Here is a 288,358-nt window from a genome sequence, read left to right on the forward strand (position 1 = left end):
CACTTCACCAATAAACACTCCTAATCCCTACCTATTTTTAATTTGCTTAACCAGAGGCAATATTTGTGTATTTGCAAAAGAAATCCAGTTTGTTCAGCATGTTTTCATGTACAAATTGTTGGCATCCTGTGGCAAGACTGAAGAACACTTCATGTTACAAAATATTTGGTCTTCTTTACTGGAATTCTGATACTTTCACACAGTATTCTAGATTTTTCTGTAATGAAATAAAATTGCTTATCTGCGCATTCACTGCTCTTAATTTTGGATAGATCCATCACAGAACCATAGAATGTTAAGGGTTGGAAGGGACCCCAAAGAGCATCTCATTCCAACTCCCCTGCCATGGGCAGGGACATTTCCACTATCCCAGGTTGCTCCAAGCCCTGTCCAACCTGACCTTGGACACTTCAGGGATGGGGCAGCCACAGCTTCTCTGGGCACTCTGTGCCAAGGCCTCACCACCCTCACAGTCAAGACTAACATTTACCTCGCCTGAATTTACCCTCATTCAGTTTGTACCCATCACTCCTTGTCTTATCACCAGTCACAAACCCTCTTAGGACTGCCCCTGTATCTCAGTTTTCTTAACAACAGAAAGGAAGGGAAACCCACAAGCCAACAGCTTCACATGTCTTCTGTTGGATCAGCTTCCTGAAAGCTCTCACTGTGGAAAAGCAATGATTGCAGTGCTTGCCCTTTGCTCAGCAAATTTTAAAAATATGTATTGATATAAAAATATATTTCTGCATATATTAATTAAATTATGTACCTATAAAATTAATGTATAACATTTTTATATATAAGTAAAGAAAAAGTGATCCTCCCTGTTGCATTAACATTTCTTTTCTAAAAGGTTTTCTTCCAAGTACATCCAGTACCTGCTTTTGCCACACGTCAGCTCTTACAAAGAAACATCAGAATGAAAATGATGTTTTCCCAAATCCACTGCTTCCTAAGCAACTCTGAGAAGCAATAGGGCTGTCTTTTTTAATCCCTCCTTTGTAGATGCAGTTTGGGCTTTTAAAAATATCCACAGAAGTATTGAAGTGCCACTGCAGATTTAGAAAAATGCTTTTCCAGTACCACCCCATGCATATTTAGAAACACTTTGCAACTGACTTCTTTTTAAGAAAGAGCTTAAAGAAGCTGCTTTATTTCCCCCATCATTGTGACAGCCTCAGCGAGCGGATGCTGAAATGGAAAGCTCCCAGCACACACAATGTATTTACAGAGACAGAATTGGGAAGCTTACCAATTACAAAACACTACCAGTGAACCCAAATAACACCATTCAGAGTAACTCAGAGGGTTCCAAACCACTGATAGCTATCCTCAGCTCCCACATAAAATGAAATACACAAGTTAAATGGCATCTTTTTGATCAGGCAAAGCATGAACAAGGTTCCCTCTCCATATCACTGAATCACATGCCTATTTACATTTCTTAACTGCAAACACAAGCAGAAGCACATCACTGTTATGGCACAAACCAGCACAAAGCCCCCAAACAAACAAGAATATGCAGTCATATGAGCTTTCCTGTCCACACACACACAATGATAGTACAGATGGACGCAACCAAATTAAATATTCACAACACAGACTCAGCTGGTACCAGCAGCCTTTTAATTTCAGTTCCACCATCCTGCTGAGGCTCTTCTGAACCATGAGAGCCCATTTTCACCCTGCCCAAGGCATGTGTTCTCACCCCTCACCCTGCTGGCACTGGGGCTCCCTGAGCCAACTGGTTACAGGTCAGATGGATGGCAGAGAACCACTCACTTTCCCTTTCTTGTGCTGCCTTCTGTTGCTTTAGCTCCCTCCTGTGATCCCCATGGAGTCAGCCTAATGCAGGTCTGCACTGTGGGGCTGGGCAGGGGCAGCTGCAAGGATGGTGCCTCATTCCACTGCAAGTTTTCCTCCCTCCCTACCAGAAACAAAGAAACAGAGGCAGGAGCGGGGGACACACATACATCAAAAATGTAAATCCTTTTAGCCAAGCATCTGTTCAAAATAAACATCAGCCTTGGCTTCCTTAAAGAATTCAAACCTTAAATGACAACTCAGTACCTTTTCTTTAAAAACTTGCAAATGGTCCAAATGTGACATCCCAAAATCTACAATTTTTAGAGCAACTGCACCAAGACAGCAGCTTTTGTTTCAAGCTGGGATCCAGGCATGTGCTGGAGTGGTGCATGCAGGCACTGTGTGCACATTCATTCCACTTGCACATGTAAGCACGCCTCCAGGGTTTGGATTTGGAAAGCAAGAATGTAAACAGAAACAGTTTTCAAGTATAGCTGGCAGCTTGTGTTTCTGTGTACACTTTAAAATCTGGAAGGCTGCCTGGAATAAATAGAATCAATTATGTTCTTCGACAGTAAAAGGACTGTAATTTTAAGGGAATTCTAGAGAGATGTTATTTAAATCAAACTTCAAGTGAACATCACATCTGCAATCCCTGACCTTCCTAAAGCACCTCAAACATTTTTCTCCTGCCAAAAGCTTTGGGACATCTGGACCAGCACAAAACAATCTCTAGTTTTGAGATTCCATTCAAAAAGAATAAACATACATGAGGGAAGACAGCAGGAAGATAAACATGCCTTCCATAATACTTGCTTCCAGATACACTTAGCATATGAATGCTAATTTATATAATCTACTTTCTTATAGGATAGAAATTAGCAATCATCTGATACAGATGGTTTAGTTCCTTATTAAGAATATGATATTCCAAGTTTGAAAATTCAGTTTCAGTAAACTATGATAGTTTTATCGCCTCACAGACACACTCTGCATATCAGGAGGGCAATCTAGGGGAAAAATATTGTTGTTCACTTTAGCAGACAGAGCCTGTCTGCCATCAGCATAAGTACCTATAGTTACTTTTGAGGCTCTGGAGGAAGTTCTTCCCTCTCTAAAGTCCCAACAGCAAGAAATGTGACAAGCATACAAGGGAGCAAGGAGTGCACTGTGCAGTAATATTGCACTGAAGCATAAAGTATGGGATGCTCATGCAAAGAGGTGCACACATCCCAGGGACTGAGCACTGAACAACCTGCACTGCTGTACACATCAGGCAGTGTTTCAAAACCCATTCAAAAGGACAGACTGAGCACTCGATACAATTTTATCTGCCCACGGTTGAAATTGAATGAGTCATTCAGCAAACTGTTACACTTTAATTGAAGTCCATTAGTTTCTCCAGTCACAAGACAAATCCCATTACACTGTTTGTACAGACAGGATGTAGCAATGTTTTATAATTTTTGTGGCATCTTTGGTATCAGAGAGCTGCTCATTAGGATCTGTGTCTGGATTTGATTTCTTTTCCAGGCAGAAGTTTCCTTTAGACTACTAGCATTGCCTTCTATTCATTTAACAGTCCAACAATTTATGATCCTGATTTACTGTGCCCTCATCTGTAGGTTAAATGATTTTCCTGATTCTCTGTCACACTGACAGAAGTATCAATTACAGGTATGACCCCAAGTAAGCTTTTAGAAAGTACTGTGGAATCCCCAAAACAGAAGCTGTGGGTTTGTGCAAATAAAAGAGTTCCTGGAGGAAGAACAACACTTTTCAGAATGCAAGGGACATTTCAACCTTTCTAAATGCTAAAATGTTTTATTCTCACCACCAGACAGATCAGGCACTCTAAACTATGAAGAGAACTGGACAGAGTTGTCTGTCTAATTTTGCTGCTGTCCAAACCTGCTGTGTGGTGACAGTAAGACAGCCCCAGACTAAGTATTTTCAGTACTGTCCTTTTGTTCTTGTTTTTTTGCCAAGCTGGCACTCTTCCAGAATCCAGGAAGACGAGTACAAAGATGTCTGAAACTGTCCTGCATGAAAACATTATTATACCCGGATTTAACTGGAAAAACCACTGCTTTGCTCAGAACAGAAAGCAGCAGGCTGTGGCACTGCAGGCGTGTCTGATTCATACGTACTGCTGTCGTCCTTGCTTCCCAGAAAACGTGCAGATACCCGGAACTCCTTATCTGATCACAAACAGCAGCCCAGGGGAAGCAGACAGGAGGATTTAACACTGTCAAAAACATCTCAGCATTCAGTTTCCTTCTAAAAAAGACAATTATTTCCAAACACTACCGATTTTATTTGTAGCTACCCATTTCTTCCACCCTTCAAAATCAGTGCTGGGTATATTTGCCTTATTCTAGACTGAGCTAAAGACCCCTAAAATTACTGGCAACATCTGTAGAATAATAGTACTGCTGAAATACTGGATTTTTTTTTTTGCTGTGAATGCAAAAGCTCACTAGAAATTAATGAAAAGCAATTTCAGTTTAGTTAGATATGAGAATAATGGGTGGCTACGTTTCAGAGCTGCTCTCTTTAAAGTTATCTTACATCCAGATTTTATTTCAGAATACAATATTCTCCTAGTGACTCTCAGATACTATGAATAAAATTAATGGTGAGGTCATTCTGAAAAAAAGAAGAACTCACTACAAAGTATTTCCCAAGAGGAACTATGTGTGCTATGTTGCTGCAGGATCAAACAGCTGAAACAAATCCAAGATGATCAGTTAAAAAAGATTTACTATTGCTGGAGTATTTTTTTCCTCTCCAAGTGAACCAAAAGGACCTTTGTGAATTCTTATTCTGAAATCCCCTTGCTCGCCCCCCCCATCCATGCAGGCACAGTGTTTATAGCTTCCCTCACTGTCTGGGAGCCATGAAAACAGGATCACGAGAAAGAAGCATTTTCAAGTTGCTGGTGACCTCCAGAACTCCCTCTAGGACTGTGCCTTCTCCCTAGGGATCCCATGACATACCAAAGGCAGAATATCTGTCCTAGAACATTTTCTTCCAGCTAAAGGCAGAACTTTTTCTCTTTGTTAAACAAAGAAAAGCCTGGAATTAAATTTTCCTTTTAGTCCAAAATCATTCAGTAATTCCATCCCTAGCTCCACCTCAAAAGACAGGATTTTGTTATTTATAGAGGACTAGTAGTCATAAAGCACAACAAAGAATTAGAAAAGCAATATATCTCTATTTACACTTCAAATATCTGCTTACTCATTATTTCAGCAATTAGCTTGGCTTGCTGTGTAGAAGGATGAGAATTACCTTTCCACCTGGCTCTGTGCTGCTCCTCCACATTAGGCTGTGAGCTCTGAAGGTCAGTGAGCAGCACCCAAATTCTTTCAAGCTGTTTAAATCAAAAGCTTTAAAGTTTGCCAACAAAATCAGAGCAACGTGCCATTTTATACCCATAGAAATAAGGTTTTCCTTTCATTACATATTTTTGTTTAATACTCCATTTCATATGACTGAAAAACATTGTTTTATGTGAACATCAGGAAGAACACAAAGCCAAAGCACACCACAAAAGCTTACTCTGCTCCTTGCTGCAAATATTAATGGTTCCAATGTCAGCTTTCATGTGCAGTTCTGCTTTTGGAAATTAGTGCCAGACGATGTAAACAAAAGCTTAATGAAACCAGGTTTGAAAAGTAACAAATGCTGGTTATACAACTAAAAAAAAAAAATCCACCTTAAATAATGCTGTTTACTTTTCTTTCCATGTTTCTTCCCATCCTCCCACCTTCCTGGGATATTTGGAATGCAGACAGTAAACAGGATCTTTAAAAACAGGAAGTGCTGGCACACAGACAAGGAACCAGAGCAGAGTTAATCCAGGTGTTCTGCACTCCAGCCTAGTTTGAACCCTCACCTAACATAAGAAGCTGTTTAGCAGACCTGTAACTCACATCCAGGGCTTTTCCCAGTGTTGTCCTCCCCAGATTTGTCACCTTGGCTTTTAGAAGTCACTGCTGCAGCACGATGAACCTCCAGTTGCACTGAGGAAGAGGAAAGATTTCCTCTCCCTACTGTCCCTACCCAGAAAGGCAGGGAAAGAACTGCAATAAAACCCCGGAGGTACTGCAGACCTCACACAGTTACACTTACCTCTCTAACACAAGCAACAGTGTCAGGAGTGTTCAATTATTAATCTACATTCATCTTTACACAGAAAAGTCACCCTGTGAGCCCTTTCTTTACTAAGAAGCAGCTGAAAAAGACATCAGACTCAGACTGACAGTATCTTGTTTACTTCCCATGTAACATTTCTTAGGATGCAGTCTGGCAGCAGCTTTAAATTGAGATAAAGTGTTTCTGCTGTACTAAGTTACTCCAGACCCTGAATGTGTAAAACCAGAAAAGCTTTTGCAGTGACAGTAGATAGCACCATTCTTGCATCTTCACAGATTTTTAAAAGTAAGCCTAGAACACTGAACTGGAAACAGAAGTTTCGGTTCTGTAATCCAAATAAAAATTAGCTTTCCATTTATGCTATCTTTACAGACTTCTGCAGCCAAATAGTACTTACAGGAGCATGGGTTTAGTCTGCATGGACTTACTGAATTCAGTTAGTAGCAATCATTATCTTTTATTTACTGGCAAACAGAGGATAGCATGCAACTTCATTTTTGTTAGAGGATTTGTAAGGAAGCACATGCCTCAGCAAAAGCCATGGAAGTAGGTTGTTTTATTTTTATCTTTGTTTGAACTTCTCAACTGAAAAACTAAAACAATGCTTTCTCCACTGAGCTACTCCTTAGCTCCCTTTTCAAAACCATTTGTTGAGTGAAGGAAGTTTGTAGCAGAGTTAACACAAAGGCACAGCCACTGTAATGAAAAAACTCAATTCTGCAGCTAAAGACACTTGTCCTATAAACAGCTGAAACTCACACAGTTCTTAGCAGGTTATCCTATAAAAGACACATGGAATAAGACAGCAGCAAACAAATCCAGTTCTGTGCAAACCCTGCCCTGTGGAAGCTGGTGTCTACTTCCATGAGCTACAATCACACAGGAAAATACCACACTTTCCAAGGGTCAGTCACAAATGAAGTCCTACTCCCTATCACTTGTTTGTGATACAGCCAATGGTGATTAACTAAATATTTATTTGGCAGTAGATGATAACCCTGCTGAGAAGTAAACAGCAACAGTTTTCCATAAAATATTTTCAATGGACCAAGATTGTCCTGCCTACCCCCCACATCAAGAGGGGATAATATTCATCTGCAAAGAATCTGGCAACACTAATTGTTCCCATCAGGCTTCATCTCCCTCAAGGTCACAGATCACACTGGTGTATTGCACCTAAGCACATAGGAAAACTGGGCCTTCTATGTGGAGCAACACTGCAAGACTAAATTCCCAATTTTGTAAACTTACCTGACTGCTTCATGTAAGTTACAAAGAAAACAAAGCTCCTCTGAAAACTCAAGGAGTGTTTATTCTCATTGTAGCTGTTTACTCTGGTTGAACATCACTTTTCTCTGCATTTACAGGTTGGATACCACAACTGTGATGCTCAAGACATCAATACATTTGCATTTGTGTTCAACAAGTGCAAACAAACATGATCCACTGTGACTGTGTCTCACTAGGCCCTGCATGCTCCAGCCTGAAGCACAAAACCAGCTCTGGTAAACTGGGACATGGTTCTTTACCATCCTTAACCAAATGGTTATCACTCCTGTTCATGACTGTTAGAAGCATCTCTTATGATTTGATGTTAAAATTCCCTGCACAAGTCAGATTGCAAATGAGATCAAATGTCTGTTCAACAATATCAACATTATTCTGCCACATGAAGTGTGTAAGGGAAAGAGGAGAGAGAGAGTGCAAGCAGGAGAGACAGAGTCACCACCATGGATCCTGTGGTGTCCCCTTGGTCCTCCAGTGCCCCAGGCTTCTTCACAGTGGTGGCAGAATCCCATGTGGTTCACTCCCAGTCAGTTTTAAACCACCCCTCACTAGCATGAAAAGCTTGAGTGGTTTTTGGCTCATTAGCATGAGAGGTGAGCGTGGCTGTGGTCTCACCATTGCACATGGTCAGGTGTAATTTTGGTGGTCATTTAGGGTCTGTTCTGCTGGTCATGCAAGGCACACATCCCCCAAAACCAAGTGTCCTCTTTGAGACCCCACTCAAGGCTTGTGCAGTTACACACTTGTTCTATACACACCCCAACAGAGCATTGCTGTGAAAAGCACTGCCCTTGGTCAGAACTGAAACTCTTCATTTTTGTGGCTCATGCACAGGCAGCTCTGGTGTTTCTGTTTCTGCAACAACTTTCACCACTGAGCAAGTGTTTAAGGCAGATGCTGGAAATGTTATTACCCCTTTCCTTACAGCATCTGCTTTGCAAACCATGTTGTGCAACACAAGCATAGTAAGCATGAGGCTACTGAGACATAAAGCTGTGTGCTGTGCATCCCTTTTTCCTCTACTTCAAGCTGGAACCCAAATTGTTTCTCTAACAAGGTCAGCACACCAGCAATTTGTGGTTGATGCATCAGAAAGAAATGGCTACTGTTTGTCTAAATAGATAATGTTTGCAGTGAACATGAACTTCCAAAGAAGTGACACAAGCTCATAGGTATTTAAGCAGTGACTATCAGCCACTCTCTGCAGAAGTTTAAGGATTTCCAGCTTCCCAGTTTAGAAAGTCACTTTCATATCCAGACTAAATGGTTTGAGACTAAGGCACATGCAGCCTACTACTACAATCAGAGCTCTGTAAGAAGGATATATTAAACTGAAAGGCCTTCATTTTAAAAAAGCCAAAAAGAATTGGTAGTAATCAGTCACTGCTATTGAGAGAGTTTTACATATTTACATACAAAAGGAAGCATTTTTTAAATACATGGATGGTTCTTTGGAAACATTTAATTAATGTTTTCGTAGGTGTGTATATTCCAAAAGACTGAAATCAGTTTTCAGCCTGGTGAAGTTTAACAGTAGAATAGAACAGAAGACTACAAAACCTCAAGTGTTTTGGATTTAATTTCCACCCATTAAAAACCAGCAATTAGGGAAGTGTATCTATCTTACAAAGCATCTTTTTTGTTGTTTAAATAAATGCCTGCTCACATACCAGGACAACAAGAGACTGGAATCTATAATCATGGTTACACTTCTCATATCACCCTGCAGCTGTTTGTGATACTGCACTATCTGCTGAGGTACAATGAAAAGCCTGGAAAAGAGGTGATGAAAGAAGACCTGAAGAGCTGGATTACAAAGCACTTCGACAACACATTTAAGAAGAGTTTCCATAGTCAGGAATAGGTTTTGCTATCCTTTTCTTCATGTATAAACTCTGCCATTTTATTGCTTGTTGGCTTCTGTTTTCACCTTTATCTCTTGGTGGCAGTTTTTGCCATCGCTCCCAAACTGTCAAAACATTCCAAGCTGGAGCTATCTTGAGATCAAGGCAGTGCTGCTGAGCAGTGATAACAGCAACAGTGCTTTATCCTCCATTTCAGAGCTAGCTGAAGAGGAAGGCAAGTTATTAGAATTTTAGATGTTCAACCTTGGTTGAACACGAGCAAAAGAGTTAATCTCTACCTTCTCAAATAAAATGTTAAAATCAATTTAAGCCCTTTCTTTTAACTAGCAATCTTTTACCCCAAATTTCATGTAACTATATACGTTTATCCTCTCGAATTACAGCATTTCAATTTCATTTATTACCATCTTACACTAAAATACAAATGCAATTTATCACAAATCAATATTTGTAAATAACCTGCTAGACTGGCAGTGGAATTCACAGGCACATCCTCAACTGTACATCACAATCAAGACTATTCCAGATGTCTGTCTGTTGCTTAAAAATGGCTCTTAAACACCAGAGGCTTTCTTGGGGCAATTGCTCTTCTACAGTACTTAACACCTTAAAATTGAAGATTTCAGAGGAGACAGCATGAAACTGCATGAAGATAAAACACAATATATTTATCACTTCCCTCCCACCAGTGGAGACTGCCTTGATAAACTGGTAAGTAGAACTGGTTGTTCAACATCCACAAAGGCAGAAGAGCAATTTTCAGTGTTATTAGTATCACTTCCACTTTTACTACTAGTCACAGCATTTCCTGATTATTCCGTAAAGAGCTGGAAATATAAATAAAAAAATGAAGACTAAGTGTTATGTTTTAGAGTCTAAGCAGTTTAATGACACCACAGGCATATTTTGGAGTATTTGGAATGCTAGTTTTGACTTCCCTTTTCCCAGAGGAAGTTAGGTCTATCTAGAAACTTCTTATGTTAGCACTATTAACTTCCATCTTTCAAACTGTGCCTGTAGTCAAGAGCCAAGTTAAGTGTTTTCCAGATTTAATGGAAAGTATCTTAATGGCACAAGCACTGAAGCTGGATCATAACATTCCTCATCACAGAAAGTATATTTATTGAGTTTTGTCAGAACTGAAACTGAATAGTTTGAGAAAGAAACAATTCCTCTCCACTCTGCCTGCCTGGTAAAGAAGCCTTTACCCCTCTGCTCATTCTCCCTCTTTTGCACTTGCATTTTCAAGCATTCTGTATTTAGTTTGCCAATTTCTTTGCAGAGATAAATCTCCTCACTTTTCCAGCAAGTCAGATGTGAAAGTCCCAAGGTACTGGAAATTTTGTTCTATTAGATTCAGATCACAGAACAGGCATGTATTTCTACTTATGGCTGATTAGTCTCAAACGAAATGCTGAATCTTGAATATTTTCCTTTCAGTAATGTTCAAAGTTTCTTGCATTTTGAGGATCTGCAAGAATTTTTTTCTTTGTTGATTGGTGATAGCCAAGAGAAGGAACAAGGTTGCAACAAGGAGTAATTTCTTTATTCAACAATTTAGTGTCCTCTACAAGGATCCACAGCTAAAGAGCTGACAGATAAGGACACTTCTCCAAAACAATAATTGTAATTTCACCAGAAAAGCCATGTTTTTGAAAGGAGTGGGACCTAATTTAACAGCAAGAGTTAAAAATCAGGAACAGTCTTGGAACATATTGGGCAAGAGTCATTCATCACCATTAACTGCTAGATTAAGTATTGGCAAAAGACTGACTAACGAGTATGAGAAAAAAGAAAAGCAGTGAAGTCTTAATGACAGATAGGATTTTTGACATGTTGTACAATCTAGGAGGCAACCATCCAGCTTTCTCTCTTTTCTCTTGGACAGAAAATAACCCAAGGGATGTTTCTCTGTATTTCTTTCCCTTAGAAAAGGGTCAGAATGTACAGATTTACCACAATAAATGTGACTCAGCTGACTCAAAATTTCAGGGAACTTACAGTCAGCCTTAGTCAATTCAATAAATCTCCTGTGTTCAACAAATATGCTTTGTGGTTCACAACCCTCAAAAGCTACATTTGCAAATGTTTCTTTAATCAGAAAGTGTAGGCAAAACTGCCAAGGTTTTTCTGCATAAAAATCCATGAAGGTAAGTTAATTATAGCAAATGTGTTAACAAGTAGACAAAACTCCCAAGCAACAAACCCCAGTCTCTTTGGGATTTATCTAACCCTCCACTGGTGAGCAACAGGACATGAAACCAGAGATCACTGAACCTAAAGCTGTGTGTTTGACCCAGCTGTTTGTTCTTAAACTCGACTGAAGCAGCCACTTCTACTGCTGCAAGTCGAGCAAAAGCTTCACCAGAGCTCCATCATTTTTCCTGTTCAACTTGACAAAGGTAAGCTGCCCTCTTAGAACTTCATTTTTACATTTCTGGAGCTCAGGTACGTGAGCAGTGTTTTCCAAAGACAGATTATAGCCATTCCCAGGGAGTTTCCTTAGCAGACACAACTGACCAAGTGCTTTTATCCCCTGCTTTGCTGGCTTTAAGAACACTGGAATTAGAGAACAGGTGATGATGTCCACTGTCCCTCACATTCTTTCTTTGAAATACACAGGCCTCTTAGCCTGCCTTGCACAAAATCTGTGCCCAGAATTAACTACAAAAATATTTTTCCAGAACTCAAGTGTAGATACATCCCAGATAAAACAATATATATGCTAAGTATTGCTTAGACTGAGAAGTCAGATCCAGAATTACATAAACTGTACTCAGTCTGCTGCATTTCTATATACAGGATTTATAAAAATGCCTCTTTTCCTTTTTTAAACCAGTTTAATTCCCCCTATCCCCCAGCTGGGCTTGGTTTTGTGCTGGATTTTTTGTTTGTTAGTTTGATTGCTTGTGTGGGTTTGTTTGTTTGGATTTTGTTAAAGTTAATACTATACCAGTGCTGCAAGAGCAAAAAAACAACCCAGCAGTTAATACTCAGAGTATTATTTCTGGTTCATTTAGCACTTCATTAACCATTCAAAAATAGATCTGTAGAACAAATTCCACTGGGAGGAACCTCTGGAGGTTATCTTGACCAACTCCATAATCAAAACAAATCACATCCATTTGTTGTCCAATTAAAGATAGAGAGAAACAAATCCATTCTCTCCACTGCTCCCATTTGGATTAGGATACTACAAAGAGAAAATTGTAACAGAATTCTTTGCCATGACACATTCAACATCAAGAGCAAAAGAAAATTCCCATCCAGTTTTAGCATAAATATTTTTGTGGCCTCTTCTAGTCATAGCTACAGACAGGCATCATCCCCTTGGAGCAGCTGGATGTCTGGCTTTTTAAAAGGATGAGACAAAACTCCCACAAGCACGGAATGCAATGCACAAAAAGCTGCAAAACCCCCAAACCTTTGCTCACGCTAGAAGCCACATCTGCTGTCCAGTTAGCCACAGTGCAAACTCTTATCCTTTCCCTCCAAGTGCTCCCCCTCCAACTCCATCACACACATAAAAAATGCTGGTATGGTCCACTTTTTCTCAGTGGGGAGGATTTACCAGATCTCACATATTGTTCAGTAACTACAAACCAGTAGGACAAACTTAGTTTTAAAATTACAAGTTTTGCAGGATTATTTTTGTCCAGTTATAGATAACAAAATCAGTTTCTGCATCAGTATTGAAGTTAAAACAACGTATCTTAGCTTCCCCTCACCCAAACACAACACTCCTCAAATGTCCTATTAACTATAATCTTTGTTAGCCTTCATTAATGGACTCAACTAGGCAAAGCAAAGCTACATGGTACCAGTCTAGAGCTGCTATTATTTCTTGTGTGATTTGGCACTAATGCATCATCATCCCAGTTTCCTCTCCCCCCTAACAGGCAAACAAAACCGATAGCAACAATCTTCCATTTGGAAATGAGTGATGTTTGCAAGGTGTTCAGGGTATTCCTGACACCCAGGGAATCTGCACCAGAAATCTCAAAGATTGCATAACGAGAGGATGTTTTAAGTACAAAACATAAGAAAGCAGTTTTTGCAGACCATGTCAGCCTTAGGCTTGTTGTCTAGTCATTCATAGAGAATTTTAACTCAGAAAGAAATTAAAGTTATGATGATCATCAAGGTTGTTCCAAGTTGTATAACACATGAACAAGCCATTAAAAAGCACACCACACACAGAAACTGAGGATCTGTGGATCAGGAAGTCCATTCCTTATGCCGCAACACCTTTTAAAGGTGTGCTTTTCTTCCAGTAATTGGAAACCTCTTGTGAGGTCAGTTTGTTTTGTGAGACAGCATGAACTCCTTGCTGGTTGCAGAAATTCATATTCTAAAGCTTTGAACAACTTTTAAAAAAAGAGTTATCCAGGAAAAAGTATCCCCTATTTGCTCACAGAAAGGAGGAATAGCCTGATTATCAGAGAAACAGTTAACTAAGTATTGAACCACTTTATGACTTCCAATAAAGCACAATTGCTTTGTAAACAAATCAGCTACACACCCCCTTTCCCAAAGAATACTCCAGAAAAAAAAAAAAGAAGACACAACCCCCCAAAAAAAAACAACAACCCTCTCAGAGTCATCATTCACGCAGTAAATGAAACAACAAACAGAATAAACTTGTCATTGATACAGAATGACAAATTGGAGCAGCCAATTACAACACTTTGGCATGGATTTGTAGGCTGGGATTCTCCTGTGCTGAAAAACCACCGAGCATTGTCTCCAGGTTGCTAAGAATGGCACCAAGTTAACACCTAGGAAATGCAGGGCATCTCACCAGTCAAATTCCAACTGCAGCTCTGGACCCACTGCATTTACTGTCCTAAGGAAAAAGTGGAATATTCCACGGATCCCATAGGAATTGGGTGGTTTCATAAATTCTTCTGTGAACATTGTGAGCTTGGTTGATGTGTGCTTTCTCTACATTGGCTAAAATGTGCTTCTAAATAAGTAACAACTCTGAAAGTTTTCCAATGTTATTCTTTGAGAATTAAGTTATTTGTTGTGAAGCTTTAAGATCACATGGGGCTTCATTTTAGAGTAGTTTATCCAGTCAGTTCCTCATAGCAGACACATTATTAAATCACATCACCCTGCATACTGGAATAATCTCAGGAACTAACAAAGTTTACACACAAGAAGTGGACTTTGATTATTACATTGCATTATAGAATTGCAGCATGGAAGCAACAAGTATGAGTACACCTCTATAAACTCACTGTGAGATGGAAGAAACTAAAGAATGAGTCAGATCATGATGGGAAAGTTTCTAACTTTATCCAGTGTGATAAATTTGAAGACCTGGTATAGCTCAAAGCAGGGATGTGAAGGTACAAATAACTAAAAAAGCAAAATAGATTTTTTTTCTATTAAGTTCTACAAAATCTAGACTTAGAACCCAATTTACCACTCCTTTATAAGTCTGCTGCAGAATTAAATCAAGAAAAGCATCATGCTCCCTACTGCCTACTTTTAAAGCATATATACTTGCCTCCTGTTTGTTCTGAATAGGCACTGCTTATAAAGTAACCTTAGTTCAATCAGGTCTTTAGGCAAAAAAGAAAATAAATAGACACAAAAATTATAAAGATTAGAAATATATCCATAACAGCTACAGAAGTAATTGGCCTGATATCTTAATAACTTAAGGAATACTGAAAACAGCCACAAAACCCCCAAAGAAAAACAAACGGGCGGTTTGTGTTAGTTTGGCCAAAGTTTTGCTAATACAGTGTACCAGAAAACACACAAAATACAAGCAAGAAACAGCACCTTCATATTTAACATCAGTACAAACCGATCTCTGGGCAGCACAAGATAGGAAAGAAGGTTTTACAGGTAGCAGGGACGAGCCAGTGCTCCTGTCAGCCGAGCGCATCTGGCAGCAGGAGCTCGTGTGCCAGGATCCCCCCGCACTCACACACACACACACAGGCACCCATCGGGAGAGGCTCTGCTCCCAGCGGCATCACCCAGCCCATCCCCGGCACTGCGAGCACACTCGCAGCACTCAGCTCCAGTCCAGGGGTGGAGACACCCACACTGCAAAACAACAAGCCGCTATTCTTCCTCTCCCGGCTCGCGTCCCTGCGAGCACCCCGAGCCACGGGATGCGGCGGGGGAGCTCTGTCGGCCGAGCGCGGCCCCTCGGCCCCGCGCTGCCCCCGAGCCCCCTCAGCGAGCGGCGCTCCGGGAGCGGCCCCTCACGACCCCCGCCTCACTCAGTCACTCACCCGCCCTCCGCGGCCTCCCCGGGCCGGCCGCGCCCGCCGCGCCCCGGGCCGCGCCCGCCGCCTCCCGCCGCTGCGGCCGCCCCGCTCGCCTCGGCCGGTGCCTGTGCCCCGGGCGCGGGCGGCAGCGGCGCCGGCAGCCGCTCCCCGACAGCCGCCGCCTCCCGCACGGGAATAACAGGAAGGGAGCGGGGCTGACCCCGGATGGGGAAGGCACCGCCCGCCGGAACGGGAACCGCGGCGGGGGGAGGCGGGAGCGGGCCGGGGGAACGGGGTGTGCTGGGCGAACACGGGCTCGTCCTGCCCCGCTTGTTGCCCTGATGTCGCTGATACCCCCGTGCCCTGCACATCGCAGCGCGTCTGGCTCAGTCTTGACCCTTTTCCCACTTGGACCGCCAGGTTTCTTTACAATCAGCTGCCACTGGCATCGAGTCGCTGTACGTGAGTCCGGTGTTTTGTTGAAAGAGCGGCCCGCCAAGCGAATGCCCGTACAAATTAGAAGTCGAAGAGAAATAACATTGTAAATACGCACTCCCAAGTGGGTGTGGGTTTTCAGGGTGTGAAATGAGAGCGCTAGGCTGAGGTACCTCGGTGAGAGCCAACAAGATGCAACAAGTGAGGGTGGCACTGAGGTGATGATAGCGAGGAGGGACACGGTTAACCTGCGTTATTAATTGTTAAGGCGTTTTGGCAAATCACTCTATTGTCAAAGGGTATTTATCCTTTCAACAACGGAGATGGCATAAGCAAGTTTTGGAGCCAGGTGCGAACATGGTGAGGGCGTTGGTGAATTCTCTTACTTGGAACGGTTCTCCAAGCCCCAGGGTCTAGCACGGGGCCATTTTCACAGCCGTGGCCAGTCTGAGATGCTGCAGGCAGCACTGCAGTAGGTGGGAGCCGTGCAGGGCATGGCAGAGCATACCCTGCAAACCCAGGGCAGAGCAGGCTCCGGGAGCATTCCTGCTGCCAAACTGCCCCTTTGCTGCTTCAGCTCCTCATCACCACAGCTCCTGATTCTGACCTGCAGCATCCTTCCCAAAGGGAGCCTTCCCAAAGGGAGCAACAGAACCAGAGAGGGAATTTCGACAAGGGCATGTAGTGATAAGGCAAGGGGGCACGGCTTTAAACTGACATAGGGCAGATTTAGATCAGATGTTAGGAAGAAATTCTTGACTGTGAGGGTGGTGAGAAGCTGGCACAGGCTGCCCAGAGAAGCTGTGGCTGCCCCATCCCTGGAATTGTTCAAGGCCGGGTTGGACAGGGCTTGGAGCAACCTGGGCTAGTGGAAGTTGTCCCTGCCCATGGCAAGGAGGTTGGAATGAGATGGTCTTTCAGAGACCTTCCAAGCCAAACTGGTCTATGATTCTATGAATCTGACAAATTGATTTTTTTTTAAAAAGATCTAACAAAAATTAGTAACAATCCGTGTGTCAAACCATTGGATTGCCAAGTGGGTTGGCTGATGGCTACTGTAATATCTGGGTGATGGTTTCATCCTGTAGCGACTTCTCAGCACTTCCCTATTTCAACAAAAGGGGAGAAAAATCAACAGAAACTCCATATGCTTTGAAACAGGGTGGCCCAACCACACGGGTGAGGCCTTGGTGGCTCGAGGGGAAATCATTACTCATTTTGGCTGCGAGCAGCATGAATAAGAAGATGTTTATATATGCAAATCAGGTTCATCGCAACGTCTGCTGTGGGGAAAAAAAAAAAAAAAGAAAGAAAGATAATTATATTTTAAAAAAGAAAAAAAAATACAAAATGCTGTTGTGCAGAAGGACGGGTCAGGGGTGAGGACCATGTGAAGCAGCTCCTGCAGGCTGTTTTGCCCGCGATGCCCAGCAGCGGGGCGGTTCGCAGCGGCGGCGGTCCCGCCCCAGCCCGGCCCGGGCTCAGCCCCGTCCCGCCCCCGCCGCCGTCACTTCCCGCAGCTGAGAGCGAGCCCGAGCCCGGGCCCGGCCCTGCGAGCCCCGGGGCCGCGGTAGGTGCGGGGTGTGCGCGGGGGGCTGGCGGGGCTGGGCTCGGGGGCGTCCCGGGGATCCCGGCCCGGTGCCGCCGTTCCGAGCCGCTCGGGGGATGCGGATGGCTGTCCGTGCCCCTCGGCTGTGCTCTGTGCCTGCCCGGAATGGTGCGGCGGTGCCGTGAGCTTGCGGCGGTCCCCAGGCTGTAGGGTAGCAGGGATTGTGTTTTTTAATTGCTGTCCAGCCCCCAGACTGCGAGGCAAGCAGCTTTGCAGGAATGTCTGCGAGGAGTCGGAATTTACACCCTGGTTTCTGATCCCCCCTTTGACGTAAGGGATGGTTCTGGGTTGCTGTATGTGTGTCCCCATCAGCGGAGGGTCAGTGCACCTTAAGGCAGAGCTGTGCATGCGGTATGTTTGTTTGGTGCTGCCTTCAGTCCTGCAGCGTTATAAAACAAGCTGCCTTTCAGGGGGAAGGGTGTAGGCCCAGTCCGTGGCCAAAGGAAACTTTCTGGCACAATTACATTAAGAGATGTCCAGGTATTGATAGATGAGTGAACTTGAGAAGAAATGCTTCCTGTCTTGAAGACAGAGCGGTGAAACTCACAGCTTGTTCACCATTTCTACGGCTTTCATCTCTGTTATTAGTTGCCTCAGCTGCATTTAAAAAACAATTCTGGTGGCAACACATAGATTTCTCACTGTGCTTTATTCTTTTCTCCAAGCTAAGTCACGCCATGCCTTCCCCATCCTTAGATGTGAAGCCAGAGCAGCTCCTTTCCCAGCTCTGTGCTGTTGTCAGTCAGGGAGGTTGCTCCCTTTTAGGTGGGCATCACCAGGCTGTGGCACTCATGCAGGCTGGGTCTCCTCCTTCAGTGCTGCCCTTGGGATGCCCCAAGGAAAGGAGGGAGCACCTGTGCCCCTCTCATCCTCTCAAGGACAGCTGGCATAGGGTGGAAGTGTGTCCTGGCATGGCTGAGCTCTGAGAGATGCTGTCCTGAGGCAGAATGGCTCCTCAGCCCACCCTGGAGATCTGCGGGTCCTTACCCTGCCTTGGGCTGTGCTGGTTGGGGTCCCTGGTGATGGAGGTGCCCTGTTCCTTTGCTGGGTCCTAGGGTAAAGATTTTACAGCTTCTCATGTGAAGGGAAAGGAGGAGTTAAAAGTGTTCCTTTTCCTTCTCCTGTAACAACCAGCAGTGGAGGATTAAAGGGACCTAGAAATACACTGATTTCTTTTTTCTTATAAATAATACCAGTAAGAGAGAAATGAACATAGCTTGAGAAATTTCAGTGGTTAAAGATCACTGTCAGAGGAAAACCAGAATTGCATACATTGCATAAGCCAAATCAAGAAGTCTTACTATGGAAATTGCTCATACAGCCTTAATTTTATCTTTAGACAACTGCTTACTTTAAGAACCAGTAAATGACCTTACAGTTAAAGATTTTCTAAGAATGTTACATTATACCTTTCCCCCTGTAGATATAGATCCTGTAAGCACTGTTTCCTCTTGTATATGACAAATCCCATTTGTGACAGTTGCAGGAAAATGCGATGCAACAAATGCTCATGCAAAATTAAGCAGATGAATCTCAATTGCCATTTACTGTGCATCTCTTTATGTTGTTCTATGGAGTATTTGGCTATAATTTGCTCTCATTTTAAGATAAGAGGCCCATTATATTCGTGTAGTGAAACTCTGAAATTAGCTGGCATGCTTACCTGCTTGCATAGTTGATTTAAACTGCCTTGATAGGCCTGTGTTATGATGTATTTACCCAGCATGAATATGAACTTGTTCCATCTGTAGTCCCACAGAAATTAATTAGACTGTCTACAGAGTACTAGTTGAGGAAAATAAAGATAAAAACGTTGTCTTCTGTTCTGTTTAACCAGGGTCATGTGTGCTGAAAATAGGAAAGGAGTTAGGTAACACTTACAGAATTTACACTGCTGATGGATGATTTGCAGCACCATTCCTTTGTGTCCTCTTCCTTCTTTGTGGTGGATTCCAGCTCTGAAATTTTGCAGAGCCTTGGTGGTGGAGGAATAATATAAACATGAAAACTCATGGTGGCTCTGTTACTGCCTTAAAACATTGTCCCCAAGCCAGTGCATGCTGCCTTTTTTTTTAATAATTTTAATTTTTTTCCTTACCTTTAATATTAGTAATAAGTGAGCTGTCTCCAGTCTTGTATTAGAGTAAGTTTGGGTTTGAAATAAACATTTCAGAAATGATTTTGTCACTTGAATGCTTTAGTCCCATTCATTCATTCATTTAAATTATGTTTTATTTTTCCTAACAGAACAGATCTCTCTGGGAAGAGAGATCCAAAGATAACACAGTACCTAAAATTGCAGGCTTCAACTGGGATTTTCCATAGCTTGAGTGTGGAAGGTATTTATCTTCAGCTAATTTTAGCAGATTGAAAATCCCGGAAGTTACCCCAGATAAATGCTCTCTGCTTCTGCAGGTTCCTAAATGCCTTTGAAGTCCCCATTTTCAAAAGCAACTCAGGAACAAAATTCCTTGGTGGCATTTCATTTACTTTTCCCTTATTTTACACAAGTGTTGCTTTAAAATGCAGATGTGTCTCTTTATTTGCTTAAACAAATGAACAAAGCCCAGAGCATAGACATGGTTGGTGCCAGTGCAGCCCTAGCTGGGAATGATCTGCAAAGGCCAAGATAATGCTTCTCTTGATCCCAGTGTGCCACTGAACAGGATTTGTTATGATAAGAAGCTAATAAGACATGAACAAAAGTAGCTATGCCTTAATTCATTATGTCACTGCTCTGTATTATTCTAGGGATGTTCATCTGGGCTGTAGATGTGATTTATAAACTTTAATTAAATAAATCTCTCAGAACCTCTTGTTGGAAATGTGGAGCTAGTTCTAATAACTTGAATTAACTGAGAAATAATTGAATAAAGGTTAATATGAGATAAGTTCTTCTTCTCATTTTGCAGAAGAAGATGTAGCTTTAAATGTTGCATTGCTTGTAGTTAGTAATGGAAATGTGAAAAATAGCTCAAGGTCGTTCAAGAAGACCATGGGAGAGAGCCCTTGGGAGCTGACTGTACAACAAGGTGTGCTCCTGCTCATTCCCACTCTTTCTCTTTTGTTGTCTTACTGGAGAAAAGCTTTTCCTCAGGAAAGTCTTTGTGAGTATTTGAGGGATAGATGTGTTTATGTATTTTGCATCTACCTATATACAGTAAATCTGCTTTGAAGTATTTGGATTCTTTCTAAACGTTCATTGCAGTAGTCTGCTGTAATATTTGTTTAGGTCTTGGAGAGTGAGCTTGTCCTCGGGCTTCCAAAGGAGGATGTGGGTAGTGGTTGTGTCCCCCCAGTGACACAGCTCTGTGGGCTGTGCATGGTCCCCACTTCTCGTGGGCATGGACCAGTGGGGAGAGTGTGCTGTTGTCAGGAATCTTCACCTGCCAGGGGACCCACTTCTTATATAAGTGTCTTGTAATCTGGCCCTGGTTGTCTGGGATGCTGCTGTTCCCGTGGGTGGTAAAGTGTTGCAAACTGACTTTATCCTGCTTGGCATTTTGAAGAGGCATGAAGTAAAGGCATTGGAGTTACAGGAATTGCCCCCAATTGGATCCTTGATGTTGCTGTTCTTGTTGCTTATTTCAGCATTTATGTTCTTTCTGGACTAGATCTGAAGAAGACTCCTCCTCCTTCAGCAGTAGCATGCCCATAGTCTTCCTGGCCAATGATTCTTCTACAGCAAGCAGGACTTCTTCCTCATCCTGAGAAGCCTTCATCCCTTCCTATGTCAGTGGCTACAAGGCCAAGAGCCAGCTCACCACTGTCCCCACCAAAGTCTCTCGGACTGGGGCCTTCCTTTCATCACACACAAGAAGAGGAACTTGCCAAGGTGGTGGAGCAGGACCCTATGCTGGAGGAGCTATGTAAGCCCCTGTGCTGTAAGCTTTGCAATGTCACTCTGAACTCGGCCCAGCAAGCCCAGGCTCATTACCAGGTAAGGAGAGCAGCAGGAGGCTCAGCTTTTGGGGCTGCTGCATCTGCAGCTTGTGGAGACATTCCCGTGCCAGCACAAGCACTGCCAGCAGCGTTGCTGTGGCAGCACAGAGGGAAGTGTGGGCTAATGCAGGAGGACTAACTCAGCTTCTCGAGGGGGTTTTGAGTGCTGCACACGAACAGCAGCATTCAAGTTGCTCATCTGGAGCTTCCTCTGCACTACCTCATGGACTGAAACTGCTCTGTAGACATATCTTCACCCTGCTTGGATTTGCTGGTTGTCCAGACATGCTGCAGTGCTTTCTTTTAAGGTGGTGTTACTGGAGCTTTTTGCACAAATGCTGTCCATGGGGACAGAGAAGTGGTGCCAAGATAGCATAGGTGAAAAAGCAGACACTTGTGATTTTTCCTTTCTTTTATGCAACCTGTATTTGACTATCTACACTAGTTTAGTGTATCTACACTAGACTAGTGTAGATAGTCCCTAAAATTGACCCTCTGATTCCAGACACGATTTTGTGAGGCCTGGACAGGTGTTTTCTGCTGGATCCAGCTGTGCCATTAGGAAAGGGGCTGCTGCCATGTGTTTATCAGGGTCTCCTTTCTGAGGCTATGCACAGCACTGATCTGGTGGGGCCTTTTATGCAAACACTCTCATCAGCTGGGTTGGCTCAGATCAGATTTATTTTGTTTAAGCTGATCTTGTTGACTTGTCTGATATAGGGTAAGGACTCTTTGCATATGCTTCTTGCTGAAAGATAGAACATGTCAGCTTTGCATTACCCCATTTTCCTACACCCTCTCTGCCTGATGCTGTGTTTGCATGAGTATTGGAAATAGTGACTTTCTCCACCAGTGAATGCCAAAGGGTGGTTGTCTGTAACCTCAGGACACCAGACCCAGATTTCAGATTTGCTGTTGGCCCTGAAAAATTGGTATCCTGCTAGTGAAGGGGTAGGTTGGATTGGTCTTACACTTCTAACATCTTATTTCTGCAGAATTTCTGCCATGAGGAGACAGGAGTGATTTTTTTATATAACTTGCATTTGCCTTACTGTGCATCCACAATATGAATATACATAATCTCTTGTTATTCTACCAGCCTTTCAGAACAGCAAAAACACTTATGATATTTGTTTTTCAGAGAAAATAAAATATGATGTGCGTTTTAAATTCAATCTCATGTTTTAACTCAAGCTTGCAGTCTCATGAAATCTGTGTTGTGTGTTCAGGTTTCTCAAAAAACTGTGCAAAGTAGTTGATAGTCTTAAAACAATAAATACTGGTTTTAAGTGAAATGGAAACAGACTGAAAAACTAATTGTAAACTTACTGAGAAAATCAGCTGAAGAGGGGGCCCAGACATTCTAGGTGTTGAGCATTTTGGAGAAAGGGAGTAATGCCTGCATCTCTTAAATTCAGAGCCTGGTGACAGCTCCTTTACGTGAGCTGCCACCATCATGGGCACTTTCTCATTTCAGTCTCTGGATCCTTTGTCTTTCAGAGTAAGACACTATTCTTAGGACAGTGATTAATCTGGGTTATCTTTGCAGGGTAAAAACCACAGTAAGAAGCTCCGGAATTACTATGCTGCCAACAGCTGTCCGGCACCTGCCAGGATGAGTAATTCTGTTGAGCCTGCCCCACCTCAGGTTGTCTCCCTTCCAACTCAGGTAAGGCATGGCAAAGGGACTGAGATCATGCTTGCTTGCCACCTAACCCCAGTTAGGATAACCAGATCTCAGGCTTTGAGGATTACTGCAGGACTTGGGAAAGAATTTTCCTTGTGATGGCACAAGATGGTGGAAATGGCCCATTGTGAGCTGTTTGCTTTCCTTTGAAGATGCAAATATTGATCTGCCCTTGCAGCACAATGTTGGACTTCAAATGTTCTATTTCTGCCTGGCAAATACTTTGATTGCTAAGTAAGTCTGATGTGCTGCTGATTATAGCTGTGTAAGGGCAGGTATAGAACAGAATTGCTGGAATTGGATTTGGATGTGAGGGTGTGGCATCCGCTCTGCACAATCATCCCTCTGTTGTGTGGGGGAAGCCTACATGGAAAAAGTGCTTTGGTGCTCCTACACCCATTGCCCAGGGCTGTTAGCTAATTCCTCTTTTGTTGCTCCTTTTGAAGTGCTCATTCCTGTGTGCAGAGTGAATGGATTGTTCCCTTGGTGATCCAGATTAATTCTGTTTTGGGCACGTTAGAGGCAAAAGAGATGTTTTTTGCTATCTCCCTCTAGAATTCATCCCTTGGGTTTATCATGAGATGTGACAGCTAACCTGGCTTTTGCCTGTGACTGTGCGGGGAAGCACAGCTGGGCCACAGGGATTGAAGCTGTTCTTGTCAGTCCCCACAACATAAGCCTGTGCTGCCTGTAGGGAAGCAGAGAGTATTTGCAGAGTGGCAGACTGTTCCTGACCAGAGGCAGATTTGGCCCCATGTAAATTGGCATTGCAGCTCATGGATGTGAACTGGGATGGGGTGGGGTCCTGCCCGGGGCACGGGGATGTGGCTGCTGTACCTGCCAGGGTATCTGGTGGTGTGCTTTTTAATGGAGGGAATGGCTCATGGCAATAAAAATACCTCTAGGGCCATGTGTGGGTTCACATTGTAAGCTAGAAATCAGAATTGTGTGTCTCTAAGTTTGAGCAGTGTCAAAGGAGATGTGAAAGAATGTTGGCTTGTCAAGTGCTGCAGTGACATGGCTGCATGAATCACTGCTGCTGCACTGTTTACAAAACACTTTTCCCTGGATGTGATGTGCTGAGGAGGCATGGCTCCTGCCTGGATCACTGTATGTGGTCTGACTCCACAGACACATGAAGGTGTCCTTCACAGAGCAGGAGCTACTCATGTGAGACTTCCTTTGAAGTCTGGATCCAGGTGTCCTCCCACCTGAAGGTTTAAGGATCAGAGGTTTGGCAGCTTTGCTACTGTTTTTTTTTCCTCTTGCTGTGGTCAGGGAGCTGTGTAAAGACAGGGTGCTGTGGAGAGATTAGGTGGACTGTAAATAGGAGAGAGAGGCACCTCTATGTTTCAGTGGGTGTTCCTCAGAGTGAAAGTCACCGCTCATCAGCTCCCAGCAGTTAGGAGTTAAATCATTGCTGTGATGTAAACAAGCCTCTGTGGCTGTTGCAGAGCTATTTGTTCAGATTGCTTTTCTCTCCACCTCAGGCCAGGAATTTGCAGGCTCTCCTGGAGGCAAGGCAGGAACAATGCATTTTGTGTAAGAACACTTTGGGGACAACTTGAGAGTGTCCTAATCCATGGGCTTTAATTCCAGCTCTCCTGCTGTCTGATGAGGACAGTAGTGGTCTCAGTCCCTGTGATTGAAATATTTCAGCTTATATTTAACCTTCTTGTGTTTCACGTGCTGTCTCTCCCTTTGCTGCTAGATGGGATCCAGCAAACCAGGTGGCCGAGTGATCTTGGCTACAGAGAATGATTACTGCAAGCTTTGTGATGCCTCATTTAGCTCTCCGGCTGTGGCACAGGCTCACTACCAAGGGAAAAATCACGCCAAGCGGCTGCGGCTTGCGGAGGCACAGAATAACTCGTTCTCGTAGGTATTGTTCAACCTCATGCTCAGGCTGAAAGCGTGTGGCAGTGTCTCTGGCAGCCCTTTTGTCAGAAAACTCTGAATTGCAGCTGTTCATATTTGTTTAATCTGCAGGGATGCCTCAGAACTAGGCAAACGAAGGGCAAGGAAAGAAGGGAATGAATACAAGATGATGCAGAACAGAAGAAACACGTATGCGGTTCAGAACAACACAGGTAACTTGGAGCTTGCATCTATTCTGTAGTTGGAATAATAATTAATAATAAATATACTTGGTTTTCTTCTGTTTCTGAGGTCTGTTTTAGCACAGTCAGGTTGTGAAAGGAGCTGGTCCAACCTCTGCTGATCCTTCATATCTGCATGGGTTTTTTTCCCCAGCTGCTAAAGTTGCTTTGTTTTGTCAGCCTGCTTGTTAGTTCTTTTTCTCAGTTTGTAACTTAATTTACCATCTGCCTGTCTCTAAGGCTGCTCTAAGTGGTGACAGTTTTCCTGCTTTATTTTCTTGGCAGGTGGCCAGGTGCTTTGACTCCTACTGTGGCACATCAACCTGTACTTGCACTCCCATGACCAGAATAAGAGAGCATGTTAGCCTCCCTCTAAGACCATCTGTTCCTAGCATAGAGTCCTTTCTCAGGTGTTAGATACTAACTTTGCCCCTTTACTATGATTTAAAGAGTGTATTACAGTCTCCAGCTGGGCATCTATTTCTCTTTTTCATTTTAACTTGTTTTACAGGCACACATTAGCTGAAGCTCTGATTCCTGGTGAAGCTTGGTTTAATCATGTCATTCTAATCACTGTCATGTGGAAAAGATAAATCTTTTAAAGTTTTATTAAATATAATTTTGTGAGTTTTAAACTGAGGCGGCTTATTATAATCAAAAGAACGTTCCAGTTGTGGAATTAGATGGTTAAGAAAATAAAGCATTGATTAATTATTAAATTATTAAATTAAGCTGCTACAAATTATTAAGTTGTTAAAATTATTAAATTATAAAAAATTAAATGATTGGATTCCTGATTTTCAGTAAGACTGGGGCATTAAGCCCACTCTACTACTTCATAAAATTCCAAGTGCTGTCCTGTGTGCTGCACCTCTGTAAATCTGGAAACCAGCAGAGCAGTTGTGGAGAAATTAAGCCTTGACTCCTATCAGCTAAAGAATCAAATCTTTGATTGAAAAGCAGACGTTCATTGGACTTAGGCATTGTCACTGAGCTGCCTCAAGCTTTGATTTCTCCCAGGTAAACCAGGCTTTTGTGTCGTCTCCCCAGGTCCCTACTTCAACCCGCGCTCGCGGCAGAGGATCCCCCGTGACCTGGCCATGTGCGTGACGCCCAGCGGGCAGTTCTACTGCTCCATGTGCAACGCTGGGGCCAGCGAGGAGCTGGAGTTCAGGCAGCACCTGGAGAGCAAGCAGCACAAGAGCAAAGTGTCCGAGCAGCGCTACAGGAACGAGATGGAGAACCTGGGCTATGTCCAGTGACGCGCCGCCCTCGGTAGTAGTTTGCAACTAGAGCAGCTTGTCTCTCGCCTGCTGTTTGCCACGTGCCCTGCTTTGTGCTCCATTGGGTAGGAGTATGCTCTCGAGCTGTACATGTAACACCTGCAAACTTACTGGTATGGTTAGGTTTTTTTTCTATCATAGTCGGCAGGATGACGCTGTGCAGGACATGAAGTGTTTTTGGTGTTTGTTTGCTAATTTTCTAAGGCTCTTCATTGTGTTGAGTGGCGGGGAGGAGCTGTGTCTTCTCCCCGGCCTTCTGCATGAATATGCAAAGCCCAAGAAGTGCTGGAAACTTCTGTGGTCCTACCACATGGGTGGACCGTGTGCAAAGCCCACTCCCCTCTTGGCACACCACAGAGCAGTGCTCCAGAAGGCTTCCCTACGGCAGACCGAATCTCTGGGCAGCTTGTAGAAGAGGGGAAGGAGTAGGGCCTGTGAATGTGTGAATTAGGTGGTGTATTTGTCCACACTTTGCTGCTTCTGGCCCCCATTACAGTCCAGAGTAGGTTCTTTCCACATCCTTGTAGAAAGGCTGTGCATACCTCTTCTCCTTGGAGGATCTTGCCTCTTACTGCTTCCTCTGCGATGCAGATTCCATTCTGAACCTCTGACATGGATTTCAGCTGATTAGCCCCATTCAGAAATACTCTTCTACTCTCGATATTGTTGCCTGGACACCTTAATATACCATGGGTGTAGCTCATCTCCCTGATGAGAATCTCTGGGGATCTCAGTGGTTTAATGAATTGAACTGGAAAGCAAACCTGCTCAGGTGAGATGTGCTGTGCTCTGATTCTGCCTTAGAATGAGTCAGGTTTAGAATAGATAGAAAGAGCTCTCAGATGTGATTTCTGTGCATGTTGATGTAGAAGAGAGCAAGAATTGATCTCTGGCCTGCAGTCCTTGCTCTGGAAGAGCAGCAGGGTTGCCTGGGCTCTGGGTAGCAGGTATTGGTGTGTCCCACTTCCATGCCATTCCCTGGGCAAAGCCTAATGGGTGTTTATAGAGCAAAGGTGAAACTTCTAGCTTTGAACTAGCGCTACCAATATTGGTTGACTTTCCCCCCCTCTTTCTTTTTCCATCTCAGGATGGGTTTTAATTCCATTCCTTGATGTATACTTGACTGTTCCAGGGACCATCAAAAATCCAAAGTTATGTAGGATTTAAATGTCAGGGTGATGATTGTTTGAGTAACAGCTTTTTGGCCTCATGGAAGTATTCAAGAAACTTGTTAAGCAACTTTTGAATTGTAGACAAACTCAGAAGGTGTGTGTGTGTTTGTTTTGATATTCCTTAGCAAAAGTAGGAAGGGGAAAAAGAGCAGAAGTAGGGTTGTTAATTATTCTTCTGCTTGTTTGGGTAGATGTGAGGAGCTGTGATTGGAGTCCAGTTCACAGTGTCATTAAAACATGGTCTCCAGTGGCAAGTGCCGCAAGTAGGTGGCTTTTGTTGGACCTGATCCCCCACTGTGCTGCTGGAACTGTGCACTGGTGTAGCTTCACTGACTTCAGTGGCAGGTGCAGAGAGAGGGTCCAGGAAGCACCTTGGCTCATCTCTCACCCTCTTCAGGCAGCTGGAATTAGATGCAGCTCCATTAGTTTCAGTAGGATTTTAGCAGGGATGAATTGTACCTAGTGCATAGTGTTGAAGGTAGCTCCCCCCCCCCCTTTTATTGCCATTCTGATCCTGCCTCTTGCATTCCAGAAGGACTTTCTGCTTGCCTTAAAAAATGAAGAATGAGTAACAAAAACAATCCAGATAGTCTTTATTCATCTTCCTGGTCCACCTTCAAAAGGTCTGTTGCACTTGGCTGCTTCTCAGAAATGGACTATTGTTTTCTTCAGCTCCCTGAGTGAGCATCAGGGAGCCATACAACCTGAATGCAGCCTTCCTAAATCCAGGAAAGGTGAGTGCCTGCGAAGTAGTTGAACACAACCCCCTAGATCATTCTTGCCCTGCAGATAGAGGCAGAGGAATGGGTGTCCTCATGAATGGGATTCCCTCCCCTCCTTTGTGCAAAACTCAGTTAAATGGGGTTTGTGCCCTGGAGCATGTGAGAAGGTAGACCAGGTGCCCAGGTTGTAGAGCACTCACTGAACAGTTCTGACAGCTTTGTAAGTCTGTTTCCTCTGTGCTTTCCTGCCCCTGCCTCACCCTCTGTGTAGCCTTGAAGAACATTTGCCTTTCCAGAATCTCTCATCAGCCTTTCCCCCTCATCATTTGTATTGACAGAAGGGCTCTGGTTTTCTCCTAGTGTCCTGTCCTTAGGTTTGCCAGTCTGACACCACTGTCCAGAGGGACAGAGGGAGTTAGATGAGCCTTACCACAGTGTGCTTCAGCACCGTGATCCCTGCATTATGGTTAAACATCCCTCTGGCTGTAAATTAAAGCATGGCATTTCCTACAGGCTGTAATTAGTAGCAGAAAAACAACCCTTTGTGAAATATGAGCTGGAGGAGCTGTAGGTACTGCTGCTGTCTGGCTTATTGCTAGGGATGAGGAGGCATTTTTGCTTGCTTTCACGTGTCCCAAAAATCAGCTGTTCACCACTTAGCTTTGGTTACTGCTCCTACTCCCAGCCCAGCCATCTGCTCCTCATTTGGCATTTCCAGTGACTGCTGGAGGTGTCAAAACCTGGTTTGCTCCAGCTGTGCAGATGTGCCACAGCCTAGCCAAGTGCTGGTGCTTTTGGGAGGGATGTGCAGGGGGCTGTTCTTGCAGGCTCCTCTCTGCTTGGGGCTGAGTCTGGTTTGGAGTGGTGGCTTCAGTCTGCCCTGAGCAGAGAAGCCTGAATCTGCTTTGTTCTGTTCAAGGGAGTGCAAGTGAATGTGATCATCCTGGTGATTTCAGAGTGGTGGCTTGTAGAGCAGGTGTACAGCAGGCAGTGGGACTCAAGTGACAAGGTAGGACAGATTTCCTCCTCCAGTAGGAAAGATGTCTTGCTGGGAGAAGCAGCTGAGACTCACTTGGCCCCAGTGCTCTGTTGTGGCCCTTCCTGCAAGCTACCAAAGCTTTCCTCTCCCTCTTGAGCATGGCTTAATGGCTTGTGATCTTCCCACTCCCCTTTCAGCATAGGAAGTTGCTGACTGCAAAGAGAAAACACCCAACCTCCCCATTATCCTTAGGGTTCAGGACAATACAAACTCATACTTGTCAGCATTAGATACTGAGTAGATCCTGATTTTATTTCATTTTGTGAAAGGTGTTCTCCTAACCACTGTTCAAAAAATACTGAAAACACGTTCTGGGCAAACCCTTTTGACGTAGGTGGGCTGGGGAGAACACTGTACAGCTGAAGTGCCATTTTCCAGACCCAGTTAATCTTTTTCTCTTGTTAAACCAAGTACCAAACCCAAGAAACAGGACTTCTGTGAAGCTGTCACATTGGCCAGTAAGTTAATGACCTTTGCTGCTAGAAACAAAATGTAAATCAATATGTTCATATTTATTTTACTGTGCTGACCACTAATTGATTTGTTAATATTTAAGGCATTATGCTGTAGGTTGTTTTTAAATGGAGAAATTCTACATCGCACTTTGCTTTTGGATCAGAACAATTATTTATTGTATTTGTGAAAATGTTTTTCCTCCCACATAGCTATTTTTGTCTTTCCCTTGATGCAAAAAACCCAACCAGACCCAAACAGCAAAACCCACCCCAAATCCCCCCAACCAAATCTGACCTCTGGATCTTTGTTTCTTTTCATGCTAAACAAAATGGGGATTTCCTTGCAACTTGTTATTAAATGTCAATTTCCAATTCATTTTTCCTCAAATGATTCCTTTGCTAACTCGGGATGTTATTTTTAGAGACACAGAGTTCATGCTTCATTTCAACATTCATTTCTTTTAAGGCAAGGAAGTAAACCACGTGGAATCCATGAATTTGTGAGGAGTATGAAAGCGATACTATTTTCTTTGTATTAGGCATTAGCTTTTGTTTTACATTCTGCACTAATGAGTAAATCTGTTATAGTCTTGCCTAACATTGGTCTATTTTTGACTTTTTGCTTTCTTCATGCACATTGAAAGGAGCCCTGAAAACTTCTGTGGAGTTGCTTAGGATGGTCATCAGTGTAACAAAAGGCAGATTTTTTTCTGTAAAGCTGCTTATTTCCTTTCCTAGATGCCCATTATAGGGCATTAGAAGGGAAAGCTATTGCCATAAGCATGGATTCATATTTTAGCTTACTAATGCTTGATGTCCCTTTGCTACATTACTTAAGTGATGCTCTCACTGTAATCAATGGGAATTTTGCCTGGGTCAAGAGTAAATGAAATACCCAAGGCAAAGATACTGTGTTGGCTGGGGCCAGGCAAGGTACGTTGCTAAGTTTGTCTTTTACTCCTCCATTTGGATTACAACACTCTTATGGTTTTGCTTTTTGAGGACCATTGATCTGGTTCTGTAAGGATTTGGTCTTGCTCCAGCTAAAATAGTTTGAAGTACCTTGACTTTAGTTGAGTTAGGAGCAAGGCTTGAAAACCTTCAGGAATTTCTCACTGCTGATGTTTTATATGTGTTTTTTGTTTTGTGATTTTTTTTTTTTTAATTTTACAACCACATATACAAGGATGCTCTGGATGAGATGGAGATATCTGTTGCTGATTATGGAAAAACAAATGCCATGGTTGCCAAAGGATAACAGAAAATGGAGAAATATGAACCTGGTTTCTTTGAAGTTAGTGGCTAAGCTTCCTTTATTTTGAGCTGGGCTTACCACCTGCATAAAGTTGGAAGGGAAAATAAAATCCACTTTGAAATGAATGTGGTCAAACAGTAGTTCTGGGAATCTCTCCTCTAAAAAATGTATCACAGCTAAAATTGTGTCAGCTTACCTGAAATATCTGCAGGTAAAGACAGAACTGAATTTTTGAAAATAAAATCAGGTTTTCAGTTGTATTTTGCAGGGGAAAAATTACTTGATTTAATTTCCTTCTGCATGTGTCCAGCAACACCATTTGCAAGTGCTTTGAACATGTTTCATCTAGAGCCTTCTTGTCAGGTTGTTTTGTACATTTTTCCTTATTTCCTTTATATTGTACTGACCCCCGTGAGGGAATACTTGATGAAAATGAATTTTTTTTTCTTCTTCATTATATAATAAACCATATTGCTCTTACCATTGCACTGCCCTGATGTTTGGTATTGCTGCTGCTCATGGCTGGGCTGGGAATGACTGATTTAGCCCAGCACTGAGTGCAACTACATGAACATGTTTTCACACACTGATAAAGGAATATAATTTAAGGTAGAATTTGTTACTCTGGAGGAGGGTCAGTGTACTTCCAGCTCTTGCTGAAAGCCAGCTCAGAGCTGTCTTGGCTTTGGGAGGGTTTGGGAGTGCTCAGCATCTGCAGGATGGGAGCCAGGAGGGACACAAAAGGCTCTGTGTCTGTGCTTTCCCCTTGAGTGGACATCACAAGCTCTGGGACAGCCCCAGGCTGAGCCACAGACTGACCTTTAACTCTGGCTGTGAAAAGGTGGGGACAAGCTGAGCCTGATACTTACATTTGCACATGTTCTTTACCAGAGTGCTCTTTTCCCCTTTCATTACTTGAGGGCTCCAGGAGAGCATATGCTCGTGCAGCATAAATGACTTTCCAAACTGAAAGGACATTCTGAGTGGAGCCTTGGAAGCAGAGAAAATCTGGGTTTGTTGAGTTCAGCTCAGGTAAGAGCAAAGCACAGCCCCTGTGTGTTGGTGCAGTGAGCTGCTGGCCTCAAGGGCAGTGCCCTGGGGACACACCAGGGGCATTTGGGGTGTGACTGCTGAGTAACATCAGCTGTGAACAGGGGTGTGTCCCTCCCTGCCCTGTCTTACTGCAGGCATTGGGCCCTTACAGAGAACACTGACACTGGTGGAATTATCCTGATTTACCTTTTGGGATGAGAGCTGCCTCTGTGCTTAGGTGACTTCTTCTGTGCTAACAGTGAAATGCTGGAGGCTTTATGTGTTCTCTCTTACAGTAAATAGAGTCATAAAAACTTGTAAGTGCAGTTTAATGTTCTGCAGTTAAATCTCACCCCAGCCCTTCACTGTTTGTGTTCATCCAGGCTGTGTTTGGTCATCCTGGAAACCAAACCCCTACAAAGCAGCACATCCCCATGATCAGGTTTCTCTGGCAAAGCACTGCCTTTTTAATACTTCCATGTGGTAATTGTATTTTATACTAATTCTATAGCAATTTGGTACAGCCAAAAACCATAGTGATACCTGGACAACCTAACTGAGAGTCGCGGGCATTTGCTGAATTACTCAGCATATAAAATACTATAAAAAAAATTAAAATCATAGACTAAGTGTCTAATTTGAAAGCATAAATAGCCCTCCATCTGCTTCTACAATTACCCTGGTGTCTAAGGATTTCACATAGTTGCCCTGTAATATTTTACAATTGAGGTAGTAAAATTTGGGAGGAAAAAATTATTTGTCCAGAAAGTCTGTGGCTAAAAAGGAAGGTTGAACTCAATGCTTTTGAAGACCAAGCTGCTGTCCCTGCCTTCTCTCCATCCAGCATCCCTGCTCCCAAGATGATGAGAATGACTGGATTTTAAAACCAATTTGATTAATAATAGTTGGATTTTCATTGTTCATGTAGTGGTTTTATAAAGTATTAGGACTTTAGCATGTGGTTTAAAAATAATGAATCCTGACAGAGAGATCTTCCAATATTGCTTCTGCCATTAAACCTTAGTGGGGATGTGGAAAAACAACATCTTTTAGGAGGATTGTAAAGGATGCAGGTTTGCAGACTGCAGGTTTGGAGGCTTTTCTGTATTCATTTATATCCCCTTCACATAAATTCCCTTTATTCCTATTTCTAGTTCTCCTAAAGCATTTGGAGTGAAGGATGCTTCTCTCTTTTTGAATAGTAAAAAGCTGCTGTAACAGATAATATCAAGGATTTATTGACCTATCCTTCAGGGAATGATGTGCTTTTGACTGGCCTTATTCCACTGGGCTTCCCTCACCTCTCCACCTGAGTGAAACAGGAGCAGAGCTGTGTAGAGTCACTGGAATTACATGAGGGTAAAGAGAGATAGGAAGATTATCCACAGTGTATTATCTGAGACTAGGGAATGTGGCAGGTGTTTGCAGTACATATAAAGATGTTAAAAAAATATTAATCCAAGGCTTGTTTCTCAGTCTCAAGGTACAAAGACACTGTGAGTGAAAGAACAAGGTGTGGGGTTCTAAGAAGAAATGAACACAGTTGCATGAGAAATAAAATAGACTGCATTTGGTGTGTCTGGAATTTTGTGCAGGAATTCAGTATTCACCTGAAGAAACAGACTATATATATATACTTTGCTAAATGCAACATGACCAATAATGTGTAAAACACAAAAGTTGAAACATAGGATAATTCCAATCTATCTTGCCACTCCCACAGTTCCAAGACACTCTGAGGGTTCAGCTGCCATCCTTGCAGTTATACCCTTGAAATAAAGTCTGATAAAATCCAAGCTACACTTCTGACCACTTGAATTACCCTTTCCTCGAGGCTGCTCTGCAGTTGCAGACAAGAGGCAGGATGCAGGAGGCTCAGGATTGTTCTGCAGAGCCAGGCAGGCTCCTCCTTCCCCTGCACTCCCTTCCCACAAAGGAGCAGGCTGGGCACAGCCCGTGTCCTCGGGGTGGGCTGTTGTTGGCCTGCTGTCAGCACAGAAGGCATGACAACCATTATTAAAATGTGAGATTTAGCCACATCCCTGGAGCTGTGGGTGAGCAGGACACAGAGGGAGGCACAGGGAGGTCGGGGTGGCTGCTCCATGCATCTCCCCTCTTATCAGGGCTCTTGATGGGCAGTGCCATCAGCCTGGACTCCTGTCATCGCCCCGTGTCTGGCACGTGGGACAGGTTTCTGCAGACACCTTGTTCACATAGATCAGCACTGATCTTCACACAGCTCCTCACAGCTGCTGAGAAATGCAAAGGTGGGGCAGAGCACAGCTGTAGGTATAGACATACTGGGGATATATTAGGGCATAATAAGTTTTCAAGGGAGTTCTTCTTAATTTGGGTACAGACTGTATGCTAATTATATGGCAGCAGTCTTGGCAATTAGCATACATGCTTTCAACTTGAATTTCTGATTGCTGTAACAAAGCCAGTGCTGCCTTCTCCACTCACTGACTTCAAAGGCTTTGTCTTGATTTAAGAAATGCTGTCTAAAGCTGTTAGGAGAAAACGAAGCTGTGGTACTGCCACTGTCAGGCTGCCCACTTAACAAACTGCATGGTAAATGGATGAGCAGCCAAGCTCCCTGTAATGGTTCATGAGAGCTCTGAGGCTGGAAAATGCCAGCCAGCTTTTATTGTCATTGGCATTCAACATAATATTCCCACAGTGAATACTGCACAGGTCTTCCAAATCAGAGCATGCATCCCTAAAATATGAGCACCCAAAGATACACCTTGGGTCCAGATCACAGGTGTCATACTTTAAAGAGAATATTATGTACACATCCCAGAAGAGAAAGTAATAATCAGTGGAAGAAACAAGAATAGATAATTTTCTTCAAAGAGAAAATTTGAAGTTCCCTTGGATGATCCTGCCAACCTTGGGACCCAAGACCAGCATAGGTCACGAGTAACGTTTAAAAATGTTTGACACCTTTATCTGCTTGGGCATTTTCATCAACCCCAGCAGACATTTTAAATTGCTGTAGCATTTCTGGAAATCTGGTTGCAAGTTATCTTTGAAAACAAGGCTTAAACCCTCAGTGAGTTAGTCTTTTACAGAATTTAACCCCAGAAGGAAAGTCATCAGCAGGTGGATGTACAACTGCAGTGGGTGAAGTTGTGGCCTTTGAGCCTGGCTAGAACTCTTCAGGGCAATTCCCTGCAGAGAGCAGGAGTTGTCTGAACTGCCCACACCAAAATTAAGGACTGCAGTCCCCTGTTGCTGCCAGGGTACATTTCTGGTTCAATCTCAAGCTATATGTTCCATGTAGGAGCTCATCTCAATGCTGCAGTGCCACAGTCAAACTGCAAATATTTGAGTGTCTTTCTGGAGACTGGTTGAGGTCACCCTGTGCTCAGCAGGTGCCACTGAAGTTGATCTAGATTTCCTCCAGAAGGAAGTGAAGCTGTGTCACATCATACAGGAGGATCACTTAATGCTTGGCATTTGGAATAAAACTCAATATTACACAATTATAGCATTGAATGCCTGGTGGCAATTTTGCCAGACAAGTATCACATGTCTTTCCCAGAAGGATTCAATCTTTAATATTGTTTCGGTGCTGGAGGCTTTTCCAATTTCTGTTTATTAGAAATGACTTATCTGTGTTGGAAGTGCTGCTTTTAACCCAATACAGCTGCTTCCACCTACAGCACTGTGAAAAAATCCTGTCTGCAGCATTTTGCTTCCACAGACTTGCTATATGACCAAAGCAAATTGTCACCTTGCAGAAATTAGGCCTTTGAAGGGCTAAAAGAGTGTTAGCTCTTCATCTGCTTTGTGTGCTTTGAGGGTCTTTCCAAAGAATTTAGCTTTTACATCCTCAAAGCATGGGAATGTACCGCTGACGGGGAAATGTGGAAAGTAGTGGGGCTGGAGAGCTCATGGAAGGAAGAACAAAACAGAGGCTCTGGGATGCCAGGGCTGTGCCAGTCCACAGCCAGGCTGAAGACCTGGCTTCTCTCCCCTTTTTTCTATCTTTCTGTTATTACCTTTCTAAACCCTAATCACCAGCTGCAGTGGAGGTTCTTGCAATGTAGCTGAACTGGTGCTGAAACGCAGCATTTTGGGGAGCAGTCCTGTTCATTTGGAGCACATGTACAGATGCCCAAAGTCCAGGCAGGCTCTATTACTTGGAAGATTTCCACTTGCACAAGAAGAGGCCAGTTTTAATCAGCATCCTCATGCCCAGATTTCCTACAGAGCACAGAACAGGGAGCAGTGGTTTGCTCCACCTTCACCTATTTGAGCCACTGCTTTTTTTCTTTTTTTTTTTTTTTTTAATGGGACCTTAGTGAAGTCATTGTGTTTATTTGTCTCAGTGGAATCTTTCCTTTCTCTCTGGGGAAAGAACAGGTGTGGCATGACTGGATTCATTCCCATTTCAAGGAAAATAATAGAATTCAAGGTGTAATATGGGAGTGGTGAATCTGACTGTCCTGAACATTCATGTAAATGCAGTTATACACTTGAACCTTCTTTACTAGGCAGTAAAAAAGGCATTTTTATGATGCATTTTATGGGGCTGAGGAGATGAGTGAGCAATGGTCGTGTGAGGGGACGAGTCACCCTCCTGAAATTCTCTAACGAGCATTTAATCTTTATTCCCTGGAGGGATGCCTTTGGTACCTGGGAAAGTGAGAACAATAGAGAACTGAGGTCAGAACTTTGGTGGAAATGGGTCACAGTAATTCCTAACACAAAAATAACTCATGTTAGTTGTTATCCACCTTCTCAGGCTCCAATTTTGCCACCTCCCTGCAGGTCCAGCAGCTTTGCTGTGGCCTGTGGTGTCCTGCTTGGGCAGCACTGCCAGGTCTCTCACCCACTGCAGATTCAGGCTGTGCTTTCCTAATTGGCTTCCAGAAAATTAAGAGAAAAAAAATTACCAAAGTCTTGTAGCCCCTTAGAAGGCTGCACATTTCCATGTGTTTGGGCCTCCTGGATGCAGAATTCCCATCAGTCCTCAGCAGGGTCTGAAGTTCTGGCTGCAGCCAGAGAGGTGCAGCAGAGGTGGCAGCACCTTGTGGGGACTCTCACAGGTGCCTGGAGCTCTCAGGATGCTGTTGTCCCTGGAAAGGGACACGAGGGATGCCTCTCCCACATCCATGCTCTGGTGTCCGTCTGTCCTGGTGGCTGTAGTGCCTCACCCTGCTTGGCCTCAGCCCAGCCCTCCTATGCTGTGATCACACCTCCTGATGGCACTGCAGACAAACTTTTAGAAATCCCCAGCAGCTCCCTCCTTAGACCCATATTTCAAGCTCTTATTTAATGTCGCCCCCTTTTCAGAGGTTTTGAGAAAGGTGGCAATGCTTTATTGAGATTGGGTTGTTGTTTTGAGGCAGGCAGAGTGATGGCATTTTATTTTGATTTCAACAGCACACCTATTAGGATTTTGAGAGGTAGTAATATTCCCTGGAAACAGAAGAGGGCAGCTGTTTTTTGGGAAATGAAGAGTGCATTGACTATTTTTGAGAATGAAATAGCAGTCACTCAGATCTAGATGAGAGAGCTTTTTTTTTTTTTTTCATGAATGAATAAAAATAGCACAGTATTTCAGGGCTTGTGCTGGTGTAATTAGTGTGTGAAATAGCTGGACCCCCATCACCTTCGACTGAGTCCCTGGGTTTTGTCTGGCAAAATTAGATTCCTTGCAATTTTATTGCAATGTAATTAAAAAGTAACCAGGGGAATACAGAACTCGGTCTTCAGAGATATTCAGCTTCAGACAGAGTAAAAAGCACCTGCAGCTCACTAGATTGAGTCAGTTTCTTTATTTACTGCCCATAGAGAAAAAAAAATGCTGTCAACTGTCTGTATGCATGGAAAAATCAGGTTTAGTAAATGTTTTTCAACCCCCCCCAAATGCATGGGGATTTTTTTAAATGAAAGAGTTTGTATTAAACAACTAATGCATAAATTCCAGACCAAAACATCCTCCTGGAATGAAATCTTCATTTGTCATTTCTCAAATAAGGCATCTTGATTTTTCAAACTTCCATTTCCAATGTTAACAATTACACACGCTTGACATGAGATTGCAATGAGCTTAACTTCATCCAAATCTTTATTTCCTGGCAAATATTTGGCTGAAGACCATGTAGCTGCTCTAGTGTGCAGCCCTGAGCCCTGATTTCAGGCCCAGAGCAGCCCTGCTCTGGCACCAGCCCCAGCCTGCCTTGCCTTCAGCCTGGACACCTATTTTTCAGTGTGTGCAAACAGCACACAGGCAGTGCAGCCTTGTGGCACAGGGTGGCCAGGTTTTCCATAAGAAATCTCCCATACCTGATTGTCCACATGATGCCTGTTCCCCATCCAAAACCCACAAACCCCTCTCCCAGGTCCCCACGGCCAGGGCTGTGCTGGGGGCATGGCTGGATCCAGAGTCAGGAAGTTGGGTCTGCTTTTAAAGCCAAAAGAATTGTACTGAATCCCATGGAAACACATGTCCTGGATGTGTTTGCCCCCAGTCTGTTGTGGGTTTCCTGGATGCCACATCCTAGATATGGCTCTTAATGAGAGAGGCAGTCAATCCCCATTCATGTGGGACTTGTACTTGCCAGTGCCTTCCTTGGTCCAGGTAGGTAATTTGGAAGAAAACAAATGAGAATTTTTGTATTTGGCTGCACCAAGAAGCATGTGAAAAACAAATTGTCTTTTTTTTTTTTCTAATAGCTCCGAGGCAGAAATAATTAGAGACCCTCCGTAACGAAACAGGACTGACTGAAAGCATAGCCCAAAACTGCTCTTCTGATGCAGGAAATAATGAGGGCTGCCCTAAACTTTTAATCAGAGGCTCAAATTTTATGTGCAGCTCCTGACAAGGATAGCATCCCTTAATAATGCTCCTGACAGTTCCAAACTCCTGAAATTAATATGAGAGCAACGAGGATCTAATGGAAGCGCTAATTACAGATGCTGGAATTATTCTGCTGCAATTCAGAACCTCTGATGTGGAGAAACTCTTAGCATGGTTGGGCTGTCATCTAATTTCTAGGAAGTTTTGCTGTGAAAGGTGACCCTGGCTTTACACACCTTCCTTCTGTGAGATGTGGGCACCCTTCCCTCACACTGACTTCCACAGCTTGCAAAGAACTGGGATGCAAGCAATTAATTCTTCCTGCTCTGGAGATGCTGCTACTCACAGCCCTTTTGAGTGCTCTTCCCTCTATTTCCCCTCTCATGATTAGTCATAATGTCCTCGTGGATTCACATCCATTTTTTGACTTTTCCCAAAAAAGCTGGCTGGTGGTGCAGGTGGATAAACCACAGATGGCTGTGGCAGTTTGTACCTGGAGTGCCCCCTCTGCAGCAGGAGCAGCTGAACCTCACGTGGAGCAGCTCCTGCTTCTCTGTGCTTCATGGTCTCATTCATTAGACCCACAAATTTGGTGCCACTTCACCTGCTTATCCAGGGATGGTGGGGCGTGGATGGAAGTGGAGGCCAGGCAGCCTTTAGGTGAGAGAGATTGATCCATGCACTCAGTCTCTAACCCTGAGTGCTCCTCCCCAAAAGCACAGATCTTTGGAAACAATCTGGCATTATCAGTACACCTATTTACGCCTTGCTCCAAAGCCACTTTTTACCCCAGACATCGTCCAAATCTCCCAGAGGTGTGAGGAGACCCTGCCAGGTCCCTGGGGCTGGTGGGCTGTGAGTCAGGTTGGGCAGGTGGGCTCCACCCTTAGCAACCACCTTTGGGTCTTTGGAGCTTTCCCGGTGATGCCAGGAGATTGCTGCTGGCCTGACAAGCTGCTCTGGACACCCTGAAGGATCCTATCATCATCCTCCTGAAGGTTTTGAGGGGTTTTGGAGACTGGTATATGGCAGCAAGCCCAAACTGCCCTCCCTGCATGTCCTGAAAATGCTCTCTCTGGATGTTCAGCATTCAGGAGAACAAGAATTAAATTGGAAGGCTTTAAAGTGAGAGCTTCAATTTCCAAGATCAGAGGAAGTCACAGACTGAGGGACTGGAGAGGGACCTTCCCCAAAACATGAACATCTTTTGATCCATGCAACTTTTTCTAGTCTCTCTCACAGCCAGCTGTGAAACCTGAATCTTGATATTAGTTCCAACTGTTGAATGGCATTAGATGATTCATCTCTGCTATTAACACAAAAAAGTAATACCATTTTCTGCTTTGCACATAATGCCTTTTGAGAAATAGATGAAGACATAAGGGACACCGAAGAAATATTTAATCTAAGCTTTTTTCCTCCAGCCCTGCATTTTGTCACTCTATTGAATGATTACACTCCAGTTCCTGCCCTTCCCCAGTTACTCTGGAGACAGTGACAAAGGCAGGAGCCATCTCATCCTGCTTCAGTGCCCCTCTCCTAAGGGAGGGGTGTGCATCTTTTATCAAAAAGTAATAAATGTTCTTTGGTATAACAGAGTGAAAAGAAGGAGGGGAAAATCACCAAGATGGTTTCAATATGCTCTGTTAATAAGCCAGAGCCACTGTCATAAAAATGCCAGTACCAGCATTGAAAATCGAAATATAATCTCAACGATTCAGCTGTGAAATCTAATTTGGCCAAAGAGGGGGCTTGGAGTTTTTTCCACCCTTTCTGGTCAACATGGAGTCATGTGCATAAATACAAATATTCCTGGGAAGCTTTGCAATGAATCATATGCTCTGTGGCAATAAAGATGGAGAAGTTTTTATTGTTGTGGTAATTCTTGGCATGGGACATGGATTTTGTGGCTGAAAGACAATGGCAAATTTTATGGATTTTTGAGCTCTTATTTATTTGTGAGGACCTTGATGGAGTGGAATTTGAACATGCCATTCCTCTCCCCCTCTGGTATTAAAAAAGGGAGCAATAAGTCAAAGATGAATTGGTGGAAGTAAAAATGACAGGAAAAAATCTTATGGTGTTGAACTTTGGAGAAGGATATTTGTAAACCAAATACTTAATTCCAAATGTCACTGTAAAATAATGTTCTCTCTAAATTTCCCTGAAATCATGGACCACGTGCTGACCTCAGCTCACACTAAACCTACTAACAGTAAAGAATTTTGAAATCAAGATTTTGTACTAAAAATTGAGAATTTTGAATGCTGTGAGTGGGGACAGAATGACATTTTACACAAGCATCTTAAAAGCTCCAGTTGTCCATATAACTTAATAGTGGGTGGTCTCATAAAATCCATATTTGTGTTTCCTGGGATTTGTTAGTGCTGTTATAACCATAGTAGAATATACAGAAATAAATGAGTTAACTTCCCAGGGCTAGGAGCAGAAATCCTTTCTTCTTTAGTGCCATTCTTGCTGCTGTTAAAGGTTTATCAAGAGGAAGCTGCATTTTTCCCAGCACATTATTATTGTGCTTGTTTCCCCAGCACTGACAGCAACCCCAGTACTTTCTCATTATGTGGTAGATGGGCAAAAGCCTGCTCTGCCTCCCATTAAAATCAATAACTATCTTCCTTAATTAGCATTCAAATTACAATCAGTCTTTTAACATTACTATCAATTAGGCACAGCCCAGCCATAGCCTGTTGTTTATTTGAATTCTTCCAAGTGAGCCAGGTTCACAGGGGCTGGGTGGGACTGTGGGCAGGAGCCAGAGCCCAGGGATTTGGGATGCATCCACTAATGTCACAGGCTCCCTGAAATATGGCAGGAGGAGGAGGAGGAGGCTCTCCTGGAAAAACAGACACAGCACAGCTGGGTTAATTGCCCTGTTCCAATCAAAGGAATAACTTGGATGTGTCACAAATGTGGTTACATCCACAGAAAAGTGAGAAAGTGAGCCTTTCCTCTTTTTTTTCCTCCCTGCTGAGGGCTGGAGTGACCTTGGCATGCAGTGAACTTTCCCCAGGAGCTGGGCTGGGGCCCGGAAATTAACACAAGGCAAATTACATGGGAGCAGAGGATAACTGGCTGTGAAGCTGCAGGTTGGAAAGCCAGGGCATAATAATGCTGGGTTTATTCTCCTCCAAGCTCTGTATATCAAGGAACTGATGTACAAGTTGAGGAGGCGCCGTGGGAGCTGGACATGATTGATGTGTCATCATGACTCCTCCAAAAACACCTGCCAAGGGGGACCTGGGACAGGGCAAGGCAGCTTCCAGGGACTGGAGGAGCTTGTGTTTGCTGTGCAAGATTGTTCCTTCAGATTGGGATCGGAGTATTTGCAGTGCTTCAGGCAAAAAAAAAAAAAAAAAAAAAAATTAAAAAAAAGAAAGAATGAAAGTGTTTTGATGAAGTTAAAGCAAAGAACGAACCTGGTTCCCTGATGGCTTTACCAAGGTTTGCTGAAAATTAGCTGCTCAGCACATGGTGATATTTGCTAGCAAAACAGACTAAATGATCTAAACCAAAGCACATGGGGCTGTTATAAACCTCCCATGCCTTAGATCAGAAAATTGCTTAGCACTGGCAATTTACTCTGACATCCCTCCTCAATCTAATAGAGATTATCCTCTGGAAAGGTCTGTTTTCTACTCTGGAAACTCAGACTGCCATGTATTTTCCTCTGTCTCCAAAGCTTATATTACATTTGCACTATTTAACCTGCTGACTGTTTTTTATACTGTTGTGTTTTACAACCACGTGGTACATTTGAATTAATTCTGCACGTGGGAAAGAGAGGCAGACAGAAACCTGCTCTTTGGAAGTGAGGAGTATTTCCCCTTGGAGCTCTGTACTTCACCTCCTCTCTCCATTTTCCTCATCTGAGTTGATAGGAGACCCTCTTGGCAAGGACAGCAGTTGTCCATGTGGAAAAGTGACCTTTTAATTTATATTTTTCGCTTTCTTGGATTGCAGCATCTGGAAGAAGGAGTGCAGCTCGTGCTGCTCTGCCAGAGGGTTTTCAAGCAGCTGCTCCATGCAGGTGAGGCAGGCTGCTCCAGACCAGAACTAACCTAAGAGCATTAATTGAAACACAGAAGTATCTAAGTGGGATGGAGCCTGTGCTGCTCCCAGAGAGGAATCTTAGTTTTGTTTATGAACCCCTTTGCTGCACATTGGAGGACATGCTTTGGACATTCCAGCACGGTCTGGTGTGACCACAGCAGTAAATATGGACAGAACCAGGGCTTTCCCTGCAGGATGGAGGCTGTGAGCTGCCACAAAATACAAGCATGGTACCCCGATGTCACCCTGGTTTTTTAAGATTTTCTAAGCCTTCTGATGTTGACATTCTTGTAGTGAACTTTCTCACAAAATTTCTGTAAATAACTCATTGTTTTGAATTCCTTTGTGGAGGAGGAGAAAGTTGATAGACTGTTAGTTTGACCAGTGGCATTGGAGAGGTGGCACTGTCACCCTCCAATCCACTGTCACTTTTAGAAAGCTATAAATGTTAGAGTCAGAAAATAAACTTCCTTTTTTCTTCACCTTGAGAACAGCGGTGTGCACTTGTGTTTTTTCATGTCCTATAGAGACACCCCAGAGTTCAGGGCCAGGTGAACAGGGCCCTGAGGAACCTGATTTAGTGGGAGCCATGGCTGAGGGATTGTAACTAAATGATCTTTAAGGTCCCTTCTAACCCACACCATTCTGTGATTCTCGTGGCCATTTAGCCTGGACTGCCTGTCAAAGCAGGAGATGTTGATTCAGGGGCAGGAAGGAGAGAAACAATTTCCCCCCTTTCATCTCTGCTGTCTTCTTTATTCATTTACATCTCACAAATGGATTTAATTTATCGAGATGTGCCAGCTCAATGAAACTTCTGTTTCTTCTCTTAACTGCTGTGATAATCTCACCTCTGCTGCCTTCTGAAAATAGAAAAAGCCATGCAGATAAAATGGCCCATTTTGATGAGTATCCTTGAGATTTTTCAGCTTTCTTTTCTTCACATCACAGAAAACTTCAACTTTCACCTCAGCACCTGAGGCTCTGATTTCAATTTACATTAATTTCAGACAGCACAAAGTGATTCCCTAATAGCTGAGAGCATTGTTAATACCTCTCTTTTTTGAGGTAAAGAAAGCAGAAAATGGTCTAAAAGAAATTCATATATTGTTCATAATAACAAATTGCAATGAAGCAAAACCCTCTGAAAGTCCTTGCAATAAAATACATACAGTTCCTTGTTTGGCTCTTGATTCTTATTTCACACTTTTTATTTGCTGGGTGTTTTTGATTTTCAGAGCAAGATGGGAAAAATGAACTCTTGGTGCTCAGTTCACAGGAGCCTCAGATCAAAGAGAAGTGAGAGTCCTCCCTAACCCTGAGTAACTCCCCTTACTAAAGGCAAGGAGGGGTATGAGGGGAAATCCACACTCGGTGTAGGGTTTTCTTTCCAGTTACATCACGAGGTCTGATGGGGAGTCTCCAGAGGAGAACTTCAAAGCCTGGTCACTTAAAAACCCCAAATGGTGATACATATTCTGCCAGAAAGGTCGTAGCTCTTGCTTTGGCTTGGGAAAGTGGGAAATGGCTTTATTTAACAGCAGAGCACTTATCCCCCTTGAAATGCGAATGAAGATTAATCCCTGGTCACACTGGGAGAGACTTTGCTTTGAATGGCTGTTATACTGATTTTAAATTAACATACACAGCACACAGAGTGAATTCCTTTCCTCTGAGTCTGTCCACTCTGGGCACTTTTTACCACAATTTAATTGGCTGCCAATTAATGTAAAGTAGTCAGACATTTTTAAGGCCGGGGTAGACATTTTCCCACATTAATCTGCAAGCTGGTTGATAATTAATCTGAGACATCTATCCTCCCCAACCCCAGAGATAGGTAAAACTATCAGATAGCAGACCCTTGTTACTAAAAATCACAATTATATCTTCATTTATAACAGCAGAGAACAATGTTTAATTAGTTACATGATATTATTTGTGGACAACTGACTTCCACATAGACAATGTCTAGAGTGCCTCAAGTCTTATATTTGGGTTTGAAAATTATCTCAGGAAATCATTTGCTCCTTTGTGCTTCTCTTCTGACTTCCTATTTAACACCAGCAAAAGAGAATTAAAAAATGTTTTATCCAAGGTAAGGTGTATTCTTTTCAATAATGAGTTTGTGGATTTTTTTCCTAGTCAACGAAATCTGAAGAAATTAAGCAAAATATTTCTTTCCAAATATTTATTCAGCTTGAACTTATTTGTGACTTTCTTTGGGAAAAAAGGAAGGATTTTTAGAAGAGACAGGCTTCTACAAAGCATGTTGCATGTGTAGGCACCTGCTTCATCTGCCATCCCTGGAATTTGGATGGAGCGAAGGTGAAGGCACCTTTGCGTTTGCCTGGCGTTTCCCATTCCCTCTGTACACAGACACAGGATAACCTCAGGCTCACTACAAGCACAGGATCTGTTTGGGACTCTCCCTCTTGGCTTCCCTTGTCTTGGAGAGATGCCCCAGCACCCCCAGACAGGGCACTGCCCCCCTGTACAAGGTCCTGCCCCTTCATGGCCAGCCCTGGTGAGTGGCTGTGCTGTGCCTGCTGGAAGGCACAGGGAATGAGCAGCTCACAGAAACACAAACCCACTCACCCCATGGCTGATCTCATTTCCCAGTGAGCACAACAACCTCCTTACAGCTGCCAGGGGATGAAAGCCCTCCACTCTGCTAGCTAATGATGGTGTTTGAGCCAGGCTAGGCCTTGAGAGAGAGAAAGAGGAGCTGGCAGAGCCTCCTGCTTTCTGCTGGTCCCCACCCTCCTCCCAGAGTGCCAGTGACTCATGCTCACATCTCCAACAGCAGATGCTGCCCAGTGCTGTGGTGACAGATGCTGCCAAAACCTCTGGGGCCTCTTTCCTTTGCCAAATCAAGGCAAAATATTTCAGTAAGTGGGACCAAGGGGACTGTTCTGCTCCCAGGACCCTTGTTGAACTCAGGACTTGCACCAACACTTCAAGGATGAGTTCTGCTGGGCCCTCAAAGCCCCAAGCCTCAGACAATGTCTCAAATATGGTTAATTGCAGGCAAGCTCTGAGGGATCTGGTGACCACAGGCTGGACTGGGGTGGTCCACCTTCCTCAGTCAGTCATCCCAAAGGTGTACTGGTCATACTGGGAGCAGTGCAGCCTCTGGAGCTGGTGCTGCAATGCAGACAGCACTCATGGACACCCCACCCCCAGTTAACAACAATAAAACAACTCTCACCTTCACTGGCAGAGAGGGGTTTCAGCTTTGTGATTTCTCCCCACACCCCATCAAAGCCTCTCCAATTCTGTTGACACCTCTGTGGCTTAAGGACTTGAAACTTCTTCCAGGGAGGTTGGAGGAAAGCCCCTGCACAAACATTGAAAGGTTCTTAATCAAAGTCAGTAAGTGCCAGAGCAAAATGAATTGAACTTTGGGGTGAAAAATGGCTTTTCTTTTTAAGAAAGGTGGATACTTTCTATTGATTTTTTTTTCTTTACTTAGGATTTTGCAGCAAATCCATAAAGAAACTTTCACTGCAATGTTCTTGGAAATAAATGGTCCACATACTATACACATTCATTTACACCCAGCAGATCTATCTAAAAAGAATAGGAACTGATTGGGTTAGCTTTCTGTAAATGAAAAGGGGCTTGGCTGTACCAGTCTTTTTGCAAAGTAATTTATCTGCTTGAAAGTTGGATCATCAGCTGTAGTTAAACCTCATTTTCCTTTCAAGATGCTTGTTTTGTGCTTCCAGTCTAGGCTTTTTCTAAACCATCACGAGCTCAATTTTTAGCTTAAGTTTGCACAAATTTCAATGAATTAGGTCATGACTAGGGATGAGCCTTGCTGCTAGCTCAGTCTAACCACCATGTGACCTGGGGCAGCAGATCTGGGACAACCAAGGCAGCTCCTGAGAAATAGCCCATAGTAACACCAACATGGCTCTTAACCTGAGAGGAATTCTGCTTTTTTTAGTGGGGATGCTTATTAGATATTCAATCATGCTTCTTGAACCAATAGCCTTCACATCCTGTTGCCCTCTTTGTTTCCTGTCTGGACAGCTACACAAACTCTGCTAAGAGGCAGAGTGGCTTTTGGGCTTTGAGAACTCTCTCCTTTCCCATTGCATTCTTTCTAGAGGAGCAGCAATCCCAAATCTTTCACTACCAGTAGTCATCTGTGTCTCCTTGCTGAGTTTATTCCACCACCAGCACAGGTCTTGGATATTAGCTACCCTACTTCCCACTAGCTTCACTTTGATATCAGCCTGCTCAGACAGAGGTTAATCCTGAGGAAAGCCTCCCACAGGATCCTCTTTCCTTCCCTGCTACTCACATGAATCAGTGAGCTCCTGAGTGGGGTGGGCAGGGAGCAGGGCAGTGCTCAGGGCACACCCCCAGAGCCCTGCATGGGGGAGCTGAGAGCTCAGAGGTCCAGAGATGCTTTGATGTCCAGAGAGCAGCAGCTCTTTGTTTTCTCTGCCCTTAGCTCGGGCTGGCTCCCAGGGCTATCCATCTCTGGTTTTGGGTGGATCTGCCCCAGCTCCCAGGGCTGTCCATCTCTGGTTTTGGGTAAATCTGCCCCAGCTCCCAGGGCTGTCCATCTCTGGTTTTGGGTAAATCTGCCCCAGCTCCCAGGGCTGTCCATCTCTGGTTTTGGGTAAATCTGCCCCAGCTCCCAGGGCTGTCCATTTCTGGTTTTGGGTAGATCTGCCCCAGCTCCCAGGGCTGTCCATCCCTGGTTTTGGGTGGATTTGCCCTAGCTCCCAGGGATGTCCATCCCTGGTTTTGGGTGGATCTGCCCTAGCTCCCAGGGCTGTCCATCCCTGGTTTTGGGTGGATCTGCCCCAGCTCCCAGGGATGTCCATCCCTGGTTTTGGGTGGATCTGCCCCAGCTCCCAGGGCTGTCCATCTCTTGTTTTGGGTAGATCTGCCCCTTGGTGAGGGCACACCCCAGCAAGGCCCCTGTGCTGTAACACCACAGGAAATTGGGGCACCCCAAGATCCTCCAAGGCTGCAGCAGTTCACAGGCACAGCTCAGCCACAGCCACACCAGCAGACAGTGCTGGGGACATCAGTGTCACCCACACCAGCACTTGAGGTGCTGCTGCTTAAGTTTTGAGGACACACACATAATTTTGGATGTGAGGAATCAGGAAAAAGCAGCTGGAAGAACATGCTGAGCCTGCACCAGCTGCCCTTTGAGTGAAGTGGATCCAATCCATGGCAGCCATGGGGCAGGATGAACAGAACCAAACAAGCAACTGCTTTGTCAATGTCCCCTTACCTGCAGGAAAGTCTGACAGCCTGGCTGGAAGGTGCAGGAGAGCTCCCAGCCATGCTGGGTCTAGGGGCTCTACCCAGGGCTGGTGGGCTCTGGCTGAGGTGTGAAAGAGATGCTGACCACAGGCAGGGCTCTGCTGCCAGGCCCTGACAGTGTTTTACCTGATTTGCAGCCCTGGGGGAGGAAAAGCCTTCAGAAATCAATATTAGTGGATTTTAAATTAAGTGCTAAATTATCTCACCTTCAGTCACAGTGGATTTACTCCAGAATGGTTCCTACAGAAATTTACTGGTATTCCTTGCAAAAAAACAAGAGTCAAGTACAGCACACCATGTATTCCCCTTAAAAGGAAAGAGTAAAAATTCCTTCTTCCTCCCTAAATCTATGTAAAGACATCCAGATTTACCTCAGAGCAAGTCACTGGTGAAAATATCATGATGGAAAATTATTTGGGGAATAAACTCCTCTTGCTGTTTGCATGAGGCATAGATACAACAATGATATCATACATAACTCTTGTGAGCTTACAAAAATATGGATAGAAAATGACATACAAGTTGTTTTTCCCCTTGGCTGTGAGATCAGGTGCCAGTATCTCTGACCAGTGTACACTTCCACATTACTGCAGTGCAAGGGAATCTTTTTTTATGCCAGGAAACACCTGTGATGGAAAAACAGCAATATAAATACTTCATCATTTCAGCCACAGCTGCTCGGTGGCTCTTGTGCTGAATTCTAAGAGATTGCAAAACCCGTAATCATTTCCCTCTTCTGCAGTTTGTAGCCAAAACATCATTACAGTCAAACACCAAAGCTTTGCAAAATGCAGGAGGTGAAATCATGACCCCCACATTTAGATGTTTGCAGCCATGTGTGCCTTGTTTCCTGCTCCCAGGGGTGCTCCTCAGGTACCCACCACGTGTGTGACAGGGGGAAGTGAGTTTGGAGTTATGAGTGAGCTTCACCTGGAGCTGCTGGAGGAAAAGCTCTTCTGACAGCACATCAGGGCAGATGAATTTCTTGATACATTTAAAAATAAATTATTAATAAAAGTAAAAATAAATTCTTAACAAATTAGCTGTAGGCTCTTGGTTTGAGTCCATCAGCACTGCTGAAGGCTCTAGATAAGGATGTCCCAGCCAGCCTGGGGGAGGCTCAGGCACTCCAGAGGTTCTTGTGATGCCAAATCTGCCTTTTAATTGATGGGTCACAACCTGTCTGTCAATGCCCTTTTGTTGGGTGGTTTTGGCTGTATGCAGCTGCTGTGGGGAGGCTGTGGTGGCAGCTCTGGGAACAGGGAGGAGCTCTGTCCCTGTGTGACACCAAAGGTTTTTGTGAAGAATGGGGAGCTGCAGGTGTGTGGAAATGCAAATGGATTGTCCTAGAGAAGGTGTCTGTGACACTGGGGGTATGCCCCAGTGCTGGCCTCATTCACTCCATCTGCACCTGGTCAGGATGGTGTGAACAGACTCACATCTGCAAATGGAGGAAAATGATAAACTCCTTCTGAATTCTATCTGAGACCTGGCCTCTCTGGTCAGTGCTGGGAGGCTCTGCCATCAGCAAATGTGCTGTAGTGAGTACTGGGCTGTTTGTGGGAACTCACTGGCCCCATCCCAGCCTGGGCTGGGTCAGATGCTCATCCCTTACACTCTCTCTTTTGCACTCTCTTTGCCTTTCATGTGGCAAATAGCTCCCACCAGTGAATGTCAGGATGTTTTACTCATGAGCAGTTACAGACATGGTAATTCTTCCTTAAAGAGACTTAAAAAGAGTCAAACTCCATACCCTGGTGCACACATTGTATGTAGTAATTAAAAGCTCTTATCACACCAAGTTTTGGTTTAAATATAGTTCATCATTCCCTCTGGACTACAGAAGGAAAAAGTGATTCCAAATCAATGTATGATAGAGCAGCCTGTGGAATTCATATCCCTTCTGAAAGCTGGGTGGGGAGACCTTTCCCAAGGAGAGCTGGAAGGGGGAAACTGGGGAGAAAAAGAGAGAAAGAGAACAAGACTCAAAGCAATGAAATACTCACCCCTTTCTAAATAAATACTAAACTTGCTTAACATCCCAGCTGGATGGGTGTGCAAAGATACCCTGAGGGATGAGAAGTGCTGAAGGGCAAAAGGAACAGTGAAGTTCCACTCTGCCCTGAAGCAGCCCACTGTGAAGGGTGCAGGAGGGCTGGCAGTGCCACCAGGGTCTGACCCTCTGGGCTTTGTGCTGTTTCTGGAGCTCTTTGCTATAGGGACCACTAACATCCCTGGCTTTTATCTTCAGCTCAAAACCAGAAAATCTGGTGTGCTGAATGTGGAAATGAGGGTGTGTTTTACTGCAATAGAAACCTGCCTCACACCTTGCTCTCCACAGCCCAGGGCATCCTCTGAGGATTCTCTGAGTGCTCTCTTGCCTAGTGACTGAAAAATATCAACATTTTTTTTGGAGCATCCATAATGCTCTGTGGAGAAGCCCAATGCAAGAAGATCATCAAAGAATGGAAATGGGTGTTTATTTCTTCACTTTTCTGTACATTCAGCTTGACAGTGCACTAAGGGGGAGGTCAGAGCCTGTGCTGGTGCTGTCAGGGGATGCATGGCTGGGGCAGGAGCACAGGTCCCTGGAGCCCCCTCCTCCTGCTCCTCCCCAAATTACACACACATCTCTTCCAGCACCAATTAGTCATGTGATGTTTGAAACATCAAATATTCTTTCCCTGCTTATCAACACTGCAATTATGGCCTGTCAGGGTTTTATGCTCTACTCAAAATAAACACCCAAATGTTCTCATTAACCCTTCAGCTTCTGGGGCTGTGGGGTTGCACAGCAGTTTGGGGGGTGAGCAGGGACCACAGGGCTCCTGCTGTGGGGTAAAATGGGGGAGAGGGGCAGTGACCTGTACAGGGTGTGTGGTGCCAAAGCCAGGCTTTGAATTTAAGCTCTACACTATTTGCTCAAAGGCTTTCATAATATTTCACTTTTTTTCCATGTGATGCTAGGAACACAGTGCAGCTACCTTGGCTGGGGCAAAGTTTTGAAGCATCCTTGGAAGAATTGACAATAATTTTTTTAAATCCGTTTTTCTCCTGAATCATGGTGTATTTTTCAGTGTAACTGAAATTTTACAGGAAAGAAACATATTTTAAAGGAGTTTTAATTTTCTTTATTAAAGGATGGTTTCCTCTGATCTGCCAACCCTGGCTCTGCTCTTCCCTTCTCCATGACCTTCCCCTCTTCACTTTTCACACCTCCCTTGGCTTTGCTGTGTAGCATTTTGTTTGGAAACTTGGAACTGCACAGCAGACAGCAGTTAATAGTAATAATGTGCAAGCTTTTTTTTTTAATTTTACTCTCTATTGCTGCTTAATGACCTAAACATCTTGAATGCTTTTGATAAGTTGACTGAGGTGTATATATTAAATTCCTGGTGTTTCTGCTGTGAAGGGCTCCTGGCAATGAGCAATGTCAGAGCTAATCTGCAGCTCTCAGGGCCTGGGACACGCTGCAGCAATGTCAGGAACCAGCTCATGTAGAAATCCTTCTTCATGGATGCTGCTGCAACACCTCCCCTGCAGAAAATGTCAATGTCAAACAGAGAAGAAAAGCAATGGGATCGACTTGGACTAAGAGAAGCTCAGCTGTGTCCCAGCCTGCTCTTTATCAGTGTCACAGGGGACATTCATTATCCAATTTTATCTCTGCCCTGGGATTACTTATTTCTGTAAGTGGAGAGCTTGCTGCTGATTTTCATCTTGAATGGCAGTACTGATCCAGTGCAACATTCCAGCTGTTTAGGTAAAGTTATCCAACTTCTACTTTTTCTTCCATCCTCCAAACAAACAAAAAAAAAAGAAGCTATAGTTAGAAAAATGTTATTTATAAAAGTACTTTAAGAATTGATATTTCCAAACAGCCCTTTTCCTACTATTTATTATTTTGCCTTTGGAAGATAATGTTTGGAAAAAATTCTTTTCCTCCAGGAGCTGTGTTGGATGCTGCCTTGCACTGGCTGTTGGTGAGATCTGAGGATGAGCTCTTGCACAGTTTCTGTGCTGTGCCAGACAGGTGAGCTGGGTGGAAACCTCCCTCCGTGGTGCCTCCCAGCCTGCCTGCTCTGCTCAGGGGCTCTGTGGCAGATGGAAGCACAGCTGGGATGCAGAGATTGAGGGGGATGCTGCTGCTGAGGGGAGCCAGCCCAGCCCAGCCCAAGCAGCTCGGCTGCTCACAAATGAGCTCTGGAAGGGCTCTCAGGCCTGGGTGAAGAATGGCTTTAGTGCAGCCTCTAAAAATGCTGCTGTGACACAGCCCTGCTCTTCTGGGCCTTCAAAGTCTGAGGTTTGCATGCATCTGCTATTTCTAAGGCAGTTCAGAGCAGACCACAGATGTCCCATTGCCCAAGTGCTCACTGCAGCATGAGCAGCCCATGTTTTGAAATACAGAAGTTTTATCTCCAGACAGATATGGGCAAATTGTGCTTCCAAGGGTGCAAGCTGAGCACCTGGCTTTGATCCTGTGCCTCTGTAAGACAAAAAAAAGCCATTTCCCATGCCTGAGCACAGCAAGGCTCAGTTTCCCCTCTCCTCAGGCCAGCTCAGCTCCCGGGCAGGCCCTGGGATGTGCTGCTCTGCCCATCACACCCCTGCAGCACCCAGCTCATCCTTGAGCCCTGGCCTGGAAGGCAAAATAACCCAATTCAGCTTCCAAGCCCAAGCCATTGCCCAGAGTCTGAGTGCTTTCCCTGCTGAGCTGTTACTGCTGCAGGTTCTGCTCCACACGAAAACCACTGCCCTTGACAAAGCCAAGTCCTTCAGGTCTCCCAAGCCAAATACAGCAGTCATTTCCCTGCTCTTTCTCTCTCTCTCCACTGTGCTTTTGCTCTGTAATTTGAAAAATTTCCAAATTTTTCCCTTGTGCCCAGCAGCAGATTTGTGTGTTCTGGGGTGTTCAGAGCATGAAATACCTGCTCTGGGTGCTGCAGCTGGAGCCTGGAATGTGTTGCTCTATACCACAGTCTGGTTTGTGGTTTTTCTCCATGTGATGATTCAGTTTAGTGCAAATGCCACAGTTGGGTGATATCTCATTTCGATACCAAAATGACATTTGATTTGTTTACAATGGAGAGTAAATGGAAGTAAGAAATACGTTACTTTGAATTTCAAAGAGAAAATCCTCATCTGAAAAGATCAAATGCCTTCTTTGTATCTTTTAAGATAAAATGCTTTTGATACTATCACAATCCACATTTGGAAATATTGGGATAAGAAATATTATTATCCGATAGAAAAACATTTTGCTGAAAAATCATTTTTTCTGCTTCTGAGAGAAATATCTGACACCTGTAGAAAGATGTGTCATTGGAGAAGACTTTCAGTGGTTGTACATGAAGCCACAGCTGCTTCTGGCTTGCCTGGGTCAAACTCCCAGTGCAGGCTGGCAGGGCTGGAGCTTGGAGCTGCTGGTGTGAGCCCAGGCACCCAAGGACAGCAAGGATGCTGCCATCAGCTCCTGCCCCTGGCAGCCCACGCTGGCTGCTGCTGGCAGGTACACAATTAACCTTGCTAATCAGCAGCTCTCTGAGGAAGGAAGTGTACTGCTCCTGCAGGGAATTCTTTTTTTTTTTTTTTTTTGCTTCAGGTTGATTGATATTCATGTACTTCAATATTTCAGCGTTGCTCTGCTAAGAGTGTCAGGTCTGCCTGGAGCAGGAGGGATTTCTTTTTCTCTGCTAGAGCAAGGCAGAATTGCTCTGCAGGAGCTGGTGCTGCCCTGCAAATCTGATCTGGGCTGGGAGCTGCTGGAATGCTTAATAGCACTTGAGGAAATACAGGGCAAGGAACACAAGGGATCAAAATCTACAGGGGAAAACACCAAGAGAACCAAAGTACCTGAGGGAAAATAAGAATTTGAGGAGGGATTTGGTGGATCCCAGGAGGCTGGCTGCCTTGTGCCTGTGAGCCTGGGTCTAATGTGGGTCTTGCACTCGTGGTTATTTAAAACTCAGACTGAGTTGGAGAGTGTTGGTGTGTCTGTCCCAAGTGAACAGAGCAGGTCTGGCAGCCAGAACAGGCTGGAAAAGCTGAATTTCAGCAATTCACTGCCAAAGAGAGTGTCTGAAGGACTGGACAGTGCCTGTGAACCCCAGAGCAGGACCTGGCCCTGGGGTGCACTCACTGGTAGCAGGCAGATGCTATAGTAGGTTTCAAAAGCAAAATTTGCTCCCAACCATGATGTTCTAAGCTTGGATTTCCTCATTACTAATTTTTTCAGGTAACACCCTGTGGAATGAACCTTTATTAGCTGTAAACCCCCTCTGCAAGACAGACCAGCATTTTTCTACTTGAGTCATCCTCCAGCAATGAAAGGGAGTCCCCAAATTTGGGGAGAGATATTTCCCCCACAATCATATATATTTACAGGCTGTATTTATGCAAGGGAAGGTACTAAAATTTTTAAAGTCTGTTCTTTTGGCAGGCTATCTTATAAAAGACATGCAGATGTGGTGCTCCATCTCTCTAGGGTGCTGATCCAAGGCATTGCTGGTGCCCCCATTACCTTTCCTCACCATCTTTAGCCATGCAGAAGGGCACTGGACAGGAGAGTGCTTCAGTGTCCCAGCATTTGCTCCTCTGCATTGGCTGTGGCCTGAGAGATGCTCATGCTTTCTCTTTATTTAATAAAATCATCACTCCTTCTCAGATAGCTTTCCCCAGCTGAATTTATCAGTTTAAACAACTCAATTAAAAGGCCAGCAAAAAGTCCTTAAGGGCTCTGCCCTTCATCACTGGTGAGAAGATGAATGCTGTACAAAGAGATTGCATAGATGTGACAAACAGCATTGCAAGTAAACCCTGAAAATAAAAAGAAAAGGAAAAACAAAATCCCAAGCAAATATCTACATTTTCTCTCTGTGTTACCCCAACCATGCCTGGCAAGACAACACAGCCCCCTCACCTGGGTGTGCCCTTGACTGATGGGTTGAACTTTCTCTCTTGTGCCTTGTGGGTCGTACAGGGGTGTTGTGGTTGTACCCTCTGCACTTCCCATCCTACAGGGATTCAGCCCAGGGGAAAATTGTTCATACACTTATTTGTTTCCCAAGAAACTGGAGATGTTACACAGTGCAAATGTGTTATGCATTGAGGTTGCATTAATTCTTTATATTTCCTGTGCTGGAGATATTCTGGAATCACTGAGCAGGAACTTTGCTAGATTCAAAACAAATGTTGAAAAAACCCAAACATGAAGTCACAGAGAACAAGAACCATTGAGAAAGTCTGTTCCACAGTGATGCTGTAGTCACCATGGCAAAAATGTTTTGAAACAACCCAGGTAAGACAATTAGTTTTGCTTCATTTCTTCCTGATTGTTGCTTTGCCTTACCACGCTTCTCCACATTTTGACAGAACATGGTGATGTGCACCTGGGCTGCTGCTGGCTGGAAACTGATGGTAAATCCAGGTGGACCCTCATGGCTTATTGTGGGTATTGCCTGGGAAGGATCCATTGTGAGAGGAGCAGGATTTGGTCTGTCTGTGGGGCTGATGGCTGACTTTGTCCAGTTTCAACTTTATTGAGTGCACAGACACCCTGACCTTTGGCCTGGCATAGGGGGACACCAGCATGAACTGGAGGAACGTGGGGTTCGGTGGCTACAGAGTCTCAGTGTCAATAATTTTCTGGGGTTTTGACACAAAGGAGTTCAAAAACCAACAGTAAACTGTCCCTGCTTCCCATGGGTCAAAAATGTCTGAAGATGATCAATTTGGAGCTGTCAAAATGTTTCCTTCAAGTTGTTTTCAGCAGGAAAATGATCTGCTTGAGCTGAGCCCTGCTCAGGGCAGAGCCCAATGTTTGCTCTGCTCCAGCCTGGTGGAGCAGAGTTGAGCAGGAAAGGGATCCACCATATTTTGGGGAAAAGAAGGCTCTCCATCAGCTTCCCTTAACCTAATCCTCTCCACCCTCACAGACATCTCAGCAGTGCTCTCCTCTGAAGGACATCAGGCATAGCTCCCTGCTCCACTCTGGCTCTGCCCACATGGTGCCACTGCTGTGAGCCTTCCTGAAGGTCACTCACCAGGGCAGGGCCAGGGGTCCTGTGGGAAATGGTACATCCCTGGGGAGTTAGAGCCTGTATCATCATGCACATATATAAGTGGTGCAGCATGGAAGCTGTTCAGGCAGCTCTATTTCTGGCATTTTGAAACTTTGGAGTGCCTGCTTTTGCAACCTGAATAATGTTCTTTTAAGTATAGAGTTTGGGAGGGTTTTTTTTTTTTTTTAGGATGTAATTATAATCTTGTTCTACATAATTTAACAGCATCAGGGCAGGAGATTTTTATCCAAGGCTGGAAGTAATTGTCAGGCTGGTATTGAGCAGCCAAGCGGCTCGAGGGAAGGACAGAGCTGCTCATTTCCCAGACACAAAGTGGAGGAGAGGACAAGCCCCCCCCTGAGTCTGCACACAGAGCCTCTGCAGTGGGCAGGGTGCCTTGTGAACCTTGAAGGGGCACGCTTAAGGGTAAAGATCATCACCAAAATATCTGCACTACAGCTGTAGAAGAAATGGGTGACATTTGGGACTCACTCTGCTCCATGGGCATGGTGGCATGCCCAGAGCTGACTGCCACCTCCTGTCCTGCTCTTGGAGCGAGGTGTGGAAGGTTTGAGGGATATCTCAGGCATGGGGGCAGCAGGGTTTGGGAGCTGGGGTGTGGGTCAGCTCAGCAGAAGTGCAACTGCATGAGAGGCCCCTGGATACTCCTTCCTCACTGTCCCCTTTGGGTCATTTGGGTCCATAAAAAGCTGCTGGTGGTGGCCAGCACCAAACTCAAAGGGCTGCTGCCACCAAAGTCTCCAAGCCCAAGCATCTGAACGTGGGTTAGTGCTGTTTACATGGCTCTGACAATGGGAAGTAGATGGAATTTCATCTTTGCTTCTGCTTTCCTGCATGTGTTGATCTGCATGGCCAAGAATCTCACCTGGAGAGAGGCCAGGAGGGGTGGGAGAGGACTCTGAAAGGGTACAAGGGAACAGCCCATTTCCTAGACCATTAATTTGCTGTTTGCAGCCAGAGTGTTAGTGGCTCGGGAGGAAGGACTGCCAGGGACAGCAGTGCAAATCTGGGACTGCAGAATGATTCCTCTTCTTAAGGTCACAGCACTGGAGAAACAGGAGCAGTGAGTCCCTCCCAAATTCCTGTGCACAGACCATGCCCTCAGAGCCCTGGGTGCTCAGGACAAGGCACAACGTGCTGGTGGGACAGGGACACTTTAGGCTGCCTGGTCTCCCCTGTGCCCTTCTCTGATTTGGGTTGCAGTCCCTCTCTCCTGCTACTGTCTCAGGATTAACTTTCTGGTTGAAGTTATCAGGTAAAGCCTCCTGACAGCAGAGGGTCTGGGTTCCCTCCAATGCCAGCTCTAATTGTGGTGCTCTTTAACAGGGGAAAGCCTCCTGGATAGCTCTGCCAGCTCTGCTTCCATGTCTTTCACTGGCTGCTTCGAGTTAAAAGATGAAAAATGGAGTGTGATGGAGTATTAGCAGAAAATCAGGTTTTTAAATGAGGTTAACCAATTTCTCCACTCACAGCCAAGCCCATCACAGCTTCTGACTCAACTCCTGTTCCTGTGACAAGACCTGTACTCAGGGCACTTGCCTACCGGGTGCTGGGATGTCCAACCCCTGCTGCAGCACTCAGGATTGTGTCCAGATGGTGTTTGAATTATTCTGTTTTGATACTGAATACTCAAAACTTTTAGCATCTGCTTCAGTGGGCCTAGTAAGCAGCTACTCCTTGGGAAGGGCCATGTGTTGTGCCCATGAAATGAAAACCTGGATGTTATATCCAAACATGATTTGTCTGCCAACAGAGACTGAGGCCCCTGAACATCCCCTGCCCTGGGAAACCCCTGTGTGTGAGCAGATAATCCTCATTTCTCCTGAGCAAAGCAGAACATCTCATTTCCTCATGTTTGCTATTTGTCTTTCCCTCTCTTTCCTGGTGGCTGTTTAATAGAAACCTTGGATTAGTGGCACTTCACATGCTGTGGAAAAACCTGCCCTGGGACAGATTGCTTGGCCTCTGTTGTGCTCTCAGGAGGGAGATCTTGTCTTGTTCTTAGAGGCTGAGGCACAGAAACCCCTGGGAGTGTGGGTTTGGGAGCCAGCACGTGCAGGGGAGGAAAGGGAGCTGCCAGAGATGGAAAATGTGCTGCTGCTGGTGCAAACCTGCCTTCCCCCTGTCTCTGAGCACATGGGGAAGTGGTGCCGAGCAAGAGGCAAGCAATGACAGCCAGACTGCCTCTGTGTGGGGTTTTGCAGCCTCTGCAGTGCTTGCAGCCTCTGGCTGCATTGTTCAGCTGTCTTGCTGTATTAATGGCTTTGAACTCCTGCTTCTAAGGGGAGTGATTCAGGCGTTGCTGCTTACTCATCAGACTGTGCTTCCTCTTTAATTTCTGATGAATATAGCGGAGAGCTCAAGTGCACCATGACTGAAATCACAAGTGCCCTCCCTCTGGAGGGGTTTTAAGGTGCTCTTCCTTTCTGCCCCCTGGATTTTAGGAATTGAGCTGCCCAGCACAGCAGAGCCTTTGCTTGTGATCAGGAGTGTCCTGTGCAGGTGGCTGGGTGTTAAAAAGGGCTTGGTAGCTGAATACATGACAGCACCTGCAGTTATGCCAAAGAATGGCCAAGGTGGGGACTTTAGGAGGAGCAGATGAAACCTCCCACCCTCCTCATACACATTTTCACATGGGGAATCACAGAATAGTTTAGCTAAGGGACCTTACACATCATCTCATTCCACCCCCTGTCACAGGAAAGGACACCTTCCATATGATATGTTAGAATACCTATCCCAGGAAGGGTAAAGATTTTACCTCAAGCTGAGTGGGAAGTGCCTCTTCAATTCCACAATATTTTTTTGAGCTGTGAATGGGAAGAAAATCTTCAAAATATTCTGCAGACTGAAAAACCTGAAAAAGAAGTCAAGTTGGGTCAATAAAAAGACTTAGGTGAGATCACTCTATGTTCAGATTTTGCTTTTGCATTTTTTCCAAGTTTCAAAAAAAAAAAGAAAAAAGACGTAATAGAAACTGTATTGTTATAAAGGAAGCTAGTTGTTGTGTGCACTGAATGTCACAGTGTTTCAGCAATTTTTTCCTGAAACATATTGAAAATTGAGCACACTCCTGGACAAAAAAGATGGTTTTTTGTTTTTTTTTGTTTTGTTTTGTTTTGTTTTTTGCAACCTAAAACAGTGTCTGATCCTTCTGTGCTATACTGAAGGGTATGAACACAAATTCATATGGTTCCCTAAATCTGACCTGTCTGACCTCTGGAGATGCTCCTAACTCTCACCTGATTTTCTTGAACTCCCAGATTAAACAAATCTTTTCTATGTGTTCAGTGAGCTGGTCTTCCATCTCTGCCCATGTTTTATGAGTCATTTGCTGAGCTTTTGCCTGGAAATAGCCATGTTTCAATAGAGCTTGAAAAGCATTTTAGAATGAGCATCTCTATTACAAGAAAATCACTAAGCAATGAAATACACTAAATTCTTACCTAAATAAATGTAATTCTGTTAAAAATAAATACTCCCCTACCAGCTCCTTCTACGAAAATGGAAAACTAGAAAAAGTAGACAGGCTGTATGGAGGGCTCTGCTAAAATTAACACTTTTATTTCAGTGCTTGGAGAAATTTGATTTATTTAAAAAATTTTGGTGTGAATTCACCAGGCAATATTGCAGATTTTTAATTTTGTTTTTTTTTAGATTATATCTGAATGATGAAGAAGCCCTTTGTGTCAAATGAAGTTTGTTTTACATTTAGCAGCTGCAGGTCAGGGACAAACAGTGGCTTGTTGGGGGCCCAGCAGATGGCCACAGGCAGCACCAACCCCTCCTGGTTCACGGGGATTTAACTTTAAACACAGAGTGCATCCACACAAACATCTCCATTCAGCAGCTGTTACACTCTTTGAGGTGGGTGCTGTGCTTTGCTTTACCATCCTGGTGATCCCTGAGATGAGCCTGGCTGGACCCTGGCTGGGGCTGCTGCTCAATCCTTGTGATGGATCCTGCACTTCACTGGTGGGAGATAAAAATGAAAGAACCTTGCTGGTCAACCTCACAAAAAAACCCCAACCTCAAAATATTCAGTGAACAGATAAATTTCTGATCTTTTTTTTTTTTCCTCTTTCACATCAGAGGAGCTTTTATGTTTCTAACTATAATTTTTCAAGATTTCCTACATAGAAAGTTTCCCTCATCCCTAGATTTTTAAATGCTTCTTCAGTTCGAACTGAAAAATGGAAACATTTTGTTTTCAAAACACTGAAACAAAGTAATTGAAGTTTACTCCTGCTTTTCACTCTACCTTGTACAACAAAAACAATTTGGCAAAGTTTATATTCAGTTGTGAGATGTTGGGGAACTCCAAAAACTCTGTGTGGTTTTCCTGTGAGTGCTGGGAAGTGACAAGTGCTCCATGGAGCAGAAAAGTGAGGGATTTTCCCAAATCTTTGATGGATGATGAGCAGTACAGTGGCTGATGGAGAGAAGATGCTCAGAGCCTATGGAAGAATTGGGCTGCTGCAAAGATATTGGATAACACCCCTGAAAGCCTGGAGCTAATTTAGTACCAGCATGAGTGTATGAGAAGGGAAATTAGCTGAAAAATTATAAAAGTGGTATTAAATGGACAAGACCACTCATGTCAGAGTTTGTACTGCTGTAAGGTCAAAGGTTTGACAGTCAAATGAGAGCAGGAATCCTCTTGGAATAGATTAACACCAGCCAGTTCTTTCTGAACAACTTCTTCCACTGAACTGACATTAACCCTCACCCAAACCTAACCCAAGCCCGAACCCTAACTCAAACCCTAACCCTTACCCCAACCCTATTTTTCAAAAAGAATTAAAAACTTAATTACCCAAGTTCACTCCTATCCTCTGTACAAAAATAAAAAAAAGAAAGTCACAAGGTGGGACTTTATTCCCTATTTGTCCTTCAGGTGGGAAACCACTGCCTTTGTGTCTCCTCTTCTCGTGTCTCCTCAACCCTCTCGCCTTGCTGCACTCACCCAGGCTCACCCTGGAGGTAGGTATCCTTCCACTGGGTGCATTCTGTGAGATAAATTGACATCTCCTCAATGAAGAAAACTAAATCAAAATAAACTCTCTGTTGTCCTAGCTGGTGACATTTATAAATCTGCTGCAAGGTGCCAGATTTCAAAGTATTACAGCAAGGATGTTCACACTTCAGCTTCAGATTTAGATCTTCCAGAATAGGAATGAGGCTTGACATATACAATCTAATTAAGAAAATGACAACTACTAAAAGGCCATGGGAATTTTGTATCTGAAATACTTATGAATGCTTTAAATCATTTTAAATCACGCAAGGGTGCTTGTCATAGGTTTCTGATGCTTGGAAATATTGCACAACCTTTTTCATATTGCACCTCTCCCTTCCAGGGTTTTGCAGGACAGGTTTGTCCCTGCTGTCCCAAATGCCCAGCTGGGACATCAAGAGTGGAAATGTTTGTGCTGGGAAGAGTCAGAACCAGTCTTAGAAACAAGGGTTGGTTTGCCTGGCTGCTGAATTGCATGACATGTTTTTCTCATGCATTTGAGCTGCCTATAGGAACATCAATGCCTTTTGCAGGGGAAAAAATGATGTTAAAATAGAATGGAGAAAGAAATAGGACAGACTAACATCCTTGCTGAAACACCACCTCTCTTTGGGGCAGCAGGAGTTGTCAAAAAATCCCATTTGCAGTGCTAACACTTCAGTAGGGGGTTAACAGTGCCAGGGATCAGATGGATAATTCCCTTCAAAATTATTGTTTTACCTCACTCCATCCAATTACTCAAGTTGTTTTGCTATCCCACAGATCTCTCCCTTAATGTCAACAAAATGATTATAGCCTACAACAGCAGCAAGATGTTTCACCCACAGGAGCTCTGGTGAAATGTTTTATGGCACGAGAAGTTGAAAGCAGCGTTTGATGTGTAAATGTCAGGAACAATCAGCTTCCCTGCCACCCAGGGAAAATACACAAACACAGGCACCCAAAATGTCACAGGGCACCTAAATCACTGTGCAAATGGCCAGGACAAGAGCTGGTGACGGTGTGGAACAGCATTCCTGATCTGGGAATTGTGGTTGGCAGCACAGTCCAGCCCCACTGGTGTTGAGGCTCCCAGATCCCCCAGCTCCTGCAATTCCAACATATTGATCAAAACAGGGGTTTTGCAAAGGAACATTTCTGAATTCCCTGTTGCACCAGCACTCCTCTTTTCTTGGTAATGGAAGCTACAGAAAGCAGTTTGATGAAACAAGCCAGATCTGAAGGCAGCAGATACTGAAATCTGGAAGATTTAATTGAATATTTTTATTACATATTTTTGGAACCTTCATTATCCCCCCCACCCTCCAGGAATTTAATTACCTAAGGAAAATTATACTACTGATTACAAGATTGCAGGTTTATTTTCACTGCTGAGAACTTTTTTTTTTTTTTACAGCTCACATTACACTTGCATGACTTGTTTTGTAACATCTTGAAATTTTTAATGCTATGATGAGGAAAGGTACTTATATATATAGAGAGAGATGAACTAGGCAGAATACTTGATTTGCAGTCTTTTTGAAGGGAAAAATGTTATTTTCTTGGTTTGAGTAGGCCTGTATATAGTTTCTTTGAGCTATTGGATAATGAGTTCACAGGATTACTCCCAGGATGTGCCTTGTGTTTGTCCTTCAGGCTGGGTACAACATGAGGAACTGAAAGAGGTGTCTTTAAAACATAAGAAGGAATGTTTTCTATAGGGGAATAAAAATAAATTATGCAGAAATTGTGACTCCAGTGTGTATGAAATTAAACTGGCAAGTATACTGTGGTAAATATTTGACAGATAGGACAACAACTTAGCCAGATTCTCAGTTTTTCCAATAAATCATTGCACCTGGGTCTTGTAAATCATAATTCATGTCAGCCAGCACTGCATGGTGAGTAAGGGTCAGGAGAGATTTCCAAATGTGTTATGATGATTATCTAACAATTCAGTTAATAGAGCCACAGAATTGGATGAGATTTTTGTCATTTCCCATGTCACAGCAACAGAGACCTTTGACTAAAACAACATCATGAATATTGGATAAGATCCTGCAGTGCTGCTTCTCTGTGTTATGATATTATCCAAGGATGAAGGTTACAAATACATGAATTGTACTGTTCATTTTCCAGTGGGTAAAAACAAAGGAAAAAACCCCCCTAAACAAGTTTCAATTCACAACTAGATATAATATAGCTTTTTCTTTATATATATATATCTATATATATATATCTGTATATATATCAAGTAAAAAAATCTAAAATAGTTGGAAGTAAAAAATGAAAAAATAGCTGATAGTGTTATTTTTTTCTTTACAGTGATATGGTAGCAAATACAAGACAAATGAATAATAAACCTTTACAGAAGGAGTTCTGGTCCCACCTCCATCAATAGGGCTCAGACTAGAATACAAAATGGAACAAGGTGTTTTTTTTGCTTTTTTGGCTACAGCTTCTGCAAGTGACAAAACTTATGTTGATAAGACAGAAGAAAATTATAGCACTACACAAAATAAAACTCCAAAGTGTTTTCCAAAAGACCTTACAAACACCATAGGGTACAATTGACTTCTGAACTGAGGGAGCAAACACAAAGCATCACCAATTCCTACTGAGGCTGAAAATACTGTATGCTTATCCCAACCTGACCTCAAAATACATCCTCTTTGTGCCATCTTACCATTAAAAAAACCCTTATCAATGCCTTTTCCCTCCCCACTCTGCAGCCAGTGTTAAAAAAGCCAAAGCCACAAATCCATCCAATGGGCTGAGCCAGGTGTGAGACCTCAATGATGCACAAATGGTCGGCTGCCCTTTGTCCAGCAGTGAATTTCCCCAAAATCTTTTACACCAAAAACATCAACTGACTAAAGCTTGGCCAATGGTCACACTGAGCCCTATCTTGGCTGTAGAAAAGAAAGAACTAATCCCAGCATAAAACAAGATCATAGAGACTGTCAACACAAAACAGGAACGTTTTCATTCGTCTGCATAATAATAACATCATGTTTGCATATAGAACAGCTTTTGCATTATTGCTCTACTTAGAAGAATATAGTAAGGAACTTATACCAGACTTGCACATTACAAACTTAAGGTTCTTTGGTGAAGAATGAGAAAAAACAGTATTAAATTTCGGAGAAGTCTCCTTTCCTATCTGCTGATCCTCTGGATTCTCTCGCAGAGCAGGGAGAGGTACTGAGTCAGCTTTACCATGGCCACGATGGCCACCCCCCCGATCATCATGCAGGTGGGCCAGACCAGGGAGTGGAAGAGCACGTTGGAGCTGTACAGTTTGGTGAGGATCACGTTCTTCTGCACTCCCTCGGGGTCGTAGAAGCAGGAGAAACGTTGGTACTTCCTGAAGTTTTCCATCACCACGTTCACCAGCGACATGGACTCCTCGTAGTTCTTCCCACACTTGGGGATGTAGGAACACTGGGGAGAAAGCAGAGGGAGAAAAATGTCTCCAGAGCTGTTGCAGTGTCTGTTTGCAGGTGGCAAGTGGGGAAATCTCCAGATGATTATGCTTTTCACAACAAGAGTGGAATACTATTACGCTAATAATGAATTTATCACAGCAAAACTCAATATTTTGCGCATCTACAGAATTTCCCATTGGAGAACCTCCAAGTGCTGTTCAAACATTAATGCTTTAATCTGCACGGTGCCTTGTGAGATAGGTGAATATATTATTATTGCTAATTTACACATGCAAAAATAGAACTGATGAAGTACCTCTTCATCTTAAGTGGCACACATATGCTCACAGTTAGATGGGTAATTGACTTTCTGTAAATACAAATCTGGTAGTTTAGCTCTCACTTGGCTTGGATCTAAGTGATCACAGTGGGCACAGGAGTTCACTCAGAGGGGGGAGGGATGAGGAGAGACCTCCACACAAATGCTCTCATGGGGGTAATGGCTCAGCTAGAGACAAATAAGTGATCTAGGTTTTCCTACTGACAGCCCAGGGGACTTTCATTCAGCCTCTAGCTGAAGATCAACCCGGTTGCCAGAGTGGCTTTTAGTGATTTTTTTGCTTTTGACCCCAGCATAAGATCCTTTTCTCTGAAGATGATCCTGGATTTTCAGTTTTAGTCCCAAAGGAAATAAGATTTGGGGGTGGCTCTATCTAGCACAGTTGCAACCTAGATTTCCAGAGAATTCTAAAGGCAAGTTATTTTAAAAACTGTTTTATGGAGTCCGTGTGCTGAAGATATTCCATGCGAAGGGTAGGACAGTGGACCTGGGCTCTGCTGAGCGCTCCCTGCCAAGGGCTGGTGTGGGCTGCACAGGTGGTTGGCAGACACAAGGACTGAGGCCACATCTGGACAATTTTTGACCTAGAGCAGTAACCCCTCAGCTTGCTGTTGATCCTGATGGTCTGGAAGATGATTGATGGGAGGAGCCCAGGGCCTCTCACTTCCTTCTCTCTTCTATGCACTTACACCCCACCAAATCTGAATTTTTTCTACACCTGCACAGGATTTTGATTAACTGCTTCAGGAGGAGTGGAGATCTGCTGCTTGACTTCTCCTTGGACATGCAGGGGGGGACCTAGCAGGCTGCTTGTCCTGGTGAGAACCTAAAGTAGCCCCAGATAATTTAATGAGAAAGTGAGTTTTGCAAAGGAAAGAAGATGGTTTTGATTAAAATAATGTGACCCATGGGTTTTGATTATTACTCTGTTAATGTACATACTTTATAAACGTCCCTCCGTTCTTTTTCGTGACGTGCTGTGAATTCTTTTTTTAACATACTGCAACAAATCTCTAGTCCTAATTATGATCAAAGGATTAACCTCATAATAGGACTTGATTGATTCATTGGCAAGTTATTAACACAGAATATGATTTGAAGCATGGCAGAAAGATTGTCTGGCGTTAGCAGACTGGAGCATTAATGGTGGAGCGTGGCCACACTGCCATTATGAATATTTCATAGAGCTCTAGAAATTAGAGATGAAAAATATCAGAGCATTAATATCTCATCCATCTTGCTGCTGGTGCGTGTCTGCTCCCTATAGGATATTCTCTTGTACTCTGACCAAATTTGTCTTAAATGTCCAAAGTCACGAGCCTTCTTCCAGTGCCCACGAGTCTTTAATAGATCATAATCTACTAAGTAGGGGGAATTTCTCAGTGAAGCATTCCTCATTTTCCCTTAGTAAATGATCTGTTGTCACTGTAATAACAGCAGTATTTCCAGTTCAAATGGATTTGTGTTGTGGTTTTTTGGGGGAATTTGGGGTTTTTGTCTTGTCATTTTTTTTTGCTATTCATTTCTGTTTCTGGAATTCTCATGAAGTATCCTGAATGAGGTGATTAAACGAGAACTTGGCCACTTTTGCAAAATACAACTTCCCCTTGACAGAGAATAGAAGATATGTAGAAGCAAAAAGGATGAAAGATTCCTGGGCTCTAAGTTTGCAGAAATATCCCAATAGTGCAGTGAATCCAAGCACTGTCCAAGTGCTCTCAGAGGGGACCTGAAGCAGAACTTGGGCTGCTCCCTACACCTGCAGGCACAGAGCCACCAGCTGTGTTGGGCTGCCCATGGTGGAGGGCCTGGGAGCATGAAACTGTGGAGTGCAGCTGTGCAAGGGAAGTTGGTTTATTGTGCCTCTCATCCAGACTCCTTGTGCTGAAGCCATGTCTCTCTCCTGTCTCCCAGGTGCTCTCCAAGGTATGTGAGCCCTTTGTGTGCTCTCTGCCTCACTCTGGTTCTCCTGAGACCCTGGAAACGTCTTGGTCTTAGCTTTGATCCTCAGCACAAGGACATTAAATTTTGGTTGTGGGGTGCTCCTGGCCTCCTTCCACATCTCAGCTTTCCCAGTGAGATCCCAGCTGTGTTTCTTAGGCGTTTGGCAAACAAGAAGAAGACTCAATAACAGGATGTATTGATGTTTTCTTTGTTTTCCATAGTTTAAATTTTCAATAGTTTTCTGCAATGGCTGGTAAGGAATTTTATATCCACAACTGCTGTGCTCTACCTGTGAATGCGGACAATTAAATCTATGCTGGTTCTTGGCACTTCTGCATTGTCAAACATTGGAAATCTGCAAGTAAACAGTGTCTGGTGCTCTACCTCAGGCGAAGATTCTGTGATACAGCATGAGAAAGGTGGTTCTTGTGTTCCTTGCAATCTGAACACAAGAGGGATCTATCAGACAGTTACAAATAGAAGCTGTGATTAATGTTTTCATCTCTATTTTCCTAATATGAAGCATTGGGTAGGTGTCCTGTCTGAACTACCTCTGGGTACATCCAGTCCAGTGCCCTGCTCAGTGCAGAGTTGCTCAGGGACTTGTCCAGTCAGGTTATGAATATCTCCAGGGATGGAGATCACACAACTTCTCCAGGCAAGCTAGAGGCAGTTTCCCTTAAATCCATGAAGATATACTACAAAGGCTATTGCCAGAAAAGCCCCCAGTTCAGAGGGGCAGTGAAATCCACAACTCTCATCATATTGAAATCCACAACTCTCATCATATGTCTGTGGCTGGGATTGGTGTCCAAGCTGAGCCTGGAAACTTAGACAGGCAATCTTTGTGAGAAAGGGGTCAGGATGTCAATTTACACCTCTTTTGGAAAGTGCAACAAGTTTGGAGAAGGATTGAAGGAGGAGTTCTGTATCTCAGTTGGCCTGAATTGACTCCTCCAGATGGAATTTTTCAGTTCCCTACTGGAATCCACAGCTGAACAGCTCTGCTTCCCCTCCCTGCACCAGGCAAACTCCTTCCTGGCTTATAAACACCTGAGTCTTCTGTGAGAAACCCTGAGAATCCACATCATTTCTGAGTCCCAGGCAGTTACAGCTGATCTGGGTGATTAAATCCTTCTTGTTATCTCACTAACAGAGAACTGATACAAATCAGCAGGAGCTCCAATGACATGAAAAGAGTCAAAATTACATAACATGAGATCAAAATGGGGCTTCTCTAATTGCTTTAACTACCACAGCCCTTCCTCCTGGTGACAGCCTGGCTCTGTGGCTGATTCTTGTAGAGGCTGTTAGAGCCTTTGGCAGCTGAGGAAGGAAAGTGTGGCCATGGAAGCATTTAAACTGTTTTGCCTGTGGTATTGACCAGGGGCTGGGCTTGTCCTAAAGGCTAGAGATAAAGTAGGCACAGCAAGAGCAATGAAAAGGCAGAAAAAAACCCCTTATGTGCTTTTCTTGGAAAGACTCGAGCAGCTTGACAGATCTCCACTGACTCCCCACTGACTCCCACCAGAGACTGGCAGCAGCACGCTGCAGATCTCAGTATAAATTGTACCTACTCCTTACTCCACCTCCTGAGCTGACAGCCAGGTTAGACAGCAATTCTCCTGGATAAAGCACTATTTAAACTCAAAGTGGATTTTGCTCTGTCCGTGCTGGCTGGTGGGGAGAAGAGAGAGGCAGCTCCAGATGCTGCTCTGTCCCTGTGTGTGGGTGCTCAGCAAAGCAGAGGTTGGTGGAGAGGTGTCACCTTTTGAAAGTCACTGGTGTTGCCCTTGGAGTGTCAGGACTGTGCTCTGTGTTGTCCCCAGTAATGCCAGAGCTCAGTGAACCAGGCATGGGGTTATTTTTTATTTATTTGGCAAAGGTAAAGACAGGGAACACAAATGTGAGTAAATGGATGGAGAGGGACAGCTCAGCACCCAGCTGGAGCATCACCACCCAGCACACTCAGGGCTGCATTCCTGCTGCATGGGGATGCTCTCTGGCAAGGGGAGAGGGAAACCACATCTGGAGTGCTGAGGCTGGCTGCGCTGATTTGAGCTTGGAAACTCTGCTGATCCGAGCCACGAGCAAGAAGACCGGTATTTTATAGACATTGCAAACTTCCCCTCAAAACTGCTTTGTATTCAGGTCACATAGCCAGCAGCATGTCAGGAAAACCTAGGAATCCTCCTGAGAGCAGAGCTTAACCTGTAAAACAACCTTGGGCTGGAGAAGTATTAACTGTGCCTACACTAAATTAAGAGGTGGCATCTGGGAGAATTTCAAAGTCCATTTCAGCAAGCAAAAATGATCAATAAAAGAATGTGGAGATTTATGCTGAATCTCTCAATTTATTTGAATCAGTGGAGCACAGATATTTATCTGATCTGTTTTAATCAAATTGAGGCGTCAACATCACGGTTTTGCTTTTGCCCCAGCAGGAAGTGAGGTCTGTCCTGCCTCAGGCCTCACAGACAGTGAGTGCCTCTTCCTGCACTGATGCCAGAGTGGAGGGGAAAAAGGGGGAACTCTTCTCCATTTCACACTTCAGAGCCAGAGGACTCCATCTCTCAGCCATGAGAGTTAATTATCCAGCAGAATAAGCAGCCTAGTGCAACCATGCCATACTTTGACTAATTTTAATATCACTTCATCTTAATATGCAGGATTAATTTGTTCTACTGAACAGCTGCCATAAATAGAAGCACAATAGGTTACTTTGTCAGCAGCCTGATCTGGGGCTATGCTCTTCTGGGGTGTGCTTTGCCAAGTTTGGGGTTCAGTGACCTTGGATAACCAAGCAGTTAAAGAAAATCTGGCACCTGTAAGTCTAATGATTCCACTGTGTCCCAGCTCCCTCCAGTTTGTGCTCTCAGGGACATAGGAGCTGTTAATATGAAGAAAGGATGGTGGGGAGAGGGACATTTCTCTGTTCCCATCTCTCCTTTCCCTGTGGAAGGTGGGGAGTGATGCACAGCCCAGGTCAGGCACACAGCTGTGCTGCTGCTGCTGCTGCTGCATTCTCTGCATCTGCTGCTCCCTTCAGCCTCCAGACTGGCGCTCTCTCCACCCCACCTGCATGGGCTTACACTGGAGCTTGTACTTGCAGAAGCAGAGGCAGGAATTCTTCAGGCTTGCTCAAAATAATTCCATTAGTCCAACATCTGGAGTCAGAGCAGCTGTGCTGTAAAGATGGGGTGACTCTTTATTTTATTCACACCCCAAAGCCAGGCCCTTTATGTTTATGCTGCTGCTTTTACCTTGGCACCCCTCAGTCAGCAAACTCTCAGGGTCTCTGCAGGGTGAGTGCAGTGACTGGAGCCCAGCAGCACAGCTGAGCTCAGGGTTTGCCACCAGAATGGGGATGGGCTCTCTCCCCACCAACCTTGCCTGCCCTGCAGAAACGGTGCCATTTCCATTCTCACTGCCACATGGGTGCTCCCTGCACATTTCTAGGGGTGTTCACTGTCATGGGAGCCATTCCTGGGTGGGAAGTGACTTGTCCACAGCTCCGTGAGAATATCAAGGTGACACATGCTCAGTGAGCTCCTGCTCCTGTAAGGCTCTTGGAAAGGATGAGGGAGGCTCCAGCCCTCAGGGCACAGCACCCCTGGAATGGATGGAGGCAGAAAGTTGCCCCTCTCCAGACATGTGAGCTGTGTTTGTGCACTGATTTCTGCTTTCTCTGCTCTGTGAAACGAGCTGGAAGCCTTATATTGCTTTAAAGTGAGGAATGGATGTAATGAGAGGAGAAGCCCTCCAGAAACCCATTTAGGAACAAATTTTATTCTGTGCTCCTACCTCAGAATTAATTTTCATTGTTTCCTCGGTGTGGTAGAGTAGAAGCTTCTGGCCAGAAGAGGTGAGATTAACATACACCTGCAGGCAGGGGTACTGAGAGATTTTCCAGCACTCTGGGCCGCAGTTAAATGAGCAGTTAAAGGTTTCTGTGATGGATGCATTGAGGAGTGAGCACTGAGTCTCTTCTGTCCAGACACTAAGCAGGGAAAAAAGAGACATTAGAGCATGGCAAGAATAGGCAAATAAACACTAAAGCCATCTCAGGATTCCCATCAGAGATAGACTGGGGGCATCTTGCAGGAGAGGCCACGTGTTGCAGCAAAGCCTGGGCTGTCTCATGCCACACACCACAGACAGTTTAGCCTTTGGGCACAGAATTACCCAAAATCAATTACAGAATTACCCTATTCACTTATGCCTGTGTATAAATGGAAAGTGAACTGGAACTTTGATGCTGGAGAAGGTGTATTTGAAAGGGTGTCAGCAGAGGGAGAGGAAAACTGAGCAGCCTGTGCTGGGGAGAGCACAGCACGCATGGTGCTGCATGACAAGGCACCCTCAGCTGGGACTTCAGGGTTAACTCAAAGTCCAGGCCAATTTAAAGTGAGGACAATTTCGATTTGAGGGTTAACTCAAAGTTCAGGTCAAGTTAGAGAGGACAATTTTGAACTAGCAGGGTATGATTCTCATACATGAAGATACAGGAACTCTCAAGTGTTACCTCCTGCAGCTCTACTTATGGGAAAGCTTTTCCTAGTGCCAGCTTGCTCGCTTTTCTGTGAGTTAAGTCAGTGGTTGTAACTTTTCTGGAGGATTTCATCTCATCTCCAATTCACCAGAGGCTAAAACTGGAATGATGGGGCCCGGCTGTGCACTGGCAATGCTCACTGGCATGTATTTAAAAATCTGCAGCTGTGTTTTCCTTGGGGAAAGGGCACACTGCACTGAGGGGTCTGCAAAAAGCCCTTTGTGGGCTGGGGGAAGGTTTCACCCAGGGCTCCCCTTTAATGGTGCTCAGCCCCTCAGCTCAAACCCCCAAGGTCTGGCCCTGCCATGAAGGGGATGAGGGTCTGCCTGCCCCTCAAAAAACCTGTGAGGGGCTTTACATAGTAAGTGATACCAAATATTTCTGCCTAATTCTAATGCTGTTTTACTTAAGCAGTAATTCTGCTTGTATATTCAGTTTTACATTTATATTAAGTTATGCTATGTTTTCTGGGGGGAAATTGAATGAAAGGATTTTTTTCACCCTCCCAGGCAGTATTTGTTGGAGGGGTACTGCTGTAAAGGAGAATAACCCCTGAGGAAATCTGTCTGTGTGGAGAAAAGTGACAGCAAAGGCTCCTGGGCTGTCTTCTCCTCACTTTCACCTTTCTGGCTGCTGTTTTATTCATGCAGGGGGGTAATAAAGTAACACCTACCTACCACAGACTTGTGAAGATAGAATAGTTGATACTTTGGAGGTGTTTTGATATCATCTGGAAATTTGTTTTCACATATCATATAATATAAATCAACTCTTTCCACGTGAGCAATTTTGACCTTAGCAGCCTCTGCAATTGACCCTGATATTGCTGAAAGATCTGGGAGAGCAATTTGGAATAGAAAATGCTCTTGGATACTTAACAGGTCTTGATCTCAGTTTTCAAAATCGAAATTCTGCCTTGATTTAAAAAGGGACAAATAACTTTATCATATGAATAAGATGCTTGCAAATCTTGAGTACAGCTCATCCTCATCTGTATTCCTCATCACTGCAGGGTCAAGGAGGAACATTCTCATGCAGGTGCACCAGTATAACTGAGGATGCTCACACCAGTTAGCTGTAGGCACTTCTTGCATGTGCCTAAAGAAGAAGCCTGTGGTGTTTAACCCAAGATGTTCCAGGTATGTGCCCCTGCCTTAGCATGGTTTGGGGCATGACAGAGTAATAATTTGATCCCCAGTTACGCATTTTTCATTCTCTTAACTCTACCAATCAGGGCAGGGAAAAACCCATCACTGACAGTCTTGCTGCAGTCTGTGCTGGATTTTAAATAGGGCTGATGCTTGAAAACTGATTACAAATGTTGTTAATGAATCACAGGCCAAGCTCTCTGCTTGGTGGCAGAGGAGGAAGCCAGAGACAGCCTCAGAAAAATTAAGTGCAGTGCAGGAATGATGGAAGATGGTCTTTTGCTTTCAGCAAATTGCTATCTTTCATGAGGATTTCAGTTGTTAAAATGAAAGTAATAACCGGCATGGAAAACTACGTGCTACAAAGAGCTTGATTTCCTTCCCAAATTAATTCTCCATCTTTCATTTGGAAGTGTACTGTTTCTCAGGGCTGCAAAATATTTTTTGCTCTTTTGTCCTGAGTCTGGGCTTTGCAGCAGCAGCCCCTGAGAAGCTGATATGGTTCAGCAGACTGCAGGCCAGCTGATATGGATATTATACTGGTGTTAAACTGTGCCAAGTCTAAAGCCTGTGGATCGAGATTTTTGTCAAGCAGGGATCTAATTCTTCCCTCACTTTATGCCACTATGACTCAAATTGCTTTCACTGTGGCTGTGCCTAATTTACACCGGGGCAAGGAAGTGCAGAGTTTGTTTGACCAAATGAACAATTATAAACCTTTAATAGAAAGAGCCAAAAGAATAAGCCACATGCAGCCAGCTGGGGGTGCGAGAGCAGGGAGAGCCATGGGGTTACCTTTGCATGTAGGAGCGCAGCAGGGTGATTCCCAGCAGGAAGTACATCATGATGGAGCACACCATCATGGCCAGCCCCAGCAGGATGGCACGGTCCTCTCCAGCTTTCAGGGCTGTCACTGTTTTCCTTTTGTCCAGTAGGTCGTGATCCCTGATTTTTTGGTAAATATTTCTGAGGTTGAAAATTAAACATTTTTATGTGAAGTTCATGTTCAATCATCAATGCAGCCTCTAAAGGGTGGGCAGTTCCACCTCCATACCCATCTCATGGGAGAGAAAGGCTTAAAGGTCCTCTGATGTCCTTTTCCAATAGATTCACTCTGACCTGGTGCAAACTTATTCATCTCCAAAATAAATTACAGCCATTTCTGAAAAGGTGAAAAGCCCTTACAACAAATACAAGTATTAGACATTTGTGCCAGCTCAGTAAACACTTCTTTGGTACAGCCTCTTTGGCTCAGTAGAATTATCCTAGAGGTGCATTTGACCTGCCAGTGCCATCTCAGGCCACCAGAAGATATCCAGGTGTATGAGGTGTCTTTTGTCCAGCTGAATAGGGTAACAGGTCTTACATTACCACATGTAGGAAATAGCCTGAAGAAAGTCTTCATTAATATTATCTGAAAGGACCATGCTCTCTTTTGATTCACTACAGGCTATTGGTTTGGGCAATTTTCCACCCTGAGTGTGACTCAAAGCTCATGAAACACTGTGGGGATTTTGCAATTGATTTCTGTGGGTTTTTTTGATTGGGAGCTTATTTACTTTATTCATAAAACAGCTTTTTGGAAGCCCAGTTACTCATTACAGTGAAAACCCTCACAGAGAATTATCCACCAGAGCTATTTGTTCTGGGATTAAAAAAAAAAGAAGAAAAAAAAAAAAGAAAAAGAAGATGCAACAAACCATTCCCCCTTCAGCAGAGAGTCCTTTGCATTTTCTAACCATAAGTCCTTCTTTCATCTCCGAGCCTTTGATGATTCAATGGGTCATGCGGACACAATGGTGGAGAAGGAAATACTTGAGTACATTTCAAACACACTCAAACTTTGTGGGTTTAAAATGTACTTACAGACCTGAGGCTGGTCAAAATCTCCTGTGCTTCCTGTTATGGTTCTTTTGAATCATCCAGGCAGCACCCGAAGCACAGCTCTGAGCCCTGGCACCACCATAACATGGACACAGTAGTACACGTGGGAGGAGTTCCTCTTCCACTGTCTGCAAAATGGCAGGTGAGCAACATCAACGTCACTTTGGCCTCTAGCAAACCCACCACTCGTTTCAGCTGAAGCCACCAAGTTTCACTCACCCGTGGGGAAAAAAAAATAAAAAATCACTGAGTCAGGTCAACCAGAGAACTTACGTTGGCTATTAAGGATAAAGAAATAGAGATAAGACAGATGTGAAATCATACATAAACACAGTAGATGCAACAGCAAAAAATATGTTTAATCATAGACTCCCTGAGACTGGAATTGAATTTCTATTTAGATGATGAGTCATAGCCAGGAAAAGCACATATGGTGTGGGGTTTTATAGCAAAAATGTTGCTTAGACAGTACTGCAGTCAAGTCTCCTGTACCTAACAACCCTTGAGGTTTCTTTATCCAACTGCAGTTGACATCTTTAGGTGTCCATGGTTTCTCTTCAAAACCATCCTTTAGAGCTTGTCAGTATTTTCTTCTTTGGAAATTAAATGATAATTCTGCCTGTCAAGGTTTTCTCTGCTGTTCGGGAAAAAAAATAATATATTGTGAACTGGCAGATGCAATTGCCTTCAAAGAAGTAATGTAGAGTAATAATCTAATGCTACTTTTCTATTATTATTTATCAAAGTGTATTTAACTGCTGCCATTAGGATTTGCATTGCTCCCAAATGGAAGCAGGCAGGAAGGCAGAGACTGTCATGCAGTTCCAGCACATTAAACCATCACACAGCATAACTCATGGCAACGTGTAGGCATAAAACAGGCCCAGTGTAATCACTCACTAATGCCATTGGACATAAAAAGGATACAAATGGACAATCTGAAAACAAATAACTAATTGAGATTGGTTACAAGTGCTTCCCATGTGGCCCTTAGCCAAGGAACACACCATCAGAGGTAAAAAAAGGATGGACTGAAAGGTGTGTAGTGAAAATGAGCTGCCTGGCAAAGGTGACTGGTGACCACCTGCCAGGTGCATCCTCCAAGCTCACCTACTGTAGGAAATAAAACTGAAGAAAGCTCTGCCTCAGAGGTCAGGCTTGGAGCACAGCTTCCATTGCTCTTTTGTAAATATTTGTTATTCAAAGCCCCGAACAACAGCAAAGTGATAGCCTGGTGCACCTCACTGAGGGCTTTTCCCTGAATCCCTGCCAGGAGTCAGCCTGGCGACCCTGCTGGGGTGGGTGGTGGTGTGGCACATGCCAGCCCATGACAGCAGTCCTGCCACAGCCCAGGAGACAGCGCTGAGCAACCCTTCCTCCTCCTCCTCCTCCTCCTCCTCCTCCTCCTCTTCACGCTTGTGCCTGCACTGGGGAGGTGCCAATTCTCTTTGTGTGATACTGGGAATGTCTGCTGCTACAAAACTTCACATTTTTGCCCCTGAGAGCCCTGGTTTGGGGAACACAGCATGTCTTGCCCAGTATTTGGGCAGAAGCAGAGCAGTCTCAGCTCCTCCCTCACTGGGGCAGCAGCAGTGCCCTGCATATGAGTGCAGCTGTGTCAGGGTGGGTGAGTTCATTACCTGTGAACTTCTGGCACAGCTCAGGGGCCTCCCTCTGCTCGGTCAGCTGCAATAATGCCCTGCTTAGCTGGCTGCTTTTGGATCCCAGAGCTGCACAGCCACAGCCAGCTGCCTGCTGGGCTGTGTTTCAGCACAGGTCGCTGCATCCCAGGCACTGCTCACCAAGTGACTCCATCTAATCCCAGTGATTCCCTGGGATAACTCCCCATATGCCATCCAGGGGGGCTGTTGGCTTTTAAAGAGGCCCCAGCTGTCAGAACAGGGTCTCCCTGACCTCTGCAAAGGCATTTAATAGGAAGCAATCCCCCAAGGACAAAAGGTCTTTGTGCCCCTGATCATTTCCAAAGTAAGGTTCTCCCCTGCTAAATTTCCCTGTCCTTTCTGCCAGGTTTCTCAGAGGATAAAGAGAGGCTGCTCTCCCCAGGCTCAGATGCCAGAGAGGAGATCTCAGCCATGACTGTGCCTGCTGGGGACAGGCAGAGGTTTCCCTCTCCATGTCCCTGCACAGCAGCAGTGCAGGGATCCCTCTCAATGTGCTCAGCAGATCCTTCTGTACCTCCTGCTCCAGAATGAGCAGCACTAAGAGCTCTGTAAAGAGTGCTAAATGTCCTCATGGGAAAGCTAGAATAACCAGGCACCTGCAATGACTTTATTTATTTAAAAAAAGCACAGAGTACCTACCTCAAAGCCCTCCCCTTGCAGAGGGACCGTGGGGTGACACTGAGGGAGGCATTGCCTCCTCTGGCACCATGCAGTCCTGGGGCTTGTCAGACAGGGATGCCTGCCTGAATAATTCACAATGACTTTGAATTCACATTCCCTTCTCTGATATCAGAGTTGTTATGCAGATGTCACGCAAATTACCTCATGGTGAGGTGTTTACTGATATCAGAAATCCATGAATGAAATGGTCAGAAGCTACTCCTGTGTCTTACCTGCAGAATTCCCCATATTCAGGGATTTTTCTGCTTAGAAGCCACCTTCTTTACATTTTTATTTACGGGTATGTTTGGCTGCACCAGTTTTTGCTAGTAGACCTATGGCAACAGGAAATCTCTCTGGAGCCCTCAGAACAGACTCAGTGATGGTTGTAGGTGGATTCCTATAGATATTAACAGATTTTTTCACTCAATTGCTTCCCTCTTCCTCACCAGGCTGGACAAAACTGAACCAAACTGAACCAAACCAAACCAAACCAAACCAAACCAAACAAGTGCTTTGTTTTTCCAATGGTTGCAATGGAGAGCAAGTGGAGAGCCTCTTTGACAGCTGAGAAAGAACAAGAGCTCGACTAGTTTTCCAAAGCATAAAATGTGGCAGCTGGGGAATCATTGATGGCTAAAACAGCAATGAAATACAGATATTCTGGTGCTGATCCTGCAAAAAGAGATGTCTCAGAGATACCTTCCACCCAGGAGGAGGTGATTCCTTTAGAGCAAGTGGTCCTTGCAGCAGAGTTAATATTATGGTGCCATCCCTCAAAATTCTGTGGCTGTAGCATATGTTGGGTGACAAGTTTGCTGATCCATACAACAATCTTCCTGTCTGAAGTTTAAAGACCAAAATTCTTGGGAAAGGGTCATTTAAGGTGAGTCATTTCTCTGAAAGGCACCACTTGTTTGATATAATGATGGCACTGGTGCCCTTACATATGTTAAAATCACTGCCAGACACTGGAGGATGAGTTTCTCCCACTAACAGCACTTGCTCTGTATTCACACCTCTCCTCTGCAGTCCTCAGGCTGCCATCAGCACTCTCTTATTTCCATCTTCTTTTCCTCCCTTTCCCTCCTGCATTTTATTAATCACTCACAAGCTACAAAGAAGTCCTTCTCTTGGGAAATAAACCCACCCAAAGGCTTGTCAGGATATTTGAATTTGTCATGGCTGGTGTGCAGGCACAGAGATCCTGCTCCCTGTTCCCTGTTTCTGCAGGCAGGGATCAGCTCTGCCTGGATTTGTACTGACCAGACTCTGGTGAGCCCTCAGCCCAAGTTAATCAGCCTAGCTTCAAGGCATGGTGAGAGTCAAAGGCTGTGCTAATCAGGAGCTTCCAGCCAGCCCAAAGTGTGGGCAGATATCTCCTCACCCCTGGACTATGACAGTGTTCTAATGCAGAAGGACATTAGCCTGGGGAAAATTCAATTAAAGAAGAGACTGGCAGAAGTACAGGAGGCATTTAGACAACCAGCTCCAATGAAAGTTCCTGCTGCAAAGCTGGCCTTTTTGTCTTCAAAATACCTGCTTGGGATCAGATAACTCCTCGAGCTGAACACCTATGCAACCTTTGCAGAAACAGTCAGAGAATGGGCCAATTCTCCAAAGAATCTCAGGGTCCTGAGGGCAGCTCTGCTGCCTAAATTCAGGAGTGCAGATTCCCAAGCAGATGTCAACAGTAATGTCTCATTAGAATTACTGAAGAGTGTGGTTTGCTAATTGGCACTGTAGATACATTGATATCTGGTTTTGTTTCACTGGAGTGTGATTTTTTGTGATTGCATTTAATAGTCACTGCAAGAGGAACTGAAGGAGAGGTGGAAAAGGGGCAAAGGAAAGAAAAGAAAGGCAAATGTGTCCTTGTTGTGACAAGACAAGCTGTCCAGCAAATCTTACTGCAAAGGAGAGGGATTTTGGAAGGATGAGTCTGAGCATTACTGACAATTATTATTTCATCATTGATATTTAACTTCTTTTGTTCCCAACGGAGCTCTGCCTTTGTCTGTGGACTTCAAACCTCTCCTTCCCTTTCCTTCTCTTTGGAACGTTTCCCTGCTCCCCTGGGAGACCCAGTAACTCATTTATTCCTCTCTCCTTCAGCCTGTTCCCTCCAGCAACACCACTCAAGTGGGCTGGTGAGCCACCAGCTGTCTCTCAAGCAGCCAAACAACCCCCAGCTACTGCAGGGTGTTGCACACAGGCTCATCCTCACACGTGCACCTGTACAGCCAGAAATCACCTCTGGCAGCTGGAGGCATCATTCAGGTGTGGGGCAGTGCCCTGCCTGGGGGACAGTGTGGCTGCTGGCTGAGGCAGGACACCTGCAAAGAGCATGAGGGCTTCTCAGGGGTAGGGGCTGCACAGCTGAGGCTGTGATCAGTGTGCTTTTAAACCTGACACAGAGATGGCCACGGTGTGCTGCTGGTGGCAGAGAACAAGGAAGGCTTTGGCCATGGCTCTGGCTCTGGAATTTCTGCTGGTCAGAGTGACTCTGAGATGTGGACAAGCTTCTTTTTCCCAGCCTGGCAGCTGATGGAGTCAAGATTTTTCTGTTCTTGTTCTCAAGGTTTTTTATTATTTCTAAGCTATAACATTCTTTCTCTGACACCCGAGGTCTGTCTGGCAGGTTGGCTTGAGGTGGAATTGTCTTTTATACTAAAACCTATGTGTACAATATTTGCAATAACTTTCCAATACCTATCACCTATGTTAGACAGTGAGTTTCTACTCTAAACCAATCTAAAGTGCCAACATCACAGCAGAAGATGGAGGCCAAGAAGAAGAAAGAGAAAGACTGGACACACCCAGATTCCTCCATCTTGCCTCCTGAACCCCCATTCTAAAAACCCCAAAAATCTATTTTTCACTCTGTGATAAATTCACTATCATTCTACTTAAACTCTTTTGACTTGTAATTCTTCATATAAAGGTTGATAATTGTTTTTCCATGGGTCAAGATCAGAGGCACAGGGGTCCTGAGCTGTGTGCCAAGGTCTCTGAGCCCCTTGGCAGGGTCTTGAGTCCTCCAGGGCAGCCAGAAAAAATTCCTGGGTTCCAACATCTGGCATTGCCCCTGGGCTCTGCTTTGGCTTGGCACAGTAACCTGGCACTCCTGGGCTGCTCCTGTGCCTGGTGGAGCAGAGCTGGGGCTGTGGGGCACAGGGAGGGCACCCTCTGCATCCCTCCTGCATCCCCAGTGCCACCCCTGGGGAGAAGCCCCAGGCCACAGTCAGATATGCAAACCCTTAGGAGACAATCAGCACAGGTGCCTTTACCTTTTCTCATCATGTCTGTAAGATGTAGATCCCCGGCCACTGGTCCAAATAAACATTTTAGAGGGCTGCCCAGTGTTGGCTCTGCTCGCTGCAGTGGGACGATGGAAGGACCTGGGGGAAGAGGGATAATTTTTGTCACTGCCCACCCAACATGGCAGAGCACACCATATCCAGCGTGCCAGATCCCCTGTGGCCATGCCCCCTGTGCTCTGAGGATGGACATTGGTTAACTTGAGGTGAGATGTGAAATGATGGGGATGAGAGACCAGTGTGCTGGAATGGAGAATAAACCCCATCAGCCCCACTGGGAAAAGCTGAGGCTGGATAATCAGGCTTAGCTCTGCTCCATGCTGCAAAGGATTCATACCATCGGCAAGAAATCATCAGTAGTTCAAGAAAAGGTAATAGCTGTGTCCAGTGTTCTTATGGCAGTATTTTCAGGGAAAAAATGGGTGTTGTTTAAGCACATCCACACTCATTACAGGTTTTTGGTTGTTCTGCAGCTCCCAGCAAGATGAGGCTCTCAGGGAAGGTCTCTGAATGGGGCAGAAGTATGAGATGCAAATGCAGCATTTTGTGGAAGTGTAACTGATATGACAAAGACATCTTTTCCCATGGAGAAATTCCTATCCCAAGGCCAGTTAGATCCCTGCCCAAGGACTTCCTTGTTTCATTTCAGGGTGTGAGATCTGGTGCCTTCTCTCAGGGTCTCAGGCCACACTGGGCCTGCTAGTGGGGCTGTGGATCCCCTTGTAGCCCCTCTTAATTCCTTCTGGTTTTCATGAGACTCAGTTAAAGATCTTGGTCTCTGAGAATTGGGCCATTCCTATGAAGGCTGCATTTTGCCTTCTTTTACAGCACAACATTTTGTGTTTTTAATGCATTCAGATACAAGCTTAAGGGAAAAAAATCCAGATACCAAATAGTTCACTGTGAAGTTTTCATACACTGGGGGCCATTCTTCAGCTCACTGAAAAATAAACCTGATGGCTGAAGCTGTCAGCAGAGAAGGCACATGATCTGAGAAAGTCTCTAATGCCACTGTCTCCATCATCATGCAAAGGGCTAATTTCAATATTTGCATAGTGGTGAACCAGGAGAATACTTAAATACTGTAGAGGTGGCTGCAGGGGAAGACTGACATGGACAGGAGCCAAAACTCATCAGTGTGCAGACAGGCTGATGGGTGCTGAGGGACTGGGCATTCCAGCTGGAATCAGCCCAGAGCCCCCACCACAGGGGCCACGACACAGCCCCAGGCCCAGTTCACACCCTGGCTGGGCAAACTGGCCAAACTGGTGTTCCTGTCACCCCTCCCTGCTGGGATCCTCCTGCCCTGCTCAGGTGCTGGCTCAGGACTGGGACTTGCAGACAAGGGCCTTGCCTACAATAAGAGGTGGCAATATTTGATGGAGCTTTTGGCTGCATTGGTGAACAGCAAATTGGACAAGAAGGGGGTCCAGAAGAAAGGAAGAGGAAGGAGGGGAATCTCCCCCAGCCCTTTCCCTGATTCTGTGGTGATCAGTGCAGTCTGAATGCCAAGAACAATTCTGTTCTTTCCATGCAACCACTGAAGTTAAATACTGGGGAATGAACAACAAGATGAGGCCCTACCTCCCTGAAATAACTATAGTTTAGAAGGTGAAGTAGCATCTGCTGGGATCTAATCCATATAGCCAACAGCTAAGTGTTTTGATAGTGATATTGGTCAGAAATTTCACTTGTGAAATCACTCACCCTGAGCCAAATCCTCACACTGCTGGATGAGATTTTACCCACATTACCTCAGATAGCACCACAGTGACCACCCAGCTGGGGCTTCTGCTCCAGGCCATGCAGGAGGGGTCAGACCAACTCCCCAAGGGCCACACTGCATGCTGGACTGAGCCTGCCCCAGGCTGAGTCCCTTAATGATGGAAAATAAAATTATGTTTTATTTAAATTATGCCATAGCACTCGTTAGGATGTCACGCACTACAGGAGAGCCTGGTTGTGCTGCCACAGCCTGAGTGGTCCCAGAGCCATCAGGACATGGTGGTGAATGCTATTAGAGAGCCTTTTCTTAATTAAGCAAAGCTTGGGCACACATTAGAGGTCATCAGCAGCTTCTGCCACCTGTCTGAGCCTACAGGGACACCTGGGCAGGACTCCCTGAGCAGGGAACCAGATTTATAAGCTCCAGAGCAAATTTCTGGGCTGGGAGCTGGGTGAGGGGGCCTGTCCCACTGAGGGGATGCCAGAGAAGGAAGAGGGATGCTTCTCTGCCCAGTGAAGTGGGAGTGATTTCAGACTCCCTTGCAGTGCCAGTGCCCTGGAGCAGTCCATATGTGACAGCTTTAATGCTGCCTGCTTCGTTAGTTGAGCAATCCAAGCTAACTACCACTATTTAACACACAATTGCACACCTAATTTTGTGTAAAATTGTAACACTGATGACATCATAACGCTACTCCAGAGGTCAAATGAGTGACCGAAGCCCATGGTTCCCTTAGGCAGGGGTTAGACATTAGGTAAAAACCTTTTGTGCACCAGCAACCATACAAACTCTCCAGGAGCCTTCTTTGAAGGCCTTTGGAGGATTCATAACCTCCAAATTTGCATCCTCCATGAGCATGCTCTGCCCCACCATGTGGTGCTCTTCACAGGGGTCTTAGGAAGAGGGAAGAGATGAGAATCTGACTCCATGTTTCAGAAGGCTTGATTTATTATTTTATGATATATATGTTATATTAAAACTATACTAAAAGAATAGAAAAAAATATTTCATCAGAAATCTTGCAAAGAATAGAAAAAAAAAATGATAACAAAAGCTTGTGTCTGACCGAGAGCCCGAGACAGCTGGGCTGTGATTGGGCATTAATTAGAAACAACAAACATAGACCAATCCCAGATGCACCTGTTGCATTCCAAAGCAGCAGATAATCAATGTTTACATTTTGTTCCTGAGGCCTCTCAGCTTCTCAGGAGAAAAAATCCTAAGGAAAGGATTTTTCATAAAACATGTCTGTGACACCACCAGGTCAGTTAAACCTCCATGCCTTTCTCCCCTGCTGGGTAAGTCTCTGTGATCCATGTTTCTTCACTGCCTCCTCTCTCTTTCCTGGGAAAACAAATAACACTACTTTTTCTTGGTTTTTTTTCCCCCATGGCTTCTCAGAGTCAGCTGCTGGCCAGTTATTTTTATCATGCAACAAGTAATCAGCCTGGGCAACTCATTAGTGCAGGATGTCAGCCTTGCATTCAGAGTGGATCATGTTATTGCATGAACAGACAGAGCACCTAAAGTCACAAAAATACCTTAAAAACAGTGGAGAAGAGGTGCTTCAAGCTGCTTTTTAGACTGTGGAGGTTATTCCTGTAGGGCAGGTTATCCACAAGCTGCTGTAGTTGTGACTTTTGCTAGCCAGGGTGCAGGGTGGGACTCTGGCCTTCCTGCCTGACCTTGCCCGGACACCTCTGTCTCCTTCACTATTTACAGAAAGTGGCATCAATGCAGTTCTCTCTTGACACGGTTGCCACAGTGACAGGCAAGGGGGACAAGCTTTGGTTTTTACAAAACACACTTCATTCTTTACATCTGGGTCTGTTCTGAGTAAATGCTCAAGGCTAAGGGCAGAAATGCAGAATAAAGGGTGCACAGTCTGGTACAAACACGAGTCTGTGATGCTGTTCCACTCCTCCCATCTTCTCTTGTTCTCATCCTCTTCTTTAGCATTACCTGCTGGTGGATTTCATGGAACTCACCAGAAAACCTGACAAGATGTCCACTTTTTCAGCCATTGCAAGGTGAAGACTTGAGAGAGCTCTTAGAAAATTAGAATTATTCTGCTCTGCCCTAAGGGCTATCAACATGTCCATACAACAGCAATCACCTGATTGAGGATTTCAGTGTGAAGAAAACACAACAGGCTAGCATTTGCTTCAAATTGCTCCAAAAAAGGATGTAATTCTGAGGGTAAATCACAAAATCCCTTTGCTGGTACCTTGGGCACTATATTACATACCCTATATTTCTCTGTTGTCCTCACTTGCACCCTGGGTTGGCTGCTCTCCTTCCTCTCTCTACAGTTTGAGTCATCACTGGTAAGGAAAGTCCCTTACCTCTAGGTCACCACAGCTGTGAGCAGCCAAAGAGAGATGTTGCAGACCATGTTTTTAGATGGAAAGCTGGGTTTTAGATGTGTGTTTGCTTGTAATTGCCTCTGCCTATGTTTATGTTAATCACAGCGTTTCTGAGACCTTGGAGAACCATTTACAGCACCAAACTAATGAGCTTTTTTCCCCTTATGACATTTCATTTCCTGGGCAGTATGGCCACTGTAAAAAGAGAAGCACTTGCATTAATTCTGCCTCATAAAAGACACCCTGATTCATCAAAAGGCAACAAAAGCTAAACATTCACCTAAAGATTCAATCACTGACCACCCCAGCTCTGTGAATACACCCACATCCCCCACTGTCCATGCTGACAGCTGCTGGATGCTTTATCCCAGTGTTTCCCAGCCAGAAAAACCCAAGGGAGCTCTCTGGAAACCCCAAAGTTTTCCTGCCACCCCTCTCCCCTTGGCACCCACAGCAGCCAGTGCCAGCTCTTGGGCAGATGGGTCAGTGGCTGTTGAGTGGTGGGAAATATTTGGTCTCTCTCATGCCTGGATAAACCCTTTTTTTGAGTGGTCCCATGAGGAAAGGAAGAGACTGAAGCCAGCCATCTAAGACAACCTGCAAGAAGACAGTTGCTCGCTTTGAGGTGAATTTACTGAATATCAGCAATTAGACTTTGTGTCCAAACAGGTCTTACCCATGCCTCTGTCTGGTGATAGAATGTTCTCTTATGGATTTGATGAGCCAGAAAACAGGGAAAGTGGTGTGTGATGAAGGAGGGGAGAATAAATAAAACAGCCTGTTGAATTTTTAATGTAAATTGTAGCCTGACTGGAGGGCAGTCTGGCTTTCAGGTGCCTCAGAGCATGGAAGAGTTTCCCAGGCAGAGTGGTGGAAGTAACTCCTGTATTAAGATGCTCCTGCCTGATTCAGGAGATGATCCAGGGCAGGTTTCCAGTCCTGGTCCTTAAAGAATAAAAGAGCTGGACCAAGGACCCTTGTTTGCATCCGAAACATGACAGAAAACACACACCAAGAACACAAGCTAACTCACAAAAGAAATGCATCTGCATTAGCAGAAGGCAGTCACCACTTAGGGAACACTGAATGCTCTGGCAGCAGCAGCTCTGGATGGAGGAGCAGCAAAAGCAACACCAAAGGGTGAATTTGTGCCTCTGTGAGGGAACTTTGCTGATGGGCAGGGCAGAGTGACACAAATTGCTGCTCTTGCTGCAGCCTCCCAGGAGCCCCACTGCACCAACAGACTGATCCGGCCAGCAGGTGACCTTCAGTCTGGGCAAGGGGGAAACGGACACCGGGCAGCTGCTGCTAATGTACTGACAAGAGTATGGGAAGGCTGATGGTTAATGATGCTTCATTAATGATTCACTTCTATTTCTGACCCTGCTCTGAAATCTCCCCAGAGCTCAGAGCTCAGAGCTGAGCTCTCCATCCAGATTTTGAGAATGAGGGAGACATCCTGGACACAGAGTGGTGCTGCTGGATTCCCATGTCACAGGCATGTCTAGGACATTCCATGTCCAAAGGAGGAGAATGGGGCTGCCAGGGACAGCTGAAGCTGTCACACAGAGGTGCAGATTAGCTGTGTGTGGAACACAGTGACATTTGGGTATGTTTTCTAAGGCAGTATTTCTTTATACTTAAAGTCATCCTTGACAATTGTTAATTCCCTCTTTCCAGTATATACAGGAGAAAAAGAAGTATTCAGAAAGGCTGATGTATCTGTATCTCCCTGCTACATAACAATATATCCACACTTTGAAATTAAATATTCCAATGTAACCTCTGAACCTTCCAGATTTCCATCTCACGTGTTTCTCTCCAGTGCTGACTTCCTTTGTTTTGAAAAAGCTTTTAAGCCTTGCCATTTAATTATGGCCCTTATCCCTAGGCTTCCACTTTCCCAACAGCTGCCTTCCTAGTCCACCAGCATGCCTGTAAACTTTATAGCCTTTATTCTTTGTGATCTTTTTACCTTTAAGTTCCTTCTCCAATTTTCTTTCCTTATTTGTTTTCCAAGTGCCTCTTCCTATACATTACTATCCCAGTGATAATTTGTTTCACTCACCTTGGCCACACTGTGTTGTCTCAATTATTCTGATTTAGCAGTGAATTTGAAGAAATTCCTGTCTCCCAGGTCAGCTACAAAGGAGGGGGCTAGAGCAAGCAAGAGACTCACAACTTCTCTTCTTTGGTGACTTTTTGGTTGCCTTGAGCATTCTGGCACTATGGCCTCTGTTTCCTTGTCTGTACAAGAGAGGTGCTGGTGCCACCACTGCACCTGGCACCTTCAGACCATCCCCATGGAGTGAAGAGCCAGCCCCTGTTCCCATCCTCATGTTTTGGTGCTGGTGAGTTTGCAGTCCAAGCACGAGGCAATGCCTCTCTTGGCACGTTGCAGTCATGAGGATCAACGTTTGTGAGGAGCAGCTGAACATAATTGTCCACTTTGCCTGTCAGGATTCTGCAAACATTTTTAGCTTTCCGTGCTGAATTTGAATTTACGTAGCGAGTGACACATTGGACAAGCACTATATTCATCATCTCAGCTGCTCCCTGGCTTCAGAGAAGGGCACAATCTGCCTGTCAGATGGGGCTGGCTCTGGGAGGGGGGTAGCAGTGGCAAGTGCAGGGTCACCCCCTGCAATTTGCTTCTGTCCAGCTGAGCCAAGAGAGTTTTGCAGTGAGATCTGCTCTGCCAAAGACCAGGCAGCGTTACACTGATGGAGAAGGATCCTGGAGGGAAGGAAGAAGGCAGTGAAAGTGCTGCACTACCTCAATGGATGCTCTCCTTTAAATCTGAACACAGCCCTCTGCAATTGCAGAGGGATAGATCACCTTGGGTGCTGCACTGCACCACGAGAGCTGGGCCAGGCTGGCTGGATAAGAGCGTGTGGGTGGCACTGAAGAGGCTCTGTGGCTCATGGCTGTGCCCTGATAAACCCAGGGGGAAATGGAGATGGGGTGAGAGAAAGGAGATGGAGTGGAGGCACACTCCATGACGAGGTCAGTCTCTTTGATGGCCATCAGAAGGGAATGACCTTGTCCCCAGAGGAGCTTTTGTGGGTACCTGGTTCACCAGATCTTAAAGGATGCTGTTTTGGATACTAATAAACGTATTTTTAATAGTAATTTGTGCACAGTGGGAGCTGAATTGACTATGCTGAAGTGACCTGGCCTCAGACTGACTCACTGCTTCCATTTGAGGGACCTGGGATTTACACCCCAAAGTGTGAAACAACAGAGTGTTGGTAGTGCTGTTTTAGAGGTGATGAACAGAGGCACAGAGGCTGCTGAGACCTGGCCAAAGGCTCCCAGGAACACTGTGGTGGTTGTAGTTGAAAAAACAGCCTAAAAAATGGTGGACAACCACTGTCCACCCAGCGAGGAGGGAGGAGAGCCAAGACATGCACAGATGCCTGTGCCAGAGAGCAAAGGCAGAGCCTTGCTTTGTGGTTGTGCCAATTCCCACCCATGGGGACACCCCTTCCAGCTTTGTGCAACTGTGCCTCAGCTTTACACCCCTCCAGAGAGGCTGATCTGAGAAGGACATGGCTTTTAAATGTCCCTGGAGAGAGCTTCACTTCAGCACTAAAATACTGATGGTGTGTCTGAGGGTAGGAGCACAGGGGAGGAAGGGTGATGGGCTGCTGGGGACACAGAGGACACCAGCAGCTTTTAGCGAAACCACAGAGGAGAAGCATATTGCATGAGTGATGTGGCTGGGGAGGGAGGTGAGGGCAGAGAAAGATAAACAGGTGCAAAGCAGCACCCAGAGGAAAGGCACGAACAGGCAGGGCAGATAGGGCAGGAGTGGCTTTTCTGTCACCTAATTCCTTGAGCAGGTCAATCATCCTTTATCTCCTTTGAGTCAGTCCCTGTGCCATGGAGTGCAGCAGCCAGAACAAAGCAAAGGCAGAGGAGAGCTCAAACCACTGCCCAGCGGGAAGTGAATACTCTGGCACTACTTATTTTTGAGTCTGCATTTGGATTAGCTGTAAAGAGCTATGTGGATAAGCAAGCAGGCAATTACAGCTGGGACGTGCTGCTCATGAATGGAAACAGCTCCAATCTGCTCAGGACATATTGAAATTCTAATTCAGTTAGATTCCTTTAGTTACAGCGCTCATCACAGACACTAAAAGAGATAGGATTAGAAAATAAATACAACCCTTCTGCTGCCTTTGGTCTGTCTTCTGTGCTCCCCTTTCCCTCCTCCCCTCCCCAGTTTTAGCTGTTGTTTGACTTTATTTTCTGTGGTAAAATACAGCAGTCTGCTCTTAGTCTTGTTAATTTTTATGAGCATCCAGCAGAGCAGAGCTGGCCAGACCCTGCTGAGGGATGGGCAGTGAGCACCAGCACAAAGCCACTGCTGCAGCTCCTCATGTCACATCTTACTAAAGACCTCTGCAAAGGTGCAGGGGTGACACAGACACTCAGAGCAGGGCAGGGACATGATTTACAAAAGTTCCTCCCTGTCATCATCCCCGGTCCAGACAGGAGCTCCAGGCTGCACTGCTCACCCAGCAAGCAGGTTGGATCTCTGCTTTGGGTATTGGTGTGAAGCTCCTTCACCACTGCAGGCAACCCCTTCTGCACTTTTGTGCTGTGCAGGCAAGTTCCTAAAAGATCTGATTCAAAGAAGTGACCAGGGAAGAGGACAGGGAGTCCTGGATCAGCCCTGCCAGTGTGACCTGGAAACTCAAGGAAGTTACTTAGCTGTGTGCTGCTGGTTTAATTTCTCCGTCTGTCAGAGAGAAAATGTTGTATTAAATCTGCTGACATATGCAAGGAACAGATAATTGAGCTCTAAATGTCAGAGACTGCTGGGTTGGAGGAACAGGAGGAGCTGGAGTGTGTGTCTCCATCTGACTGGCAGTGCTGTTCCATCACAAGGGGTCTCTTGGAGCTGCTGGGGGACCTCTGAACTCAGGAGAATGTTTAAAGTGAGGTTGTGAATAGTCCTGACACATCAGCCAAACCTGGTTATGGCAGACCCTGGGTAGAAAGTTCTTGTCTCCCCTCAAGCCAAGGAAAGGGCTGGATGGAGAAAGGCAGTTGGAATATCCAATCTGACTGATACTGAGTCATGGAGCTGTGAAATAAGCAAATCTCTGGTAAAAACAAACACCCAGCTTGGCTCTCATGAGCATCTTTCCTCTTTGTCTTATTACAAAAGGGTAAAATTGACATCATAAGCACTCTGCAGTGGCTCGTCATCCTTTCAGAACACAAACTTCACCATCTGTAGCCCTCTTAGTTGAATATGATAAATTGCTCAGATTCACAAAACAAAATTTTGTGCCCAAGTGCTGTAGAAAAGCTCCAGACATATTTTTTTCCTGCACACATTTCACATAGTTTTCCCATAATCTAAAATTTTTATGTCCTTATTTTTTAAAATGTAATTCCGTAGGTGCAGCTGCCTGTTGGCTTTTGAGTCTGAGTCCTGTGCAACATGGCTACAACTCTGTGGACCTTTGAACTCACACCCTTGTCTTCTAGAGATCCCTATTTGCTTTGCCTGATTGCTTTTTGCTGATTAGTGGTGAGGAGCTGTTGTTTTAACAATGGGCTCAATGTTAAGATAACAATTGAATGGAAGGGAGTTCTCTCCATTGAGTAGTCCTACTATTCATAGCAAAATAGAACAGCTCTTTGGAATAATGTGCAAATCACATTTATAATGACCTCTGAACACAGCTGATGCTGTCCCAGCTGGGGACCTCTGCTCTTATATCACCAGATATCTTCTGTGGTAGTCTGTGGAGTGATGGTAAGGATGTCCAAGCCACATATTAGAGACAGAAGCCAACTGGCTGATTGGAAAAGCAATGCAAAACCCAAAATCCTCCTGGGCAGCTCCATGCCCCAGAGATCCATTTCCAGTGCAAGAAGAAGGAAGCCTTTCTAGTGGAGACATTTGTGCTTAGGACACAATCAAATCCAGCCTGACGAGCAAGGCAAGGGAGAAAGTTAGAAACTGAGTGGGTCACATGAAGGCAGAGTGTTAGAAAGAGAGGGATCACAACCTAAGAGAGAGCAGTGATGCACAGGAGAGAGCAGGAGCAGCAGCACACTGCAGCAAGGCAGTAAGGAAATACTGCACAAGGCAGTTGGGGAGAGGTGGATGGGAAATCTGGTGAGGTGAGGAGTTGATTGACTGCCGAGATGAGGCTGATGACTGGGCTTAGCCCAGTGCTGCACCAGCCACGAGGTCAAAAATCAGAGTGAATCTAAAGCAGCTGCAGATGAGTTCAGTGTCTGTAGGCTGGGTGATGGAGATGCAGATTCAGCCTCTTTGGTAAACAGTAGCTCAGGAGTTATGAATCTCTACAGATGTGTCCTTGTAGTATAATTTTTAGCATAAAACAAATTTTTCTTTAGAGTCAGGAAAAAAGATAGTGAGAAAGAACAAAAGCAAAGTCTCTCTAAGACAGAAGAATGTGCATATGCCTTCAAAGCAGTTTTGAACCAAAAATGAGAACAAAATCTCTGCAGCTCTCTGAGGGCAGTGGAGCATACTAAACAGTGAAAGGGCCATGTCCATGAAACCAAAACCCCTTGTATTTTTGGTCTTATAACTGGTCTGGAAATGAAAGCAATGGTAGGAGCAGTCACAGATGCTTCTGTTCCTCACATGACAATAATCTATAATAATTACTGCAAGCATCCAGCTTTAAACAGTGTCACTGCAGTGCTATTACTGTTTAAAAGTATTGAGTTTCCAAGGAGGTGAATGTCTTTTTCTCTCCCTAATCATGATTACTCGGCTTAGTACTTGGGCCAAGCTTCTATTTAACCAAGATAAATGGATATTTCCAAAACAAGCAAGTTGACACTATGCATCACATTATTACTCTCTTCACAGATTTCTTGCCTCTTTTGCTATTTTACTCAGCTGCTAAACACAAATAACAATAAGAACAGGGAGGAGAAACTATGCAGAATCCTATATGTATTAAAGGTAAAATAATACATAGACCTGGTTTTGACCATTACTTTGTCCTATTCTGTGACAGCATTTTCCCTTGATCAGTGTAATATAACAACATTATTTTGTCCTATAACTTCTCTTCTGTGAAACATGGGCATCCACACCACATTTTTGCAGATACCACCAGCCTATCTGACTAATATTTTGTCGCTTCCTGCTCAGAATCCTTATTTATCATTTAAGTTGATGTGCCAGCACTGTGGGTTAGCATTCAGAAGAGCAGATGGGGAATTAGAGACAAAACTTCTGTCAGTGATAACGGGACTTCCATGCTTCATTTCCCCTGGGGCACAGTGAGTGTTTTCCTTTTCAACAGTGCTGGGCAAAACTGCCTGAAGGAATTGGTGGCAGCAAAGCTGTGAGCTGGCAACACGCTGAAATTGTCAGAATGCAGGGAGAGATTTTGGGTTGCTGGGCCATTTGTGGGAAGTTATTTTGTAATAGCTCCTGGGAAGATATCCACCTCAGAACTGGAGTTCCAGTGCAAGACACGCAGGGAGAATTGACTTGAGTCAGTGAGAGGTCTGGCACTGAGCAACTTCTTCTCCACAGGTGGGTTCACCTGACAACATTTCTGGCTGTGCTGACCAGGGCAGGCTACAGATCCATGAAAGGTCCTCATTCAGGTCTCCAAACTCTCCAAACCCCACTATTTCAGCACCATCCTGATCCCCACTGCTGCTGGGGAGCACCTCAAGGCTGTGCATGGGCAGCTCAGTGAGGGGAGGGTTTCTTCCTACCCACCTCCTACAGCTTTACTCAGGGACAGTGTCCAGGACAGGCCACAGGTCCTTGTGTGTGGATGTGTGAGGTCCACACATGTATTTTCCTTCAGGGAAAAGCTCCCCTGTTTCTCCAGCAGCTCTGTGCACCAGCACCTTCCCCAGGCTCAGGGAAGTTTGTCTGTCTGTTGGGGTCAGCACCAGAGTGCAAAGGACCTCCCAGAATGGGACGTGGCTCATGTGCTGCAGCCTCAACATTCTTCACCACCACGGAGTCACAGCCAGAGGAACATCCCACCTCTGTCCTGGGGACATTCCCAAGCTGGACATCCCTGTGTCACCTCCCAGTGACCCACTCTGCTGGCTTTGCCATGGGCTGTGCTGCTGATGCTGGCCACTGGCACCCAGCAGCCACTGAACGGCAGGAACCATCAGGACCAAGGCAGAAATCACTGTCCTAACACACCAAAGGTCACAGGGGAGATTAAAACCAGATTCTGCCTGCTAATATGTGCACTGAAGATGCACAGGAGAGCTGCCCAGAGAGCAGGAGCTTGCCCCTATCCTCCAGTGCCACACAGATGGGAGTTGTTCAAAGGTACAGCCTTCACCATCTCACCTTCCCTGGTTTTTGTCTCTGAGGTGTCCATCATTTGGCCAGCCTCCACCCACCTTCTCCCAAACAGCAAAAGGCTTTTACTAATCATTTGATACTGCCATTAATGAAACAAAGAAATAGATGCTGAAAATCAGAACCTATGTGCTATGTCTGTATTCTCTGCTCTTTAGGAAATTTTAACAATTACATGTTAATTTTCACCCAAATTGATGTTTCTATGGATGTTCTTCCTGCTTCCATCTCTTTTAAGGATCTCTGAGCCCCAGTAATCATGTGGATTACATTTGAATCAAAATGCAGAAACGCTGTGTGGTCACATTGGCCTTGAAATCCTGAAGACCATTTCCATTATAAAGGTGCTTTAGAGCAGAGCTTGTGACTGAGGAGGCTGCTAAGGGAAGTATGACCAAAAATGTTTTTCACAGGGAGATATTCCCAGTATACTACCTGCACCTAAAAGCTGGTGATTGAATTCTACAAATTGTTTGGATCATTTAAGCAGACACAGCTGTAGGGTAACTTGTGAAGGTGTCAGCTAATGCCTTGCTCATGCCTGGAGCTGTTCCTGTTGTAAAGTGTGGGCCTTTCTCTCTAATACACTGTAGTAAGTAAATAAAAGCTGGTAGTCTTCCTCCAAATGTGTTCAGAGGGCTTTTATCCCTTATTGATTTCATAGTGGTGATTCAATAAGAGTAAATATTATCAGGAACTGCATCTTTATTGTATTTTAACTTTCACCCATACTTGCTCCTCTTCCTTGCACTAGAGCTGCTTTTTAAAAATTCTTCTTTTTAAGCTTCTGTACAAGCTTAATGAAGTCCCTCATTTCAGTGCTCTTTGATATGTACTCAGAAGAGACTGGGTACTTGATTTTCTTCTTATTTACACCTGTGAGGTCAGCAGCTGAATGCAGAAGCAAGCAAAGGGCCAGAGCAATGCCACAGAGCCTGTCAGCACCACAACAAAGGCTTTTCTTCAGTTTGCAGTGGTCCTTTGGGAAATCCTAACAGCTGCACTAATGTTGGATGTAATTGAAGAAAGACACTCCTTAAACAGGCAGGCAGCTCAGTATTTAAACATAATGCCTGTTGAGGGAATGCTTGAAAGCTGATTTTTGACCTTCATGTGAGGCAAAAAAGAGATTTTTTTTTCCCCCAGTATCTGTACAGATTTAAAAAATGATGTGGAACATTTTGTCCAATAGTGGCTTTTTTATTTCTTCGTAGTGTTTGTATTTATTTTTACATTTTGCCACAATGGAAATTCAATCAAAGTCAAGGATTTTATCACCTTTCCACTCGACTGCCTGAGTCAGATGCTTAAAATGTAACACCAGCAGCCCTTTGAGTAGTTGATTAAAAAAAATCAACCTTTTGCACTATAGCTCAGAGAAATGTCTTTTTGTTGTTTTTTTTTTTTTTTTCCTGCAGCCTGGTGGAGTAATTTGCTATCAAAACACGTTTTCACCCAAAGTGGTCTGCTATTGGCACATTCAAAGGGCTGGAAAATGTTGCTGCTGGAGAGTTTCAGTTGCCAGAGTGCTCCCCAGTCAGACCAGTTTGCTGGTGCAAAGTTCTGGCCTTGCAGCAGGAGTTCTGCTGTCAAACACATTTGCTGTCTGGGAAGCAGCAATTTGCTTCCTCTCACTCAGTGCAGAGAAAAGCAAAGTTTGTTTAATCTGGAAAGAAGAAAGCAGGAGTGGAACAAAAATGACTATCCCTCTTTCCAGCTTTCCTTTATGCTCCCAGGAACTTTGCTTGTTTTGTCTATCACCACTTCCAAAGCTCTCACTCGCTCCAGCACAGCTGGAGCAGCAGTGGTTTGAGCAGCCAGGTCCTCCTGGGGCTCTGCTGTCCCAGGTTTGGTGTGGCAGAGGATGCTCATCCAGCCCATTGCTGCTGCCAGTCCCCCCAGAGGACCATGGAAGAGCTGAGCAGGAGACAGCACATCCCGTTCTGTTCTGCAGATTTGGATGCACAGAATAAATTCCTGTGGGGTGTGGGTCACTGAGCAAAGATATCCATGTGTGGGCTCCTATTCCATGTACCCTGCTGTAAATACAAACCAGCTGGCTGAGCTGGAAGCAGTGCCCTGACCCCCCTTTCTGCTCATCTTTGAAAGGGCATCCCCCAAGTGTTACCTTGGCAGCACATGGAAGAGCATCAGCAGTTGCAATAAGTTACTGATACTATTCCCTAAGTGTCTGCATTTTCACTTCTATGGAAAACATTAAGCTGATCTAGGAGCAATTAATTTGGGAGATGCAACTCAATCCCAGCAAAAAGCAGCACTTGGAAGACCACCCGTGGATCTGAGCAGCTCAGATTCCCTGCAGTTAAACTAAATGTCATCCCACTGTACACAGCTGCTGGCTCCAGGTTTGCTAATTTGTAAAACAACGTGAAGAAGATGCTGCACTTGTGAGCAGGGCAGCTGAATTATAGGTACTTAAGCAGCACTGTAGGGATATGAATTCTGTTTATTGCACAAACCTGCCTCTATAATTAATAGAAATTATACCATTCCCTTGCTCTGTTTTCATTAATTCAGACTGATAGCTTCAGAAGACCAGACCAGATTAGGAAACACATTTTGGAAGAACAGGAGAGAACTAGAGGACTTTCTCAGCTTTTCAGTATCCCTCCACATCTCCTTCAATGTGTAAGGAGCAAAATCACTAGCAATGCTTTGGGTGTGACAAACCATCTGGCACCATAATTGTAGCCTTGTTTTACTTTTCCCTGCTCCTGGGACAAATGATCCAAACTTCCCTGGCTACCTGTGTAAATTGAACATTATGAAATGTACTTTAAACCCTCAAGAAACAGCCACACTCAGCCCAAAACCTTCTTAAACCCCAACTGCTCTCTAAGACTAATAAAAACAGGCTGCAGGGTTTACCTATCAAGCTGCAAATGAACTGAACAGCCCTGGCTCCTTTAGTGGGAGTTTTATAGGCCTCTCTCTCCTCTCTTAGGAGGTGTAAACATATCAAGGTTTAACATGATGCTTTATTTATCTCAGTGGTGTAGTGTGTTATTGTTCCCACAGAAGCACTGGTGATTCTTTATCGTAGCAGAGAGGGGGGCACTGCATGAAGCAGAGCTGCTGCAGGAGCTGGCTCAGCCATGGCCAGTGACATCTGAAACAGAGCTGAGTTTGGGTACTGTTCCATTATTCTGGAAGCTCTGGAAGCAAAGTGTGTCCAGAAATGAGCATGAAAATCAGACAGCTGCACAAGGAGCAGTGGCCTTCCCCTCTCGCTTTGTCACCAAAGCAAAGATACACAGGAATAGGTACAGCCAAGAGGACTTGTTTTCCTCATGATTCATTGAAAATAGAATGAATCCTAATAGCTTTCTAACATAAAGTATGTAGTGACCACTGAACTGCTCTAAGGAGGGCCCTTCATTGATGTGACTCCGTGGCCAAATGCAATTAAATGATTGGATTTGGTTACGTATATTGACATGGTGTCAGTGACAATTTCCATTCTCTCTATTATTTCTATAAATAAAGTCATCTGCCATAATTAGAAAATATGAATGTGCTAAGACCTCCATTAATTCTTCTCCATATTAATCTGGGATCTGGGCAGATGTTTATTAATACCTTGTTTCACTGCGTTCATCAGCTGTTACCAAGAATAGAAAGATTGAGACCTGATCTCAAGCTGAAGGTTAAACAAGTGCAGATCTTGCCAAATCTTGCCTTCTGATTGATATTTTGACAATTACTTGGTTTTTTATAATTTTTTTTTTTAATTTTGACCCTCTCTCTGTCTTTCTTTTCCTAAGTTCCTTTGGATCATGTATGTCCAGTAGTGTTTCCCATGCTCCAGGACTGTCTGGTGTGATTTCAGTGGAGCTGAATGACATCAGCCTGTGGCCTGCCCTCTGCTCCTTCCACCTGGAGCCGGGGGAAGCTCAGGTCCAGCACATTCAGTGCTGAGCACCTGCTGATGGGTGCTTGGGGATGGGTGTGAGGAGCAGCGGGTGTGGATGGACCTGCACCAAGCTGTGAGCAGCCTGTAGGACCTCTCAGATTCTCCTGGTATCTGTGCTTGGCACGTTTCAGAGCTGGTCTTTGTCCCAAGTCACCTCCTGTTGTTGCTTTCACAGGGTCTTTTGCCATGAAGCTCTACAATTTAATTATGTTCTCTGTCAAAGAGAGTGTAATTTTCCCTGTTTCTTTTACCTACTGTGTGTGGCAACCTGAGGTCACCCTTGATCTTCCTCTTTTTTCCCATTTGCCTGGTGTTTGCTGCCTCTCCCCACTCTGTTCTGTCTCACCATCACAGGGATTTGTTCTCTTGGCTGTTTCTGCCCGGGGTCAGTGTCCATCAGGCACCTCTGCCATCCTCACAGTTTGTACCAGCAGAGTGCCTGCCCTGCCACCTCTGCAGAGATGGCAGCTGCTTGGATGATGATTTGCCCTGAACCAGGACACCCATCCCATCCCATCCCATCCCGTCCCGTCCTGTCCCGTCCCATCCCGTCCCGTCCCGTCCTGTCCCGTCCCATCCCGTCCCATCCCATCCCATCCCATCCCATCCCATCCCATCCCATCCCATCCCATCCCATCCCATCCCATCCCATCCCATCTCATTCCCTGGCAGATTCAGAGACAATCAAAGCAGATGAAAATGTCTCAGCAAAACAGAAACAGGTTTCATGTCAAAACTTCTCTTGAACTTAAAAAAGAATGTGGGCACAAAATTAGACCTTGTTTTGTACAAAGTCATTTTAAGTGCATATGTATTAAAATAATTGGAAAAAAAAATATCCAGTGTTGCTTTCACCACTTCCTAGCCCTTGTCCATCTCCTTTGCTCTAGATGCTGCTTATCTCTTCTCTTGGCTACCACCTTGAAATTACCACTTTTGCATTCTTTTTCCCTTTCTTGGAAATTAGTTTGAAGAAATACACATAAAGGTCTATTCTTTGAGTCAGCATTTCAATTAGTTTTAAGTCTTACATTTCTATTTCCTAAGTCTGTCCTTATTTATTATTTGCATAGAATCTTTGCCTGAGTGTTTGCATTGATTGTGATAACTCTGTGGGGTGCTTATCTCTCCAAATAGATCAGTAGCTTTTGGGCTGCACTTTCTGAAGCAATAAACTGAGAGACTTGCTTTGAACTTGAAAGATTCTGTGCTGCATTTACTAATACAGCAAGCTATTACAGATGTATGATCCACAAAATTACTTCAATCCCATGCTAAAGGAAGTAGATTTTCTACCTGTTCTTCCTGGTCATTTTTATTTAAACAATTTCCAGTTTTACACCCCCTTTTTTCATTACAGTCACCCTGAGTTCATCAGGGGAAAGAACGTCACTGATGTCATGGTGACATCCTTTCCAGAAGTGACAGGTTTGGGTTAATTGCTGGTCCCAGCAGGCCCAAGTGTGTGGATCACCCAAGGGACTAATCTATAGAGAGGATCTCCCAGGAATCAATCTCCTACCTCAAAAAAAAAAAAAAAATGCTCCTTTTTCTTAAAATGCAGTAAAACAAACCCCACTCAAATCTGGTCTGAATTAACATCAGGAACAAACTAAGACTTTAATTTCTATTTCTAGTTTGTTCAAGTAAGTCTTTGCACTGTGTCCCTCCAAGCCAATTTTGGGCTAAGTTGAAAAACACAGCTCCACAAAGCCTCTGTGGGAAGGCACCAGGAATGCAGCAAGATAATAGTGCAGCAAGATAAGGGGGATTAAGATTACTTCTGGTCTTTTTTAAGACATAAGAGGTGAAAAAGTTAATGGAACACTCAACCAAGAGACATTGCTGAGTCCTGCAAAAAGTGATAAACCAAGATAGCTGAGTGAAAAATCGGTGAGTGGCCGGAGTTTTCCATGTACATTGCAGCCTGCTGGATTCCACATGGATTATGGCATGGAAAGATGCCTGGCAGAAAAGGACCTGGGCACACAGGTCAACAGCTGGCCAAACAGGAGTCAGAGGTGGCCAAGAAAGCCAGTGGCATCTCACTTTGTGCATAGTGTGGCCAGCAGGAGCAGGGCAGAGATTGTCCCCCGTACTCAGCACTGGTGAGGCCATACATCAAGAGCTGTGTCCAGTTTTGGGTCCTGCACGACAAGGAAAACACTGAGGGGCTAGAGCATGTCCATAGAAGGGCAAGGGAGCTTGGAAAGGACCTGGAGCGTGAGCAGCTGAGGGAGCTGGGGGTGTTTTGCCAGAAGAAAAGGAGGCTGAAGGATGCATGTGCGGGGGGCATTTATTGCTTTTTATATTCCACTCAAAGGAGGCTTTAGCAAGGTGAGGGGTTTGTTGTGCTGTGTCCGTATAAGTTGGACTGTCCTGTTCCCCCTATCATGCAATGGTTCTGCCCTGGTTCTCCTTTCCCTCCTTTATGCTGCCAGTTATCCCAACTCCTCCCCAGTTGCCTTGGAGATCAATGTACCCTTTCTCAAATCCCTCCCCAGCGCCCTGTCCGTCACTCGGCGCTCCCACCCTTCTCTCTAGAACGCTCTAGAAACTTCCAGCTGGAGTGTCGAGTGATTGGCTCAGGGGCCGGGGCCCCACCCTCAAGTTATCCCCATTGGTGTTCTCCCTAAGTCAATCTTTTGTATCCCACTCCCCTCTGAAACTCTATTCGTCCAAGAGTCCTCCTCCCCTGTGTCCCTCCCTCCTTATAAGCTGTTGCAACCTGCCCGTCTTCCTCTTCAGCTGTCGGTTCCCCTGGGATCTGATAAATCTGGATTCAGCGCAGCTGGAGAGCTCTCTCTCTTCTTTTTCTGCTGACTGTAGCCACAAGCCTCATCCTATGACAAGATGTTGCTGCTGTCATAGCACAGAGCGTTTGCCTCAGGTGCTGTCCCGAACCAGGGAGATCGGGATAGTGCCCCCGTACTGCTGGCGGTGCTGGATAGCCAGCCGGGACGTCTGAGAAGGACAATCTTTCTCCAGCTGGACCACTTCAAGGGTTGGTCTCTTCTCCCAAGCAGCAAGTGAGAAGACAAGAGGAAGTGGCCACAGATTGTGCCAGGGGAGGTTTAGACAGGCTATTATTAAAAGTTCCTTCACCAAAAGGATGGTCAGGCCCTGGAACAAACTGCCCATGGAAGTGGTTGAATAATCACCCTTGGAAGGGTTTCAAAGAGATGTAGAGGAGTCATGTAGGGACATGGTTTAGTGGCTGACTCAGCAGTGCTGGGTTAGTGGCTGGACTTGATGATTCTAAAGGTCTTTTCCAATCTAAAAGGTGTTATTATTCCACTGAGAATTTGCTTGTATTGTTGTGGAAATCAGATGTTCCTGTAATCACCATGGCGAGTTTGAGTGGATTACTCTGTGGAGACAATATCAGCCACTGACAACCCAAATCCAGTGGACACCTGATCCAGCTGGTGTTGAAGCTGATGAAATATTTCTATTGTACTCAATGAGCATTGGCCTCAGCCTCAGAAGAGTGCACTTCAGATTGAACTTCTCTGCCTTTGCAGCGATTTTATTAAATTTACAGAGCTGGTATTAGATTTGCTCAGTGGTATGAGAACGTTACTATTCTGTTAAATTACTTTTTCAGTTAATAATATATTCTTTTCTACAAAGATTTTACTTTCTTAAGTCCTTTCCCCCCTCTTTGCCTTCATCTGGTTAGGGAATTCATTCTTCCTTTCTGCCTTGAGCTACTACATGCTGTTATCTGGCAGGGTTAAACAGCTCTTGCCCACTTCTCAAAGGAGTATTAAACTGTATTTTTGCTCCTTGGGCGGGCTGTCCCTTTCTAACTGGTGGACCCAAAGCAAGAAGAGTCTCATGGACTATGAAGAACCTAAATCAAAGCAGGCTCTTGGCCACAAGTTCTTCCAGGTCAAGGCTCAGTACTAACTTCTGGGAAAGCCCTCCACATTCCTGAGCCTTTTCTGTCCAACACAGAAATACACTTTGTGAGCCCATTCCCAATGATCTCTGGGATCCAAACTGTATTATATCATTCATATTATTTACACCTGTAATACCAGCAGCATGCTAAGGGCTTTGAAGAGATCTCGGAAGACAAAGCCCCTGCCTGAAGAGCTTAATATTCACATTTTATTCACAATATAAAAATATACATACTCTGAGTCTGTGAGATACTGGATTAAAAAGGCTTTTCTCCTTAAATTGGCTCACAGAAATCTAACCCCCTGAAGAGAGAGAATGAGGCAGCTGTGGAGGGAAGGGAGCCAGCACCACTGAGTACAAAGTGTCTCTCAGCTGCCTCATCTGGAGATGCACTTTCAGCCTCAGCTTGGGGTCCCTACAGACACTTTTGATCCCTGTGAGCCCAGCTGGGACCAGAGGGCCGGGTTCACCATGCTCCCCTGCATGGTGTTCTTTGCCAGAAGTGAGTCCCAGCCCAGCTCCACCTGCAGTGGATGAACAGGGGGGATGTGATGGGAGTGGAGCCTTTGGATCTGCCTGCTTAAACTCAGTCCTGCTCAGTGGAACAAAACCAGATCACTCACCCTTTTACTTGGGAGTCAGGTGTACAGCACACAGCTTCTCAGTTCTGACTATTCTGACTATCACACTCTTCACAGTATTTTGACACAGTGCATTTATTTGCTATTTCTATGCACGACACACCACACTGTCAACATTGAAACACATTAAATTATTTAAGACCAAAGAAAACCCAAATAATAGCATATGAAGAGATATTTTGGAAAAAGTTGTATTTCTGCATTAGGTGTCCTTGAAGTTTGGTGGGACTTTTGCCAGAATGGACAACAGTGCCAGAGAAATGGAGCAGAGTGCTCAGGAAGGGGTTGGTGACTAAATGATTTTGGGGAGAGGGAGTCAGACCCACCATTACAGGTTGACAGTTGAGTAGCAAAGTGACAAGAGTTCAGAGGCTGTAAGTTCCAGTCTGTTGCAGAATTTTAATGTGTTTCCACATGAATGATACTCAGTTAGATATTGTAAGCACAGTGCTGGAAAATTAGGATTAGCAAATGGCTAAATAAACTGAAAATTGGGTAAAGTGATTTGGAAGTAAATGTAAATGCTTCAGTCATAATGGACTTTGCCCTCTAAGGAATATTTTTTTAAAATAGCCTGTTAATTCTTATTTGATTTAATTTTTTTCCCATTACAGACACTAGAGATTTTACACAGAAATCTGAGGGGGTTATAGAAGAACAGTAAAAGAACAACAGAAGAGAAGTAGGCTGAAAGTGATGCAATGACCTCTCTTTTATGAAATGCTCATCACAGATCCCCAGGAAAATTTCTGTGATTCATTCCTGGCCACAACACAATGAAAAGAAATACTTAACACAAACTTCACCAACTCACTCCTGGTCCTTAAAAAAATATCTGTTACAAGGCCAAAATCCACATCAGTCTTTGCATGATTAACTATTTCTGAAACCCAGGTGAGACACAAAGGAAACTGCACACAGGCACAAGACATAAATAACTCTGGGCATTATCTGCAAACAGGGGAAATCACTCAGAGGTGGCAGGCAAAGGAGATGGTCCATGCTGGACCCCAGGGTACACCAACATGCCTGACCAAATGCACAAAACTGGATCCACATCTGATCAATGGCACTTTGAACAATACAGGAGTTAGGATGCTCCACAAACCGGCCTCGTGCTGACACCAAAATGAACCAGACAACTCAAATACCCAAAATGGGAAAAGCAAATAGTGCTACTGAGAGAAAAGAGTGGGTGGTGCATAGCCCCAGTGACTGTCTCAGTATATTGTTTTCCCCACGAGGATCTGCAAGATCTGACACTTCTCATACCAATTCCCAAGGAATATTGCAAGAGAATTAGAGATAGGGGGAGAGAGATGCAGAGCAGTCTGATAACTTACCATGATAATAGCTACTGAGTCAAAATTACATCCAAGGCTTCCCTCTTCAATCTGTGAGGTTTGATGATGCTGATTTTATCAGCAAGGTCATTTTAGCACCCAAGCTTAATCCAGAATCTATTCTGATATTTGTTTAGGAGATTTGAGTAATCTCTTTAGGAGTATTAACAAGTGCTGGAGTCCTAAAGAGCAATCTTCTCTCAGCCCTTACTGGAACAGAAGGATTTGAGGTCAAAGCTAGGTGAAGGTTTTTTTAGGGCGATCTGGAAGCAAATGGAATTATCTTAGGAGCAAGTCACATTTTGGAGAACAGAGGCATGAAGTTTGCAAAGGAGTTTAGGTTGGTTTTGGGTTCAATTTTCTGGCAGTCCTGGATGCAACCCATGAGCTGCTGCATGATTCAGGCATTGACAGGAGGGCAGAGGAGCTTGCTCTGAGATTTCCTCTCTGAGCCATGTACAACTGCAGTCAGTGGCCAAACAATATGGGAAAATTTACTGCCTTTTTCCAGTGTCACCATATGCTGCCTGTTGGCTCTTCATGACACAGGGCTGGCCCTGGAGCTCTGTGTTGGGAGGGGACATCTAGTTGAGGGAGTGGATTGGAAAATTCAGTAAAACAAAGTCACTGATGCTCAAATGCCAAGCTGTTAAATCTTCAGAAAGTCTTGGTTCAGAAATCAGTCATTGTTTTTTATAAATAATTAGAAATATAATCAGTGGATAAGAAGTCAAATGTTCATTTGAAGGCTTTGGGTTACACTTTGGAAGGGCCTTTGAGGAATTGTCATTGAATCTTCACACCCAAAGTGTTCTGGGTGTTGCATGGGTGTAGCATAAACCATTTCCACATGGTCTCATCTGAGACTGTGTGGCTGATAACACATAAGATTAGACCTTTCCTTGCAGATAGGCTGAAGAAAATCACAAAAATATCAAAATAACAAAAACAGAAGCAGTGGTCCCACAAGAGCCCCATCATGGAAGGCAGAACAGCTTGTGGCACTGTTGAGCCATTAACCCTTGCACCCTCTTCTTCCCCAGAAGGCTGATGGATTTTTGTCTAGCTCCAGCAAAAAAGAACACCCTGGCCTGTGGGGCTGAATGGTGTGGATTCTCAAGTTCTCTGCTGTTTCACAGCTGGCAGCAACAGATAAATTTATCACTTGTCCGAGCCAAGGTTCACCAGATGGAATCAGGTCTCACTTGGAGGTGCTGCCTTGAGGGTAGAGGTAGGTTTGGGCATTAACTCATCTCACCTTCCAAGCTTTAGAATGTCTGAAAATTTGGAACATAATTTGAAATCCTAAGGCCAAACACCCCAAGCTTAAGAGGGGGTACTACAGCTCACCTAGGAAAGGTTTACAGTGAGCTTTGCTATCCAAGCCATAACAATGTTATGTTTGTGGGGCTGATAAATTGCCACAGCAATTATTTTACTGTAAAACCAAACAAACCTCCCATTAGGGCCTCACATGCAAAAATCTATTACTGGGTGTTGAGTAATTGAGATTTTGGCTGTATCATGTGAGGGGAACTAGAAAACAGTGTTATTCAAAGTGTTGTGACATCAAGACAGCTTTGGCATGATGTACCCTAACGCTGACAGGACCTGCAAAAGTGTGTGGAGAAAATAGTTTTATTTTTCCTGTGTGTTTGAAGGGTTAGATACAATTGGTAATATACAGAATGTGACTACTAATGAACGTATTAATATAGGTTTTCTAGAGCTTTTTATTATGAACCACTGCTAACAATGTTTTTTTTTACTTGTGAGTGGAAGCACATGATAAAGGCATCCCTCAGGAAGTTTGTGCATTTACTCTCCAGCCATGACTCACCCCTTACTCAGAGAAGCAAAGCCCAAGCGACCCAGCTGGGGTGAGTACAGAGCCGTCACAGAGGAAGTTTCCTTAGCAACAGGAAAACATCCAAAACCCCTTCCACCTCCTGCTTGCTGTTCCTTGAAGTTGTTCTAAGTAAATGGATGCTCAGCCTCTGAATTTCAGAGGTAGAATCAATGTATCACAAAGCAAATCCTTCTGCTTGCAAGCAAGTTAACTTTAGCTACCACCCTCCTGAATTCAGGCTTAAGAAAAATAACGCTTTATTTTATCTACTCTCTCCAAACACCGCCTGGGCTCATAAACAAATAGCAGACACAGCTCCTGCATCCTCAGCTGACACTGATTATCATCAGGGATCTGTTGAAGTTAATGAAACCATGGCAATTCAGAGCAATCAGCCCAGCATGAGCTCGGTGCTTATGGGTTCCAGGTGCCCATGATCAAAGCTGATGAAGAGCAGAGGAATAGTTCACCCAGGAGAGAGGGAGGTTTGGGGCTTTGTTCTGTGGTGCTTCTTTGTGAGATGTTTTGAAGAAATTTTGAGGTTTTTGTGTTTTTTGGTTTTGTTGTTTTTATTTTTTTTTAAGAGGTATTGGACCAAAGAATGGGGAGCTGCAAGCAAGTGGAAGATTGTTCTTTGTGTTCCCAGGTACTGTGTACAGTAGTCTGATGTAGTTCCTATTTATATGTACATTGTTTCTTAAAATATCTTTACTCCCTGTGCTGCACCCCTCTGGGGTGAAATGTGTATATTACATTGCAACAAGATGCCATTTTTTGTGTTCACTGTAAATCTATGTTAAAGTTCAATAAGGCTCAATGTGTGTGCTTCCCTCCCTGTTGTAGGCATGCAGCCATGGAAAAAGAGTGCAGAAATGAGTGTATTGATTTATGCCTGTCACTGCCTGACAGGAGCACATGGGGGTCTGGGAGTTTCAGTTTAGCTGATGGACTGTTCTAAACCTGACCTGGTTCTGGTGCTGTTACTTGTGAGATGTCTTTGATGCAGCTCAGTACTTTTGAAGTATTGTAGAAGGTGAAGCAGAGCCAGCTTTGTAGGCAATAACAACAGAATGAGATTATTTAGGCTAAAATGAGTCAATATTTGGAAAATTCCACTGTTAATAATCAGACCTTGCCTGAGGGGAGCTGATTGATGCTGCCTGTACCAGATGGTTTGCAGCATGAGACTGAGTGCTCCTGTGGACACCCCTGATGGGAAAGCAGCTTGGGGGAAAACATGAGGGTGCAGCCCGAAGATCCACCTGGGCACCAAGTCACCTCACTGGGAACAGCACAGTCAGGGCCTTCAGTTAAGGGTGGAGAAGAAAAAGCGCTTTTGGGAAAGATAGAAAATTAAACAGATTTGAGCTCTTGTCTGTGGTCACCCTCAATGGTGGCCTTGTCCGCAGCTGGTGCCAAGCATGGGGGTGCCTGACCTGCTTTTCCAGGGCTGTGAGCTCCTGCTGGCACCAGAAACACGAGGCCTTGGCTGTGTTAGGCTGACATCTGTCCTATAAAATTGGCAGCAATAATGAATGACAGCCCATATTTCTGTAATACCTTCTTCCTTGGGACACCTAACAACATGCCATTGATAATGCTCTTTAAGGGCTGGATTTTGGCCAGGTCCACGAAGAAGCAATAGCTTGGCCATGGTCCCACAAAATGGATGCTTCTGATCAGGGATAAGGGACTTGCTTTCCCTTCTCCCAGCTGACTTCCTCCCCTGAACAAACAACCTTTCCACACCTGACTAGAGGGTATTGATGGTTCTAATTGCCTGACCTGAGTACATGGTTGTTCTTGGCCTGGTGCTCAAGCTCTGAACAAGTGCACGAGCTCTGATGGGCAATTTTGGGTGGGAGCAGCTGTCTGTAGTGTCAGACTGCACATCTAATGACATGCCACTGAGCTGCCCTGGGTTAGGCTACAGCAATAACTCATTAAATATAATTCTGAGGGAGCCAATTTTGGGAGTGTTGGAGTGATCACAAACAGCTGAGGCATAAACGAGTCTTCTTCCCATCCTTGGTCCGTAGCACGGCTCAGGACTTCTCTGGTTATTTGTGGACAGAATTTATTGATGATTATTGTATTCCTTGGCATGAACTGAAATTTCAGGTTCATGGCCATTAACCATGGTGAGAACAAGTGAACCATTTGTCTCACATGATGGGTTTGCCTGTGGAAGCTGCAGATGCTTTGACTGACTTATGAGCGTGGCTGGGTGCTCGTGTCAGGTGCAAACAAAACAGCCAAAAATGCCCAGCTGGAATGGGTGTTTGTGTGTGTGACATGATGGTCCCTCCTGCAGATCCTGGGCTGGGAGCAGTGCTGTGGCTTCCTGGTGCCCTGATGAAATGTACTGCTTCTGCATTGTAAAGATAAAGAGGAGATGGATTAAACTCATCCGATGCTTTACAGTGAATCCTGGTAGAGCCTTTCTGCTCAAACTTTTTGTCCTGCTTTCCCTGACCACTGTGACACCAGCAATTTGCTGGTCTTTTTGAGTCACCAGCATAAAAGGAAACACTGATTTATACCACAGGAGCAGGGATGGGAACCTTCAAGCACCTTGTGTGCATGCAAAGGAGATTGATGCATCCGGTGCCGTGACTGCTCTGAAGAACTCTTCAAATCCTGGAGTGTGAGCCTGAGTGCAGTTTGAACAAGCTGTGTGCTTATGCAATTAAAACCAAGCTGTGCTGCTCCTTGGGCACTTACAGCATTCCATAGGGGCACACAGAGCTCAGGCACTGCTGTATGGGCATCTCTTTAAACCCAAATGGAGGGAAATTGGCCCCTGTGCTGCAGGAAGGAGGCTGTGGGTTTCTGTCTCTGTAACCACAAGCTCAGTTTCTGAGCAGTGATTGCACTTTCCAGCAGCACCTGTGCTCTTGTTTTGCTCATGGTGTTGCTTATTTTTAATGGATAAGGAGAGTCTGCAATCAATTTCAAAAATACAAGCAGTACAGTTTGAGCCCATAAGATCAGGAGTGGATGAGTACTTTCAAGAAGGCACTGAAGAAAAAAACACTTTAAAAGCAGTATTAATTCTATAATTGCTGTAGAGGATAGACACAGCAGGGCATGTTTTTTTCACAGAGTGAAACAGAATAATGAGGAATCACAACTTTATATCCTGTTCCATATTTTTCATTAACTTCTATTTGGAGGCAAACAAGTGCCTTCCTTCCCTTCTTCTGCTCCTGTAGGGAAGGCAGAGCTGCAACTGGGAACAGAGCTGTCTTGTGGCTTTAAGACTCTGTGAGAACAGAAAGCCTTGATGAATGCTCCTATGGAGATATAAAATGATTAATCTACAGGCATCTGAGAACACTTATGATTTAGGTTTTGGTCTTGTATCTGTTATTTCACTTATGGGGCTGTTAATAATCTTGTAATGCACATCAGGCTGTATCTTAATGATTAAAACATGATTAAAAAGGGTCTGTTCTATCTGTAACTGGTGAGAAATGCAATTATTTTAAGTAGTTCAATGCCTGTACCAGTCAGATGTAGTATTAAATGGCTTCAATAATTTGGCTGGAGGGATTTTTTGAGGTGCTGGAAGCACCCCATCAGAAGCATAGATAAGAATGTCGTGCCAGCTCTGGAGCTGGTGTGGGGGCAATGCAGGAGGCCATGGGATAGAGAGCAGAGGGATGGGAGGAGAGTGAGAATAAGTGCAGAGAGTGAGTGTCCTTCTTACCCTGAGACAGCTGGGCAGGTGGAATAAGGCCTGGGTGGGAAATGTAATGAGGATGGCAGAGCTGGGGGGCACACAAGGATGGACATGTGCTCAGGGGGAAGCTCTAGGGCTGGAGATGAGGTGAGGGGGAAAAGCTCTTTGCCTTCCTCACTGAGAGCTTGTGCTGACAGGAAATCCCAGGGATGACCTTTGCCTCCTAATGCTGACCTGCTGGTCCTGGGGGGGAGCCTGCAGTGCTGAGACCATCAGGTCATCTGGCAGTGCTTCCCAACAGGCTCCCCTGCCTCTGAAAGGTCCAGTGCTCCTCAAAACCTCACAGCTCCTTCGCTCTGAGATAATTAACTGTGTCATTAGCAGGGATCAGACTTCAGTTTTGAAGACTAAACCCAACTGCAAGCATGGGGGTGGGACATGGATGGGCTTAAAGCATTTCTGAGGTTTTTCACTTATGCTTCCCTCATATGGGATGCATTTCATCTCCTCACCAGCCTTTGCATATCAACAACAGAGTTAAGAATTAAAGCAGAATAAAAAATGGACAGTTTTTCCAGTTTGTTGTATTTCTAGTGTGGAGGGCTACTCTTCAGCTCAAACCCAGTACAGAAGCTAATTGCTGAGAAACAGGGGGATCTTTGAAAGCCCCAATTAAAGGCAATTTTAAATCTCCATTGATATTAGGTAGAAAATCACTGCTGCTGGATGCATACCAGTTAGCAAGACCAGCTTACCAACTGAGGGGTACAACTGACCTGGTGTAGAAATGGGCAAGGCTCTGCTGAGCAAGTTGTAATTAAACTAAGAGGTATTCTATAGAAATTTGGCCTCTTGTCCCTCCTGCACACCCCAACAGTGCAGCTGGGAGATGATGGTTGGACAGTAAGGGGCAGGTATGTGCCTGTGCTGTGCTAAGTGAAGCCAACTTGATCTGGATGGAGCCCAGCAAGGAATCTCAGTGTGCCTGAAGCACAAGGGTCACCAGCACCTGTGGGGCTGCCTCAGAAGGGCACAGCTTCAGTTCTGCACTGGGCAAGTTTTACATAAACATTTTCTGCTTATTTCTGGTGAAACACTTAATGAAGCTGTACTGCCTCATATTTTTTGTTAACAACCAAATATTGCAGCTGACAGTGTTTGCCTGGACACACAGAAGTGAGTCCCTGGTCACACAGGAGCCAGAGGCAGCTTTGCCACCGAGTTCAACCAGCACTAAAGCTATTCCTGTAAAAGTGCATTTCAACAGCTGCACTGCAATACCTCTGCTCTAAACCTCTAGTTAAATGCATGTTAAAGTCTAGGATCAATCTGCCAGGCAGTAAGTTAATGGCCCATGCTGTAGCTGCTGCTGTGATGCCTCTTTTCCATTAAGAGAGAGGCAGTGTGGCTCTGAGTGGCTCGTGTGTCTGGAATGATGGTGCTTGTGGCTCACACCTGCATGGGGAGGATGCTTGTTGCATTTAAACTAGATTACATGAGCCAAAAGGACTGTTCAGCCCAGCAGGCACTGCAGAGCTGCAGTGCTCCAAAGGGACACTCTTGTGGCAGTGGGAACTCCTGGCATGTCCCCCATGTCCCCCCCAAGCATTATTTCAAAAAGTTCATGCAGATCCCTCCACTGACTCAGTTTTGCTGCCCTTGACCTGCAGGGTGCTGCAAGCATCAGTACTTCTGTGTCTGCAGCCTCTGAACAGGCATGCAAAAAGCCAGGAGACTTTGCTATCCCTGCCCTCTGTTGGCACAACATCCTGCATCTGGCTCAGGGCACACTGACCTACCAGCTGATCCTGGAGTGTAAAGGGGAGAGATGTTGGTCTGTTCTGGATGCATGCCATGCTCCAGTCTGCTGGGTTGCCTCTGGCATTTTGGATATAGCCTGGAAGGCACTGGACCTGAAAGGTTCAGTGCTTGGTGTTGGGATCTCCCAGCAGTCTGCACCTGGCATGCAAAGCAGCACAGAGAATAAGTGACTTCTCCAGCTCCTTTAAAAGCAAAAGTAGAAAGGGAAATAAGAAACAATTACCAGTTTTGAAGGTGGGAAAGGTGCTGAGGCCTTTTGCTTTCCTTTGCCATGGCTGTGCTCCTTATCTCTCTTGGGCCCCATGCTGTAAATCCCATGTTCCCATCTGAGGAGCACTGGCTGCAGGCTCCCTCCAGAGCCCCTTGGTGCAATCTGGGTCATTCAGAGCAGGTGTTCAGGAATGATCCTGCACCTCCCTGCTGTGCCAGGACACAGCTGTGCCTTCCAGGGCATGGGAGGTGCTGGGCTGGTCCTGAGTCCTGCTCCTAAACCTGGCTGGCTCAGCCCACTGCAGCCTTGGGGCTCCTGGGCTGGTGCCTGAGGTTGGGCAGTGCTGGGACACCATGCTGGGGACACAGGGAGAATACCTTGTGGCATCTATCTCCCACTTTTTGGGTGGTGAGGACTCAGTGACTGAGGCTGGTGCCGGGCATCCCTGTGAGGCAAAATCCCCCTGCCCTGCCCTGCCCTGCCCAGGGGCTGCTGGAGAATAAGAAGATTTCTAGTGGGGCGGTGAAGGCCTCCTAGGGAAAGACAGGATTTCCTCCAGTGGGACTGAGTAGATTATGACAGAGAGCTAATCTGTATGGCTGTTTCATAAGTTTCCCCAGTGCCTGGACTCCGTGCTCAGCAACAGACACTCTGTGTGCTGAGAATAACTGATTGCCCAGAAGCACCATGGAAGAATGTGTGGAGGTCTGGAGCAAGCTCTGCCTCTCAGTCTCTTTGTGGTTTTGTGTTATCTAACAAAATCTCTCCTCATTCCCACACCAGGTTAGTAGGAGGGACAAATGTGCTGTCAAGCCCCACTGCTTGGTGGAAACCACCCTTCACCTGGAAGTTTACATTCCTTGTGAATCCCCACCTCTTTCCTTCACCTTATTCACCACAAACAGGAAAATGTTTGTGGTGACAATCCCAACTCCAAAGCCACTGTTCAGACCACTGTCCATCTCCTACTCATTTACTGCAGTCAGAATTCACAAGCAAAGGCAGGATGCAGGTGCTGCTCCAGCCCAGGGATACCACCATGAGGGGCTTTGCTACTGCTGGTCCCTGTGCTCAGACCAACTGCACTGTGCAGCAAAAATCATAAGCAAGCAACATCCAAGGCTTTCCAGATTATGTTACTACAAAGTGTAAGTGAAGATCTAAGTTCCCATCTGGACACTTGCTCTATCCAGCTTCAAGTTTTTATCCAAATTAGTTAAATGCTCACTGCCTTAGTTTTTCTGTTTGTAAATCCCTAACCTGCCTCTTTGCTATTCTTGGATTAAAATCACTGTGTATAGTACAGCTCCTGTTCCAGCAGCTCCTGCTGCTTGTACACATTTGGACAAAAGAACTCTGAATGCATTCTGAGGAATATGGATATTCCCAGTCAGCCCAGGGCTGGAGTGCTGGCACTGCTGGGGAAGCTGGGGAGAGTGTGGAAGTTTGTGCTCTGTCAGTGGCAAGTTTGTGTGCAGTTACAGCTTCCTCAGTATTTTTCTGTTTTAAATGCAAACATATACATGACTTCAAGTCCATCCTAAAAAAAAGGAAGATCATAACCCCCAATTAGTGCATTAAAGCTGGCAGCCTGTTTTCATTTGTTACTCCTACACCTTTAGCTTGCCTGACACAGCTGGGGAGCGCTGCCAGTGAATGCTGTATGAACTCCTGTGTGTGAAGTTGGAGGGGATGGACAGTGAGTTCCCCCCTGGCAGTGAGCCACAGCCTGGAATTTCCTGACAGTTTTGCTTTGTGGTTCTGAGAGCAGCTTGCTGTCAGGGAGTGTTTCTTGTGTCCCTTCCCTACCCCATATGCTGTTTTCAGTCTCTATTGAAGCATTCTGGAGTATTTTGCTTTCCAAATGGGGTCCACAGGGTACAGTAATAAGTTGAAACATTCCAATATGCATCAGTTAGACATCACTGTAAGCCTCTAGCTCCAGCCCACAAATGCTACCAACAGCGAATTCATTCCTCAGATGAGCAAGTGTAATTTATAACTCAGAGCAGCACTTGAAACTGTTTGACTAATAAAATGCCCTTCACTCGACTCCTGGGTTAAAGCCTGGCTGGTGCCAGCCCCTTGTCAGTGGCAATCAGTCTAGGAAATCCTTTTCCAGTGTGCACCTAGCAGTCAAACCTGAATGTGTGCTCTGATACATGCTTTACTCTCCACTCCCCAGCACTGCCCTAAGTTCTTCCACCGACCCCATCCCAAATTGCTTGGCCCATCCAGCAGCTTCCCCCCATAAGGATCAGGTTTACCTGAGCAGCAGTGGAGCAGCAGTGCCTAAAATGGAGATTTCAATGGGATGCGACAGGGAGATTTTGCCTCTCATCTACGAACTTCTGTAGCTGCCACCTTTGGGAAAACAGCCTAGCTACCAGCAGAAGGCTTCCAAATATCTCGTCTCTCAATGTGTCCAAGTATTTCTTGCTGCTTTCACAGTTCCCAGGAAGTTTTAATTACTTTTGGTTTTTAAATAGAGGCAAAGCACCAGAATTCAGCAACTACACAGAAACAAGCTGTCAGTAGGAAGTGGGTGTGAAGACCCTCTGAATAAAGTCAACCCAAAAAAAGCTGAGCTTTCTCTCTCCAAACTTTATTTCACGAAGCTCCTTGTTCTCCCCACATTTATAAAAACTCTTCTTGAAATCCACTCTGCCTGGACATCCTGGGCTGCCGTGACTCCACTGGGGCATGTTGGCCATGTCCACGAGGGCAGGACGCTCCATGTGGAGTCGGTGCCTTCTCTGTCATTTGGCAAAGCTCATCCCTCTCATTTTTCCTTGGAAGAAAGCCGCAGGAGTCAGGCAGACGAAGGAGATCAGGGCTGGGGCAGTGCCAGTGCAGTGCTGAGCCCGTGGCCAGCAGCCCTGGCTGGCCGTGCACCCTCTGCCTCCGGAGCGTCAGGGCTGTGCAGGAGCGGGCGCGCGGCTCCTTCTCCGGTGCTCGCTCATCCCTGCGTGCCCTTGCCTGTGCTGGTGGGAAATCAGGGGCTTCCCAGCCCTTCCCTCAGTCACCTCCATCGGACCACTTTGTCCTTGGCTGGTGTTTGCTTTCCTGAGCCCAGAGCGTGCTGGAGAGGCGCTCCCGCCCGTCCCCAGCTGCTCACTGATTTCCCATGCTGCGCTCTTGCTGTTTGCTTCTGTGGCAGAAGGAAAAGCAGCTCTTGCTGGTCAGGTCCTCAGTTAGTTGTGAAAGGATCTTTGTTCCCCCTGTTTAAAATGTAAGGTCTCGCAAATTAAGAAGCTACAGCCTGTCTAGGTCTTATACCAGTCAGTCTCTGATTCATCAGAGAATCTCCTTGGTAACTAGCAGTTCCTCTCTGATGATTTGCTACTAAAAAGCTCTCCCAATTTAAAGATAAAACACAGTGAAAGCAGGAAGAGGAGCTACACTATACAGATACCTTATACAGAAACATATGCCTTGTGTGCACACAGCTATACTGGATATTTTCTGATGTGTGTGGGAAGCAGCCTCTCAGTGAGACAGCATGGTATTACCCTACGGATGGCAAATGTGCCCCAATTGCCTCATCTCTGCTAGAAATCCTTTTTGCTGCTCCAGGGTCAGTAACCCCATCTGCAGGGTAAATAATCCCCCAGGAGAAGATGAGGCTGGCATTTAACGAGGGGCTCAGCAGTTCATGCTTTAATAAGCCAGATTTCTGCCTTGTGTGGGACTGATTGCCAAGCACAAGGATTCAGAGACGGGGTGACTTTCTGCAGGAGCTGTGCCTGGTGTGTTTGATGCTGTCTGCTTGCCCTCTGGCTCTGGCATTGAGCCCCTGCTGCCTGACCCCCCCCTCACACATAGCAAGGTGCTGCCTGTGCTCTGGTGCTTGCTCAAGCTGTAGGGAAGGTGCTCACTAAAGAATTTTTTTTTTTCTAGGAATCAGTATTGCTGGAAAAGTTGGTCCAAGGTGAGGCTAAGCATATTCTGTGTTTGAAACAGTGAGTAACAGTGCTCAGAAAGTCAGTGTAAGTGAAGGATGCCAGAGGCAAATAAAGCTCTGTGGTGAGATTTGCCTGGGGTTCCTCAGGGATGAGGGAATGGTTTTGGGCTGGAGATCACTGTTCATGTTGTGCATGTCTGAAAGCTCCAACTCCCTGTGCATGCTGAGGCTGTGCCAGCAGCACTGTCCTGCTCTGGGTGGGGCTTTCTGTGGCACTGAGCCCACCCATGCAGTGAAGGGGACATCAAATTCTAAATGAGTGGAACCAAGCTGCTTCCAGTTCTTTTTCCCAGATAAATCAGGAATTTCTATCACTCCTAGACTTCTCTTGCAACGCCCTTCCAGCAGCCCTTGGCAGAAGCGAGCAGAGGATGAAGAGCAAGGCAGGTTCACACTGGCAACCCAGATCCTCCTCTGTATTTCCTCACTTGCCTTATGTTCCATGGCACTAATTCCTCTGAATCATCACAACAAACAGCAACAAAGCACCCAAATCCGTGAGATGTTTTTCCATTCCTGCAGGAGGGTTTTGAGCTCATTGTGGAAGCTTGCCCAGCCCTGGGAAGCACCAGCAGCTGGAGTGTGGCTCCTCCAGGCAGCTCTGGCAGTAAGGAGACCATACCCCATGGATGTCAGCAATTTGGGACCAAATCTGTGTTCCCATTAGGTGGTGTGGCCCCCCTAATATCTGAGCAGGAGAGTTCCAGCATCTGGAATGCTCTGCCTGGGGAGCCCTGCTTAGATTCAGACCTGTGGTTTCAGGGTCTTTAATTTTAGCAGGAAAACACTTGAATGTAAATGTTTTTTCAGCCCATACCAGCAAAGCCAAACGTGCTCAGACCTACATTTATCAAGGAATATGAGTGACAATAAGCTGGTTCTGATTAATGAGGGCTGATATATTCAAGCTGATTTTTGATGCAATTGAACATGTCAGGAACACGACCTCATTCTGGTTAAGGAATGAGTTTCTAGATAATCAAAGTTCTGATAAGCAAGGCCTGACTTCCACCTCAGTCAGGAAGAAAAGGAGAGATTGATGCTCATCCTCCCCCTTCCTGCTCTCCTGCTGCCACTGTGGGTGCTGAGCCTTGGCATGGGCAGGTGAGACCTTGCTGTGTGGGGTCAGGTGCTGCTGTTTCTGTCCTGAAGGCAAATTACCATGGGAAGCCTCTTCTCCGCCTCTCTCCTGCCTTTAAATTTCCTTCCTGAAGCTTGGAAGCCTTTGCTGCTATCAGATCAGTGAGCCAGTGCCTGTTGGAGGGAGGGAAGCAGATGGAGGCCCTGATGGGAGGGATGTCTGCAGGCATGTCCTGGCTGGCTCCATGTCCAGGATCCCCTTCTGGAGAGAAGGATGGACAGAGGTCAGCTCCAGCAGCACTGCCACTCAGTGCCATTCTGTCACCTGAAGCCACCAGACTGGGAAAAGCAGGACCACTTTTGTTTTACCCAGGGGTAGCAGGAGCTCGTTTCCCCTGGGGGAGCCTCAGAGCAGAGCCTGGGTGCCATGCCCACCCCCCAAACTCTTCTGGAGCAGGAGATGCTCCCTCAAAGCCTGTCCTGAGCTGTGGAGTCAGGGAGCAGACCTGAAGATGGACTGTTTACCTTTGCTGAACTTCTGGAGTGGCAAGATCTCAATTTTTATGTGATATGTTTTAATCACAGTGTGGTGACTTGGATCATGTCATGGGCAGAAGTGGAAAACATCAAAACCTGCTGGTTCCTCACCCCCACCTGGTGCCTGCATCCTTCCCTTGGCTTCCCTCACACAGCATCTCCTCAGCTGGGCTAATGCCCACCCTGCAACCTGGGTTTGCTTACAAATTGATATTTATAGATATAAAAACAGAGCTCATGTGCAGTGCTTTGCTCTTCCTATCTCCTTTGCAATGTGTCTCTATTTTGGGAAGTGGAACAAAGGTGTCTGCAGCTATTTCTAGCAGGGGAAGGTGCACAAAGCCTTCAGCCTGGGTGGGCACTGACCCTGGCTGAGGGGGATGTGGGGTCCCTGCCATCAGAGATGATGGTGGTTTTTTTCTGCTTTTCTGTATCTCTTCTCTTTTAAAGCAGTTGTTGGCCTAATGCTGAATAAGATATGAACTTAGAGGACTGTTAATGGCAGTTTGAAAAAAAGAAAACGTGCAAAGCCTTGGCAAGTTTTTTTTATGAATTGAATCTCTTGAGATGAAAGCTTCATTACTGTGAAACAATGAACCTGCTACACTTTTAGTAGTACAAATGGGTTTCATTTGTATTAGGAAGATACAAGCTTATTATTTTTAGTTTGTTCCTGTAGTACCAGGAATGTTAAATGTGATAATCAATGTAATTGAGGAACTGAAATTACAGAAAATTGCAGCACTCTCAGAAGTGGTAATGACTACTGCAGCATGGCCAAAAGGTCTGGGACACAGGTACAGGAGTGCTTAAAACAGACTCCTGTCCCAAGTGTGGGTGATCCAGGATCCCTGGTTGTGCTGGGGTCTGTGGGAGGACCCTGCAGCCCCTGTAACCTCCCCAGTTCTGGTGGGATGTTCCCAGGCCTGAGCACCCAGCAGGAAGCTCAGAGCTGTGGGATGCACTTGGGATGGCTTTTCTGGAAGGACAAAGGGAAAAGGAGTTTTTGCTTTTGTCCCCAAGCCCGAGGACTTGGGAGAGGAGGTTTCCCCTATTGGGATCTGGGGAGTAAGAACATTTGGGAGCGAGCCTGACTGCAGGATTTGGCACCTAAGTTTGAGCAGGTCTTTACTGAAGATTTGCAAAGCTGGATAGATCAAAATTTGGCCACTTTGCCTTGTTTTTCTTTCCTTTTTTTCTCCCCAGAAATAGCAAAAGGCACACATTTGACACCAAAAATCTACTGTCAAATTCCCAGCTCCTCTTCCTAAGTACAAGGTTGCTAAGGACTTTCAATTAAATGCTTCAGAGCCCTTAACACAGAGAAAACAAACACAGAGAAAACACAGAGAAAACACAGAGAAAACACAGAGAAAACACATCTCCTCTCCAGGCCACTGCTCATAAACTGTGATGCTATTTTGTGAAACTTTCACTCCACAAACCCAGCAGCAGGCACCCACCACAAAACTTCAGCCTGAATTCTATGAAAAACACAGCATAAGCAGCAAACTCATGGGAGGACCCACCAGCAGCAGGTTGGTCACCTATAGAGCAATGGAGACCATGGAGATCCAACTCCAGCTTTGGGGAGCTTCTGATTCCAGGCACCAAATCCAGCCTTTCCTGCATTTTTAGGCAATTTCCCTCCTCATTTCATTCCCCCCCTCATGCAGCTGGGTTTTTTTTGTGATTTACTGTGTATGTTAGTCCATAGCAGAGGTGGAGGGGAGGAAGGCAGATCCTTGTGTCTGCCCTGGTTCACAGGAGGCTGTGTGAGGCAGCTGGGCTCCATTGAGGGCTGCTGGGCATCAACCTGGGTGGTGATGGGGGACTAGAAATCCATAGAACCCAGGGCAGACTAAAGATATTTTAAATGCAGCCTGTGAAGCTGCTAAATTCAGAGCAAGTCAGAAAGAAACAACAGCTTGCAAAGGTGCAGCCAGGTTTGTTTATACCTTCTCCATTTTAATTTGTTTCACTTTGAGGAGGGAAATTTTCTATATCAGAAAAGTTGCCTTGTTCTGGTGGTCTCTAATAAATCACAGCTGTGGACACCCAAAAGTGTTGTTGGAGGTTTTTTTGCCATGCCAGGACAGGCTCCCAGCTGGCAGCATTGGAGCTGGTGCCCAGCCTTGCCCCCCAGTGCCAGTCTTGAACAGATAACCCCAGAGAAACGAGGTTTGCCCATGAATGAACTCACTTTAGTGCTTGCCATGAGTTAGATTTAAGCCTACTGCAATCAGAGTGTGTGTTGGGGAAATGACTGAAGGCAGAGCTGGAAGTGGAGATGCATGGGCTGTGCTGTTCATGCTCATAATGCAATTGCTTACATTACAAAGCAATTATCAGAGTTTGAAATTCCAATAGCATTTAGAAAGGCATATATGCTCGGGGGTTTTCCATTTGCAGTGATGTTTCTTTTATTGTACCTACTTGCCGAGTAACTTCACTGTTTTAAACACATCAAAGTGCTTTAGAAATCTGTTTGTGATCTTTGTTGAAAAACAAAGGCAATCCTGCCAGGTCCACACAGAACACTTGCTCTGTCACAAGTGGCTCCTAAAGCCCAATTTGGGTTTTGTGAGGTTTAATGAGGTAAAACCCCCTGTCCAGTGTTTCCTGCTCCCTTTGGTAAATTTTGGCAGCACATCCTTCAGCTGGGGCAGCATGCTTCAGTGCTCTCTCTATCACTGCAGTGCCATCAGCTTTTCCCTATCTGTCCAACTCCTCCAGGAGCAGCAGTCACTCTTGCAGTAAATTTTCACCTGGAATAGCACATTATTCTTGTGGCCTGCTCCTGGTGCTCTGCAGACAGGCTGAGGGGGTGGGAAGGGCAAACCTTCCCCAGCAGCTGCTGAAGATGAAGTTCCTGGCTGATAATTTGAGGTGGTGCCATTTTGGCTAGCAGGGCTCTGGACAGCCACAGCCCAGCCCAGGAGAGCCAGAACTGAACTGGGACCCACTGGAGGGGGTAATTCAGACAATCCTTATCACTTAGCAAGGGACTCTCTGCAGAGAGGAGGATGTTTGAACCTGACAATTCTACACCTCCCAGCAGTGCTGCTGTTCCCTCAAACAGCATCAACACACTAATTGTTTATCACCATTTATCAGGTGCAAAATGCATATGAAATTGTAATTTCCATAGTAACCATAATCATCACCTTCCCATGCAGGCATTGGAATGTCAGGATACTTGAGAGTACCCCATGTACCTGTGTCCTTGTGTGAAGCACATCCTCTTCTGGCAGCCAGCCTTTTGTTTTTGGGCTTCCACTGCTTGGCATATAAGCATTTGTAAAGCCTTGATTACTCATCAATACCCCTGCACTAAACACATGCTTCTCTAATGTCTTTAAGGTTATGTGGGATTCTATTTGCAATCCCTTTCATAAAAAAAAAATTACACAAACCACTTGCTGCTAAATCTGGCTGTCAGCAAGCAAATGCCAGAACCCAAAATGACTATTATTATTACTGCTATTTGCACCATTCCAAAACCCATTAATTTGCTTGTTGCAGTGTTAGGTAATGAACACTTCTGCAGCAAGGTCACACCTCCATTTTACATCAAATAACTATCTTTACTCATGTTTGATATATGAAGCCTATTTCTTGCTTAGGGCATAATGTTTTATTAACATTATTTTCCTTTGTTCTTTCTTACAGATCGTCTATTATGACTCTAAAGATTGCCTCATGACATCTCTTTTTAAATTCAATGCATAATTACATAAAACAGAAATTCATTTGATGCTACATTAATAAATCTCTCATAATTTTCATTGAACAGGGGGACACGCTGCTATTATTTACCAGAAAACATGGATTTAGTTAAGCTTCGTGGAATTTTGCTGTCACTGACACAAGTATTGGATATGGGCACAGCAATGAAGGAAATAATGTGAAGGCAAACTGTTCAGTTCAAGCCAAAAAGACTGATGGAAAGAGTAAAAATAGTAGAGGTATGAAAGCAAGAAGTACTGAAATAAATATCTGACATGGGAACTTGCAGGGAGGGTTCACTGCAGTTGCAGCTGTGCCTGGCTGAATGTCAGCCTGGGTTAATGTGCAAGGTGACAGATGCCTTGGGAACAGGCAAACGCTGAGGAGCAGAGCTGGTGTCCCTGGGCCAGGTCTGCTGGTGGAGCTGAGCTGCTCTCAGGTGCCCTTGGAGCATCAGTGACTTTGTACAGCTGTGGCTTTGGCGCTCCTCTTTGAGGATGATGGTGCAATCCTTCACCTCCACAAGAAAAGTGCCACCTCTCCTCCTGGCTGCACAGTTTTGATCTACTGACCCTATCCTGCTTGATCTGCTTCACCCACTTCAGCTGGTCTGGCTCACCTCTGACTCTTTGAGCCCAATTTTCCCCTGATTGGCTGTATCCACCCATTGCTGGGCTTCTCAGTGCTGTCAGCCACCGTGTCCAGGTGCTTCTGGTTACCCCAGCTCCTCCTCCAGCAGGGCTGCTCCTAAATACCACACAGGTAACCTTGAGCTGTAATTTCACTGTCCCCTTGCTGTGGCTGAAGGAGTCTCAAGGGTCTTCACAACCATTATAGAATCTACTGTGCAAGGACAGAGAAGAAAAGAGGACCTCTCACCCTGAACTTTGGATTTGCAGGAGGTAAGAGCTGCTGTTATTGTTCTGTAGATAGAAAACCTGCTGGTTGGCAGATATTAAGTGTTTGGCTCAAGGTCACAGTGAGTATCTTTGAAGTCACTTGATAAACACTTTGTTCTCAGCAAAGGATGTGCCTTGGGCTGTGATCTTATCCTGTAACAAAAGCTGAGATACGTTCCTCCTCGTTTGTTCTAGTCTGGTGGTGTAAGTTGCTCACAGTTAATAATAAGGGGAAGGCTATTAATTGTGCCTTCTGATATATGTTTTTAATTTCTTTATTCATAATGAGCTCATTGCTGCAGCAGCAGGAGTGAAATATGTGATACTACTGGAATTTCTTTGCAATTCAGCATTAATTAATGTCCACTTCTCACACAACGTTAATAATAATGTGCCTAATGTTTCAGAGGCTGCTGTGGAAAATTCTTCTCTAGCTGGCAAGAGCTGAGATTTGCATTTTAGCCTTTTGTTTAAAAATGCCTCTGAAGGACTTTGAAGTATTAGAGTGAAGTTGGATGTAGCACCCCTGTCCAACCCAGCACAGTGTAATCAGAATTCTGGTCTGTCTGCTCCCCTTGTCTCTTCACATTTACCAGCTGGTGCAGGGAAGGACACCTCATTTCCACAGAGGCCATGGTGAACCCTTTGTTAGGGGAGCATGTTTGTCAGCCCTTATTCCTGCTGTTCCAGCAGAGTTTTGGTTAACTCACCATGGCACTTGCTACCTCTGACATCATTTGTGTCCCCTTGCGTGGGATGGGCTCCTGGGTCTGTGTGGTGATTTTCCTCACCTGTCCTGCATACTGCAGGTTTTGCTGGTCTTTGTCCCTCTGGAGGACCAGACATGTCACTTAGCAAGACTGGCCATCCAGGGATAAAAATATGGCACTAAAATTAAGTTGCTGTTTGCCTATACTGTGAGATTTGTGTTAATACCATCGCAAGGTTAAACCCATTTCTTCACAAGTTAAAGAGGATGGGTTTACTGGCCTGAAATGTTGATTTTTCAGCATACCTTGCTGCAATTTCATGCATGTTCATCTCCTCAGCCCTGTCCAGGGAAAAGGAGGGGCTGGGTGTTGACCTATGGCCTTTGGTAGAGACTGGGGAACAGTCAGACTGATGGTTCATGGCTTACAAACAGAGTATATCCCTCTACATTTAATGATATCCCTAGTTTGGCAGCAGGACTGGGCAGATTTTAGGCCCTCAGCACCACAGTGACTGTCTCTGCTGTGAGGATGAAAAGAAGTCAAAGGCTGTTGCATTTCTTATTCCTGACCCTTTAAAGTATGATGTGACCTTTAGCATATACAGAGAGCTGAGAAATTGATAAATGCACACAGATTGAAACAAGAGATGCTGCTTCCTTTCCTGAGAGCCCTGTCAGGCTGTTGTGGGAGTGGGATGATGTTGCATGGCAAACTTAGGAATTTGTGTGTGGCCTTGCTGCTAAAAGCTTCATCTTGTGGCACCAGGGGATAACACTGAAATTGTGCATGGCCTCTGAATTTTTGCTGGTTTTAGGCTGTTGAATGAGCAGATGTGGAAACTGCTGCTTCACTCTGCATGCTTGGAGTGGCATTCCCAAAAGCTCCTGCCATGGCCCAGGTTGGAAACACCCTTGTCTGAGGGCAGCCTGTGGTGTGGAGAGGTGCATTAGAAATGTGTCACCTTGTCCCCATGGTCATCTCTGACGCCTTGCTTTGTGCACCCTGTGTGTCTGAGCTGGAGAAGCAGCTTTGCTGACTGGGACAGGTGCAGCGGGGAAGTCCTGCACCCCAGCAAGGATCAGGTTTTTGCTGCTGCTTTTCCAGCCCTGCTTTGCTGCAGGCTGGAGCTCACCCAGTGCTTGTGCAGGGATCACAAAGCCAAGTCCTGGATAGGCTATGGAATGGGAATGGGGAGACTCTCAGACTCCCCCTGGTAGAGGGGGTGTACCAGGGACTGTTTGGCTGCTTTGCCCCCTGAGGGCAGCTGGGGAAAACTGCTCCTTTTGTGCCTGGGCACTGTCACATTGGAAAGAAAATGGGAGGTGACAAATATTGCAGTTCCCCACCCCTGCTCACCAAGTCTTGGCAGGGAAAAGGCACTCATCACAGCCAGGCCTGCCGTCTCCTGACCCTACAGCTTTGGTGGCAAAGCTCAGAGGGAGGGATGCTGGATCCTGCTCCATCCTGCTTCACTGAGTTGCCATTAGGAAAGTTCCTTGTTTTTGGCTTTGTGTCTAATTTGGAATATGTGCAGATCTTGGTCAGGAAAAGTGAAGAGCACTAATTACTACACCCTGAGGTCATGGCCTCAGTGTCCCCATGTTGCATCTGACTTTAGGATTAAGTGGGAGGCTAAATACAAATCCAGGTGGTATCACAGAATCTTCAGTAATTTACCATTTCACTCACAAATGTGCTTTGCAGAGAAATAACTACTTTAAACCTTTCTCTTTGCTACACCCACTGACAAATATAGCTCTGAATCAGTATAATGCTGTCTTTCCAAAGCTCCCATTCACATCTGTCTGTGCTGAATTCACACACAGGAGTTTTCTCAAAGGGATGAATTGCTAAAATTCCTCATGAATGTGGTTATCAGAGAGGCTGCTCTAATAAAAATAATATACATCAGCAGAGCTGGCAGGTTTTTACTGGGGCAGTTCTTCATTGAGTCCAGAGTAGATTCTGTGTGATGAATCTTAGTGCTGCCACTCTTGATCCTAATGGTGTGAACAGCCATTGAGCTCACAAACCAGCAGGGCCCTTCAGTGGCTGGTGGTTTTTTGGCATCATGCTCAAGTGGTCTCCAGCCTTTCCAGTCTTTTGCCAGACTCTGACTAATTCACCAACTCTTTTATAATGCATGTGTTCCTCCTGCAATGTGTCTTTTAACCTCTGATGTTCAGTATTTTATGATATGTGCTGCCTGCTCTCGGTGCAGGGTGTGAACCCCACTGCAGACACCTGGCTCCATCTCCAGAGATCCAGGTAACACTTGGTTCTTAGAACGCCTGTGGGATTTGTTTTACAGCTTTCCCTTTCAAAACTTTTTGAGCTGGATTCCCCTCTGGCTTTCACATGCAGTTATAGCTCTAGGCTGAACTGGAGACCGAGAGATAAACCAAATTCTGTGGGGCTTCTGTGCAGAGTACAACTGGTCCATTCATTATGGAGGATGCTGCTGCTTGTTGAGCCACCTCCAACCAGTTGGGTATTTCTTGAGCATCACAGTTTGTCTCCTGGAGACACCCACAGCCTGAGGCTGTGAGTCCACAGCTTCAGTGTTTGCTTGCTATCAGGATGACAATGACCTTGTTTCCCTGGCTGGGTTGAAGCTGTGGCTGTGTCATGCAGGATGCACACCCTGCAAACAGGGACAAGCAGGAATTTGGGAACAGCCTGTGCCTGGTGCTTGTGCTCCTTCCTTGCCACGTGCTGTGCAGGACCACTGGATCTCAGTCCCACTGTGCCAGCTTCATTCTGGAAGTGGTGGAAGGGGTTTTTTTATTTCCTTTTTTAAAGTATCTATTGCTGATCTTATGTGTCAACAAACTCAAGTGTTTGCAGCAGAGACAGTATCTTACTGAGTTGTTTTGCATCAGTGGAGATCTCAGCAAAAACAAAAAAAAAAGAATAAATGCTAGAGAATTTAGTGAGACCTGCACCAGCCTTGTCTAATACTAACCTTGCAAGAAGTCCTTGGATGATGTGAACTGGCTGCTGTTGCTGGCAGAGAAAATAAAGTTGCAGCAGTTTATACAGCTGAGTACCTGGTCATTACATCTCACGTTGTGGAAGCACAGGTTAAAATGGTTATTCATCTCTGGTCCCTCAGCAATGTGAGAGTCTGTAGCAATCTCTAAGATTAGGGTAATGGAGAGCCCAAATTTTATATACAGCCTGCTAAACTGTTTACAAAATGCTTCAGCTCCAAGAGGGGAGTGCTGCACGTGCAGTGTGGAGTGGATCTCCCTCCCTCCCTGCCTCTGCTGGGCTTTTAAACCCCTGTGTGTGTGTGTGGGGTGCCCTGAAAGTCAGACTTGGCAGTGCTGTGGGTGCTCTGAGCTGGAGGCTGGCACTGCTGGCGCCAGCACCTGGGATTTCCAGATGAAAAGTGTAGCTGAGGAGGGGGTACCACATATTTATGGAATTGCCTATTCTTTGGGAGCAGACATGGAGCCAGGCTGCGTTTGAGCGACAATGTAAAGCCAAGTTGGAGGAATACACTGTCATGCAGGACTGGAGCCAGTGGCTTGGCTGTGTCTCATGTTTCCAGGTGACTTTAATTACACTCCCATGCAGGGGAGGGTGTAAAACATGATGGCACAAATAAACAAAACCATCCAGCTAGCAGGAGGCACATTGCAGGTTCTTAGTTTCTAATCCAACATCCTTCAGCCCATGTTTCTAGGTTCCCTGTGTATTAATACAAGTCTTAAAAAAAGCAGTTTGTGAGAAGGATTTTGAATGCCAGAGCAGAAAGTTACTGAGACCAGGAACCAGCTAAGTTTTGGCTGTCTTGGGCCAAGCCTGGGATTGCTCAGCAGGCTTCAGTGGAGTGATAGTGGGTTTGCCCTGGGAGAAAAACAGTTTGTCTGACCATCAAGAGAAAACATAATTCAGACTGCAAAGCAGAACAGAATGAATTTTTGTAGCTTGCTTGCTGAAATATTTTTCTTTGAAAGTCTGCTCTGGTGTTGTGAAGGAGATAGCAAAAGAATGGATTTGGTAAAGGTGGGGGTGCCTCAGTGATGAATGGAAAATTTTCTTCCCTCTCAGTTTGCAGCAGTAATTCTATGTATCTGTTCATAGGTTTCTCAGAAAACTCTTTTCATCCTTCCAGCAATATTTGATGCCCTGTGTATCCTGCAGACTGCAGAAAATGTTTACTCTGTCTTGTTTGCCCTTCTCCCAACAATGCACACGCACAAAGGACAGTTTTGAAGTGTTTGTTCCTTTTGATTGACAATAAAAATCTTTTGCTATGAATTCTGGCAAAAAGTTCATGGTCCTCAGAATGCTTTACAGTTAATTCTTGTTTCATTTGCATGACTAAATAATAGTTCTGCATCACTTCATTACAAAAAATTTGCAGAGCTTCTTTGTTGGAGAAAAATCCAGCAGTAAATCCTGCTTCCATGTATGGTTAAATTGTTTTAAGCTAAAAACCACAATAGGAACAATTATTTTTCATAGAATAATAGTATTTTTTGGGTTGGAAGGAACCTTCAAGATCATCTTGTTCCAACCCCTGCCATGGAGAGGGACACTTTCCACTAGCCCAGGTTGCTCCAAGCCCTGTCCAACCTGGCCTTGAGCAATTCCAGGGATGGGGCAGCCACAGCTTCTCTGGGCAGCCTGTGCCAGCTTCTCACCTTCCTCAGGGCCAAGAATTTCTTCCCAATACACATGCTAAACCTGTTCTGTTTCATTTTAACACCATTCCTCCCTGTTCCATGCCTCCATTCCCCTGCCAGGAGTCCCTGTGCACTCCCTTGCAGGCCCCTTTAGGCACTGGAAGGAGCTCTGAGGTGTCCCCAGAGCCTTCTCTTCTCCAGGCTGAGCAGCCCCAGCTCTCTCAGCTCTCTCCATGGCTGAGGTGCTCTGAGCATCTCCCTGGGCTCCCTCCACCAGGTCCTGGTTCTTGTTGGGCTGAGGAGCCCAGAGCTGGTGCAGCACTGCAGGTGGGGTCTCAGGAGAGCAGAGTAGAGGGGGACAATCATTGCCAGGTCATGTGGAGCTCCTTGTCAATCAACGCTGCCAAGCCCTTCTCCTCAGGGCTGCAGATGCTTTTTATCCCTTCAAATGCAGCCTTAGGTAAGAGGAGACAGTGAGGCTTCAAGGCCCAGAAGAATCTGGGTGTGGATGGTGGAAACAGTGAAAGATGTCTGTGTGTGAGAGACAATCCAGGTTTCTCTCAGCACAGTGATGTGAAACACTGGTGATTCACTGCTGGAATCTGCCACATCCAAAGAATTGCCATGAATTATTTAGCAAGCCTAATTGAATGTAATTTTGCTGTTGGAGATAAGTAGCCACTAAGCTTAAAAATCAATTTGCCCATGTCACAGAACTGGTATCCCTCAGAACTGGCTTGGTGCCAGTGCTGCCTCCTTCATGCTGCGTTTTTAGGCCCTTCTTTGGTGTCAGCTTGGCCTGGGATGCCCAGCAGCCCACGGCTCTCTGGGATTTTACACGCAGCAGGATGTAAATCTCCCTGACTTTTCAGAGTGGCACAGAGCTCAGACATTCCCTTGTCCCTTCTGGAGGATTTATGATGTCTTGGGGCAGTGTGGCACACACCCCCTGTTCTCTGAGGGGTGCACAAGGGCTGGGCTTTGCCCAGAGCAGCTGGCAGGACTCACAGTGGATGTGCCATGGAACTTGTGAGTGAGTGAAAGCGAGCCAGGAGCTAGCACAGCTGAAAGTATTACTGCAATGGGAGTTGGAAGCACTGTAAAGGGGTTGGGCAGGCCAAGAAACCTAGATTTAGTCTATTGAGGTCAACATCATCTACTGGGGATTAGGTGGGATCAAGTAATTAATGAAAGGGATAATTCATACCAGTTTTCTAATCCCTGCAGATAGTGTAGATGACACACTTCTGCTTCTGACCCTTCTAGATATGTTTTCATTGTAAAGATGTGCAGAAAGGGAAAGAATGGGCAACAGGCTGCAGAAGCTGCCACTAACTCTCTCCAAGTGGAATTTTTTCAGTGGAATTTTTTGCTTCAATGTTGCTCAGACTTTTCACAACAATGTCCTAAAGTCAGAGTGATGTTTTTGGTTGCAGAATTTTTTGGTTCAGAACTTCCAAAACTGTTTCTCTCTCTGTTTTAAAGCTCACAAGATACTGTTTCAATAATTTAAATTAAACTCTTGGACTCTGTTTTGAAATAGTTTTCTAATTTTAAAATGTCCCTTAGTTAAAAAAAAAATCTAAATCTATTTTAAAATATTTAAAGCAGACTTGAAATGAAATGTGGATTTTATTAATTACATGGAAAACTTGAAATGAAATGTGGATTTTATTAATTACATGGAAAACTTGAAATGAAATGTGGATTTTATTAATTACATGGAAAACTTGAAATGAAATGTGAATTTTATTAATTACATGGAAAACTTGAAATGAAATGTGGATTTTATTAATTACATGGAAAACTTGAAATGAAATGTGGATTTTATTAATTACATGGAAAACTTGAAATGAAATGTGGATTTTATTAATTACATGGAAAACTTGAAATGAAATGTGGATTTTATTAATTACATGGAAAACTTGAAATGAAATGTGGATTTTATTAATTACATGGAAAACTTGAAATGAAATGTGGATTTTATTAATTACATGGAAAACTTGAAATGAAATGTGGATTTTATTAATTACATGGAAAACTTGAAATGAAATGTGGATTTTATTAATTACATGGAAAACATCCTTTTTGGATCAACTGCAACTAAATTTTTCCTCTCTGACCTATGTTGTTCATCAGACTGGAAACTCCATCATCTGTCCGTTTCTACAAGGGCTGTTGGTGCTCAGCAAATGCTGATCTCCAGAAATGGGTGCTGCTTCTGCCGGTGCCCACCCTGGACCCAGAGCTGGAGAGGGCACAGCTGGGCTGCCCACAGGAGGGGTTTGCTCTGGGGAGTCCCTGCTGGGAGGTGCAGCAGAGGTGGGGTGTTGCAGGGCACAGCTGCATTGCCTGTCCTGCCAAAGCAGCTCTGGTGCCAAGGGAGCAGAGCCCGAGCGCTCCGGGCCTTGCAGTCTCAGTGTGGCTGTCTGAGGCTGTTTCCCACCTTGTTCTCACTTTTACTGCTGAAACATGATCCTGCAAGTGACTCCCCTGAAGGGTCTGGAGCTGTTTAGAGAGAGATTTTTGGGTGCACGTTGCAGGGCTTGTTCCTGCCACTGGCCTGGTGTCCTCCAGTGGAGGACAGGATGGAAGGGGAGCAGGGAGAGCTGTTCTGGGTTTTTCTAGAGCAGGTGCCCAAGTAGTCAGAGTCTGGCAGGAAGTAAAAAGAAAAATAATTGGAGAAGGTGGGAGACTAAATTGTAATAGATCCAATCCTGTATTCATAGATCCATGGCTGATTAGGATTGTCCTGAAGAGCCAATGTGGAGTTGAAGCTCCAGGAAATCAATCCACAGGCATTTGTGCATTGATCTGTTTGGAAACATTAACCTGAGGAATTTCTCCATCTACACTTGTTTTCGTTTGGGTGCATGTTCACAGGGATTGATTTTCCTAAGATCTGAGCATTGAATCAGATGTTTTTCTGGATGCACTGCTTCAACCTCAGCTTTTGTAAGGAGGCAGCAACTGGGATTTCACTTAATGTGGCTTTGTTTTTGAGAGTCACCAACAGTAAGCAGTAGGTTTGTGACTGCATTTTCCTCAGCAGCCCTTGAAAGGGCAGAGGGCTGTTTTATCTGTAAGGCTGAACTGTGTTTTTACTCAAATGCTGTGGGAAGTGGGGGCCAAACCCAGCAGTGAGACAGGGTCATGTGGCTGGCATAGGGGTGGGCTCCTACCCCAACAAAACACAGTGACCTCTTGCCAGGAAAAGGAGACTGAAATGTCAGCTTTTCTTAGGAAAACTGCTATGTCTAGGTACATAAATAGTGCATGTAAAGGTATATCTGTGTTCATGTATTTTCTTATCAAACTGCTTTGTTGTCCTCTGGCCATAGGGGAATGAGAGTGAAGCCTTAGGTAAGGTGAAAGCCAGGTGCCCCAGTGCTCTGCAATTCTGGTGAAAAACATTTTTTGGGGGAGAAGGAGGTCCCAAACTGCACCAGAGGACTCCAGCAGAGGCTCCCCATTACAGCTGCAGGGTGGTGGTGCTGCCTGAATTCCAGCTCATCTCACATGGGTGCAAGCACTCCTGCCCTTTGCTGTGACTGCCTGCCACTGCCCAGCTCCTTTAATGAAAGCAGTGGATATCTGTACCCAAATTGCTGAAACATGGAATGTTATAGGTTTGTTTCCTCTGACTTCACCCTCCCCATGGGATCTGTGCACTGTTTGCCACTTGGCCCAGCATGGACTGCCCTGAGTCACAGGGAGACAGCTCCAGAGCCAGCTGTAAGTGGAGCCACTGCAAAGTCACAGAAATAAAAGTGGCTTTGTCCCCTGCAGGCTTGGAACCTCTTTACCTTGAACCTGTGCAGAACTTGGCTTGCAGGGGTCAAGTCAGAGTGAGATAAAGCACAATTCATTCCAGTGTTATTTTGTATGCAGGGACTGAGCTCAGGTGCTCTGTGTTACCAAAAGCTGATAACAAATAGATATGAAACACCTTTGAAATGTTAACTTATCCTAAAAAGCCTATTTCTTCAACACTTCTAAGAAGCATAAAGCTTCATGCTAGACAATCTGCTCCCTTCTCTCTATTTTAATAAGCAAGAAGCATAGCATCTGTCTGGAAAGAATGCAACAAATACTTTTTACATTCACACAGCTCAGCAAAGAAGAGATGTGGCAAAACTTGAAGAAATCCCAGTTTCAAAGTACAGGGATGAACAGACAGAAGAAGAAGCTGGGAACAGAGAGGTTTCAGGCAGGATTGTGCTTCCTCCCAGCTGTGCTGTCCCATCTTTTCTCTGTGGGCTGGAAGGGGCTGCCCAGGCTGTGTCCTTCCAGGGGATGTTTTACTTCTGACCTGCATGCAGAGGCAGCCAGAAGCTCAGATTTCTGCCATAGCAGGCTCTGTTTAGCACAATATGCACTTTCTCTCCCCAGCTGCATTTTCCCTGGGCTCCCTCTGAAGTCAGGTTTGCTGCTGAACTCCTTGTGTGGGTACACTGTGACCCATTTCAGTTCAAATGAACTAGGTTAGCTAAAGCAGTGGAAAATGTAGGTTTTTGCTCTTTTGCCTGGCTTTGAGTGAGATCCCTTGGCTGTGGCAGAGCAGTCCCTTGGCTGATGTAAGTCAGTGCACCTCCTTTGACTTTGGTGGAGCCTCATCTCTTTGTTCCAGCTGCTGATCTCCCCTGGCATCTGGTACAATCTATCCTGTGTGGTGTTTATTTTAATAGCTTGATAAAACTATTATTCTCAAGGGGAGCTAGAGGCTCCTGGCTGTGTGTTTAGACAAATCTGCACCCATGCAGATTCCAGAAGTGTTTGCTTCAAAGATGTAAACACCAAGTTACCCAATTAAAGGAGTGTCCTTAATAATTTATCAGGCAATTAAAACGTTCATTGCCCTTTATCCCAGAGTGCTCCACCAGTGATATATAATCTGAACCTAAGTTAAAATGCCATAATAAATGAACAGTGATGCAATGTATCAAACATAATGGGAACATTAAGGCAATGGAGGGTGGTTTGTCAAGAGTGGAAGGTATAATGCAGTTAGTGGAGCTAACTTAATTTCTGGAAATACCACTGCTCCTGAGGAGTGGGGCATGGCAGGCGGATGTCTGGCAAAAAAAAATTCAGTAATATGTTCCAGGGAAAACTTAGCCATTACAAATTTAGAGACAGAAAAGATCTCTGTCCCCAGTTATTATCAATAATCCTCTTGAGATGCCATGAGAAAAGGAAATGAGCAACTAAAAGAGAGGGATTATAGCAGGAGAGGTGTTTCAGCTTAGCTCTGGCTGCTTGTTATAGTACAGTATTGCTTCCTACTTGTGTAATGGAAAATGCAGAAGTAAAGGGCTCAAAAAAAGGCAAATGCTTTTGTTGCTAATTCTGATCTGGATGTTTTAAAAAAATGACCCCAGAGGTTGGGAGTCCAATTCATACTGAGATAGAATGAGATTTGGACAGTTCATTTCCCCTTTGAAAATCTCAGTCATTATTGTAAAAATGCCAGAGGTGCCCAATCCCCTGCCTGTGCTGTTCCCTCTGCTCTCCTGGGGGTGTTTTGTGGTGTGAAGGTGTACCCAAAGGTGGATCCTGCAAACATGCAGCTGGTAAGTGTTGCCCTGGGGATGAAGGAAGGATGACAGTCTCATCTTTCCTGTTTTTAATAGTATCTTAAGGTAGGAGGATGATTAAGGGCCACTATTACAGTTTTTGAAGAACTCCTCTTGAGTCCTTAAATTGTGGATATGAAAAAGGATGGATGGAAGTGAATGGTAACATAAAAATGATGGTCCTGCAGTTCCCCTTTCCATGCTCTGAGGCTCAAACATGTCAAGTGATTTTCTTCAATGGGGAAAACCCAAATGTGATTTGTTCTGTGGGCAGAGTTTTGAGGCTCCACAAACACCCACAGCTGCTTTGAATGTGGCTGTACAAGTGGCACCCTTTGAAAACAAGCCCCTGTAACAGGGCTGCCTCTCTGATCTGTCCTTGGGCACATACATCTTCTGCCATCTCAGGGAGGAAATGTCCTGCCCAAGACTCTATTCCATGCTTGCTGGTTTATTTCCTGGCCTGTACAGACCTGCATGATGCCTGTGGGAGCTGTGGTTATTAGTGTTAATATTAGTCCTCTGATGACTGTGGTTATTGGTACTGGAGTCCTAGCACAGCATCTTGCATCAAGTGGAGCTGTGCAGCCAAAGGGCAGGTGTGGAGCCCACTGCACACAGCAAGGACCTGGGATGGGCTTTATTCCTGCTTCAGTTACTGACTTGCTGCCTAATCCTGAGCACTTTGTGCTGTTATTGTTTCCCCTTGCCTATCTGGTCCCTTGTGGATGCTTTGGAGAAGGAGCAGCTGCAGGACTGAGGGTGCTTAGTGCTGTCACTCTGCAGCACTCCTAACAATAGCAGGAGGGCTGTTGGATACTGAGCTTTATATTGAGCCATTTGGAGTGGATTTTATGGACTAGAACAGTGTAATGGAATGCAGGGCTCATCCTTTCCCCACCACTTGCAGCATGCATTGAATCCATTTATTTATACTGCCACTCTTTCTCCTTCCTGTGATGCAGAGGAGAGTCAGCCCCCTGTTACAAACTCCCCAAAGATTTCTGGGGCAAGGATCTTCTCTCAACTATGCTTAGGAAACTTTTACAGAGTTTTGGAAAACTCTGCTTCCAGCAGCACCTGCAGCTCTGCCATCCCAGCCTGCAGAGCAGCATCCCTGCCTCCCCGGAGTAATACCTGGGGAGCTGGACACTTCTTGGCAATCCCCTGTCCTAGTTTAAAGAACAACCACATCTGTCAGGATAAAATATTTTGCTTTGTCACATCTCTTCAGACTCATTTTTTTTTGCTGAATAAAATTTGAGGACAAAAGAATACAATTAAACAGAAGCACAAGCCGCAACAAAACAACAGCAAAATGAGCTTTTATAGTGATACTTTACTCAAATAGCTTTTTATTAGTTCAGCTCTGCCAGCTTTTAGTTCTTTGTGGTAAGTTAAAGCAGGCATCTCCCTCTCTTAGCCCCAGAAAAGTGCACAGAAAAATTGATATTCCCATTTCTGTCATCCTGCATGTCCTTGTGCTTTCACTCTTGCCTTCTGTGCTTGGTTCCCTTCTTTTTGCAAAGGAGCATTTGGATGCTGTTCAGCCCAATGGGGGACTACAGCTGTTCTCTCTCTCCTCACCATTCTGGTCCCTTGGTTGACAATTCCAGCACCTGAATTTCCCCATTCCTGGGCTCTCTGTGCTTTTCCTTGCACACCTCTGAAGGCAGAACAGCAAAACCTTCATATTGTTATGAGATTTTAAAAAAACCCAACCCAGTCCTTTTAGGACACTCATAACTATTTGCTCTTGACTTTAGATGCCTAAATGAAAAGTGGCTTGTGTGGTTTACTGATGCCCCACCTCACTGTAGAGTTCTAGGGACTGCTGAAGGTCCCTCTGCAGTCAGATGCTGCCAATGCTTCCTTTGTACAAGTGCTAGTCCTTGGCATAAAACTTAGAACACCTGAAACAAAGCCAGAGATCTAATATCCCATCCTCAGAAAATCAGGAAAATGTCAGCTCTAAATTTGCTGTGAAAACATTTGATTTGTGATGAATTTCTAGAGGAAAATAAAAATAAAAACTGCTACCTTGCAGAAACCACAAGAATTTCAGTAGATTACAAGGGAACTGTTCTTTTTGATGACTGCCTGAATCCTCCTAATGTCATATAATTTATGTTAATTAAATGCTGATGGAATCTGAATAAGCATATTGATGGAAGATGTATTTGAGATACTGTTATTAATTCATCATTCAGTAGCTAGTGTGTGAAATAATGCATTCCTAGGCTCTGATTTAGGACATTTCATTTTCAGTATTACCAAGATGTCTGTTTCCAACAGAAATAACCCTTTAATCTACTGAAAAAACCCAACCAAAGCACAGCACAACAACAATTAACAACAAAAACTCACCAAAAACCTTATTGGAGGCAGCTGGATTAAACAACTCTGAAGCAGTAATTATTTATGCCTTTCAGAGCTATAGCATGTGCTGACCCCAGTTCTCCAGGCAATGGACATAAAACAGTTATTTAAAAACGGTTATAGCATTCAAATATGAGCAAGGAGCACCTCTGAACCCAGCAGCATGTGCTGTAGTGCACCCCAAGTTTATGTTCTGGCAAGTGTAAGGACATGGCAACCTTTCTGGAACTGTGCTTTGCACCTAAATCCTCACGTTGGTGTAGTGAGATGTGGCCAGGACTCAGCATCCTCCATCCAGGTGGGTGAGCTGGGGCTGGCTGGAAACTCCACCTGATGGCAAAGTGTTCCCCACCATGGCATGCCTTTCCTGGTGCTGGAGGTGGTTTCAGAGGTCATCTCTAAATGTTCAGTAAGCCTCCTATAAATTAATTTTGGGAGCTAGCAGTGCCTGGGGACATCACTGCTGCCATTACTCTGAGCTTTGCTGGAGGAAGGGAGGCAGTGTCACCTCCAGCAGTCACTTTGCTTGGCTGAAGGTGGATCTGTCACCTGTGCCACCAGCTGACCCTGGGAGGAAGGAGTGACCCCTGCACACTGAGGCTCCTTCAGCTCAGGGACAGGGGAGCTCTAACCCCAAATCCAGGCAGGGACTGGGACATGCAATTCCCACCAGCCCCATGTCTCTGAATGAACTTGGCTGGTTTTGTGGGATCAGGTGGAATCTGGGTGCTGATTTTTCTGCAGAGGTTTTCAGGTGTTCCCCCCAGGCTCTGTCCCCTGTATAGAAGAGTCATTGCCTGGGAGGTGGGGGAGCACTGATGTTGGCAAGAGCTCTGTTAATTTGTGAGGCTATTCACACTTTCCCCACCGCTGCATTGAGCCCTGGGGAGGAGTTCAGAAACAATGGAGAAACGTAATGATGAGCTTCACTGAGAGAATTACAAATGTAATAGGGAATGGAATGAGGTAAACAATGAAAACCAAGGTGAAATTTCCCGACTAACTGAAGCTGAACTAACTGGGCCCTGCTGAAGGAAGCTGTCTCTCTCTCTTTGCCACTTTCTTCACCAACACCATCACACAGGGCAGGCTGAGCTCTCTTTAGAGCTATGGGGTTGTTTTTCAGGTGGATCACTGAGTGTAAATCAGTGGGGCATTTCTGCTCATACCTAAGATGAAGTGCAGTGGCAGCCTTGCCAAGCTGCTGTACAATTGGAAGTGTAATGTGCAGAGGGGTAATGCTGCAGGTTGGATAAATGGGCACACGTGGCAAATATGCTCTTTCTCTGCACTGGGGAAATACTGGTTTCACAATGCTCACAAATAACTGAAAGTATATAATATCAGGTTTTCAATTCCAGTGACCTTTCTACTGCACCATCAAGAGAGAAATAAAAATCTGGGAAGAGATTTCTGTGAGCATGTGCACAGACAGGACAGAGGTGCTCCAGATTGCAAACAGCCCTTTTCCCCTTCTGCTTCCCAAGATTTAGCCACGCCAGGCTCATTCCACGTTTTCCTCATAACCATTCAGATCAGTGAATTATTTAAATATTATGCTTGTGGCTTTTCAAATGGTAGCTGGAAACCTTTCTTTGGGTCATTTTGAAAAAGGTGCTTTTAGACTGCTGTGTTTTCTAAGGAGATCCTGCTATTCAGTGGGTGTGAAGGGGGTTTGAAAACAGTCTTAATTTGTGTACAGCAGGGAGCAGCGGCTGCTCACTTGAATTCCCAATCCAGACTGTGCTTGGGGTGGCTCTGACTACCCCAAAGATCAAAAATACCTGTGTGTATAACCTGCTGCTGGGCTGCTTTCTGCTAATGATGGTGTCTGGCCCAGCAGTTATAGTTCATGCACTGGTCTGTGTAGGAGGCACAAAGCTGGAAATACTCAGGAATTGCGCTTTGCCCTCACCAAACCATTTGAATTCCTGGAGGACTTGGCTGAAAAAGGCCCTCACAGGAGACATGGCCAGGAGCTGCCTGCATCTCACACTGGTTGCACTCATGGATTCAGGCACCTCTGAAACCTGGAAACCTGTGCTTTCCTTCCTGGCTATCATTCTTTCATTTTTAAATGGGTTTGAGTGTAAGGCTTGTGAATATTTCTTGCTAGGGCTGGTATTTGCCTGTGGTTTTGGTTTCTCCTCATGGCAGGGCACAGTGCACCATCAGGAGCTGTGAGCTCTGCAGAGCAAAGCACAAGAACCTGCAAGCTCCTTACATTCCTGTGACTTTATGTACATCCACTTGCCTGGGGACTTGTCATCTTATTTGTAATCTATTGTTTTAATTATTTTCTGTGAAGGTGCCCAAAGACCTTGGGGTATTGAGACACAAATACATTATTTATTCATTAATTATTCATTACTGCTAACTACTCCTTACAATGTCTGCAGTAACGAGCCTGGGTGAACCCTCTCCCCTGGATAAGGGGGTTTATTGCTGCTTTGTTTGCCAGGATTATTCCTTGGTCAGGAGTAACATTGTTAAAAAATTGGAGGGAGCAATATTTACACTTGGTCAATAAACCATTTCCTTATGTGAATCTCTAAGAGTTGACCTGAAAATCATCAGATGGAATGTAGGCTTCCTAATACACTTCTGGGGTTTATAACCTAATGCTAATTTGTCCCAGAACTGCTTGGAGGAGGATTTACCAGGTGGATAAAAGTGATTTAATTTCCTTGGTTTTTCCCACTTTAGAAATGTCTCCTCCTGCAGCTTCACCTGCATCTGAAACCACCCCAGCTGCCTCTGCAATTCAGTGCACAGGTAGTTGTCTGCAGTGCATTTTGTTTGGAAGGCAGAAATAAGCACAGAAATGTTAAAAATAGAAATAACCCTGAGCTGAAACGATTTCCCCTTCCTGGCTGGCTGCCTTGCACGCCAGGCTTCAGTCATAGATCATCTGAGATTGCTGGGGCTGGAGCTGCCCACTGCTAATCTCTGCACTGGTTTCCTCAGAGAGATACCTAATCCCAGTTTTCCATGGGCTCCACTCATTCCTTGTCCCCCAGTGATCTGTTTTCCATGATTTCCCTGCTCTGATTGCAGCCAAGGAGGGGATGCAGCAAACCTCCAGGTGCAGGAGGTGTTGTGGACAGGAGTCAGTGATTCCAGCCTGCCTCCCTCCCCTCAGTGCTGCAGTCACTGCAGCCCCTGGCACCAGGGGTGGGGGTGTTCACAGGGGTCCCAGGATGAGGGAAGAGATGAGGACCTGAGTCCAAGCTTCAGAAGGCTTGATTTATTATTTTATGTTATATTAAAACTATACTAAAAGAATAGAAGAAAGGATTTCATCAGAAGGCTAGCAAGCAAGAAGAAGAATGGAATGATAATAAAATCCTGTGACTGACTGAGACAGTCCGGACAGCTGGACTGTGATTGGCCATTAATTAGAAACAACCACATGAGACCAATCACAGATGCACCTGTTGCATTCCACAGCAGCAGATAATCAATGTTTACATTTTGTTCTTGAAGCCTCTCAGCTTCTCAGGAAGAAAAAAATCCTAAGGAAAGGATTTTTCATAAAAGATGTCTGTGACACCATGGGGTAGCAGTGGGGTTTGAGCTCAGATGTTGGTGTGAGATCCTCTCCCACCCAAGCACTGCAATGTGGCTGTGGCTCAGCTGGGGTGATACCTGCTGAGCTGCTGATGCAGGACACGCTGCTTGGAGATGCCTAAATGAACTCTGATGAGTGACAGCTTTAAAGAAACTCCAGGGAAACTTCAACAGGATTTTGGTGTTTTGTTTAAAATAGTTTATCAACTTTTGATTTTTAGCTTCCAGTCATCTAAGAGCTGGGTGATCCTTGGGGGGTCCTTTCCAACTCAGGATACTCTGATTTTGTGAATTGTAAACCTCTTGATGAGTGAATTGACTGGTATCAGGTCAGAGAAGTTGAAATACTTCAGATGGGTTGATGAGACCAGACTTTCTGGGGATGGGAGTGCAGCCTGGAGAGGTCTGACCTGGAGGAGAGCTGTGTATAACATATAGTGACAGGGTTTTGCCTTCCTGAAAGACCCATCTCCTCAGGGACTATTGCAGCAACCTGACTTTGTGTGAGCACTTCTGGAAATAAAGTTCACCCACTCAGGAAAATCAATGCCGGGCACTCTGTGACTAGCAGATTTGCAGAATTTTTTAAATGTCTTAAGATCATTTCTGGGAGCTCTAAAACCATGTAAAAAACCTATTTGGCTTCATAGTCCTATCAGAAATCCCCCTGGGACACTGGTCACTGTGACTGAGTGCTCAAGAAATTTTTGCATCTGCTTGATGATTGTGTTGCTATACACTAATGTTGTTGTGGATTTCTACAGTAATCAAGGAAAAAAAAAAGTGGTATGGAAAGATACTCTGTGAAAATGGAAAGATATTCTAACAGTCCTGGAGAGGAGAGAGGAGGTTTGTGTAAAAAATCCTGATATTGGAAGGGTAAATCAAACACCCAGCATTGCTGTCAACCTTTTAATGGAAAGCAGCTCAATCACTGGCAGGATCAATCTCTATAGACTGAGCCCATGGCTATTATCAACTTTTCCCATGTCCTTGCTGCTTGTGAATTTAAACTCCACCTCCCAAAAATTTTAAATGACAGGCACAGCAGCACTGCAGAGAAAGGAAACAAAATGCTTCCCTAACACACTGCTCTTTGAATACACCTCTTCTCTGTATGAAACTTAGTTTTTGCTTGCTGCTTAGACTTGAATTTGTACCCCTCTTTGCTCCCTGCTGCGGTTGAGAGTAGACCCAGTGTGATGCACTGGGAATATCTGTCTGCCCTCCCATAGCCACAAAATCCATTTTAAAGTGTTCTTGAGAGAGCCAAGCCCATTGCACACAGTTCTGAGTGTCTCTAGCAGAATTGCATCTATTAAATGGTAATTATCTTAGATGTGTAGCAGGGTAATTCTCCCTCTGCTGCTCTCCCCAGTGCTCCTACCCTCTTGGAGTTGTGTGGAAGTGGGACTTGAGTGCTCCCACTCTGCTGCTGCTCTGCCTGGGGAGATCTGGAAAGCAAGGTGGGACAGGGCCTATCACCCTCTTGCTTGCACTTCCCAAGAGGTTTGGAGCTGTGCTGCTCATCTGCCAGCTCCCTTTGAGGAAGCACAAAAAGGAGCATCAGTGACCATTCCTGGGCTGTCAGGGCAGGGGCTGAGTGTGGCTGGCTCAGATGCTGGGAGGAGACAGCCTGGAGCTGGGGGCAAGAAATGGCGCAAAATCAGCTCCAAATTTGGCAGTGAGTATTTTTATCTCTCACACGCTCCCCAGCACTCAGGTGTTAACTTTACCTCCCTGCAGTGTTTGCCTGGCCTGCGCCTGCTCTGAGCACAGGCACCAAGCCAGTGACTGGAGCCACTGGACATGGCAGCCACAGGAGCATCCTATGCCAAAGCCACCTCCTAGGCCTGGCTTAATGGAGCACTGATCAAATGCTTGCCCAGTTTAACAGAAAAAGCCCAGAAATGTCAACATGGGCTGGCAGCTGGGAGCCTCCCTGTGTGACCACAGTTGTGTGCAAAGTGACAAAATCTGAGGGAGTCTCAGCATTTATGGAAACAAATGCACACTCATTATTTCTGGACATTATAATATAAATTATCACCTTCTCTACGCTCCCCAGGTGTGCTATAATCCTTCATAGGGCTGCTCCTTACTGTGCAAGGAGCAAAGAGGGAGCCGGTGCCTCGCTGCTGTTCACAGAATAAAAGTGCAGCATTGTTGTGACAGCATTTGTTGAGTGCCCCTGTGCCTGGAGCACGCCCAGAGCCATCCACCCCACAGCTGGGGGATGAGCAGAGCTCATCTGACACTGCATCTGCCTCCTCTGCTCCTCATAAACACAGAAACAATTCACACCAGCATCCGTGGGAGCTGGGTCTTACAAGCCTTGCTGCCACATATATTTCAGTCTTTGCTTAAAGGAGAGAGAAGCAGAAGTTTGGAGACTTCTCTCTCTAGAGAAAGAGAAAAGATCCTACCTTTGATGTGTGGTTGCCATAGTAAAACCAGACTTGTTTTGTGCAAAGGGTGTGAAAAGGTAAAAGTTTGAACTTAGACCAAGTGGGTTCATTACAGGAAAGAAAATAATAGAGGTAAGAACTGCAGGGAAGGAAAATAATCCTTCAGATAGTCTCACTTGATCCGTGATGAAATAAGGAGCCATTGAAAAAGGTTTTAATGCGCTTCAATTATCTTTCAACAGAGCTTGCCAAAGTCTGAAACCACAAGGTTTCAGTAGGAATGTGATAATGATGGAGATGGGGCTCAAAAAACATAAACAAGGGAATCTGAATCTGAAATGGGCAGTTTGCTTGAGGTTGTTTTTAAAAAGCAGAATTTCTCTCCAAATCCTGCCTGTCTTAGTCTGTCAAGAAGATATATCTGTGTGTACGGGATGTGCTCAACAGCAGCATGATATATCACTGATGAATAAAGGACTTTGTAGATGGATACCTGCAGATTTAACACATAAACAAACCCTCTTCCCATAGTCCCCTGCTACCTGTTGCAACCTAATGAGCAGAGATATGTCAGGGAATGCCAACAGCTTTTTTTTTTTTCCAGTGGGTTGTCTTCAAATGCATAATTGGTACCAAGTTTTGACACTACAGAAGCTTGCAAAAATGGTAACTGGTGATCAGAAAGCAGTGTTTGCAAACAGAAAGAGATTTCTCCCTGGCTTTGTCGCCCTGTTAATCTAGCTGGCCATGTAGAGTGGGTGAGGGCTGTAGCACCCTATGCCTCCCCAGGTGCCTACAGAAGCTCTCTGTGTTACTCTCTTGACCATTTCTCATGGCTAGTTTGATGCCAGCAATATTTTGCAAGCCCTTGAGGAAGTTTGCAAAGTGACATTGCCCCATGCCCAGGCAGGAGAGATGCTTGCCTCGCCCATGGGAGCACAGGATGCAGGAATGGAGCTGTGAGGACACTCCATGGAGAGGTCTGGGGAGCTTTCCATCAGAAAAGCAAAATAGGACCCATCCTCCAGTCTTTTTCCTGTGTGCAGGCAATTTTTATCCAGTTTTTCTGTCTGTCACAACACACAAATGAACCCATCCTCCCACCTGTGCCAGCCAGTCTCTGAAGGTCCTGTGCCACTCAGAGTGGTTACAAGGCCATTTTATCCAGCAAGGGGCAGATCTGGGGTCATTTACTCAGATTTTTCTCTTTTTTTTTATTTCATGGCAAATATCTCCCCTGGACAAGCCATCAGTGATTATAGCTGAGCTAGTGTTTGCACCATTCCCCTAGAAACTCCCTTGTTTCCACAGCCCCTGGTTTTGCCTTGCAGAGCCTGGCTCAAAACCTCATTTTGCCTTGGAGGAGCTCGAAGGAGGCCAAGGTGAGTTGCTGTGATTTGACCTGACTCCAGCTGAAGTCAATGCAACTTTTCTTCCTATCATCCTATTCATTTAATGTGCATCAGGGTGGGGTTTTCCATGTAGGGATGATGTTTGCAACAGTGCTGTGGTGTGGGGAATGGAATTTCCTAAACCCACTATGGCTATGGAAAATAAATTTATCACAGTGAACTCACTACGCAGGGCTGAGGTCGCTGTGTTGTAAAAAGGCACCAAATACAAGGACCTGGAGGTAAGAATAATAACCAAGAAACTCTACTCTGCTTGTATATTGGAGATTTCTGATCAAAAGCAACACGTATTTTAGATAATGGAAATTATTTATGAACAGTGTCTGGGGAATTCTAACTGGTACAAATGAAAGGAGCTTGTCCTCCCCTCCCCACAATTTGTCAGTCTCTAACTTCTCATCTCCTGGCTGCACAACTGAAAACTGGGCTTTTATCTGAGGAAATGAATTTAGTAAAAAACATTTTTTAAGAAGTGATTTGATCCCTGAGGTTGGGGAAAAAACATTACAGCTGCAGTATTTAATATAATTTAAAAGCTGATTACTCTGCATGTGGAATCAGTACTTTTCATAAGGCCTTCTACGACATCTGGTATGCACCCTAATTTGTATTAATGGCTCCTAAGGAGCCATCATAGTTTATCAAGAAAGTAATATGCATTTTAAAAGCATTCAAATAAAGATTTACATGATAAACCTTAATAACTCTGGAACACATTATTAGCTAACATATACTCCCAGAAGCAGTCACTCACTTCAGGCAAATTAGATAATTCAAGAAGCCATGAAAACCTTCAGGTCAGAGCTAAGCTGTTCCTTGGTCACCCTCTAGGATTTATTCAATGCATTAAGGAGCACTTTCCATCTCAGCCTTTGTATGGTAAGTGGCTATTTTGTGCTTAGGAGAACTGCTATGATTTCTTCTGAAGAAAACAACCTGTTAAGCTTTAAAGCTCATTATTTATCACAAAATGGCCTTATATCTCTGGCAATATTTCCCTGCAATTGTCCTGTCAGCCAGATGCTAAGTAAGATATCAGTATAAACCACTTTCCCAATATCTGTGAAATATGGCTGGTAGATAACAATGTTACTGAGATGATGCTTTTAAATCATGAGAAAAGCCAGGCAGTAAATTGATGGCTTCCATAAAGCCAATGGAAAAATTAATGCTGTGGGGGAGAGGGGCTGAAAACTGCATTTACTCCAGCAAGATGAGAACAAAGCAGCAGTGCAAATGAAAATTCAATAACTTTTAATTGTGTTGAAGACTGGGACCCCTCTGATACAAAAACTTGCATGGTACAAGAAAAAAATACATCCTAGGTTCATTTGTGTGTTGTGACAGACAGAAAAACTGGATAAAAACACACAAATACATCCAAGTAAAAGGATTAACTGACCTTTCTCTGCTGTAGTCGAGATAATTTAACTTTAAATGCACTTTTTAGTGAGACTAGTCATGTCCTTAAAAATGAGCAATTTACACTTTTTTTCCCCCCACTGAGTTCTGAACTGACATTTTCATGTCTCCAACTCCATTTTCTGGCTGTTCTGTATTTGCAATTATTCTTGTATGGACAGCCTCAGCACTGGGGACTCGTTTTGTGCTCCTTGCTGGTCAGCTTCATGGTGCTGGCTGGGCAGGAAAGGCTCCTGCCCAAAAAAGGGGAAATATTTGACTGCCCAGCCCCATGCTCTGCATCTGTGTTCTATGTATTGACATGGTACTGCCTTAAAGTGGCCTTTGGGATTCTTTGGTCCTTAGACTTTGCTTACCCTGTGGGCTTGTGCTCTGTGTTTTATCACCTTCTCTGAAACTTTGGAGAGACTGCAAATATTTGTATATTCAACTGCTAGCTGGGATTAATGAGAGCAAAAGAACAGGTCTTAAGTGGACTGCATTTTTTAGACATTTAGATGCTGGAGAATCTTAGCTGGAGCAAACTCTGATAGTGAACAGCTGGTGAGGCAAATTGTCCTGAAAGATTAAAGGCCTTAACTTACCTTGGGTGGCACTATAAATGTTCACCCACCTTGTTGGGGCTGCTAAAGATCACTCACTGTGGCCAGGGGAAGGACACAATGAGGGAAAAGGGGATGGAAGGAGAGAGGGGTAATTCCACCCAAGGGATCTGCTTTTACCCTTGTCTCTGGGAGCGAGTGCCAGGGTGAGCTGAGCAGGAGCTGGCACTGCTTGGCTGGCTGGGGCAGGACCAGGGCTGCCCTGGCAGCAGGGGCAGGGATTGCACCACCCACAGCCATTATCTGCTGGAGTGCAGAGCAATTGCTGTGACAAAATTGGGGTGTGAGAAGTGGCCAGTGCTGCCCAGCTGGGCTCCATCCCAGCTAGAGTGAGAGCAGGGCTGGTGGCAGGGCAGAGCTCAGCTCAGAGTTGTGCTGCTCACATGTCTAACAGTGAAGGAGAAGCTGGAAAAGGCTTTTCTGGGGATTTGCTTGGATGGTTTGCTGTTTTTAAAAGGCTGTATAGCAGGGTCACATCACTGCCTGTGAGGCAGGGAGTTGTGCCATCTTTGTTCTCTTGAACAAAAAAGCACAACTTTTGGGGAGCTCTGTGTATCTTCTAAGGCAGAGATAACTGAGTTACTGCCTCTGGAGCCCCTCTGCCAAGGCTGAGACCAAGAGTGATTCACTCAAGGAGAGTTTTAGTGAGGGAAGGAAGCTGCCCTGGCCTGACCTGAACTTGTCACCTGTTTACAAAACAGTCAAATGTCCATGAGTGAAATTGCAAATCTGAAAAACTGGGCTGTCCCCAAATAAGCTGCAGCTGCCATTGGGGTAAATGACACACAGCTTTGTTTTAGCCTGGGGAGTGGAAGGGAAATGGTTTGGGAAGTGCTGCACCCTCTGAGATCTGTGGAGCATGGCTGGGAACCATCCCTGCCTCCCCTTGGGCAGGATGTCCCTGAACCACCACAGTTCTGCCTCAATCTTTGCCTCATTTTTACTTTATTTTACATCTGTGTGTATCTAATGAGGAACCTAAGAGAAACCATGTTCATGGCCTTGGCCATACCCTTCTTGTCCAGTGAACACCCCTCACAGCCTGGGCTTGGGGGGCAGGAAAGCTCCTGGTGAGAGCATGGGAGGCAGCAGAGGGGAGCAAAGGATCACCTGGGGTATTTGGAGGTGGTTGGAGAGGGAGTGGTCATGAGCACTCATTGATAATGATAATCATCACTCAGAGGTGAGGGCAATGGGGTGGGTGACTCCCACCCTGGGGTTTTTTTCTGTAGCACAGGGAAAGGGAAATGATGCTCCCACTGATATTTCTGTCAAGTCACTCAAGATGGAGAAACACAGACTCTGGACTCATGGTCCCCTTCCCTCCCCTTCCTGTCTCACTAATGGCAGCCAGGAATGGGCTTCCAGCCGGGTTAATTACCTCTAATTGCCTGCAGCTTTCTGGCCAGCCTCACCTCCCCGCAGGAGGGGATGGCCCCAGTGGGAGCAGCTGTGCTGGGATGCTCCAGGAACTGCTCCTGCTGCCTCTGGCCACCTGCACACCTCCCCTGCTCAGCTTTGGGCATCCTTGCAAGTTCAGTTACTTGGGGGAAAACAAATGTTTTGGTTCCCAGTGGTTTGATGAAAAGTTTATAAATGTGCATATAAAAATAGTGGGTTTTCCACGTGGGTTTGCTGTCACAGATCTCCTTCAGCTGCCTGGTGCAGTTCATCTCCACTGCAGCATTATGTATTTTCTGGGAGCTGTAATGGGGAACAATGACCCTTGAAAAGAGAGTTCAAATATTCCTGTAAGGACACAACAAAGTTTTCCTTTTCTTCCTACCCCAAAGCTAGGTTTTGTTTTGTGTGCTTGGAAAAAAAAAACAAAACCAAACAGCTGATTAAGAGGTTTAGGTGCATTTGGTATCTGTTTACGCAAAATCCAGGGATTAGTTGTGATGAGATAAAAGCAAATCTGGCTTTATTGTTTCTCTTCCACAGTTAAGTGATCACAGAAAGAGCAGCCATAGCCCAACTGCTCAGATACACTATTTTCACGTTTGGCTGTTGCTTGTATTAGTGTTAAGTCAGACTTTGAAAGGAATTTTCTGCAAATTTGTTTGTATGGAGTTGGGCACAAAGCAATTCAAAGCTTGGCATGGAAACAGCAAAGGGGAAGCAATTCAGAAATCCAGGGAAACGAGCCTGGCAGCATTTCAGTGTTATTTACCTTCCTCTATAATCTCACTTGTGAATACTGGGACCAGTCAAAAATCTGTGTGCTCCCCTCCATTCTCCTCCTTCATTAACCTGTGGTACTAATTAACCAACAAACCTCTGGGTTTCACGTGATCCTCTAATGTCCATCACAGGTAATTCTGCTAATTAAAGAGGTGACAGAATGGTTCAGCATGGGAGTGCAATTCTGAGATGGAATGGACACATCTGTGAGCTGTGAGAGTGCTTTGAGTAATAATATTTAGCACTAACAAATTAAATTTTGGAACTCCATAGAAATTCATGCTTCAGGGTTTAAAGTTAATCTCTGTCAGGGTAAGACCACTGTTGGCATAGATGATCCTGTGTTTACCAATTAAGGAATTCTTGGAAGGATTGCATCTAGCAGAGCATTTGATTTACTTGGGTGGCAGCTCTTACACCAGGTGCCCTGACCCAGGAGAATAAAGCAAAAATGGGCACGATTCCATGAATATAGGAGACATCAGCTGGGGTTTGTCATTGTGCTGGGGTTTGGGAGACAGACTGCTAACTTTGTTTTAGGCTTCCTCTGTGTTTTGGTACAATACAGGCAATTTTTCTGTGCCTTTGCTCATCTGCTTTCAAATAAGAAAATACAATCCCTCTTCTGACACCTTTTCAGCTGAAACAAACACCCTTCACTGAGGAGGGGTCAGTTCTTCCTGTGGGCTGCTGCAGTCAGCACCAACATTGAATTTGAGGATTTTCAGTTTTAGCTGTGATGCTGCTGCCACTCTTGATGATAAGGGTGACAGCTGTAGCTTTGTTTTTTCTGAAATTTTATTGGTTTCAGCATTTATTTTTATGTTTCATTTTCTTACAGTAAAAACTACTTTTTACATATAACAGCCTGTTAGTTTGATTTTTCAATTGTGAGGATAGATAGCAAAGACAACCAGGAGTTAGCAGAAGGTGAAGTAATTTGACAGCATCTCCAGAATCTGAATGAAGAAATGAGGGTTAATTTATGATAAAATGCTTCTTTTACAACATATTCTGTCTTATTCATACAGATTTAGTGAAAGAGATACCACAGCACAAGACACAGCTGAAATCTCAGGAGCTGGGGAGATGCTGTCATATTACTTGTAGCTGTTTTTTCATATCTGGCAACAAAATAAGTTATAGATGAAAAAGATGAGTTAGAGAGGAAAAGGAACTCCATTTGGATAAGCAACATTTCCTCGTCATGTGCACATGAAAGTCAGAAATATAACTTAAGAAAAAACACAGAAATAGGGAAAAAGTGCAATCCTGGGAAATGAGAGCTTGAGAATCTGAAAGGCAGTCACTGCTTCAGAGAGGGAAGGTTTGTTTCTGCAGTTACTATGAAATCTCATGAATGAAAATGTCATTCTGCTGTATTTGTGCTATTATACAGTGCAATTCACTGGCAGGTAACCAGCTCTTTGAAAGAAAAGCTGATGGTCCTGTTACTGTGGTGCTGTAAACACACAACCCAGAAAAAAATTGCCAGAGAGAAGGAGCTAGAAAATGCTGCGGCCTCTCATTAATTATCCCCCTGCCTTTCACCTTCCTGGCCCATCTTTGCTCTCCCTCTCTCCACCCCAGGGCATCACTTATCACCCATCCAGCCTCTGAGAGCTGCAAAATCATCCTTCAGTGCCTGTGTTAGGGCAATTCATTTGCACTGCTACTGTCCCAAGATTTCATTCCTCTCTGCTGCTCACACCAAAGAGCTCAGAATTGTGCCTGCAGGAGACTGAGGCAGGCAGAGAGGATGTGTGTGGGTGATGTTGGGGTGCTGGGGTCTGTGCAGCCAGGATGCTGCAGGATGTGTGTGCGTGATGTTGGGTGCTGGGGTCTGTGCAGCCCCCCCTGCTCACACACCACACTGCTCATGGCCCAGCACCTCCTTGGGCTGCATGTTGCACTCATGTGCAACCTCCTAAATGCATTTAATTGATCTTCATGGCTCCATGTTTGTCCCCCACCTGGCTCAACACGAGGCTTTAATTGGCTGCCGTGTCGCACACATTAATAATGAATATGGCAATTAGCTAAAATCGTGCTTGCTGTTTGGGTAGCTGCTCTGTGCTCTGGATCATGCATGAAGGCATGCCAGGGCTGCTGCACAGCCTCACCAGCTGAGCACACTCAGCCTGGGATGGGCTCCTGTGCCTGCAGCAGTGACTGATGCCAGTGCTTCATCCCAAAAAACAGAGACTTGGGATATTAGGTGACGCCTACAGAGCAGGTTTGTGTCACACCATTTGCAACTGTGAAATCCCTGAACACAAAATCCCTTTTCCACATCTCAGCCTGCAGGGAAGGTGTGAAGGCTGTTAGTTGCTTTGTAGGCTGGGGATGAAAGACCAGTGCCCCTGCTCTCAGTTGTTTCCCAGGGAGGTCTGAAGGCACCTTGTGATGATGAGCTGCTTTGAAAAATGTAGCCCTTTATTTTGGCAACCTTTTGAAGATAAAATGTTTTTGTTGGTGTTTCCAGCTTCCAACAGATCCCAAATTTGTGATATTGTATTTGTGTCTCCCACCAGTCAGAATAAGGCAGGGCCACAACCACCTTGTAATAAATAGAAGAAAGGCAAGTGGCTTTGTCAGGCCTCTGATGAAATACTTGTGTTGGATTTTGTATCAACTTTGACATGGGAATTGGGCTGGTTTTTGTTCATCTTTAGCTGACAAACAAGATTAAAATCCTATTTGTGCTCACTCTCTGGCTATTGTTGACACTGTCCTGTGTAATCCCTTCTGCTGGGTTATCAAACTCCATCACAAAAATAGTCAGGGTTTATTCCCCCATCACTGAGAGGTGCTTTTCATATTCTAATCCTTTTAGGGTAAGGTGATTTGACACCTAATATTTCAAGACAAAATCTATTATGAAAGCAAAATTAAGCAACAACATTTATTCTCTGATTCCCTTTATAAACTCCAACATATCTTGGCACACTTCACTTTTGTATCTCTGAGTTATGCATAAGAGATGAAAGTTATCGCTGTAAAAAATGTTAAAATCATTGAAGATGCTGTCACAGGTGACTATGATATTTATTCATGCTCATCTGGGGGACTTCTAAGGCTGATGGTGTGGTTCAATAGAAATTACAGAGTGGGAGTTTTTTTTAGCATTAACAGTTTTTAAGTGTGTCAAAGCTGGTGAAGTCAGAGGAGTTTTACAAAGACAAATGCACAAGAAGCCTGACAGCTGGTGAAATTCATTGATGGATCTGAGTAAGATTGATTGCAGAGAATCACCTCAACTTCTTATGTGTTGGCAGATTTTAAATTAATTATATTTTAAATGCTTTGGAAACAGACCTGAGAACAAATTTGTGGAGCCCAACATAAGTGGTGGTTCAATAAATGAAAGATGTATAGAAAAGTAATCATCATTTTAGCTGTGTACAGAATGAAAAAGAAATCAAACACTGAAAATATTATTACAGTGCCATTAACATAAATCAATTGCATGCTCTATCCTCAGAATCTTTTCTCATTTCTGGTCATCCTATCTCATAAAGTCTTAAATGGTTATAAAAAGAGTGCAGAGATTGACAGTAAAAATGATTAGAGACGTGTAAAGATTTTTGTAAGAGGGGAGGCAGCAGCCTGGAACTCCTTAGAAAAAAGCTTTAGCTGCCCTAGGAGATTTGAGCAGCTCAGCAGGACCAAGGCAGCTGTAGGTGCTGAACATGGTCCCCCTGCCCCCTTGCTCACCTGCACCCCAACCCTCAGGGTCCCTGCACTCTAAAAACCATGGGGATTTTAATTCAGGGCTGTGGAGCTGAGTGGCAGCTCCTGCTCCAGCTGTGGGTCACACTCTGCACTGGGGACAGGCCAAAAACTACAGCCCAGCCTGGGCTCTTCCTGAGACTGGGGTTATGGAAACAGCCAAAATGTCCATTTTAAAAGGCACAGTTCTCTAAAACACAGGCTGAAGATCTCACCCTCAAAAGCTGGTCCTATCCCACGTACCTCTTGGTGGAAATGGGATTTTAAGCCTCTCCAGTCAGGTCCTTGCCCAGCTCCCTTGGTTTGGGAATGGCCAGCACAGGGTACCAGCTGGCTCTGGGGATTTTCACTGCCTGTCCCCTCCAGCACAAACTGCTCAAAATGAACCTGCTGGAACTCCTCTATTATGCTAGAATATTTGCCACAGAGATACACACCAATTGCTTAATAGGATTTTAGACAACCCCCAGAAATTTCTGCAGATAAAGAGAGCATCTATCCACTTTATTGGGCAAGCTAAATCAAGGACATGCTATCTCATGCTTTAAGGTGTAAGTCAGACATGCAGCTACAGCAGATTCAGGTAATGATGGTTCCCTTCTTGGCAGCTTGCTCTGCAGTTTTGTGCCATTCCTGGAGGAATGTTGGAATTCCCAGACATGAAACTGGGAGCTCCCCTGGGCACACTTCTCATGGCATTTCAGCAAAGGGAAAGGAAACCTGTTTCCCCTGTCACTGCATTTAGGGTGAGCTCAGCCCCCACTCCCACGGGTGCTTCTGGCACCTTTCTGCCTTTCTCCTGATAAAATGGAAGAGAGAACCAGTGTTTCTGAGGTGTAAATAATGTTTAACAAGTGGGCCTTGGAGTTGTAAAGGAACTCCTGCACTTATGCTATAATCATTTTGGTGGTTGATTTAGAGCCAAGTCCTGCTGGCCTGACTGAAGCAATTAGCCTGATTACTGCCAGAGGGATGCTCATGCAATTAAGGTGAGCAGTGTTTGCTCTCTATTCTGGAAAGCAGTTGTCTGTATAAAAGTAGTTGACACAGTGCAGTGGTGCTGAGGCAGGAGGGTGATGGGCTCTGAGACAAACCTTGGAGCCCTGACAGCACCTGGTGTCTCTCACAGAAGAAGGATGGACAGATGGACATTGTCTGACACTGCTCTGAGGGGAAAGCTAAAACCTGACAGTGAGAGACGTGTCCTGGGGTGTTTGCTCTGTGGGACTGCAACTGCTGTTGCTTCCCCAGCTTCTCAAAAGGATGGGACTGGCCAATTAGATCTACAATTGCCATTTATCAAAAAGAGCATCTGAAGTCTTCAGTGATGTTTCCCCCCCTTCTCTCCCTGCTATTTCTAAGGCACCTATCAATGTGGTGCAGAAATACCATCTGGATACCTGGCTAGTGACCAGCAGGCTGTGGTATGTGAGGGTTTTAAATAGAGACAAGAGAATGGAGGGTGGAAAGGGTAGACAAGCAGCATGTTTTCATGGAGGCTGAAAAGGGGATGAATTAAGAGAAAAGCAAAGAAGGGCAGAAAATACCTTTTCTTCAAATTTTCACGATGAAAGAAGCAGGGTATGTTAAATCTTCTAGGAGCCTCCCTAAGAATATTTAAACTGCTTGGGAAGTGTTCCTGCAGATGAGCAGGGCTGCTGCATTGTGGATGAACACTCACCACAGAGCAGGAGCATCTCTGCAGAGGAAACTTCTTCCTGCCCTGCCAGGAGCACCTCTGCACCTGGCTCTGGATGCCAGCTCTCCTCTGCATTCCCTGCTCAGATGTTTCACTAAGGGCAGGCACAGCTTTGGGGTCAAGGGCTCTGACTTATCCCTCCCCCTGAATTCAAGGGAATGTAGAGGTTTTATTTGATTCCACAGAAATCAAATACACTGTGCAACGTGGGAATTTGCCTTTTTGATGGATCTGAAGGGTTTGTGAATAGCCTAGTCCAAGGTTTTAGTGTGAAGCCACTTGTGTCATCTCGGTGATGATGAATTCACTCCTGTCAATGGAGTTTACTCTTTGTGTTAGCACTGTCCCCCAGGTGGGTGCCTGTGTGTGCACAAATAATGGCTCGGTCTGGCAGAACATCTTTGCTAAAAACACCTCACTTGTCAATTACTGGGGATTTTCCCTGAACTCTGATGGTTCTGGAGCAGAGTTTGGGCTTCTGGTGTTATGACAGAATTTTGCAGGTTCAGTGATGACTTTTGACAGCTCAGGTCCCAGCAGGGAAAGACTCCTCACTTGAAATCAATCAACTATATCACACAGGAAAAAAGAAAATTAAAACCCACCTGAAACTCAAACCTGCTTTAACAGGGGCTCCTCTCTGACTGAGCTGTTACTGCAGATATCTCTACACAATGAGCATATTTATGTGGGGAAATATCAAGGTAGGTGCACCTATCAAAGACTTCCTGATCATGCTTAATGCACCAGATAAATAGTTTCAAAATGCAGAGAGGTTTTTCTTGAGTTTTTAGTGAAAAAGCACATCCACATATGCATCTCTGAAGAGTTTTTTAATTAATTGCTTTCAGTCATTTCCTTTCATAAAATTAGAACAATGATGGAACAGACTGGCTGTGGAGTTTGTCCAAGGAAAGATTATACTAATCCACTTGAAATATGACTAAAACAGAAAGCAAGGAGAGATAAAAGCAATTTTTTTTTTCTCCAAGCTTGTTTACCTGCGACAAAATCCTTCCAAATCAGCTGCACACAAAATACTGGATCATCTAACACTCGACCAAAAGAGGTCTTTCTTTGGACTTCTTGAGATATTTCATATCCAGAGTTTGTCCCGTGATGCTTTTAGCAAGATGGGGGGATATGTGTTTCATGCAATTAATAATTAGGAGGGCAGCAAAGTTTTTAAAGAGCAGTGATACCCAGATCAGCTTGCTATATGGAATCAAACAAAAAGGGGGAATTTATCTGCATTTTTTTATATATCCTGAGGCATCACTGAGAATGGTTTTCAAGAGTCAGGGGACCTTTCATTTGCATATTCTCCAGTTAATAAAAGGCTATGGTTACAAATGAACTTCCTTTGTTCCCTCCATGGGTTATTGCTCCCTAAGCCTTGAACTATGTATTCTTTGTTGAAGGAATAAAAAGATGTCCTAGTTAATGTGATGCTTTCCACTCAGACTTTCCTTCCAAAACTCTTATTTTCCAGAGCAGTAAACTTTGCCAAACCACAACAGCATCTCCTGGTTTTCACAGCTGAATCAATTCTTTCCCTATCAGCCCAACAGCAGCTCTGGAATTCCACATATAAGCTTACAAATGGCTCATCAATAACCAGATGGGCCCTGAGGATCAAAGAGCAGTGAGTGCAGACACACTGCTGTCCTTCTTTGCCCTTCAGCCTCACAATGTGGGCTCTGAACACATTGCTGTGGTCAGCCTGTGGCTGGCTGGAGCCTCTTTCTGCAGGTCACGGGGGCAGAGCAATTCAGGGCTGTGCCAGGACTGTGCCTGCTCCCGACTCCGCTCTTCTCCTGCTTCTCCTGCACCAGCTCTGGAGTTTGTTGTGGGCTCCCTCATGAGTCAAGACAATTTTCAGGAGGTTCCATGAGCTCTGAGGGCCAGGAGAGCCTGGACGGTGCAGGAGTGGGTGGCTAGATGGGAATGGGAAGGCAACAAGAGAACAAGGAGCAATTCCAGCCCGGGGGCTGATGGGCTCCCTGAGCTGTCTCCCCAAAAAAGGCTCATAGACTCCTGACTGAGGTCAAGGAGTCAGTGTATTTGGCAGCTGCACTGAGGAGGACCTGGACACAGGTCTCCAGGAGGGTTTAATATTCCTTTATTCCCTCTGACTTTGATTTAACCATGGGCTGTGATGCTTTAAGTACCAGATATTAATTAGAAGTGGAAGTAGGTCCCAAAGGGACCATACTCCACATCTTCTCACCCTTCCTAGTTTGACTTATTTCAGGTTACTACTCTGAAACATTATTTATGCCCCCAGGAGCCTGACATTTATAATGCCTAAATAAATTTGCAAATAACTAATGGCTGTCAGTGAGGAGTACCACTCTGCTGAGGTGGAAAATAGCTTGCCCATGAATAAAACCTAGCCAAGTATATGGGATGTTTTCTGCAGCACTCCTTTAAGGCAGGCAATTACCTTGTCCCTCCTTTGGTATCACACCTAAACAGGCACAAATGGACAATGCTACATGGAGGGGTCCCACCAGGGTGGCAGCCTTGGAGAGATGAAACACTTTGGGCTGAAGCAAAAACTTCACTCTGAGCCCGTGGAAGGGAAGTGGGACAAATGCTCTTTTGGCTCCTCTGCTCTCCAAAACCCTTCTGGCAGTGGCACAATGCAGTGGCACAGAGTGGGAGGAACACCAAATTCAGGCAAAATTGCTGGGTACCTGTGAGTGGCTGGGGCATCCCATTTGGCAAAAGCAGAGATGGAAATTATTTATGGGTAGCAGGATAGCTTTGTATTAAGAAAGAAAAAGTATCTGTAAACATAATGGAAGTTTTAACAGCATCTGGGGGAATTTCAAGTTGGGATTTAATTCCAGACTACATTGAGTCAATTTTTGTCCTAGCAAAGATTCTCTGTATTTGCTCAGATTTTAGTTCCCCTAATTCCTCTCATTCTCTTGCTCTCCCCAGGCAGTATCAGTCTGGTGTTATGTGTGCCCTGACAGAATATGAATACACATGTGTTGCCTGTAGTGACTCTACTGTGACTCACAGCACTTGCAATTTAGGCCCACTTCTATTTTTAGAATAAAAAAGGATATCTAGGATCATTGGACTTTAAAATCACTGAAAAGGTAAAAAGGGGCCATCTGATGGGGGTGTAACTGCTGGTTGCCTCTATGAAGTCCTAGCAACCCTGTTGATTTAGCTCACACCAGACTTTCTATATAAAGTACGTGGACAATAGAACTCACTCAGTGGGAGACATGAGGTTTCCTCCTATATGACATAAGAACAGTGCAAAAAAATCTCAAAAGGCAAATATATTCATGTTTTATAACCTTCTCCCCTTGATTTGTTTCTGAGTAAAAGAGCTTGGTGTTTTGACAGCTCAAATTTTTGGTGTCTGTGAGGAAATACGTTTGACAGAAATTCTTCACCCAGCTGGTTTTGACTGTTTTTAAACCATATATCAGGTGTTAGTTTTCTTCTCATCTGCCATTTTCACAACTCTTCCATATCTCCATGGCATGTTAACAGTCCCCTGCATGACAGAAAGTAAACTCTGTCCCCCCTAGCTTGGTGGCAATTTTGGTGAGCACAGGGAAGGATTGGGAGCAATGAATCCAGGGCTTGCCATGGGCTGAGTCTGGTAAGACCACAGACCTTGAGGTTAATGACCCAAATTCACTAGATTCACTGTTAAAAATTGTACTTGTATATTAGGTGTTGCTGCTGTTCCTATTCCTACCTCCTCTGTACCTGCTCCATGTGCCACTGATCCCTCTTTCTGCCAGCCACCCTTATTTTTCCCCTGTTTCATTGTTTTCTCCTGCACTCACTGCTTCACTGTTGGCTGTCCTCATGTCACAGAATGTGCAAGACAGGCACAACAGGAGAGGTTATAATGTGGAAAATTTAGAAATTTCCATTATGGTGTTTTTCCTGCTAAATTGGCTGCACAAACAGTTTGCACTGGCACTGTGGGCTTACTCTGGAGAGTTGGGGAGCCCATGGGGGCATGGCAAGAGCTGGGAGAGAATGGCCCATGCAGTGCACAATGGATGATGCCCACTATCCATTTTAGCAGAGATGCAGGAATCCAAACATTTTTCATGAATATTCATGTGAAATTGAAAGCTGTTTAACCTGGCTCTCACATCTGTCTGGTGGGAGCACTTCAGTGCTTATGTGTTGCTGGTATGAATACTTGCAAGACGTGAATTTTAAACCTGACTGAGTGTGATGGAAATCCAGTATGAAACAGAACACTTGGTTGTGAAATTTGCAATTCCTTTTCTGCACAAGTCAGCTAATCAAGGAACACCACAGGACTGAACCAAGCAACACAGTATGAATTTGCAAACATTTGCCATTCCCAAAAGATCTGGAAGCCAAGAAGTTGTTTGCTGAAGAAAGCCCTAAATAATATCAAATAAATAAATTAGAAAATTGCATGACCTCCACAGGAAATTCATAACAGAAAGGGCAAGTGAGATTCATGGCAAAAAGTACTCATTGAGCTTCTGAAGAGAGCAGGGAAATCCTTCCTCAGCACAGTGAATCAATCTGATGTAGTTTGCTTCACTATCTGCTGCCCATTGATGGAATGATGGGAGATTTGGAGTCACTTCTGACAGACTCTCAGATGAATGGGTATTTGGTCCTGGCAGAAGTTTTTCTAAGTGGCCAATATTTGTGAGATAGTTTTGAGAGCAGATTTAGCTTTGGATCACGGGATTTGCCTTGTGTCATGTTTTACACTTGAAAATGCCTGAAACATTGACCTCCTTCTGCTACACAATTTGGCTTTGCATTTTGCCCTATCTGGAGCCCTGTGTTCAGCCTCATTCCCTGAGCACCACTGTCTGTATTTCCATTGCATCACTACCACCTTGGCCTTGATGCGCTGCCCATTTCCCAGATGCTGAGGGATTTGCCCAAGTCTCCCAGAGAAGTCTGGGCACAGGTTGGACAGAGTCTCCCACCTCCTCATGGTTTTACCCCTTTCAGACCCTTCTCTCAAAGAGGCACTGCAGTAAAACAAAACCCCTAAAATTGTCTAAGCTTCTGGACAAAAGTGAGATGGAGAAGAAAAACCATATACTTGATTTCTGCATGCATTGCTCATTTCTGGCACAGATCTCATATCTCTGTGTAATAACTCTTTGATCCATATTGCAAACTGCTACAACAATTTCTTTGGGAGAAAGTTTTCACTGTTATCTTTATGTACTCAGTAGAGTACATAACATAGGTTGAAATTATTTCCCCCCAGATTTGCAATGCAAAGTAATGCAGTTAACTGAAAAGTTCTTGCTTGGATCAAATGGGAAATATTTATCTTTCTTAAAAGGAATTCTTACCAATTTCTGATCCAATATTGCTTCTTTTTGGCACAACCAGTATTCACTTAGACTGAAAGCACTTTTGTTGTTAAATTGTCATTGGTGTTTTGTTTTTAAATGAATTATATCACAACCTATTTACAATGCGATATAACACACTGAAGTTCTCCTTAAAGAGAACATTAGTTAGGATGAGTAAACTCAAATTAGTTGGTAAGTCCCTGCTATATATAATTCTTTTTCTGGTGAAGATTTGATGAAAACAACCCATCTAACAGAATTCTTGAAGCTGTGAGGCTGTGAGTTTTTGGCAACAGTATTGTAAAGTATCCTTAGTGACATCCACATTAAAGTAGATTTAAAATGGTATCATAACCTTAATTTGAAAATTTAGCACAGCAAGTGACTCCATACCTCTTGCTGCAAGATATGACTCTCAGCTTCTTTACGTGCATTTCTAATGGGTCCTGTGAGAAGCATTTCCACAAGCAGAACATTTTATTGTTACTAAATACCACTCACTCTGAAGTCCCTCTGTTGTTTGGGAATGAAACTTTAATGAAGAAGTTGAAACAATTCATCAACCCAGGGAACATCACACTCAGATCAAGCACACCGAATGATAAGGGCTCTGCATATGCATGGAAATATGATTTTCATTCATTATGTTCCTGCTGCTCATCCTGGTGAGGGTCACACACACAAAAACAGGAACCCAGCCCTGCCCAGGACCCCATGCAGACCCCACTGCCCTGTCTGGCCACGCAGACCTGACTGATTTTTGGACATTTTCTTGTCTAGTGAGGCTAAACTGGCACAACATAAAGTACATGAGGCTTCTAACTTTGCTATCACCTCTTGGACTTCTGGCTGGGAAGAAACAAGGTTTTCCCAGGGGAAGCCTCCCTGTTCTCCTAGTGAGTGTTCATTCTCCCCCTCAGCCCTTGCTCACAGCCCTTTCAGCATCCAGCTGAACGCTGTGTACATCCTTCCCCACGCTGCTTTCTCAGGAGGAGGAGGGTGTCGGGGGGCTGGCAGTGACACGGGAGGAAATCGTGCCTGTTTCTGTCTGAAACTACATTTCTCGTCCAGCAAAACAATGCCAACAGTGCAGAGAAAGCTTTGATTATGCAAAATGGATGGGCACATCACGCCTTCTTTTGCAATAGGTTATAACCCAAGGAGTCCCTCACCCGGAAAATTCCTCCCACCACCTTCCCCCGCGAATGCTTTCCCCCTTTCAAATGACATCGGTGGCACTCCAGACACATTTTACACGTTTAATAGCACGTCTCCCTCATCTTACAGGCTCCATAGCTTTCCTCTTCCCCTTTCATTTTAGGGCAGCTTCCCCATCTCAGAATCAGCCTGGACTGGCTGGATAGAAAAGGAGCAAAGTGTTTTCTTGCATGACCTCTATGCATTTTACTCCGCGGGAAGAACAACGTGGAATGCACACTCAGCAAGGCAGCGAGGCTTCAGCCAGTTTATCCTCGGGGCGTTTCTGCCATAAAACACGGGACTATCCACAGCATTTCCACCCCTGGCTGTCCCCCCATGGCAGCGACCCGCGCCCAGCGCTGCCGCCGCACCTGCCGGGAGCCGAGCAGCAACAGCTCCCTTTGTTCCCCGTGCGAATCCTACCTCCGAGAGCTGTCACATCTTCCTCCGAGGCGAAGCCTAATTATTGACAAACGGAGATCCAGCGGAATCCTCCGAACTGCCACCGGTTGTGAAGCGCTGTCATCGCTCCCTCCCGGTGCTTGAACCTTTCTGGACCATTAATGTCACAACCCCTGCTAACTCATCGCTTAGCACTCGCTGCTCAAAATGTCTGAAATAGTTTGGGGGGATAATAGGAATGACAGGCACACTAGACAGCCATGCTTGAAATTAGTTTTCTCCAGCTGACTTAAGGCTGTTTCGTAGTGCTTTTAGGCATGCACTCGGTGGCGTTTATTAACCTAGGCTAGACGTGCCATTCCTGCTTTTGTTCAGGGCTGTAATAGGATGGCTGCTAGGAACGCAGCAGCGATAGGTCTAACTCCATTCATCCCTCCGTAGTTCTTAAACCTCCCCGGGAGAGGAAAAGCCTTCAGTCATCCTTAAACTTACTGAGGCTACTGTTTCTGCAGAGCAGGCTCTCACACATTGTTTTGAAACTAAAGAGAGAATCCCTGCCGGGGACGGAAGGTGCCGTAGCTCTGGCGGCTGCTGCGAGCAGCGAGAGGAGCCGGCAGCATCCGCCCCCGCCGCAGGCTGAGGCTGGCGCAGGACTCACTGGAAGTAGCGATTGGAAGCTGAAAGTTCCTAAAACTCTCCGAGGCAGCTGTGGCACAAAGAGAGCGAGGGGGGTGCAGGGACCGTGCTGTGCTTTGTGTGCACAGAGTCACAGATGTGCACTGCGCTTCTCAAAAGGCAAAATAATGTTTGGAGATGGTGGAGACTCAGAATCGAAACTTCTGAGTAAGCAGCACCTGGGATGATGTTGGGCAGGAGAAATGAGACCAAAGCACAGCACTGGAAGAGAGGTGGTGAGAGATGCTACAGGACACTGCTGTTTTCAGTAAAGCTGTGCTAATCACCAAATCCCAGCTCAGAGATATTTGTGCCCTGTGGAGATCTTGGAGCCTCTTTCTTCTTGGTGGTCAGTTAATGACCAGCCTAGGTCAAGATGCAGAAAGGTTTGTTAACATCTGCTATCGCTGGTGTTGCTGATCCCAATATGGTCCCTTGTGGACAAAAGAGCCACCAGCACAGAGTTGTCTCTGCCAGCAGCAATGGCACACATGGGCTGAACGACTGGAGAGACACCCTGGAGCCAAGGCAGGCTGGGACACAGCAAGTAGAGTTGGTTCTTTCACTGCTTGTTCCACTCCTGCCTGTTTTTCTAGCACCACCTGGTTCACAACCCTTTGTTCTAAATGAAAACACCATTCAGGAAACACCTCAGAAATGAATGGTGTTGGGAAAGATTAGGGAGGAAAGCAGATCACAGTGAAACCCCAGCTATGGCTGCCTCAGACCCTGGGAAGGAAAGGGTTAGGACAGCACTAATGGCAGATTTGCTTTACCAAACAGCAAATCAGTGTTTGTGCATAGCATGGGCCACTGGTCTCTCCTCCTTGTGCATTGGCCTTCACTGAAACCATGAGTGACAGCAAGCCTGCTGCTGGTGCAAGCCAGCCATGGATGGGGACATCTGGAGGGACCACGAGCCTGATGTTTGTTTCTGAATCAATGCTGCTCCTAGCAGAGCTGCCTTTGCTCTCTTTGCTTCCCCATGCCTGCACTTGGACATCCTCCCTTTCCCCCTTCACCCACTGCTCCTTACACAGTCAGTGGGTTGGAGGGAGGGCTCAAGGCTCCAGTTTTGTTTCTCAGTTTACAGTGGGGTATTATTGGCACATCAAGCTTCTCCCAGACCTGGTGGCAGCAAAGGGGACTTTGAATTTTTTAGGCAGGAATCTCAAGGTGGGCAATTACATGCTGTCTGATAGCAGGGCTGACTGAACAATATCTGCTTTCTGAATAATTTAAAGAAATTTTTTTTTGTGTCACCTATCTTGCATCTTTCATGTGCCCTTCATTCACCTTAAGGCAGAAAAAGAAATGGGAAAAAAAATTCTCATTGTCACAGGAAATATATTTCTGTTCCAGTAAGGGTCTCCCTGTGCCATTGATTTGTAGGTGGGATGACACAGCAGTTCAAGAGACACAAGAGTCTCATTGGAGATACCCAGGTCTAGGAGTCCTGACCTTGCTGATGATCTTGTGAGAGATTTCAGTGCCTTGGACACAAGAATGTTCAATGCCAGGTTAAAGCAGGTGGTGGTTGCCACCCATGTTCTCAGTTTCCCAGCTGTGTATGCTGAATATGAGAGATTCATAAAAAGCTCCCCCAGTTCCCCCTCCTTCATGGACCTCTCTGCCAGGGAGATCCCAAAGGCCTCAGTCCTTCCCAGTAAGTTAAAGCCACTCAGACCTTGGGGGTCAGGGGGTGACACTGCCTGTGAGAGTTGTGTGACTGAGTGGAGAGGAGAGGTTCTTACCTTGGGTGGGATTTGAAGGGGGAATAAACTGTTCAAGGTGTGCAGTGTTGGCAGGGAATGACCAGAAACATCTTCTGGGGCTGATCTGTTAACATGGTCAGTCTTAGGGAGAGATTCCATGATACTCCCCCTTTCCTCAGGCTTTTTCTAATCCTTGAGCAGCACCAGCAGCTCCATCAGTGGTGGGACTGCTGTACTCCCTGTCCTTACCATGGCTCCTCTGCTGTTGTGTTTTTCTGGCACACCAATCTGCTCCCTGCTGGAAAGAGGATACAGGGAGCAGTGGAGTGAGGATCTGATCAGGTATTCCCATTTTCTGTCTTCCTGCTCTGTATGAATGCTGTAAAGTAGGATTGTCCAGGGAAGCAGAGGGCTCATGTGTGCTTTCACTCTGCCTTCCATCAGGAAAATCCTATTCTGTGGGAGAGGAAATTGCTGCTCAGCTGTACAGCAGTAGGACCCTATTTGAGAAAACCCTTTGCTTGCAAAGGAGTGCAACAATTTACAATGTCTTTGTCAGTTTCTGACCAGTACTTAGGAAATGGCCAAGGAGGATGAAGGACAGGAGCAATTTAGGAGGTTTGCAGTTTGCATGTTGAAGTATGCCAAATAATATAATGAACAGAGCAACTAATGCATCATTTCATTATGAGTCATCCCCATTATAACAGGAATTTTATAGATATGTAATTAGAAAGTGTAACTATCAGTTACAAATGCACATTTCCACTTACAAAAGAAAGGACGTGATACAATTAAAGCTCCAGGTTGCACACACAACAACCTTTTCTCCTCCTGTGCTCACAAATTCTCCAGGAACAGTATGAGTATATTTTGAAGTTGCATCCCTATCAGACAGCATTCCTTCTACCCACTTGCTGAGTCTTTTTGAAACAGCAGCAGGCAGCCTCCCTAATCCATAGATTCTTGGTGTGAGTTGTGTATTAAAGGAATTGCAGGATGATCTGCTGATGACTCTTCCACGCTGGATGTCTCTGTGGAGTGTCAGTGTTCAGAGCAGCATTAGCCTGGCAGGGCTGCAGGTGTGGTGTGCACGACAGGTTACAGGCTGTGCTCAGGATGTACAATCACAGTACCACTGAAATTAGTCTAGCAGGAAAAAGGATCCTCCAGAAAGGTCCAAATTCTGCCATGCACATCTAGATACTCTTGGGTGTTGTGGAGCCTGAGCTCAGACCTGAGTTTTGCAGAGGGCAGATATTCCCTAAAAAGGATGAGTCCAATGTGGGGGAAGATAAATTCCTAACAATTATCTCAGCAACAAGCATTAATCTCACCTCTGTTGTTTAATTGAAAAAAATATCAAGAAACCTTGTAGCTGTCACTCCCCAGATTTACAGCTCTGCCTGGTTTCCCCTCTTTTCCCTGTGGCAGAACAGGCAGCACCTGTGTGAATGCAACCCTGTGTTTGTCCAGAGTATTGCAGTGTGGTGCTGAGAACCCCAGGACACCCAAGTGTTCATTTAACTGAGTTACCTCACAGTGACTGGCTAATCACTTCCACATGCTGCTTGATTGTCCCCCTTTATATCCAGCTCTGCCTTTTTCTTGCACAGCTCTTTTTGAGCTGCTTGCCTAAGAGAAAATAACTACATCTGGAGTGTGGTTAAATGACCCAGAAGCTGCTGTTTTGCAGACTGACAGTGTTTGATGCAAATGGATGGCTTCTTGCTGTGAAAATCTCCTCGGCTGACAATCCATCGGGTACTTTCAACGATAGTTGTCTGAATTAAAACACAGGCTCCTCTTTGTATATTCACACTATCATTCTTACAGAACTGCTGGTATTAAATTCTTCCTGTGCAGTCTCAGTGCAGGCCTCTCTACTCCCCATTTGTGCACCAGCTGCTGGTGCACATCTCTGCCTCTCTTTGCCTTCAGCTTTTGCCATCTGCCACCATTCAGTTGCCCAGGTGTTGGAAATCTTCTTGCTCTTCTCTGGCAAACATTACTCTGCCTCTTTCTTCACTAATTCAACCTTCATTTATATGGAGGCTGATAGATCAGGATCAAACATCTGCTGCATTTCATCCTTCAGGGGGGCACATGGGGAGCAGAGCATGAATAGTTGGAGGCAAGAATAAAGGCTGGTTAACCCTTCCTTCCCTAACTTTCCACTCCATCTTTGAGAGCTTACAGTTTTCCTGCACTTCTAGATGTGCCAATTATTTAATACTTGTCAGTTGGGATGTTACCTAGAGCAAATATGTCCTAAAGCAGAACTAATTTTCAGAAACATCAAAGCTTTCACATGCTGCAAGAGTGTCTAGTCCTGAGGTATTGAGGAGCAGCAGAGTTGGAACATATCTGAGACAGTTATCAGCAAAGATACCAGAAGAAACCTTTTTTCCTCTCTAGACTGCTTCTGCTGGTGCAAACAGGGCCACACCACTGGCTTTGTTATGCTTTCCACAGAGATACAGGTCAGGCATCCTTTGTGATTGCCTGGAGGGGAAATCCAGGCTCACTGATCATCTTTCACAACACTGGGTGGTGTAAACTATTGAATTCTTTTGGTAGAGATGATGAATTAAAATGATTTCCAGTGTGCCCAATCCTCTTCAGCAAATCACTGAAGATTGAACAGCAACAAACCAGAATCCAACAAAACAGGCTGCTTACACAATGCTGCTTGCTGGGCCCAGGGAATGTTTCCTGCTTAAAGGCTGGTAAAATATGTATCTGAGGATGCACACCCAGCTGCTGGGGCCAGTCTCCAGTGTGATTGTTGAGTAATTCCAACAGGATTTCACACTTGAGCAATTTTACTCTCCTCAGCCTGGTTCTCAGTAGCAGAGCTTTCTCAGCCTGATATTGTGTGAGGCTCTTGGGCAGAGATCGTTCCCTGCTCTGAGCAGTTCTGCTGAGCAGCAATTGCTGCCTGCTGCTTTCCCATTTGTTAAGCAATGGATTAGTGCTCAGACATTTGCAGGTTGGCCTAAGCCCTGAGTGCAATTCTGTGGATTTATTCCTCTCCTGGAATGCCATGATCAGAGCTTGTTTCTCTCTTGTTCAATAATTTCCTGAAGCACTGCTCCGATCGACACTGCTGTGATTTCCCTGCTTTGTGGCAGATAAAGCATTGTGCCATTCACCTTCCACAGAAACGCCAAATTGGCCACTTAGATGCTCTCTGATTTTACACACAGTGCCTGGCTGTTTCTCCAGCTCTTGATTGCTTTTTCTGTCCACACTTTCCTATTCCTGTGTTAACATTACTTCTCCAGCAATTTTAGCAATATATTGCTAGATAATTCCTTTGCCTTTTTTGCCACCCCCTGCAAATCATCTGCTATGCAGAACTTTCCTTTCTTCAGGATTCAAGTATCTCCTTTAATCTGTACTTCCTTTTATTCTTCACTCAGCTGCCTCTGCCTTGCTTTGGTGGAATAGTCACTTGTCTGATGAAGCTCATGCTTCTATTTCTGTGCTCTCCCTTTTGAAAGGTCCTTTGCATCAGTGAGAGGCCTCTTTGGGTCTCTTTGATGATTTGGGGCTGTGTACTGAGCTCTGCACTCCAGGACTGGAAGATCAAGCGGGAAAGATCCAGTTGTGGATGGAGTGTGCAAAGGGGGAGGGAAGGGGGTTTTGCCATGCCCCAGGGAGGGAGGTTTCAGTGAAGCAATAACAGAAGCAGGCAGGTAAAGGGCCAGGCCAGGAGCAGGATTGTGGAGAGGCTTTGTGTAGCACCATGACTCAGTTTCCCCACTTGTAAACTAAGAATAGCCCTCTGCCTTTGTAAATTCCTTTGTGAGCCTGTGAACTGAGACAGGATGACTGAAATCCAGTGTTGCTAAGTTTATATTGTTGCTCTCTTGCTGATGAACTTTAAATTCAGAAGAGCAAAACTGCCTAAGAAGCCTCCACGTGGCACAGGGTGTTTGGTGCTGAGATCACACACAGCCACCCATGAAGAGACAATGCCTGATGTGCTTGGGCTCTTGTCTGAGACTCTCATGGGGGATGCTGTGGGAGTGCAGGAGGGAGAAGGAGGGGTTTGGTGGCAGTTTCACAGCAGCCAGGGAGCAGGAGGGACATTGTCTGGGCTGGATTCTAAAGCCCAGCCTGTTTGGAGAAAATGCCTGCTGTAGGGACAGCAGAAACCTCACACAAGATGCCACTTTTTAATTTTCCTGATCTATATTCTGCAGCAGGTGCCTAGAGTGGCACATAAATCTACCAGCACAGGATTTATGGTTGTGAACACCAGATATTCACCAAAGCTCAAAATCTCTTCTCAGTTTTCCTGCAGGGTGACCAGAGGGATTTGATTATACTTACTGAAGCAGAGGTGTTTGGGATTTATACCACTGAGGACAACATTTGGTCCTAAACATACATCTCCACATATATGTAGGTTTTGTATAAAGTTATTTCTTCCCCATGAAGAAAATCTTACAGTGCCTGTAGAAACCTGCCACTTCTACCCCATCACCACAGCAGCTGAGGACACAGGATGTGCTTATGAATACATTAGTTGGGGAAAAATGGTATTTGGAAACCAAGCAGAGGCTTTCCAAGAGGAAATAGGCAAAATGATAAATCTTTGCTTTCAAGACAAGCTACAGGGATGCTCCTCTGGCATAAACACACATTTTTTCATTAATAAAACTGATCTCTCTTTTCCGCCCTCTCTGACAAATTTTTCAATTCTGCATATGCAAAAATATCAATGTATCATCAAAAGCTGAAGTGGACTCCAGAGGAATTTAGCCAGTCAGTTATCTCTCGTTTTAATTACCTAATGGTATTTGTTTACATCTGCTTGAAATGATTTTATACTCATTGTGGATATTGAAGTAATGTTTCGTTATTTCTCCACTTCTGTGAGTTTTAAAAACAACAACAACCACAACAACAAAAGGAACAAGTTGTCCACAGATACACCTGTAATCTGACCTTTTCTCTGCTCTGAGAAGTTTTAAGAAGATTATTTAAGTTTTTGTGTCTGTACTTGCTCTATTTTTGGAATCTTAGAAGTAACCTTGACTCGAAATGTGGCCTCTGAGAGAGGCACAGAAGATGCATTACAAGCTGTGGAGTTCATCCCTACTGGGATGAGGGGCCATATCCTCACTGCATGAGAATTCCACCAACAATACCCAACCCCCTGTTGCAGCAGCTCCCAGCTGGAGCCTCACACCCCAGAAACCAGAGATGTTTTAATGGAGGGAACAGAAGAGACCTGGAAAAGCAGTCCCAGGAAGTTTGTACTTCTAATAATGTCCAGCTGCACTGTGACCAGGATGTGGCAGGATCAGGCTCTGGGATGCATTTGCTGCCTGTGTTTGAGGATAAAGGAACTCTGGTGTGCCTCACACACACACACAGGCACACCCAGCATCTCTAACCCTTGGCTCACTCCTCTGATCCCCTCTCCTCCCACCCACAGCCACTGCAGCAAGGATGCTTTTCTTCACTTGGTTTCCTTGCTCAGATTTCAAATGCCTCTTGGTGCAGTAAATGAGTAAAAAACCCCAGTCCCTGGGAATGCAACACCCTTTGGGGGAGGCATGATGGATCTGCTCGTGCAGGAACAAACATCCCCAGGCTCTCCTTTATCTCACACACCATGTCTATTTACCTGGATTTTTTCCCCTCAGAGCTGCTATTATTTTTGCACAGATGACTAAAACAGCTCCCCCCCTTCTTGCCTCGATGCTCACTGGCTCTTGCTTGCTCTCCTGGTATTCCCAGCTGGATCTTTAACCCCTGCCAGGCTGGTGGGCTTGAGCAGGGCTCAGCCCCAGAGGCAGCTCCAATGCAATCCCTCAGGAAAGCAAAGGGCACTCCCTGGAGAGCCTCTCTTTGTGCTGTTTGCAGAGTAGAGGAGAATAACAGATCTTCAGATGCCTCCCCAAATCTAACTTGGCTGAATCCACCAAACCAGCAAAGAACCTCTGTCCTTCCTGGTCTGATACAGAACCTCTGCTCTGGTCAGGTTTAGTGGGATGTGAATGGAGTCCATGTGAGCAGGGAGGTCTCTGGAGCTGTGCAGACTGTGGCAGGCACCTGTCAAGTGGGAAAGATGCTCCCTGGTACGGAGGCCTGGCTCCCTCTGTCCTTGCAGGGGTGGGTGGTCACTGTGTGGTGCAGCAAGGAGCACTGGCAGGGTGTTGGGGATGGCAGGGAGGGCTCTGCAGTGTGAAGCTCCCTGTGATGGGGATTTGTTTTCCCAGGCTTCCCTCCTGAGCCTGGCACAGCCTTTCCCAGCAAAGAGAGCACTGGAACTTGCCCAGACTGTGGGGTATGAGAGGCTCAGTGCCCTACACCAGTGACAGCTCCTGCCTTCACAGAGCCTGCAGGATTTGAAATATCTGTGTGAGAGGCAGCTCCAAAAGGGAGCCACTGGCCTGTTTGGGAGGCAGAGCAGGACCCTTGTGGGCAGCAGTGTGGGCAGCATTAGTGAAACATTTGTGCCATCCTCACTGCTGCCCTCTTGTCTCTGTTAGAAAACTCAGGGCAGAACCAAAATGGGGGCTGCATTCATATTTGAGGTCAGAGACACTTCAGTGCTTGTCAAGATAGGATTTCAAGACAGAAGGAATCCAAATGATCCCTATCAAAGAAATGGTGACATGATTAATCTCTCAGCTCCTGCTGTGTAAACACAGAGCAGCTCCAGGGCAGAGGATGGAGAGGCTCCCACCTGTGCCAGTGTCAGGCAGGGTTTGGCGTGGCTGAATGCAGGAGAGCATGAAGGAGCATTGGTGTGGAGCCAAGCAGGAGCCCAGTGGTACTGGATTGATTGCAGGTGATGCCTGTCCCACACACCACAGTGAGGAACACAGGTCTGGGTGCAAAAGCAGATGTGCTTTTTCTGTCCTCTCTCTTGCAGAGAAAACAACTGTGTGTGTTAATTACTTTGGCCAGCTCAGTCCTTTCAGGATTCTTTTCCAGGGACTGCTCTATTGTGTCAAAAGCAGTGCAGCCACTGAACAAAAAGACATTGTGTGCCTGATGCTATTTATGTGCTTTATTTCAGTGACTCTCAATATTTACTTATTAGAATATTCCTTAGAATATCTGATGTGAAGAAATTTCATGCCATTAATTTTTAGTATAGCTATTTCTAATGACATAGAGGATCAAGATTCTACATTTATGTACTTGGTATGATATATATGTTATTTCCTCTACTGTATAAGTAGTACTGTCTGCTCTAATTTCTGTCTTCAGATATACAACTGCATTTTGTTTTGAAAAACTTCAATCCTGATAGTGGATTTTTCTCCAGAGATCTTTTGTCCATTAAATAATAACAGTCAATATTATTTGAGTATGATGGGATAACCATCTAAATGTGTGAGCCCTGTTATTGTCAAGCAATATAGTTTTACAAAGGAAGTCTTAAATTTTCCTGAAGCTCTTCTGATTTCAGTGGTTTGACAAGAATATAAATGAGAAGGAAATTTTCTCCTTTGCTGGCATCTGATTTCTGAGTTTGATTATTTATAACAAGAGTTTTTTCCTTGCACAATCAGATTTGCTAAAATTTCCTTATTAGGTTCATAAAACTGTTTTGTGAAACAGAAAATTAAGTGGGGATTTTTTTGTCACTAAGTTCAAATTTTTCTGAACTTCCAACTGGGCTCTGGTATCCTATTAGAGCCTGTCTTTGATAATAATCGTGTTTGAATTTCATTACTTTCTTTTCTAATTCCACTCACTGGCCATTTTACTTTTTTCTAATAGCACTACGAGGTAAATTACCCATGCAAGGCTCTTTAAGACGGTCCTGGAACAGCTCAAGTGAAATGCTCTCATTTTCATTAACTCACCATCTTTGTTGTGTGTGTGTAGTACAAACAGTCAGTATAAATACCTTACTGCAGAGCTGCACATGGCTTGGAGAGCTCCCAATGGATGCTGAAACTGGGGAGGAGGGAATGCAGAGCCCTGGCCGAGGGCTGTGCTGAGCAAAGGAGCAGTGGAGGAGCAAGCAATGAATGACAGACTCTTTCTCAGGCATGAGGACATGAAAAAGGATCATAAAGATGTGATATGACCTGCAAAACCCACAGCATTTCTGGCTCTGAAACCCCTCCAGCTCATGGCCTTCGACCCTCCTCTGCCCCCATCTGTGACCGTGTTCGCAGGGGTCTCAGGTTGAGGGAAGAGATGAGGATCTGACTCCATGTTTCAGAAGGCTTGATTTATTATTTTATTATATATATTATATTAAAACTATACTAAAAGAATAGAACAAAGGATTTCATCAGAAGGCTGGCTAAGAATAGAATAATAAGGAATGATAACAAAGGCTTGTGGCTCGGGCTCTCTGTCCAAGCCAGCTGGGCTGTGATTGGGCATTAATTAGAAACAACCAACATGGGCCAATCACAGATGCACCTGTTGCATTCCACAGCAGCAGATAACCATTGTTTACATTTTGTTCCTGAGGCCTTCAGCTTCTCAGGAGGAAAAATCCTAAGGAAAGGATTTTTCATAAAACATGTCTGTGACACCCATCTTCACATAAACTGCACATCTAAGGGTTGATGATCTCTTTAGGGCTTCCTCACAGAGCAGAGCTGTGGAAAGCTGGCACTGCAATCACATCTGGTCATCCTGAGGGGGAGGAACATCACAAAAATCAGGTTTCAGGGAGAAAAGTGAAAAAGCTGCCCTGGCTGAGGCAAGAACAAGGAGATCCTCAGTGAGTAGGATGAAGGGAGGAGGGGAAACAGGGAGAGAAAATATGGATAACTTGGCAACATAAATTTAGCACATAGGAGCTCACCAGGTCCCCAAACCCAGGTCCTTTTTCATTAGTGACCAAAGGATATAGAAATGCTTAAAAATTAGATCTCCAGCCAGAAAGCTGTGAACAACTAATAGCCCATTACCTGCACCATCCAGAAGTCTTTGGATCAAACCCAAACAAAACACATGGAATATTCACAATTTTATTTTCATTTCTAATCACCTGCTTCTGTGCACTTTCAAATTCTCTGGGCCTCTTTTAGGGAAGAGATTTCCTCACTGCCGTAGGAAAATATTCAGCATTTTGTTTCCACGGGTCTTGTGGAAATCCAGGTCTTACATTATTTTTCTGGAACTTGGTCTGCTTGACTCCTGAGCCCACGAGTCTGTACTTTGACACTGTAAAAGCATGATTTCAAATCTCTTTTGAATTAAAGAATGTAAAAAAGCCCAAACATTTTTTAACAGAAGGTAGAAAGGCCAGTAATAGAGGTTAGGTGCTGTTCTGCTGTGGCTTTGCTAAAGCCAATTTGTATGGAATCTGGCTCCAGATGGGGAACTGTTCCTGTCACCCCTTTGTCACTGTTCCTGTCACCCCTTTGTGTAGTCCTCACTTAGTATATTTTTAAAGGAAAAATATGATCTCTGTGACTAAAGGCTGGTTTGTCTGACCTCAAAGTTATACAAAGCTTCAGGAGGTAAAAGGATTTCTTTTTGTAGAAAAAAATGCAGCAAAGCTTTACCAAAGCAGTGTTGTGTCAGGTGCATTTGATGATTGTATTTGATAATTGATTTTCCTAACAAAGCAGTGCAGTAGATCTAATCTCTCTGGACTTCTACAGTGTATTTGACATGGTGACAAGATTAGTCAAACTGCAGAAAACAGGGATTAGTGGAATTGTGCAGGAAATGTCTGGAGAACTACAGAGAGTATATTTTGGAAAAGTTTGGGGTGTAGTGGTGACCCTGGTGTCCCTTTAGGGTTGGTGGGGGAGATTGATTGCATTAATAATTCTAATTTTCCTGGCACAAAAGGCAATGCTTCAAAATTTGTGGCTGAGACGAAATTAGGGTGGATAAGCACAATAGTGGAGGTTCAGAAAACTATTCAAAAAATTGGGTAGACTTGAAGGCTGCAGCAGGAGAGATGGAAGTGTGAAGAAGGATGTGATCACCTGAAGGGCAAGGCTGGGCACTGAGAGAATCCTGACATGCCCTGTTTCTGTGAAATGGGGCTTATCCCTTTGAAATGATAGAGAAAAAAGTGAAGTCAGATGTTCTGGCATGCCCCAAGAGACTTTGTGAGTCTATGATGATGCATCAGACATCCAGTGTGAACACCCCTGCTCCAGGGCTTGATGAGATCTTACCTGGAGCACCAGGCAGTCAGTCCTGGCACAGGAACTCAGAAAAGGTCTATTAAAACAAGAAACAGCTGCAGAGAAGTGCAGCAAATGCAGCTTTTCCTTTCTGTGGCTTTGAGAGATGTCATTGCTGTCTACAAATGCAGCTGGGAGGAAGGCTAACACTGGAGGGTGGGAAGGGCTATTTCTGCTTGAGAACAGCATTGACACAAGAACAAATAGGTAGAAGGCTGGAAATTTTGGGAAGATTTCCAGCCATCAGAAAAATGAGATATTAAATTAGTCCTCTTGACAAAGAGGTGGAAGTAAAGAAAGTAAACTGTAAACCAGGTAAAACCAGTTTTATGATAACAGCTTCCCTGCTGGATGAAGGGGATCCTGTGGAATGATGGCCTGTGACTGCAGGCAATTGGGCTCAGTGAGGCAGAGCCTCCTCCCAGCCCTCTGTTTCTCTGCTCCTGTCAGGAGATCTCCACTTTTGCAGTGATTCTGGGAAATCCTGTGCCTTGCAAGGCAGTGTCTGAGGAGGGCACAGGGAAGAGACTCTGCACCAGCCAGGAGCACAGGGAATGTGTTCTGAGGGCCAGCTCTGGGAGACCATGCATGAATACCCCTGGTGTGCACCTTTGTGGGTGTCAGCATCTTTATGGCCTCTGGATGAAGGAAGCAGCTTTCCCTGAGCTGGGCACTCCAGCCAGGCAGGACAGAGCTTGGCAGGCACAGCAGAGCAGCTGCTCTCTTGTTCCCACCCCGCAGGAAAAAATGGTCAGAATCCCTTGTAACTGAGGGAGTCATGACCTGTGACTGAAACTTTTATCTAAATCCTGAAAATAGAACTGCTCTGATCCGCAGCTCCCAGGAAACAGCAGCAGCAGGAGGAGGAGCAGGCAGGCATCAACCCAGCATGGGCAGCTCTTCTCCCTGTTCTCTCCCCAGCCCCTCAGGAGGTGACCCCAGCTCTCGCTGCTTTGCTGGGGGAGCAGCACTGAAGCCAGGCACGTCCCTGGGAGGGCTGTGGCATGCCCAGGTGCAGAGGGGATTGCTGCAGGCAGGGCAGGGCTGCTGCTCTGCTGCAGTGCTGCTCACAGCCCAGTGCTCACAGGGCTCAGGCACAGCTCCTGCAGAGCCAGCAGCTCCTTTTAGCCCTGCAGGGCTGTGCTAGCCCAGCTCTGGCCTCCTGCTGATCACACCCACGTGAGGGCCAGGTCAGGGCTGGGCTGGTCATGAGGTCATGAGGCTGCCCTGGTATTTCAGCTGGGCTTGCTCATTTCTGCTGGAAAACGCCATAGCTCCGTGCCACGGTGATGCTTCTCAGCAGAATGACACCATTCTCATGGGGAAATGTCCTCCTTCTACTGGCACAAAGCAGATGTCTCTTTAGCTCATGTAAAGCATGGATAAGACATCATGCTGCCCACTAAAGTACCTCTTGGCACATTTTCAGAGGAGTAATGGAAGCAGCAAAGCAACAATGTTGCCAGTCAAGGAGTTGTTCTTGTCTGAGCAAACATCTCCTCATCTTCCCCTTCCTGAGGGAAGAGGAGGGGCAGGCACTGATCCCCCCTCTGTAGAATCCAAGGGAATGGCTGGAGCTGTGTCAGGGCAGGTTCAGGCTGAGCATCAGGAACACATTCCTCACCCAGAGGGTGGTCAGGCACCGAACAGGCTCCAAAGTGGTCACAACCCCAGACCTCCAAGAGCATTTGGACAAGGCTCTCCAGCACAGGGTTTGGCTCTTGGGGTGTCCTGTGCAGGGCCAGGAGTTGGACTCAATGATCCTTGTGGGTCCCCTCCAACTTAAGACATTCTGTGATTTGGGATTAAAACTCCTCCTGCAACAGACCCTGCCTTCTGAGCGTGAAGGTACTTGCCAAGTCCATACATTTACTATGATATTCAAGTCAGGAAGCAAAAGGGACTCTGTTCCTGCAAATGTCTGGGCATTTTCCTTTATAAAGTCCATGAAGAGTAAGTGCATTGTGACCAGGTGGTATTTTCTGAAATAGAAACAAGTGTGAGTGTCCAGATCCTAGATGCATTTGAGAAATCCTGGTACTTCAGGAGAGAAGAATGAACATTTACTTCTGGGAAGGTTGTTAATGTCACAGGGTTAAAAATGGGAAAATAAGCCTGCCCAAAGGTAAAGAGGTTGGACCAAACCTCCCTTCCTTTGGTGCTGTGTGACACCTAACAGAGTTTCTCCAGCAAAGAAATCTTCTCTGTAGTCCTTTGTAGGCTGGTGCTGATATATCCACAGCTTCTCTTTTTTTTTTTTTCCTTTTTTAAACATTTTTTTCTTTTTTTTTCCCAGAGGAACTGAAAAGAATGTGTCAAATAAAAAAGACAAATCTTGTCTTTGACAAAAATAGCAGAGAGAAGAATTAAAAAGACCCAGAGGACAGAAAATTAGTGTTCAAAAGAAGGAAAAAAAATAGATACAGGCCCATTTTTCAGCTTGACTGAGTTGAGTTTTGGCTCCCATTTTCTTGTATTCTCTATATGAAAGCCAGCATTTCAGAGTCAGAGGTTCACTGCTGGGTCTGCTTCCATCATAAAGGATGCAGACACCTTGGGGCAGCTCCTGCACCCCCAGGGTGATGGAAAGAAGAGACTTGCCCTCCTGAAACTACCTGAGATTTTCTTCCAGTGTGGAACTTCTCTAGAGGAACACTCTTCAGAAAGTGCCCGTTAAGGAAATTGCTGTGGGGCTTGTGAATACCATTTGGAGTTGCTCTGGAGATGAAGGATTCATTGCCCTCTTTTGTCAGTGACAGACTGATACTTTCCTCCAGCTTACTCCCAAGGAGAATGCAGCTGCAGAGACAGACTGGCAACCAACCACAGTCTGTCACTGCTGGATGTGCTGTTGGGTTCTGGGGCATTTCCTCGTATTTTGGTTTGCTCCTTTGTAAAGCAAGTATTTTTCCTGATTCTGAAGGTATTTGTAAAACCAGGTGGTGTCCATGGAATGCTCTGCATTCCCTGACTCCACTGGAGACAATGGAGTGCTGCTACTCAAACCCAAGGTCATGCTGACCTTGATTGCTGCACATGACTAAGCCACACTTTTTTTTTTCTTACTGCTAAAATAAATGCACTGAGAACAGTTCAGTCACTCTTGCCATTTCTGCAGATCCCCTTTTACTCTGAGAGCTTTCTTCAAGTCAAATGGTCAAACTGTAAAAGGTTTCTGTGCATCCACTGGGTGCCTCAGAGTGAGAGGAAGCCAGCAAAGGTATCACCACAGCAGACAGAACTGCCCCAACTCAGCTATTACAGAAGACTTTTCCCCATCACCTCATCTGAGCACTAAACAGCTGAGAAGCAATTATGCCTAATGTTCCCTGATCTCTCTGCACATGGCAGGATATTCTGTTTCTGAAACACTTGCCTCATGTCCATGGCATTTGGCCTGTAGCAGGGAGGTTGAGTCCAGCCCCAGAATGTCTAAAACATTTTCTTCTAATAGATGGCTCACCATAAGCTGGAAATGCGTCACACACCAGCCAGTTATTTCCACATCATAAACTCCTAATGCTTCTTTAGGCTGATGGGGTTTTGTATTTGCTAAGAGCTGGAAACGTGCCAAATATTCCTCCATGCATGACGCTTCTTTTATTTCAGCCACTGCTGAGTTAACCGTTGGGTATTTCTGGTGCTTGAAAGCCCCTCCATTTGCTCCTGGCTATGAGCTTAAAGCTGCTCCACAGCTCCAGCACTCTGCCCAGCAGGGACACAAAACATTTGAGGGAGATGTGACCTCCCACCCTGGCCATGGGGTTTGCATTGCAGGCATTCCCAAGGACTTCAGGGAATTCCTGGGGCTGGGACCTGAGCTGTCCTCAAATCCAGGTTTCTGCTCAATGAACCCCTAAGATATTTTCTTCAAGCTCTGCATGCCACCAATCCTATTCCCCCAATTCTCTGTTTTTTTTTCCTCTTCCAAGAACCTTGCCCACTAAAATTCCAGTAGATCTGGGAAGTTCAGCTTATCAGTGATTGCTGGAAGGAGGGCTGTTTGGGAGGGCAGTGAGAATAAATGCAGATTTTCAGTGATGGCTTGACTTCTGTGCTCAGATTTCTGGTGATCCCGTTGGGATGCAATTGTCTGTTCATCCCAAGAACCAAAAGGCAATTCTGTTCCATTAATCACTCTGCTAGCTGGCTTTTAATGGTCTTATCAACATGCTTTCTTGTCTGCAGACTTCCCATCTTTGAAGTGCTCTGCCTGCTCACCTCTCCCCTTAATTTGTTCCTTTTATGGAACGACTCTGAAAACTGCAGAATTTCCTCTTTTCCCCACAGACTCCAAGTCTGATGTGCTTTCCAGATTCTCCAGCTGCTCAGCACTAGTTAAGACTGTGCCAACCCGTCAGATAACTCGTTTATTTCCACCCCCCCACCCCCAGAGGTTTGTATGTACAAAGCTTCAGGCATAAAAATGGCATTGGTCCTGAAGCTTGGCAGACACGCCTCAGGACAGTAGCAAATACCTTTGCTAGGTTAAAACCAGTGATAATACTTCTGACCTTTTTTTCAGTACTGAGAGTGAAAAACGAATAGTTTTGTATGATGGAGGAGTGGATGAGCTTGTTTAACTGAAGCGGGTTTGATTTAGCACGAGGATTTTGCAAGGGATTCAGCCTCAATACAGCCTTTTGCAGTGCTTTAAATCCCTCCTCTTTCCTCTTCTGAGGTTAATGTAGTTATGCTTACACAAGGAGGAGGGTGTATTCTGCAACTTGACACTTTTGTTTTCCAAATGCACCCAGGAACCAGGAGTTAATTACACCCACGGACCTACTTGCATATGCACATGCATGCAAATGCACACAGGCAGTGCATGCATGGTTTGTTTTCTCTCTGCCCTTTCTAAAGGCTCTGACCTTGTACCAGCTCTTCTCCTGTAGCTGCAGAGCTGCTCCTTCCAGAGCTCTGCTCCCCACAAACAAGAGCTTTAGCTCCTCACAAAGCCCCTGTGAGGCTGTCCATGGATCCTGGCTTCCCTGGCTGACTCCAGACCTCGCCACACGCAGGGAATCCTCCAAATGTCAGCTCCCACAGGGGCTCCTTTGAAAGAACTGCAAAAATAGTGATGCTTTTCACTTGAAGCATTTCCTCAGCACTGGGTCCTGACTACAGAGGGGCATGCTGGCATCCTCTACCCTAAAAGCACAAAAAAATTCTTGGCTTGAGAGTGCAAACCTCAGCAGAAATGCCCACTGTGGTTGTGGCCACTCTGCACTGAGCTGTAGATTACAGATGCAGGCAGCAGGATGTCATCCATGGAGGGGAGGAAGGAAGAAAAGGCAAGGCAGTTAGAGCAGAGAAATCCTGCCTTTACTGCATCCAGGCTATGTGGATTAACCAAATTCAGCCCAAAGTATTTTCAAATCACAACAAACTGCCATAAATATTAGTAAACTTAAACATCTACAAGATCACCTCTGCATTGTCAGCATACACCCCTGATCTAGAATCTTACACAGCTGTGTAGAGGTGGACAGAATCTCACACTTCAACACAAATAAAATGTCTAAACATTTTGTGATGCCTACAAAATAGTTGAAACAATACAGTAAGTTTGTTCTGAGTCATAATGGACAACAATTAATGACAAGGGCACGATTCCTGCCCAAATCCCTAAAAGAATAAAACAAAAGCCTTCCTGGTATAAACACAGAATCATACCATATTTCTTAATTCCACCCCAAAACCCTTCAGATCCCCAGTCCCACTGGAGAGCTTTATATTTGTCAAAAATCCAATAGATGTAACAATAAGGCATGGCAGAACCCAGCCTGACCAAATTAAAGCCTCTGAGAGTCTCTGTAAATCCATCAAAGAGCATAAAACCCACTAATTTATCTCCTGGTTTCACATCCTCCTGACAAACTTAGTATCCAAATACATTATTAGTGGCCATTTCTTTGCAGTTGGAAGTTAAAAGGGAATTGGGAGGGAAAGGGTTTGTGCTTCCCAGCACAGACCAGGGCACCCCAGGAGCTGCATGTGGCCACAGGTTGCTGTTTCCTTTTGGTCAAGTTCCTTAACCTTTTTATGCCCCATCTCCCTCTCTGTCCTGGATAACAGCTGCTGATTTACTTCACAAGACTTTTGTGAAGCTCCATTTTTCAGTGCCTGTGATGTATTATTTATTGTCAAAGACATAAACAATCACATCCTGAGGTTGCTGAGCACATCACCTGCATTTTGATTTCTGCCAAAGCCTGTCTTCCACTCAGACAAACCCTTTCTCCTGCACTAGCATAGCAATATTTTATTACATTATAATGTAATTTAAACAAGTCAATATTCATGTTTGGGGCCATGAAGCCAGTTCCCAATTACTGACTCTCTGGAGCAGGGGAAGCTCAAGGGAAAGCCACTGGATTTGTGATGCACTGGTGACAAAAATTTACTGTTTGTTTTGAGAACTCTCTGCAAGAGGCTTAAAATTGGTGGTCCTGTCAGTATCTTCAGCAAGGTGTTACTCATGTCTGAAGGACAGGTTTTAGGGTGAGGAAATGCCCTGCACAGAGGCTTAAAGAGCAGCAGGATAAACATATGTGGAGAAAAGCTGAACAGAGCCCAGAAAAAGCACTTCTATCTCTGTTAAAGCTACACGGGGTAAATGTATCTGAGAAAAGGCATATAAAAAGAAGTACATTTTCTATAAATCTTGGTTAAAATATTGACTTGGTTTTCATATTTTTTCTTCTGGGGATTCTGGTCTATCAGGCTTTCTTGTTCCTGTTACAAAATGTGATGACAAACTAGGCAGTGGCTACATTTAACATCCTGACTGACCTTATCTAACTGACCTTGCACCAAAACAGCACAGTGTGCTGCCAAATTTTCCAATTCTCTTCAGTATCTGAAGTCTCAGGAGGTCCATTTCCTAAATAATTCTGCATCTGCTGACCTTATCTCACTGCCCAAAAGCAAAAGTCCCATTCAGGCAGTGGGGGCCTGCTCAGGAATGCTCAGAAATTTCAGCCTGCTCAGATGTGGGTGAGCTCTGGGTGCAAAGCTCTCCTCTGGAAATACAGAAGCACTCAGCTTGTGGGTGGTGGGGCTGCTGTAAATCACAGCAAACAACAAAGTCTGTGTCACTGAAGTACCTTTAGCTTCCAAATTCAACCAAGAGCAAGTGTTTAACTAAAATCCTGCCAAACTCTGGAAGACTGAACATCATTTGGATGATACAAAGCGTTGCAATTTTAAAGATGCATGGCTTCAGTTTGGGGAGAACTCTTCTCAACACTCAAAAATAAAACAGCGAAAGTTAGAAATGTATCTTGTGACTCTCCAGAACTTTGATATTGTTTCACTAGTTATGCAAGCCAAAAATGGGTTTAACACAAAATAGCATTGAATTTTCAATCATTAATGGCACAATCAACTAAAATACATAATCTGTTGCAGTGTTTGTAAACACGTGCAATTAAAGTGGAATAAGATTCAATTATAATGGATTATGTGTGCATAATAATGCAGATCATGCAATTCTTATTAGTTGGGCTGTACCCTGAGCTTGGTTCAGGAGGAAATTATATTGAAATGCTCTCTAATGAAGAGGAAATTTTAATGGGAAGACAAGGTTGAAAAAATATTACTCAAAGCAAGAGGAATGAAAGCATCCGGTGGCAGAATACAAATGACAGCAATACAAAGTCATTTGACTCCATCTCTGGCTCTTTGCAAAGATTGGGAATTCACACTTGACAGCTGCTGGGAGCCAGGCAGGCACAGTTCACCCCACTGGTTGCCCCTGTTCCCAGAGCAGGTCTGTGCTTCCTCTCCAGATAAGCTCCCCACAAGCTTTGCTCATTTTAGGAGTTTCACCTGGTGCAAGAGACAGAAGAATTCAGCTCTCTGTTTTAAAAGAGGGTCTCCTTTTAGATGGCTACTTTTTGGGTGGGGGCAAACAACTCCCAAAGATGCCTTAATTTAATTAATTTCCACTTTTTTTTTCTCTGATCTAACAGCTTACATCCAAGGTTGATAGGCAGCCATCCAACCCTTCTCTTTGCTCAATCATTCATGGAAGGTGGTTTACTTCACATGAGTTGGTTTAATTAACTATCATTAGGAGTGGGGGAGGGCCGAAGTACATTTTCTAATGTGCATAAAATTACTCCTGAAGAGAGTGTAGGTGATACAGAGCACATAAGAGCTGATCTCAGCTAAAACATGCAGCCCTTGTCTCACTCTGGAAACAGATAGCTCACGTGCTGCTTTACACAGCCAGCTACACAGGGCTCACGTGTACAACAATGCAAACTGTGCTGCACTGATTAGTACAAGGCTTTGGCTTGACTCAATCAATATTTGAGAGGTGAAAGCAATACCACATATGAAGGAAAACAAAATAGATGAGAAAGCCAAGCTGCTGTGCTGCATCAGCCACACAGTCCTGAGGAGGCTGAAATCCTGCAGAAGGGTCTGTATTGGCATGGACAGGGCATGAAGGGTATCTGCTGTTGGCACAGAGCATAAGGTGCACTACTGTGGAGTGATGACAAGTGACTGTAGGTGTGGGAGATTAAACTGGAAATTTTACCCAGAGAAGAAAGCCTCTGGGTGTGTCTGGTCCCATGGTACCACCAAGCATTAAATCTCTCAGATAATCAAGGAGAAAATTGCCCAGAGACCAGAATCCAAATTCTCCATTCTGAGCAAATGCTCACTGGAGGAAATTAGAAATATATGAAGGAAATGGTACTGTCACCTCAGCTCACAGTGAACAATAGTCTCATACATATTCATACACTCATTGCTCTCATGTCACCCCCAGAGGGGGACTTGTGCCCATCCCAGGGAGAGCAGCACAGTGATCTCCTGGCTCTCTGGGGGCTGGGTGATCACCCTCCATTGCACATCTTCTGGCTTTTTCTTCACTTTAACTTCCACTGTTGCAGCACATGAGAGTTCCCTCGTCAGGAATTCTTTCTGGATATTTAATTTGTCTCCCTTTCTCATTTCTAATTATCATACTTCCTTTTACCCCCCACCACTTAATTTTCCCTGTCTTTGGCATTTGTACCTTTCAGCACTGGATTGTAACATATCTCTGTAGCCATTTTTCTTTGAGTGTATTACTGATTCAGTTCTTCCAGTACTGATTTAGTTCCTTTAATCTTCCTTTATAAATGAATCTCTCTATCCCCTTGATACTTTTTGTTACTCTTCTCTGAACTCACTACAATTTTTCAATATCTCCTTGCTAATGAGCTTCCCAGAACTGAACACAATGTTCCAGGTGTAGAAAGAGCAGAGGAGCACAAAAGTGATCTGAACCTGTCCTGCCCCAAACTGCACTGCCCTTCTGCTGCCATAGCTCATTTCCAGCCTGGTTCTAACTTGTGTCTACAAGTTTGAAGAGAGGAGATGGAATTCACCTACTGTTCTGTTTCAGATGTTTAGCAAGCAAATTCTACTCTTTTTTTTTTTTTTTGGCAAGTATTCTTGAGTACGCATATCTGTCCTGAAGACTGCAGTCTGAAAATGTCACCCATGAGGAAGTCAAATCCTGCCTTATGTCACTAACTTAGAAAATATCCAAATTGTACAACATGCTGGGGTGGAAATGGGTTTTCATAAGCTTTCAGGCTCATAAGACTCACATCCACAGAAGCAGACATGCAAAATTATGAACCCAAACCTCCTTTCTTCCTACCAATGAAAACTAATGATCTGTTTGTTCCAGTAAATGGGAAAACTGGTCACAGTCTCCTGTTCTGTAACTAATCCTGAATGCATTTTATACTGTCCTGACCCAGCTGCTTCTCTCTCTGGATCTGTTTGCATCTTTTGTGGAGGATTTAATTCCTCCTAGTTTCATCTCATCTGCATATCTTATTAAAATGTTGTTTCCTTCACCATTTCTAGATGAACAGTGAAGATATTAAATATAAATTAAGAGTAAGCTTTGTGGTTCTTCTACAGTCTCCTCATCTTCAGCTCCATGCTTTGCCTCTCCCTATCATCCTCTCTTTATGGCTTTCCAGCCTGTTTTCAATTAAGACAGTGTTGATCTTCAAGCTGATTTAAATCAATTTTTCTAGAAAGATTTCATGAGGCACAGTATCAAATGCACTGCTCAGATGCAAATACATTACAGCTCCAGCATTCCCTTCATCCGTTAATTTTCTCTTTCTATCAGGAAAGCAATCAAGTTTGTCTGCTGAGATTTATTCTTGCTGGAGTGGCACTGCTGGAGGCTCTGTGCTGCTGGGCCCAGCTCTCAGGTGCCAAACCCCCATGACCAGAGTTGTGTCTGAGGCAGCTGGATGTGTCAACCCCTCTAAAAATGGGTGTTTGGGGGGCACTGTTATGCTCATTCTGCACTGTGGGCACAGCGAACTGGCAGTTCTGTCATTATTGTACCAATGCAAGCCCAGGTGGAAACACTGACTTGTGTTCTGTCCCAAAATGTTGGGATCCTGTACAGCAACCTGGGGTGCAACTTCCCTCCTGGAGGGCTGCAGCCAGGGGTTCTGGTCCCTCCACCTGCTGGAAGCAAAAACCCTTTTGTTGTGATGGGGCCACCCAAGAGACCCCAGAGAGAGCTGTGTGCTGGCATTTCTGCCTCAGCAGCACCTGCAGAGCATCCTGCTCCCTGTCCTGCTCCCTGTCCTGTTCCCTGTCCTGTTCCTTATCCTGTTCCCTCTCCTAGTGAGCAGCTGGCAGCAGTGGCCATTGCCAGGAGTCCCCCAGGGACCCCTGCAAGGAGCATTTGATGGCCCCAATTGTGCCACCTGCCTTTGTATTCCTCACCCTCAGCACCTTCCAGAGAAATGATGATTAGTTTAGAAAGGGTATTAGATGGATATTCAGAAAATAGTGTTTGGGATAATTTATTTCTCATTTTAAGTGTCTATATAGCCTTTTCATTAGTCTAATTCTTAGTCTTCTGGTGGTTAATTAGGAGGAATAATCACATGCAGCATGGCATTTTCATCACTTCCCCCAATAACATAGGCTGATCTGTTTCAGCTGATTTAGGTATCAGCTCATTTTCCTTGAAGTATTTTCTCATATGCTACCAAGAAAAGGTGTTTTATTGGCTTTTCCTTATTTCTGAATTGTTCACATTTCTTTTTTCTGTCTCATTAAAGGTAGGATCTAGCCATCATTATTTTCAGTTTACTAATTAATGGACACATCATCTGTCCAGGATTTGTGCTTGTCTTCCCCCGATACTCATATAATAAGAATCTTTCATATTCCCTTTAAACCCTTTGACAGCATTCATTCACTCTGATTTTTTTCCTATCCTTATCATTCCCTGATGAGCTTTAAATGAATCTGTATTCTTGTTGGATTCCCCTCCCACCATTTCCTATTCCAGCACAGGGTTTTAACCTCACATCTTTGAGCAGTCCCTCGTGAAGTGACTGTAACTGTGGCAGATAAAAATCTTTTCTTGCACACTTATTAATCATGCAGATTGTGCATCCTGCCTGCCAGAGACATTGGAGGGTTTGGTTCTGGAAATGGTCCCTTGTGAATTATGGGTGCAAGGCCTGGGTCAGGACAGGGACCACTGCCACTGGGTCCTCCTAAGCTGAGCATCCTCCCATGGGACAGACAAATATCAGCCATTAACCCCCCCTAGAACAAGCTGCAGACCCAGCAAATTCATCAGGGTCCTTCAAAGAATCCCTGGCACACACCTGATGCTCATAAAAACCAGTAAACCTCTTGCTGTCAGTAATCAGTTACTTAAATAATTATTTCCTTAAGTAATTACTTAATATTTGTATAGTATTTTGAAGGTGTTAAGTGCTCTATAAGTGCACACATTATTTTTGGCATTTAAGGGTCTTTCAGTGTCTGCTGGCAGTGCCTGGTTCTCAGCATTAATGAATTATGTGACACTGCTTAGGGGTAGATGAGTTCAGCAGAAAGGATTACTTTCTATCTCTCCCCATTCTATGAAAATAAAACAGAATAAAAAAAGACCCAAACCCAAACAAACTTACTGTTTGCCAGGAAAGGGAATATCCCCCTTTACCACTCCTTTAGGGCAGCAGAGAGGCTCGTCCTGGGCCCCTGGTCCAAACTGGACATTGCTGGGTGCTGGGTATGGGGAGCAGAGCTAGGACAGTCTGCCACACTCTGTGTTCCAGCTGCAAACCCTCCCCTCACTCCATCATGGCTTGGTGAGGTAAGGGAAAAGGCAAATTCTCTTCTTCAGGCCATGTAAGTAATTACATTTTTTTACTGTCACCTCTAGAGTGGGAATTCTGAATATGAATGATTTTGTTTTTTAAGAGTCACTACATTTCCAGCAGGGACACTGGTGAAGTTATTCTCAAAGTCAGGCTATCAACATATTAAGCAGCTTCTTGATGTGATCTGTCTAAATCAGCTGGAAGTGGTGTTTGTGTTGGTTCTGTTTATGTTGTTCCTACAAACTTACTTAAAGTTCCTGGCTAATTCATTATTCTGGGAGCCTAATGCAAGGCAGCAGGTACTACAGTTCCCCTGCAGAGTCTATTTTCAATATTAATTATCTTGCTGTGCATTAAGTAGTTTTTGTTTTTGCATTAAAAGGTCTATGAAAATTAGATTATTAAAATGATAAAAACTAATTTTCTCAAGTGTAGCCACTCTGCAGCAGTCAACTAAAAAGAGAAAAATATGTGCACTTAGTTGTCTTGGAAAAATGGCACCATAACTAAATTATCATATGTGGAGGAAGGGAACAGTGGGAAAGGCTGCTAAATCACAAATGTTGTTGCTGTCCTGCTGGCCACACACTTGTGCTTGTGTTGATGGGTGTGCTGCTCATTTTCATTCCCAATAAAGCAGATTTTTGTCTGAGAAATTAATTTCAGGATATGACAGGAATGGCTATCACTTGCGAAGGCACCACATCTGCTGTGAAGCTGAGCCCAAGGTGCAGCAGGGTGTGCTCTGACTGCTCTTTCAGGAGTGGGGTGATGAATCCTGCCTGGGGCTGGCTCTGTTTCAGGGTGTTAAGCTGGGCTGCCCTCTTGCAGGGGCAGCTGCTCCTGGAGGATGAGCTTATGGCCAGAGGAATCTCTTTCCCCAACAGCACTGCTGTGCCTCAGTTCCCTTGCTGCAAAATGATGAGGAAGCTCTGAAGGAGAGGGATAAGTCCCAGCCCTGCCTCCTGTGAGACACTGCTATTAGTCTGCTAATGCTGACTGATATCTGGTTTCACTCCTTTGCTCTTTATCCCCGGTGACATCCAGAGGGACTCTGCAGAGCTGGCACAGCTTATTACAATGCATTGCTAAATCTGGGGCTGTTGGACCTCAGCAGATTTGTTGGTTTAATTTTGGCCGAACAGCAAACTCTGAGGTGAGGATTGGATGGTTAAGATAGATCCACCCCCTTCCTCTGTGAGCCAGGGGCCTGGGAGTGTGCTCAGAGGTGGCTGCAGCTCCCAGAGCCCTGCAAGGCTGCCAGCCCATGCTGCATTTGCTGTCCTGTCCCCTCTGCTGCTTCCATCCCTTGTGGGCTGAGAGAGAACCAAGTGGGCAAAGCAGCAGCAATGCCATCCCCATTCCCTGTCTCCACATCCTCCCCTGTGATGCTCCCACAGAAGATCCTCTCCTTTCCCCCATCATTATAAACACAGACCTTTAAGTGGCATAACACATTTTGTTATAACAAAGTTTCTTGCCTGTCAGGCAGAGGGATCTGCAGGGAATTTGCTAATGCCAAAGCCATGGAAATTATTGTCACTCTTATCTTTAGCAGTTGTCACCTCCATTGCACGTGTGAGGATGAAACCAAAAGAGCAAAAGGTGCTTTGTGAGGTACCAGAGTAAGCCAAGAAGCTGAGGAATAGCAAGAGAATTCCTCTGATTATTTTTCATTATGCAAATATCCATTTTATGTGGTCCTGTAGTGGTTTCTGCATTTTGGAACACTTTCCTTCAATGACTAGCATTCTAAATATAATTTTTTCTGTGAGGTTGTTATTGTTAGTGTTATGAACTGTTTATTTGTTGATATCATGCAGTTTTCCAATGTCCTAGAATTTATTATAGGTATTAGAGATGCCAATGTTTATCCATTTTACACCTTCATTATCTGATCTAGCCCCATCATTACTCCACATACATACAATGGTATTATCACTGTTGTCTTGTTTCATTATAATTCCCCTTTGTTTAGTGCTTTATTTCTAAGAAATAATTTGTTATAAAACATGCTGAAGCATAACCAGACCCCATATTACATATGTTTGGATCTCAGGCACTTGACAGAAAATATCTGTGACTGAGAGGTGGCACAGCATCTGTTTTACATCAGTGTTCACAGACTGGGCCAACAGCACAGTTAATGCCAGACCCTTACAGCCTCTGAGAGCCTGAAATATCTGTGGTGGATACCCCAGCCTCTTACATATCCACAGGGAAGGTTTCTCCCCATGTTGAATATAGTCTCTCTTCTCAGAAAATGAGTGATTTGTCATATGAATATATCCCTCACCTACAGTAGAAATGACTGATGTGTATTTGACTTTTTTACCCTTAGTTCTTCTGAACTGAACCTCTGTTGTGTGAGCTTACACTCAGTCATAGAGAGGGGAAAAGAGGAGAGTGGGGTAGGAGGAAATTAAAGCAGGGTTCAGCTGCCTCTGACTGAGATGGACACAAATGTCACCCTGTCATGGTGGCAACTGTTAGATTTTTATGCTGAGAAGGATTTTAAGGATCAACTCAATAAAAAGTAAAGTCAATACGAGAATGCAGAACACAGAGGGGCCAGAAGGACAGCTGTGACATATGTGACATGAGGGGACTCCTGATAAAGGAAACTGCCTGTCCACACTGGGCAGAGAAAGTATGCTCCCAGCCTAGGACAAATCACTGAATGTCCTGCCTGAGAGAAAGCAGTGAAAAAGCTGACCTGAATCCACTTTTAGCAGTGATTGTTCTTCTGCCTGAAAATGTTTTCCAGCTACAGGGAAGCTGCACTTGGCTATGACAGGTTCTGCCTTGCTGGATCCCCAGCAGGTCATCAGTGTGAGGTGGTGGGATGCCACCAACACTCGAGGAGGACAGCCTGGGTTTGTTCAGCAGCCTGGGCTTGTCCAACAGCCCTTCCTCTGATTGCACCGTGTAGCTCATGGCAATCATTGGCCACAAGTAACACAGAGTCACAGGAGGTCTTGTAAGAGCATCTGCTGCAATAAAAGCAGATTATTGTATCTGTATTTTAGGGAAGCTTGCAGTGAGTCTCAGTTAGTAACCCCAAACACAGCCCTTCATTCCCCTAAAGGCTGGAAGGGAAAAGTCCCAGTTTCTCAGCTTGTGAGGTGTCATTAATAAACAACCCTTGGAGAAAATACCAGAAACAGTGTTTTGGAACAAATGATGTGATTAAAAAAGTATATTTCATCCAGCAAGTAATTATCACACCTGCTGACATTTGCTAAGATATAATTCAGTGAAAAATAGAACCTGTGTTTCTGTTATAAATTCTGGCTCAATTCCCACAGATACCAATCCTCAATCTTTAGCCAAAATTTGCTGAGGCATTGTCTGACACAGAAAATGGACTCTGAGTTCTAATGTAAAAGCTAATTACAGGAGGTACTGCAAGACAGGGTAAGAGATGATGCCTGTTTAAGAATACAGGGTTTGGTACCCATTCTTTTCCAGAAAAAGACCTCTCAGATATCAGTAACACTGCTTAGATGCAGAACATGCCCACAGACACATCCTACTCCAGTATTGAAAAGCATAAATTGCCTTCTCTCCTCTTCACTCAACCCCCAAACAGCTGCAGCAGCACCAACAAATACCATAAAAATTAGAAATAACATTCCAGTTCTGAATGCAAAGAAGCTGGGGTATGTCTGTTCACACAGGGGGAGGTGTGAGGATTTGGCTGATAGGTGAGAAGTCAAGATTGATTCTGTACAACATAATATTTGGAGAGCCTATCTATTCATCAGGAATGGCTTCATGCAGCTGGGTCAGCCAGGGCAGCAATGCCCATCTTGGGACAGCAGAATATTGTGGGGGGCATTAATGTCTCTGCAGGCATTAAGACCTTTGGCATCAGGTCTGGATTCCCAGGTGCCTTTTCCCTGCTTAGCACCAGGAAGCTGCACTTTGCTTTGACAGTTTTGCCTGCAGGCTGTGTGGAACTGCACAGCAATGAGGGGGCTGCCAAAGGCAGGGTGACAGCAGGGCTCTGGATTGCAGGGAAAGTGCTGCAAAATGCACTTTTGTGGGGGAGCTGCTCTGCACTGAAGGCTCAGCCGGCCGTGGCAGTCCTGGGAGCCAGCAGGGGCTGGGAGCAGCAGTGCCAGCTCCCAAAGATCCAGAGAGGCACCAGGAGAGAGCTCAGGGACCCCCACCCAGTGCTCAGCTTCCATCACAACCCCGTGAGTGACTCGGAGCAAAGCTTATCATTCCTTACAGGGAAAGGCTCTCCAGCAGGGGCAGGGAAGCTCTCTAGAGCTTTGTCAGGGAGGTGGCACAGCCTGTGGTATAAGGGGCTGTAAGGTACCTCTTGCTCCCTGCTGTTTCTCCAGCACCATTTCTCATTTGGACATGGTTTGACATGGCAGAGCAATGGGTAGGGGCCATTCTTTAGCAGGTTCCTCTCCATGAGAGCTGTTGTGTGCATCTGGCCAGTTCCTGCTGGATTGCCTGGACACTGCTGCAGCTGGAGCTGGAGTTCCTGCCAGGCACTATTTTCTATATGCTGCAGTGGCAAGAGCTAAACATCCCAATGTTAACAAGGCTTTTCCTGCCCTGGGGTTTTGCCTGCTGTGTCTCAGGATCACCTGTGTTGGACTATGCTCCAGAAGAGCACCTTCTGGTTGCTCCCATCACTGCACCCTAGCACAGCTCTCTGCCACCCAAGTAATTCTCATGGTGTGCCTGAGGCCTTCCCATCCTGTGAGCAGCATCACACAACTCTCACATTTCAGCATGCAGAGACCACCAGAGATCACATAGAGGCATTAAAAGCACTCGTTGAAAGGAGAATGCCCAGATAGAAAAATTAAAGAGCTGTTCTCCAAGGTTTGTGCCTGATCACACACCATCCCTGCCCTAAGCTGAGATTAATGTTTCAAAGGAAACACAGTGTCCTGTGGGCACTTTCAGAAAGGTCCTGCAGAGCAGCTGAAGCAAGGTAAACTTATCAGAGACACAGGCTTCTTGCTTCTTTCTCTGCAGTACATATGGGAATAAACCCCTTATGTAAGTCTACATGTGCTATCAGGGATGCAATGTGAACTTTGATAGTTCTCATTACCCAGGGACAGGGAGGTCTGTCACCCACTGTTACAATGCCAGCACATATTTGTGTGATGGTGTTGAGGGCTCATCTGGCCACAAGGAACTCATGCTAAGTCCTGCCCAGCATGGGACTCACACAGGAAAACAGTTAATACAGAATATATGGATGGTGGGGGGACAAAATCCTTGTCATTGATTGTCACAGCTGGCATGGGATCAGCTGGGTATGGAGCACCTTAAATTTGTGTCCCTTGGGGCATCAGGAAAGGAGCAGCAACACTTTACCTTAATGCAAGGTGAAAATCATTGTATGGCAGTAAAGAGGAAAACTGAGGCTGCCCTTGGGAAACAAGGGAATATTTGTCACTCATTTAGGAAACAGCAGGGTAGGACTTGCAGGTTGGCTAAATGTCTGAGTAAAGTTCCTGGAGGAGAAGGGATTAATGTGTTTTCTGGTACATGTTCTAATTTTCCATCACACTGTGGCAAGCTTAAAGTGGTCATGACATGCTTTGTGCTAGTGATCAATATCTAATTAGGCAAAATGCTAATTTGCTAGAGCCTGAAGCCTTAAACCTCACTCTCCAGAGTCAGCCCCAGGTGCATTACTGCTGTCTGTGACAAATCACTTGTGTCCTCGCCCTTGACCTGGCAGGGTTAAGTCCTATCCTGACAATGCCACTAGTTCAGTTTAACCTCTTCTTTTTCCTTTGTGTGAAAAGCTAAACCACAGATCTCCTTCAGCCAAAGCATGAAGCAGAAGGTGATGCTCGGGCTTGTCCCTGCAGGAGATGTGGAGGGATATCTGTGCCTGGTGTGCTGTTTATGCAAGAATTAACACCACGCTTTAAAACAATGCACATTTTGGTGATCCAGAACTGCTGCAGTTTCCTCCTGCATCATGAAGAAGTTGCTGCCATCCCTGTCCCGTTTTTCCTGCCGGGAAATCCATAGCTGGTAGTACAGCAGCACCTAGAGGTGGATTCCAGGGACAGCCCTGCCCAGGGGCTCTGCACGGAGGGGCACAGGGGGCTGAGGACAGGCGCTGCCGGGCCCCAGGGAGCACCCACACAGCTGCAGAGCTGTGGCAAAGAGTGTCCCAGAGTTTTCCCAGTGTCCCAGAGGGTTTGGGGTCAAAGCAGAATGGACCCAGCCTTCCTGGAACTCAGGACCATTCCTACCTTCTGTGTCAGACCTGGCAGATCTGTGAGATCAAAGAGACCACCAGAAATGATTTCTGTGGGATCTTTCTGATCACTCCCCTTCCCAGAAGGAAGGGAGGGGGAGAGGGCAGCCAATTTTTACTCAGTGACTCCTCCTTCTCTCCTTGAACCAGAGGCTCCTTGTTCCCCTTGCTGCTCACTGGGATACAGCTGCCTTCTACATGGCTGTTTCTTCCATCTTTTTCAGAAAGATTAAACAGTTCTTTATACCTGGTACTTTCTTCTTTTCCTCACAAAACTAGTTTTGTATTCCAATTAAGTCACTTCTCTGACATTAGCTGCTCCATAAGCCAAGAAACCAACTCATCCTTTGCAGACTTTTGCCAGTGCTGTGGATCTGCACTTGCTTTGGTATTTAAGCATTCTGGAGAAAATAGGGATGCTAGAAATAGTGCAAAGGGAAAATGAACAAAAGCTGCCCTACCTACATGTGCCAGCATAATGCTGTAAGTGTCACTGGCCACCAGCAGACAAGGAAAGCACCAGGAGGATGTGGCACAGGACCTGCCCCAAGGGATATTCCTGACCTTAGTGCTGTTCTGTCTGTGCTAAGATTATATCTCAGTTTAAATAAGATCAACAGTAGGGTTGGAAAGCACACATAAAGCTGGTCTGCTCTGGGAGGAGACTGCAACATTAAATCTCAGAAAACTGGAAGGCAGTGCCTTTAGGTGTCAGTGATTGTAATGGTCCTTGTGTTTTCACTTGCTGGTTCCTAATGTGCTGGTCACCAGCCTGAGATAAGCAGGGGCCCTTTCTCACTCCTGCAGCCACTGCTGAGTCCCTAACCAGCATTCCTGGGTGCTTTAGGCTATTGAGAGCCCTAGGGCAGAGTGAAGGTGGTTCTGTGGTTACTGAAGAGGAAGGGGAAATGCACCTCACTCTCATGGGATGAGCAGCAACATCGTGCAGCTCTGCAAATTCCTCATTTCTTAATCAAAACCAGATATTCCAGGAAGAAATGGTGTATAGAGCCATGCAGGACTAGCAAAGTCAATAAAGCATGTTAGCAAACAAATTTATTTTTAATACTCATGAACAAGACTCTGTGCAGTTGGAATGAATTGCAAAGATCAGGACTGTGCAGGTGTACCTGAGGCTGTTGCTTTCTCTCCTACTTGACCAGCAGCACTGAGGGGTCTCTTTCTTGCTTTTGAGAGCAGCATACTGCAGGGAAGGATTTACCTCTGTTTCTGACTTTCAAAGGGATAAAACCAGTAAAGTTTGATTCCCACTCCGTCATTAGCTTTTATGACTAAAAAATCTGAGCTCTGTGACTTGGTTTTCCTTTCTGGGAGAAGAAAGATGGCTCAATCCCATCCTCCTTGTCCAACAAGGCACATTTTGTGCTATCCAGTTTTCCTTTCCAGCATCTAGCTGGTATCCTCAAATGAGCATCTTTGCTACTGCAGTTTTTCTTAACCTTTTGGGAAAAAAGAAAAAGCTTTCTGTAATCTACCTCTAAAATATTTGTCTAGATGAATGAAAAGGGCTAAAGGAAGTTTACAGAGGAAGTTGCATAATTGCCAACAAAGCATATCCTGTGCAGGCCCAGACACTGCTCTGCAGAGAGGCCAGTTCTGGCAGTAACTTCCCTGATGTTAATGAATTAATGTGTGTATTTTATCAGCCCTATGGAATTGATAAGGGCAAGTGTCCAGCTGGCCTGTGTCAGTGCACTCCCCAGCGTTTGGCTTGCCCACCTTGGTCAGGCACTGCCCATCAGGCCAGAGCACACGAGTGCCACAGGGGGGGAGCTCTGCAAATGAGGGGCCCTGCAGAGCCCCTGCTCACCAGATGCTTTAAGGAGCCCATTAATTGCTTGAAGAGCAGCAGATGAACCGAGGGTTTCCTCAGGAAACACGGAAAGAAGCGGAGCAGGAGCGTTTGCAGTGGAGTTTCATGGCAGCTGGAGCAGCTGGTGGGCAGCAGGTGGGCTGGGCAGTGGCAGCAGCAGGATGGGCTCTGTCTGCTCACACCTCTTGGCATTAATCCAATCTGCTGGGCTTCTCCTTCAGAACTTCCGTGGGAGATCAGGTGTGGCATGTGTTTAACTCTTGGAAGGTGGCAGAGAGGCTTGTCTGGAAACCACACTAACAGGGAAACCCTCAAAGCCTGTGCCTTGGTTTTGCAGACTGTAAGCAGCCTTGTCTGGCTTTTCAGTAGGTAGTGGGTCTGATGGTGTGCTCCTTATTTGAGTGAAAGGGACACAAGTAATAGCTGTCTTGTTCAATGTCATGAATGACTACTGAAGCCAACATTGGCTGTGAGAGACATTTCCCTCATTGAATTAATTCTGGTGTGCAAGGTTTCATTAAATACGTGGAACAGATATTGACCAAGTGCTGCAAATCCTCTCCTAACTGCAGTTATTTCTTCTTGTCCTTCATTTATAAACTGAATTCATACTGGAACTGTACAAGTGACAACTCACTGAAAAACTGACAGTAACTCTTGTGTTTCCAAACTCATAAATAGGAATTACTTAGCCTCCATAGAGGAAAAGGTTGTATTTTCCATCCTAAAGGTTTAAGCCCAAACCTTGCCTAGGGTCTCTCCTGTTTCCCAAGAGCCAGGAGGCAGCTCTCCTGTGCTCCAGCCTAGCTCTGTAACTACAGGTCTATTCTCTAATCTCTTATTCCTGAAAGCCATTACTCTATAAACATGATAAATAGACTGATAGAAGTGTTTAGCATTGAATATTCCTGAAGCATAATTATTCCAGCCTCCCTTGGCAGCAGAAACATTACTCTTCTCTCAAAGATGAGGAAACAGGGGCACAGTGCTTTGTCCAAGCTTGTAGGACTGTTCAGCCCTGGGCTGTGATCCCAGGTCAACCCTGTGAACTGTGTTCCACTCAGTGCCAGCTACTGCCAGTGAATTAAATAATAGCTCAGTGGAAGAGGAAAATGAAGCAGTACTGCTGAGGAAGGCAAGGTATGGTTTTCAAAGAGATTTGAAAATTGAGACAGGAGTTGATTAGGTTGATATCAGTGTGCAATCTAGAGATGTGAAAGAACCAGCTCTCCACAGCTGGGCTGGTGGGAATATCGACCAGGTGGAATTACTCCTTCTGAAATGCAGTTACCTGCCATACTGCAGTGGTGCTTGGAGGGGTTTATTCTGTCATGGGGGGAAGAAACAAACCTTTCCTTCTCTGACCCCCAAAATCTTAGGGAAACCTGGAAACATGGTGCAGTAACAAAACCTGATTTTTCCTTGACTGCTTTGCAAAGATAATGCCAGAGGAGGAATGGAGACACAGTGGAGGAGAGAAAGTTTATAGGGAATAACTGTTAACAGTATGAGGAACACATCTGTAGTGTCAGGCCATATCTAGTCTGTGATGGGAAAAATTGCAGGAAAGACAATATTTGAGTTTGCTGAGTCCTGGCACAAGCTGTGCCTTGGCTGTGGTTCAGGTGGGCTGGATGGAGGAGAGACTGGGGGGCAAAGCCCCTGTCCTGTGCTGCTCTGCAGGCCCTGTGGCTGAATACAATGGGGCAGATCACTGAACTCCCTTTGCAGACTGCAGGAAATGTCAGGTGACAACAGGGCAGGGTGACACTGACAGAAGGCTGAGAACTGCAATGAGCTGACAAGTGGTAGGGAGAGACCAGGGTGTGCAAACACCCACACCCTAAATGTGCAAGACAGGAGACAGAGAGGGAGGATTATGGATGCTGAAACTTTTGAAATGCTAGTTGTCCAAGAATGTCTCTTTGCTCTGATGCTCCCTGTCCAAGCACATTGTTAGTGGTTTGTTACATGAAATCCAGTTCCAGCTGACTGACACCTATCAAACAGGGCACACCATGGGTTGTGTATCAGCCTGGTGAACTGAGGAGGAAGAAAATAAATCCCCATTTCTGAAAACTGTCTTTAAAAAAATTAAACCCTACACAAACTAAAATACCAAACAAGCTGCCTGTGTACCTCATGCTTTACAACTTTACAACTCACACATGCCTGCTAGTTCTGCCTGAGTTAATGGGGTACCTGGAGCCCAGGAGGGTCCCCTCTGGTGAATCCTCTGCAGTTCACATTATGAAGTATTGTCTGCAGCAATACTTTATATTTTTATAATACAAAAATTACACACTCTTTACACACAATGGCCCAGTGGGATGAGTGAGCTGAATAGGGTTGCACCATTAGTGGAGCCTTACCTGCTCCTTTCCAAACTGGAAAACCATGTTTTGTTTGAATGGACTTGCTTAGAGACTATTTACAAATATTCCAGCTCCCAAGGGTTTGGGAAACTTTCCTACAAGTTTATTTGGTTGCAGTATGGTCTCTGCCAAAGCACCCAGCCTCTCTTGTGCCCTGCTCTGCCTTTAGTGCTGCTGGAATCCTGTTTCCTCTGTGATGAGGAACCTGCAGAGAGCAGATGGGTTCCTTGCTCTGGCTGCTCCCAGGGATGCTCCTGCTGTCCAGGAGAAGCCTGGCCCCTGGGAGCCCTGGCAATGGCTCTGACCTGGGGGCTTGGTGGCCAAGGGGGACATGGCATGTGGAGCTGGAGACAGTCAGGGTACCAAAGGTTTCATGGAACACCAGCAGGATTTCTGGATGGCTGTGCACAGTGGGGAATTTATATGGATTTTCTGCTGCCTCAAAAAGGAGAACAAGCAGAGAAGCAGGGATGAGGGGGAAAGGATCAGCATTGATGAAGCTGACAGTTCTGCTAATGTCACTGTGGACACAGCCACTTTCCTTTCCTTTGCCAGCAGCAACTTCAATAATAAGATGCAGAGGGAGAAGGAGGGAACGTTGCTGCTCACAGTGCTGCTGGCAGTATTTAGATGAGAATCTGGTGCTGTGATGGATGGCCATGATGCAAAGATACATAGTGATCAGAGCTCTGGAAGTGCAGGCAGATTAAGTAGGACTGTGCCTGACTGGTCTGAAGGTGACTCTACTGAGAGCCAGTGGTTACATGCTAATCTCTTTTTGCTCCCCACAAATAATATTTGTGCAGAACTCACAACAGTCCTTGCAAGTATGTTGGCAGGTGCTGCTTTCTCACTTTGGCTTAGATCTGCTTGCTGTGCTGTGGGGTTCACAGGCAGAGGAGACTTTGTTTGGTCCTTACAAGCCAAGGTGCCCATCAAGCCTGGGCAGAGCAGAGTGATGCAGCTGTCCTGTCTCCTGCCCCTGGTCCCCCAGTGTCCCCACTGAGCAGGCTGGCTGAATGGCTCTCTTGTCTCACCATGGTCTGCAGGCAAACTCAGTTCTTGAGCTCTGTACTGTTCTATAGGAGCCTTTTCCCTAATTTTACCTTCCTTCTGGCAGCTAAGGAGGGTTGATACAGCTCTGCCCAAGCACCTCTAGCTTCAGGGCGAGGCAGTGTGTTCCTGGTGGGTCTGGAATGTGCTTGCAGGCTGTGTGAGATGGGACAGTCTTTTTCAGATTCACAGACACCAGTTAGGGCTGGATTGAACAGGGATAAACCACAAGTAAGGAGTGTGAATCATGGTGACTGTGCCTTGTACCTGTATCAAGCCTGAGGAATGAAATGAAATCTTTTTACACCCACAGTTCTAGCCCTAAACTACCACTTTAGAAAAGGAGGAGGGTGATGTAGAAATACTGTCCAGGCTGGTTGGTGTTACTGTTATCATCAGCACATGGGTTTCCACACTGAGTTTAATTGTAGTTAGAGTGTCCACTAAATCTTGTACCTCAGCTGGACTGGGATTTAGGGCTCATTCCATCCACTTTCTTGGACAGATTCAGATTAAGTAAGAGATGTTTCTGGTTTTATAAACTTCATGTGTATTTGGCAAAATTATCTGTGATGGGCAGCTCTGAGAAGAACCATTTGTATAAATACCCAGACATCATTATTTGGATCCACATCTCCAAGGTCAATATGAAGAGGTAATCTTTGACATCTTTCAAAGCACCAACTCAGGCTATTTCCAAGCAGGTTTCTTCTTGGAAATGAGTATAAAGCTTTAGTTTTAATTCTGTAGGAGTTAAACTGAAAATTATTAACATCTCCAACACTAGACTTCACATATAGAGCATTGTGGATATCTATCTCATGTCTCCACTTAGCCAGGGGCACTGTCTTTGCTGTCTCTTTCATCCAAGGACAAAAGGAATTTGTTAGGATGGCAAATGTTCTCCCATTCTTGCAAATTAGCATTAGAGCATCACTATAGAAATATTCCATGCTATCTGGATTATGGCAATTAAATTTCTATCAATGAAAGCTGGTTTCTGAACTAATATCTAAAGAAGATGAGAGAGAGATGTCTACATGAGGGGCATTACTAAACAGATTTCAGTATTTATTTTTCTGACAGAGATTCTGTTTCTCCTGAAAGGGTAATGTACATCCATCTTGCAAGGAGTTTCCTTAGAGGGTTTGAATGAAGAGTGAAGCTTTGAGAACAAAGTGAAAATGGAAGAAATATACTGCCACAGGAAGATCAAAAATGAGGCACTTGGGGCTTCAGAGAGTTATCATTAATCCCCTCCTGCCCAGAGGGCATTCCTGTGTGACCATCAAAGTGACACACATGCAGCAGTCTGGCAGTTTGCCACATCTCTGGGTTTGATGGACTTTGCTCTGGGGATGGCTAAACCTCCAGCTGTTCAGAATGGCAGCTTGTTTTCCTCAACAAATTCACTCCCATGTTTATCTGACCTATCTGGAGCCACAAAAGTCGATTATAAATCGTTTCAAGCGTGTTTTCAACACCTTTTCTTTACCAAAACCTGGAAACACAAGCAGCCATCAAAACCTGAGAGCTTGTCCTGCCTGAGCACAGCTTTGCCTTTAGATTAGGATCAATGTCAAGCCTGGGTTGTACTGCCTAAGATTGCTGTTGTACTTATGGCTTAACAAAATGTGTAATAATGTTCACTCATTAATACGGGATGGAAATGCAGGTGTGTGTCTGTCTGGTGTGCTGATAAGGCTGTGAGGGTGACATTTGCCCCCAGGACAGCACTAAGAAGTCCCTGGCTGGTTCTGTGAGGCACTACTGCCCAAGCAGTTGCATGACAAGAACATATTTCAAATAGGTAAAAGGAGGCAAAGGTCAGAAATGTATTCCAAGAGGCAAAGTGAGCTCTTCTTCAGAGTGAGGAGGAGCTCAGGGATAGAGCTGAGGGTCTCACTGAACCAGCAGTGCCTGAAATGGTTTGGTTCTGTTCACCTCATTAGCTTGGGCATTCTCCAAATCAAGGGATTTAGAACACTGAGAAACTGCTTAATAGTAACTGACAAAATGCAAGCATTGATTTTGAAAATTCTGCACAGGTATGATAAAAGATTAGGTACGTGATGGATGACAGAGAGATGTGGAAAGCACTTGTTTGGCTTTGTTTGGGTGGAGTAAAAGATGAGAGAGAGGGAAAGAAAAGGATCTCCTAACAGTAGCATGAATATGAACAGTGTGAGACACACTCAGACCACAAAACAAATTCAGAGCCTCCTCTCCCACCCTGTGCAGCTGCTCACAGATATAGGGATGGTTACTAAGACAATAGCTGATGCCTGCAGATAAAATGTTTATTTGCTTTTATATAAAAAGTGAGCTGGAAGTACAGCTCATGATTGCAAACTGGGAAAGAGGACAGATCTTTCCAAAGCTACTGCCAATCCCCTTACAAGGACAGGATTTGACTCCTGCGTGTACTGAAGAGGAACCCGTGACTCAACACGTGGATCTGGACAGAATTGCATTCACAGGTTTTTATTCATTATGACTCCTAAGCTCCAGAAATAAAAGGCTTTCAAAAAAAAAATTTAAGAGACAACACGGGGGTGATGTTAAAAAACTACCAACAAAACAACCCTTCTGAAATAATGGGAACAACTGTACATATTTCTCAGCAGTGAAAGAACTAAAAACTCAGGTGTATTCTGACTCAGATAAATCTTAAGTTTCCCCTGTGTACAATTGAGACTGAAAATTGGAGAAGGACTGATGTGGGGAGATGAAAGTTTCCTCGCCAGATGAGGACTTGGCTCTTCTTGCTCAAATACACTTATTATCACTATTTGCTTTGTGATAGCTCTAAATCCAGGGCTTTCAATCTCTTAAAACTCCTGAGCACAGTAAATGCACTGCAATGGGATTCAGGGGAATCTCACTGGAGACAGCAGGAGCTGCTGCTGCCAGGGATTCCACCCAGTGTGGGTGGGAGTGGAATGGGTGATGTTTCCTCTCCCTTTGCTCCTTTTCCCCGTGCTGCCAGTAACACTCAGACCAGTGCTGCATCATTTCCAAGCAGCCTCAACGCCTGAAACTGGTGAGCTCATTATCCTGCAGGCAGGCAAGGCCAGGACAGCCCCAGGAATTCAGGGTTAACTGCATTAACCTGGCTCATGTTTGAGCACCCTGATAGCAGCCTCTCAAAAGAGACCAAAGTTCTCAGGGCTCAGCTGGAGGATAAGGTCAGGAACTGACATTTTTTATAGTAGTTTTTAGAACTCCTGCCTCCAAACATACAGATGAAGTCCACTCCCTCACTTAATATAGTGACAGGAATTCTAATGCAATGAGGAATATGTGCCACACAAGCACTATCACAGACTAGGGTAGGCAACTGGGTATTTTCTACAGAAGCTGTGAAATGGATAATGTTTGCATGTACAACCTTTCTGCTGGGGGGAGAGATTTCAGCTCTTCATTTGTCTGAAAAGACAGACAACAACTGGCCATGCATGGAGCCTGGTAGCTCTCCTCCAGAGCTCATGGCTGCCCATGAATGCAAACAAAACAGTCCAAACTGGCCTCATCTAAGCCAGCCTCCATCATTTGTCTTGTTTGTTGACTAGCACAGGGCCAGCTGTCTAGCTAGTGAGACAGAAGCATTAAGGTAGAGAAATCATAGAAAAGAAAGACTGGGAGGCCCCTCAGGGGTCACTTGGTCCATCTACTGCCCCATGGCAGGTTCAGCTTTACCTGCACCACTTCTCTCTGTTTTGCCTAACCTGTTTTCCAAAAGAATTTCCAGAATTCCCCAATCACACATCACTCCACTAGGTATAAAGTAAAAGTTGGCTTCATGAGAAATACAACTGTTTAGCCCGCAGCTTCTCTCTAGGGTGTTCATCTGGTGTACAACATCCACTGTGTGGTTTCCTAATGCTTTCAGGAATCATGCTGATCCTCTGGGGACATGCAGATCTCAGGACTGGAAAATGCAGGATACAGGCTGACATTTGCCTGTGAGGTTGTTATTAGTAGTGTGCATAGGTGAATTTTGGCTAGGTGGGGTTTTTGGTCTGAAGTACTTATGCAGTTGCCTTTAGGACCTTAAGTGGAACAAAAGGGATTGGGCCCATACTGAGCAGCTCTCAGGTAGTGCTCATTACTGATCTCCTTTAGGTTACTCTCCTCTTTCTTTGCCTTCCCAGGGCATAAGGTACAATTGGACTAACTCTCTGTTTGGTTCATCCTCCTCTTTTCCTTTTGCTTTTCATCCTTGAGTGCATTTTTATGGAATTCATCAATATGCCCCACAAAAGGAACCCCCCAGGCTCAGTGCCACCATCACTGGGAGAAGTTTGCTGCATGTTCCATGGGGAGCCTCTTCCACATTTTAAATCCAGGGACTTTTTCCCAGGACCTACTGGGAATGGCACCAAACCTGCTTCCTGCAACCCAGCATCCCACCAGGGCTGTCAGGCATCACAGAGCTCACACCAGTCAGTGCCAGAGCAACAGAAGCATTTAAGGATATTGCCAGCACATTATGGATTTTAAAATTTGCTTTTAATATCTAATATCCACATCTTAATCCCAGAAAAATAGCTGAGCTCCTAAACACTCTTGTAGGGACTGTGAGTGGGTGGAAAGGAAGAATGTTTGTGAATGGATGTGAGGAAACAGCAGGGAGATTTCACAGAAGAAGCAATTGAGAGCTAATCCCAGGCTCTGCTGCGTGACAGTGCCTCTGAATGCTCTTATTTACTGATGAACAGCAATTGACTGAATCGTACTATTTATATGTTTTAAGCATTTTCCCAAAACTGCATACCTCACAGGAGTGTGTGGGACAAACTGGCAATGGAAAGGAGCAATTCTGAAGTAGTCAATAGGCCTGACTGTCATTTTTATTCCACCTGTATATGTAAAGATTTTCAAAAGTAGTTTTAAGGAAAATGAGAATCAACACTCTTGAGCTTACATTGTCTCTTACAATTTGAGGAGATAGCACAAATCTTGCATTCCCTTCTTCACTTCATGGAATATAAATCAGAGAATATTATACTTTAAAAAATAATTCTGGTTTGGCTAACAGCAGGAAAATCCATGATTCCAGTGATGGAGAGTAACAGTACAAAACTTATTTATTCATATCAAGTACTGCAGGTTTTACCACCAATTCCTGACTTGCCAGCAGCTATCTACATTACTGGGACTTTCTCCACAGCCTCATATTCCAGTATTTTCCCTAGACTGAAGATTCCTAATTTGAGAGACATGGCTTGATGTTGACCAGAAAAACAATCTCTTCTCTCTCTCTTTTATCTCTGCAGATAAAAGCAGAGCAGACACAGACACACCCACTGCTTCCTAGCCCAGGACTAGTGGAGTTTCACTTTTTGGCATCCCTTCAGAAGCTTTAAGATTAGAGAAGGATGCAAGTCAAAATATTTGAGGCTCTGAGGGGTTGCACTGCAAGCTGGGTGTTTGTTGTTTGGGTTTTGCTGATTTTTTTTTTTTGTTTATGTATTTGTTTTTCTTTTTTGTAACCTTATGCAAAGCACTAAAATGAGGTGGAATTAGAGACAATGCCAAATTGCTGGCCCAATCTTGTTACCTTTTTCCCCTACAAATTATCCTCCTGTTTGGTAATTGCTCCTGTCTGAGAAGATTTGTTTTGGTGTAGCTTTTGTTGGGGTATTTTACACTGCTCTGAGAATAAGAGAAAGTTGAGGAAGAAGAAATTCCTGGGGGTAGAGGAATTGAACTAAAATACTATTCTCACATTCAGAACATTCCCAGATGCTTTTAATACCATGTATCCAAAGAGAAACATTTCTACCAGGGGCTTACCTTTGCCACTATTTCTCAACAAACCTCCAGAAGCTTTTGGTTATGCAAGAAACACAGAATATTTCCCCCACTTTTTAAAACATCCCAGTATAATCAGAAATAAATAGATTACTGTTAATTTCAACATAATTTCATGCTGTCCAGAAATAAGATGGGAGAAAAACCTTTTAGGTAAAAGCAGAAATTTCATTAAGAAGCAACATGTGAAACACTTTCTTTGTTAAGCATAATTAGCAGTTCAAAGACACTTGCCTTTCAAAGTGTCTGCTTTGATTCCTGTCAGATGCAGAGGCAGTGATATATGACACGACATTCATCAACTAACTCTCAACATAAAATGATGTGATGATTTTTCTCTAATTGAGAGGATGGCAAAGCAAGCTTCTTTTTTTTTCTTTCTTAAATGAGCTTGAGAAATAATTTAAATGGCTGTCAGATCTCCAGCAGCAGGTAGTAAAACACTGGGTGGAAGATTTTAAAATTCAGTTTTTGCCCATTCCCAATGTTTCTCTTTTAGAAGTATTTTACTTTCTGACATGTCAGGTATTACTTATAGGAATTGTTTTTGCCTGTTTTTAAGACACCTCCTGTTCAAATTTTCCTGCTGACTTCAATTTTCCATCCTGACAGCCTTCTTTGAGACTAGGTGGCTCTTCTGAAATGTATTCCAGCTGAGAGGTTCCAAAGTAGTTTAATTTTATTTTTGATCTTCCTGTGACTATCAAGTCTTATGCTGGCCTTTTTTTTTCTAGTTGGCTGCTCTGGTGTTTCTTTCTCTTCACTCTCCACTGACTCTCCAGCACATTTTTATTTTACTGGTGGATATTTTGTGTACTCTTCCTCAGATGCTATTTTTCTTAGCCTCTGGATTCTACAATTAACATGATTCTGCCTTTTTTTCCCAGAGTAGAATAGTTATTAAAATAGTCTAAAATAACTAATATAATCCCCAGCTAGAAGGACTCTGGAGCAGAAGGACTTGTGAGCATGAACTGCTCACAGCATAAATCCAAGGTCTTTGCTCCAGCTGAGAGCTCAGGAGAGAAGGGGTGACTGGTCCTACATCACCCTGAGCCCCTTGATGTGGCTTTGATGACTGCAATGGGTTATTTCCATGTGCCCAAAACTGCCCCTTCAGATTTTACACAGGCTCTGGGCAGCATTTCAGGCTGTCCAAAAAGACAAACTGAAAAGCCAGAAGAAATACTTCCTCACATAAAATTGTGAAAATAACTATTCCAGTTATTTTAAATTCTTTTCTTTGTGTCTGTGGTTCAAGGTTTTAGACACAAGCCAGGCCTCCCTTCTGGGTTTGTTCCTCACACAGGATTTTCTTTCTCTTCCCTTGTTACCAAGTGTGGGACTGCCTGTGTTTTTGTCTCAGTGTAGCATATGGAAAGCAAAGTTCTGCAGCAAGAAGTGTCCTGGAAGCCTTGGTGAAAGAGGAAGGTTGTATTTTGGAACAGCAAATGTTCAAAGCTGCTGCTTTGTGTGGAGTGACTCAGCTGTCTGGGCTTGGGTTTACCAACAAAAAGGCGGCTAAACTCAGTGTTTCCATGAGCCCAGTGAACAGTCATACTGTCAGCTCTGGTACAGACATGTGGAATCTCCCATCAGCTGCAGTGAACTCTTTGCTATGGAAAGGGATGAATAAAACCAGAGCACTGCATGAACACCCAGTCTTGGTGAAGGAATCTTTGGTCTACATGGGAGAGGAGGGAGAAGCCAGAGGTGATGACCAAGAGAAAGATAATTTTTATATCCCCAGTTCAAGGTTGTCCCTCTCTAACACCCTGGCTGAGTTAGGGTCCCCCCAGAAGTTCATTTCCTTCATGCACCAAAACACAACTCTGCTTTCTGGTACTTTACAACATGAGGGAGAAGTGTCACTCTCTGTGAGCTGGAGAGGAAACTCATCTAAAAATTTGTTGATTTTACATTATTAGAATTGTTTGTTGATTCTACATTACATCAAATATTTTAGGAATATGTTCATTCTGTTTCATCCACGGACTAGCCCTGTGGTCTCTGACCTACAGTTGTTTGCTATCAGTTTTTTCCTAGAAAACTTTTAAAAAGACATAAAATTGAATTATCAGTAAACAGGAAATGACAATGTTTTCTTTTTTGGAAGTAGAGTCAGGAAACCTGGCCCCAAACCCCATGAAAAAACAGCAGGAGACCAACATACCAAAGGTGTGCAGGCAAAACTAACGTAACCTAAAAGTTTGATGTTATAAATACTCATTGAACAGTACAGAAAAAAATAATCTCAGTAAATTTCAAGATTCTTAAAAGATACCTTAGAAAACAGAAAGAAGGAGTGTCAAGAATATTTAGTCTTTAATTGCCTATTTTTGACTCATGTGGAGTCTTGTTTGTACAACACAGAATCATTTTCATCCACTCAACTGCCAGGTATGACACCCTATGAGTAAAAGATCTGCACATCATCAAATCCCATACAGAGTAATTTTCCTTTAAAGAAACCATTTTAAATTTATCTCAAAGTCCAGCTTAGCTCTCAGTACCACGTTTATGCCAGTACCACCAAATTGTACCAGCATTACAGGATTATGAACTGGGATCACTTACCCTGTCAAGTCTGGTTTCACACTGACACTTCCAAGCGGGGCAAGTGCTATATTTTATTAGTTACAGAGATTCACTGTGCATCCAGAAGCTGCCCTCTGCACCCTGCTTTTATAGCAGGATTCAATACACTGAGCAAATACAACCTCTGTATTATAGATGAGGTACAGGGAGGTGATGGGAGCAGGGTAAATGCTCTCATCAGGTGGAGTGTGCACAGGGAGCCAGAAACACAGAGACACTCTGCAGGACCAAGGAAAAGGGGAGGGAAAATGTGTTTGAAGGCCCAGGAAAACCTGCTCAAAGGACTTCTGTCCCAACCAACTCTGTAATCCCTACCCAAGGCCTGGATGCAATTACAGCTCCACTATATTTCCATGCCTGATTTGAGTTAAATTCTCAACACTGCAGCCCAACAGGGGGAAACCCCCAAACAAATCCAAAGTACTAGTTGCTAATAACTTCTGAACAGCAAACCAAGAGCAATTCCCCAGCCCAGAGTTGTCTCTACTCACCTCCATTTGTCTCGGGGATACTTAAGGCAAAGGCTCATTTTTGTCCTGCAGGTTCCGTGCTGCTGCTCAGGGTTGTTTTGCCAGGTCGTAAAAAGGCTCCTGAGCAAAAGGAAGAGGAAAGCAACACGCAAAGCAAACACAGAAGCCCAAGAGGAAAGCTACACCCTACAGAGCAGCGCTAATAGCAACGAGGCTCGCAAGGAGAGAACACTCCCAGTTAGTAACTTTTTCCATCGATACATCTGTTACAAAACAATTTAGCTGCAAACTTCTCTTCCTTCTTGCAAGCCAGGCTTTGCTATAGAGGAGACCTCAGATAAACTGTGTGATGAATGTGGGGTTTGTCAGGGGTTTTATTTGGTTTTGTTTTTTTTACCAAGTAAGCAAATTATTGAAATATAAACTAGAAGCTCAGCTGACTGCTTTAAAAATACACTGCTAGGCAGTAATTATGACAAGGTACATTTGTCCAAACTTCGGGGTTTTTTTAATTCAAAAGTCTTCAACAGAAGCAGAGTCATATTTGAAATAACCACCTATGGGAGTTTCTGGCCAGCAAGTGCAGCAGAGGTGAATGTTCAGATGATTAATAACTTAATTTTTTAAGAGCTTGATGGGCTGACAAGGAAAATATGCCAAACTGTCCTTGCCTCAAGAAGGATTTTTAGTGCCAAAACAGAACTGCAGTGAGAAGGAAAACTCATGATTTCACCTCTAAAGACTTTCAGGGTAGGGAGATGTGTGGAGAGGCAGAGGGATTTACTGCAGCAGCAGAAGCTGCTGGGCCCAGCTGTGTTTTCACATTCTTGCCTCAGTGGATTTGAGCTTCTCCAAGAGCCAGGGCTGCTCCTCGGTGTAGGTCATAGGGTAGCTACGTGTGTGAGCCCACAGGGGCAGTGTGGAAACTTCTGTGCTGACAGTTAATGTGTGGCTTGGAAGAAATAACAAACAGTTTGGTTTGAATTAAAAAAATCTGACAGGTACATCTTGCCAAATGTTAGTCAGAAAGGAAAACTGATGGACAGATCGTGTATGAAAACTCCCAGGGTGCAGCAAATTCATTTGTTTTCCAAAAGCCAGTATCAGGTTCTTCTCTTGCCTCAGAATAAACCTGGAACTACTTCAGGGAGGTTGAGAGAAATTAAGATTCTATTCACCAGGGTAAATGAAGTCTGCCTTGAGCACAGAGCCAGGAAATGCTGTATGCAGTAGCAGTGGTGTGAAAGAGCTGCTGCAGGAGTTGTCCTATAAAATGTAATATTAAGCCCCATCCCTGTGCCCCTCTAACCCTGTGACATCTTGCTTTGCTGTTTTCCATCTCCGCGGGCTGATGGACTTCTAAAAAGTTGTGAGTTATGTGAGGAGAGACACAGCTCATGTAATGAGGTGATCAGGCACATCATGGGAGAAAGGAGCCATCTGGTTCCCATCTGGAATATTAAAAGAGACCCCGACCAACTTGGTTCCCAAATCTCCTCAGACCCAAAGGAGAAGGTGTGCCTGTGCCCTTCCTTGGTGCTCCTTGAAAACTGCAGTCAGCATCTCCTCCAAGTCTTGTTTTCTGAAGGACTGAAGGAGTTTTCCCGTATGAGGTGCTCTCAGCCAGGAGCAAACCAGAAACCTTTTCCATCCACCCTGCCAAGTTAAAGGATGGCGCTGGCACACAGGCCCAGGAGGGACAGAAGTGTCCCCAGGCCTGGCACACAGGCACAGGAGGGACAGAAGTGTCCCCAGGCCTGGCACACAGGCCCAGGAGGCACAGAAGTGTCCCCAGGCCTGGCACACAGGCCCAGGAGGGACAGAAGTGTCCCCAGGCCTGGACAAAGGCCCAGGAGGGACAGAAGTGTCCCCAGCCCTGGACAAAGGCCCAGGAGGGACAGAAGTGTCCCCAGGCCTGGCACACAGGCCCAGGAGGGACAGAAGTGTCCCCAGGCCTGGACAAAGGCCCAGGAGGGACAGAAGTGTCCCCAGGCCTGGCACACAGGCCCAGGAGGCATAGAAATGTCTCCAGGCCTGGCACACAGGCCCAGGAGGGACAGAAGTGTCCCCAGGCCTGGGACACAGGCCCAGGAGGGACAGAAGTGTCCCCAGGCCTGGCACACAGGCCCAGGAGGGACAGAAGAGTCCCCAGGCCTGGCACACAGGCCCAGGAGGGACAGAAGTGTCCCCAGCCCTGGCTTGCTTGTCTCCCAGCTGGGAGCTGCTCCCTGGGCAGGGGTACCCTGCACCTTCCCCTCCAATGCAGTGGTTGTGCAAACCCTGGAGCAGCATCTGGCCAAGGGTTGAAGACTGAGCACTGAAAACATTGTACAAGAGCTGAGAACTGATTTTGGAGGGACAGGACAATTGACTTACACCACTGAAATCCCTGTGTATAAATCCAGACCTCTAGAAGAACAGAGAACCCTGGTTTTTTAGTCTTTTTTGATTATTCCTTTAATAATGTTCCTTTAGGTCTGGCACAACGTGGAGTGACATGACAGCACACTTTCCCCTCCTTTATAATTTTCTCTCAGAAAGAGCATCTGGTCTTGCTGCCTTTGTAGCTGGTTAAAAGCTTGACATGTCAACTCTGAATAATTGAGCCAGGTTAATGGTAGAACATAATTTACAAGCCTCCCAGCATATAAATTGGTTGGTACAGCTGTTTGGAGTAATTCCCAGCAATGGATTTGTGCTGTCTCACTATTCATAGAGCTGGTCACCTTATGAAGGAAAATCAGGGGACTACTTCCAGCACAATTATATTTAAGCTACTGGCTTTCAAATGGCCTTTGAAGCAAAATATTTTCTTCATCATTATTAAAGCAGCACTGCCAGAAGCATGGGTAAATTCTTAGGTACCAAACCTGACTCTGTGTGCAACAAGGACAAAGTTTATAGTCAATCCAGGGGCTGGTTACTACCTAAAATACTGAAATTGTCCTGCTGTCCCCTCTCTGTATAATTTATATGTTAATTTTATTAATATTTGAACAGGACATATATTTAACTTTTGCAATTAATTAAAATTAATTGTATAATTACATCTCAGTGTGCACACCCCCCTTCCATCACTGTATTGCCTCTGGGGATTGCCTTTGACTTTTGATGTTTTGAGTATGAGCATTTACCTTTCTTCCTCTACCTGTTTTCATGTTATTTTATTCCTTATTTAAAAGACAGACCCAGAACACCCTCCACTCCACTTTTTCTTTAAGAAAATCCCCTTCACATGATAGTTTTGTGGTGCTTGACTATCTGTGCTTTCAGAGAAGCATAGAAGTTGTGTTTCAGCAATTACAGAAATCCCCTCTTACATTTTATTCATGGTTCAAAGTATCTGGATATTCTTATTGATAGAAACAGCTGAATGTTTTTGAGTCCTGCTAATTTGACCTCATAGTAATTCATAGCAGATGCATCACAAACTAATTATGTGTTCTGGGAAAAAAAAGATTCCCTATCATCCTGTCCTCTGGTTGCTGCCATATAATTTCACTGGTGCATCTCTTGTTGATGTTGTGTGAGACACAGTAAATCTTTACAGTCTCTTTTCTGTCCATTGTTCATAAACATCTGTTGGTGTCAGTTTTAATTTACTTTCCCCTTCCACTAAATTTTACTTGATCTGTATCCTCACTAATGACTTCTGCATGTTAATAAGTGATCTTGCTCTTATTCTCCATTCCTGTTTTATGGTTTGTCAACAGGGGATTCTAGCAGAGACAACAGTATTAAAAACATGAGTGTGGGAAGTGGAAAGGGCTGATGTAATGCCCTAATTCCAGGTGGGAATGCTGTACAGAATAGGGGTGTATCCCCTTGCAAGCCCCATCTCAGTGCTTTTGGTGCCAAGTCCCCCTGGCAGCAGATCCAAATGCTGAAAATGTGGGAGGGTAGAGCCATGAAATCATTGAACACCTTGGAAGGCCTTACCTGCAGGGATAACTTCCAGGGCGGCCCCATCTGTTCAGTTCTAGGAATTTAAGGGATGTTTGATTAGTCTTAAGCACCCTACAGGAAAAATACAAATGTAATAATAAGGAAATCTTCAGTGGACTAAAATGAATGTAAATAGATAGTGAGGATAGTCAAATGCAGCTTTTCAAGAACCTGCAAAATCCTAACAGGAGAATTTGCTGTCAGAATAATCCTCTGGAAGCTTTCTAGGCCATCCATCCTTGAGAGTTTAAATGTGACCTAGCTGAAAATCCTATAATGAAATGGGCTTGAGGATATGACGTGTCATCAAAACCACCAATTAAAACAAAAATCACCAGTCTGGACTCTAGTGGATAGGACACCTTTGCATAACCTGGAAAGAGACCATAAATAAATATATAAATCACATATAAACGTTACATATAGAAATTATATTTTATAAATAACATGTTTCTTCTATATTTCCTGAGCATTTCTGATAAAAAACAGGACCCAGAACCAGGACTTTAAAAACACAGATTGTTTCATGTAAGATCAGCAAAAGCAGCCAAGCAAACACTTCCAGGGATTAGGTGCATAAAAGGAATGATATGTTTCATTTAGAACAGCTGAGATTAAAGTAACCCTGACCCAGAGGCTATTCTAAGATATTGGATGATTCCTCATGAAGCCAAATTTCCTGAGAGGTTGTGAGCAATGTTTAGTGGGCATAAGATGTAGCCCCACCTCCTCTGGAAAAAAACACTCTTAAACTCACACACTGTTGGGTTACATTGGGAAGGGGAAGGCACATTTCCAAACCCAGTCAGTATTTCACTAAAATTCCCTTTGGTGATACAAATTCACCCTGGGATTTTGTACCCAAAAGCAGATAAGCAGATAACTTAGCTGGGATCCTTGCTGATTCCCTCCCAGCTCTGTCTGTCTATCTATCTATCTATCTATCTATCTATCTATCTATCTATCTATCTATCTATCTATCTATCTATCTATCTATCTATCTATCCATCATACCCAGCTTACCCTGAGGCAAAATCTGCCAGCTTTTCCCATGGGCAATACCTGGGATGTGCCTCTCAGCACAGCCTGCCCAGGACTGCTCTCTCCTTGGGAAATCCTGGGAATATCTGCTCTGTGGGAATATATTCATCTGTTTGTGGCATTTAGATTTTATTTGGTGACAGGGGAAGGAAACACTGGCAGTGTAAGAGTGGTAGGGAAGCAGTACTGGGTAGTGTCTGTTATCCCAAATTTCAGCAATGCCAGCCCCAAATGTGAATTCTGGTAGTGAGTTTGTGTGTGTGCTGCTCAGGTGAAAACCAAACCCAGTATCCTGATGGATTAGACTCACCTCTTTTATGCAACACCACCTTGCAGGTAAATTTTGCACCTTGTTTTGCAAACTTTTATCAGCATTGCTGTACAAGGTCTCTCCTTGCAATTTCCATCCTACAAGGGCTGCATTTTAATAGGGAGGAAACTGAATCCTGTAACTGAAGCTGCCTGTGATGTGAATGAGTAAACCATGGGAAAACATGAGAGGAAACATCAGCTACAATATAAGAACAAACAAACACACTTGATATTTACCTTCCCAGAGAAACAGGAGAGAATTTAAGATTATTTTCTTGCTACTAGCATACAAAAACCTGATCAGACCTGACCAGATCCCTTTGAGATAACTGTGTGTTATTGCCTAATTCCTTTAGGTTTTTAGCATAGATGCAACTGGGTATGTGATTGCTGCCAGTGTAAGAGTTTGGAAAGGAAACAAAAGATCTATTAATGCCTTGAAAAATCCACGTGTTTTCCTCCTTGGGCCTCTATGCTCAGCGTGACCTCCGTGGCTGTCCTTTATTCACATGGAAATGTTCTTGTCCATAGCCCCCTTGCCAGGAGTTAATTTCTCTGCTGGGCTCTGCTGTCAGCCTTTGGCATTCCGACCAAGGCACTTCCATTGCATGTGCCTTCTCTTGGCTCCCTCTCTTGGGTACTGAGATCTGCAGCACACCAAGGGCTGGTCAGATCTTCTGCAGTGGATTTTTCTTTGTAGTCTCTTCCTGTTTTTTTCCCTGTGCTGTCTGTCTCCTATCTTATTATTATCCTAAAGCTGATTTTTTTCTGACCTCATCTTGAATCTGATACTGCTTTTGTGCTTTTCTCCCTTGCAGTATTGCTGTTCTAAATGTTTAAAGCTTTGTGGTTCTACTTTCAACTTCACTTTGCTGTCCCAGTGCATCTTCCATCTCTGATATTTAGTTTTCAGGTATAATTTCCTGTGAACTTGCTGCCTCTAAGCCTTGCTCCCACCGGTTTTTCCTGTTTGCTCCAAGGAGGTGCTTTCCCTGTAAAGCCTCCATCTGTGGACTGAACTATCTGAGCAGTGCACATGTGAGAGGGGGGCATGGAGGGCAGCCCCAGGGTCATGGGGGTGGGACAGGTTAATCCAGGTCTGCTCCAAGTTTCTGCAGCCTGGGGGCTGGGGAATGGCAGCCCCAAACTGCAATCATGGTTTATGTTGGATAACTTCCAAATTGTCCTTTTGTGGGGCTGAAAATGGCACTGAGATGTTCCATGTGGCTCATGCAAATGCCACAAACATTTTAATACAGCCAAAGCATCAAGAAGACATGGCTACCATATGGCATGTCCAAGGCATGGGCACTTGTCCAAACACTCATTCTCTCTCTGCACTTTTCTCTTTGGGGTGACAATGATTTCCTTTAACATCGACAGAGGACACCTGGGCCTGCAATGCTCTTCTAAAAAGGTTATTTCAACAACAGATATTTTCTAATTATTATACACAGTACAATATCTGATTCCAGAGTAATTGCTTTAGTAGAGAGCCGTTTTATAGAAGTATTATTCATTGATAATGGTCATATTCCTGCCATTTATTGCCAAATAAATATAACAATAAGTGAGCAAATATTGCCTCAAATGTGCCTGTCTGAGCACCTACAGTCACTGAAGGTTATCAGCACAGACAGACTGAAACAACCAGGCATCTGCAGCCTCCTCTGTGCCTTTCTCTTCTTTTAGGGGTGTGTGTGACCCATTCCTGTAGTACCTTGGGGTTCTCTTAGGCTGATGTCACTTTGTTAATATTTTCATGGGAAATGCTCCAGGAAAAAAACTTGGCTCACCTACTTTTTTATATTTATTTATCTGTAATGTGTAGGTCTGGTTCTTGGATAAAATCATATAAACCACTACATAGGCTGGGGTTCCTCCAAAGAGGCAGTTTCACATTGTGGTCACTGGAGGCCAGGCTCAGCTGCTTGCTGCTGCTTGCCAGGTATCCAAACCCCTTGGGATCTCTGGCTGGGTCTGCTGGACGTGTCTCACACTTTTGCTGTGTTATGAGTTCCAAAACAATGATTTCCATACCACTGGGGCTGTCCCTCTCCCTTAGGTGCTGTAAATAGATTTTCTTGAAGTCATGGTGCTGTCTGCAGGAGCTGCAGGAACGTTCTGCAAATTGCTGTCTGTAAATTGCTGTCCTGGCACTTAGGAGATGTACAAAATACATCCTTTGTTTGTGTGTCAGAGCAGCCTTGAAAAAGGCTATAGGCTATTAGAATTTCCAATCTGCTGAACTCACATTGTACTGTAAAACACCTTGCCAGGAAGGAAGCAGTTCCTGGGTTTGTCTACTCTGAGCAGCCATTTAGGATGAAATGCTGTATGAACCCGTGTGAGGTGACGCATAAATTGCAAACCAAGAGTATTCCCCCAATACCCATGATACCTCAGCCATATGAACACTTCAGGAGATTGATGTGATCTTTCTGTTCTTATTGGCACATGAAGAGCTGTTACTGCCAGGCAAGAGAGGTTCTAGGACATGGAGATGAAGCTTGGGAGAATTTCATTTTTTTTTAAATGTCTTTGGTCAGTAGTCAGATGAGCACACTTTATATCTGCAGAACATTCCTCTTAACCTCAGAGCATCTCTGACAGTTTTCTGTCTCTCTTCTTCTCCACTGGAGGCAGGAGGAGTTTGTGCATTAATTATCAAGGCAGGAAAAGGAAGCACACATGTAATGAATATATATTTTTCTCACTCAGATGCCCCAGCCTGCAATGAGGAATCAGAGAACAACACTGACTTGAGCTCTTCTTCCTTGCCCAGATTTCTGCAGTAGGAAGAGAAGGAAGAAAAAGGAAAACTGTTCCCTCTGTGTTGTGCAATCCTGATGCAAATCTCTGGTGGCTGTAGGGAAGTGTTGGGAGCTCTGCTTGGCACCATTAACCTTGGTTGTCAGGTGAGCCTGAGGGGAAAAGAGGCTCTCTGACTGATTGCTTTGACCCCCTAACATGCCAGCCTAGTTCTAGTTTAATTCCAGTGAATTCAATACAGTTACACCAGAGATCAATTTGTTCTGAAGCATTTTTGGTGTGTTCATACATAGAAGTGTCAGATATTATTAGCAACAGAAGTTTATCTTGTGAGATAGTCTCAGGAACCTGATAGAAGTGTGATTTTGTTTCACACTGGCAGCAGTGTAGGAAATGCTGTTTGACTCTCTTCACAGCATGGATTAGCAAAATTAGACTTGTCTCCTTTGCACTAACAAGCTCCAGAACAGAATGTGAGCCCTTCAATGAAGGGAACTCCTTTCAGACACACACACACACAAAAAGCTGTGGGAAGAAAATCATCAAGGCTTCCAGGAGGAGAGATTATTACAGAGTTCATTTCTGTAGGGCATCCACTCTGCAGGGTTTTTGTGCACAGTGACATGACTTCATGTTTTTATTTACATTTTCTGAAGAGTTCACAGGATGTTGCCATAGGGAATGCTACAGTTGTCTGGGATACCCTTTTATATTTCCATCACAAACAATTCTGCCTGTGTACTGACTTGATGCTGTTTGACAATCAGTAAATATGGTGGGGCTGTTAACAGTTTGAGTCAGGTTTTAATATAGTTGGGGTAATGTTGTGTCTTCATTTTATTTTACCTTCTGTTTATTTTTCATTTCTTTGAATTTTGCATGAGTAATGCCTTTGGAAGCCAGACAAATCTGGAAGCTGGCAAATCCTGTTCTCTGAGGCTGCACAGAGCACTGCTTGCCCTAGGCAAGATTTGCAGAGAAGATCATTTCCATATAAGCACCCAAGTAAGTGGCCAAATTCAAACTCAGCCTTCACGGTTAGTCTGAGCCTGGGTCCAGGTGTCCCCTGGTCAGGTGTTGAGCATTTCTGGTAACAGCCAGGGATAGTGAACACTTGACATTTTCCCTGGAACCTTTTGAAAATCTGCCCTCAAGGCTGAACCCTGAGCTGATGTAATGAAAGAGAGAGATTTTATTAATTTTCATCTGGTGGGCCTTGAAGCTGGCCCAAACCAGTTTCACTTACAAATAAAGTTCAGCTTCTAGTAGAAGTTAGGTGAGGACAAAAAGCATGAGTTTCAAATCTGTTTCAAAGCATGTCTCTGTGGAAGTTTAGTTCACAGGCTCTCTGTTCACACAGTGAGGAGTAAACAGTGATGTTTCAAAGTATTCCTGGAAATTTCTTCCCATGGCTGTCACTATAAGCACACATTATCCTCTGTGTGGTTTTAAAGAGGATTACTCTTGGATTCAGAGCTCACACCTCTGGCAGCAAGGCCTCAGGGTACAATGAGAAAATTGCCATTTTTAACCCAACAGATTCTTTTGAGCTGAAAGGAAGTGGCCCATCCATGATGTTTTATGTTTTCCCCTCTTCACTGCTTCCTTTCTTTGCCTCCCCCTACTCCCCTTGAACTTTTCAAGATACTTGGCTCCCAAAAGTTGGAGAGGAGCCTGACACTACAAAGCTTTAGAACTGCATAAAACCTTCAGAGAACTGTTTGAATGCCACAAAAGCATTGCTCATGTCCAAATGACATTAGTTCAGGCCTCAATGACTGTGCATCTTGACCACACTCATGATCATTAATGATTCATCTCAGATGTTCACACCAGGCTTCTCTTGCTCACATACATGTTTAACAAATTGCTGTCTTTCAGTGTTTCCCAGAAAAGGTATTAACTGCCTGTCATGTATTATCTGTTATTTCATTAATTATTTATCACTTGTAATCCTTATTTAGGAAGTTCTAGCAATTCATCCAAGAATGGTATCATGCAACTTGTGCCATAACTGTGCAATCATACAAAGTAATGAAAAGCTGTCACTATTCCTGGAGCTGGTGCTGCTGCCTGCCCGTTCTTGTCCCTCTTCCTACACAGTCCCTTCTTGCTTTTTCAGAGAAGGAGGCCAAGAAAGTGATCTAGGTTAAGGCTGACACTACAAAGGGAAATCTTGGCCAGACAGATGCTTGTTTTGGTACAGAAAGGAGCTGGCAGCACAGGGAGTTTTTGGAAGAGAATTTGACTTTTTCTTCTGGCAGCCTTTGCAAACTGATTTCATCTGACTGAGAAATGACATTGTAAAATGGCTGTTACCCATTCCTGAAGAGGAACTGGTGTGTAGCCAACACAACAAGTTTGTGACTGCCCCAGGTGTCAAACAAGTTTTAACTTCTCTGAGACGTGGGTGCTTTCCCCTGCAGGGGCAAAGGGATCTCCTGAGTGCCCTTGGCAGCTCTGTGGCACCAGCAGTCCCCACCATAGCATCATGTTTGTATATTTTCAGGGGGGATGGACAGTGTGGTATCATATAAATACATTGGCCAGTGGTTGTCTGTCCCCAGTAGAAATGTTGCCTAATTTTATCACCAGGAAAAAAACCCCAATCAAATAGTGCCCTTGTCCAGTACAAGCTGGGATATTCCTGTTCACAAAATGGCTTTGTCCTGCCCCACTCCTCTGTCCCCAGTGTTGTCACTTGATGCACTTTCTTGTGCATTCATAACCTAATCTAATCACACAGGTTGGCAGCCAAGTGTGTGCCACTGCAGGGAGGGGAACACCACTGCTTTTTAACATTCAAGTTATTCAATAAGGAGCAGCACAGCAGAGCACAGATACAAACCCAGCACACTCTGAGGGTCTTACAAACTAATACACAACACAGCATCCAATGCATCATCATCTATATTTATATTTTCTACCTATATTTATAAAAACTTTCTGGCAGTTTCCCCCAGCCTGGCCCACAGGACTTCAGCCACTGCCCTCTGCTCCCCACTCAAGAGCCAAGCACATAAAAAATGAGAGAGTCAGTAATGAATGACAGCAACAGGGTTAATTCTTCTCATTTCTGGGTCAGCAGTAGACTGAAACACATTTAGAGATGTAAAATAAAAAAAAAAGAGACAAACAGCATGGGGGTCAGAAGGAAAACCAAGAAAGCCCAGCATAGTAATTTCTAAACAGCCTTTAGGCTTCCTCTTGGCTGCTGATCAGCCAAGGTGCTCTTGAAACAGAGAACTGCATCTCACATGGCAGCAGGAATGAGGATTCACCCTTGATCTGTGTATTTACCCCATGCAGAGAGTTTCCTCCAGCTGCTGATGAAAGTGCTGGAAGATCTGGGCTCCCCCTCTTGACATGCCTTGTCCTCTCACTCTCCCTTTTGCTTTTCTCATTGTCTTCTGGATTGCTGACTTGGGCTACTTATCTACTTGTCCCCTTCCAGTGCTGCCCTGGAGGATGCAAACAATGGGTGGGATCTTCTATTTCTCTTAACTCTAGGATTAAAAAACAAAGCAGCACATCTTGACAATGCACATTGGTTTCTGACCTTGAGCAGTTCACCAGTGAGTTTGGTTTTCTGCTTCCTCCTCCTCCTCCTCCTGTAACCTCAAGTCTCTTGAGCACCTCTCATTCTCTCTCCAAGGTCTTCTCCTATTTTGTGTTCCCAGAACTGTTTATCATACAGGCAAAGGGAAGCATCAGTTCACTAGGAAGGGAATTATCCATTTAAACATCACTAGTCTGACACATATTGATTTTTATTTTAGGAGGTAGCAAGTAAAACATAAATAAAATGCAGGCTTTGGTGGCTCCCTCCTAGGTCAGGTTGCAGCTGCTCCATCACTGATACCTCATCACAGCAATGCTCAGCAGCCTGTGCAAGGCAGGTCCCCACACTGAGCCTGCTGTGAACTTTCTCTGAAGGTGTAATTTGCACCACATCCTTGTGTTTGTGTGTGTGTGTAACTCCAAAGTGATGCAGGGACACACCTCCAACCCCCAAAGCTGCTCGTCCTCTTTGAAGCCAGGTGCTGAGGGTGACTCTGGCTCCCCACCTGCCATAATCAGCCAATTGTCCATGGTCTCCATCAGCCTGAGTGTGTGCCAAGGCTTGGGAGTGGGAAATGTCAGCCCCAGAGTACAGAGACACCCTGGGACTGCTGGAAGCTCTCACAGTGCTGGGAGCTAGACCAAAAATGGGCTCGGAGCAGAGCTCTGTGTATTGCTTCAGATATGGGTCCCCTTCATAAAACAAAATGCAGTTTAAGGTCCATCAGCTGGAGGGCTGATATTGACTTCCCTGCCAGTCTTTAAGATTACCCCAAAGCACCTGCAGCCCCATTGCAGAGGGTGAGAGTGTTTTGCATTGTCTCTCTGCAGTTTCTCCCTGCAGCACAGGGACAGGGTCATCTTTACCTGCCCAATAAGATCTTCAAGGGGATGTTTTACAGCTCTGAAAGGGTCTTCAGAGGCTTTGGTGGGTGCAAAGGATGTGTTAGTCAGGGGGATTGTCCCTGAGAGATCTGATTCTCTTGTTGCCTTCCTCTTCTGGCCCTGGGGCCAGCTGAGGTGCCAGCTGTGCTGCAGAGGGGTGAGTACCTGCGTTTGCCTTTGCTGTGGTGGCTGCAGCCTGTGCCCTGGGGTGCATTTCTGTGCTGTTTGCCTGCTCCCACAGAGCAGAATGATCTCAGCATGAGCCACTGAGCCCCTTCTGCCAGGTGCCTCCATCCACTACTTGGTGTGGTCTGGGAAAAAGAACAAAAAGCAAACCTTTTGCAGAAACCTGTTTGACCCTTTATTGCCTAGCTCTGCTCCCTGTGCTTTAACACCAAGCTGGTTGTGGCCCTGCCATTTCACCTGCTGCTCATGCTGAGCTCCTGGCTGCTTGAAATACTTTAATGCTGACCTGTATTTCCTGACAATTGAGCTTTTCATGGTTTTGTGGGAAAGTACACACTGCTTTTGATCCTGAAGGGAATTAATGCAGAAAATCAGCACAAGTTGTGTACCTTTTGAAATCTTAAGCACGAGGCTTTCCTTTCATTTAATGTCTCATTTCAAGTTGCTATTTTTAAAAGTCATAAAAAAAGCTTTTTGTAGTGCCACATACGTCTTGGGAGGGTTTTTAAAGTATCAATGTAATTCTTAGAGAATCTTTTTTTTTAATAGAAAAACTTTTACTAGAGCTGTTTTTAAATTTACTCTGAACTTTGCTGCAGTAGTGCAGAAGACCAAAGGAAGTGGCTTTCTGCCTTCCAGTCAGCAGAAGTTCAGAGGTCTTGCCTGTGACTATACATGTTTATAACAGATTGGTCTGACTTACCTGAGGGAGCAAGAGAGCAGAAATAACTGACTTAAACTGCAAGGAAAAAGAAAAAAAAAAATATTGTTGCTGGATATGAGAAACTACTGTAAATTGTTGAAGGTGATCACTGTGGAAATCCATCTCAGCAAAATATCTCTGATTGTGAGACAGCTTCAAAGTCCAGAGAATTTTGTATTCAGGATATAAAATGAAATTTCTAGACATTTGGCTGACTGTGTAACTCAGCCAGCTGATCCTGTGGGCAGCTCTTGAAACTGGCAGGGGTTGTCCATGTTGCTCTCGTGGGCTGTCCAGAGCCTGAATGGGAGCCATGTGTCTCTTAATGGATTCCCTCAACTTTAGTAATGTGTTTTAAGGCATTTCTATTTCTTGACTATCCCTAAGAGACAGTCCAGTCAATATGGTGTAAAGCAGCTGTTTTCTGCTCACATTTCAATACTTTACCAGTAAGAGTCCATAGGGGTTTCCTGGAGAAATCCAGGTGAAGACAAGTAAAGCCTCCTTTCAAGCTGAGTCTGGTTGGAATATGCTTTTGAAGCCTTGAAAAGTTTCCTGAAGAGAGCTCACTCATACTTGAAAAATATTGCAATCAATATTTCAGTTGAGTGCTTAGAAAAAGGAAAAGAGAAGGCAAAGGAAATTGATATCATTAGAGAAAACTGTGAACATATTTTTTACTGCTTTCCCTAGAGGAGATCTAGCTCAGAACACGTTCAGATCTTAAAATACCATTGTTTGAAAAGTGAAAATGAGAGTAAAGAGCTGAAGCTGTGTGAACCATTGCCAGTCTACATGAGCCTGAAGTTTTCTAATCCTCAGGATGTGAATCAAAGTGTAAAATGCTGCATGGGGAGTTGTGACTCCTGGTCCTGCTCATGAAGGATAAGGCAAGGCCAGACCCTTTTTGCCAGCTGAACCAGATCTGCTGCAGCCTCGAGGGCTCTGTGCTGTCCCAGTGGTTCCTGGGACCTGTCCTGAGGGCAGACAGCTTCTGAGAGACCTCATCTTGTTCTCTTCTTCTTCTTCTTCTCTCCTTCTGCCCAGCCGATTTGTCAGGTGTGCAGCACTTCTTACTCTAGAGGTCAGTATAGTGTTAGGAATGGAAATGATGCATAGCCAATTCCTCCTCCCTGATGAGATGTTCCGGGGTGAACTCTGAATCATGCTCCTTCCCAAACAAGATGGGAGAGAGATTTCATACTGGGGAAATGTCTTTGTAAAAGCACAAGAGGCAATATGGGAAGCTCAGAGGGCGTTTAAGAAAACAATCATTGAGGCTCTTTGTTGAATGGAAGTTATGCATGCACTAGTAGCAATTTTCTGAAGCCATAGACAATAACATAATGTGAGTGGGTGATGGCAGAAATTACATAGGGTGGAATTTAGGGAGCTGACAGCAGCCTATGCATCACTTAAAGCCTATTTCTGAGGGCTTAATTGTGGCTTAAATAGCCTTGTGCTCATCTTCTGTGGAGAAACAAATTCTGTCTAGGATGAGCACCACGAACACAGAAAGTGGAATCTGATCATCTGTGAAACTCCTGTGCCAGGGAAGGGGTGGTCTATCCTGAGGACAGATGTGGACAATGCAGATTTATGCTGTAGCTTGCACACATCAAGGTCTAATGCTGTGTTGTGCCATAGGATGTGCTGATGTTAGTCCAAAGAGAAGCCAAGAGAATATCAATCCTTAAACAAACAGGAAAACTGAGCAATGAGCAGAGCCCAGGAGCTGTGGTTGTTTACTCCATTTATGTAGGAGCTGTGTGGCTGATAACCCCAAAAGCAATCCCACTTACCAGTGCTTCAGAAGCATTTACTTTACTTTTCGGTGGGCTTTCTGCAAACAGTCAGACTTGGTGTAAGGAATGTTTGCAAAAATAGCTCTTTTTAGCTCTGTTGTGTGACTTCAGAAGAAATCAGAACTGGACTGTCGCATCTGCCTTTGGTACAAAATGGTTGCATGCTGCTTCAGTAAGAGAAGAGGCTCTGAGAGAGATCAAGCTTCCAAGCCAATTTGCATAGTGCATATTGAACAGTGAGTTTTTCAATCGGTTCTCAGGATGTGTTTTAAAAATTATGATGGGCAGAATTAAAGCTGATCCCATCAAACTCTTTGTTATCTTTACATACCTGGATTTCTTGTAATATTTAACTTTCTTTCTTTGCATTTCCTGGACTTAGAATTTTTCGTTCTGAGATAGTCAATATTCCCCTGGGATGTATTTTGTCATATGTTCTCGATAAGCATTTTCAACTTGAAGTCCAAATAAATGGGGTTTTTTTGTCAAAACAGAAAAGGTAAATTGAAGTAGTCTCCTGAAAGCCACTTTGAAAGCAGAAATATAGATGAAATACTAGGATTATAATAATAGTACTTTTCAAAACGCAAAGCTTGATGGATTTAACTGTTCCCTTTTTAATTAAGAAGAAACCTGCAAATCACTGCTGTTGTCTGGAAAGAGATCTGTTTTTCAGATGTCTGCTAAATTGTTTTCATGAATTCTATTCTGATTCTGGGTTTGTTCACAAATTGCCTACTCTTATTATTCACAATGTGTGATTGGGCATGTGGTATATTTTCTGCTCTCTGGTTTAATGACTGAAACATTTTGACAGGGAGTAGCAAATGGTGAATGACAACTAGAAAGCAACATGCAACTTGGGGCATTTGCAAACATTTTCAGTACTATTAACAGTCAGAAGAACACTGCTGAAGCCTGGGTAGGCTGACCTCCATGAATGATAATGATTCACATCTCAGCTATTCAGTTACAGATGTATTTCAGTCAGTTTGTCATTTGTCCAGATCCATTAGGTCTGCTAGCAAAATCATTGTCTATGAGTGATGTGTCTTTCAGTCTACCCAAGCTTTGATTTACTTGTAAATAAAGCCTAATTCTGAAACTCGGCCACAGGGGAGCAAGTTTTCTGATTTCCATATCAGGGAAGTGAACCAAAATTATGTATTTTTGTCCTCAAGGACTGCCACAGAGGCAGGTACTGTATTCTTGTTCAAAGAGTTATAAATGTGGTGCTAAAGTCAGTGTGCCTGCACATTAGCATTAGAAACCCTGCATTTCTGAGGTATAGAACTAAGCTAAGGTCATTTAAAAATATCCTGACACTTTTATTCATAAATAAGGAATAGGTTATTTTATTTGAAAACCTCATTCTCTGTCACTGCGCAAAACCCATCAAGTTTCTTCACTTCTTCAGCTTGGCAATTGAAAAACAGCCCTATTCCAGTTCAGAAGGTTTTGAGATGGTGGATGTGTGATTCTCACACAGAATATGTGCAACTTTTTTTTTTGCTGCAGCCTGGGGTTCTCGAGCTGGATGAATGATTAAGATTTCGTAACACTGCAGGCAAATTTCCTTCCCTTGATCCACGCTGTAGATTTCGTTTGCATTGTCTGCACACATGGTACTTTCATTTACATCAATGGGAATTCCACATGCTGAATAAGGAAGAAATATTTGCATTCTGGATAAGTGCCTTATTTGGGCACTTATTAATACTTAACTCACTCGGGCAGAGCTCCCACTGACTTTGATCTTGTTGGCAAGCTGCCCACTGGGTTTGAAGCCCTGGTTTGCAGAGTTGCTAAATGGCATTTTAATGGCAGGGGTCAGCAGTGATTGCCATACAATTTTTCTTGCTTTCTCCATCACAAAGTTATCATCCAGAGTAAGTCATTGCAGTTCTTTTTGGAAGATTAATGGCTCTCCACTGGTAACAGAAAGCAGCACACCCACTGATGAGTTTATCATTTGAACTTTGAATCCAGTCAGGAAGTTGAGACGTAAGCTCTTCCATGGAGGTGATTTGTGGTATATTTCCAGTTTTCAGGGTCAGGTTATTAACCAGAGTAACAGTGATATAAGCACATGTCGTGGAGAGCATGAATCAGAGGAAGTGTCTGACAAAGACTTCACTGTGCAGGCAGCTTTCCTGGGATGCTGTGAAAGTCTGATGTGTGTCATGGAGCTCCAGGTGTCAGGCTTGAAAATACCACAGGTATTAACAACCTGCATGTGAGGATATAAAACTTTCCTTGGCAGTGTTCTTGGTACTCAAAAGATTTTATGCTGTGGCCTGTCTATGGAAGCCTTTAATTTTTCTCGAGGATGCACAGTTCCTAGAAGTTTTCTTTGCTTTTCCCTGACACCTAAAGGGAGAAAAATAGTGACAAGAAACCAAGCCAACCACCTAAATTGGGTAACTTGTAGCTTTTTGCATGGGTGGAGTGTTCCTCACTTTGTATTTAGTAAAAATGCTCTGGGTTGTTATCAAAATTAGGATATCAAAAGAGCATTATTGTCTGCAGATTTCTAATGCTTGTCCTGTCCTTCTGAGAGTATTGAAACATAAAATATTCTGGGATAAAACCTGCGCTGTAAAGTATAAATATTATTTGAGCTATGCCAACACGGGAAATCATTACCCATAGCAAATTCTGATGTTCTGCCATGTTTCTGTCTTGAACTGAAATAAATACTGAAAAAAACTATGAACAGGGAGTTCTGAAGAGCACTGTAGTATAGAAATACTCAACTTTTTGTTTAGATCGAGGGCAATGTTATGGGAAAATATTATGGAAAATGTAGTTCAGGTGTCTCTTGCCTCTATCCAAGTGCAGGAATAGATGGTTTTGCAATGTGGTCTAATGCATGCTCCACTCCCTTTAACAGCTTCCACAAAGTACTAAACAGGAAGAAGAGACCAGCAAGTACTTCCCAAGGCAAATTCCAGTCTGGGAAAATCTGATTTTTTTGGGTTTTTGGTTTGCTTAATTGATTTTTCTTTCTCATTGCAAATCACTTTGAGAAAAAAAACTCTCAGTCATATCTAATAATAATAATATGGAATTCAACTTCTCTAGCAACAATAATATGGAATTCAGCTTCTTTTTTAATAGTTGCACTCAGAGTTATGGTGTGGCGAGTTCTCCTTCTACCTGTGTTGTAACAATTTGTTCAAATGCGCAGTGATAGTGGAAAAAATCTGTCCTTCAACTGCACCTGTAATAATGCTGAACACCCTTTCTGTAGAGCCTCTTTTTCAGAGACTGAGATTTATTTGAGGGTAATTCATGGGCAGTGAAATCATCCCAGTTTTGGGGACTGGGTGAAGTGCCTGTGAGACACAAGTAGCACTTGTGTTGGGCTTGAGAGGAGAAATATTTGTCTTCTGCTCTGGTGGCTTGAGCCATGCCTGGGGTCAGGAGGTGAAGCCTTTAACTGGGAAGGACCTGCCTGATTCCTCTGTGGTAACTTCTGCTTTCTACCTTGTAAGGGAATGTAGTTCCCACTGAAGAGCTATTTTCATATATTTAGGTATTCGTTAATATTAGTACTCTAAATAAAAAATGCACCCTCCCAAAAAACACAAACAAAAAAACCCCAAACAACCAAAACCTACATATTGCATGCACTTAATTCTGTGCATTATAAAAGTGAGAGGGAGGCAGAAGCTCTGGGGGAAGAAACCCTTTTTCAGGAGTGTCCTTGCTCCTCTGAAGGCTTTGCTTTAGCCGCTAGGTGATGCAGCAGCTTCTCTTTGGGTCCTGGGAAGTCGTGGAGGGAGAAGCTTGGAGAGCCTGGCATATGAATTAGGAATGAGTAATTGGAGAAGAGCTCCACTCCTCTAGAAGCGATACAGACTAGATAATAGCCCTTGGAAAACTAACGAGATGATAGGATTTCCAACTTTACATTTTCTAATTGCTTTAAATGAAACCCCATTAAAAACAGCTGGTCTGATTCTCAACTGATATAAATTGTCATATATTTTTAGATTTAAATAGCACTCGGCTGGTCTACCCCAGATGTAAACTCTGGCCTAGATTGTGTGATTGCTATCAGCTTGGAATGGAAACTTCAGCACTACTTTTACTGGCAAATTTATTTTAATGTATTATCAGGAAAACCCAGCATATTTCCAGGTATTGTGTATCTGAAAAAATAATCACCAAGATGACTAAGAAGACATTTAAAATAATGCACGTATCCACATCATCTCTGCTCAGGCAGACAGATGAAACCTGAGTCCCAGCCACATGCTGGTGACAGGTAATCTAGGGCTGGCTGCTCTGAGCCAAGGACATCTTCACCTTCTTGAGTCCATGGAAAGAAAAAGGCATTTCGTATTTTTCATCATCTGCTGAGACCCACACAGAACTGGAAATACGTGGAGTAAGATGATGGGGAACAGCTTTTTAGCAAAAGTAGAATGAATCATATTTAAACAGATTCAACCTGTGAGATGTGGCAATTCTTATTTGAAAAGAAATTAACAGATGATTTGTTGTTCATTCTGGGCCAGATTCTCATCTACCTTAAATTCGGAACAACTCTTAAATCTGGCTCTTAATGTTTCCTTTTCACTGGAGCTTGGATGGCTTTGAATAGTCCATTGCTATAGCCCCTTCCAGAACATTATTTTTGTAGATCTTTGACCTGTGTTGAAAGAATTGTCTCACTCCTGGATCTAAGGCCTGAGGGAATTGGGTCACAGTATCTGAAATCTGCACTGATGCACAACTATAGGGGTAGGGAAGTTTAATTGTTTCTTGTTTTTACTTTTCTGTGCTATGTTTGTTTTCTAAAGGAGTAAGAAAACCAATTAGAGCAGGATTAAAGAGGGAGGGAAAAATATTTTCCAGTAACCATGAGCTAACAACTGATCTATAGCAGATAAGACTTTTATAGGTAATAAGTCTATTTCTGATCTAACTTAAACTAATTTCGGAGCAGTCAGTGCCAATATACATTGCTTTAAAAGAAAGACTTCAAATGAACTCACTCAGGGAATGAAATAGCACTGAAGTTCTTAAATATTTGAAGCTGTGGGAGTTATTTTGGAGAATAAATTTGTCTGAAAGAATTGGATTCCGGATTACTTTCCAAATTAACGACAGCTTTCCTTCATGTTTGTTGTTTTACAGAATTAGACAATCAAGCAATATAGATATATAAAAGGGAAACTCAAAGTCCCATACTATTGATATCAATATAAATATATTTAGCAATAAAGGATTGTTGTGTTAATCTATATGTTGATCAGCTAAAATTATTAAAAACTTTATATTCAAAACCACAGTTTATAATCAGACATTAGTTGATTAAAATTTTCACATCACAGATGGTTAATATTCTTTGATAGTAAAACATCAGGTTGAAACTTGGAAAATTCCAAAAATACAATGGACTGGTTGCTTACATTTCTCTCAACACAGACAGCATAAACCACTGTTCACATTATTGTTATTTACGTATTACTATTTCCTGTCATCTGTTTGGAGTTATCTTTGCCCCAGTTCATGTTTGGATCACAGCCCTGGCTGGAGAATGTTTTGCCACAATTGTTTCCACTGCACTTAAAACATAGAGATATTATTGACATTGACCTTGGGGTTTTTAGATCAAAACTATCAAAACTGAAGTCTGGGGATGCATTCTATTTTCCCTGATGGAAAACATGAAGGCAGTGTGCAGGAAATCAAGACTGGGAGAAAAATACAAAACAAAGAGTTGGCTTGTGGGCTTTGTAAATTGAAAGCCCTCAGTGAAGTTGGACTCAGTTGGTTTAGTCCCTCAGAGGTCTCATGCTTTTGTGTCCCACCTTATGACTAAAATTTACTTTCTGAAAATATGGAGGCCAAGGTTTTCACAAAGGGTAATACACTTCCAAGAGGAGTTTCAATCATTAATCCTGTAAAAGCTGCTGTAAAGTGGGGAGGGTAGAGGGAAACACATTTGCATATATAGATAAGATTCTGTTTCAGGAAAGAAAGTAATCCAAAATTGACATCACTTGGCCATCTGTCCCAGTAAGAATTGTATTACATTCTAGGTTAAGTGAATCTAGAGGGACTATACCTTTTTCTGGACATATTTAGAGAGATTTTTTTCACTTGGAACTTTTGTTGGTCTATTGATAATCATGTTTCTGAAACCAACTGAATTGAACGCAGATACACTTAAAATTCATAAATATTTGGTCTCATTTTTTTCTCTTCTATCTTTTAAAAATTTATTTTATGCTGATGAATGCTGATGCTTTTAGTGACGTTTCAGCAGACATATGGTGGTGTTGCTGTTTCTTCACATGCTGTAAAAGATTGTATTTATGTTCATTCAGTTCAGACACTTCAGCTAACTCTCTCTGTGCTGAAGACAAAGGATTTCTTCTGATGCCAGGGTTTGTGGCTCTGGAGAGCTGTGGTCTTCTCTGGGTGCATGTCATCCTGGAGGAGAGGAAGGAGAAAGGAGAGAAAGGAAAAGTAAACATGTTACAAAGCATCCCTCCCTACTTCAGATCTGTGTTTCCATCAACCATTCTCAGAAGATTATCCTGTCGTCATGGACAAAAATGACAAGTCCAGTTCAAGTCAAAATCTGGTAATAAATCTTCATGCTTATAATGCTGCTTCTAGCTCTTTTTCTGGATACATTTTCAGAGGAGCTGCCAATGCCACTTATCAGTGAGTAGGGCTGAGGTGCGAGAATTTGAATGAGGTGCCTGCTTAGAGGCAAACATAGACCCTTTTAAATCACAAACCTGGTGTTGTTCTTTGTTTTAGGACCCAAACTGGAACATACATCTTTCAAAATTTACTGGCTTTTCATCATGGGAGAAGCTGGCTGTAGCTGCTTATGGCTTTTATTCTTTTTAATCACACCAGGTTTAAATCATTTGGGCTGAAAGTAGGAGTTTCACTCAAGATTTCAAACAGCAGAGATTTAGGAGCCATTCACTCCAGTGCTATCACCTCTAAGGGAGGGACTGGGTTTGCTGCCTCAGTAGCTGATAACATCTCCTGATAGTAATAAAGTGACAGAATGCAAAGAGACACCACAGCTTGACCTGTCTTCCCCATGGAAGAAGAGGCTGCTTTGGGAACACCAAACCCCTCATTCACACTCATCCTTCATGCTGAGTGTAGGCCATGGGGAACATCTGGAGATGCTTTCCCAGTGTCCAAACAGAGAATGTGCCAGAGAATGTGCTCCTGTGTGCACCCAGGCCCCATGGAGGTTGGTCCCTCATGGCTCTGGTGTTGAGCCTGCCCTCCCTGCTGCAGGCACAGCCCCACTGAGGCATGGGAGGCCATCCAGCTGCTGAGCCTTCTGCCACCAGGCACCAAAAGGCTCCATTTCTAAGGCCCTGTCATAATTTCATGTGTGTGTGGAAAGTAATTATCCTAAAAATGCAAGGAACAAAGGGAATTTTTTTTCCCTTTTAATCCCCTTGTATCTCTGTTTTGCATCTGTAAAATGGCAACAATATACTGCTGCTCATAAAAGTGAAGATGTGTGTTGTATTCCTCATGAATCATGCAAGTGCTGTGTGATGTCCCATATTCTGGTTAAAAGTACAAGGAAACAAGCAGTGCTATTGTCAGAGCTCAGCCTCAGGAGAGGTGGGAGGGAAAAGGCTGAGAGGTTTTTCCAAGTGAGGATACCTAAGGAAAGCATTCACTAATTGCTCTTCCTGCAAATGATTTCTCCCTTTTCACTTAATAACTGGGAGGGAATAACTTGAGGAATGGGGATGTATCAGAGAAGGACAAAATTTATGTTCCCATGCATAGCAGGATGGAATGAAAACATCATACATGAAATAAATGAAAACAAAGCAATATCTTTGGTGTTTCTGGACTTTCTGAGCATGAATTAAAATGGGACCTGCAGGTACCTTTCTTGCTGTCTTCAAGCTTCAGGACTTGGAAGAAGCGATGTGGTAAAATAGGTGTTAGTGGGTTTTGGGGATCTGCTTGATAGAGGAGGTGGCCATCATAAATTCTGCTTTTGTAGCAGATTCTCCTTTGTCTCCTGCTCATGGCTGCATCCCCACTTGTGTCCAAGCCTGTGTTTCAGACTATGTCTCCAACCAGGGCCCCAGTCCTGAGTGTGAATGGGTTTGTAAGGTGGGGAGGGCTCCTCTCCTTTGGCAGGCTTGGTCCTGTGCTCTCCAGGCTCCCCCCTCACACAATCCTTTTCAGAAGCACAGACACACTGCCTGTCTGGTGCAGGAATATTTCATTTCCCTCCTGAGTGTTCTGTTCCCACAATGGAAAGTTGTGGCAGCGTGGGTATCCTTGAGGTGAGGACATTGCCACTGTGCTGGTGCAAAGGCCACAGATGAGAGGAGGTGGAATGACTCAATCTTATTAGAAGGTATTAAACCACTTCATCTTTTATCCCTACAAGCACAACCCGAGGACAGCTGTGGGTGGCTGTAACCTCGCTGTCTCATTTTTCTTTGTATTTCTGTTGCTCAATAAACATTAACACGCTGTAGGAGAGTTAGAGATTTTATTTAGCTGGAGCTGTAAAAGTGCTTCCCTTCAAATTTCATCTCCTTTTTTTTCTTTTGTTCCACTGATGACTGGCATCATCTGTTCATCTCCTGGAGGGTTTTGAACTCTGTTATTATGATTGTCTCTTGCTGCCCTTGTTTTCTATGCACAGTTTCTGTATTCCCATTGTCTTAGATTAAATTAGCCCAAATCCCATCCCTAGCCTTAGCAAATTCAAGCCTCAATATGGGTAAGAACATTCCTAATTTTTAAGATGGGAATTGTCTGGCTGGCTTGGGAATTTTGGAAGCTTTTTGCAAAGCAGTGATATTGTTTCTTGCAGGATCTCAGTGGATGTTCTTTCATTTTCTGCTTCTCTCCTCATGTTCTCATCTGCCCAAGACACACAGCTCATGTTTTAGCACCTTGGTTTCACAGTTCATAAAAACTGGCCTAGCCTTGCAGTTTTCACTTGAACAAATATTTTTTTACACTTACCTAAATTACGATCAGATCCCAAAACATTGGGGTATTCTAACTATAACAGCAACTGCCTTTACCAATAAAGATTACTTCTTTACCCACAAACCTTGGAAAATAATTTTGTGTGAAATTAAGCTTTGACCCAAAATGTAGGGAGGGAGGGCTTCTGCTTATGGAGATCTTGGAATATCTTACACAAAAGAAATAATGCTGGTACAAAACAGAAAGATGAGACTTGTTTCAAACTGCCCAACTAAAATATGCACATTTTATTTTTTAGAAGCTTGTTTTCCCTTCTTTTACTAAACCACTGAGGCAATCCAGTGAATTTGATCTGCATTTGCAAATCATTTCAGTTGAGAAATAAGTCCCTTTTTTTGTGAATAAAATATTTGCCTGAAAAATATTTGCTTGGCTCTGGCAACGTGGCATATGGGCCTGTGTAATTCCTCTCCGTGGGATGCGTTTAACCCTGGGTGACAAGCACACTGTCAGTGCTTGTTAATCCTCAGTGGAGATTGCAGGGGGAATAACAGTGGGAATTGCAGGGTTCTGGGATCCCACTTTAGTTTCTCCTCACCTCCAGCCAAGGAAGATGGATTGCCTCAGGGGCTCCTTCCCAGGTGCAAATATCTCTTGTAGCCGAAAGTTTCTTTTCACACTCTCCAACTGCCAGCCCAAGAAAACACACCCACAGGGAGTCCTGTACAGCAGAAATGTTGCTGAACCAGGCTTCTTTTAAAATTCCTTACTGCCTCCTCGTTGCTGATTAGCCTCCCGTGGAGAGGGGGGAATGGTGTAACACTTGGTAGTACATTGGAGAAATGATGACCACAGGGTTCTGCATCCCTTCAGAACATTTCTGCTGTGCAATGCTGGAAGCTGTTTTAACTCTAGGTCCAGCCCTACTGCAGACTATGGTAATATATTAATTTTAATGACTGAAGAAAGGAAGGGTACTTGGTTAGCTAAGTTCTAATACAATATGTAAGACAGAATGAAAAATAAATTAATTTTAAATGGTTTGCAGACATACAAAAGGTTCATTCGCTGCATATAACATGCTCAGTAAAATAATATCCTTTAATGTGCTGAACTCTTCATGCTTTTCATGAAGCTGCATCTAATTGTACTATTCAGAGTTGACTTATTCTGCCACTGCCTTCCTTTGAGAAAAATAGCATTTTAAGACATGACTAGCAGTCTAAGTAGTCATTAATTCTTAATTAATTCAGAATGAAAATTAAAATTCTGCAGTGTATACATCAACCTGAATACCATACACAACACATAGATTCAGAAGAATTACTCTGGAGAGCATAAATTCAAGGTGATCACAAGTGTGTGTATATCTATATATATATGCACACACCTGGATCTGAATACTCAGATATACCTGCATGTCTGTGCCAAACCTATGGTGGGACATTTTGATGTTTGCTTCTGAGGAAAATTCAGCTTTATCAGTCCTGTATGCCTTTGATTTCCCAATCAGAAGTGATTAAATAATGAAATCTGGAAGAGGCTCTTTGGGCATCTGACATACAGCAAGATATGAAAAGGAAAATTGTCTTTGAAGGAAGCCATGACTTCACTAAAAATTGTTTGTTAACATAAGAAGGAGGTAAATTAGTTTAATCCATTTGCAATGCAATACAGTGAGAAGCTGCATGGAAACCAAATGAAAATGGCTGTGACAAACTGTCCAGATGGTGGGGATAGCTCCAGAAGAGAGGATGTTCAGCAAGGGACAAGCCTCTCTAGAAGGTGAGAACAGAAAAATCATTTTGGGAGTAGGCTAATAGGAAGTTTCAAACCCCTGTGAAGACATGATTGAAAACATTCCTTTTGAAGGTCTGGAACTGAACCCAAAGCCTATTTAGACATTTTAGCACATGGCAGGTTATACATTCATTTTAAAATCCATCCCCCTGCAGCCTCTGAGCATCAGACTGAGCAGCTGTTTCTTTCTTTTCGTCCTTTCTCTTTTGCCAGGACCTGGCATTATTTATCCCATGGGCAGCAGTCACTGAAAATAGGTTTCTTGACCCCTTGGAAACTAGAGGAGTGTGGTGTCCTGAAATTTAAAGCTTTTAATGAAGAGCTTAGGAGAGGCATCCAGCCTGTTCAAAGGCCTTTCCACCTATTTATTAGACCCAGAACTACACAGAAATCTGTGGCTGTCAGAATGCCAGCCAGAAGACAATACTATTCTTTCTGAGCCCCTGACCAGTTTTTGTTCTGTTCCATCTCTGGAATTGGTTGTTCCTGCCTCTTGCATTCAGTCTCTTAGGAAAAAAAAAAAAAAGACAGCTGAATTTAAAACCATAATATCAGTGCAGCTCTAGCTTCTGTGCTGGTAATCAGGACACAATGTACTGCTGAGGATGCACACTGTATTATGCAACTCATTCAGCCTGTAATTATCCCTGATTCCCCTCCTGTTGTAGCAGAACAGCTCCAGACTCTTCCATGACCATTCCAGGCTGTGCAGCTCCTGCTCTTTGTTAACTCTCAGATAACAAACTGTACTGGGCATGCTGAGCTGGCCTGCAGGGCCACCTCAAAGGCCTTTAAAATTCAAGTTAATTTATTTTTAGGGTTCTCATTAACATTTCATATATGTAATGTTCACAGACAAGGAGCAGGATTTGAGTGTTGAGTGCTGGAGCGTTTTAAACCTTTCCATTTGGTTCTTCAGTAGAAGTTGGTCTGGGCAGTTGTGCTGCTTGAAATGTTAAATGGTTAAATCTGGGGTCACTCAGAGGTCAACAGAGAAATGGATTAAAGGGGGAAAATGTGTTGTATTGACTGAAACTACATACAAACAGCAGGGAAAAGCAGGGGCAGCAGTAGGTTTGGCCAGAACTACTGGCATTTGTTTGACTGGCATCACAACAAACTGAAAGAGGTATAGTTCTCTTTTTTAGAAGTATCCAAGTGTTGGGATCAGGCTTTGGGCAGAATTGCCAGTCATGGAAAATGAGGAGAAATGATTTACCTGCTTTTGTGTCTTGGACACAACCCGTGCCTTTGGCAGTATTGAGCCAAACTGTGCACAAATGCAACCTTACCCAAAATTTCAGGAATTCATTGAACCAAAGTTTCATTGATTTCCCACAGCTTCTTGACCTGAATTTCATTCAAATAGAGCCACTGAACTGCAACAATTGATACTTGATTAATAGTAGGAGAAGTGAGTTTCTCCCTTCGCCACTCAGACCCTGAATGTCAGTAGAATCACTATCAAACTGTAGCCTTGTTAGGATTTCTAAAATAAATGAGATGGGATAAGATCACCTATACTTAATGTATTGATTTGCATATTTACAAGAAGGAATTGGTAATGGAAGTCTGAATTATTGCTGCACTTTCTTAAAAAAATTATTTCATATAGAAACCCCACCTGCCAAGAATGCCTACTTATGAACCCAGCAAGGACACCCCTCCACATGCTTCTCCTGTGGGTATAATTATGGTATTTGCCTTTTAAATCTCTACATGTTCTAGCACGATGATGACTGGAATAATAATAATTGAAAAAATCTCACGTTACCTAGCAATGATGCAGTTTATGCCTTACCAGTGTGTTCTTAGGTTATGCCTAATAAAAGATGACAAGACTTGCTTAAAGTCTTAATCCTGAAGCAACACTATAATCTGCTCAGGTGAGCTGTATTTTCCTTCTTGCACAGATAAATAGCAGAAAATTGGAGAAACTTTGAAGAAATGTTGTGAAACAGTTACTGTGTACACTGTTTTTCTTTTGTCCTTCATGCCTGGCCCAGCTTCAGAAAGCTCCTCTTCACTGAGGAATTTTGAATTATTGTAATTGGGGCTGATTTCCCTTTGAAGAAAGAGCTCATCTTTTTCTTCTCTGTGATGAGAGGGAGGTGCACATGTGAGACCAAAATAACAGGTGTGGCTTCCATGGGTATGTTTGACCAAGGCCAAGGGTGAGGGCCAAGATATTTTTGCATTTTCATCCCCATTCCTTGTTATTTAGGTGGCCAAACCTTGTGAGAAAGGACTGCCTCTGTCATCTGCATATAGCAATGCCAAATGAAAATGCAGCAGAGCTTTGCCAATGACAGTCACTTATTCACTTATTTGTCCAGCACAGGACATGCCACCTGCCTCTCTCTCCTCCAAAACCCATTGGACTGGCTGGAAAGCATGAATGACTGTGGGGAAACCACAGAGCCTGTTTGTGTCTGTGCTCAGTCATTGATGGCATCATTCTTTAAATGAAAGCAGGAACATTCTTTAAATTAAAGCTATGGGCAGTAACTTCACGTGCCAGCAATGTGATTTAGTCACTGTGCAGCACCAGCTCCCCTATTTGGCCCCAGAACTAAAGATGTAATTTTAAAGAAGAGTATGAAAGGTCAATTAATTTTCCCAAACCTTAATCTTGAGATATCTGTGTTTATTTGACCTTCTAGTTCAGTCACAATTGGCATGGATTCAACCTCCAGCTAAATGAATGCTGCCTATTGATTTCACACAGACCAACACCAGTTCAGGGATATTCAAAAGGCATTCCTTCAGCTTTCTGAGCCTTATAAATTGAAGTATTGTAAGGCTGCCAGGGGTGGGTTACCTGGACAAGATATTGCAAGTGAAAGTCCTTTGTGTGGATGTTTCTTAATAAATAATATTTTTCATGTGGTGAGATGCAGATCCAGGGTTAGGGGGTCTGCTGCCTGAGGCAGTCTGGGCCATCAGTTGATATCTTTATCTCAATTTTCATTTCTGTGTCTGTTAGAGCAAAACTGGTTGAAAAGATTTTGGATAATACCTACATGTTGAAAAGATTCAAAATAGCTTCAGTTTTCTGATGGAAAAAAAAAAAAACAACAAACCAACCAGCTTTTCCCATTTAAAAATATAAACGAGGCTTTTATCCTTGAGTTTTCCTTATGGAAAATATGTTCATTTCCAGGCATGCTCCTCCATCCTAGCATATGATCCCTGCATTGCATCATCATAATTTCTGGGAAGGGGCTGCATTTCAATGGCAAAAAGATGGACAAAGCATTTAGGGTGCTCTGAGCTGTCCATGTCCTTGTGTTTGGTGAGAGGAGATGGCTCATTAGAGATTAATGAGTGGTGTTAGGGCCAGGTGTAGCAACTGAGAACGTGATACAACACACCTGCAACCTGGGAGCTCTCCTGTATTGTAGCTATTTAATTCACTGGGGTTTCTGAATGCGATGTTACAGCAGCAGTTACATACTTGGCCTATTTAATCTTGTATTTTTAGTTTAACTCTCCCTTCTTGAACACAACTATAAAAATCTACTTATTCTTTCTCTCAATTTCAGTACTTAGCTTTAACTTTTAAAGTGTTCTCCAATGACTCACTTGTGAATTGGAAGGACATGTTGCTCTGTGCCTTTATTTCATTACTTTAGTGAATTTTGAAATTTTGTAGGAATTACATTTTGTGATTCTGATAATTACAGGTTAGTTTCCTCTTTTTTTTAATCTACCATACTACGACTTGGTCAGCTATTCTTTGCATCTATTACTGCATCTATTTTTCATCAATTTGTCCTGAATACAAGATGCTTTACTTAATTATCTTTCTTCTAGTTCAGGTTTTCTCATCTACATAATGAAATCAAGCTGATCAGCTGATGGGAGATAGTTCCCTTCACAACTTTACAGTTTTTTTATTATTGTCCTTTCAGTACCTGCAAGACTATTTCTAGGAGTGTGAAGTCCTTCAAAAACTGCCCTATGTCTTATTGATTGATTGTATTGATATTGATACATCTTCTGTGTCTATTACATAGCAACACAGACATACTGGCCATTAAACATCTGCAGACAACATCCTGGCACTGTCTAGCTCACAAAATGGCTGAAAACTCCATATCCAGGCAAATTTCAGCACCATTTTCCAGCATGTTCAGTAGGTCTGCTTGACTTTTTTCTTTTTTTTTTTTTCCCTCCTTTTTATTTAAAGCTTCTGAGGTCTTTTAATCACTTACTCTGTTTGATTGGTTTTTTCATATCTTATAATAAAACACATGCTCACCCTTAGAACTGCATATCTCAAAGGAAGGCTTAAAATTAAATTATTAAATTTATAAGGCACTTATTGAACAGTATATTTGCCAAATGCTACAAGATTATTAAGCAAAGCTTAATGATGTTAGTTGGCCAAGTTTGAATGCTGTGCTGCAGGAGCTCAGTAAAGTTTTCATCAATGTTATTTAATATATGGTAGCCAGACACTATTTTGGTTGCGTGGAGCTGCTGTGTTTTCTGCAGCCCAGGGGCCAGGGAGGGCTGTGAGTGTGGAACCAGTTTAGTGCTTTAGTGAAGCACTGGAGCTGTTCAGAGATGTCGCTGAACCCCTCTGTGTGATGTAGGGGTAGGCTGGTCAGCTTGGACCGGGCTGGGTCAGCTCCAGAGTAGGATTCACAGAGCAGAAGACCCTGTGAAAATGGTGCCTTTTTACTTCTGTGCAATAGCTCCACTGTCGACAAAGAGACTCTGGTCTTTATGTTTTTGGAAAAGCCATGTAAGAGCCAGGATCTGCTGGGAGCTACGTGTCGGCTGTCTCATTTGGGAAGAAACATGATTTTAGGAAAAAAGGAAAACATTAGAACACCTAATTAAACACCTGCCAAGTAATGCAAGACCTGCTTGTTTCTGTTATGAGCAATAGGATCTTGTAGGCTTTGGAAGTTACTCTCTGAACATTCACATGGAGTGTGTTTAAATTTGAAGTTTGGTCTGGCAGAACGAACTGGAGGGTGTGATTTTTATGGACTGGGTTTGGGGACACAAAGGGGTGTTTTCCAAACTCTAAAGCAACTCAGAAGCCTTGGTCTCACTGTAGAGGATGATTTAAGCAAATGAACTCCTTAGTATGTTGACTTCTATGTGAAATGTGACTTCTAATTGCTTGAGGGCCATATCTGTAAAGGAATTCAAATGATTATTACAATTTTAAAGAATACATAACTAACCAGGATGCCTGCTTCTGATGATTTCAAGTAATTTTGTTCTAAATTATTCTTGCTGTTCTCCTTGGATTTTATGCTACCTACTAAACAATTTAACTGTTTTGGCTAAACTTCTCCCCAGTGTAAGGGCACTTACTTAATGTACTTGTTCCCGTGAAAGACCTTGCATTTTGTTCTTCATTTCCAGAACAGAAAAAAAACCCAAAACAACCCTTAGATTGTCTCTTTGGAGCTCCCTACCTTTTTAATCTGTGCATTTTAAGATTCACAGAGGGTATTAGATATTTAAAAGTCCTCATTATTCTGTGTTTGTCAGCTTTGAACTGTCTTTGCTATTAGCTTCTAAATGATCTAAGTCTTTCTATAACTGAATGGAGTGTTCCTCATTTACTGTTCCCCAGACTTTAACACTATCAATTTATAAGCACTTCTTAATTTGCTTCTAGTTACAATGCTTTTTGTATTCTGGGCCAGCTTTCTTCATCTCTTCTGCCACTTGTGGTACTGCAGGTATTTACTATCGAACTTGAATTTGTGTTTAATTTAAAAGAGCAAACAAACCTTATTTTTTGATTAAGAGGACCTGTGCAGTCATCATTATGTCATAGTACAATGATGTCCAAGACTGTTTCAGACATTAATCTTTCTGCCACCCTTTGCTTCCCAACTCCTCCAGGTTCCTGGGGGCATCTGCTTGTCAGCAATGCAACCCTGAGTGCAGGAATGCTGTTGAAGATCACTTGTTCACCAAAACTTACCCTGAAATCCCTTTCACCAAGCTGCCAAGCCCCTGCCATCACCTGGCTCATCTCCCTTTGTAAATTATGCTGCTGTCAGGGCAGTGTGGGAGGGAGAAAGCAAAGGTGTGCAGAAAGAACCTTCTGGCTTTGTGTTACCTCTCTCTGACGTCCTGCACCTCTTCCTGTGTCTTCACAAGAATTAATCTGGGGAGGAAAACTGTCTTTAGGTTGACAAATTTGCACTGCACCACGATGCACAATTTTTTTTTTTTTCATCCCTGGCTGGATCTTCTTGCTGAAAGATGAGATCTTGGATAGAGAAGTCAAAAGGCAAAGCTGACAGCTCTTCAACTGCTTAATTGATAGGTGATTGTGTCTATTTTATCAGCAATTGTATCTATTACAGCAGAAAGTGTTTCCATGGTTTTCCTTCTTTCAGTTAGCACAACTTTTTCTAACATTTTTCTAATAAGCTCCCAACAATGAGGAAAATTGTGTGATAATTAGGTGTAAATTGGATCCTGGTTTGTATCAGTTTAAGCCTTTTATGCCAGTGAAGAAAAAATTCCTAGCAACTTCTTTTTTTTCAAAACAAAGTTAAAAATTTAATATTGTACCTGTTAATGGTCGTTTTTTAAATCTCCCTTCCCCCTTCTCCAGATAGCCCTGGAACAATTTGTCTGTAGGAACTGTGAGTAGTGATGCTGCCCACCACTCTTGAGTAATTTGTTGACAACCCTCTGATTAAACTTTCTTCCTTCCTACCTTTCAGCCCAATTTAAATCAAAATACTTGTGGAAACAATTTCTGTGAGAAAAATGGAAAAGTTCCTAGGGTAGCTGAAGTCCCACAGCCTTCTCCATTAATGTTCCTGGGTGTTTGTTCCATTTATGTTTTATTTATCATGCTCCTGAGGTGTATCATGAATAGCATTTGTAAGGCATTCCTACTGGATAATGTGAGCATTGTGAAGAAGTAATATCCAATATAAGACCAAGAAATTTGCCATGACAAGTTCACCATCACAGCTGTACACAATATAATAGTGTCAAATTAGGCATTTCTTTCACTTATGGCCAAGTTGCTCAGGGTATCAGCAGAGCTCCATGGGTGGACTCAGGGGAGCTGGGCTTCCAGCTCTGGCAAACAGCTTTGCTTTGACCTTGGGTCAATCACTTCACCTCTCTGTGCCTTGGTTTTCACTCCCATCTCTCTCTGCTTTGATATTTGCTGAAGGCATTGGTGCTGGGACCATCCTCTTGTTCCTCCAGCCTGGTGTGATCCTGCTCCCTCCAGCCTCTGCAGGGACCTCTTGGCACAGCCCTAATGGAAGCAGTGCAGAGTCATACCCTCCCTTTCCTGGGCCTGCAGGAGTGATAACAAGCTGCATTTATCCATGTGCCAGCATCCTTAGGTGCAAAGTGCAGTGCCCTCACCACTGTTACCACCTCCAGGCCAGGGTGCCCTAAACAGAAATGCAGTGGCTCTGTGGCAAGCAAACCTCATGCCTTTCAAAGAGGAGTCCTTCCTGCCTGGGAGCAGAGATTTATCTCCTTGAAATCATCACACTTGTTTTTAAATGTAAAAAGTAATAATGCAAAACTTTAAAAGGGCAGTAGGAGGGGTATGGGTGTAAGTGGTGAAAGCAAACCTGCTGGTAGCTCAGTGTTTGCTGGCTGGAGCAGATGTTTGCCCAGCCTGTGGCTGCCCTGAGGCCAATGCTGCAGAATGGCCATCGAGGGACCTGCCCTCCTGCTCTCCATGGAGCCAGCTGATGGGAGCAATGCTGAAGAAGTGCAAACCATCAATGACAGGAGCAAGAGAAATAAGGATTCTTGCTGATTTTGGTGGTCCAGCTTCCCTCTGTCTGACCAGTGAGCCATAAAGGAGCAGGTTCCCCTTTGCTGGCTCCTTTCTCATCCTCTGGGAGAGCAGAAAATGCTCCTTGAGAGCCAGGGCCAGAAGAAGGCATGCACAACACTTCCCATGGAGTAGGAAAAATACTTGTTTTGGCAAGTAAGCCAAGGACTTCAAAGAGAAAAGTACAAACACATGCAATAAGCTAAGTAGCTATATTTCTTCTTACTGGTAAGTGCAGGTATGACACAATCCCTGGGCTGAATAACACTCCCAGTGATGCACAGGTAGCTCCATCAGAAGCAACAGAGTTACTCCAGATTTATGTCAGTGTTCCCAGGAGTTTACAGTGTTTTTCCGTCATCTTTAAGAACAATCACTGCAATCTCACTGAGCTCATAAAAAGAGTAGAAAATATTTTTGAAGCCTAACACAGCACAGACATCAGTGTGATATTAAATGAGTTTTTTCAGTAGCCTCTCCAAAGATTTACATCCATTTATCAATGCCTTTTCTGAATTGCATACATAAAATCTTTACATGCAGCATAACAAAAAGTCGTGAGCAGTATCAGTATTCAGATGGAATTAGTGACATTCAGCATGACAAACTGCGTAGGAAGCTGGTTGTCAAAGCCCTGTGATAGTGAAAATGGCTCTGCTCACAGCACCAAGATAATACTGCTCTCTCCTAAAGTCTGAAAGGCTGCTAAAAAAATCTCTGATATATTTTGTAATTATGTTAGAGGCATCAACATACCATTAAAGTGTTCAGTGTTTGGTATCCATCGCTCCACTGAGGATATGTGGGAGCAGTCCAGCCTTTCCACGTCATCCCACTTCCCCAAGAAACAAAAACGCTTAAACTTGAGCAACTAAAGCTGTCTGTTGTTTTATTTGTTTGGGGTTTTTAACATAGTGCTAAACACAAAGCAGCATTCAGCATCTTCTAAGAGAAATCTGGAGACACTGATAATAAATTACTGCGAATTACTACAAATGGCTGATTTCCACACCTGGAAGCACACTCTGTCCAGGAGTTCAAACCTGAATCTGCACAACTTCTGTCCTAAATTAGCTGTAAAAAGGGAAATCCTGAATGTTTCAGGTTGATGTATAATAGGAGCAACAGATCCACAAAGATTTATCTTTTTGTTTATTTTAGTATGCTTGGAGATAGAAAGCTGCCAGAAGCACAGGAACTAACAGAATAGATCAGGGAAGGGCTTGAGGTGTTTGAGTTCTGTCGGTTTTGGTGGGAGATTGGTCCCCCAGCATCTTTGTACATCAGGTCGCAGGTGCTACAAGATGTGCAGCTTGCCAAACAAACACAGCACCCGGTCAGAGCTGCCCTCACGGTGCCTGGAGCAGTGAGGGGATGTGGCCAGCAGCACTCAGCACATCTGCACATCTGTGTAGGGTCTGCACTGGGTGTGGGCATCACAAATGATACCTGGGGTGAGTTAGAGTTAAGCCTGAGCACAGTGTGCAGAGGGGCCTGGTTTCCATCTGAGCCTGAAGGCTCTCTCCACACCAGGGTTAGTGCAGGGAAAACTGCAGAAGCAGAGGTCACTCTGATTTGGGGTTACTCAAAGTCACAGTGTGAAAGATGCTGCTCCTGAATTCCTCTGGGCTGTAAGCAGCACCATGGCCATTTTTTCATATTTATCCAGTGTTGTTGCTCAAGGTCTGTGGAACATGCCCATTGAATCAGAGACACAGAGGAGAAGGACAGGGGGAACAGCACTACGTGTTCTGCCACAAGCAGCTGGGACCTTCCTGTTTACTACATGCAGATATATTTTTTTAATTTTTTTTTTAACATTTGTTAAAGGAATGAGGCAGCAAATCGCCAACAATAACAGAAAAATCAATACCCGCCTCTGCTTCTTTTGTGAGATTTGGAACATGGCCTCAATCTGTCAGACTGAATTACAGAGAGTGTGGGTGTCAGCAAGGGCTCAAACAAATAGACCTGCCACACTGCTCATTGATAAAAGGCTTAGGTCTGTACCAGTGTCACCACTGCTGCTGCCTCCAAAAGGCACCGGGAGAACCTTTCAGACCAGAGTTACAGAGCCATGAATGTGTTCACTTGCACTTTGCATGTAAGATTGCACTAATCTCTGGAATAAAAAGGGTAAACAAACAATTTGACAAATACAAGGCTCTGGGGCATTACCTTGCTAATGGATGTTAAATCAAATGGATGAATTTGAATGGAAGGTGATATATCAACACGGGAATGTCATCCCAAAATAGGCCATTGATCCACTAGCTGAGAATCCAGTCTTTGACAAAGGTCAATGCATTGGAGAGAGGAGCAACCTCTTCCAAACTCATCATTTTCCCAGGCAACAGTAAAAGGCTGTATCAGTATATAGAGGAAAGCTTCCTCCTGTGACTCCAGATGGTAATTAGTTTATACCCTGGAGCATGAAGATTAACATCCCTTATCACTTTTAATTTTGCCAGTGGATATTAAGCCACTGCAATGAGCTTTTGAATCTTTGAGTAATACACCATGAGATTTCCATCTTACAAGAAGGAGCTGGTGGGCAAGTCCAGCATAGGGATTGTATTGTCCCACTGCCCAAAGAGACCAGCCAGGAAAGCTGCTTGTGCCAATGGTGGAAGAAGGTGCTGTCAGGAGCAGCATGAGGTACATCCCACTTTATGGTGGGATTTACAGCACAGAAAGAAGCTTACAAGAGGAGCTGAGCCTTAACTTCACTGATACATTTACCGAGAAAAAGGCAACCTTTAATTTTCTTAATTAGAGGTGCACAGTGCAGATTCCTAAGTGGTAAAGGTGGCACTGGTGGGTTTGTCTGGCAAACTGCAGCCCACAGAGCAGTGCAGGGCTTGGGCTGCTTCTGGACAGGGCTGCCTGGCTAATGGAAGACAGAGGCTCAGCACTCTGCCTTCTCTGCCCCTCTTGGCAGGCAGTGCCAGCTCAGCATCCCCTGTGCCTGCTGTTCCTGACCCTCATCCTGTGCCTCAGCTCAGCATCCCCTGTGCCTGTTCCTGACCCTCACCCTGTGCCTCAGCTCAGCATCCCCTGTGCCTGCTGTTCCTGACCCTCAACTGTGCCTCAGCTCAGCATCCCCTGTGCCTGCTGTTCCTGACCCTCAACTGTGCCTCAGCTCAGCATCCCCTGTGCCTGCTGTTCCTGACCCTCAACTGTGCCTCAGCTCAGCATCCCCTGTGCCTGTTCCTGATTCTCACCCTGTGCCTCAGCTCAGCATCCCCTGTGCCTGTTCCTGACCCTCACCCTGTGCCTCAGCTCAGCATCCCCTGTGCCTGTTCCTGACCCTCACCTGTGCCTCAGCTCAGTGTCCCCTGTGCCTGTTCCTGATTCTCACCCTGTGCCTCAGCTCAGCATCCCCTGTGCCTGTTCCTGACCCTCACCTGTGCCTCAGCTCAGTGTCCCCTGTGCCTGACCCTCACCTGTGCCTCAGCTCAGTGTCCCCTGTGCCTGACCCTCACCTGTGCCTCAGCTCAGTGTCCCCTGTGCCTGACCCTCACCTGTGCCTCAGCTCAGCATCCCCTGTGCCTGTTCCTGATTCTCATCCTGTGCCTCAGCTCAGCATCCCCTGTGCCTGACCCTCACCTGTGCCTCAGCTCAGTGTCCCCTGTTCCTGACCCTCACCTGTGCCTCAGCTCAGTGTCCCCTGTGCCTGACCCTCACCCTGTGCCTCAGCTCAGTGTCCCCTGTGCCTGTTCCTGACCCTCACCTGTGCCTCAGCTCAGTGTCCCCTGTGCCTGTTCCTGACCCTCACCTGTGCCTCAGCTCAGTGTCCCCTGTGCCTGTTCCTGACCCTCACCTGTGCCTCAGCTCAGCATCCCCTGTGCCTGTTCCTGATTCTCATCCTGTGCCTCAGCTCAGTGTCCCCTGTGCCTGTTCCTGACCCTCACCTGTGCCTCAGCTCAGCATCCCCTGTGCCTGACCCTCACCTGTGCCTCAGCTCAGTGTCCCCTGTGCCTGACCCTCACCTGTGCCTCAGCTCAGTGTCCCCTGTGCCTGACCCTCACCTGTGCCTCAGCTCAGTGTCCCCTGTGCCTGACCCTCACCCTGTGCCTCAGCTCAGCATCCCCTGTGCCTGTTCCTGATTCTCATCCTGTGCCTCAGCTCAGCATCCCCTGTGCCTGACCCTCACCTGTGCCTCAGCTCAGTGTCCCCTGTGCCTGTTCCTGACCCTCACCTGTGCCTCAGCTCATCAGGGCAATCCTGCCTTGCCCCAGCCACCCCTCCCACTGTGGGACAGACAGAGCTGCCTCTCCTACTCCAGAGCCTACCTAGACATCTGAAAAGAGCTTTGGCTTGTTGGATCTGCATCTCACCCTTCCCTCCAGGGGAATGTCTTTCAAACATCTTATTCTAAGCCTCCTTCTCTTAAATTCATTGCTAATCCAGCCAGAAAACTGAAAGTTCCCACAACTGCCTTATGCAGACCAATTCCTCCTGTTTCATATTTTCTTTTAACTAAAATATTTCCTTGCTACTTTATTTCAAAACGAGCTTTGATGATATGAATGTCACTAGATTCCACATTAGAAAAAAAGGACATGGAAAATATGATCTTGTTCTTCCCCTGCCCTGAGTAGGCTGCAGTTAATTTCACAGACTGGTTATAAACCATGTTTAAAGAGGAAAAGTCTTCCCTTTAATCTGTATCAGCCTTTGCAGCCTTTCTAATTTCATGAAATGTCTCCTCATTCTTGTCCTGTACTGTGGACAGAATAGGAAAATCCAAGGGGCTTTCATTGAATTGTTCATTATTTCACATGCCTTTGTCATTCTGTATCTATCTATGCAGCGATGAAATATTGTTAATAGGGGAGCAGAAGCCTTTTGTTGAGGACAGGAGCTGATTGCCATGGACATGTAACTAATAATATATATGGTTAAGACTAATTTGGAGCAAGGCTAGCACAGGAGAAAGTAGAGAGGAGCCTACTGTTTCTCCTGATGAAAAGAGTCAATGCCAGAAAGGAAGCAAAATAAAGATGAGCATCCAGGAAGGGGGAAAAAAAATCCTCTTTTTGAGATTGTGTTCACCTCTATACCAAATGCTTCCTTTTTTTGCCTTTCTTGTTTCAATTCTCAGTGCAGCAGCAGTGCTGTGAGAAGGGTTAGTCTTGCAGCATCCTCATTTTCAAGACTCTTATGGTAGCATTTTCTCTTGGAAAGTGCAGAAGTTTTGGTGATTTCATTTATTCAACAGATCTAGACAAGCCTTTGAACTTCTGTGTGCCTGAACCAACCCTGAATTCACAGCCTTCATTACTGACCTGATTCAGCTTCCCATGAAGTCAGCTGGAGTCTTTGCATTTAAGTCAGTGTGGCCACTTAGAAGCTAACAGGCTTGCATAGGTTTGTACTAACTTGATTTTGGGCAGCTTCTTTAGAATTGTTTCTGCACAGATCCAAAAGAAGAAATGACAAGTAATGGATATTGAAAATAATATGTGATTAAAAATCATGTAGTCTAAGAGTGCTTGGATTTTCACAGGAGTCTATGGTTAAAAGTCAAGCACCATATTGACAGAAATTTGAATGAATAATTTCTACCCCAAGATCTCCAAATCCTGGCCTGACTAGACCTGAGGTGGATATCAGATCACACTGTTCCCTGAAACACAACCTTCAATCAGATGTTATCCTTATTTTCTATGGAGATAATTATCTACAGCAAACAAGGATCTGTTGTTGTTAGAAATAAACCTGCCTAGAAGCTGAAACTCCTGTTTGAAACCAGGATGTAGGAAAAAAAATCAAAAACCTGTCTGCTATAAAGGGCTGAGGAAACTCCTCTGCATAACCAAGGAGACCAGGCAGTGTCCAGTACCTGGGATCCACAGCCTAATCTGCAAAGAGATGAAAGAAAGTGGGATTTTAGCAGGTAGGACCCCCATGCTGGTGGGCAGTGAGCCTGGCAGGGGAGTTGTGGGCACTGGGCAGACAAGGTGCTCGCTGTGTTTCTGCTATGCCCTTTCCTGATTTGCCTTGTTGCCACAATCAGCACGTTTCTGCAGAGTGGTTTTATTTCCATGAGCCAAAGCTCTGCCCTGGTACAGCAGAGCTGTTTCTGAGGGTGCTCCAGTGCTGCTTTCAGGTTTCCTGCTGAGGTTATGTGAGATGCAACTGGAGGTCTCTTGCAGGCACAGCTAATTCCCTGCTGCTGGTGTGCCAAAGCCTTATCAGCCATTAGAATGTCAGCAGAAAGCCAAGAGAGTGCTCAGCCTGTCATCCCCACAAAGGATCAGCTTTGGAAAAGGATTATGCTGAATTTTCTTTTCATCAGCATTTATGTATTTTTTTTGGCTTGGCTTTGCACTGTGCCAATCTTGTCTTGCCCCAGGGGGGCTGTGAACTGCAGCAGTGCTTTGGCCAGCTATTTCCTGAATACCTGTGCTAACAGTTTCCAAGGGGCCGTGCCACTTATTTGTTCCTCTAAATGGAACAGTATTGTGGCAGCAGTGCTCAACCTGGAGGGAATTGAAGGAGAGTGAAATTGCTACAAATTGAAGAGTTAGGAAAATATGACTTAGCCTTGCCTGGAAAAGAAGCCACAACACATAGCAGACCCTTTTAAATGAAGCATACAAATATGCAAATGCCAGTGTGGCTGCGTGTCTTATGGAATTGTTTTGTGAGCACATTTCTCCTTGGCAAAGACATTACAAGGGCCACACTCAGTCAGTTTTAGGAGAGTGATGGCAAGGCACAGTTATCCATATGTGCCCACAGCTGATGCCTACACCACATTGATGTGGGATCTCAGTAGCTCCAGAACAGCAAACAAAATTCGTATTCACCATGCACAGCACTTGGAATAATTCACAACCCAAACTATCTTTCCTGAGCACCAGGAAAGGTGGTAAACAGATAAGCAGTAGTATCCCATACAGGAAAGCCAGCCAAATGACAGGAAGCTTCAAGGATGTGTGAGATATACAGGATTATCTTACATGGCAAAAGGGAACTAGAAAGAGTTGCTGTTCTTACTCACCCACACAGGCTTTTGAAGTCTTTTGAGCAACTTAAGGCTGTGGTCTGTGGCTCCAGGAATAAATCTGTGGCACAGAGCTAGGGAGAACTGTGGTTTTACTCGTGGTTCTACTTGATTTTAAAGAGGTCACTTCATCTGTTTCCTTCTCTACCTTCTGTAGTTAAAGCAGGAAACCTCCACAGACAGGACATTGTGCTGCTGCTCATTGGTGCCATTAAGTGACTCCTCGAGGGATGGGTATGTCACTGCTTAGGGAAATCCCTAAAATCAGGCTGGACTGACAGGCAAAGCTGGACCCTGGGTGCTGGGCCTGGCTGCACATATCCAGGGGAGGTGACAAGTGGCCTGTGGAGAAGCCAAATATTGTCCTCTCTGAGGCTGTTTGCTGTGCAGAGCTGTGAAGAGTGAGAGTTTCTTGTGTTGGCCAAGTTAAGGACAGCAGTGTATTTGCATTAACAGAGGGGCATTACCTGCAATGTCAGCCTTGTAGTTCGTGGAGCTAGAGAGCCTTATGTCCCCTTTGGTGCCCAGAAAAATAAAGCCACAAGTGCACAAGTAATGACTCTTGTCTGGCAACTGATTGGTGTCTGGCTTTTCATGTGGCTCTGCCCTTCAGCTGCTTTGTCTTTGTGGCACCATGCCAGCAGAATAATCACATGCAGCAATGTGTTTTCTTTTGTTTTGTTTGGTTCTTTTTATTGGTTGGAGGTTTTGGTTTTTTTTTTTTTGTTTTGTTTTGTTTTTTGATTTTTGGTTGGTTGGTTGGTTCGTTGGTTGGTTTGTTTGTTTGTGGTTTTTTTCCCCACCACCCACTCTACTAGTTGTTATTTCAAAAGCAACAAATGGTTTTGTCTGGGAGTAGCTTATCAAAATCCCAGCACCCAGCAACTCACCATTTGGCAGGTGAAGCCCTGGCCAGAGCATAAATGCAGGGAGAAATCCTCCAAGCAACCCCAGATGTTTTGTTCTTCTCAGGGTCAGCAGAGGCTGGAGAGAGCTGTGACTGACAGGTTCTGGTGCCCAGCACACAGGGACAGGGCCCAGGCAATGCCCACCAGCACTGGCTGTGCTCTCACACTTGCTGTGGTATCTTTCTGATAGCAGATAACTGGAGGGAATATAATCCAAACAGGGAGCCAATGCATGCACCAAAACCTCAGGAATATATTCCAGCATTAGTTTATTCTCTCTGAGAGAAGACTCACTCAGAGGCTGAGTGGTTTGAGGTGGTGTAGACACAACCACTTCCTCAGGCTGACTCAGGCCTCCCCACCCAGCATGTGAAAACCATGTTAGCTCTCCTTTAATATCCTTTGGAAAAGGCTCCTATTCATGTTGGTGGCAGTTTTTGTTGTTTTTTTTTTCCTTTTTTCCTGAGGCTCTGCAGGCACAAGCGTGTTTCACAGCTGGTTTAGCAAGGATGCATCTAATTTAGAGGACACTGAGAGTTCCCACAAGCTGCAGTGACACTGATCACACGGACAAGAGCAAAGCACTGTGGAGGGTCTCTCCTGAAATGTCTGCCCAGCACACTGATGCTGAAAGGGATGTAAAACACTGAGCAGCCTCAGAGCAGCTCTGAGTGACAGCTCAGACCTGGGGCATGCTGGAATCTTTGCTCTCCCCTTGAATACATTTTCTTCTGCCTCTGATACCAAGCTTTTCACCTTGAATTTTTCTTCAAAGCTTTTCCACAAGCTTGTCACTTTAACACTGGCTATTCACTTCCTGAGTTGCCACTTTCCCTGGTGCCCAGGACACGTTGCTGTGTAAGAGCTGGTGCCAGCACACCAGCCTGCTGCCTTGGTGCTTCACACAGTCCTGTCAGTTTAACTTGGCCAGGCTGACTTGCTGTGCAGGAAAGGGACATGTGAAGCTCCCCTTGGGGTGTGCAGCCCATGGTGCACCCAGAAAAATGAGTGTCCAGTGTGCCATCAGAGCCTGGCAGAATTGGCCTTAGCTGTGAGGCTGTGAAATGTGAATGCTGAAAAGATCATTGATGCATGTGATCCACAAATGCAAACAAAACACAAAGTGCACAAGTGGCTTTGAGAGGAGGCAGTGGCAGGGCTCCGTACTGACTCTGAGCACAGGCCTGGCTTGAGCAGCCCAGGCTCTGCCCCTGCTTTGGTAAATTCCCAAATCCTCCAAATAGAAACAGCCCTTGGACAGAGACAAGATGTACTCAACAACACAGTTTAAATTTTTCTTTGCTGCTTTGCAAGAAGGATGTGGTTTCTTGTACCAGTTCTAGTAGTGCTCAGTTAAGCCTTGGGGAGATCAGGAGGAGCTGAGGACTTCCCACCCGGTTAACCTCTCAATTGTGGTGCTTAGTGCTTTTTTGTCTTTAGAGAATGGAAGTGTGGGTCACATGTGGTTTTCATGTTGAACCAGAACTTCCACATGGTTCTATTTTTAATCATGAGCAATGATATCCCAGCAGTGACAGCAGGACAGCCCCACAGGTCTCCCCATCATCACGTGGGAGGACGTGTGGTGCTTCAAAGAAGATGAGGAACATGTGATATGCAACGGCCTTTGTAGCCCAGAGTCACACTACAATAACTCTGTGCTCAACAACAGGTTGTGGTTTGAAGAAATATTGCTTCTGTCAGCCTTGCATAATGGAAACAGTAATCAGCCTCCATTAGGTCAGGATGCATTGTCAATCCACAGTGAAGCAGAAAGGACTACATCTCGGAAAACCTTTTCATTAGGCAAAGAAAATTGATACCAGTGCTTGGCTCAGCCCAACACTTTGTTGGTGAGGCCAAGTGTGGATAATGGCTGGGTTTGTTTTCCTTTCATTCCTTTCTCTATGCACAGCTATTTTGATTAGGAAACATCCACCTTTCATTCTAGATGAACAATTCTAAAAACTTTCTCCCAACATTTATTATCTTGTATACACAATCAATGTTTGTGTAAAGAACAGCATTAGAACATAGTTCAGGAAAAAATATTTTGGCTTGTGATTGAAGGCACAGTCTCATTGTAGTTGAAAAACATTTTTTTTTCTTCTGTGTGACAACTACAGTATCCTTTTTTTTTTCTTTGTGGATTTTGTGAAAATAGCTAAGGGCCATGTTCATGGGGAATATTATGCCTCTTATAAGCTCACAACTACATGTGTGCATTAAAGATTATTACTGGCTACACAGGGGCCTGCATGGTTAACTGTGCAGCCAGTGTGTGAAAGGACTAAGGTTTAAAGGGTAGATACAAGATGTACACAAAATAATACAGGATGATAAAATACCTTTGTATTTGTGAGAGTAGCAATGTAAATGATGCTAAGCCTGATTGGTTAAGCAGAAATCATTGCTGTGTATCAGCCTTGCAAATACCACTATCCCCTTACCAGGATGAGCTGATGATGATAATGAAAAAGAGTAAATGGTTGGGTGGGCTTTTGCATAACACTGCCAGATCTAATTCTGGAAGTGGTGTATCACTGATACTCCTATTGCTACAGGATTTTCTCTCTCAATTTTTTTCCTGTTGCCATTAAGCTTCTCTTTGTAGAAGGGAGGATCCTTTCAAGCCTTCTTTCTAGCCCCTCTAATCCCATGTGGTTTTCCTGCTTTCCCCAAACATCCTTTGTTTATGAGGGTGTAATTAGGATTAGCACTTTCCCTCACATTTATACCATCAATAAACCTTCTTGGTTAAAAAAACAGAAAAATCAAACAAACTCATTTCAGGAGACAGAGAAAGCACTTTACTTTTGCTCTGTTGCAGGTGGCTTTGGGAAGCCTCGCTATTGTGGGTAATGAAACATAAAACAAGAGGTCAAGGGCTGGGAATTCCAATGCTCTGTGGTATTTCCAATGTCACTTCTTCCTCTTTCCCTATATATCTCATGAAGGATTGTGGAGAAGGGAGTTTGTAGTGGGGTCTGTGCACTTTTGTCACAGGTGGGCTGCTGAGGCGGGCTCAGTCAGGGGGTCACAGGCAGAGCTGGCTGTGCCATCGGGCTGCCTCCTTGGCTGTGGTCAGCACTCCTTGATGGCATTTCCTCAGCTGCAGGGTGGGCACACAGCTCTATCCTTTCTCCCACAGCTGCAGGACTGTCTTGCCTGCCATAGCTGGGCAGGGGATGAAGAGTCCTGCAGTGCCTTGTGGTGGGTGTCCTTTGGTATTGGGCCTATGGATAACCACAGTCCCATACTGGGGGGAAAGCTGGATCAAGCTGAATCCAGTATTTATTGAAGAATGTATATGAACATAGTGAATATGCACAGGAAGGATTGGTACTGATATAAAGTATAACATGATCAGCCATCACCCTAAAGTAACTGTTTGTAGCTAGAGAAAGTCATCCCAAACAGGATGTACTTCTCAGTACATAAAACCTCTGGGATCTTGAGTTCTTTGCTCTTTTCTTGCACTGCTTCCCCCATTGTTTGCTACTCTTACTGTTTGCCTGTCTTTAGATATAAATGGCCTTTTCACTGCAGTAACAGAATGTCATGAATAAAATGAGACTGTAAATTCCTGTAGGGGACATCTAGCCCACAGCCAAGTCTATATAAATAATGATCCATCTAGAAAGGAGGGGCTAGAGAAACATGAAGTTATGGTGGTTGCTTCTGTAGTATGTACACCTGATACTGGGTCAGCTGGAAAAAACTGATTAACAAGTCCCTGACCAGAGAGCTCTAGAACAATTCCTGCCCAGACTAGACTTTCTTCTCTCCCTGTGCATTTATCTCTTAGCATTTTGGACCACAGTCATACATTAGGCTGATAGCTTTATGTTTCCTTTCTACTATCACTCATAAATTATGCTTAGTCATAAAATTGCAGCTAAGGAAAAAATTAGTGCATCTGCTGTTGTTAGGAAGGCTTCATGTCATCATCTCTGCTCAGTGTTTCTTTGATTCCTCATTTGTGACCTATCACAAATGTGAGGAAAGATTTCTCTGGCAGAGAAGATTTTCATCCTTATGTGAAGTATTCATTTAAAGGAAGAAGTTTATTCTCCACGTTATTCTTTTCTTTGCCTATTTACAGCATGAATCTATCAGGGAAACAGCAGTTTTGGGTAGGGGGCTTTTCAGTGGATTTGGCCCTGGGCTGAGATGTGGAAAATGAAGTAAAGCCATGAATTCTTGTGTAGGTGAGGACAGCAGTAACCTGAAAGTCAGCACAGCCATGGAAATGTGCAGCAGAGCTGTGGTAGGAGATGGGTCTTTGAGGCTGAGAGTGTCATGGGAAAGAGATACAAAATATAATACTCCTGTCCCAAAAGATGTAATCCAAAATAAGTTCTGTGGGAGTTGTAATTTTATTTTGGGTCTTTCTTTTAAACTTGCATCTTTTAATGGCATTGAGTTCCTACTCAAGTTCCCAGAAAAATTTCTGCATGAATTTTCTAAACTTTCTCTACTTAAATTATTTTTTAACTAGACCAGAATGCATTTGGTTTAACTTTCATTAAAATGGTAGATAGAATAAAAATGTCAAAAAGCCCCTCAATAATGTCATTAATCTGTTTCAGTATTTTATTAATGAGTTTTCTCATCTGAAAACATTTGTCTCAAAAGCTTATTTCAACTGTTATTTAAGCAAAAACTAATGTAGAAAGTTAAAAAATATTGAAGTTTTATTCCTCTGCTGATTGAAGTTTTGCTTTCTATTTTGGAATTAAAATGAACTCCCAAGTTTATGGAGTTTTCAGGAAATGATGGAATTCTGCCACCTTTTCAGAGATTCTCCCAGAGGAAATTTACTCTTAGACTGAACAACCTTGCTGATGAAGTTGGTATAAAAAAAGTGTTTAATTATGGTTGAAGACTGGTAAGGCCTTAAGGAGTCTGCACTGCACCACCTACACTGTGTCCAACAAAAACCATTGCTGCTCTGTAGGAGAGTCCAGATCTCCTCAGTTAGATCTGGCCTAAACCAGGAGACCTTGCTTTGCTTCCCTGGGCTTTTCCCATTGCCAGGGTCTTGTTCTGTCCCCTCACCTTGCACCTCTCTGCTGAAGGAGGTGACACGGTCTCTCTTCACCCAGGAGAGTGTTGAGAGATTTGCTCTAGGGTGAAAATTTAATTTTCCTCAGGTTCAGGAAAAGCAGCTTTCATGGCTGATGTACCAGCTTCAAAACTGTGCAAGAGACAAAGCAGCTTTTTCTAAGACTGACTCAAAAAAGAAAAAAAAAGGAAAAAGATGGATTTTGGAAAATGTGGTATTTGCTGACTACCTCATGCTTGGAGAATGCTACTTTTCTTTTGTGCTTTGGCCATTATATCATCAAAACCTGGCACTTTTTCCTCTGCCTGCAGGCACTGCCACTAAAGCAAGTCTGTACCTGGAGGCCTGAACCTTGTCTTAACTATTTAACGTTGTGCAATGATTAGGCCATGTCTCCAGGCCCATTTACTCCATCAGATTAACACATCGGGCAAGAGCACATACTTAGAGAGAAGTATACCCTGACAGATCTAATCAAACACCATTTAAATCAGGGGAGATGATGGTGACATTAATCTGCCCTGCTATAACAGCCCATTTAAATGAGTAGGAGGAGGGAGGTGGTGCAAGTGAGGATAGATGGTGTGTTTAAGTAGAGAAATGAAATCTCTAGAATGACTTCAGTGGAGATAGTTTTGATTGAAGTCAAGTAGTAAAATGAGCAAGTGAGAGAGATAAATTTCTTTAAGCTGGAGACACTTCAGGTTAACAAAGGTGTGTGAGTACCAGGGATCTGTAACCTGCTCAGACCCACAGAGATCTGTGCTCCTGATACAGACAAGTTAACAAACTAGAACAAAATGGCTCAGATTCATTATGGGAGCCTAAAAATTGCTTTGTACATTTTACAAATCATTCAGCATGAGCTTGAGTTAGTAGATTAAGGCCAACCAGATTATAAATAAGAGGATTTTTTTGGGACTAGAGGCCAGTTTAAATTGCCAGCTGTGAAGGAAGGGAAAACGGGATAAAGGAGATTCATAGAGAGCTATGACAAACAATGCCACTGATGTTCCTGAAATTATCCATTTTTTATCTTTTTCCCCATATCTGACATACAGCTGTGAGTCAATAACTGTTCTTTCTCAAGAAGCTTGGGGTGGTGTGTGCCCTCCTGCCAGAGCTCTGCAGAGCAGAGCCCAGGTAAATCAGGCTGTTGAGAGACAAAAAATATGTGAAGCATGAGTAGCTCTTCAGAGTAGCACAGGAAGATACTCGTGCTCTGCTCTGACTAAATACCTCTATAAATTGCACAAAAAGAGATTAGGATTGAAAGGTACTTGCTGTGCTGTTCTGGAATGACTAATTAGCTGATGCAAATCCAGTCCAAAGTGCTGTTAAGGAAATCAGAGCTAGGAGGTAGGTATGAGTATTGTGTAACTCTCACCAGGAAGAGCACTAAGACTAGACTGAGCTTGCTACATACAAATACTAAATTTTTTAATCATAGCAAGACATAAATAATCCAGAGATTACAGCCTTTCTATTAAAATCTTACCTTTTCAAACTCAATCAAAAATGTATCCTGAAGATAAAACTACAAATCACTATTACTCCTCAAAACAGTTGGATGAGCAGGAATCAGCCAAGGAAGAGCATTTTTAATAAAGCACCTTACAAAATCAGATTTTTTTTTTTGTCCAAAACTTTTTTTCTTTAAAGATTATTTTAGCTGCCATCTTCCTTTGACCCCAATAAAGCTGGTACATGAGGTTTGTAGAGCTGAGAGTAGAGGATTCATGAGAAGCAGATGAGGCACATGTCCTGTCACATACCTCCAACCCTGTTCAACAGGATTCCTTAAAGCTGGACATGCATGGGCTTTCCTTCTATTTATTCTCTTCTATTTCTCTTTGCTCTGTTTTAGGGACGAGGCACTGTTAGAAGAAAAACATATCTCACTAGGTTTGCTCTCTATTAGGAGTTTTTTCCCTCTAACATTTTCACTTATATACACACTACACTTTTTTATAACACAATGACTGTTTTGTCATGCTGAATAAGTTTCCCTGCTCTTCATCCTCCATTTGGGAATATGGGCTAAACCTTATAACAAAGGGCATGATAAAAGATAGGCATAGCACTTTTATTAGGAGGACAGGGAGCTTTTGAAGTACAGTCCTGAAGTCAGCAAGCAAAAACTAGGCAGCAAAGTGTGCTGCCTGTTACAATGTGCTTCAGAGATGAGACTAAACCCTAGTGAAATATTATGCTTTTTAGTCACAGGTCCTGCTCCCAAGTGATGAAAGGGATCTCATGACTTTCTCCTGAGTCAGAGCTTTCATTGCCCCTGAGAAAGAGATGCACTGGTTATATAAATGACAATTAATTGAAGTACCCCAGAGCCTGGGAAACTCCAGAGCAGAGACACACAAGCCTTTGTAGGTGGCACATTGAAGTTATCAATCAGGAAAGCTGTAACTTCTTTTTTTTTTTTTTTTTTTTCTAAGATGCAATTGTTCCTGCTAATATATTTATTTCTGAAATCCTACATTCAGCCCCCGGAGGCCCAAAGATGATGTGAAATATCATTACAAAACCAAACTCTCACATTTGAAATGCACTGAATATAATGAGGAAACCCTCATCAAACTAGAGCAGCCACTCCTGCTATTTTGCCTGAAACTGTCTCTGTATCCCAGATGAGAGCTCTTCCCCACACTCATCTTCTAAAGATGTAAGACCTACTTTAGAGAATGACATTTCTGAGTAAGGAGGGCAGAGCTATGAAAAGCCCTCGGGATATTGGAGTGGCTTCAGATTCCTCTCTGCCGAGTTTGTTCAACTGTGCTCTATCTACAGTCTATACCATTAATTAATGTCTGATAGATTAGGAACTCCCAAATAGGAAATCATGTTTTTGCCACAGGCTGCAGCAGAAGTGCACAGGGTCTCATTCTGACATTGCTTTTGCTGATAAATCCTGGGAGGAACTCTGCTGAGTCTATCAGGCAAAGACATCACAAGGAAGATCTGATAGGGCTCAGTGGGCAGGCAGAGCCACCCATCACCCTCAGATCTGAGTCAGCCACTGCCAGGAACAGACACACAAATGCTCCACTTGGTCTCCATCCTTTTGTTTAATGGGATGAAAAATCATAAGCATTCAGGGAATAGCACAGCTAAAAAGGCTCTGGGGACGTGTTCCAGCAGCATCCACCACCTGAAGAGGTCTTGCAAGGACACTGGAAAGGGGGTTTTCATAAGGGCATGAAGTGATACGACAAGGGAGAATAGCTTTAACTTGAAGAATGGTAGAATTAGATTATACATGAGAAGAAATTCCTTATTCTAAGGGTGGTGAGGCACTGGGCCCATTTGCCGTGATTGTCGTGTCCTTGGAATTGTCTAAGGCCAGGCTGGATGGGGCTCTGAGCAACCTGGTCTAGTGGAGGTGCCCCTGCCCACAGCACAGGAGTTGGAACTGGCTGATCTTTAAGGTCCCTTCCAACCCAAACCATTCTGATTCTAAAGAGCAGTGAAGCAGTTGCACATTAATATTAGTATTTTATTTAAAATCTTGGGAAAATGCTACCCTAATTGCAAATCCACCCACTATTATTATCCATAAACAGAAAAGAACTGTGAGTAGGCAATCCTTCGAGACATATCTTTAAGTGCTATACTTAACCCAATTGTTCCTAATAAAACAGCTTTTTTTTCTACCAAATCTGGACATTGGAATCAAGCACAGTGTGGCTTTTTTCTGGAGAGGGTTTCAATAAAAGGTCAAACTATATCAGTATTGTGACTGTGGTCTGCAGCACAATCATCCAGTAATTTTGTCTTCCTCAGTGAAATCCCAATGCATTTGAATTTAGTCACACCCAATCTTGAAATTTTATCTCTACCAGAGGGTGGAAACCCATTTATTTCAGTGGGGTACCAACAATGTATGTGTGGCTTTGTTATATTTGTCTTCTATCAGCTTATGACGCTCAGAATTTACAGGATTTCTTTCTGAGCAAAACCCCCATGCATTTGTAAGTCATTTTTCCCCCTCTATCTAGATCTCACCTTGTTAATCAGTGCATTGCAATGCTTTTAGCTCGCTGCAGTAACATTGCTGAGTTCAGTGACTTGAGTTGATATTTTGCCCAGAGACCACCCAGCTGTGTTTGGGTATCACCTTCCACACAGGCACAGCAGTTTGGGCTTATGTGATCTGACACAACTGTGCTTCACTTTGCTTGGATCACGTGTTCTCTTCCATTTTCTTTTGTCACTATTTATCATTTTCTGAAATCAGCTGCACAGAATCTCTCTTCCATCCACTACCTTAACACGAAAGGGCTCTTTGCTGAATACATGTCTTTAAGGTTTGCTTTCCATAAACGTTTCTCAGAATTTGGCAACATGTGCAGACGAAAAACAATTATGCCAACAAACCTGTTTTGAGAATAGCTGTAGAAATTTGCATTCTGTCCCAGTTTCTGACACAGACTTCCCTTCTAAGGATGGAAAATTGCTCAGTTCTTATCTGTCTCAATTCTCCAGCTCTAAGGTGGGAATAACAACATTTCCTTTCCCCAGTGCTTTCTCTGTATATTTAGATTAGAAGCACAAAAGGGACAACGCTCCTTGATTATTTTCTACAGTAGCTGCTGACACACAGAATTGCTTCTCTTGCTTAGAATTAACATACAGAAAAATAATGCTTTCAAATACAAAGAAAAAATGGTTTAAAATTTAAACAAATACTGATTTGCAGTATTATCCAAAGTCTAATTAGTTACAAATGAGGGGACTTCTTCCTTCACAACGTTTGTATCATTGTGCTGCTTTGCTATGTCATGTTAATCCTGGTGCTAAAGCACTGTGTTTTCCATGCTTATTCTCCAAGGGGTTTTTCTAGGCTGCTCCTGATATGGTGTAGCCCTCAAGCCTGCAAATGGACAAGACCTTTCTGGTTTGCCAGCAAATTTTTTATTTTTTAATAGCTATCCAGAAAGAGTAGCAGTTTCACTGTAACTTTCAGTTATAGCTGCAGGCGAGGCCAATAGGTGATCTGTCATTCCTCAAGAGTATTTCCACACTATTTCCACATTTCTGTTTTGCTTTGATATTTATGCATTCTTAACAGTGAGAGTAGCTGATTGGGAGGCCAATATTTCCTCCTTGCAGCAAATATAAAATTTAAAAAAATCATCACCATCGGGTTATCTGTAAAAGTTTTCAGTTTCTGTGTTCCAAAAAGGCGTTGTTTATCTGAAGGGGAATTCTTTCCAATTCAAACACGTGGCTCAGATGAGTACTAAATTCTCCCCTGGTTTTGAAAGTGTGACCAGTGGCCATTTAACCTCCTTTATTCCTGTTAACTGTCTGCAGTATATCTAATTTGCTGGGTTTCTGAGATGCTTGCTTTGTTTTTAACAAGCTTTGAGGCACAGGTTAAGCCATGTCTTTATAGCACATCTGACTACAATCTGCCGAGCTGAAATTTGTAGCTCAGCTGTCTCTTTTAATATCCTAAGCAATTCACCATTTTTATGATTTTACCCTTACTCTGGCCCTGGGGGGGAAAGAAGTTCTTTAGATCACCTTTCAGTCTGAGCTTTGTGCCTGGCAAGGGGCTTTGCCTGCTAATTACCAGAGCTGTTAATTCTGTTGTCAGGTTTGACAGTGGCTGCCAATGTCCATTTCCTACCGGTGGAGTGAAGAGGTAAGAGCAGCACTGTAAAAGGATGAAAAGCAATCTCAAATGCATTTCTGCTTTTCTTAGTGTAATATTATGAGATTTCACTGATATGCTGTTTCCAAATGTAATATATGGTAGGAGATAATTCATTCTATACAGGTATATATGTGTGTATAAAATATTGTGTAGATCCAAAGTTATGTCTTTGACCACTCTGGCTGGGAACAGAGTTCTATTTTCATGTAACCAGTTCCTGGACAGCATTAGGAAAATATCAGGTCTGTTACTGTATGAATGGGACAGTCCCATCATCGATGATTTCCCTGGCATCTGCCCCTGGGAGATAGCATCTAGACCTTCCTGGACCATGATTGATGGAATGTCTCAGAAACTCACAGGACCTGCACCCGGGCATGATTACATCTGCTGTGCTCAGGAACTGGTATCACTCTACTACATGTGAATACAGCCTCTGCCTGGATGCTCAGACATTGGTCTCACTCTCCGGATTCCTCTTTGTCTGTTCCTGCACATGTGTGGATCCAGCTCTACGTGTGAAGAGACACAAAGAAACGTGCCCTGTGGTCATCCCTGCCTCAGGCAGAATGAACTGTGTATGAGCTGGCTGCTGGAGGCACTGGGGTGAGCTCCTGGGGACACGCTGTCGCTCTGGCAGTGGAACCCTGGCTCACCCAGCGCCTGCACCCGGGGCTGACGCTCTCTTGGCTGTGGTGGTTTTTAAAAATTCTATTTTTTGTTATCAATCGAATAAATCTTTGTTAAATTTTTATAAATTTGGCTACCGATTTGAGCATTTATAACGCAAAGGAGGGATCAGCTCCTGTTTGCTGGGTATCCCTGCAGGGGTAGTGACTTGTGTGGTGAGTGGCTGCAGGTTTCACAGGTTATTTACTGGGGTAAATCTCCAGAAGCACTGCACAGTAACTTTGAATGGATGGAAGGTAAAAATGCAGCAGCTCCTTGCAAACAACAGTAACCACCTGGTTATCTCATGGAATTCTGCTGCTTTATCTCCTGGTAAGATGACAAATAATTTTAGCCAGAGCTGCAAGCAGTGCATTAAATCCAGGGCTACCCCCATGTTGGACATTAAATTCTAGATTTGACTGAAAACACATTGCTTAGCAGAGATGTGAGTGCCCATCTCTGTATCCACATTGTGGTCTTTCCTGAGAGGAACCAGCAGCACAAACAAGGTCATTTCTTCTTGCTATGGTCTCTGTTGCCATCCTCTAAGCCCCTTGCCTTTTCATGATTTCCAAATCTGCTATCAGCACCTTACTTTGCATCTGATGCACATAAAAATGTAACAGCACAGTTGGCTTAAGGAATAAGCACCACTGCTCATCTGTGTGCCACAAGCATTGATCTGTTAGAGGAAAGGGAATTGCTCTCTTAACTCAATGCTCTGAGGGGTTGGGAGAGGAAAAGATGTTTGTGAGCACAGGGGACAGCACTGTAGTTCTTGTCACTGGAGAGTTTTAGGAATACCCAACAGCATCTCTGCTCATCTTTTGTAAGAAAATAGAAAAACATTAACATATATACACACATACATGTTCCATACAAGGGGGCTGTACTGGGAAGCTCTGCATTTTTGACCACCAAAATCTGGCGCAGCTTTAGATGCATTTGGCAAAGTCCAAGGATATCCACTGGTTTCCTGTTTCCCAGTTCTGCAAGAGGTTAGTTACTCCCTTGTGTTATAAACACCTGATAACTTACAAGTGTGGCTGCTGCCATTCAGTTCCCAGATCAACAAAGGTGTCCATCAAAGTTTTACTAATTGTGCTTGGATTATTTTTTTAACAAATCATTTCTTTCACTATCCCTTAAGCACATCAATCTTTGAAGTTAAAGTCTTCTCAAGCATAGCTAGTGAGCCTGCTTCAATCACAGAGCTGCTCTAGCTATTGATCATCAAAAGCCCCTGAAGAGCTTAATTTAACCTTCCTAAAGAATCTGGACATCTTCAAATACTTTAAAGTTTATTTGAGTATTTATTTGTTTTTTTACATGCAGAAAAAGTGCAGATGATATATATTTTACAGAAGCCTGCAGCTCTTTGTACTAATCTGGGAGGTTTAAAACATTTCATTAGAGTCTGGTTCCACTTCTGTGGAGCAGATGTTCTCTCCACAAATTATTTTTTACAGATAACTTGTTCCCTGAGTTTACTTGGCTCAGCTTTCAGCAGGCAGCACACTGTTAATGGAGCAGAGAGATGCAAACAAGAACATCTTGGAAACTTAGTCATTATGGCTGGACCCTGGATTCTCTGCTTTTCTGTAAGGAACCAGAGCTTTCTTTCTGCCCACATGAGACAAGCATTTATGGGGAAAATATTTCACTCTTCTTGAATTATTTTTATTTGCATAAGGCCGAATGAGGTTATTATGGAAAAATGTGGTCTCTGAACTTCAAAATAGGAATTTAGCATGAAAATGTTTATTTTTCCTCATTAAAATGCTTTAAGAAAGATTTTTTCTTTTGTTTTTTCCCCATATCATTTTGTATCCTCAGCTAACCCGTGCCCTGAGGATTTTAAATGTCCATTGCCAACCATGACAGTTTCTCTGCTTCTCTTCTGTACCTCACTTTCAGTATCTTGCCTAATTCTAGGAGATATTTCTCTGAGGAGAGAGTCCTGAGGGGAATGTCTCTTGCTCTTCAAAACAAAATCTCCTCTGAGGCTGGAAGGAGCTCCTATAACTGAAAATAGTTCTATTGTGTGGACGTCCTCAAACCTTGAAAGTGTTCTTTGCATTTTTGCAGGAAAAGATGATGAAAAGCTTGATATTTTCCCCCCAGTGATATTCCACTTTGAAGATGTATTTTTCTGAATATTGATTGAAAAGCAGAGCACAAGATCTCAAAATCAAGCTACTCTGAGCAGCAGAGCTCCCCTGTGAACCACTTGGAGCTAAACCCATGGTGTTTTTCCTAATTTTGCTACAGAGGGTGAGGAGAGCAGGGAAGCCTGTTACACTGCTCCTGCTGCCTCTGGGCATAGCCATGTTTTGCCTTATCTGTCAGCTTATCCTTGTGGAACAGAGATACTGCAGATTTTTCTTTTTTTCAAATTAAGGTTGTTCATATATGGAAGTCTCCTATCTCCCTACTGATAACTGGGAAAACAAAGCCTGCCCATGGCTGTCTCCCTCAGTGCAGGCTTTAGTACATTTGACCCACTTGTCATATTCTTGGCACCACAGCCTGTGTGTTTTACAGAGGTTGTTTTGGGAATGAGCTGATGGCACAAACAGGGGATTTGTGGAGTTGCACAACTGCAGGGGATGAGAGCTTGAGGAACATGGAGAAGAGCTCTTGCTTGAAATGTAGATCACAGCAGGGCTGGACCTATTTAAAAATCACCAGAGGTCTTGCTAGTTAACTTCCCTTTCATGTAACAGAAGAAAAGGTTGAATGAGTCATGTGAAGCCAGCCATGAGATTAATATAGACAAAGATGTCATATCCTCATGCATGCAGCTGTGAATGGCGTATCTGCTTTGCCATCTGCAGATTAAATGGACACAGTGTCTGAGTGGCTGCTGCAGGGCTTGGTAGAGCTCAGTTATCATCAGGCAGATTTCCTGTTGCCTAATACCCACACACAATGGTTGTTCAGCGTCAGGCTTTGGTTTCTGGAGCAGTTTCAAAGCCAGGCAGCCACAGTGTGCAGCTTTAGAACAGCACCACTGTTAACTAATTGCACTCGCTCGCAGAATTATGAAACCCGAGAGGATAATTTGGTGCATCATGAGTACATCTTTGTAAATTTTTCATAGGGTTATTTTCCTGCAGATCTGTTTGCTCTAATTTCTTTCCTCCTGGTAATTTGGGGCTTTCTTCTCTAACAATTAGAAAAACAACATTCTGTTTAATTGCAATATTTACAGAAACAGATTTTTTTTTTCCGTATTCCGTGTTGTAACAAGCTTTATGTCAATTAACCTCTATATTTGCAAAGACACACCTGTATTGACCCTTAAGTGTCATTCATTCCATTTTTAAATTGGACAGTTGAATGTGAGCACTCGATTTGTAAAAAGCATTTAAGGAGGTAATACGTTAAGCATGCACTTAATCCTGACAGGATGATCCTGTACGTCCCTCAAATCCTTCTGGTTCAGGGCTGATATCACTGAGCAAGTCTATCTCTTTCTAGAATCTTCATCAAAACTTGTTTGTGAGTTCATTCCAAAAGGCCAAAGCTGAGAGAAAATCTGTGCTCTTCATCCTGAAGTCTTTGATGCAGACACGTAATTCCCATTTACTTCAGTGAGTCACCCGTGTGCACAGAGATGAGAATTCTCCCTTGTTAAGCCCTTAAAGATTTCCATGGGAGTTTGCTTCCTTGAATATTTTATTTTCAGCTTTGTTATGGTAAGATGATTTTTCTGACATTTCACTGATCACAAAGCAGCTGGCCCCATAAAAAATAAAGCACACACACAAGGAAAGAAATGACTGGGTGTCTGGGGGAAAATGTTAGTTCTGTGTCTGAGCTGCAACAGATTATCATCATTAAAACAAAGCCCCAGCAATTGCTGGAATGGTGGGCATGAAAGAGTGGGAGCATTTTCTCAGATTGAAAGACAGCAGAAAGGTGGTGCTTTAATTAAGTCATTGTTAATTTTGAGTGCATCACCTAGCTCTGATATTTTTTAAAATTCTAAAATAATGGTGTTGAATACACAGAAGATAACATTTAGAAATACAGTAATTTGTTTGCACTTGATCTAAGAGTACAGATCACACCATCCCTTGCTGCAGGTCTAGAATTACTTGCTGTGCAGACCTGCCAAGATTGGAGAACTACAAAATCAAAAAAAAAAAAACCCAAACAGATTCTTCTCCATATTGGGGGTCTTTCACAAAAGAGAGTTGCAATCCAAATTTAAAAGGGCAACAGAACCAACCCCAGACACAGACATTTTTTGCTATGATCTCTTCCATGTCTGTAGCATATTTTTAGCAGAAGATGTTTTCTGCTCTGATTCCCCACAGCATCCCTTTGCCAGTTCCTTCCAGGATCTCTGCTCCAAAGAGAACAGACAGATGAGTGATGGAGGGGTCTCTAGTTACATCTTTGCAGGAGACACAGGAAGAGTCTGGGTTCCTTATTGTACCAGCTCCATCCCCAGAGAAAAAGAGGGAGCTCTACCAACTCCCAAGGACCTTTTCTGTCCTAGAAAAATTCATAGGCAAAAGAAATGGCCTTAAAGGGCAGAAAAACCCCTGGCAGTAGTGTTACGTGAGGAACCAGTTCATTCCCTCCGCCTTCACCAAGTTCTTTATCAAATTATTTTTCTTCTTATTTTTCCATTTGTTTCCTATTTATATTGAATTTCTTGATTTGTTTCTGCTTATCTATTGCATGAGTTGTCATGTTGTTAAAAACCCTTACTAAGGAAAATGAATAATCTTGTGGAAGTTACTTATAGTGTCTCTGTTCCCTGCTTTTATTGTTGTTTCCTCCCTGGTTATTGGAAATTAAAGGCCAGAAAAGGGGTTTGGCCTGGAATTTTCATGGGAATCTTTTTGAGGTTTTCCCTTAAAAGCTTTTTAATCAAAAGCTGGATCTAAAACTCAAATGACTTCTACGTTTTCAAAAGGAATAGGTCAGCACGCTGGGTTTCTATCAAATGCTACATTTTCAGAAACAAAGAATTGTAACTTCAAGTTTAATAAAAATGTTCTTAGGCAGACAGCATCCTGGCCACTGGCCCAGGCAGCTGCATTGTTTCTCCTGGGGCTGAGTTTCTAGGCAGCCAGAAGTGATGCACAATCTGGAAACCAAGACTTCAGAGCAGAACAATGATGGAAATGAACACACAGTCGTGTGGGGAAGATTTCCTTGGCCCCCTTTCAGCAGCTTTCCTGTATTTGCTTTCATTCCCCTCCTCCTTAATTTGCTCTTCTTTCCTTATTGTTCCCTTTCTCCTCGTCTCTCACAACTCATTTCCCTGCCTCTCCTCTCCTTGTTGCCTTTGCTGTTCTCATGTCTTTGTCCTTGCAGTGATGCACTGACATGTCCTAACACTGGCAAAACTTTGTCAGGGCACATTTCCTGCAGAAAGCCAAGACATGCTTTAAGGCAGGCTCAGAGAGCTTCCTCTCACAGCCAAACGAGCTGGGTCCATCCCCCAAAACATACTCCCTTGTTTATGGTGCCTGACAAAGTCAATGTGAATTTTCATTCATAGTGGTTCATTGAGAGGGACTTTTCAGGTCTTGGCATGGCCTTTCAGAGCCTCACCTTTTCTCTGTACCTATCTCTCAAAAGGGGTCTTTTTGTTTAAATTTCAGTTCTTGTTGGCTACTCTCTGTTTGCCTTTTCAGCCAAGGAGAAGAAATGTGAAGATGTATGTGTCTGATCAAATATTTAAACTTCTAATACCAGCAGCTCACAAGATACATAAACCATAAATTATTTCTGTTTATGGCACTTCTGCTGGAAGTATCCTGCTAATCTACCTAATGTATGTAAGAAAATGCAGGCACACCAAGATTTGTTTTATTGTGACCATCGATCTTCACAACAATATTGTGAAGCAACAAGGAATGGACTTTTCTGGGGACTAGATCTCCTATTTATTAAAGACAATGCTTCTTGTTATCTGTCAGTGCCCTGTATGCAGCACTGGGTGACATTTTGAAGAAGCCCATTTGAGCCATGTGGATTTAGGTGTAAGATTTTGTCCTTTTCACATACACATGTCCTGGAATGAGACATCCCATGGCTGTTGCCCTCATGGGAGCCACGGGACCATCTGGACAAACTGCCTGGGGCCAGTGGAGGAGAAACACTCCCCACACAATCCTTGTGATGCTCAAGGGAGCAGGTATCAGAGATGAGCCTAGGGACTAAATTTCCACGTTTCCAGAGAGGTCAAAAGCCGGGTGACTGAGGTCTTTTGGCTTCATGACAATCAGCCCCCACATCCCAGCTGAGCCCAGGACCTCGAGGCAAACATGACCTTTCCTGCTGCCCTTCTCTCCCTGCCCCCAGTGGCCAGCCAGCCATGCTGATCACTCTTTTTCCCATATGCACCTCTTGGTTTAAAAGAAAAAAAAAACAAACAAAAAAACCCCCAAAAATAATTTTAAAAAAAGCATCTTCTCCTTGGAACATTACCTTTTCCTCTGGAGGGTTCTTCCCACTTTTTATTTAGCCCTGTCTCTTCCTGTAATGCTTTCTTGTCTCCTTTCTGCAGTGGCATTAGCAAGGTGTATTTTCAAGCTCAGACACTGTCAGTGGATGTGGGATTTTGCAAGAACTTTAGAAAATGAAATCTAGCCCTTTTCCCTCTTTTATCTTATATGGGATCCAGTTAACTGATGCTCTGGTGACTTCTTGAGGCAAGAACTGTGGCAAGGAGGACCAAGGGAGCAGTCAGCTTAACCCCCAAAGCAGGGAGGCAGGCTCAGAAGTGGGGTCTGTGCCCCTGATTTCTGAGTGACAATTCTTCCAGCCTTCACAGCCCTGCTCCAAATGGCTGTGCAGTTAAAAATGGAAATGCAAGTGGACCCCAAGCTAAAGGAGATGGGCAACAATAAGATGCTTGATTGGCTGAGGTCTGCTAGGTTGTTTTTCAGTTAACTGGATGTCCTGCTCTTGGCCTCAGTATAAAAGATAAAAAAATAAATCCTGTTACTGCTTTTATTAGAAATAGTCATTCAAATTTGAGTGGGTTGGGCAGCCCTAAGCACCCAGGTTTGCCCAGGATTACTCCTGGCATAAATTGCGTGTACATATCAGAGGTATGAGAATATAAAGTGAGTTCATTTAAATTAATGGTATTAAAACAAATGGAAAATTGATTTTTTGTAATAGAGGGCTTGATTTACCCTAGCTTAACTCCATTGATTTTGATGGATTTGAACCTACTTCACTTTGGCATAAATCAGGGGAATACCAAGTCCAGGGATTGTAAACCTTAAGACCAAGTTAAATATTTACTGTCTTATGTCTTATTATATTCAAAATATTAGAAAAATGTGTTTCTTCTGTGATGCAGATAGTGGCCAGGAACAGCAGAAGTGATGATTTGCCTTATTGCAGCACTTGGCCTTAATAACTATTATCATGCTCACACAAACACAATTACAGATTCAAATTGAGCTTAGATTTAAGATCTTTTACAGTAACAAGCAGAACTCTGGTATGGACCACTCACAGACAGAACTGGTGTCCAGCCTCTGGGCTCAGCATCGTGCCAAGGTCTGTAATCACTTGGGTACCTGACTGGAGTCCTTCCTCCCCCTCTCTAAAGTGCCTCCTTACTGCTCCACCAGTGAAAAATTAATGGAGCTCCTTTGGTTTGCTTTTGTGACGAGAAGGAAGCACTTCCACTAATGACACTAAGAATAGGATTTACTGTAACTTGGCCTCAAATGGTATTTGTGGTTCCCACACATCCTGTAACAATAATGCTTTCTAAACTTCAGCGGATATTGCCACACTGACTGTTAGAGAAAAGCAGAAGGAAGATGATGAAGCAGCTTCTCTGAGATATATTTTTTTTTCCTTTCCAAGGCAGATTTATTGGCCTCGTGTTCCACACCTTGGCAAGGAAAAGAAAAAACCCAACATGAAAGGGAGATGGGCTGAGACTGTATTTTACCAGCGTGTCTGGAGTAGGATGATTTCCTGCAAATAATTACTGATGTGCAGGGACAAGTGGAAAACCAGATTTTTACTGCTATTTTTTCACTCCTGACTGTTAGTGTTATCTGACAAGGGCACAAATACCACATTCAGCTCTACTTTTCCCATTCCCTGGTGAAATCTCTCCTCCACCTCTCTGTGAATTCTTCCAGCAGCTGTATCCTCTAGAAACCTTCTACTGAGCATTTGGCACACACCCCCCCAGGCAATGCTCCTCTGGGGCAGCTCCAGCACCCAGATGAGGAATTGGTGGGGTTGAGCTCCAGATGGCAATCAGCTGCCTCTCTTCCTTGACCTCTTTCTTGCCCAAGGCTCCCTGTAGAGCTGTCTGTCAAAGAAATATTTTTTGTGAAGTCAACTCTTTAAGCAATTAAGGATCTGTAGGATGTAGGCAGCTGTGAGGGTGTTCACAGGGGTCTTAGGATGAGGGAAGAGATGAGGATCTGACTCCATGTTTCAGAAGGCTTGATTTATTATTTTATGATATATATTACATTAAAACTATAGTAAAAGAATAGAAGAAAGGATTTCCTCAGAAGGCCGGCTAAGAATAGAAAAAGAAGGAATGATAACAAAGGCTTGTGGCTCGGATGCTCTGCCTGAGCCAGCTGGGCTGTGATTGGCCATTAATTAGAAACAACCAACATGGGCCAATCACAGATCCACCTGTTGCATTCCACAGCAGCAGATAATCATTGTTTACATTTTGTTCCTGAGGCCTTTCAGCTTCTCAGGAGGAAAAATCCTAAGGAAAGGATTTTTCATAAAAGATGTCTGCGACAGGCAGCCAGTGCATCTTGCATGGTGCTTGGGCCAGCTAAATCTTCTCTTACCAGCCTCTGAGTAAGCCAGTCCTGCATAAAGCAGAGAAATGCCAGCCATCCATCATCCCCTCCATGGCTTAGGAGTGTAATTTCATGAGCTGCCTGTGTGGGAGAGAAGTGTGAGAAGATGCTGCGTCAGTGTGTGGGCTGCACAAGGGACAAAGAGGTGACTTCAAATTTATACTGGAAATAGAGAGTGAGTAATAATGTGCCCACAATGGACCTTTCTTCAGAAGAAATATGCAAATGAAAAATCATTTGAATGATGGATTTAACTACCAGCTGAAAATGAAGCTGGGAGGCTGAGGTGTGAGCCAGCCCTCTGGCAAGATGGTAGTGAACAGGAATAAACTACAAAGTGAAAAAACACTGTGCTGTGTGAGGATGGAGCTGTGTGGCTTCCAGCTCAGAAAGAGAAATTTTCTGTGCACCTGATAGGTTTCTCAAATTTTCTTTGTGGTGCTTTCCAACAGTTGATGGAACCACGAGGAGATTGACTGGCTTGATGCTCCAGAGGTGAAATCTGAGTCCTGGAGGAATTTGAAGATGAATCCAGACCACAATAGTGGATCCACAGGGCTATGGGAAAGCTATTGGAGCTTGTGCCTTGGACCTTAGAGACACATGGATATGAACCAGACCACCAGATCAGACCCTTCAGATTTTGGAAGCATTGTAAATAGGGCTCATATCCAAACAATACTCTATGACATTTTCTCAAAAAAAAAAAAAAAAAAAAAAAGGCTTAACAAGCATGCCTGACACAGAAAATAGGCTGCTAGGAAAACCTAGAGACTATATTTGAGCTGATGGAATGTTATATCCTTGTGTGATATTTTTCAGCTGTGATCTCCTGAATTCACCTATGCAGTTCTCCAGCATTCATCAGTCAAGCTGAAACATACTTTCAGCAATAAAGAGGAGAGTTTCTTCAAAGAAAATCTTTCTTCATGCATATAATCTGGAGAGAGTGTTTCTTTATTTTTCCTATTGCAATTTGGGATGAATGGGATATAATATTTTTTCTTCTGTCCATTCTTAAGCATCTTCCTGCTTGAGATCCTTACAACCACAAAGTCAGTTTGGTGAAAAACATATTTCCCATCCCCTTCCTTCATTTCCTATGAAAATAGATACTTTGAAAGGCATGAAATATAATGCCAAGTGCTGCCTTCGTAAAGAATGTCTAAAATTCCTGTGAGACAATGTATTGTTTCAAAACAAAGCTATTTCAGGCAATTCTATCCTCATCTCTACGAAGCTATTCATCTGAGAAACTTCTTTTCCAGCACAAATATTCTTGCTCTGGGGTTTCATCTTTCAGAAAGAGAAAAGAAAGTGTTTTGGAAGATCAGTTTCATATTGTTACAATTTAATATAAAACAAACAAAACCAGATTCTGAAGAAGTTCAATCCATCTGCCATTCTTGCTGTCCGTGTCTAGTCAAAGACAGCACAATCCCTCTGGAACTTCTTTTACAAACATTATTTACTTGACAGCCTGTGGGTTTTTTTGGTTTTGGGGTTTTTTTTGGTCTTTTTTTTTTTTACCAAGAATGCCACATATAACTTTTTAAGGTAGTGGGTTAATTGCATACATTTTAGGGTTTTACATGGACCTTGGTGTGGTGGGAACTGCCTCCAGAAGTGCTGACTCTCTCCATGTCCCCATCTCCAGCCTGCTTTTCCAGGGAAATGCTGCAGCTGTTTGGTGTGGCTGGAGGGAGGGACAAGCAGAGCTATGGCCTGTTGCAAGGCATTTTCTATGAGCAAGGATTTCTACCAGCCTATAGACTTTTATTAAGTTTGATTTACAAAATCCCAGAGCTGAGCCCTGCAGAAGCTTTGATATTTTCCAAAGGAAATGCTTTATGGAAGGCAGAAAGGTTTTGGCTAAACAGAGAGCCTTGGCTGCTCTTTTATGTGCTCTCCCTGTGCATGAATGAATTCATTGTGGTCATGAACCAGGAAAATTTGGCTAACCCACCACAAGAAAAGACAGAATGAGCTCAAAAGCATGGATGCCTTCATTTCTTTTCCTTATTTTCAGAAAACAGGATTTCATGCCATTAGTGATGCCTCCTTTCTCAGCATCCAGACTGCTCACTGAAATTACAGATACAAAAGTGCTTCCCTAGCCCCCTGCACTTTGACTTCAAGTCACTGGTTTTGTTGTTATTGAGAGATAAATATTCACAAAGGCAGGATGGTTTTCCATTAAAATGTGTAACATTCTCTCTCTGAAGTAAATTTGTAGGTGTTCCCTTAGATAAAGATTTAAATATGTCCCTTTAAATTTCAATGCTGATGGTAACATGGACGAATCTTTAGCAACCATTGATAATTAGCCAGTTTGCAAGATTGTCAGAAATATGTGCTTTTTCACAGGAACAAAAATACCCCAGAAGCACCCTTTCTTAAAAAATATCTGTGAAACAAAACCAAAAAGTGGAAAAAGGAAAATTAGCAGCTGCTATTGCAGTAAACTTTAACATACAGACCCTGCTTTCTGAGAGACATCATTAGAGCCAAATTAAAATATAGCTGAGATTTTTCTAAATAAAACTGTCAATGAAGATTAAAAAAGTTTTTATGTTGACAGTAAAGCAAACGATTTTTTCCCACTCTGTTGAGGCTCTGTAATGGTTGCAGTATATCTGGGTGACTTATGGCACACCAATGACAGATTTACTGCTGCAGGAGACACCACTGCTCCCAGCTCTGCTCTGGGGCAGGGGAAGCTCAAGACCTGTGGGCAGGGGCTGGGTTTGGGGGCAAAAATGGCTGGAGGATTTACCCCGTTGTTGGTAAGACAAAGAAGAATACTGAGAAAAGCACTCAGGGATGTGAGAAGTGGTTCCTGGAGGTTGTGCCTTGGGATGGCTGGAAATGGGGTACAGCATCAAAGTAACTGAATTTGGGTGTTTTCTGTAAGTTAGGGAAGGAGTGCACCAGCAGCAGTGATAATTGCTGGAGATATAAAGTAGGTTAAGTGAGAATTATGGTCTGCTGCAGTCTTTTAATGCATTGCCAGCAGGTTCAGCCAGCACAAATATCCCCACAACCAGCCTGAAACAGCAATTTCCTTGGGTGTTTCCCTGAAATATTCACATAGATACAAAAGGTCAAGGTGGAGGATGTTTTCCCTTCTCAGCACCCAAAACTGAAAGCCTTTTGGGGCTGTGAAAGGCTCAGAGCTCAGCCATACCCATGCTCTGGCAGGAGAAGGGGTCCTGCCATGGTGGGTAAATGCTGACCTGCCCTGCCCTGCTGCTCTTAGGGGTGCTGCATTCCCTGCTCTTCATTCCTCTTCATTCCCTGCTGGGGAGCCGTGAAATGAAGAGAAGGCTTTGGACAGTTGCCATCTTGGGGGAAACACCCTGTGGATTAAGAATTCTCTCTGAAGAGCTCACTAATCCACGACAGTTTTATCTGTTTGGAATTTGTGTTGCTTGCTGCAAATGAGGCAGGAGAGCAGTTTGAGTGTCATGGTTTGAAGCTGAGCAAGCATCGCTCTGCTTGGTGCCTCCATTGCGGGATGATGGCAGCGGTGGCTGGGTGTTTACCTGATCCTCTTTGGAGTAAACAAATGGGCCAAGAGGGGCAGCAGAAGCTGTTCATTGCCTCTCTGTCCTCTGTGCCCCTGGCAAGGGGAGAGAAAGGGACTGCAAATCCCTGAGCTGTAAACCCAGGTCTCCAGATGTGCTGGACCTGCTCCCTTCATTGTACAGTGCTGTTAGAACTTTGACCAAGGCCAGGGATTATTGGCAGCTGTACCAGGTACCCCACCCCTTAGTTCCTGAGTCCTGAGTTTCATCACTTTTAGCAAAAAAAAAAAAAAAAACCAAAAAAAAAAGCACTTAACTCTCCAAAACTACTATAACTTGGAGATCTTTGGATGCCTCCCAAACCATGTCTGTGTTAACCTGAATTCACTTGGAGATAGCTTCAACATTTAATTAGATTAGTTATTTCAGCAGGGAGGAGGAAGGTAAAAAAGCAGAATGCTTAGAAAAGAGCAGTTTTTCCTTGGATTGTGACATCTGAATAATTTAAAGAGGTTTTGAGAACTATGCTTTATTTTAATTAGTTTCTGAATCAGTTTCTGCATTGCCTATTCTTTCTCCCCCCTCTTTGTACTGTTTATTTTTGATGACATCTGCAAATCCTGGAAAAAAAAAAAAAAGAAAAAGGAAGCAAATTAACTTGGTTCAAGCCACATCAGCACATCCCTTGGAAGATCACAGCAGTCAGCTGTAAAAAATGGGCTTATGCTGAAAGAAAATGAGGAGCTCAGAGGGCTGAAAACAAACTTACCTATTTATTAACTACATCTATCTTTATTATTTTTGTACAACACCAAAAAAATGTTCTTGGCACTTCACAGATGTGCACAGAGGATGTGAGGTGAACTGCTTTGGCACTATTTTATTGAGGCCACTCTGCATTAACATTTCCCAAATCAGGAACAGAGTCCATCCTTTGACAAACTCTCACTCTAAATGGAAGCAGCTCAAGAGAGCAGTGGGGGAAGAAATGAGCTGCATGGCTGGGGTTAATGCTGTGGTTAAGGAGCATCACAGTAGTTACAGAAAAGTCTTTTTTTGCTTTTTGCAGACCCCTGCCCTGTGATATTTTGTGTTTTGCCAGCAATCCCTCTTCCTGTGTCCAATTTCCTCCAGCAATGGGTGAAGGGTAACCCAGGGAAAGTGGAGGGAGTGAGACTGAAGGAGGAGATGCTCACAAAGACAGATGGGAAGGAAGAGACCCAGCAACCCAAAGCTGAAAGAAACAGACCTGATCAATTGGTTGTTCTTGCCACAGCCATTTTAGCTACAACTTTGTGCCTTTTCAAGCAGAGCAGAACAAAATTGTCCTTGTTGGATATGGGCAATGCCATTCACAAGCTGAAGTTGCCCATGTAAGGAACTCTCTGAGTATGTGAGCAAAGGACCTGCAGCACCCTTCTCATAAACCTGAGGGCTACAGGAGTTGATAGAAAGTTATTTGTGTCTCTGGCCTATCACTGCCAGCCCACATTCCACTTTGTGAATCCCATGTTATCCTGGAAAGATAGGATGCCAATGGAGTAAAAAACCATGAAATGCAGTTGTAATTTAAAGACAATTTTGGATGAAAAATGAAACATTGCTTTAACCAACATATTTTGAAAATTAATATAAGCCTCGGATAATACTTCAGTAAGAAATAAAAGCTCCAAGCAACCTGTCACCAAAAAAAAGGCAGAATGACTGAGGTGTTTCATTTCAATATTCGTCAAACTATAAGTCTTGAATTTTTTATTTGAAGTGAACATTCGTGGGTTTAAAATTCATGCCTTACCTCCTTTTACCAGAAATCTTGAAATGAATCATACATTTTTTCACCCCTAAACAATTTTGATTTTCAAACTTTTCTAAATGCCAGGCAGGCCAGAAAAAAAAAAAAGTTATTTGTGCAACTGAGATGTGGTTTCTGAAGAAAATAGGTTGTGATGAGGTCCTGAACAGTCCTGAACACAGCTCTGATCTGAGCTCAATATACAGTTCATGCAAGGTGTGTGATGGAGGTAATTCTGTTATCGTGTCATTCTGCCCCACCAGTCCTCTCCTAAGCATTATCAACTAATGTGTCACAGTTATAAAGTGGATTATAGCCCACTGTGTCTGACACAGCTCAGCTGAATCCATCAAACACAGATCACTCAAATCTCAAATTGGACTTGAACCTCGCTCTGTGAAGGTGTGGATTAGTAATTTGTCACGTTTTGCTCACACTTTTTCCCTGCTTAGTGTGTCCCTTCTGGTCCCACACTGCACTTCAGCACACTCATTTTAGCTGTGTTTTGAGGATGTAATGTGAAAATTACCAGGAATTATGAAAAGGTCAGCTCTGTTAGTCTCATGGAGTAAGTAGGAGGAATGGAGCTGCTCTTAAGATACTAATCATCTGTCATTAGGTATTATTCATCATCCCAAACAAATCTTGGACTGCAGCTCAACAGAGAGTGTTTGTCCTACAGCTGTCTGGGAGAGGTGCCATTTCTGCTGTATCTTCTCTTTCTGACTTTTTCATCCTGTTAATAACTGAGATTCTTATTGTGGCTTGTATATTTGCAAGTGTAAAAAACACACAAACATGTTACCTCTGGTAGGAAAAGCTGGAGGGAACAGCTGTGCAGAAAGGGGAGAGCTGGCCTGAGAGAGCAGCAGGGCTCTCTGGATAAGTACCTCCATTCACAGCTCACTTTTGAAGCTAAGCTCAGCTGTTTGACAGGCTTCAAGAGATCCAAAGCATTGTCAGTATGAGAGAAATGCATAATGTCAAAAATATTTGACAAGCCTGGTCTAAAGAAGGCATTAGACAGCATAATGCTGAGACTATTTAACTCCACAGCACAGCCCAGTCTGCTGCTCCCAGCAGAGATGCAGTTTCTGTAAGGGCTTCCTTTGAAAGAGCTGCTGAAGCCAAAATGGGCTTTGCACAGAGAGACTGGATGGGAAAACCCTTCCAGAGGAGTTTGACCAAAATAATGTTCCTTGTTTTTGGGATTCCCAAGCAAATCCCAACAACAGTGTCAGGGGGGAAGGAATATATGCAGCTGAAATATTAAATTTATTCATGTAGTGGAACAAACATCCTTCAGTTCTTCAAAACAACCCTTTAAAAGGAGCATGCAGATCCTGCCACTTCAGAAGGGTTGAGGATTTAAATGGGTTAGGTGAAAGTGCACTGGAATACAGTCAGTGTTCAGGAATTATCCTCTCACTAATTTGGAGATTTGGAAAGAAACCCCAGCTTTGTGTCTTCTTAATATTCTACCTTCACATCTCATATGTGAAAGTTTAAAGAGTTTCTTTTTGCTCTATGTTTTTTAATGGGGTAGAGGGGAATAGAGGTGCAAGATTTATTGGAAAGGCATGTTTCTTTTACTGCCCCTTCAAATGGGAATAGCGGTTCATGTTCTTCCCAGGTGGAAATGTGCTGTTGAATTTAATGAAGGTGCTATCACTTGCTTGTCCAGGGAAAGTGAGATCTGGAGCCATGTGTTACAATTTTTTTTCTTGCAGAAATTACAGTTTTTGCAGAGAACTTATTCACCTGATTTCCAGAGTTTGTGGGTTTTTTTACCTGACTTCTCAGAATGCTGAGAATAAAACAACAATCTTTCAGAATCAGTTGCTGGCTGCTTTTTTGAAACCACAAGACCAGACTCCCCTCTTGTGTAAACAGGCACAGACATGTGTGAGATAGCTGGGGTTGTGCAATTCTGCTGCACTCCAAAGGCTGCCCTGACTCTTTGGATGGTTCTCCTGCAGCAGAAAGCTTCTGATGAAACCCTGGAAAAGACAAGGAGATTGGCAGGTTTGCCTCTGACCAGTATTTCAGTTCAGCTTGCATAATGCAGTGGTCATCTTGTGCAAACTGCTCTGGCCACACCTGCAGTGGTTCCTGGTGCCCCTTTGCTGAGCTGATTTTCAATGTTCCTCCCACACACGAGGGTTTTCCATGGGACAAAGCCAAGTGAGGCAGAGAGAGAATGGCTCTGCTGCCAGCCAGCCTCTGGTCCTTTCCCCCACTGGCTGGGAATGGTCACAGGCAAGGGAGAAATGTTTTATTAAGGAAGAAATGCTTTATTATGGAAGAAATGCTTCATTATGGAAGAAATGCTTTATTAGGGAAAGCACTTCATTCCCCAACAAGTGTTGAGAGAGGAAGAAACTTTTGTGAGAGCTTTGCTCCTTGGTAAATTGGATGCTGGCTTGGCAGATCCAGGCCATGGAATGTCACCCCACATCCTCTGGGAGCAAAAGCTGGGACTGTGCTGAGTCTGTCCCCTTCATCTGGGGATTTCCCCGCTGCCAGAGGGGTTTCATGCATTGTGACTTAGAGATGCCAAAGAACAGGAGCATCTTTGGCTTTGTCTAGAGTCTCCCTTTATATTAAGTGCAATACATGGGAGAAACACGTTGGGGCTGTACAAATGGGGAGCAGGAGGCTGGTGCTGGTCCCCAAGAAGTGGTGTCACAGTCGCTAGCTCAGTGATGGGAATCCAACACTTGTCCTTGCCTTCTGTGCCCACAGAGACCCCAACACATTGGAGTGTGCTCCCAGAAACTACTGCAATGGTGGCTGAAATAAGAAAAGGATGATAATGGACTTTGTTTCCTTCTCCTGCCGATTTTGGTCTATTTTTATACACTCACATGTAAGATGAGCCACATGGAGAATTTTTCAGTTCTTTTCCTATTTGTCACACTTCTGGTAGACTGATACATAGGGAAAAGTTTATAATTTGGCTTTCCCCCCCCCTAGATCCAGTATTTGCATACAGAAATCAAATCTGTCATTCCAGATTAACAGGAAACCATCAGATGATTTTATGATTACCATGGGAGCTCATATGTGGGGGGAAAAGTTGGACATGCACTGTGGTATTTTTAATGGATAATCCTTTAAATAAAGGAGTAGTCATAAGAGCAGATTTCTTTCACAAGAGGTTCAATAGTGTGTTTCAAGGGTCTCAGTATTCACTGTGTGGTGCATGGAAGGCAGACCTTTGTGTATTATACCCTGCAGTGGCATGGGTGCAGGACCAGGAGACCAAACCTGGAATTTTTGACTATGAATGGACAGCTTCTGTCCTTGGGAGCTGCCAGGGCCTTCTCAGGAGCACGGGGTGGCAGGAGCTACCTCTAGAGGGTGACAAATGGCCACACTGAATGTTGTCACCATAACTCTGCCATGAGATCCTGCCATAAAACTGAGTCATGAAGTCACATGGCAATTTCGCCATAAGAGTCCCTCTTTCTGGCACTCCTTTGCAGGGTCTGGTTGCAGGGAAGCTCTGGAGCAGAATGAAGATGGTGAGCACCAAATGAAATTGATGCTTTCCATGCAGTTGGAATGTGGCACTCATTGCTCAGGACTTTTTTGTTGACTTCCTAGGTAACATCCAGAAAGTCCTGGGGTGGCAGATGTTTGGAAGGGAGGACAGTCTAGTGAGGAAAAGGAGTTTTTCCTGCAATTTTGTTTGCTCCTGGGCCACACTAAGGCAGGCACTGGCTTTGGGCTAGAATTACCTTTGATCTGAGTTGGTAAGACAGTTGTTGTGTTGGGCTGCACTGCAGTGGAGCAAAATGTAACATTTTGCAAGAATCCAGTGGTTTTGTTCAGTAAGATGGGACACACACGAGGCCTTTGCAGCAGCATGGCCAAATGCAACACAATTCTCCAGGTCAGAAAAAGGAGGTGATGACTTCCACCAGGTATGGGAATGCAACATGAAACCAAAACCACAGTCATCAGGGGACCTTTTAAATAAAATTGCTTTCTCCCGCAGAGCAATGGCAAAAACTTTAAGCAAAACACCCCCTTTTACACACATGGATTTAATACTTCTAGGAGAAGCTTCACATTCTGGAAATCAGAAGAGTTTCTATCCAGCAAGAGAATAAACCCTGGTAACTCTAATGGGCCAAAATGATCTGTGCTGCAGGGGAATGATGCCATGTGCAGACTCCTGAGCCCAGAGGAAGGGACTTGTTCTCATGTGTCAGCCATGAAAAACCTGAGAATCCACTCCCAGCATGAAGGTATTCAAAAGCACACTTTCAGGATTAGTGTATTAGATAACCAGAATTGAAGGAGGAACTCTTTTTATACAGGAAAGTGAAGGTAGGATTTGGAATCCGATGTCAGGAATTGTTAAACAAAATGCCAGTCAGACACAGATGCTTTGTCAGCAACATCTACACATCTATTTTTCTTTTGTGAGATACTGCAGAGATGCTTATGATAAAATTAGATATTATGGGGCTATTGTTGCATACAGAATATGAGAGGGGAGAATGTTTGGAAGGAGGAACTGAAATAATAAAAAAATAAATATTAAAACCATCAGAACAGCCAAGTTGAATAAAACCAGCTGAGGACCTGACTCATTTTGTGATGTCTGTGGCACACCAGATGCATGCACATGTATTGTGCTTACTGCCCTGTGGGAGTAGCTGAAAGAAAGAAAAAAGACATTTCCAGAACAATACTGGCATGAGACATGTATTGTTACACTAGCCCCCTGATACATTCTGGTTTTAGGGTAATTGTGTGCGTGTTTGGTGTTTGAAGGAGAAAGGAGAGATGCTGCAATGAGTCACTTCTTCTTCCCCTCCTGGCTTTGCACCACGGGCAAGGCTGGCAGTGCTCCAAAAGGTTTTTCTCACCGTGCCACAGAGATGTGCACTGACCTTTTAACACATTTTAATGTCACGTGGGACCATTTTGCTTCACTTGACATCATCCAGCCCAGCAAATGCTCCCTGAGAGAGGCCTGTCCTGACTGCCCAGGGTGAGCCCACAGCTCCTCAGCTCTCCCTACACCTACTTGCTCTCCCCTCCAGCACAAGCAGCTCATTGATTCTGGTGTCCTTTTCCTTTGTTCTTTTGGGATTTCTGTCCTCTGTAAAGGACAAAGCCCACTTTAGCCCTGACTGTGCAGGAGATAAGCCTGAACTGTTGGAAATTCTCTGTCAGGATGCAGGTGCCTGGGACTTTTCCTCACAGCAGTGCCTTCCTGGAGCTGTGCTCTGAAATCCTGGCCACAAGGAAAGTGAAGGGAAGGCTTCCATTAAGTCTAATGGGGATAAAGCCTTAGCTAATGAGGCAAACACAAAAGTGATGTATTCTATTTCTACTCTGCTTGATTAATATGGGGAACCAAATGTCTGTATCAAGTTCAGTGTCTGTTGTAGTTATGCCAAGTTTCAGGACCCAGACAGCTGGCAACCAGTAAGGAATTTATTTGGAAATTCAAATCATTCACAAATGGCCTTAATTCTTTTACTACCTTTCTCCTTTTCATAGCCATTTTTGCCTCTCCTTTTATTTATTCCCATCGTGTTTGCAAAGGATTTTTCACAATAATTTGAGACATTTTGGTTTGTGCTGCAGAGGAATAAAGCCCTGCTTGGCTGAGGTGAGGAGCTGCTGGGGATCCTGCTACACCTCACTGCCTGCCTCTTCAAAGGCAAGCTCTGGTGAAATGTTTCTATGGCCAGAGAGCAAAATGAGCTCCATGGGAACAGCTTCGATTCCTTTGATGTTTGGTGGACTTGGCAGCTCAGCATCCCTTGATTCACCAGCTTGGCAGAGAGCTGGGATGCCTCCACAGCAGGTCAAGGCTGTCATAATTGGGCTGTGGAACAAACCCTTTCTCAGATGTGTTTCATAACAGCAGCTGAGCATTTCCCTGCCCTGTGGAGAGGCTGGGTCCCAGCAGCACATGGCACAGAGGGAGGAAAACCCTAGCTCAGCATTTTCTGGTGCCCAGCCCCATCTCAGCTCCCAGCTGTGCTCACACAGGCACCGCAGCTCTGCAGGCAAGCCCAGCACCCTCGCTGTGCCTGTACAAATGGAAAAAACAGCCCACAGGAGAAATAAACTTAAATTCTTTGCTGCAGCAGGACAGCTCTGTGGCACAGGGAAATCTGCAGCTTGTCAGCCCCTGATGCTGTATCTGGGTCAGCCTTGCTCAGGAGAACCAGCTCGGATGGCCAGGGAGTGGCTGTGCAGCAGTGTCTTCTTTAGGAAGGAAAATATCTCCCAAATCTGCACTGACTGCATGGCCCCACCTCTCTGAACAATAACAGTGATGAAGAGAGAAGTGGAATGCAGAGACAGGTTCTGCTGAGCTTAGGTGGGAAGCAGGTTTGCCTCCTTTATTCCCCAGAACTGCTCATTGCAACAGGGCTTATTGTGAGCTAAAGGAACCTAAATAGACAACGCTGTCAGGAGTGGGGATTTTAGGGTTCAAAGGGGTGTTACAGAATCCACAGAAGTGTTCAGTGCTCTGTAGGGGTACATATGATGGTGCCTGAGTCCATGGAGGTTGGGCAGCTCCTCACAAGGGCTCTTGGCTGCAGGACAGCCTGTGCTGGTGCTGGCTCTGTGAGCAGTGAAGGGACAGCACTGCCCCCCCAGCTGAGCTCCTGTCCCTGTGTGATGGAGGGATGGACTGCCTGAGTGCAATTCTGTGCTGAGAGATCTCCTTACAGGCTTCCCTCCTCATCCTACAAGGGTTAATTGGCCTGAGCTAGAAGATTCAGGATATAAAAGCAAAATGCCAGCATGCCATACATTGGAACTAATAATAAAAGGGTTAATTGTCTTGAAAGTGGGAGCTGTTGGAGCTGAATGAAGTGAGATAGCAGCTTAGAGTGTGTCTGCCTGTGTGTGTGGGAGGAAGGTGTGGAGGATGTTTATTTACAATTATTCCCTTTCTGGAGAGCCGGTGCAAATCAGTGCTCCCTCATCCTGTTCAAAAGTCAATGAGAATCCTTCCTGGCTTTGGTTCTGTTGCTGTTTCACTTAACCTTTAAACTTTACCTTTTGGGTAAGCCAGGAGTCAGTGAATCACAACAGTTTGGACGTGTCTGAGCAAAAGTCAAACCCTGAGCCTCAGCTGTGATATCTACTGGAGCCCTGGCTGGTTGTGGTGCTCAGAGGTTTGCAGCACTCAGGTGCCTGCTGAGAGCCCAGGATGCTGCAGCCTCCCAGGACAGCCCCAGTGATGATTTGCAAGAGCAGTTTTTGCTAAGTCACCTCTGGTTTTCTAATGTTCTCCACAGAGTGTGGAATTAGGCTGTGATATTGCAGATTTTTTCCCTTTTATCTGACAGTGCCAGAGGTCCTGAACCAAAGGCATTTGGCCACTTTCCATACACCCCACAGGACCTCCACCACCAGGACTGGTCTCACCCTGGCAACTCTCCCTGTTGTGTTCCAAGTACAATCCCCAAAACCCCAGCTTTTCCCAGGCAGCCTCTTGTCCTGCCCTTCCTGAGGTGGTTTATCTGGGGATCCACCATGGTCTCTGTGTTTTTACCTTTCCCAGGTTTCACCATGATCAATAGGTTACAGAAATTTAAAGGAGAAATCCTGTATGTATGTATTTAAAATGAGGAGCAGGACTGTGACTGCAGAGCAGCAATAACTGCCTAGAGCTACCTGTGAGCAGGGTTTAAGCCCTCAGTGATGGGCTTGGCACACTCATGCTGGATTTAAAGGTTTCCCGGGTGGAGAGAGTGAAGTAAGCTCTGAGCTCTGACTTCAGCCTTCCCTCTGAGCCAGGTAATTCCCTCTGAATGAAGTTTTGGTGCCAGCTGCTATTTCTGAGAGACGAGATTGCTGAAGATCTCTCTGAGCATCTGTGTTGCTGGGGTGTGTGGTGGAATAAAACTGATTTCTCTCTGCTGGGCACATCCAGAAGGGACACAGTGGTGGGGTAGGGTCGCTGTACCTCGGAGGAAGCATCAGCCAGACTGAGAGTTTTTGCTAAGAGAAATATGGTCGAAATGTTTGTAGATATTTAACCATCATGCTGTGCTGTGTTCCTGCTGTGCATCACACCAAACACCTCATCTTTAGAACATGCCTGGGGTGAGGATGAGCAGAGAAAAGTGAGGCAGCTGCTGGAAGGAGATGGGAGGGAATGGAATTGAGATGGAGCTGCAGGAGAGAGGCCATGGCAGTAGGGAAACTGAGTTTCTGGCTACTTTTGGTGCCCATGGCTGCAAGTGGAAAGGTGTTCTGTTACATTTGTGCCATCTTTGCTAGTCATTTATTCAATTTTCACCTCTTCCTAAGCTGTCAGCTTCACAGTATACATTTTCAGGAGTAAGCACTGTGCTCACAGCTTCTGTGCTGTGAAAATCGGAAAACTTGATGTCAACTTAAAAAATGTTATTCTGCAAGAAAAGGGGGGGGAAAGAAGAGAAGAAAGAAAAAAATGAAGAGGTGTCCAAATAATCTTTATCTGTGGAAATAGGAGTTTAAAACTACGACCAACCCATGTTAGCTCCCCCAGGATGAACTCAAATCTGGTTTTAATAACATGCTGAGATTATGTAGCAGAGATGTGGGTGTCATAATTTCTTTGCAGAGAACACATTAAACCCGGGTATTTTGGCTTGCACCACAATGCTGCATAATGACAGTGTTATGTTCTGTGCCAGCAATTCAATGGGATGCTCCTTTCTTTGGATCACATATCTGCTATCCCTCCAGACAATGAGTATCTGATACAAAATAAAAGTGATGGATGCCAAGTGAACCAGAGAGTGGGGAGAAGATACTGTGGTTCATTGACTAACCAAATTACTTTGGGGGTATTTAAATGCATCTCTAGCTTTTTATTCTGCATGGCCTATTATAGATGAATTCTGTGATGATTCAGCCTTGGAAAAATTAACCTGTTCTGTTCCATGTGAGATGCTGGTCACCACATGAGTGATGTGGTGATGTGATGACACATTATAAAGCATTTCCAGGATAAAAAGGTTCTGATGAATTTTTTTTAAACATTTATCATTTCATTTTAGTAGAGCAGTGTAGTTGCTTGTGCTTAAAAACTGAGCTAAGACTGAGGAAACAAGAAACTGCACAGCTTTAGGCAGCAAACAGGGCGCACTACTTCAATGCATTCACTTGGCTTTATCCCCCATTTCACTCCTGGGTTTGCCATTCCACCACGACACAAACTGAAGCTGATGATTTTGCTGCAAAAAAAGCAGAGCAGCTGCTAACTGAAGCAGGGTAAATCCCTCCCCAAGTTATCTGTGAATAAGCAAATGAAACCCTGGATTGGTGTTGCTGATGCTTGTACCCATCTTGTGTTTTGCTCTGAGGAGATTGTAACAGATCAGTTTGTTTGCAAAGACTTTGGCATAAAAGCAGGGAATTAGAGGTCAATGGCAAAGAATGTGCATAGAAAGACATTTTGGACTTTTACAGATAAATACACTGCAAACTTTTTCTGTGAGAGTGGCCAAAATAAGACACCACCATCTGTGTGTGTCTTGTCCAAATAATTGAACAAGAAAGAGGCTGCATTTCCAGTATCAAATACCAAATTCCTGATGAGCTGCTCCAACTATCACAAGAAGTGTTCAGACTGATGGTAAATCTGTTTGGAAAATCTGATGCTATTTTTAGATAGTTCATACCTACAAGAGACCTTCTGCTGTCCAAGCAACCAGCTCAGCCTTTCATATAAACTTGCAGAAAATAGAAGCCATCTGATTATCAGGAAAACTCACTTAACCACTATTAGAAAAGAATTTCTAAGCAAAAATTTATTTTAAAACAATCTTTTCTATTGGCATATAAGGTGCACAGATCAAGGCAATGCAGGGGCACTTTTGGGGCACTCTGGGGTTTTTCTGAGAGGTGTTTGCAGCTGGATTTTGCTGCAGGGAGCTTGTTGTCATGCAGAGACTGTGACCTGGTGTGCTTGTTGTTGCCTCAAATGAGTTTATGGTCGACCATGAACTCTTTACAATGTTTGGCTAAAACCCATCAACCAGTTAACCTGGAAGTTGCTGTGTGTGCTCCTCTGCAGTTGTTGAATTAAGATGAAGGCAAAATAAAGTTGAACTTGAAGACACCTGGGAGGCTGAGGAGCTGAAAACCATAAACACGGACAATTATTTTTGCAGATATGCACGTATAAGCTGACAAGTAAAGCCTGTAAATTGAAAAGTGCTGTCAGTGAGGTGTAGTCAAATAATTATTGAAATCCAAGGAGTGGGAGGATATATAGGAAAACGGGAATATTGGTTTTCAGGAAGCCAACAGGGGGCAATCGGAGCCTGCCCTGCCCACAGCTGTAACCCACCTCCAGCCATTGCCATTAGCCCAAATTGCTGCCTGTTGGACTGTAAAGTGTTACACGTTCCATTTAATTAACACCTTAAATTTGATCTTGATGGTGTGGGAGCTCCAGGAGAAAATGCAACAAATTTACAACTTGTATGAACAAAGGCAGCCTTTTCGAGGGGGCAGAAGGCACCAGAATTGCCATGGAAATATTAAAGTGCTTTGCTGGAGAAAGGGGAAGAGCCAGGCGAGGTCTGCAGGCAGAGCTGGAGGTTCTGCCCTGGTTTTGGTGAGAGTCAGAGCTGGTGGATGATGCTCTCACTCCAGACCTGCCCCTGCCTTGCGCTGTTCTCCAGGTGCTGGGCTGATGTTTCGCCATCCCAAACTTCCTCCTGCCCAGGGACACAGCTCCCTCCAAACCTAAAAGCACCAGGAATGACACGGTATCATTGAGCATTGATGATTAATCAGCAAACTAATTATCATTCCCAGAGCAGGCTCTTAGGAGCATTCCTGTCAGGAAGAGCAAAGGCTGAGGAAGGAGATTTAGTATGAAGAGAGCACGAGCTGTTTCCCACGCTGCCTGCCACCAGATGACATTGGAGAAGGTTCTGGTGTTCCAGAGTAGGAGAACAACTCGTGTGTGAAATTGTGGTCTGGTGACCAATGACAAAAGTCTTTCAAACGAGATGAACTTGAATTTAAAAATAGAATGGAGTCGATTTTCTGTGGGCCAACATGTGTATCCACTGCTGGAGACCTTTAAAAACATGTGGGGGTGTTTGACAAGATGTACATAGGGTTAGGTCTGCTTTGAGAAGAATGATGTACTAAGTAATTCCTTCTTTCCAGCCCAGTATCTGATTATTCCCATTGTTGTCGCCAAAGATGCCCAGGAAAAGAAAATTCCAGATTATTTTTAAACAAACTTTATTCTTGCTTCTTTTATTGGGAAATATAAATTCCTTAAGCAGTTCAATGTGCAGAGTATCTTCCATGTGGGCACATCCTGGCTTTAGCAGTAAGGAATGGCAGGGGCTGCTTTGCTCCCTCACTGGATGTTCCCTGGTGGGCAGTGCTGTGTGATCCCCACCTTTCCCTTGAGTCTTGAAATTCCTGCCTCCTTCCAGCTGCTGATGAGGGTGAGCTGAACCACCACCATCCTTCTTGAGTCTCACCCTGGATTCCTGCTTGTGTTCCACAACAGACCAGCTCCCTTTGTGGCTCAGCAGGATGCCTGCCCTGCTTGTATTCCCCACATTATCAGATTTTCTGTCCCCAGTATGTACTGCAGCTATAACATCACCTCTGGCTGCTTTTTAGGGGGCAGTTTAGGGGTTTCTTTTAGGGAAATATTTTCTCCATTCTCTGCCTGCATGCCGGTTTAAGTCAGGGCTGCAGCTGGAGGAGTGGGCAGAGCATGGTTGGTGCCACAATCATCCAGGTGAAGGCGGGGTGGTGTGGGGGAGAAATCCCCTTATCCACACGCAGGGATGGGATCCGTGGGTCGGGAAGGGGAATCCGCTCCGTGGTTGTGCCATCAGCAGAGCCGCTCCCGCCGCTCGCCCCGCCCGCAGCCGCGGCAGAGAATCCTCGGGTATCCATGGGAACAGGATCACAGCAGGGATGGGGACAGCAAGGGCGCTCCTCTCAGCCTTTCCCCACCCCCAGGGCTCACTGTCAAAATCTGATTTTTTAGGGGTTTTGTTTGTTCGTTCGTTTGGGTTGTTTGTTTGTTTGTTTGATGTTTTTCAATGGGTAAATCAGTGAGATGCTCTGTGCCCTGGGAGCCAGGGCAGGTCCAGCAGCACCTGTGGGATCCGGGGTCATTGGGGCTTCAGCTTCCCTGGAGTCCAGGGGAAGAGCACCATGACCAAGTTGTTCAGTAAAGACATCAGGCAGCATCTAATGACCACATTGGTGACTTTTAAGGTAATTTCTTAGTGGGTTTGCTGCTGGTAGAGTGAGCTCCATAATGACAATCTTGGTCCCTTCCTTTTTGTATCCTTTATTTATGCAATGTCAGCCCCAGAGTTGGTGTCGTAAGTAGAGGGCACACAGGGGCAATACATTTGTTACTACAAATTTACTTTGTTTATTATTACAAATTTATTTGTTACTACAAATCTCTCTCCGTGTTTCCAGAAGTACCATAGGTGATACCACCTTTTGCTGCTTCCACAGATGTGTAACAGAGCTGGCTGTAGTGGGTGGCTCTCAGAGCACCAAAGGCAAATTGTCTCAGTTCCTATTGACCTTTTCTCCCATGTTTTTCCATTATAAAAAGTCAATGTAAGATTGAGCTTAGCTGTACATGGAGTTTTCTGAAGGAGAAAACTTTTCACTCTCCTTCAACACAACACCCAGGCAACTGTAGGATGCAAACTGCTTTAAGCATTTTATCCCTAATTAATGACCATGTTTAAGGACATGTTCAGCCAGAGGTGAACAAACGTGCTTCAGTGCTACCCCAAAGAGAGGCTTCCTTAAACCAGCTCTTGCTGCCCTGCTTTTAGTGGGAGCTCCAGGAGAAATGTTTTTTCAGAAATTTTAATGCAGGAAACATTCCCTCCTCTCACACCTTGCACACCCTTTCTTTCGTGTGATATTTTTTTCTTTAATTTTATCATCTGCATGGCTAAAGGATGAACCAAAGTCAGTTGGGTTGGCAGATTCCTTCCCACAGGCTTCAATGAGCTTTGGGTAATCACCCAGAGCACTGGGGTGTCAGAGCTGTGGTGCTGAGAGGCCTCAGGGCACTCAGAAGTGAGCTATTTGGCTATCAAATGGCAGAGCATTTTGGATCAATGATCTGCTTTCATTCCCTTCATCCCCCTCTCTTCCCTTCAGAACAATTGCTATTTCTCACTACTTTCTCCCACTTATTATTTTTTAATTTTATTTTGTCTGCTCCTTATTATTGTTTTCTGCAAATAGTGAGAAAAAAATCCATATAAAGCAAAGAGTATGCAGCAACTATTACCTTCCTCCTTAGCAGAAATCATTTGGGAGCACTGTTTTGTGTATACATATATATATGTATAAATATATATATATATTGTTACAGCTGTCAAGCAGTGAACTGAGACAAAACTGAACTTTCATCTGTGTTTGCTGCTCAACATGTGTGATAATTGCAAAAATATACTTCTTGGAGTGAGAAAATGGCAGAGCTTTAGGCAGCTGGATCAATTATTTTTCACAAATTGGATTGGTCTGTTCTGACATCCTGCCAGGCTGCTGTAGGCAGGGGGGTAGCTCACTTTCACATGGGGGCGTGCAAGTCAGACACGAATCTGCGGAAAATCTCTGTGGGACATGCACATCCTCCTTCAAACTTCACATCTCCACCATCACATCGTGAAATTGAGTGAAAAGATTGATCCATTAAACCAGTTTGCTAATTCCTTCCCTGAAGCTGAATCTGGGCGGGATTCCCAGCCACTAAACTTTGTCAGCTAATCTTTGCGAGTCCTTCAGGCAGAATGAAAATTCTCCCCAGCTTTTCACTCCCAGGGCCCAGCCCTCTATAAATAACGTTCATGGAGAAAGCCTCATCATGCTGACTTTAGGGAACATTGTTTTGCTTTCACAGTTACACCCAGTGTGGGACTGGGACTTTCAAACGTTCCATCCTTTGGGATGGTCAAGTGTGTGTTTGTCTGTTGGTGCTCAGGCTTCCCACCCGTTCTCCAGCCTTGTCTCCACATGGTCTGGAGGGAGGGTTTGATCATGGAGGGAGGGTTTGATCACACAGCCTCTTTGCCCGAGACACAGAGTGCTGCCCTATTCTCCTCTGGATCCAGGCAGAGCTTCTGGAAGGCAGTGAAGGCCTGAGAGGGACCTGGGGTGCAGCTGTGTTGGAAATGCAGGGTTTGGGGCACTGAATGCACTATCCCATGGCAGCTGGTGGCATTCAGGTGCCCTGTGCTTCAGCCCCCTGTGGAAAACATGGAAAAGCAATAATGATGATAAGAACACTTCTTTGTCCATCCAAGGATCTCAATGGTAGTACATTGAGGTCAGTCTGTTCCTGGTAGTCATTTTTTGGTTTTAGACTCTTTGGCAGCAGCAGAAGGCGCAGTTTAGCTCAGTTTTCCTCCTCTTCCATCAGCACCAGCCTCTGTTCACACAAGCCCTTTGCTAGGAATGAAAATACTAGCAAAATGAGTTGATTGTGAGAGGGGGCTTCCAAGAGATGTTTTTGTTGTTTTACCACCTCTTTGCTAAGAACAATAGTTTCCTTGCAAGTCCTTCCTTCCTTCCTTCCTTCCTTCCTTCCTTCCTTCCTTCCTTCCTTCCTTCCTTCCTTCCTTCCTTCCTTCCTTCCTTCCTTCCTTCCTTCCTTCCTTCCTTCCTTCCTTCCTTCCTTCCTTCCTTCCTTCCTTCCTTCCTTCCTTCCTTCCTTCCTTCCTTCCTTCCTTCCTTCCTTCCTTCCTTCCTTCCTCAAACCATCTGTCACTCTCTGGGATTGTGTTTTCCCCCACTTGTGACAAAGCCTGGGAGTGTGTGACGTCTCCCCTGCTGGCACCATTGTGGCTGGACTGTGCAAACAGAGCATCCTGCCATGTGTGCTCTGGGGGTGAAGCTCTGGTGCTTGCCCTGAAGGCAGTGGAGGAGCTGCAGAGCTCCTGTGCCTGCTGCAGGGGAGCACGTGTGCGTGGATTACGTGATCTGAATCTTAATCAAAGATTATTTGCATCCCTCAGTGATACCGACTCAGCCCCTGCTCTGGGTTTTCCTTCTTGTTCCCAGCCCTGAAATCAGGAGGTCTCCTGGTTTTGTGTGGGCTGGGACAACAGGCAGGTTCTTGCTGTTGGACTTCACAGAGAAAGCAGAGTTTGGAATGAGAGGGCACCTGGCACAGGGCTGATGCCAGCTCTTTTCTGAGCCCACTTCTATTTTGCTACACTGAGCAGTGCCACAAAAACAACATTTGTCAAGATAATGATGCATCTCCTGTCTAATATCATGAAGACATCATCTGATTTTTTTTTCTCTTTCTGGTTTTATTTTAGCAGAGGAGTTTACCTTATTAAAAAAACAAGCCTGTTAGTGAGCTGATGGTAGCGTAGTTTGAAGGTGAAAGCAGAAGAGTCAGGGAGTTGGACTGCATCCTTTTTTTCTGACATGCTCAGTGATTTTGGCCAAGACTCTTACCCTTATACATCATCATATCTTTACTTGTAAAATGAAGACAAAAGTGCTGTGTTCAGCTGAAAAGATCTTTTTTTGTTCAAAGGGTTTTGCAATACACAGAGTAAAGGGCTGTGGAAGGACAGATAAATGACAAGTGGTAAAGCAAAGTAAAAGACACAAGGCTTTGTAACCATATGCAAAAAATTATTTGGAGTCACCAGATGGCAGGATTCTAGACCAAATTTGTTTTTGTTCTGCAAATCAAAACATAGCATCTTTTACAAACGTCTGTCACGTGGGGCGTGGATCTGATTAAATGCCAGGAGTGTTAGAGTGTCACCACAAAGGATCCAGGTGCAGACAGTCTGGGAGATAGGATGCATAACCAGTAACTTGCTGCTGGGCATGCTGGTTGTGGGCAGTGCAGGTGGCTTCAGAAAAAGCAGCCCTGGGCAGTGCCAGCTGTGTGTTCCATGGCTGCCACCAAGGTGGGGTGTTTTTCTGGAAAAGTGCTGCAGGCCAAGCAGGACCCAGTGTTTGGAAGTGCTCTAGCTGGAGATCAGACCATCAGGGCAGCTAATTGCCATGTTCTCTGCACCTTTCCTATGTGCAAACCTGGAGTGTGTCAGCTGTAGACCTGTACAGTCATTTTTCTAGGTGGCAATAAAACAACATGCATTTTCCAATTAACAGTGCAGGCAGCATTATTTCATTTTTCATTGCCTGCATGAGTTAGCAGTGCTCAGGTCACTGTGGCCCTTCTAAAGAGGCAGGAAGAAATGGATAGGTCTTCTGTGGGATGTCTTTGCTAGCAGCTTTCCTTCCTTTTAATAGAAGACATCAAAAGAGATCACAGAGAACTTACAGCAGAGACTAAATGTGAAGCACCAGGATAAATAAGGCACACAGTCTTTTGGATTTAGAGGACATCCCTTCATTTTTGCTCAGTGCAGTCCAGTCTCTCCTTTTCCAGTTTTCATGACAGATCTGACAAAGGCAATCTTCTCTTTTAATGCTGAGCTGTGAGTACTGCCAGACACTCTGTTCTGTAAGAGCACACAATTTTGATCAAACAAAACCAATTATCTCACCAGAGTGATAGTTTACCATGCAGAGAGTGTCCATCTTACAAGACCCTGCTGGAATCTTTTTTTTTTCCTTAATGTACATATGTATTTTTAGCCCTACACAATTATTGCTCTGCCAGAGAGCAAATGACACGCTGCCATGCAGGTAAACTGCCTTAAGCCAAATAAAGGCTTAATTGTGGCACAAGCAATTCAACACATATAATAGAAGACAAGTGCATTCAGTCTGGAAGATCGATGATGTTGACAGCTTTTGAAAATTGTAGAATGTAACTGTTATTAGAGCAAGGTGCTGGGTGAGAAACAACATGGCCCAAAGTAGATCTTATCAGCAAGGCAAAAAAAAAAAATATCTTTTGAATGACTTGAGAGTTGCTGAGGAGGAAATATTTCTGGTTTGGATCTCCTGATCGGGTGTGAGATGCCTGGGAGCTCGTCACAGAATACCTCTTGGAAATGTAAACTTGCTGGGCTGTAAAAATGAGAGTGAAATCACACCAGAGCTTGGCAATATTATGGTGTTAATCCTGTGGGGTTCTAAGCAGCACATCTGAGAATTATTTGTTTTTTCTTTAATTGCTGAAGAGGTGGTTAGGCTGGTGAGGTTTATTCCCAGGCACCACAGAGGCTGTGCAGGGTACCCAGGAACCTTTCAGAGGCATTGGTCTCAGCAGGCTCCTGTAATTGCATGCAGCAGGCCTGGGATGAGGACTTTCAGCCCAGGAAAGGAAGGACATTGCAGTAAAAATAATCTAGGCTGCTTTGCAAGTCATTTAAAAGCTTGAAAAGAGTTGCCTTTTTTTTTTTTTTCTTTTTAAGAGCCTGTTGGAAAGTGTTCATCAATGGAATTTTTTTAAAGGTCGCGTATTTCCTGAAAGGAAATTACTCCTCATTCTGAGACTCTCAAATCCACTGTCACTCCATCACTCTCCTAATGTGTGGCACTCTTAAAGGCACTTGGCTTTAACTTTTCAGCTCTTCTGAGCAGCGTTGCCTTCTCTCCTCGCGGTGCTTTTGTGGTTTTTTCCAGCCCTCTCCAATTCTCACACAGTTGTCGCCCTCCTTCACAAGGAGCCGCCTCTGACTCTTCTCCCAGGGCTCCCGTGTCAGCTCTCTCATGCTTTTATACCTCCCGTCTGCTGATGAGTCCTTCGAGACATTTTTTTAAATGCCTTTTGTGCTCCTTGCAAGCTCTTTGCTCTGAGCTCCTCTCCACTGCGCCCCTCTGCCTCCCCTGCTGGAGCCCAAGCACACTCCCTCTTGAGTCTTTCCTATTAAAGCTGCAAAACACGGTGTGTTGAAGTGATATGCTAAATTTGAACATACAAGGACTTGCACAGGGCTGGCATTTTTTTAAAGCCCATCTCACGTTGTTATTTTTCTTTGTTATGTGGTCTTTGCTCTTTGTTGTGGCTTTTCTTAATTAGTTTACTTGCTGCTGTAAACACACAGGAGAAAGGATTCACTCATCTCTGAATTGATTTCCACACATGCAATGGAAAGCATGGTGGAAATTACACTGGAAATTGAACATTATATGGTGTGATAAATAGTAATTTGGAGGTATATTAACCTGCTTCCTTTAGGTAAAGAAATGTCTTATACAATAACTGTCCTCATTCAGGAGCTGACATTTCCTCCTGATGAGGCATTTATCTTATGGTTTGATTATCTTTCTGTGAAAACATTTCAACCCTGACCTTTCCAGATGCTATAGTGGGCTCTGCTTCCACACTGACTGGCAGCTTGCAGTGCCACGAGGGCAGCTGGGAATATGAGGTGTTCTGCCTACCCTAAATCACTGAGGTGGTGACAACTT

The 288,358-nt window shown here is 44.3% G+C and overlaps 2 protein-coding genes across 4 annotated transcripts; one reads left to right on the plus strand and one right to left on the minus strand.

The window, feature by feature from the left end:
• Positions 1–15,759: 15,759 nt before the first annotated feature.
• ZMAT3 (zinc finger matrin-type 3) lies at positions 15,760–31,533 on the plus strand. Of its 2 annotated transcripts, none has more exons than XM_066556452.1 (6): positions 15,760–15,813; positions 21,014–21,339; positions 22,891–23,010; positions 24,740–24,906; positions 25,018–25,118; positions 26,178–31,533. In XM_066556452.1, the coding sequence occupies exons 2-6, from the start codon at positions 21,070–21,072 to the stop codon at positions 26,387–26,389; spliced, it is 870 nt and encodes a 289-aa protein (XP_066412549.1). In that variant the 5' UTR covers positions 15,760–15,813; positions 21,014–21,069; the 3' UTR covers positions 26,390–31,533. The 2 variants fall into 2 exon arrangements, with proteins under 2 accessions (XP_066412549.1, XP_066412548.1); XM_066556451.1 differs by lacking the exon at positions 15,760–15,813 and adding an exon at positions 17,286–17,360.
• A 31,058-nt stretch (positions 31,534–62,591) lies between these two features.
• KCNMB2 (potassium calcium-activated channel subfamily M regulatory beta subunit 2) lies at positions 62,592–158,196 on the minus strand. Of its 2 annotated transcripts, none has more exons than XM_066556789.1 (5): positions 157,647–158,196; positions 80,268–80,378; positions 73,547–73,717; positions 70,856–71,051; positions 62,592–64,783 (listed from the first exon to the last, which is right to left on the minus strand). In XM_066556789.1, exons 2-5 carry the CDS (start codon positions 80,321–80,323, stop codon positions 64,499–64,501), a joined length of 708 nt encoding a protein of 235 aa, XP_066412886.1. In that variant the 5' UTR covers positions 80,324–80,378; positions 157,647–158,196; the 3' UTR covers positions 62,592–64,498. The 2 variants fall into 2 exon arrangements, with proteins under 2 accessions (XP_066412886.1, XP_066412885.1); XM_066556788.1 differs by lacking the exon at positions 157,647–158,196 and adding an exon at positions 112,400–113,403.
• Positions 158,197–288,358: the final 130,162 nt, after the last annotated feature.

This window comes from Molothrus aeneus, chromosome 10, assembly GCF_037042795.1.
Source record: "Molothrus aeneus isolate 106 chromosome 10, BPBGC_Maene_1.0, whole genome shotgun sequence".
NCBI classification, from domain to species: Eukaryota; Metazoa; Chordata; class Aves; order Passeriformes; family Icteridae; genus Molothrus; species Molothrus aeneus.

Coding starts and splice junctions, on each gene's coding strand:
- ZMAT3 (XM_066556452.1), top strand. CDS start 21,070: ATGATTCTTCTACAGCAAGCAGGACTTCTTCCTCATCCTGAGAAGCCT. Junction 21,340..22,890: donor AAGCCCAGGCTCATTACCAG/GTAAGGAGAGCA, acceptor TTATCTTTGCAG/GGTAAAAACCACAGTAAGAA. Junction 25,119..26,177: donor TGCGGTTCAGAACAACACAG/GTAACTTGGAGC, acceptor TCGTCTCCCCAG/GTCCCTACTTCAACCCGCGC.
- KCNMB2 (XM_066556788.1), bottom strand. CDS start 112,473: ATGAGAGGCAAAATCTCCCTGTCGCATCCCATTGAAATCTCCATTTTA. Junction 73,718..80,267: donor TACAGACATGATGAGAAAAG/GTAAAGGCACCT, acceptor TTTCAACCTCAG/AAATATTTACCAAAAAATCA. Junction 71,052..73,546: donor CTGCGCTCCTACATGCAAAG/GTAACCCCATGG, acceptor TTCCCTGCTTAG/TGTCTGGACAGAAGAGACTC.